The sequence below is a fragment of the Candoia aspera genome, chromosome 1 (genome assembly GCF_035149785.1).
Source record: "Candoia aspera isolate rCanAsp1 chromosome 1, rCanAsp1.hap2, whole genome shotgun sequence".
In the NCBI taxonomy this organism is placed as follows: Eukaryota; Metazoa; Chordata; class Lepidosauria; order Squamata; family Boidae; genus Candoia; species Candoia aspera.
The window spans coordinates 76,309,307-76,597,664 of NC_086153.1; the positions used below are offsets into that span (position 1 = coordinate 76,309,307).

The window sequence follows — 288,358 nt, forward strand, 5'->3', positions numbered from 1 at the left end:
AACAGAACCATTGAAATCAGTGGAATTTTAGTTAGCAATTTTTCACCAACTGAAGTTCTGTTATTTTTGATTACTAGTTGTTCCACTGATTTTAACAGGCCTGTTACAGATATCGTTACATCTGGATTTAGCTTAAAATTATTTCATATCTTGGACTATTTCCCCAAAATGAATTTTCATGTTCCAAAGTCAGATTATTTTTTTCACCCAGTTTTTATTCACAGCAGGAGCATGCAACATATTCTAGCTAAGGACTGTGTTTGGCCTTTAAGTAGTATAGTAGGGGATACATCCAACAGTGAATGGGGCCAAGAAAAATAAGTGAGAAAATCTAGGACAAAAGCAAAGTATGATTTAATTTAATTTAAAATTAATTAAATACAGCTCCTCTGTATTTATTTAATTAACTACAGTTCCATGTATTTATTTAATACATTTTCCCATCTTTTACATTGAATCCAGTATCTAAAGACCTTTTGGAAATGGGTCTCAAGTCCATGCCAAGCCTTTGGAGAGTGATATATTGTTCTTTAACCGCATGTTGTAGGTGCAAAAAACATCATTGAGCAAGGGTGGGGGGTATGGCAGATGACAAAAAAATGCTTTATTTGCTCGAGGAAATGTTTGGTCTGCTGAAATCAAGCAGATTCCTTGGAATCTACTGGAATCTTCTAAGTCTCTAATGGCATTAGCACATTCTATGAGGATAAGTGATAGGTGTCTGTAAATGTTTCATCTAACTGCTTCTCAGCAGATGCTAAATGCATCCCTCCGAGACTTAGCACATATTCCAAAAGCATTTTGTAAATCTGGACAACCAACAGTATTTGTACGATTATTATTTGTTAGGTTTACACCTTGCCCTTCCTGCAGGAAGGCAGTACACATAGCATTCCCTTCTCCAGTCATCCCCACAACAGCAACCCTATCTGGTCAATGGGGGTGAGGGAAGGTGACTGCTCCAAAGCACCCTGTGAGCTCAGAGTGGGCGTGAACTTGCATCTTCACAGTCCTGATTATGCCTTGTTGGTGTTGCCAAAGCTAGAGCACCCCAGATATGGAATGAGAGCTTTTTGTTGACCGGAGAGCCTATTTTAGGTCTGTTTTCTTAATCATCCTGGTAGAGACCCATGGAAGCTTCATCGGGAAAAAATAATATTTAGAATTTATGTTCATGAGATTAAGATTATTAAATTACTTTTCAGAGAAACTGACAGAAGCAGACCTTGCAGCAAATTGTCTAGGCTAGGGTGTTCTTTATATAGTTCAAATGAACAACTAGATTCCAGACTCAAAGCATTCTGCATTTGCAGAGATATTTGGGGGGTCTTCACTTTGGACTCACGACAGGAAGCTCGAGGATAAACGTAGAATTTCCAAGGCTACTTTAAACCTGCAGACAAGGAAACAAGCAAAAATATTGTAGCTCTTTCATTTCCCCAGGTTACTTATATCTGTCACGGTGTGGCGGTGCTGTTTTTTCTACCTTAAACTACTCTCTGTAGAAAGACTGGCAGGGTCGGGGCCGTCCTTCACAGTACAAAACAGGCTAGAACAGTTGTTCTTATCCACCTGTCAGTCTCTTTATTATTTCAAAGTTGATTGCTTTTTTTTTAAAATCAGAGTCAGCAATGAATAGACTTTAGTTTTCTTTTTCTTTTTTCATTAGGACTGATCACACCTGCCAAGAGGGCCAGATGGCCATAACAAATTTGTCAGCAGAATATCTTAAAATGCATTCCAAGAGGCCAGCCACCCCCTAATCCTCTGTTGGTATAGATGTTTTGTACAAGACTGGTGGGAGGATGGATGGAGACCCTTTAAAAGTGCATTTTTCCCCTTGAATGACAACCTGTAAGTTAGTCTAAACTGCCAAATCCAGATGGCTTCCCACCCTTCTGATTAAATTCTGTATACGAGTATGATCAAGTTGCTCAAGTTCATTTATTGGTTATGAGAACATGCCTAGTTGTTTTCAGAGCTGAATTCCTCACAGGTAGGTTCCCCCCCACCCTCAGCAAGATGCTTCCAACATTTTCCCACACAAAAATAAGCTTGGCCAATTCACTATTAGGTGTGGTATTGTTTGCACTGATTGTGCTCTATCAATGTTATAACTCTGGCAGAAAACGAGTTAGATTTACATAGATATATTTAAAAGCCTTAAGGGTCTGAATTCAATTGCAATTTCTTTCATCTCAACTTGAAATACATTACATTAAATATTAGCTTGCTGGTCAGATATAGTCTGAAAGCCAATTTCTATATATAATCAATATTGATTGAAAATACAGGGATCTGCCTCTTTACGCAGAATGACAACACATGATTCTTATGTCCTTGTCTCCTGACATCTACTGAAAATATCTCAGGTTTTTTGCCCCAATGCACATTTCATTTCTTCTTCCCCCTGCAATCACCTATGGTTGTATATTTTTCATTTGTAAGATACATTGGGAAAAACTTTCTTTTTCTGAAAGGCAACATACAGCTTTCTAACCTAAATAAGTAAAACCAGCTAATTAAAAAAACCTTTTCTTAATACTTTTAGGCTGCACCTTGCCACAAAGCAACACAAAATAGTGTGCTTGACAGGCAAATTCCATTTTATCTCCTATTGCTATTTTAAAACCTCATGGACATGAGAGCCAGTTTGAAGAAAATGTTTAATTTTGATTTTCTTCCTTCAGCTGAGAGTTCTAGGAACTGGAAGTCCAATATATGTTTGGAAGGATCCAGTTTGGGAAAGACTGAAATAATGGAAATAACCAAAGCACTGCAATAATTTGGAACACCCCCAAGCACTCTTCAAAGAGCTGGAAAGAAAGTTAGTTTTTTTTTTTTCTCTAGTTTTACATTTTGTTTCTTATGAATTCTTGGAGTGTAAAATATTGTAAGAGCTATATATAGGAAATATAGGAAAGTAAGATTTGTCTGACCAGAGGAAATATTAGGCGCAATCCATGTATAGCTGAGCATTTTGCAGGGCAATCATTGCTAACCATAAACTAGCAATGCTCATTATCCTTCTGTCTTCTAAACCATCACCATCACCACAAAAGCAAATCTCTCCGATTGGGTAAGTAGGAAGGAATTTATTTTGATCACCCCTTGCAGTTTTAATAAGAGGCTGGAAGGACTTTAGATATGAAGTAGTCCTCTCTCAACTTCTCCCATATCATCCTGATCTCAGAAAGCATCAGACACAGAGAAAGACATATCATATTGGAGAAGAAGAAATTTTGAGTTCTCCTCTCAGAATTCAAAGCCCAGTCAGAGGATAAAATTAAACCAGGATTATGATCCATTTATTTATTTACACTGCTTATGTACCATCCCAATCCATCAAACCCAAATATTTACCAGAGGAACTTAAAACCTAAAAAGCCTTAAATGTGCTTATCTTTACTTGGATACTGCATATTTTCTTTGATGTTATTTTAAGCATTAAGAGCATGTTTAATAGCAATCTTATTTGGGGCTCAAATAAAAACAGCAGGGTTGTTGTGTTTTTTTTAAAAGGGACTCAGGTTCATATATTCAACCTTTATTTCTGTTCTCAGAAAAATGCTGCTCCTGTTACTGAATAACCCCGAGGCTTAAAGAAGACTGTCAGAAATAATTTCCAAGAAAACATAAATATGAATTGTATGGTCATTGTATGCAGAGGTCTAGCAGATTGTATTATGAATTAATGCACAGCAAATTAAAAAATAAATGAGTTCCAACTACTATGAAAGATGCCCACAAAAGTTTCAGAGGCTATAGTCTTTGTTGAGCTAATAAATGTTGTGCCAAATTTTCCTGAGACCTGTGCTAAAGAATAGGCTGACAAAAGTATGCAGCCCCATTAAAATAAAAACAAAAAACAAAAGAGGAAGAATAAAATCACATATTTCGCATGTTTCTTATGATAATTTCTAGCTCTGGTAAGATGCTGATTTTAGAGTTTCTTTTCATTGCATGATTCTACCAAGTAAGAAATCATGTCAAACACACAATTCTGCATAACTTTAAATATTTCATTGCTCCCAGGGAACAGTAATTTTTTTTACATACCATCATCCCTGAGGGTATATGTCAACCCTATGAGGTGGACTGGGCCAAGAAACAGACTCCACGGAAGACAGAAAACTACCTATATTTAGATTGGCTCTAGTAATATAATCTTGCAAGTCTGGTTATACTTCCCCTCCTCCCTCTTTTATATTCATGTAGAATAGCAGGGTGTCTGTCTGGGACATTTTCATAAACCTCCCCCATCATCTGAGCTTAAGCAGTGATTCCCTTTTGTTACCTTGGTAGCAGATCTTCCCTCTCTCTGCCTCTTTACTTTCTACAGCTTCTGCCTATCCTACCAGGTCAGATAGGGTGAGCACACACCAGGCCCTTTCCCTTAAATGTTGCCACCTGGTGAAACCTCAGAGATGCAGCTTTTCTGTGGCTGCCCCAACCCTTTGGAACAACCTCCCCATTGAGATTCAGAGGGCCCCCACACTATCAGCCTTCTGGAGGACATGGCTCTTCATCCAGGCTTTGGGCAAGGATAGAAGTGAGCCCAGCAAATGTAAATGTGGAGTTAGTGGGATGTTGGGGTTTTGTGGGTTAGGATTATCATGGATAAGACAGGGGGACCTATAAGTTTTCCAAACAAACAAACAGTCTTTACTACCAAGAAGCTCCTCATAATATTTAACTCAAACCTATGCTATGCAAAATTTCCCACTCAGGACATGTTTGAGGAGCAAGCATTCTGAATTAATGCTTTTTAAATTTGATTTGGCTAGCTGTAAATACACCAAAGTATTTCATATGGAGTATAAAGAACACTGTTAATGTATAATATAAATATAACAAACAATCTCCAATACTTTGGACATAAGGTTTCTAAAAGTCATGAGTGTTGTACATGTGTTAGATATCCTGGTCCTCAAAACCAAGGGAGAATTCAAGGTTGAAGATGGCTGTTTTTCCAATTTTGCCACCATTCTGTACCATACTTCTATGTTGGACCAATTTTTTAAAAAATTACTTCTATTCTCCTTTTTCAAATATGGGCTGATTTTTTTTTCAATAATTAGGGAAATGAGATTAATTCAACATTTTTTCATGTTTATTTAGTTCCTCAGAGAATCTTTAAAAACAGTATGTTGTTATAATGAAAGTAAGTGTAAAACAATTACATATATAATATAGGATTACCCCACTCTTGTTTTATCATTTATAAATCTGGTAATATAGTTTGGAGAGCATAATGTAGTTGAACATGTGAGCATAGATTTGAATTAATTTTTGGCCAAATTTGGGTTGTATCATTAAATGAAGAATAATGGCTTTATCAAGAAAGAAGGAGGAGGAGGAGAAGACATTTACAGTGTAAACTAATGCGTCACCTGAAGTTCGCAGTCTAAGAGTGAAGGTGTGTGTTCATCCTCTGCTTATGAATTGGCTCTATGTCAACATAATGGGAAGACCAACCAATATTATTCCATAAGGTCAGATTTCAATCTGTGGTTGCAGACTGAACTGATTATTTTATATGTTTTATAATGAGTGTTGTTTTTGTTTTCTTTGTATCTCTATTTTTGTCTCTTCTCTCTCTCTCTCTCTCTCTCTCTCTCTCTCTCTCTCTCTCTCTCTCTCTCTTTACTGGATATTAAAGCAATAGAAATAAAGTTTAACTGTGGTTTTTGTTTCCTTTATTCATCTGGTCTACATGTCTGTTCATATTTGCTTCCAGTCAACACACAAGGTGAGATTTTTAATCACTGGAACTAAGAAAACTGAGTTCCCTGAAAGTCCTGCCTCTGCTTTGCCATCACCAGTCACATCAATGAAAGGAGTGTTCCCCACATTGCACCTGTGATTGTGGAACTTGGAAGGTAACTTTAAAGAAATAATATAAAGGAATGTTTTGCCTTGACAGCATTTTGGAAGTGAAACTTGGGACAGCACATTCAATATTGCTGTTAAATAGATTGAAGCCAGGTGCAGGACAAATATCAACTTGTCCTAATTAGGTTTTAAATTCCAACATCTATTGATAAAAGGTGTTTGAGTAATAGGAAGTCTAAGCAATTTCAAAATTAAATTGAAGTACTTCATGTGAATCCAAAGTCTTCTGTCTGTTTTTGTTTTGCATGGTAAATTTTTATTTAGATATACTGCAGGGCATTTTCAAAGCTGTGCTCAGCTGTCTAGTAGTCAGTTCTGTCTCTTTGCCAGTCCCCGGTTCCCATTCCCACCTGATGCAGGTGGGCAAGCACCTCCCAGGAACTTCAGCTGGCACTGATGATGACTGAGCCTCCCCTGTGGCCATTGCCACCTAGCAATCTGAGCACATCGGTCACCAGAAGGAGCAGTGTGGATGTGGTAGAAGGAAGTGAGACTCCGGTGAGGAGGGGAGGGAAGGAAAAAAAGAAAACCTCTGTAACATGCCAAGGAAGGAGAGGAAGCTCCAATAATCACCACTGTTGTAATACCTGTAACTACTTGGTCAGGCTTGAAAAGAGGATCACAGCTCAATTTGTCTGCTGGGCAGATATCAGTTCACCTCTCCTGCAATTCCAAATGCTGTTGCTCATCAAGGTGGTTGGGGAGCCTCTCTCTGATGCCTCTTTGGCAGCCTTGACCAGACATTGCATTGCAAGTCCCTTTTGCTCACGTTTTTAATTCCTCTGGCACTGGGCCCATATCTCTTGTGTTGCTTCCTTTTCCTTGTTAACACCCAAAATGGCTACAGTTTCAGGAAAGTTGCCAGCCAGAAGGGATCCTACAGTTAAAAGCCTGCCATAAAATGCTCAGGCTGTCCTTCCTAAAGTATTATCAGTCATGGCATCTGAGTATCTTTTCCAAGGCCTTCCTTGCTACTCTAGCAAGGGCTATCCTGTGACTTACTTCTTTAGTGCTTGTTCCTTTATTGTGGATAGTCAATACTAAAAGGCAGAAGGTATCCACCCCTTCAAAATCTTCATTGTCAATTCTAGAGCTGGGTGTTGTACTGGTTGTCATAAGTTTGCCCTGTTTTATATTTAATCTTAATCCCTCTTTTTTTACTGCTCTCCTTGACTTTCATTATTAGAGTTTGCATATCCTTAGCATTTTCAGCTGTCAAAGTAGTGTCATCAGCATAGGACAGGTTACTGATGTTTCTTCTTCCAATTTTAAAGCCATGCTCACCTTCTTCCAATCTAGCTTCCCTCAATATATATATGAGTTTACAGCCTTGTCTTGCTCCCGTGACAACCTGGAGCCAGCCTGTTTTACAATGTTCTGCCCAGACTATGGTTTCCTATCCTGTGTATAGGCATTGCATGAGAACAGTGAGATGCTCTGGGATTCCCATTTTCCTAAGGACATTTCATAGCTTACCATAGTCGACACAATCAAAGAACTTTCTGTAGTATTCTTTGGTTTTCTCTCAGTTATCCAGCATGCATTAGTAATGTCTCTTGTTCCTCAGACACTTCTAAAACCAGCTTGAATATCTGGAATTCAATGTAGTCCAGAAGATCCTGAGCTCTTCCTCAGTAGCATGTTGAATGCCATCCCACTTGAGGGGCCCATCATCTGACATTACCTCATCAGTCATTTTGGATTGTCTACCCACATGGTTTTCTTGGTAAAATACAGGAATGGTTTATCACTGCCTCCACCCAAGCAGTATGAAATGATGCCTTTGTCATTATCACTAAAATGATCACCCACCTCCAGCATCTTCCTATATTTCTGCTGCTTGATATAGATCCCCCTTTGCTTTAGCTAAACAGCTGGGATGACCTTCATACCTTGTGTGTTTGTCCCCTCATACCTTGTGTGTGTGTCCCCTCATGTATGGTTTTGACATACATTCCCAATTTGCTCTGCTCATCCCTTCCAGGAATAACCCTTTGCTGCAATGAAGTAGCATAGCAGGACTAGGCAGCGATAAAATATATTGTGAACAAATGAAACTCCAGAATTCATCATGTTATTGATTAAAATAGAGTTAGTATCATCCAAGGGGTACCTTTGTCAGAAGCTGAGATTTGATATAAATGGATATTTTTCAAAGCAAAGGTGGCAATTTAGACAAACAATACTATTTCTTCTGCTTGCATGTATGGCATTTTTTTCTCTGTCATTAAGCAAGACATCTACACATTGCAAATTAGCATTTTCAGAGTTGAGGAATAATCCCCCACCCTCCATCATGTGCTTCCAAGCTAGCCAGTTTAAAAGCAATGTCCCACTGACTGCTACTGTGACTTGGGGGTCTCAGGACCTGAGGGATCTGAGTCTGTGACTCCTGGAAAAGGTGGAATATTAAAGAGCCAGTAGGTCTTCAGATGAGGACTGAAAAAAAATGAATTCCACCTTCAGCTATGAAAGCTTAATTGATTGATTGATTGATTGATTGATTGATTGATTTATATTTCAAATTTCATCACCGCCCATCTCCCTCAAAAGATTATTTTTGGCTAGTCACTTAGCCCAACGACCTTCACAGGATTGTTGTTATGAGAGCAAAACAATGGAAGGACATAAATATTATACAGATAAAATAACTGGATAGGGAGCCAGTTTGGTGTAGTGATTAAGGCACCAGGCTAAAAACTGGGAAACTATGAGTTCCAGTCCTATCTTAGGCACAAAGCCAGATGGTTGAGCTTGGGCCAGTCATGCTCTCTCAGCTCCAGGTAGGAGGCAATGGCAAACCACTTCTGAAAATCTTGGCAAGAAAACAGCAGGGACTAGTCCAGGCAGTTTCTAGGAGTTAAGACTGATTTGAAGGCACACACACACTCTTTACTCCCACCTCTCCATGCATTAAGTCTATAACTGCTAATGTCTTGATAGTGCCAACTATTAAGCTAACAAAGAACACCAGAATATACAAATAAGTAGGTACTTTCGTGAACCTTAGATTCATTGTGTCTCCCATTTTATTTCCTAAGGTGATGGTGTCATGTTCATTGATTCAATGTAGTTTATACATCGTAACGTTTCACATGCCAGGGTGCTGACGCGCGTTTCTGTTTGGGAGGGAGCTGCTGTGAGACCTTGCACCAAGCTTTGTATGTGAAATCAGTAAAATGGAATGTGTTTGGGTTATTTTCTCTGCTCAAGGACTTTTCCCGCAGACCATCAGAAACCGTTAGGAGCACCTGGGATTGTGGACTTGAGAAGATTCTATGGGGGGAGGTATTTCATTTGCACCAAGGGTTTTTAGTTTGAATTTGGCACGCTTTCATCATTCTCAGCTTTCTCTGTGATCCTGCATACTGTTCTTTAATAAATCAGATATCTTTGAATTCCTACTTATGAGTCTGATGGTGTTTTAGAATAGGCAACCATTACAGATGGATACTAAAGGTGAGTTGCAGATGCAATTCTGGCATCGAAATATCTATTGGAATATTGTCCCCAAAACAGGATGTGAGGTTAAAGCTTTTCCAGGACTAACTGGAGATCTGAGAGATTGATCCTAGGTCTTCTTTCAAACAAAGCATGTGCTTTATCACTGAGCTAGAGCACATTTCTGTTAAGGTATTTACTTGAGGCATAAATTAATCCAGTTTATTTGCACAATAAGCAGCCATATCCATTTACCTCTTTGCTTATTTTTTTCTCATTTTTCATAATTCTTATTTGTTTCAAAATGCATTGTGACCAGAACTCGCTGTGCCTGTTTCCGTTCCTTTGATAATCTGTTCTTTCTTACAACAGTTTTATAAAATGAACACTTTATTGAGCCATATCCGTGACCAGTGCTGTTTCTAAAAGATTCTGTTCCTCTGGGCCTTTGAAGGCTTTGGGGGGTATTTGAGTCAAAGCTTCCACTTTGTTTCTGGACAAGCTCCTGAAACTTAGATCAATAACCCACTTTTTAAGTTTGTTCTTAAGGATGAAGTTACGCTGCTTGAGAATTTCCTCATTATCTGCACAGAAGTTAGGAAGCCTTTAGTGATAGGCCCAGCATGTTCTGTTTGCATTAATAACTCCATTTGGCTTAGTTTCTGGAATGGTGGGAGCACTGCTGGTGCCTTTGCTTGAGATGGCTGCAAAACAGCTTGCAATTTGTATTCTGTCTCTCTAGCCGATGATGGTGGGAATTCCTAATACAGTTGCTTACTGATTTGCAAAAACTTCTCAGTTTATAATATCTTCTACTTCCCTAACTTTCATTTCTTAAAATTTGTACTTCCTAGCCTAAACTTCGGTATCTTATCAGCAATGGGCCCAATATTAACTACATTTCTGAACTATGTATTCAGGGTGTACCATTACTCTGGGTTGACAGGATGAAAGTTGCAGGAGCCAAAGGAACAATAGTAGTCTGTGCTGTAAGTAAATAAACATACACACACAAAAAGAGAGAGAGAGATGCATACCAGAATTCCATGGCTCCTTAAGGGACCAGTAAGTGTTTTGTGGTATAGGCTTGCTGACTTCAGAAGATTCATAGTTATTACTCCTTATGTACAGAGATGAATTGCATTTTTCTGTATATTACATTGTGATGTGTGAAAGGTCCCCTGTGCAAGCATGTCTGACCCTTTGGGGGGATGCCGCTTTCGCAACATTTTCTTGGCAGACTATAGGGGTTTGCCATTGCCTTCCCCAGTCATCACCTTCCCCAGCAAGCTGGGTACTGATTTTACCGACCTCGGAAGGATAGAAGGCTGAGTCAACCTGAGCCGGCTACCTGAGAGAGAATCCAGCTTCCGCTGGGATCGAACTTGGGTCGTGGGGAGAGTTTCAGTTGCAATACTGCCACCTACCACTCTGCGCCACATGAGGCTGTGTTGTGTATTACACTACACAGTACAATAAGAGTAAAGGAAAAAGACAGATGGACATCTTCGACATAGGAATATCATAGATATCTAAAACTCACCCTTTGTGAAAATTCTACACTGTGTGTTCCAAAAATATACAAGTGTGCATGAAACCATGTCTTTAAACCTGTCTCCATGTCAGTATAGGTTTTCACTGGTCATCCCTGAACTATGTTCATTTAGTTGTACATGTGAAGGTTTCATGCATAGAAACACCCATCTGAAAAAGAAAGCTGCACTAACAGATTTTTGTATTGAGTGGAAGGATTTGCATGTGCTTAACCATAAGCACATGGAGGTGGAGGTCTTTTTATATGATCCCATCTAATTTGCAGGCATGGCCTACTCTCTCTTCATGTAACCATTAAAACAAAGACATAAATAGTCCATATACTGATAAATCAATATATGAAATATCAAACAGCCAGTTTGGTCTAGTAGTTAGGGCAACAGGCTAGAAACCAGGAGTCTATGAGTTCTAGTCCCGCGTTAGGCATGAAAGCCGGCTGGGTGACTTTGGGCCAGTCACTCTCTCTCAGCCCAACTCACCTCACAGGGTTGTTGTTGTGGGGAAAATAGGAGGAGGAAGGAGTCTTAGGTATGTTCGCCGCCTTGAGCTATTTATAAAAATAATAAAGGTGGGATAGAAAATAAATAAAATAAATCAAGTATCCTGAGCCTTTACAGGTATATGCAATCATGTCATCTAGCGAACTCCAATTCCTATTAGACCTAAATATATAATGTGAGAGCTGCTAGTGAAGTCTGATTCAGCAGCTTCATACTTCATTTACTTTCTCAGACAAAATGGTGACAGCACTAAATATTCTGAAACAGTTTCCCTTGGGCTGCCTTTTTTGCCATTTCTAATATATAATTTTCCATTCATTTGTGCAGAAACTGAAATAATTTTATCCTAGTTTGGAAAACTATAAAAGATTATTATGGGCAGAGTTTGAGATTCAAAGGCTCTCTCTCATGATGAAATATGGCAGACTCAGTTGATGATACTTATTTTTATTCTTTGAATTGCTGGTTTTCCAACCAACCAAATTCTGTCAGACATATGGTAGAAGATACAATGACATCAAATTGATATTGTGTATGTCATGACATCAAAGTGCAAATGACATGAATCATGTGCATGACTCAAAATGACACAAACACATTATTTGAATAATTTCGGGCATGTCTTCATGACACAGATGATGTCACTTGCCATCTTTGCCACCACCACCCTGCAAATGCCCATGAATTCTGATTTGTCTCCAGAGATTTATCGTGGACGGTGGTATTAAGTAGTATTCAATGACACTTATCATATTTTCAAGAATTCATACCACTATGAAGCCATTTTAAGACCATTGTCCTGAGACATATTTGCAATTAAAAAAAACTGTTGAAGGAAGAGGAGGAAAGTTTCTTGAAACAAGCCAAAATGTCCTGGTGATTATCAGTTATATCCCATGATATTAATTCATGCTGACAATGGCTGGTGTCATTGAAATCTTGTAAGGATCTTCTAAGTGGCAAAATTAATTGACTCTACGAACCTCAGTTAACAAATTCTTACTTTTAGGAAAACAAAGCAAACTTTCTCCAAAACATTATTTCATGGCAAGAATTGAGCAGCAGGGTGTGTGGGAAAGCTGATTTCATTGCTAGCAAATGAATGATTGCTGCTATACCTACAGTGGACCTAGAAATGGTCCCTGAATTGGCACAGGAGTAGCCATTATGCTGCTACTCCAGAATAAATGTTCTTTCATCACTGTGAAATGGCTGGATCTTACTGAGCAGCAACCAAGGCATGAGCTGAATCCTATTGGTTTAATAACTGACCAATATAATTTAGTTACTGCTTTTTCTGAGAAAAAAAATTACCTTTATCAATTGTGGTCTGTAGTATGCATGAAAAATTCAAATGCGCTGTTTATGACCAAGATGTAAAACTGAATTTAAAAATGTAGAAAAAATTGCCCTCATACCCATGAACATTAAATCAAAGTTAGGATAGGAATTAAACTCTCAAATAGTCCAGAGACTAGTCTTTCTAGCCTGCCTTTGGAATAAAGACCCTTTCATTTCTGCTTGGATACTCTGAATAGCTGGAACATTAAATAGTTTTCAGTTTTGTCTGTATAATGTATGTTAATAGCATATAGTAATTTGGGTTTTTAAAAACTGGGGTAGAAAATCAATCTGATATTCCCTTAATATTCTACTGCTCTTCAGTCCCCTTTCAAACTGCTTATATTTGTGTCTCGGTGACTCTGTTTATTAGCTTTTTTTCACTGCTTTATTCCATTCCCCACCCCCACCCTCCTGGAATGGCTGTGTATAAGAAACAAAAAACTGCAAGGGCCTTTTCTCAGAACAATCCCATGTTACCAGCAGATGGTTCTCATTTGGCAAGGTTAAGATGAAGCAGTGTTTGCATAATAATTCCAAATAAAAACCATCTCTCTAAAAATGAAGGAATCCAATGAGAGGTGATGTCCTGAGGATGTCTTTCAGCCAATGCTGGTACAAAAAGATGCATTCATCTGCAGGCCTCCTTGCATACACTGGCGGGAAGAGAAGGCCTGTTCCATCTGATTTCTAAAATTCCACTTAAGATTCTGGGTATGTGAGTGTTTATGTCAAGGACTGCTGGGGTCACCTTTAATCAGAAATCAAAGTGCAAACAACATGTATTCAGAGCTTGGGTATTTTTGAAGTCTAATCAAGTGTAATATTTCCCCAGATGGGCCCTTGTGAATGGGAACACTAAGGCTGAGCTCTGTTAATAGTGATTTGAAGCCAGCAGACAAGTTATAACTATTCCTAGGTTGAGGGTGAGGCTATGAAATCTTAATTTATGTTGTCATCCCTGAATAAGAGAGTGTTATTCTCATCCTTGGCTTAGGTTGGGGAATACTGAAAACAGTCATAATCCTGAACCCTAGCCAATAGTTACCAGGTTCAGTAGGATAGTTGTTCTGGAGGGTTTAACCGTGAATTTCATGCATTTGGTAGTGTATAGAATTCTTTTCCAGTTTATGTCCTTTGAAGTTAAGCCAATTAATTTGTCAAAAGATGTGCTACCTCGATATTTGATGCCAATTCTTCAATTCTCAAAGCCAGTGTGTGTGTTTTTTTTCTGTAGAAACAATCCTAATATTGTTAAGGTGTGCTTCAGTTTCTTCTGATACATAGTTTTTCCTCTTTTAACTTTTTATCTCCACACGAAATACGCAGAATATTCAAAGTGACTATCCCTTTTCTTCAGTTCCTGAATGCCTGTCCAAACAGGTCTGTGTTTATGTACCTCTATTTAGGCCTCTGCCATGTCCTGAGAGCAAAATTATGCCTTCCCTTTGACAGTCTGTCCTCAGGAGATGCTCTGCTAAAAACTGACAAATGTCTTATTTAGGGGGGAGATGGTTCCAGCTCTAGGACACGAAGTCATTTATAACTTGCTCAGCAATAATAGGGCTTTGACCTTAGAAGCATGGCATTAATAATCTTTCCACCAGAGAGATGCATTTTTAGGGATGAGCAATAGATGGGTTTGACTCTGCTATAACTCTTTAAACAAATCTGTTTTAGCTTAGCTTGAATACTTTGAAAGACATCTACTTTGCCTCTGGCTTTAATAAGATCCTAGCTATGACACAACACAACCAATATAATACCACAAAACAAAACCCTGATCTTTATGTCTCCCTGCTCATTATAATGGAAAAATAAAGAAATGTCTATATCATTTATAGCATGTCCCACATCGATAACTTCAAATACTTCAAACTTAAATAATCCCCTCTCATTTCATTGTGGCACATGTTGTATGTAGGACCATGATATTTATTAGGGATAATGATTAGGGAGTAGAATGGTAAATATATATATATATATTATAGTAATTATTCTTTTGTGAGCCAATTGCAACAGAATTTCATTTTAATGTGCACCTTGGTATATAGTGGAATGACAATAAAAGTTTATTCCATTCCATTCCATTCCATTCCATTCTATTCTATTCTATTCTATTCTATTCTATTCTATTCTATTCTATTCTATTCTATTCTATTCTATTCTATTCTATTCTATTCTATTCATGATAATGAAGGTCACTGGGTGACCTTCAGCCAGTCACTCTCTCTCAGCCCAACTCACCTCACAGGGTTGTTGTTGTGGGGAAAATAGGAGGAGGAAGGAGTATTAGGTATGTTAGCCGCCTTGAGTTATTTATAAAAATAATAAAGGCGGGATAAACATTAATTAATTAATTAAATATTGTCTTCATCTCATCCTCAGCTGAGGCAATAGTTGAGGCAACTTAAAGTAGATTTAAAGTGGTGTTTCCTCTCTTCTCCTGAAGATTTTAGGAGGGACATAATCTAGAATGTTTTACAATGATGTGGTTGCTGATGCAGTCAGGAATGATATCTGCCCACCTTCTGTTGGCCACTTGTGCCTGTTCAAATATGCCTCTAGCCTCCAACTGCTGGGAACCATTTGGTTATATATCTGTTTTTTTAAAATACAGCTAGTTGGATCAAAATGGCAGTTCTGTTTGCAAAAGGGCATGGGATACAGCAGAGTTGTTTTTCTTTTATTACATCTTCCTCCTTTACCCCACTATATATCTGGAGGACCTTTGAACCAAGGGAAAAAAGAAATCAGCAAAAAATAAACTTCTCTTTCTCTAGAGCAAATGTCCCATGAACAGGGCTCTGGACTGACTCAATATTAAGTATATTGCAGATTATACCAGACTCTTGTAATAGATTCTGAACCAAACAAAAGATGTTTCTTGGCCTCATTTAGTTTAATATATGTTTTTACTCTGCCAGCAGATAGTGCTCATCTAATGGGAAAAGGCTGGCTACAAGTAGACCACTGCAATTTTCGTTATCATTCCAGAAAGTCCAACTCCCTCACTCAAGAACACATTCTGCATTCTTGAACACATAAACACACAAAGATATGTGCAGCTTCCCCTCATTATCCTTAGATCAAGAATTTCCCAGTGTAATTTAAATTATTTTTTAATCATTATAAGAAGGAATGCAAAAGGAAACCACAAAAAAGGCAATGACTCCCCCTCCCCCATTGCTTGTAACATTTTGTCACTAATGTGTTGATTAAAGCAAATATAACCACAGGGTAGCAGCCAAACCTAATGTGGATCTATGGACTCATTTTTTAAAAAAAAAATCTAATTACATTTTGCTCACATCATAAGAAATACAAAGAGAATTGCTCTTTGTTGTGGTTTGGATTTCCTCATCTTGTTTAAATCTGCTCCTAATTTAGAAATACATATTAGGTTCTACTCTCAAATTTTCATTACATCTTGTTTCCCTCTTTGGATTTAGAAAACATTTTTGAATTGACCATGAGGCAAAATGGCTGGAGAAACACAGCCAGTTGGAATATGCTGGATAAAAGCAGTGCCTTCTTGTAGAAACATTTACAACTTGCAATGAATCGCTTAAGGAAAAAGGTTATGCTTAGCTCCTGTGAAAAGGGAAACAATAAATAAAATTGCCAGTTGTCCTTTGCCCTTATGATGCAATCTGAATCCAGTGTCTTTTTCTGTATATCACACCACAAGCTGGGAGCTGAGAGCAAGGAAATGTGCTTAAAATGGCAAAGAATAATGATGGGTATAATGGAAGTATATAAAATTATGCACTGTGTGGGGAGAATTGCTTTCTCTCAAAATACAGACTCGTCTAATGAAGCTGAGTAGGGACATTCAGAAGAGGTAAAAGGAATCTTTTTCACACAAAGCAGTTATGTTATGGAATCTGTTGTTGAACAATATGGTAATGACCAACAGCTTTAACGTGGGATTAAACACTTCTGACAAGTACGGCACTACTACTTAATCAGCTAACAATTTTCCTTGATTAGTGGTAGGAGAGGGGGCAAAGGGAGTCAGGCTGACCAAAGCAACATTGTGGCATTGTGATGCAAGTCCCATCCCTTTTATACACATGTTGCAACAGATTACTTCTCTCAACTTATTCAGGGCTGATCAAAAGAGAAACCAAAATGTTCAGATGTTTGAATTATACCAGGAATGGAACAAGTTTCTGGTCATGGAAAGAAACTGGAGAAGATGTCAGTATTGAGCTTTATACTGGAAAACTCTGGCATCTTCGAGACAACCAATATATTTTGTGTAAAAGGAGCATTTGGCTGGCATAGTAACATAGATGATCTCTTAGACTTTTGGATTTTGCTAGGGGACAATCTCATTGAGAATAAAGGGAGTCTATGAGCAACCCTATTTTTGTCTGAATATCTCAATGACACAATTACTTTGACCTCCCTGATTGGCTACTTGATGTCCTGATTGTTTCTACAGACTATTTTTTTTTTAAATAAGTACCAAACCTGCAACCAACTGGGATTTCGAAGGGCAGTGATGTAGCATATGCATGTATATATGTAAAAGACAGGAAGGTTGATTTTATGAGTTCCACCCATTAAATCACTATTTTTGAAGAAGGAGGGGAAAAAGAAACCGAAAAAAATATTTATAATTCTGTACAAATAATTTGCAGAGGCACTTTATTCATGGCAGTGCCTTAAGAAAAGTGTGATGCCCCAATGGAGCAAGACGGTTGCATTCCACCCACCCAATGTGACCACCTCAAGGGACTTCCCAAGTCATCTGTGCACAAATGTGCACACATGCGCATACACACCTCTGCCTGGATTAGCATTAAAGCAAGGCAGCAATTATTTTGTTTCACCACCAAGGAGACAAAGGAAAGATGAACCAAAAGGAAGAAGTATGGATGTGTTTGTTTATTAAACTCTTTGTGCAACCAGTTACCAAAGTTTATCAGTGGTTTACAGTAAAATTATAAAACCAATGTTAAAACCAGTATAATCAGCAATTAAAGACTTGTTAAAAAAAAAAAAGAGTGAGCATCCTCAAATGAACAGGGAGTGCATTCCAAAAGCTGTAAGGGAAGGCTCAGCCCTAAACAGTTATGAAATTAACTTGCAGGAACAAGAAATTAACCTCCACAGAAGACCACAATCAGTGGGATGGGGATAGAGGTGAAGGTGGGAGAAGGAGGGTTACGTAGAACACATTCTCTCAAGCAAGTTGCCCTAAGCCATACTAGCCTTTAAAGGTAAGAAGCAGCACTTCCTATCTGAAAACAAAGTGATAACTAGCACACCTGGAGTAAAGTCTCTGAGTCCTTCCAAACAACAAGGAGATAAGGTCTGGTTGAGTCCTACCAGGTTGCCTACTTCCTATCTATCTGTAGCCTACAGAGGTGGTAAAAGTACCTGCTGTAGAAATAGTTTAGTAGTACATGGGCTAGCTAAAATGAGTAATGAAACAACAACAAGAAAATAGATATTTGACCACTCTTGGTTGTTCAATAAGGTTTCTCCTGGGTTGCTTATATATAATGAAATACAAGAAGACTATTTTTATTTGTACAGGGGAGAAGTCCAGGGAACAAGGGGAAGGTGGGGGACAATATGTCTCCTGGACTCCATTGATGATTGGCTGGCAGTAGCCCAGAAGAAGCATCCATCGCCCAGGCTGTTCCTGGCATTTACATAGGAAGGCCCACATCATGCAGATCTACAACTCAGGAAGGCTTTTGACAGAGGAAGAAAAATAGGTTGTTCTATTTGTTGAATGCCTTCCACATGTGCTTTTGGTTGACAAGAATGCAATAAAATATTTGGGACAGTGAGCACAGTTTACACCAGTCATTTACTGTAATCAGTCTAATGTTTCAGGCATCAATGAATTTAACTTGCTTGTATTTAATGTTGAAGTAATTACTCCAGGTTTATTGAATGCAATAAACCTTTCACTCTCTACATTAAAGGAACCTTTTTGACACCAGTTTTTAATATAAGTACACTAGCTACATAATATCCTAATGTAAATATATCAGGTGTATTTCTAAATTATCTTTGTCAAGGAGCAATCAGCACTAATTTGTCCTTTCTGGTAGACTATAAAGAGCAAAGCATCTTTGGGATATGGCAAGCTGAGTCATCTTGCCTGATTTAGATATCTTTAATTTGTTTCTTCTAGCATAAGAAATCTGTCAGCAACCTTTTTATATTTTCTGTCTCCTGTTCGCTCATGTATTTTAAAACTCATTTAACCTCATTCTGTCCTAGTGATATTTTATTTCAGTGCAGCTCAAACTGATAATCAGGGTAAGGCCAGCAAAATATTTACAATTGATTGAAATTTCATTTCTGATCAGCTCTGATCACCCAGAACTGCCTGGCCAAAACTTTTGTGCCCTTTGGGGCTTGCAAACTGACAATTACCTTCTCTTTCTTCCCCTGACTCTCATCATAAAGCTGCTTTGCTTTTGTTCATATTTCCACTTGTACGTTATCTTTTAACTACACAGCTATATACAACTCTAGATACAACATTTTGATGTACAATGAATGATTTCTAAAGCAATCTGTGACAGAACATGATTATATCTCTGCCTATGCTGTGTTAATCCATATGTCTTCATATTAATATAGATGCCACAGTTCACACAGCCATCTGCAACAAGGGTTACTAGGTGCATGTAACAGCATGATGATGTGAAATTATTACTATTTTTCAATTAATGGAAATCCAATATTTGTCAGTGTCTAACACATATTAAGATTCACAATTGGTTACTTAGATGATTGTATCAAGTGTTTACCTATTCCCTAAATTAGGCCTTGAACCTTTGTTGTTCATTGAAAAAACAGGGTTAACGTTCGGTGGAAAGAAAATGTGTATCTACTGATCTGTTAAGAATCAAGCAAAATATAAAGCTATTTATGAGTCATAGACAATAAACACTTTTCATAGCATACTATATTTTTAATCTAAACAGATTACATTCAAAGTTTAGCATTATAAAAAAAGTATCAAATTCTAAGTGAAAAAAGTTTTTTTAAGACACATAAACATTCCTACACATCCTGGTTTTCTTCTCCTTGTGCCCAAGATGTCTGGGTAAAAACTCATTTTATATTGCTCATACTGAATCTGAATAAAGTCATCCAGTCATACATTACTAGGTAGCTATAAATGCAGATATAAATACAGTATAGAGGCCAAATCAGAACATGATCACCAAAAGCTATTCTACATCATGTCCAGCAAAGCTTCTGTTAATGAATTAAAAAGAATATTGCTCATTGTTAACAATCACAGCTATCCACTTTACTTTTTTAATATATACAGTCAGTTCCTTTATCCATTCGTCTCTTTGACTAAAATCTGTCCAAAATCAGAATGACAAGGTCTTTAAAATGATTCTTTGTTCTCTAAAAGCTTTCGGTATGAAGGACACATCTACAAATTCTTGTTCCTTTAAGGCATTACAGAAATGAAGTGAAAAATCCTATCTCCAACAGGTAGGAAGGAAAATTATGAAAACTTGTAAGATCATCTCCCAGATGGCAAGAAAGATGCCCTAAGGGAGAGCTTGGCCTGATTTCATCTCCTTACCATAACTGTACATAATTTGTTCAAGTTACAGTTTTATCTTCCTAAGACCTGGGGCTCCTAAGTCTCCTATCTTAGCCTAGCCATGTGTAAGAAGCAGTGAAGACTGACAAGCTTGTTTCACCTTCTTTGTCTCCTTGCAATTACACTGACAATGCTGAACAAATGTGTCCTTTTATTGCTTTGTTACGCCTGTTCTAAGGCTTAGCAGAATCAGCTCTGAGTGACAGAATGAACTTCCTTTCCCTTTACTGGCTGATTAAACCATCCCAAAACAAAATGATAGAAACTAAAATAAACATATCTTATACTCTTGCCCTCTAGAAATTGCAGGAAATTCAGGAAGATAAAAGTGGGTTTTTTTCCAATCTATTGTGGTTGCAGTCTAGATGTACAACTGTCTTCTTGAGAAAAGGCAGTCATCTTTTTCAACAACAGCACCTTAAACATTAGTAGAGAAAAGTCTCTGTTTTTATATAAGGTGCATAAATTGCCAACATTTTTAAAATCCTTTATGTGGCTTTAAGAACACGCAACCTCAAACATAGATTATGTAACACTGTGAGTTCAGTAGACTTCAGATAGAGTTGGTTCAATAATATTATTAATGGTTACATAGAAAATAAGCAATTCTACTGAAAAGGAATATACACACACATACACACACACACACACTATATATATATATATAGAATATATACCATATATATATACTATATATATATATATACAGACACACACACACACACACACACACAGAGTATATGCTATCAGGCTAGTTTCTATCAGACAGAACATTATTCTTTTTAAAACAGATTAAATGCAAACTTTTACATCTCCAACACAAACAGATTTCAGACAACAAAAAAGACACATACATTGTATGTGGTAATTGTTTAAAATAAGCTGTTACTACATTTTCACAGATTTTTTAAAAAAATGTCTGTTTAAATATCTCATTTCTACAAAGTGAATTTACATTTAAAGTACAAAGTGCAAATACTACGGTTGCTCTTTATGGACCTTTGGTGAGGGAGTCTCCCACATGTCCGAGAGATCTGCCTTGGATAGGAAGTGTTCAGCCTTGCTTCTTTGAGGTTTGCTGTCAATAAAAATTTGAAAAATAGTATCTCGTATGTATAGTAGTATAGTATCCATGATGATATTAAAACAATAAAGAACAGCTTTACTAGTATTTTGAGAGAAATACATTGCAATTAGAATGGAGTATTCCATGGCGCTAAATATATCACAACAGGATATCAAAATGATCAGCTATTAATGATCAAAGACTTGCCCTGCAAACAATTATCTCTTTTCATCTTTGTTTCAATGGTGAGCAATAAAGTTCTGAGGAACACTGATTTGCCTCTCACTACCAATTTAATTCATAGAAAGTAAATCTGGTGTGTGGTGGAAACTGGTGCTTTGTTCTGAAGCCCTCCTCATTCTTTTCTCTCTCTCTAAGATGTATGCACACTTGCATGAACACCTGCATGAACACTTAAATGAACTCTAAGCAGTTTACAATTAATAGTACTAATAAAACAGTTACAGGAAATAATACAAATAACAATTAAACCAATATTTATATCATTAAAACTACTATTGATTCCAATGTCTTCAGAGTCAATCCCCAAAGGCTTTCCAGAAGAGACAGGTTTCTACCAACTTCTGGAAGGCAATGGGGGGGGGGCATCCTTACCTTTAGGAGGCACTCTGTTCCACGGGGGAGATTCCATAAAGAACTCCCACCATCAGCCCCCTTCCTGTTACACCACCTAATAGATGGGAATATTTAGCAGGCAGTCTCTGGAAATCTGAGTAAGGTGGGCAGAATCTGTCCAGGAGAGGTGGTCTCTTAGATACCCAGGCCCTGAGCCATATATAGCTTTAAAGGTAATTACCAACATGTTGAATTGCACACAGAAAAAATACTAGTAACCAGTGTAATTCTCACAGCAGTGGAGTCAGTCTCAATATTGCCATTGATCCAATCAGTATGTCAAGTGAGCAGCATTTTGGACCAGCTGAAGTTTCCAGATGGTCCTCAGGGGCAGCCCTACGTAGAGCAAATTACAATAATCTAATGGTGAGATGATGGGCATAATAGTGTACGCTGATCCAGATAAAACCATAATTTGCACACCAGCCAAGCCTGGGCAAAAGTTGCCACCTTTCTTCTAACAGGAGCCATGAGTGTTGTGCTAAGAGTCAGGAAGCCTATAAATCTAACAAATAACAACAACACTTTACCCCTAGATTGCAAGAATAGGCTTGAATCAGAATTGAATCAGAATATTATGGTCATGCTAGCTTTTCATTTTCTGTCAGGGTTGTTTCAGGCTTCTTTTCATCTGCTTCATTCCCCAGAGTTAAGTGGCCAGATAGTGAGTCTCCATTCAGGAAAAGCTCAGAAAAGTCCTGTCCAGCAACCTGGTCATATTTGTATTTCAGAACTAACAAGGTGTCCAACAGAATTATCCTCCAAGTTGCTGAGAAAATTGTGTGCTGTCTAAAATCAGCCCCTTCTGCCTGCAAAGACTGGTTAACCCCAAGAAAGGGACTGATGGAATTATCCTCTAGAACTAGATCATATAATATATGCAAGTTAAGTAAAGGTAAAGGTAAAGGTTTCCCTTGATGTAAAGTCCAGTCGTGTCCGACTCTAGGGGGCGGTGCTCATCTCCGTTTCTAAGCCTTAGAGCCGGCGTTGTCATAGACACTTCCAGGTCATGTGGCCAGCATGACTCACGGAACGCCGTTACCTTCTCGCCGAAGCGGTACCAATTAATCTACTCACATTTGCATGTTTTCGAACTGCTTGGTGTGCAGGAGCTGGGACTAGCAACGGGAGCTCACCCCGCCGCGCGGTTTCGAACCGCCGACCTTCCGATCGACAGCTCAGCGGTTTAACCCGCAGCGCCACCGCGTCCCCCAATGCAAGTTAAAGGTGAGATCTAATGTATGGCCAGCTACATGTGTTGGACACAGATTCCTTTGCAGATGGACCTGGTGTTCAAAAGCATCAACCTGAACCCAAAGTGCTGGGTAATCGGGATATCTGGCTCACCTTTTATTGTAAACCGCCCAGACTCCCCCCATGTGAGGGAGATGGGTGCTGATAAAGTTTGATAAATAAAATAAATAAATGAGTTGAGAGTGAGGCCCTGGATCAGAGATTGCAGTAAATTTCTCTCTTCCCATACTTCCTCCTGCTTGTCCTTACTGTTATCTTCTCCTCCTTTTCTGATCCACTCAGTAACCTAGCTTCCCACCTATCAACCAAGTGCAAGCTAACAATGTTCTTACTGAAGTCCAACTACAGTATAACAGAGCAGAATAACTTCACCTAACAGTTATTCACTACCAAATCATACATGCCAACTCCATCTTCTAATAACAAAGAAGCTGGCCCTCCTCAGCCTTCCATCCATCCATCCATCTTCAGACCCCTTGGTTCTGATTCAGTGGAGCCAGAGGAGGCAGGGGAACCCCACTCTCCCTGTCTTCTCACTCCAGGGCAGGGGTCCTCCTCTGTTCTCTGGTTCTTCTTCAGAGAACAGATAATCCTGTCCTGAAGCCCTCAGCCTCAGGTACAGCATTTGGCCATTCACAATCCTATATTTGTGCGATTGAGAAGATGGGACCTATATCTCTCCTCAGAGGTAGACTATAGTGAAAGTTAGGTTGTTCAGATCTCCTGGGTCACACCATTTCACAATAGCAGCCATGGTACCTCGGGTATGAATGCTTCCCCACCTTATACAGAAAAAAAACTTACTTTCTCTGTTAAATTTTATTTTGGAACAGTTCTTTTTCATAAATGCTAGTTTACTAAATGAAGGCCATGCAGAAACATGACTTCTCACCTGCCGTCTGAAAGTGTTTTAGACCACAACTCTATTGCCCCAATTTACTACTTCACTGTTCATAAAGTATGTATTGCGTCTTGGATCATTTATTCTTACTATCCCTATGGCCCATTCCCTAATGGAAACAGAACTGATTGTTGTCTTTAAGGTAAGTAGTTTCTTTTTAAGTGTTTCTTGTCAGGCATATTCAATTCCAAAGCCTTCCTTTCAAGTGAGGGCTCTCATAATGAAAGGCCCCTTTGGCATCTGTGAGGAACCTTTATGGCCTCCCATTTCTGTAGCAGTTAACTGCCAACAGATGGTTTGTACAGCTAGGACCATTTCAAGGCTATCACTTCACAGAACGAGCTTTTAAAATAATTGAGAATGAATCAGCAGAAATATTGGATGAAATAATTCTTTAAGAAAAAGAGAGAAAAGATAGCACTATTGCATTATATACATGTTATCAGATGACTGGAAAGCTGGAGGAGGCCAGAGGGAGAAAAACAAAGCCAGCTTTGGTTTTGAATGAAGGGTAAGTCACGTGTGCACAGCCACAGCGATTATGTAGTCAAAATAACTGGTTGACACAGTTCTGAGTTCTACCAGAATTAGAGTTTTCAGGCCACCTTGTTCAAAATCTAAGAGATGTTTAGGGAATTAAACCACTTGAGTGATGCAGTTTTTGGTCTCTGTGAGATTCTTCCTAAGGTGTGAAAAACCTTCACTAAATTCCTTACTAGTTTAGAGAGGAAGTGGCAGCAAATGAGAGGTAATTTTAAACCCTTGTGGCTAGTCTCTCTCCTTGCAGAGGTGACTTTGGGTAGTTACCTCATAAATGCTTTCTCATTCCAGTGTGGTTACCAAGATGGACAGATTCCAGATGCTATCAAGAGAATGGAAAGGTTCTTTTTCCCCCCTTTCTATGCTTACCTGCCTGTTGGAAGGAGTACTTTCGGCATGACTTCTGGGAACAGCTGAGGAGCAAAACAGACAGGAAGTTATTGGAGAGTAAGCAGGATTCTGCACAACAATTTAAACAGATCTTTAAACCTCAGATATGCAGTGAAGTTATTCCTTAACAGATCTAGATGCTATGGATTTGATGGGCTTCCTTGGCTTGTGGGAAAAGTTCTGATCATGTAGTAATTCTTTCACTTAGCCCCCAAAACCTCAGACTGAAACTAGATTGAAGATTGGGCCAGTCCAATTATTCACAGCCAGGAAAGGATGGAGATGCTAGAAATGGTGTATCTGCAGGATAATGGACTGTGGATGGACTGTGTTCATTCTCCTTTTATTTTATTTTTTTAATTAAATGGTATTAGGGCAACCACATTTCCAAGAGTAAAAACCAGGACACATTAATTTGCATGAAAGTACATATTTACTTGTGTTAATCTATGATTCAATTTCCCAAGAGTTCCATGGAAAAATTACACGTGCACACAGACACACAGACACACACAGTTACAAAAAAGACATACTCTCAGAAATTATGCTTAGCCTCCATTCTTTTCTGCTTTCAGGAAAAGTTAAGGCATTCCACTTTAGTCTCATTTTCTTGTAAGCTATATTAGTAATACTTCAGGGGGTTCTCCAGGGTAAGGTAAAAAAAAAAAGTCAAGATGGTAGTCATGGCGGTGTGATTGAAGCTTTGCCCATTTTATTATGTGTATTATAATTTTATCTGTTTTATGGGATTCTAAGGTTTCCTATTTCTTTTTAATTAATAATTGTCAGTTAAACTTCATATAGTTTTCGGGCCTTGCTTACACCCCTCCTAAATCTGGGTCACAAATATCTCATTAAGAAATCCAAGAGGCAAACTCCACTCCTCTGCTTTTGCCCACTCATCTCATCAAGATTCAGTAGCATGTGTTGATTCCAACTCCCAGCATGCTGGCTGGGGAATTCTGGGAGTTGAAGTCCACACATCTTAAAGTTGCCAGGGTTAAAAAACACTGAGCTGAACAGTACAAGAGCTAGTAAGGAACTCCACTTACTATGGCGTTTCTTTGTATCTGCTTTGTTGTCTTCTTTTGTTACACCCAGACAACCCATTAGTTCTGGAACTGTCAAAGATTTGTCATTGTTCACATCACAGTATTCCACAAACTTTTTCACACATTTTTTCGGCTTGGACTTTTTCCTCAGGAATTTCTTAAAAGGTTTGATTTCTTTTTTGCCAATGTCACCACTAACATTTTTATCCAGTTGTTTAAAATACCAGTGAACAACTCTCTCCTCCAGGGTATGGTTTGGATCTGGTTCTGAAAGCCTACAAAAGAAGGAGTTCATTAATGGGTTGAGTGATGAAAAGTGCAGAGTAGCATTATGGAAAGTCAAATTTAGGACAAAACTTGATCTGATTTGATTTATATTTAAATGCAACTCAGTTGATATGACTGTGTGTGTATGTGTGTATGCGCGTGTGTGCGCACATGCGAGCACATGGGCCTTCAAGTCAGTCTTGCCTCCTGATGACTGCTTGGACTAGTCCCTGCAGTTTTCTTGGCAAGGTTTTTTGGAAGTGGTTTGCCCTTGCCTCCTTCCTAGGGCTGAGAGAGGGTGACTGGCTCAAAGTCACCCAGTTTCTAGCCTGATGCCTTAGCCACTACACTACACAAGCTCTCCAATTATAATGAATGAATTGATTGATTAACATGACTGCTTGTATTTTAAACATTTCCCCTTTGGTTAATTAAAAACAATACTTTTATAACAGCTTCTGGAGACCTTTGGAATGACCTGGAGCATGAATGACCTGGAGCTTCAGTTTCTGCAGGTCTCGTTTAAGTGTTTAAGAAGACAGTTTCTTTGTCACTGCCTCACACCAAGAGGTAATGCACTCTAGAATATGCACAACAATCCTGCATCACTGCACATTGCATAGGAAGATCAATAAACTGTAGGAAAGCTTCGTTGCAGATGAGATTGTCCACCATTTGTCTTCTCTCCCATAATCTCTTGAATGACTGGTATAGAGAAAAGATAATCTCAAGTTAATTCCTCTTCAGAATATTTTAAAAGGTTGTATTGTCTGCTTATATACCTACACTTCCCTCAGTTCCATTACAGTTTTATTATTACACTCAGTAGGACTAATTCTAGAGTAGACAAGTGTAGGATTAAACATTCAGTGTTATTAGAGCAAACAGGTTATCACATGCATCAGTGCAGCTAATTTCCATATTATAGGCATGTTCTGAATAAAAAATATTTTAGTTCTCACTGCTTTTTAAATCACATTTTTCAGTCACTGTGATTTGTCTCAATTCTGTTTCTTTAACTATGAAACACAATTTTATTTTAAATAACTAGGCAGATTATGGATTTTAGATTCTTTTGGTTTCAAGAGATTTTCATTGGGAAATGAAGTTTTGAATTGGATTTAAATATGCCAATTTTGCTGGATCATTACTGCTAAAATATTTCCCTCCCTTCCTTCTTAAATCAATTTTAATTTTTAAATAGTGAAGGACAAACTGCACTAACAGTAAAACATACAGTAGTGGTTATACGATGAAAAAAGAACCTTCATATGTTATGATGATTAAAATAAACTAATAACAAAAATGTTAAAAACCTAATAAAAATAAAAAACAAAACAGATTCATATATTAGTTTAGTATCAGTATGGAAATAGTTCAGTCTTTAAGCTTGCTATTAAATCTAAACTAAATGGAAACATATTGCTTCATTTTATTTTTTCAAATATAAAGACTTTTCAAAAACAGATACTCATATCCTAAATAATTTCCTTAATAACATGGGGATGTTTCTTTCCATTTGCATAAGATTATCATAAAGCTTTTCTTAAAATGACAAAATCCATACTTTAAGAATATAGTTTAACATCATATTTACATCTTTAACTATTATAGCTTTTTGACAAAATATTTTAATATATGTTATGATTTGAAACCAAAACAAAGTTATGGCTGAACAAAACCAATTCATATTCATTGTTAATATTTCTAACAATGCCAGCAAAAAAAATCTGATGTCCAACCTTTTTAAAATACCCTTTGAAGGGACCAATACATATTAATATATCTATTACAAAATATATAATTTCATTCTTAAATTATAAGACACATGTTTTACATTTCTTAAAATCTGGACCTGCTGATTTCCATGACTGGATATTCCATTTCTTCATTCCATGGTTCATATATGTAACTAATGCTAACCTTTATTCTTCTTTTTTTTTCAGTTCAAATAAAATTGAATTGTTCATTTCACTTCAGCTATGGAATCTCTTAAGGATCTTAAGATTGCAAGTATTTATGAGGCTACTAAGACATCTGGGCTGTACTGATTTTTCCTCCCTCCCTCCCTTCCTCTCATCACCATAACCAACTAGGATTCCCAGTGGTTTACAACAATAAAAATTCTAAAAACAGAATTAAAACTGAAATAATTACCACAAATACAAATCTATAATACAAAGAACAGATGGCATCCCCTCACATCTCCCTGAACTCAGTTTTTACCAACCTCCAGAAGGCCATCAGGATGGGCACTAACGTAGCTTCAAGAAGGGGGCTGTTTCAAAGTATAAGGGCTGCAACAGAAATTCATATCCTTTCATGTAAGAGGATTTGAATTTGGTTTTCATCTAACCATCCTTTTTTCAGCAACTTAAAGGGGAATTTTAAAAAAATGTACTATTATTTGACAGTGGGCAGGCAGAAAGTTAAATGCAGACTTAATCTTATTTAAAACTTAAACTCATAATTAATTATATCAGTGAGTCTGCTCTAAGCTGATGAACTCTGGATCTTACATAGAAATCCTGGCCAATCTTCTATAAAACACACAGAGGTGTATTAGTAGGCCCAAATTTGTCTTCTTACCTACCGCTCTTACAGGATAGAGTCTGGAATCTTTTATTTCCACAGTCTTGTGTCCCAGACCCAGCTAGGAGTACTTCCCATTCAATCTGGTTGAAATTGAGTTAGTCACAAATAGATTAAGTCCCTTTGCTTTCAAAGCATTTTAATTATAAGTAATTATAATCAGGACTGTGTTCTGCTATATTTTATTCTTTATTGCTGACATTTCTATGCCACCCTATTCCAAACAGTTCTGAGCAGCATACAACGACAGAATAAAAACAACAGAAAAAACAAAAATAATATAAACCATACAAGATCTGATTCTTTATATTCCTACTTGCCACATCAAAAAGAAATCCAGTTAAGACTGCTTTGTGCTTATATGGACCAAATTCTTACTATTATTTTATCTGTGATATATGAAGTGCATACTGTAGGTACTAAAAACAAACAAACAAACAAACACCTGATAGAATGATATCGTGTGAAGTATAGCTCTTATTCTTCTGTTATTGAAACAATACTTTCCAGCCATCACATTGTGAAATCCATTTCAAATGGACTATCAGTGAATGTTCTAAAGACAGAGGCCCATAGTCAGCAACAGAATGCTGATAAACACCACAGATTCAGTGAGAGAAGTAAAAATATAGTTTCCCTGGCAGCAAAATCTTGTGCAGCTTTTGTGAAAAGGAGGAATTGTCTGCTCCTGATGGGAAAGAAGAACCCACCTGCTGGAAGATGCTGCAGGATCAGAGACAGCATGGACCATATCCGTGGAGAGTGCATCCAGAACACTGGTCAGAAATTCATTCTTTTTGGCTCCAGGACAACCTAAAATGGAAAAAGATTTCTCTCCTTTATAGTTTGCACTGTTTTAGTTTGCTTTACTGGGGGGCTGCATTTGAGCTGGAAAAGGGATATCATGGCATGTTTGCATTTTAGGATTGTTCAGAATCTGACCTTGGCTAAATCATCTAAGGTTCAGAGAATTTTCATAGAACAGAGCATTCATTACACAGTGAAACTGTTCAGGTTATCAAAGATATAATTCTGCCAACGTTAATTTCCATTGACCCTTAGCAGAATTTTTTTACATTGGTATGTATGTTCTTGATGGTGACACCATGAAGAAATATTTTGTGTAATCTCAACTTAATTTCCATGAATTGAAGTCTTCATACAGTGTTCGGTTTGCTCAGAATCTCCATCTGATCCTTTTCAATCCTAGAGAAGTTCACCCTTCAAATGCTTCAGGCTATAGATAGCACTTGGAGTTTCTCTCCTCAACATTTTTTATTTGGTGTTGGTTGTCCAGTTAGCTCCTCCTTTCTCATCTCCATCCAGTTATGGTTCCACCACCACGACCCCTTTCTCTTCCACCTTATTCCCATCTCCATCCTCTTGTTTCTTCCCTCTGGGTTATTCTGCTAAAAGGAGAAAGGGTAGTATGTCTATGTGAGATACTTGTGTGCTTCTGTGTGCGAGAGGGATGTGTATGTGAGAGTGTGTGGTTGGCAGATACATAGAGGGAATCCATTCATTTTATAAAAGAATATCTTATTTCACTACTTAATTAGAAGTCACCAATTCAATAAATATAAACCCATTCCTTCTCCTATTCTGCCTTTTTTTTAGGGTGGTTTTTAACTGACATTTACATACTTATAAATGTGTATAGACATGTAGGGTTGTGTGTGTGTGTGTGTGTGTGTGTGTCAGATAAATGTTTATTGGCTGGAAGAGAAATTTCCTAGACAGGATTTAGCTGGATGAGCGAGGGAAGAGATACATTACTAATGTTTATGCCTACTCTTGTTGTGTAGAGGTGTGTATTTCTCTTAAATTCAAGACTATCTTCTTTCCAAGTAAATGTGATATTTATTTGTGCAATTTTTAAAAATATTCGGGTTCCAAAAAGTAGGAACAATTAGAAAATAACTTAAAACAAATTATTTTATTAATGATAAAATATCTCTATAAACCTGCATACTGGAAACCATACAACAGCTAAAGCCAACAAGTAAGGAAATGAAACAGAAAGCACAGCAGCACAAGATTTAATCAAAAGTTCACATGGCTTTGGGCAGGTGCATGCATGCCTTTCTATCTTCAGGCTACTGCCAAAGGCAAAGTCCTTATAAAGCATAAATATTTCAAGCTAATGTCTGACTGCTTGCCTACAGCAATAAATTGCAGGATGTTGCCTATTTACTAAAGTAAGTTTTGGTACCATTTTGGAGAGGGCCGAAAAGATGCTAATGTTTTGGTAAAGGCAACATTGTGAAAAATCTGGTGGAGCACACTCCTCTGTTGCCAAGGCTGTAGGATCTGAGAGATCCAACCAAGTAGGTGAGATGGGAATGAGGGAATCAAAAAGCTGGGTGAGAACTGGGTACAATCTGACATCTCATTTTTGAAACCAGTCCCATCTAGGAACTACAGATGGTTGGGTTACAGTGTGCTTTATGGCACAGCTCTCCAAATCTATCAGTAAGATCTTTGAACAGACAGTATGACGCCAAATGTTCCCTCTCTACAATAGAAACTTGGCATTTCCAGGGGCGGGGTGAAGGTTTCTGGCAAGTCGGGCAGAGCCTGCCAGTTCTGCCAAACTATCCAGGGACAGGATTGGAATGGAGCTGAAACAGCACAAGTAACTGCTTGCCTCACTGAGCTAATCCACAGCATTCTACTGCCAGAATTGTCATTAATCTTTCTTGCAGCTCATATAGTAGATAACCTGTTCAGAGTTTTCTCAACTTTTGTGGTTTGACATTCAAGGCATACCTTACTGATATCTGTTGCACATCTTCTACCTGCCAATCTTTCCCATATAGACAGAACCTATTCAGGCATCACAATCATTAACTGAAAATTAATGTACATAATTAGGGAATTAACATTTTGCACTAGAGTGATGCAATAAGTAAATTCCTAACTTATTTAAAGCTTATTACCCAAATGTCTTATGTTCTTCTTACCCACATTCTGGTCTTTTGGCTTTTCTATTGTCTCTTTTGAATGGTATGAAAAATGTTGTTTACCTCTATGTGTCTGTTGAGGGCTGCTTTGTCTAAGTGCCAGGCTTCCAGGAATTCTCTGGTGTTTTTAGATTTGGCTTGGTTTTCCTCAACTGTTTTTGGATTTGGCTAGGAAAACCAAGCCAAATCCAAAAATGCCAGAGAATTCCTGGAAGCCTGGCACTCAGACATTTACATATCATTCAAAAGAGAAAATAGAAATGCCAAACGACCAGTACACCTCCTCACCAGCAATCAACACCCAGATGTGCAAAAATCAACACTAGGATTAATACCAGATGAACAATCAAACAGCACAATACACCCTAATCAAGGAACTATTAACTCAGTCAGTCAAACAAGCAGCAAACAACAGCCCAATCAAAGAACTCCCAAGGAGAAAACAACACCCCCACCAACACAAGCAAGGCAAGCCACTGTATATAAACAGAGAGCAAGGCCCTCTCCCTGTTCACACTGAAGATGTTGCCTAGTCTGGCAATGAAATGTCTGCAAGAAAACAACAAGGCTCAGAGAGCACCTAGGACTCCATGATGATGATGATCATCATCATCTTCCCTCTGCTTTGGAGTTTTTACTGGGTCTTATAGTCCACACAGCTTCTCCCAATCTGGAATATCAGTAATTATTTAAAACTGAGTCCTATAAAGCTACAATATGATGTAGCAGTGGAAAAACAATTTTATGATGAAAGTGTACTTATTCTACTCTCCAAGTCCAGCCAAAGGAATCCAAGTTCCCAGTACTTTTAGACAAGGAAATTCTTAATTTGTATAAACTGAAATTAGATTGCTTATTATTCTCTCGCAGTTCAGTGGGGTCTGAAATATCTTTGAGGGTTGGGTTAGGGCTTCCCTGTCTACTGCTCTTGAAGGTCCCTCCAATATACGAAGTCAGAGGATGGTTCAACTACTACGGAAGAAACTCCCACAGAAGCTGCATTGAGTGGCCTATGCCCACACTGTCAGGGGACAAAATGTTCCAAGCTGAGTAGGGTTGTTGTTGTTTTTGTTGTTGTTGTTTTTATTATTATTATTATTATTCAGGGATTGCATATCTTCTTTTTTTAAGATGCTAGGCAAAATGTAAAATGTCTTTTGGCATTGTCAGTTCACCAGAAAGGACAAACGGCCTTGATGTAGCCTGTGAACAAACTAACTACATTTGTGATACATGAAATATATAATCTTTGGGAAGGAATAGTAATTTTGAACCCTGGGGACAACTTCTTTGCTTGAAACTCAGGGCTGTTATTGATCTGATAAGCATCTGAGCGTTGTCTAACTATCACAGTATCTCTACTATTGTCAGAGCAAATGAACTGAAATCACTTTTGGACTTTGCCCTCCTAATGTGGCTCTCAGTCCAGGATAAGTTGTGCATTCCTGTTCTAGGATGGATATGCAGGTATCATGGCAATCTAAGAGAGAACATGGAGATATACCCCATCTAGATTTCTTCTTTTTTTAATTGTCAAAAGAATGCTCAAAAGCTGCCCCCACCCCACCCCAAGCCCTAGAACCTGACCACTGCAGGGTACATTTTCTAATAAAAGGTAAATGGAAAGGACCTAGGTTGATTATCTATTAGTCAAAATTCTGTCAGAGATCACTAAGGCTGTGCTGACCTTCTGCTTCAAGAACAAAACACTGTGGAGAACTCCAAGTTCCATTTCTCCTCTAGGCCATGCTGACCAGGGTGGTCCAGCCATCCAGCCAAGTTGAATAGTAATGTGGACTCCACTCTCATAGATTGCCTAATTCTATATCTACCAAACTGAGCCTTTGTATTCTATTTTACTTGGTAGAAAAAAAGCAAACATGTAGAAAAGTCTTATTGAATTGGGTAAACATAGTTTCTGCAAAGATAAGTATTATCTCACTAATTTTCTACACCTTTTTGAGGGCACCAAAAATAGATATATTTGGACTCCCAGAAAGCCTTTGACAAAGTCCTATACCAAAGCTTGGGAGTAACCATTTTCCCATGAGCAGGAACACGACTCACATTGGCTCCTGAGCTAAGATAGGCTCTCCTGTTCAGCTGGCATAGTGTTCTGGCAGCTTTCCCTCTCTGGCTTCCTAAAAAAGTGATGACTGAGTGCTGTTCTTTGAGTTCTCTTATCTAATAGCTGGAAGGAAGGAATGACCAGTTCCTGACGTTCTTGGAGTGTTCAGTAGCAATAAAGATAATTATGGGCTGGCTTCAAACCATTTTTTGAGACTGGAGTATGGAAATGATGGCATTCTGGAAATGCCCATAAAGAGACTGCGACACAGGCAAAGGGAAACTTTAAATATGTATCAGCCCTGTCAGGATAGAATTTCTGGCTTTCTGATTTATACAATCACTTACCTGTTCAAAAGTGCTGAAAGCATTTTCTGAATTGTCAGTTACAGCCCTGGAACCTTATGCAAGTAAACACAGTATATAATTTCTGTCTTATGGTGTTAAAGAAGGATAATGTATGATAAACATTACAGAGTGTTAGCTACTTGGCTTGTTTTATCTATTTCACAGTAAGAGTTATATTCAGTTTTGTTCAATTAGCAGTTCTAGTTCAGTTTGTTATATCACAAATGAACAAGTCTGAAGTTCATCTGAAAGGAACAAAAGGTGTGGTTCTGGATTCTTTCCACTGCTTGTCTATCCAGCTGTCATATATGCATAATGAACACCTATAGTGAGATTTATGTTGGAGAATTTAAAAAAAAAAACCTAGAACAAGATAGCTGATTTAAATGATTGGAATTAAGGGAGAAAAGAGGAGGAGAGAATCCATGAACAAACAGAACAATAAAGGATGAATTACAGGCAGTAGATCTTCTGGGCATAATCCAGCAAATGAGTCTTACTTTGTGTCAGATCTATCAACCACCTGTGACATTTTTGCTTCCAATATCTCAGGTCCTGAACTCAATAGGTTGTTTTACAGTTACTTTTATTTCTCAGCCTCGGTGGCTATTTTCCCATTCTTCAAACAAGTTCTTCTAATAATAAAGGTAGATGGTTGAGTGCCTATCACTGTAGAAGAAAAATAGGGCCAACAAAAATTACAGCAGTGCTTTCCATATATTTGGAGAACTCCCCAGGGGCAAAAGAGTGTACTAATTCATTACTTTCCTTTTTTGAAAAAAAATATTGTTTTTAAAGAACTCCACAGTAAATAATCTGGAGGAAAATGTATGGAGCATTACAAGAATATATAATTCACATGTAAGAAAACCCCAACAACATGCATTTTTTCCCCCTCTCTTGTACAGGGATGTGTCAGATAGAAGGAAAAATATATATATATATATTTCTTTTTTCCATTCTTCAGAGCCTCCCCAGCTTAAAAAAAATGATGAAATGCTCACTGACAGGCCCAAACTTAAATTCCCTTGTACTAACCATATTATTGTTATAATATAATGAAAAGCAGCAGTTTGTACCAATCAAGCTATTTCTTCACGTATTCTGGTATGGTCTACTTTGACTGATAGCATTTCTCCTGGATCTCAAGCAGTTTTCCCGTCACTTGAAATCTTAGCACAATAGATGAAGGGGAAGATGTTTCCTCCCTCCCCTTGAAACTCCTTTTCCACAAAGAGAGAGTAAGACTTACTAAACTAGCTGGAACTTTTTCCCCAGCTTGCTGGAACTCTATTCATAACCATGCAGATTGGCAGGGAAGAGAAGATTTTTCTGTAAATGCCATAATCAAGCAAGGGGAGAAGCCTGCCCAGTTTCCGAGGGACATAGGCAGTGGGAAGTATAATGGATTTAAATAAAGAAGTTTTGTGTTCCATTCAGTTGGTACCAAAGTCATAGAAATGCAACAGGATAAGGGATGTGAGATACACAATGGCAAAGGCACAAGATTGTAAATTAGCATTTTCCAAATGTTACATCCTCTGAGGCCCCACATGCTCTGTGGGACTCTTCTAATATTACTGCTGATTAGAGTAAATGAGAAATAATCCTGGAATAAAGCTGCAGGATATTACTTTCCTCTCCCCAAGCACTGAGATTGGAAAGCCTGGCTAAGAGTTTTCACTCTGATTAGAAACTAAAGCTGTTGGTCAGGCAACTGCATTATACCTTCCAGATAATTTTGTGCCCCTCCAAATCACTAACAAAGCTTTATGAGTGGCTTAGATTGGGTCTGCTTCAGTTAGAATATTTAGTGAACCTTTCCCAAACAGCCTGGCGCAGTACTGGTGATTTGGCCAAATCTGATGAATATTGCTATTTTTTTAACAATTTTATTTAGTTTTTTTATTTATTTATCCATTCATCAAATTTGCCATTGCCCATCTCCTCTCACCAGAGGGACTTTTATTGTTGTTGTTTATTCGTTTAGTCGCTTCCGACTCTTCGTGACTTCATGGACCAGCCCACGCCAGAGCTTCCTGTCGGTTGTCAACACCCCCAGCTCCCCCAGGGACGAGTCCGTCACCTCTAGAATATCATCCATCCATCTTGCCCTTGGTCGGCCCCTCTTCCTTTTGCCTTCCACTCTCCCTAGCATCAGCATCTTCTCCAGGGTGTCCTGTCTTCTCATGATGTGGCCAAAGTATTTCAGTTTTGCCTTTAATATCATTCCCTCAAGTGAGCAGTCTGGCTTTATTTCCTGGAGGATGGACTGGTTGGATCTTCTTGCAGTCCAAGGCACTCTCAGAATTTTCCTCCAACACCACAGTTCAAAAGCATCGATCTTCCTTCGCTCAGCCTTCCTTATGGTCCAGCTCTCGCAGCCATATGTTACTACAGGGAACACCATTGCTTTAACTATGCGGGCCTTTGTTGTCAGTGTGATGTCTCTGCTCTTAACTATTTTATCGAGATTTGTCATTGCTCTTCTTCCAAGGATTAAGCGTCTTCTGATTTCCTGACTGCAGTCAGCATCTGCAGTAATCTTTGCACCTAGGAATACAAAGTCTTTCACTGCTTCTACATTTTCTCCCTCTATTTGCCAGTTATCAATCAAGCTGGTTGCCATCATCTTGGTTTTTTTGAGGTTTAGCTGCAAACCAGCTTTTGCACTTTCTTCTTTCACCTTCATCATAAGGCTCCTCAGTTCCTCTTCACTTTCAGCCATCAAAGTGGTATCATCTGCATATCTGAGATTGTTAATGTTTCTTCCAGAGATTTTGACTCCAGCCTTGGATTCCTCAAGGCCAGCTTGTCGCATGATGTGTTCTGCATACAAGTTGAATAGGTAGGGTGAGAGTATACAGCCCTGCCGTACTCCTTTCCCAATCTTAAACCAGTCTGTTGTTCCGTGGTCTGTTCTTACTGTTGCTACTTGGTCGTTATACAGATTCTTCAGGAGGCATACAAGATGACTTGGTATCCCCATACCACTAAGAACTTGCCACAATTTGTTATGGTCCACACAGTCAAAGGCTTTAGAATAGTCAATAAAACAGAAATAGATGTTTTTCTGAAACTCCCTGGCTTTTTCCATTATCCAGCGGATATTGGCAATTTGGTCTCTAGTTCCTCTGCCTTTTCTAAACCCAGCTTGTACGTCTGGCAATTCTCGCTCCATGAACTGCTGAAGTCTACCTTGCAGGATCTTGAGCATTACCTTACTGGCATGTGAAATGAGTGCCACTGTTCGATAGTTTGAACATTCTTTAGTGTTTCCCTTTTTTGGTATGGGGATATAAGTTGATTTTTTCCAGTCTGATGGCCATTCTTGTGTTTTCCAAATTTGCTGGCATATAGCATGCATTACCTTGACAGCATCATCTTGCAAGATTTTGAACAGTTCAGCTGGGATGCCGTCGTCTCCTGTTGCCTTGTTATTAGCAATGCTTCTTAAGGCCCACTCAACCTCACTCTTCAGGATGTCTGGCTCTAGCTCACCGACCACACTGTCAAAGCTATCCCCGATATTGTTATCCTTCCTATACAGGTCTTCTGTATATTCTTGCCACCTTTTCTTGATCTCTTCTTCTTCTGTTAGGTCCTTGCCATCTTTGTTTTTGATCATACCCATTTTTGCCTGGAATTTACCTCCAATGTTTCTAATTTTCTGGAAGAGGTCTCTTGTCCTTCCTATTCTATTGTCTTCTTCCACTTCTGCGCATTGCTTGTTTAAAAATAATTCCTTATCTCTTCTGGCTAACCTCTGGAATTTTGCATTTAATTGGGCATATCTCCCCCTATCACTGTTGCCTTTTGCTTTCCTTCTTTCTTGGGCTACTTCTAGTGTCTCAGCAGACAGCCATTTTGCCTTCTTGGTTTTCTCTTTCTTTGGGATGTATTTTGTTGCCGCCTCCTGAACAATGCTGCCAACTTCTGTCCAGAGTTCTTCCGGGACCCTATCTACTAAGTCCAGTCCCTTAAATCTATTCTTCACCTCCACTGCATATTCCTTAGGAATATTAGTGAGCTCATATCTAGCTGATCTGTGGGTCTTCCCTAATCTCTTGAGTCTGATCCTAAATTGTGCAAGAAGAAGTTCGTGATCTGAACTACAGTCAGCTCCAGGCCTTGTTTTTACCGACTGTACAGATGTCCGCCACCTTTGGCTGCAAAGGATGTAATCAATCTGATTTCGGTGTTGTCCATCTGGTGAAGTCCATGTATAAAGCCGTCTCTTAGGTTGTTGGAAGAGAGTGTTTGTTATGCAGAGTGAATTGTCTTGGCAAAATTCTATCAGCCTATGTCCTGCTTCGTTTTGTTCTCCCAGGCCATACTTACCTGTAATTCGAGGTGTCATTTGACTGCCCACCTTAGCATTCCAGTCTCCTGTGATGAAAATAACATCTCTTTTAGGCGTGTTGTCCAGTAGGTGCTGCAGATCCTCATAGAACTGCTCTACTTCAGCTTCTTCAGCATTTGTGGTTGGGGCGTATATTTGGATCACTGTGATGTTCGATGGCTTGCCCTGAATTCGAATTGAGATCATTCTGTCGTTTTTTGGGTTGTATCCAAGCACTGCTTTAGCCACTTTACTATTAATTATGAAGGCTACTCCATTTCTTCTGTGGTCCTCTTGTCCGCAGTAGTAGATCTGGTGGTCATTTGATGTGAAGTGGCCCATTCCAGTCCATTTCAGTTCACTGACGCCCAGAATGTCTATCTTTAATCTTGACATCTCACCAATAACCACATCCAATTTGCCCTGGCTCATAGATCTTACATTCCAGGTTCCGATGGTGTGTTGATCCTTAGAACATCGGATTCGCCGTTCACCACCAGCACCGTCGGCCGCTAGCCGTCCTTTTGGCTTTGAGCTAGCTGCGTCATCACGTCTGGGGCTAGTTGAGCTCATCCTCTGTTCCTCCCCAGTAGCATTTTGACCATCTTCCGACCTGGGGGTCTCATCTTCCGATGGTATACTGACATATCTCTGGTTGTACTGATCCATTTAGTTTTCACGGCAAGAATACTGAGGTGGGTTGCCATTACCTTCCCCAGGGATCGCATTTAGTCTGACCTCTCTGTCATGACCTTCCCGTCTTGGGTGGCCCTTCACGGTTTAGCTCATGGCATCATTGAGGTGCTCAAGCTCCAGCACCACGACAAGGTAACGATCCTTTGCTGAAGGGGACTTTTATTACATTTCTGCAATAATCTGTTTTTTTTCCTCAATATATATTTACATTCTATATATATAAATAACTTGGCAATAACTATATCTTACTTTATTATGAAAAGTGCAGAATCTGACAATAATTGAAAATTGATCTATGGATAAGTGTGCTGTATCAGTCAGACAGCTTGCTTGTGGTTTCAGAGTGAGCCTCCTATAAGCAGCCTTCACAGTGTTAACCAATCAGCAAATAAAATGCATCTCAGAAAAGGACAGAACACTTTTCACTAAATTGTCTATGGTTTCTGAAATGCATGTCATAAAAAACTGAGTCTGCATTTAAGTAATAGAACTTTCTTTATGGAAAAATGATATTTAAGCAAAACAGAGAACGTGTCATTCTAAATTTTGCTACTCTGCTGCTTAACCCGATGCAAACACACAAAAAGACCAAGCTGTAAGTCAACAAGCGCAAATGTTGTCCTTTCCTGAGGTACAATATTGGTGAATGAGTGTGCCGTAACAACAGCACAGTGGAATCTCTGTTCTGTGCAAGTGTTATCAACACTGGAGTATTCTCCTGAGCTTCCCTTTTTGTGCTTAATTTCAACAAGCTGGGGATAAAATAGTTGACCTGGGGAAAGGTTAGGGTGATGTCATGAATAATTTACCTTCAGTGAATTCTTCTGTACAGACAAGAAAAGGCCAGCAAGAGAGCTTGTCAAGAAACATTGCTAATATACCTTTTTTGCTTCAATTTCTTTTTCTTTTTTTCACAGTCACCTATATTGTGTGGCTTTGACAGCTTACATAAATAATTTCTTGTTAAACGGTTGAAGTTGAAACCACATAATGTTACACTGCAGGTTCAGTGATGTAACACAGAATTAAGTGTTTATTTTAGAAATAGTTTTGCCCGCAAGTATGTTTTCCATTTAAACAGAAAATGAACCATAGAAATCTTAGTCCAACAAATGCATAACTCACGTGACAAGAATATATACAAACACTTCACCTCAGCTTTCAACTATATAGTACTAAGTTTTCCAGTGTTATGCAGACCATGTAACATATAGGCCTTTGGCTGCACATCACGATCAGAATATTCTCCTGATATTTCCAACACTTATATGGCTGTCATGTGGATGCTGTTGAATAGGGGCTCTTGTGGAGAAACCATGTACATACTAACACCAATATGTGGGGCAATCACTGTGTGAATAGGGGCTTCTATGATGTAAACTCTCATGGTCTTTACATCAATCACATAATTTCTATGCTGAAGCGACCCTACTTTTTACCAGAGAATACTTACTAATTCTGTAGATGCAGTTGACACAATTCTATAGTCACAGAATCAACCAGAATTAGAAAGGTCAAAACCATTAAAATGTTAGGAACAGGAATGTGAAAATACCTAAATACTCCATTCCAAGTTCAAAAAGCCATATTTCAAGTGTGAAAAAAGGACTTTGGTCATCCTGGAAATGTCTCAAGCTTGAGCTATTTTATTTTTCTGCCAATAAAAACTGAATATATTAGATTAAAAATTACCACCACCACTGCCAATCATTCATCTTTCCAGAATTAAAAGAGGGAAATTTAGCTTACACTGTTCCAATAGTTTTTGAAGCATTTCAGTTTTCATATTATGTTAAGGTTTGAAACATTTGTAAATGTGTGGGGATTGGAACCGTTCATGGCAGATTACTTTATTACTAACTTTTTTGGTCCACCTATATTCTTGATTTTATTCTATTTCGTCTAAAAACTGATATATATTCTCTATTAACCACAGTAAGATTATTGTGTTATATTTCTGGATAAAAATTCAATTTATATAACTTTCTCGGTCCAAATTATGTTTAATGGGGTTTTAAAAAATAATTGTGGCCGTCTCAGACTCATAAACTATTGAGATGTGCTGGATTCTCAGAAAGATTCTTTCTGAAGCTGGGGAGGCAATGTGGCCTCCACATGATTTGAAGTACAGCTACCAGAATTCCTGAGCACTGCTTATACCCCAGGTGGATGAAGTTGAATGGAAGGCACCGAGTTGTTGCCCTCTATTCTACAGTAAAGGCATTTAAATTCAAAAGCATTTAAAAACTGAGCTGCAAGAGGATCATCCTACTTTTCTTCCCTCAGTACAATCACATAGATCAAACTATCAATGGAAACTAAATTCTGTTGGTGTTAAAACAAGTACGTTAAAGCACCACTTAGAGATTGTAATGAAACCTTCTTTTTTCTTATGGTAAGTACACTGATCTTAAGTACAGTAAGGTAAGTAACCCTTACTTATCCTTTGTTAAGTAAATGATTATGATGATAATTTCCTACAAGTGAAAAAGAGAATCAGCAAAACTCCATTCCATCCCCCATCCACTGGATGTCCTCCTTTCCTATAAACTGAAGGAACTTTGTGTTCACTGAAGGTTTAATGAAAGTTGCAACAATTGGTTTGGCATGATGTTATCTGGTAGCCTTCTTAAATATAGGATTTCCCTCCAAAATCAAGCAAAGCTTTAGACAGCTTTGTTTGTTCGTTTGCCTACTGTACCTATCTGCTAGGGCTTATTTGCCACTGCAGTCCAGAAGGACTCTAAGCTGCTTACATTCCCCTTTCAGTAACAGGTTAAACAAAAACAGTACAATAAGATAACCATCAACAATTACAACTACAATTACAAAAAGGTTCAGCATCCAAAGGAAATTCAAACCTCAAAACACAACTCATAAAATGGATCTCACTGCTTATATCAGTTGTATCAGGACTTGTATCAGGACTCTCTTTAAAAATTCCTAAGACAAGGGATCCTGAGTAAGCCTATCCTTCCTGACCTTACTGGGCAGGCAGAAGGACGGTCCTGAAGAAGACAGTCCTGTAGATAACCAGGTCCTGAGCCATGTAGGGCTTTAAGTGAGCACCTAGAACTGCACCCACTAGCAAACTGGTAACCAGTGCAGCCCTTGAGCACATGTATTACAGGGGAGCACTTTGACACTCCTATCACTACTCAGACAGCTGCATTCTGGACCCATTAAACCTTCCAGGTGGTCTTCAAGTGCATTCCCATGTACAGCAAGTTGCAATAATCCAAGCAGGAGGTGACTAAGGCAAGAGTGACTCTATGCAGGGCAGGAATAGTCATAACCAATACACCTTTAGGTAACTATACAACAGCCTTATTGGCCACAGCTGCCCCCTGCTGTATGTGTAGAAGCTGCAAGCTTTCAGACTTGCAAGGTTCTATTAATGTAGCCTTACAATAAGCCTCTACTACCTTTCCTAAAAAGAAAAGACTGGAGACAAGAATATAGTTATCTAATATTACTAGGTAAATGGTTTCTTGAAGAGGTGACATACCACTACTTCCTTCAAAGCTGCCCCTCTCTCAAGGATGCATTAACTGCTATCCTGACCCAGCCTCCTGTGTAATGGGCTGTGAGAATATCCTTGGGAGATGAGCTGCAGGCTAGACAATGGTTAGACAAAAGATATCTCAGCCCACAGAAGGAATGGGGGTGTGGAAAGCACCTCCGAAGGGACCCTCCCTAGTTCTCTGGAAAGTAAAGGCAAGGGAGGGGAGAAGTGCTATCAGATTCTGTTACTGTAACTGTACACTATAGGTAGTATTAGTACTCATGGTTTTGGTTTCTTGTCTGGACTACCTCGAAGAGCTGACATCCTGTTACCTCTATGGAGGCTTTCACCATCTAAACTACAGGTGTCAGAACTAACCTCATGGAGAACCATATCCACTTCCTAAGCCCAAATGGATCAGCCTCATTCCCAATCATCTCACAAGAGTGCAGCAACAACCCTCACTTGTTCCCATTACCCAGCTTCAAGAGGACAACAACTCTCACTTGTTACCTGAGGTACAGGGAATGAGAGTAGCTACCCACCTCCCTGGCCCTAAGCTCATGGCTACTGCTACACCCAATGTGCACAATGTGCCAGAGGGCACATTTCTGCAATGTGGACCCACCCTTCTTCACTCAGCCAGATTTTTGTAATGTAAGCCAGCTCTGTTGTAGATGAAGGGAGATTTATCACAGACAATTTCAGCATTAAGAGGCAGCATCTGGAGCAAAGAACCTCCAAGAACCTGGTAACCTGGCTCCTGGGATGAGGCAAGGGAACTGGTGGGGAATTAGTCTCAGATGACCGGTCCCCCTTCCCCAGAGTGGCCTGTCCTTTGCCTTCTGCCATATGTCCCTCTGCCAATACCTCCCCAGTCTTCATTCCTTTTTCAGTTCCCCTCCTATTTCCCAGACTTGCCTACCCATTATTATCCTTTAGAAAATCTATTCCAGACATCTATTTCACAATCCTCCACCACACCCCAACAATTAACCCAGAGTACTATGTATCCAGAGCCCTTGGCAACTCGGTACAACCATCCACACACCAAATTATGACTTGCAACCTTCCTCACAATTTCCTTTCCCCACCCTCCCAAATCCCATTCTTGCCTAGGTTGGGGGGAATTCCCTCTATACTTCCAACCCCAAACCTCTCCACCTCTCACCAGGAAGAAGCCACTTCCTCTCTCCTTCTCCAGTAACCCCACTTCTCAACTCCCCATATTCCTAAAGTCTTCTGCATTCTTCTTCAGTGCTCCACAATGGTTTTTTAAGAGATAAAAAACTTTGCAAGACATTCAATCCCAACAGCCTTTCCAAAGTCTGGTCCAGCTCAGTTGCTGATGTTTCCGCAGAACAACTCCCACAGCAGCCGTTTTCTAGAGGTTAAATTCCTAGTCTTTAAATGGTGTTTGTACTGGTGGATATGCCTAACTGCAGAGGCTGCAGGATTTGCAGAACCTGAGAACCCAGTCGCCTGAGTCCAATCCTACTCCTGTTGCAACCAGAAAAGTTCCAGGGCCCAGCAAAAAAAAGGCCCCAATTTGGCTGGAATCTGCAGACTTCTCATTGCCACAAATCTGTGTTCAAGCTCTGTCCCAGATCACAGAAAAGCTTCTCCTAAGCTGGTTGTGCACCATGGCTCCTGCCAGCCTGTCAGACTGGGTCTTACACATAATATATTTTTTTTAGAAAGGTTTGCCTGCTGGAATACAAAGTATGAAGAAAACTTGCTTGATTCCCCATTGATAACATCTACACCTACAGTAAGTAATTTGTAGATGTATTTTCCTGTGTGATATTCCATTAAGAAAGGTAAATTTGATGCAAATTTCTGATTAAAAATATCATATAGGTTATGGGGCAGGATAAGATCAATTGGGCATAGAAGAATTCTTCAACAAGTACCAGCCAAATATCTGAAATTTTTACTGTGTTTTTTGGGGACTGGGCCATAATCTCCAAGTGCTAAAATCAGAAGGTAGCATTTTTTCATAACTTCATGGGAGCTTAAAAAAATAATTAAAAACCCAAACTGACCACACTGACTGAATTTCAGTCCAGTGTGTTTTTACACTATTGTTTAAATAGAGGCTTATAAATGGAAATGCTGGCAAAACCATATTGCAGTCATACCTAGAAGTGACTGTTAGAACATGACTTTACCACCATGGAATGGAACCAGGCATGACAAAATATAGTTTGATTTGTGTTAGCATCCCAACATCCAGTGAACCCCTTGGGAAAGATTTGTGGCATGTCCTGCTTGAGGGCACTTCAGCACCTCGTGCAAGTGGGATGTTAATGACTAGGCAGGAGTTACTTTTGCTAAAATTGTCAGTCCACCCACATCAGAACTGCTCTTCTAAGCCACTAACAGAGAGCTCTGTGTAACTCAGCTATGCTTTCAAAGCTGCCTTTGGAACTTGGCATCTCATGGAATGAATCCCTTGAGCCAAATATAATATAGTGTGCTTTATTAAGCCACAATAAGCTAATGCTCAAGTAGCTTTAAGAATTTCTGTTAAACCCACCATAGATAAAGAAACTGAGATGTACATCTGACACGGCCCTTAATTTGTGCACAGTGTGGTAACTATCTAGGAAATGAGCAGTCCTTCCTTAGCGTCTAGAATAACTTGGAATGAAAGAAGCACAATTGAGCTGCATTGAGAGAGGGAGGGGGGGAGGATGGTAATTACAGTTCTAAATTATCAGTCAGGAAGATGGGAGTGCAGCTGACTTCATAGAAACTATTTTACTAAGTGTAGTTTGACTATTAATTGTCTTGGGTCCAGTTGCAGTAAGGAGATCCAGTTACATTATAGCAATGCATAATGGATGATTTGGAAGATTTTTCCAGACAGCTATAATGCTGAATATAAGGTGCTAGTGTCTTGATTTTTTTTTCTATATTCCTAGCAAACTAATACGTTTCCACATTAACAGAGTTTCAGTTTTAAAGTTATGATTTGCAAGATTACCAAATGTGTGGGATGGGATGAAGCCTTTACTTTATCAGCAGGGAACTCTGGCCACAACTATAGCATTAGATCTGTGGCAAAAAGGCCAGTATTCTGGGTATTTTCCTTGTATCTTCTACCCTGTACACTAACTTTAGAGGAAAAGGGGGTCACATACCCTACTTTATCAGTTCTGGTTTAATATGTTGGCAGTTATCACACATTCCAGAGAGTGTTCCTACAAAAACATTCTCTACAAGTCGCTTGACATAAGAAATTTTAAATAGAGTAAGAATTGAGGATAATAAATGATGAATAAGAGACTTAGAAAATATCAAAACAAATCATTTCAGGGAAAGAAGGAAAGGCTGAAAGATAAATAAAAGAAATAAATATGCCTGTTTGTGTATTAGTACTAGAAGCGAAGATTAAGCTTACTTACCACCAGTGCACTTTTACTAGAGAAGAGCAAGACAGGCACACCAGAAAGACTCTGTGTAGGTGAATTAACTGCCAGGTCAACTCCAAGAGACAGAATCTGAGCAGCTCATCCCTCCATCATAAATACAGTGAGCTGTGCTCTAATCAGTGTCAGCTCAAAGGTATACGGCACCTCCAGGCCACATTGACTGGTGGTTCCACCTCCCACCAATGCCAAGATTTGCATTTTCAGAATGATTTGAAAGGAGGTTGGTGCCCCCTCAGCTTTGGCGTCCTAGGGCAGTGCCTACTCAACCTTAGCATAAAGCCAGCCCTGGCTCTAATATATGGAAACATTAGAGTTGTAAATATGTCCAGCTCGTATCTGAGATCTTTGTGAGATGTGCTCAACGCTGTTTAGGTGAGATTATAATATGGTAGTGGGGAAAATAGTGGAAAGGACTAGAAATTATGGGAAAAGTGGTGAGCAAGCAGTGAGCAACTGGAAAAAAGAATCTCCACAGACTTAAACAGAAGAAGAATGGAGGTAGGAAGCTTTCATCTGAAGTGAAGAGTCCCAAAAGAAACAAATTATCTTTGAATTATATCTACTCAGATCCTGATGATAACTGAGAACTAACTGTAGCTTTTTCAGGTCAGTAGCTTCTCTCGTCTAGAGCCAAAAACCTACTGGATTTGGTGGGGAAGGTCTCTCCCTCCATGGAACAGTTCTGCTCTATTTCAGAAAGCCAAAGGCTAAGGGCTATACGCTTTGCAAGGCTCAGACTTACAAAAGATTCAGTTTAACATTAGGATAAAATGAATCTTCCAGCAGGCAGGCAGGCAGGCAGGCAGGCAGGCAGGCAGGCAGGCAGGCAGGCAGGCAGGCAGGCAAGAAATTGTATGTATGTGTATGTGCATATGTATGAAACGACTTATGTGTCTGTATCTATGTGTGTGTATAAACACACACACAGACACATATGCACACCATAATTAGGGCTACTAGATCTGGGCTACAAAAAACTCTAATTTTTTGCAGTCATTCTGATTTTTACAGCCCTGATCTGGTGGTGCCAACCATAATTTTGTAGAAGTATGTATAAGAAATGGATTATTTTCTGTTTTCTCAAAGGTGCACATTGGATTCTATTTCTTAGTTAGCAAGAGTGATTTGTAGAAGCTACCCCCCCAACCCACCCCACCCCACCCCATACATTCTTGCTCCTTGTTCCAGTCTTACAAGAAGTAACTATTAAGTGAAGCCTGCCCCATGACACCCCACAGTTACAGACGAATGAGAGCTAGCAACAATGAAGCATTCACCCAAGTGCGGCAGAAATCTCCAAGGCCAGAGCTCAAGCAGCTGAGGAATTCTACAAAACAAAGTTTGCACTGTGGAGAACGTGGCAAGTTTTTAATCTCCCAGCATACTCGTTCTTCCCAAATGACCTTGGTTTCATCAATTTACCTGTCTGTCTCTGGGAAATGAACGACCTTCAAAAATAAACATGACTTTGGACCAACAGCAAATTTTAGTTTTATAAACACTAGAAATGTTTTGGTCTACAATGGAATATGCAACTTTTTTTCAGGGATGTTCTAGGATTGGCTTTTTGATATATATATTTTTTAAGCAGTTTCTGGACTTTACAAAGACTGCTTCTATGAGGCATGGCAACCTCTGAAAAGATCCAGCAAATCAAGGAGAACACCTGTTTAGTGGGAACAGTTAATCATTTAAAAGACTCAGAAATGAAAGTCTGATAGAACTCTGCTATAGCCACCAATGAGCATTCAGGATGAGGCTTGGTGCTGTGCCCTGCAATATCACAATGTGTTACTTGTTTGACATATATAAAAAAAAAATAAACAGAAAGGAAGCTACACCAAAGTAGAAATAGGAATAACTCAGATGTGTCACTGTATAGGTTATCATGGAGACATCTGTGGCTGGACACAGGCTTGATAGGTATAGCAGCAGCCTGTGATAAATGGGCTGCTCCATAAATTCATGCATTTAAATTCATGCACCCATATATTTCAATGGAAAATTATTTTCATACTGCAGTGTTGAGTATGCGTTGATCTTCATTCTCTGTATATAGATGAGACACTTCAAAGATGTTGCCTGATCACTTCTGCAAATTAATAACCAATATTGCTAGGCTAATTGCCATGATGCAAATAGAAAACAGAAGAAGGATCAAGCTGTATTCTCTACCAGATCAGATTGGTGCTGCCTCTCCAAAGAAGCAAACAACACTTGTTTTTCTGACTGACAATGTCGGGAATGGAATCCAGGGCCTCATTACAGCTGCATAACACCACAGAAAGGGACAGTTTGTTGTGGCACTATCTTTGTGAACACTTCTGTCACATCTTCTTAGAGCCATGCCCTGATCACTCCAACACTGGCTGGTGATTAAAGCCAGTGTTAAACAAATCTTTTCAGTTGTTTACTCTTCGCTGGATTTAGTTAATCAGATTTACAAGAATGAATGAATGAATCTCTCTCTCTCTCTCTCTCTCTCTCTGTGTGTGTGTGTGTGTGTGTACAGCTTGACAAGAAAACCAGTTCAGTTGTTTTGTAAAACCAGCATCATTAAAGCAAATACTATTATCTATCTGGAGATGTTTATGTTGTACTTGTTACTCTGGTTTCTGATAGTGAAATAAAAAAACACATAAAATAAACTAGCTTATATCACAAATTAAATTTGATAGAAGCCCACTCCATACACCCCACCCACCCATGCCCTTCTTTTAACTGGCTGTGGATTTTCAAACTATATGGCTAGGATTCCAAATATCACTTCATGTTGCCTTAAATGGAAGATAACAATAAGCTCTGCATATTCAGTACATGCAGTATAAACCAACCTTTATCAACCTTTTGACCCTGGAGGAACCCTTGAAATATTTTTCAGGCCCCAGGGAACTCCTGCACATTCAGGCTCAAATAGAGGCCAGAAGTTGCAAAAGTATTATATTTGTTTCATGGGTAGGCCTGTATATATGCATTAACAGTGTTCTTAAACTAAAAATAAAGAGTGAAACTTAACTCTTTAATGTGAAGTTGCCTGAATTTGAAATAATTTTTAAAATAAATTGTGATCTCCCAGGGAACCCTGGTTGAGAAACCCTGATAAACAAAGCAATATTGTTGAAAAAGTTAAGGACGTGATACAAGGAATCTTTGAATATATGAACACCTCTGTTCAAAGTTTGTTAAGACAAGTGTTCTTCATACAATAAAAAAAATTCTTAACATAATAATCTCATTAAACTATACTGATACCATTTTCTGTTTTCAAAAGCATGCTAGAGTCTATACCTTGGTTTGCAGAAATGAGTTGCAGAAGCTGTTCTCCATTCCCATCTCATTTGTTGGAAAATCTTTGAAAAGTCCCCAATTCAAAGTGGGGACAGACCCTTCAAACTGGGAGAGGAAGACAATTGGCAAAGCCAGGTGGCAAATGGAGGGGAAGGGATTTATGTGTATTGATGGATTGAAGGGATTTATTTGTATGGAATGCCTCACTATAAACATTACACCTCTCTGAAATCTCCTGAACAGTTTATACTGAAGAAACGTAATTCTACACAGAATTAAAATACTGTAATTATAAACGCAGCAATTGTTTCCAAGGTATACAGAAACGCTTCTCAACTTTTCTGACTTTTGCCCATCAAACTGTTCTTCCTCTTAAACTAAGAGCAACCTATTGTGCAGATCTCACTGATCTGAACCAGAGAACCAATTATAAACAGGGGAGCCGTCAAGTTTTGCAGATTACAGTATTAACCAGGCTCAAAAGCTATGATGCTATGCAGCCAAGTACCACCTCATTAAACCCAAGTATATAAAATAAACAGCTTGTTTTGAAAGGCTTGAGGGGATATGGCTCAAAGCCAGTTGGCATAAGTTTCAGCTGTGATAAAACATGTGACATAGGAAAGAAAGAACATTTTCATGAATTTCCTGCAATGATCACTGAAATATTGGCAAATTTAGTGCACCTCCTGTCAATTGTTGCTAGTTCTAGAGCATGGCAAGTTGTATGACTAGTTACAAGATATAAGTTGTCTATAATGCCTATTAAGTGAGCAGATTAATTTTTAAAACTAATTTATTACTAGGCCCAACAGTGTCACATAATTTCCAATCCATTTCCAACATTTCCTTCTTGGGAAGGTTGTTGAGTAGGTGGTTGGGCTGAAGTTTCAGAAGGCTCTGGAGGAAATGGATTATCTGGGTCCTTTTAGGCCAGGCTTCAGGCTTGGGCACAGTGCCAAGTGGCACTGACTGTGTTTGTTGATGATCCCTGGTGGGATCACAAGGGGGTGGTGGTACATCTATCCTGGCCCTCCTTGCTCTCTTGGTGGCCTTCAGTACCACTGATCATGGTATCTGTCTGCTTTGGCTCAAGGGGTAGGAGTGGAAGGCAAAGGGTTATAGTGGTTCTCCTTCCTTCAAGATTGGCTCCCATCAGTGTTGATGGAAGGAGAAGCCTATACTTTGCTTGGTTCCTCCCTGTTCCTGTTTAATATCTACAAGAGGCTGCTGAATGAGACCATTCATCCGGTGGCAGCTGTGGCTTAGTGGGCCTTTGCAGAAATCCAGCTTGGGTTCTAACTGTGCCCACTCCTGGATCAGGAAGCCCTACTTGTGGTCACTGATGTCTTGGTCACTTCTCATTGAATCACTGCAATGTGCTTTACATGGGACTGCTGTTAAAGACCACTCAGGAAGCCACAGCTGGTCCAGAATGCAGCAGCACATGCAGTTACGGGAGCACCTTGGTGTGCCTATGTAACATTTTTTAAAATTTATTTATTATTAATTTTTTTCTACCACCTATCTCACATATAACAACTCTGGGCGGCTTACAGATAATAAAAATGACAATTACTAAAAACAGCTCAATATAAGTATAACTATAAATACATATAAATACAAATATAAAATATAAAATTCAAGATGGGAGATGAGATCTTCTCCGTGGCACCCTCACGATGCTAACCACCCCCACGAATAGCTGTTCCCCCTCCCATCCCAGGCAAGGTGACATAACCAAGTCTTCACTCCCTTCCGAAAGGCTAGGAGAGTGGTGGCCTGTCTTACCCCCGGGGGAAGCTTGTTCCAAAGGGCAGGTGCCATGGCAGAGAAGGCCCTCTTCCTGGACCCTGCCAATCAGCAGTCCCGCATGGACAGGGTCCGTAACATGCCCTCTCTGCCTGACCGGGTGGGACAGGCTGATGTAACGGGGGTGAGGCAGTTCCTCAGGTAACCTGGCCCCATGCCATGTAGGGCTTTAAAGGTGATAACCAACACCTTGAATTAGACCCAGAAGCAAACTGGCATCCAATGTAGCTCATGCAGCAACGGTGTTATATGTGCCCTTCTAGGGGTTCCTAAGACTGCTTGCGTGGCTACATTTTGCACCAGCTGTAGCTTCCATATACTCTTCAAGGGTAGCCCCATGTAACATTGCTGTTTTGTGAGCTACACTAGTTACTAGTAGGCTTCCGGATGCAATTTAGGATGCTGGTTGTTACCTATAAAGCCCTTCATAGCAAAAGGCCTAGTTATTTGCAGGAGCATCTAGCTCTGATTACTTCTATTCATCTAATAAGCTCTGAGAGGGGGCCCATGCTCCAGATTCCATCACTTAAACAGTGTTATGTGATGGGACCCAGGAGATAACACTTTCTCTGTTGCTCTGCCTACCCTTTGGAACAGCATTCCCTCCAGGGCTCAGATAGCCCCAATCCTGCCTGCCTTTCAGAAGGTATTCCCCCAGGTACTCAGCTGGGAGGTTTCATGTCCATCTTGATTGTTTGTTTGGGGATTTTTGGGTTCTTTAAAGTTGCCTGTAATGCAATATATTTTATTACCCATAACTTTTAAAAATTACAATGCTGTCTTTAACCCTGTATGCTGAACTCAGTCACATGTCTATTGGGTAGCTATATAAATTGATCTAATAATAAATAATATATATGTTTACTTATCAGTCTTATTTGATCAGTGAAGTTAACCCCTAGCTACAATGCCTTGCCTTAGGACATGACCGCAATGTCCTTTTGTGAATGGTGTGCATTGATGTCCAATCAAACTTGATCCATTTTTCTTTGTTAACTTGTTGCTTATCTATCTTATAGCATGATTAATTAATTCAATTTTTTTTCTTATGCAACATTTCCCTTAAATTATTAATTCTAGGAAGAGTGTGTAAACCGTGGTGAATGAAATTATTAAAATTACTTAGAAAAAACACTTACAAAAACTAATACTAGCCTTTTCTTAAATAATAGGTAGCTTATATTACATGCCCTAGCAGATGGAAGCCCCTGGTCAACTTATCTGATTTAGGAGGTTAAATTGGATTGGCCTTGGTTATTTATTTATGTATTTATTTATTTTCTATAGCCACCCATCTCAACAAGTGACTCTGGGCAGTTTACAATAATAAAAACCATAAAACAGTTAAAATAATTAGAAACTATTAAACGTACAAAATAAATATATATGGTTGCCAAGCAAACAATGCATGGATGTTAATATAGCCAAGAAATAGGGCCCTTAACACACTTGGGGCCCCAGGCCCAGGAACATAACCAGCCCTTCATGGCCTTATGGAAGACCAACAGGGTCTCTGAACATCCTCTGAACATCCTGATCTCTGAAGGGAGAATATTCCAGAGGGCAGGTGCTACAGCAGAGAAGGCATGCCTTCTAGTCCCCACATTCCTTGGCTGATGGGACCCATAGCATGCCCATATTTGTTAGTACTTGAATGGGGAATCACCTGGATATACCAGGGCTAAATGCTAAATTGGGATGTTGAAAAAGATCCAGGAAAAAGGCAATGGTAAACCATTTCCTTATCATGCCAAGAAAATTGTATGGAAGTATCTATTTAAGTCAATGGGAATCAAGCTCAACTCAAAGGGAACTTTGTTTACTTTAATATTAAATAATATGGATACAAGCATGTAAATACTACTGTAAATATCATTTACTGTAATGCTTTTCCCACTTACATTAAAGGAGGCTTTTCTAAGACCAAATTGTTTATTTCCTCAAACATGAATATTTATACTATATTTCCCAAACATATGGTGAAATGCAGTTGAACTGTTTCTATGGAATAGAAAGACAAAAGACTTTTTTTCCCCCTTTAAAGCCCTCAAAAATTGCTCTGCTTCCCCCAAACCTCTGAAACAAATTTTGAGATGCACAGGACAAAAGGATAAGAGAAGATAATTCAACTTTTCATGATGAAGCTGATTATTTGGATCTTCTTCAATGTGGATTTAGGAACTAATACAGCCTTGATGGTTGACAAACAATAATTCCTGCTGATCCTTCCAGTGAAGTTCAGGTATGTAATCTGAGGAACCGTCTCATCCCAATTATATCAACTCGTCCCACCCGGTCCGGCAGGAAGGGCATACTGCAGACAACATCAGTTAAAGAATTCTGACAGGTGGGGTCAAGGAGAGCCTTTTCTGCTGTTGCCCTCTGTTCCGTCCTCTGGAACATCTTGCCCCTGGCAACTGTTGGCCCCTGCTCTTCTGGCCTTCAGGAAGAGCATCAAGACCTGGCTCTGCCAACTAGCTTGGGTATCCGAGAGTGATAGGCAGCCCTGGGGGTGGTTGGTGGCTTAGGATGCTCTCTCTGCCTTTTAGTTTTCCTCTTTTATCTTCTATTTTTATAATGATTTTATCATTTTTATTTATAAGTCACCCAGAGTCACTTTTATAGTGAGATGGGCAGTATATAAATTTAATAATACATAAATAAATAAATAAATAAATAAATAAGTAAGTAAGTAAATAAATAAATAATCAACCATGGTAACTTCTGAGATTATGTTCAGCTGGTGTGGAGTTTAAGGTATATTTTGTAATATTGTTACTCCTTCCTAGCTGTTTATTACCAGAAGGTGGTGGTGATGGTAGTGCTGCATTAATTCCTTGTAGATTAAATCATGGGGTCCACATGGCAATACTGGGTTCCAGTTGTTTTGTAATGCCTATTTCTAGAATGGATGCCTATGTCCCAGCAGTCCTAGCCATTGAGGACAATGATGCAGAATATTGGGTGTTGCACTTTAGCCAATCCACATAAAGCCACTTGGGAAGCAACACAAAACAATTTGGGATCCAGTATAATAATTCTGCAAACAATACCCTGCTTTCTTCTTTTGAACTAAAGCCAAAGGGATTGTGGAAATCTTGTACCATTACCTGGTTATATTACTAGATGTATTTGTTTTTGTTTGTTTGCTGCTGCCTTCAAGTCAGTCTTGACTCCTGGCAACTGCCTGGCAAGATCCTGTTGGCAAGGCTTTTTAGAAGTGGCTTGCTACTGCCTGCTTCCTAGGGCTGAGAGAGAGGGACTGGCTCAAGGTCACCCAGCTGGCTTTGTACCTAAGGTGGGACTTGAACTCACAGTCTTCCAGTTTCTAGCCTGATGACTTAACCACTACACCAAACTGCCTCTCTAGTTACTATATGAGACATAATTTAATTCAAACAAAGTAACATTTCTGATTGTTGGCTAGCAATTATTGTTTCTGATTAGTTAAGTCTATTGTGAATGGAGCTGTATTTCTTATAAAAGATGAGATTCATAGCTATTCTGCCTCTACTGAGCTTCAGTTGACATGTTTTTGTGCTCCTTTCTCTGGTTCTATCATTTCTATTAGATTATTCAATACCTTCTGCATGTGGTTGCTCTTGATAAGCATGTGGAAACAGCGGTTAATGCAAAATTCCAGGTTGCTTTATGGAATCAAACTATTATAGATTTATGTTACACTGGTTTTACACCAGCTGTAATTTTCAATCAGTTTCCAGGCTTAATTCAGGATTCTTTAAATGTTTTGAACAAAAATATCTGAAAGGTCACCTCTTCCCACATGACCCTTTATGTAGTTTGTGGTCTTCATTGCTACATCCTACCAAAAAATTACTGTAAAGACTGTGGGCCTTTTCTACAACAGCATGATTATGGGCTTCCAGAATCTGGAATTGTCTCCCCAGGGAGTTTAGAATGGAACTGAATTGGCTTAAGTTTAGACAGGCAATGAAAACTATTTAATGGTTTTTAATTGAACATTTATTCTACTCTATAGGATGATTTATAGATAGATCTACTGTATTATTAATTCTGATTTGTATCTGTAAATTGATTTTATATGTTAATACCTGCACCACTTTGGAAACACAGCATAGTGTCAAGCAAGTGAGCACCAATTGTGAAATCTGTCACTTCCAAGAGGATAAGGGCTTGGTGTAAAACTATCCTGCTGATCTTCAGCTGTTATTTCAGGATGTGGGCTGGAATGAAATTGACCAAGTGAAAGAAGGGCAGGCTATCAGGTGAAATACAAGATGAACTCATTCATCAGGGCACCCCAGAGGTTTTGTCTGCATTCATCTTGGTCTTACTTGGATATGTATATTGAGTGAAGCCTTGAGGAATTATGGCAAAATATGGGTGAGAAGAGAATACACCACTATTTTCTTTAATTCCCCCACTCTACTAATATCAACTTTGGAAGCTGTAGCTAGGATCTAGATGAGGTTCTTTACCTGCACGGGAAGTTGGTCAATGCATGTAAGAGCTATTTGTATATAGCAAAGAATGTGAATACTTTACAAATAAGTGCCCTAAGCCCCCACCCCCCAAATACATCAATTAAGTGGTGTATTTGTGGAGAAGCAGGGTGTTTTACAAGTGGATGCCCTAAATACTTCAGATCTGGCCTGCTAGAAAATGAATCAGTCTCCCCCTCCAGGGGCTTGCAGAGTTGACCCCTAAAAATAGGTGCAGATATTCAGAGCTGTACATCAACAGCTAGTCATTCCTGTTACCCTCCAGATCCAGCTGGGTTCAGAAATGCAATTGTAGACCTTGGAATCATGTGCCAATATGTTCTGTCCAGTAGGTATTACCCCCTGTCAGTGTTAGAATGATTGATGGATGGCTGTTACACTTAGGACTCATCACAGAGTGTACTGAAGCTCTACTACTCACCATCAGCAATCACCAAGAGTCCCTGCAATTTCATTTAGCTTCTCCTCTTCATTTTCTAACTATGTTGGTACTGGACTCACAAGCCCCATTTTCACTGAGACCTGGATAACATAACCTTTGATTCTCCAGCAGGCAACACTCACAGCCTGCAGGGCCTCAGATCCACACCACTCATCACCCTGCATCAATAGCTCCCTCCCATCTTGCCTTGCAAATATGCTGATTAATTTGAAAAGGGGGAAATGCAGACTCTGCCCCCATCCATTGATTATGTACTACATTGTCAATCTTGTTCCTGGAAAAAAATATATATATTGCCACCCAATGTCAAATATAGACTTGGCCAGTCTTTTCTGCATCATCTTGCTTTTTCCCCCTGCTTTCTCTGAATTTCAATATTTTAAAAATAAACATATAGATTAAAAAACAACTGAGCATCCCATATGTAGTCCCACAGATTACTCAGAATCTGCTAGAAGATGCTGAATTTGTTTCTTCTCCTCACTCCTTATATATTTATATATCCCAAGACACAGCCATTTTGGCCTGATTTTGTGTCTAAAAAGAGAAGGCTCAAGGTTGAAAGGGAAGACTCATGAGTAGAAATGCAATAGTTAACAAGCACAATCACATGAACAATGGCTGTAGACTCACTTACTGCCGCATATGTTTTTGTAGTGTTTAGACCACTTGTCCAAGTGGATGAATACTGTTATGCCTTGTGGCAGAGTATCAGCTTTAAAAATAGTTGCTAAACGAGCAGAAGATGCTTTCCCAGTATAGAATGGCCCCTTTCTGTTCAATTCTTGGTTTACGTTAGAACCCAACATATTAATTTATATGGAATTCTATGCACTTTGTCTGAGCTGTACTAAAGAAAAGGAAATGCTTATGGGCTTGAGTAAACTGACTCAGCAAAAGGCTTCATCAAAACTTGGCTGATTATGCTGAGACCTCTCTGTATTATGGAAAGATTTACACTTGCTTATAGTATGCAGTTGAAATTCTCAGTCTGGAGTTTAATGTTTAAATCCCTAAAGAAGAGATGTGGAATTTCTAGCCTGCAGGATGAATAAGATCCCAGGGAAGTTCTCCGTGGACTCACCAACAGGTTAGCAATGCCAGTCCACTGCTAAAACTTTAAAAGTTCCACAGTACTTATTACTCTATTATGAAGGACCTTATTCTATACTCTTTAAAAAAAATCAGAGTTACACATTAGAGTTGCAGATTCAGCTGACATTGTTACTGAGCTATTCATCATCACCTCAGTATAACTTTCTTAGTTAGTATCAGGTCAGTCCCTAAGAATGAACAGACAAACATACACAGAGTTGGATCTTGATTGTCCCTGTGTTCATCACTTAACATTTGCTTTCCCCAGCTTAGGTCAGATTGTATTAGATGTCATTTCTTTCCCCCTTTTTAAACCCATAATTAATAATTTGGTATTTTAGGAAACTTGGTCTCCTCAATGCTCACTCCAGATTTACTCTGTATTCCCATTTTTCATTTTCCCTGCTGCCCTTCTGAACTTTGCACTTTGGTTCCATACCTGTGTCTGATGTGAAATGTGGATATGGTAAAAAAAGATTATCCTGTATATTTATTTATTTGTTTATAAATTGGTACATAGTTCGAGTATGATAACCAAGCATGTTGTTCTATTAGACTTTCCATTCTGGGGAACTGTGACTTCAGTTATTAAGTCACACAAATTCAATAACATTTTGATAGTTTCATTGCTACAAATGGCAAAAGTGTATTTGATTTCCATTTGTGTTGAATCAACAACCCACACAGCAATATAATTTCCTTTATACTTACCACAGTTTGGAATATGGTTGTAATGGTCCTCAAACTAAAAGCAGCATAACAAGATTTCAAACATTTTTGCTTAGGTATTTTAGATATGAAACCTTTCTTCGGGTTAATTGAATGAATAAACATTCTCGCTAAACGCCATTTATTATACACTAACCTTGCAGCTGGCGCCCTTTGAACACATCTTTTGTTTTGCTTGGATGAGCTCTAGCACTGTTATCACACTTCGGCTGTTCATATCTTAAGGGAGAACAGGAAGAAGGAAAGACATCAAGGTAATACTAATTTAATTTGAAAACTCTACCATTTCAACGGCTGTGCGATCGCACTGAAATTTGGCAGAGAACTTGACTTACTCTCAACTCTAAAATTATAGCCACACATTTACTCAAATGCCAAATAAAGCTCATTCTAAAAACCCATTAATTCATGCTATTCTGCAAGATAAGAATCCCTGGGCAATTCTTCTCCCCCAAAATGCTTTTCATGAATGGTTTCAAAGTGCTTGTGCTTGATTTCATAAAATTCTACAGCAGCGTTTCTCAACCTTGGCAACTTTAATGCTGGCTGGGGAATTTTGGGAGTTGAAGTCCGCACAGCTTAAAGTTGCCAAGGTTGAGAAACGCTGCTGTAGAGGCACCTCCTTCAGTAGATAAAACTGTAGTTCAGTTATTGAAGTAGTCAGTCAATATCAACACTGTTAATGTCTTATGGTACTATAAAATTATTGCTATGTCTCTTCTTCTTGGGACTTACTTAAGACATGCTTAAGACAACCTCAACCCAATGCCTTCCAGATTTATTGGGACTAGGTAAAGGTTTCCCTTGACATTAAGTCCAGTCGTGTCCGACGGGGGTGGTGGTGCTCATCTCCGTTTCAAAGCCGAAGAGCTGGCATTTGTCCATAGACACTTCCGTGGTCATGTGGCTGGCATGACCGAACGGAATGCTGTTACCTGCCTGCTGAAGTGGTACCTATTAATCTACTCACATTTGCATGTTTTTGAACTGCTAGGTTGGCAGGAGCTGGGACTAGCAACAGGAGCTCACCCCGTCACGCGGATTCGAACCTCCGACCTTCCGATCGGCAAGCTCAGCTGCTCAGTGGTTTAACCCGCAGCGCCACCGTATCTACTACAGCACCCAAAATTCCCAGACAGCTATAAACACTGCAGGGATATATAATATGTAGGCAAAAATGGCCATGCAAAGGAGACCCATATATCCAGAATTTGGAATTCTACCACTGTATTAACTGTAGTGTTTTATCTATATTACTCCCAGTCAAAAGCTGAGATAGATTGCCAAAGTAAAGAGTTTTAAATGAATACAACTCTTTGTGACATGGCTTAGTCTCAGCATCATGTATCTGAACTACTTCTAGACATCACAGAATCCAAAGTAATAAAAGTAAAATGGATTTCAACTTTATACTTGGATGCAGTTTTGATATTTATGATATACTTCACGATGTGCAGTTGCTTTCTATAAGATTTATTTTTTCTTTGCAAGTCTCTGGGTAAGAGAATGAAAGATGCTTTCAACTTATTGCTTATTAATTGGATGGAATAGTGCCAAGCAAGTAAAAATGACATCATTCTCAAGAAACAAGACCATGGCAAATGTTTTTAAAGATCAGATTCCCTGAAATATATTGTGGGCAAAGGGGAAATATCTCATTTCCATATGGTATCACAGATCGTGTTATTAAATAAACACTAATTTAGGGGTGATTTGTAGGATTAGCTTTCTACCATCATATTACCTATACTGATGGCAGAGAAATGGCTAAAGATGCTAGAAAACTACTTGTATCTAATATATGCATTGTATTTATTGTTTTTTCCTATTTACTTGTGGCAGAGACCTTCCAGTTTTCAAATGCTATATAATTAAATGAAAGGAAAAAGAGCCTGATATCAGGGTCAGATAATATTTTTTCCTATCACATAATGGCTTTTGAATTCACAAACTGAGCACTGCGAATGCTTGAAAAATGCAATCTTCTAGAATTCCTAGGCAACTGATGTTTTTTATCTCATCCCTAGGGGACAGTGTGGCCATCTGCTACACACAAATGAACCTGGGAGAGGGGAGGGGAGCTAGGTCTGCACGATTTACTCTGTATTTCCATTTTTCATTTTCCCTACTCCCTTCTGAACTTTGCACTTTGGTTCCATATCTGTGTCTGATGTGAAATGTGGGTATGAGATTATATGTGATGGGACAAAAGATCATAAAATAAATACACACATATGGATATATAGAGGAGGTGCAGGGTTGGAGGTTGAGTCTATGCAATGATAGAAAATTTAATAAAATTTAAGGAGTGGGGGAAAAAATCTCTTTCCAAGCCCTTGTAACAAATCATGATGTGTTTTGATACTGTTCTAGGCATGAGAATAATATATTGTTGGAATGAAATAAATAGTCCCAGCCTCCTATGTTTAATTTATCTTCTCATTGTCTGAAGGAAATGAACATTTCTGGAACTGGCTAATAGCCCATCAGATATAAGATACTCCATGAAGGTGCAATGCAATTTCATGCTCAGGTTAATAGGTGCCTGTGGGTGAAAGGGAACCCTTTAGAGTAAGAAGAACAGAAGCTGTCTTGATAGCAAGCTCTGGATGAAGTGGATTGTAATTGTTGTCACATGACCTTTATTAACCAGCCAAGCAAAGAATGAAAGAAAAGTCTTTGAACTGGGTGCTCTAATGTGGTATCTGGCAAACAGCCTGATCTCAAATTAATCTGATACTTCACTCTGCATTCCTTCCCTTTTCCTGCTGCCTTCAGTTTCTCCACTACAACCTGCATTTCATGATTTTACTTTCAATTCTTCTTACTAATTCCAGAGTTGTGCTTCATCAAAGAGCAAATATCCATGTCAAACTTGTAGATTTTGAACATCTACAGTTCCTCAATGCCCTAGCCAGACTGGTCAAAGGTGAGGAATGCTGGGAGTTGTAGTTCAGCAGCATCTGGAGGGCCATAGGCTCCACAGTCTTGTTCAATTTGTTTTCTGCCTAGCAGAAGTAAGTAACAACTGGCCAAAAGGGGAGATTAAATATGAGCATGGTTTATTTATTAAAATTCTGCCCCTGACCATTTTGGTGTGTGTGTGTGTGTGTGTGTGTGGAGTTTCAAGTGGCATAAATGTTTTCCATTCGGGCCAGAACCCCATAGCACTGAAAATGGAATGATGTCATATGATGCCTTCTGAGCATTCTTAAGAGTAATTCTGGTTTCGAGTAGAATTAATAGCAGCTGTAGCAACAACAAGCCATGCTGGAGCAGTTCTCAATAGGCATGAGAGCTAGAAGATTATGTTTTAAAAATGACATAATTAAACTTCAGACAAGAATGCAATGCATTAATGTTTATGGGATATATACATGCCATCAAATTATACACAGAAGAGAGGGAAAGGTTCACAAATGTGAAGAAATGGGGCAAAGGGCAAAATTCATCTTATCAGTTTTAAGTATTCCTTAATCTACATACCCACAGTGAACAGTCAATCTCAGAATCAGCGAAGAAGTTTTATAAAGCTCGTTCCCGTGGGTGACAGTGATTAGCCTCTTACCATAAGGATTCAAAATATAGCCCAATTTACCAGGTCATATATCTGGAGTGGAAAACTTTGGCCTTTGAATTATAATTCCCACTGTTCCTCACCATTAGTCATATGGCCTCTGCCATATAATCTGTCACAGCAAAGCCTGTAAAACAGTGCTTCTCAACCTTGGCAACTTTAAGATGTGTAGATTCAACTCCCAGAATTCCCCAGCCAGCAGGACCAGTTGGGGAATTCTAAGAGTTGAATTCTCCAATTCTAGGAGTTGAATCCACAATCTTAAAGTTGCTAAGGTTGAGAAACACTGCTATAAAAGATCTTGTGCTACCTTGAAAGTATAAGAAATACAGGATCTTTTTACAGTAGGATGACATTTTCAGAACAAAAGAAGCATGTATAAGGCAGAAATATAGGGATCAAGTGAGATCAAATGAGGTGCACTGGTTCACTCAACTCAGAGTTGTTGACATTGTCTTTGCAGGGTCTCTGATTACAATCATTCCCAGTCCTATCTGGAGATGAAGGGAATTGAACATAAACTATGCTACCGACTCACAGCCCTTCCCCAACTGAAGTTGTGAAAGAGTGAGCAGATATTCTGGCTTTCTAGAGTTTACTCTCCAAAACAGTATTTTGAATGATCTGACTTTCAATCCATTTGTGCTTGTATCAAGCTAAACACACTCCCTTGATTCCTGGTGAGCTTCCATACAAGCATTCCTAAAGATGCCAAGCCTACGTTGTTGAATTTGGAAAGTGATATTTTGTCTGCCTTGTCTGTTAAACAAGGCTCTCAGCTCTTTTCCCTGCTTCTGGCTCAGCTGAAACTCATGAAGTTCAACTTACTGTTTAACAACATATTAAAAATATTTTTCTCCTTTCTACTGGTTCCAGCAGTGTTGCTCCATGGAAGTTAATCATGTGAAAATGGGCTGAAGGAACTGTTTCTGGGAAATAATAGAAAGCTCCTTCTGAGGATACATTTCTTTTCCTACAGTACATGGATGCTGGCAGAGCAGATATTTTTTTTCCCCCTAATTGCAAAATTGATGCCATTTCTCTTCTTTTGTTGTCACTTTCTGCAATATGAAGGGCTTTACAGTCTTGAATCTTTTAACCCTAAAGTTTGTAAAGGTTATTCCCACTTTATAGAAGAGAATTAAGATTCAGAAAGAGCAACTTCCACAAAACCATATTAAGAGCCCCAACATGAGCAGATGTTTGAATTAATGTCAAAGATGAAGCCCCCACCTTTATCACCTCCCTGGTAAATTGTTGGACAATTGCATAATTTCACCACAAGTGCTGTCTTGCTGATTAGTTTTAAGCATGCTAATAATTAATGAATGAGAAGACCCAATGGACTAGAGCCAGATTTAGTCAGAGTTACCATTCACACTCTAAATCAATGTGGCATGAACTAGTCCTGATTCCTCCTTATTGCTTTCAAGATGTAGAATATGCTTTTCCAGAAGTTGTGCTCATCCCATCTTTCTTGGTCTTTACAAAAGGAGTGAAAAAACTCTACTCTTAATTTAGGCCTTTTCAGTGGTCTTGCTGATGTTTTTATTATTTATACATAGCAATTATGTTTTAATTTTTTTTCTTCTCTTACTACCTTGATCATGCTGTTGGATGGAAAGGTGGGATGTAAAATAAATTACTGATTTATTTCAAGCATGTCTAAATCTAGATAAAACCACTGAAAAGAATCGGGATGTAATCAGAATTTGCAGCTGGGCAGTAAGACCTTAATTAAATTCTATCACTTTCAGTAACAAATTTTCCATTATTTTAATGGCTCGTCATGACCGTTCCCTTAATCTTAATCTGATTCAGACATTTTGCAATAAGCTTCAGTACAAAAAATGTGAATGTCAGCACTCAAAACATGTGAAGAATGTTTAATGCTCTTATTACACTGAGAAACAGTAACATCTTTTGCATGTTGAACTGACAAAGAGCTGTTTCACAATATTCATAGCCTATTTTGTGTGGTTACAGCCCTTTAAGACTATTGATTGATTGATTGATTGATTGATTTGATTGATTTCTATAGCTGCCCAGCTCAACAAGTGACTCTTGGGTGAAAAACAGCAACATCATACAGCTTCATATACATGTCCCTGTGTGAAAAGGGATCAGATGAGATCTGTGATTATATGACCAATTCTCCAATGAAAATCTCTCACCTTGTGGATGTACCAGGAATGGGGCGCCCTGTATCAACAAGGACACACCAACAATATCCTGTGGAGGGGTGGCACTGCACTGGTTTGTAAAGCCCACCATTAGCACACTCTGGAATAAATACATTGTCTTTCTGGGGCTGCTTAGCTTCTTCTAATGCTGATTGAAGCTCTTGGTCACATGATGCTGCTGGGAAGAAAAAGTAATAAAATTATGGACATTGCCTATGCACAGATTGACGTATTGATAAATTAGCCATGAAGCCAATGGAATACCCAGTTTTGAGGTATGATACTATTGTGCTTTCCTTCTATGTGTGTCAATCTACTATAAATAAATGGAGAGTTTGCTACAATCTTTAACCTTTTATATGGGGGTGGGGGGTGTGCACAAAAATAGAAGGTGGAGTAGGAAATTTTACCCAAGTCAAAAATCCTTGGGCAACAGGATTTTGGACAGGGGGAATTTCCCACTCATCTTTTCTTTGCTCCAATGCAAATTTTGAAAAGAAAATTGGGAGCAACAAGATCAAGACCAAGCAAAAAGATCAAGATTTCCCTTCCTATCAGTTGTCTCCATTGGTTCATACTGGGTGGCAGAATAGTGTCTGTATGTAAATGGTCAATAGCTCCCTGGCTAAGGAAACTGTAAATATAGTGTGAGATTATAGTACAGTAATCATTTCTAAATATGTGCCCATTTTATGCAATACTATTTATATTCCACTTTCGTCCTCTTTTTAATAATTGGTTTTCTTTTTTTAATGGCAATGCATAAATAGCCAACTTAATTGGTATAAGGCTGCAGCCTGAAACTACATGCAATCCAGTGGTTTGCAGTAAAGTTGGTAGCCAGACTTTCTGGCATCCAGGATTATAATTTAACCACCCTTTACGTCAGGAAGTGGGAGAGGGGATAGAATGAGGTTTGGGAGGAGGCATAAAGCCCCAGGTTGGTGTGGCAAGTTGAAGAGTCACAATGCCAGCTCTACAGAACAGCCTCCCCCCAAGATCTGGAGGGCCCCAACCTCCCTGGCCTTCTGGAAGGCTGTGAACACATGACGCTTCCCTCAGATGCTGGGCCAGGGTATCAGCTGAACCCAAAATAGGTGAAGTTGTGTTGTGAACTTGTTATGGTATTGGCTAGATTTTGTTTTATATGTTGTGATCAGAGGTTTGAGTGCATGTATGATGGGCCACCATATAAAGCCAATGAATGAATTAATAGGAAAGAAACAAAAAGGGAAGCCAGGGGAGTTAGGAAAAGGCAGCATAAGGAGATAAAGGTATAAGAGACAAAACTTTAAGTCAAGATAGGCAAAAAGACTATTTAGGAGTAACCAAGAAATAAAAGGGGGGCAAAAATCACAAAGCTTTTATCCCCTTCAGCATTTTCCCCAGCTGGGATTCCTCTCCCTGTAGCTAACAAGAGGAAAGAGACAACTTGAGATATGCCAAGGATTTAGGACACGGATTGGCAGCTCGACCAATATGTGGATAGAGAGAGGCTGGCAGTTTCATTGGTGAGGAAACTGCCCAGTGAATCAGCTGGGGAAGAATAAGGATTGAGCAACCAGGAGGAACATTGAGAAGGGAAAGAGTAGATTGGACACCTGACTCAGAAGGATGGTCCTAGTAGCTAAAGAAGTAGCTACCTGAGACTTCCAGCTGTGAGCCTTTGTCAAAGGAAAGAGTCAAATTGTTCCAATATGGGTTTTGAGATGTATGGCCCCTGTAAGGACACTGCTCAGTCTGCTGCATGAGAGAGAGAGGAGAGCCTGCAAGTTATTATTGTACCTATGTTATACTGTTTGTGAGTCTGTGTGCTGCTTCCTAATGAAATAAGGGTTTTTTGTGTGTGTGCGCGCTGTCAAGTCAGTGTTGACTGCCAGACTAGTCCCTGCAGTTTTCTTGGCAAGGTTTTCAGAAGTGGTTTGCCATCCTATGGCTGAGAGAGAGTGCCTGGCCCAAGGTCACCCAGTGGGCTTCATGCATAAAGTGGGACTAGAACTCAGGATTTTCCTGGTTTTTAGCCTGGTGCCATAACCATTACACCAAACCAGGTCTCAATGATATAACTAAAAGTTGTTTTAAAAAAAATCACATCTAAAGATTAAATAAATGTTATTGGATCTGAAAGGGACTCTGTTGAAAAATCCCATAGGAAGTTGGTTCCTCAAACTCAGAACCAGCTTCTGTGTAATAGCAGGAGCTACATGCATGTACAATCACAATCCAGTGATATGCATATGACAGACAGCATCAGAACTACACAATAAACTTAATTTTATTTTCTCATTAACATAGTAGATCATTAATGGACTATCAGAAAAGCCTATGTTCCAAAGCTAGAGGTCAATGAAGCTTTGGCATTCAATTCACTCATTACCCCAAACCCACCAAATAACAAACATGTCAGTGAAATAGTACCTGATAACTATTTTAAAGTAATTTATTTCAAATATATCTAGAATTTAAGCATTAGATTTAAAGAAAAAGATCTCATTAGGCCTTGAAGGAAATTGCAACCTTCCCTTGGGATCTGCTATTTCAAATAATTTAAATTCATTATGTTAAGCATTTCAGTTGTCTTAAGTTAAATATCCACAAGTTTAATTACTTGTTTATAATAAAAGTATGAAAACTGTTAACGTGTGTGTAGACGATAGATAAATGGACTCAACAGAAAAGTTCATTTAGTTTAAATAAATGTTGCCCACCACTCACAGAAACAAACAAAAGTCCAAGTATCTGAGCTTCTCCTGATCTCTAAAAATTAGGAAGGGACAGTACTGTAAGCAGCAACAAGAACAGAAAACAGAAAGCATAAATCCTCTGTCATGTTCAGTATCAGTCTTCATTGACTGCTCAAAATGTTTGTATTCTGCAAATCAGTGAAGACAAGCTGAAGGAAAACGGATTGTCTTCATAGTATGCTGGGAATGTTTTGCAAATAAAATAGGTTACAGCATGGCAGTGTTTAATTTTCTTTCTTTGGGATATACTTAAAGCAGGAGAAGCCACAGAGGCTGCAGATCACTGGAGAGATGATTGTTCAGAAAAACAAAGGGGATTTACACACCACTAGGCCACTTCAAAACTAAAATACAAGACCATTTCACCCATGAAAAAGGTCTAAAACAAGTTTTCTTCTATTAAATTGAATGAGAACTTACAGAAAAAATGCAGTATAATTTCAGTGCTTCTTACCAGTCGGTACTTGAAAAAATAAATAAAGCATTTAGACCAACGTGCTCCAACTTGGTGACATCTGGATGATTTGGACTGTATTCCCCATAATTCCTAGCCAGTCAGCTAGGTCTTATGGGAATCCTGGTCAAATTCTCCAGATTCCTCTGGAATAATTTGGGGTGGGACAAAGAGCTAGTGGGAGAGGGATTAATAGCCTGAAATTGGGTTGGACTCTTCATTAGAGAAATCGATTTGAGTTCCAGCTGGGAGCAGAACAAAGACTTCCTTACATCCCTCGTATTATTGCAAAGGAAGAAAGGGAAAGAAACCAGAGTCTCCAAAGCCTCCATTTATTTGTTTGTAAAGAATAACTAATGTTATTAGCTAATAGTTTAGTAGCTAATTATTCAAACATTTGGACTTTTGGCAATTCAAGGCTTTCCTGGGGCCAAGTGGAATGCTGTTATCTCCAGTTCACTATCATTTATATGTTTCATCCTGCCCAGAGGAACACAATAAACTCTTTCATGCAGATTTTATTTAATAACTTAGCTGTAAGGTCTTCTCAAAGGCAAATCTGAAGTACTTTGGCCACATAATGAGAAGACAGGACACCCTGGAGAAGATGCTGATGCTAGGGAGAGTGGAAGGCAAAAGGAAGAGGGGCCAACCAAGGGCAAGGTGGATGGATGACATTCTAGAGGTGACAGACTCGTCCCTGGGGGAGCTGGGGGTGTTGACGACCGACAGGAAGCTCTGGCGTAGGCTGGTCCATGAAGTCAAGAAGAGTCAGAAGCGACTGAACGAATGAACAACAAAGATCTTCTCTGGGATTATGATGCTGTTTATAAGGGTTAATCCTTTGGAAATGCTTTATGAACAACATTTTAGAATGTGAATTCTCCAAACCCATGTTTACTTCTGGTTATGCAGGAATGCAATCACAACCTTATCATATCTTCTTATAATGTCTCTGCATATCTATGTTTATTCTAGGTTTGAATTTGGTTAAATAAAATACATATTCATGTATAAAATTCTTCCACTCTTGTAACATAAGAAACTTGCCATGTAAACCACAGAAGTAATTTTACTTTGACCACATCCACATGGCATGTTCACACTAATCTGGGAATATCAAAAGCCCTTTTTCCCCCTTTTCCTTTTGTTGGCACATCTCTGTTGCTTTTGTTTCAACAGACTGCAGTACCATTTTTTCTTGAACTGAACCCCTTCTGAAAAGTGTGGTTTTTTTAAGTCAAATTCTCTCTTTGAAAGTTTCATCAGTTATTTTATTTTTATTTTACTGGGCTTACAGGCTGAGTAGTATACATTCCAACTTCCATAAACTGAGTTAAAAACAATGCAGTACTGTATAAAGAAACAAATCAATATTATTGTTCAACCTACAATCATCTATATAAACAATATATTCAGAAACCTTTCCACTACAGAGGGTAGAAGATCACAGCATTCCAGCCTCAAGGTCTGATGGGATAACCATGTTTTAATGGTCTTCCTGAAAATGAGGAGGGAAGGGGCCATCTGGATGTCTGGCAGAATGCTGTTTTGCCAAACAGGGTGGCAACGGAGAGGGCTTGCCTCTGTGGTCCCTGGAGACAGGGCTTCCTCCCATGAAAAGACCCGGAGGAAGCCCACTCTTGTTGGATGGGGATTGCATTAGATAGGGAGATCTTGTTGGATGGGGAAATACTGTTAGGAATAGGCAGTCCCACAGATGCCTAGGTCCTGAGCAATGAATGGCTTTAACGGCTAACAGCTTCCAGACACTTGGAGACACCTCAACAGCATCGCTTGTTCAGCCTGGAGTTGAGATGTAAAGTTGAATATCATCAGTTTATGAATGAATATGTGTTCATGGATAACTTTGTCCAGCAGCTTCATATATATGTTAAATAGGAATGGGGAAAGAGTTGAACCTCCCTGGAAGCTTCCACCAACAAGAAGGGCCACAGACTGCAGCTAGCACTGTCAATACCACAGAGAATCCTACAGCTGAAAAAAAGTAGTCATGGAACTTTGTTTTTGTATATGATAATTGCAGCAAGGTTATTGTATACATAAAGATGGAAAGATTTGGCAATACCAGCAATGGAGGAATGGTTGGTGAAGATGATACAACTTGTTGAGATGGCTAAATTGACTTCTTTGATTAGAGAAAAGACAATATCTACATATATTGATAACTGGAAACCCCTTATGGACTTTGCAGAAAACAGAAAAAAATGAACTTATGATTTGTAGTTTTGATGATCAGACAGGAAAGATTATAGAAAGATGTTGTAGCTTTAGAGAAAGAGGTAAATTTATGATTATACGTATAACTGCTGTAAAGATCGGAACCCACTTCTTTGTATCTTTTTTCTTTCTTTTCTATTTTTCTTTTACTTTTTCTCCCCTTTCTTGCACTTTTAGATTTTTTCCCCTTCTTCTTCTTACTTTATATCAGTTTGTATTCGTTTTCATCTTCCTTTTTAAAACTTTTAATAAAATTATTTTTAAAAAATACCACAGAGAATCCGATCAGGACTCACAGGTTTAAACATATCTCTGGTAGCCTTGCAAGACATGGTCTTAGTCATATCCTCAGTATTTGCCTGGTTAATGTCCAACTCTGAGTGGATTTTAACATCCAGATGCCAAGCAAATTCCTCACAGCCCAGAAGATGCTTTCCCTGTCTGTCTGTCCCCAAAGGGAATGGGTCATTTTAAAAAGGGCCACTGGGCAGCATTTTGAAGACAAAATAAAAGCAGAGAAATATTATCATGTTACTACACTTATTGCACTGGTATAGGCCCAAATACCATGCAGTTGTCTTCTACCAGCAGTTGTCTGGGCATCTGTTAATTGTCTTCATTTCCTGAAGCTCCTCAGAAAACCAAGGAACTCCCCCAGAACACAAAACATTAATGTATACATTTCAATATTCTGTTTTTAACTCAAAGCGCAGCCAATGGCTATGATACGTACTTAGAAAAAGCAATTCCTTTATTACTGAAGATATCACAAAAGGAGACTTATAATATCAATACAAGGAGCATGACAGAAGAATGCAGCAAGGGATGTCAGCCCTTATCTAATAAGCATGAACGTAACTTACAGCTTATATAAGAGCCAGTTTGGTCTGGTGGTTAAGGCTCCAGGCTAGAAACCAGGAGATGGTGAGTTCTAGTCCTGCCTTAGGTATGAAAGTCAGCTGAGTGACTTTGGGCCAGTCACTCTCTCTCAGCCCACATCAGGCTCAGCAACAAGCCAGTCAGTCAGTTCCTGTCGCAACCAACGGATCAACATTTGGGTGATCCAAAAAAGCGGACCCTGCACTTGCGGGAAAAATGCTAGCATATTATATATTGCATATTATAGCATATAATGGGTGGAACTGATCAAGGAGCCCAGTGGAAGCTATACAATATTCTACTGGCCTTGCAGTAAGATTGCCCATCTTTTCTCAGTTGTATAACATTTGTGAGGAATCCATATAATACTAATTAGAGTAGAAAAGTACTTGCTAGAGAAGACCAGTTCTTGTGAATTCATGGGCACATCCATATACTTTTCTTGGCAAGAAAAGGGAAGTAGTTTGTCAATGTTTTCTTCCAGCGTATGTTTTTGCCTTCCCCGTCTAGCCTATGGTCCTGTGATTTCCTGGTGGTTTCCTATCCATATAGTATTTCACTTAGCTATCTAAGATCTGCCAAGGTTGGCTAGGTGCTGCCACTTAAGTGGGTTCAAATACACATTTGGTGTATAAACTGAATAAGTAATAAACTTGTCCCACAGATTCTTAGACTACATTTGATTATTTTATCCATACTTTAAAGTGTGGTTACCAATTAGAGATTCACTTTATACTGTTTGAAAAAGTTAATCTAATCCAATGTATGAGCTGGACTGAAGTGATGTGGCTTCTTTAGAGAGGTGCTTGCTTGCACTTTAGTGCATTCTGAACACCTTTTCCAAATCTTTTTCAAAGCGTATACAACCCTAATTTCTAGTACACCTTAAATGCAATGTAGACATTTTAGATTATGATTGAGGGATGAGTGGGAGAATTGACACAATGCAAGAGAAGAGGCTCAAATTATCATATTTTGGGCACATTATGCAAAGATCTGGCTATCTGGAGAAATATTTAATGGCGGGAAAGGTGGAAGGAAAGAGAAGAAGAGGACTGCCAGAAGCAAGGTGGATGGATTCAGTTACAGCATCGAAGGGTGCAACATTGGAAGATCTGATGGACCAGGTTGGGGACAGATTGTCCTGGAGAAAATCAGTCTGTGGGGTCACTAAAACTCGAGCCTGACTTGGTGGTACATAACCAGTCAAAAGGGAAGTGGCAAAAGTGAGGTCGTAAACTTGCAAAGGAAGGAACTATGGGATAAACCTGCAGAAAATCACAGCTGAAAAGAAAACTTTAGGTGGTCAAAGAGACAACAAGAACATTAAGATCTCTAGGAAAATGTCTTGCTGTCTGTAAACCAGAGAGTTCACTGAAAATTACAAAAGATTTATTATAAAATGAGCAACTAAATGAATCCCAGGGAGAGACCTTTAAGGGTACACTGCCAAAGCTCTGACTTCTGAAGAAATCTGCAGAAGTCTGAGAAATGGCCTCTACAGTATGAGTGACCATGCATGAGAAAGGAAAGTCACTAGATTATAATCTCTTTAATAAACAGAACTGTACTAAAAGTAAGTCTCCTGCTTGTGTGGTTCCATATACCTCTACATCAGTGTTTCTCAACCTTGGCCGTTTTAAGATGTGTGGACTTCATCTCCCAGCAAGCCGGCTGGGGAACTCTGGGAGGTGAAGTCCACACATCTTAAAGTGGCCAAGGTTGAGAAACACTGCTCTAAATGATCCTGCAATGCAGAACTGATCAGCCTGGCTTATATAAAAGGGTAAGGGTTAACATGCGTGTGTAACAATCCTGCGCACAAAGCTGCCATAGTTATCTGTCTGAAAAACAGAAATGTTAATGACTTGCCAGCTAGGGTGGAAGGAGGAGGAAAGTGGAACATTAAGGTTCAAAATGCTTTGTTAATGTTAATATATTTTTATCTTGTTCCTCCTCTTTAAAAGAACTGAAAACAGCTAATGAGATAATTAAAACCTGAATTTAAAATACAACCAATATTTAAAAGTTGAAGTAAAAATTATAATAGATACAGTTAAAGCATCAGTGAGGCAAAAGTGTGTATGAATATTGTAGTCTTCTTATGGAAGCTTCTCGACAGCAATTTTGTTCTTTCCCTCAGCCTATTTTTTTTTATTACACACCCTCAGCCAGCTTCTGCAGCAATGAAAGTCTTCACTAGACTTTTTTTTAGAAATCCTCTTCTCCACGAGCTATTTTCCCCTCTCTTAAAGGTTTCTTTATTACTTGCCTATCTTTGAACCTGTTGATCATCCAATATATATACTCCTATATAATCTAGTCTACATACGGATTAACCATCAGAGAATTTACTTTATTAGATTTATATCCCACCTTTATTTGGCATAGCTCAAGGTGGTATACATAATACTCTCCCGTCTTCCTCCTAGCAGAAGTATACACAATGACTTAGACGGTGAGCCTATTCTGGAAGTAAGTCCCACTGAACTTGGTGAAACTTATTTCTGAGAAGACATTTCTAGGGCTGCACTATTTATCCAGCTTACATAAATATTTAGCTTCTCTGAAGTACTAGTATTCAGGACATGGGCATTTGCAGGAATTATTTGTATTACTCAACTGTAGTATATGACGATGCTTTATTTATATATATAATGTACTATATATATATACACACACACACACACACTATATGTATGTGTATTATATATATATATATATATATATATATATATATATATATATATGTACATTGCTGTAATACTCTGTATTTTTTGTCTGAAAGTCATATTCCCTGATATTTTAGAATGGCAGAAAATCCGGGAAATTTGATAGTCCTAATACATTAGAGCTATATTCATGTTACACATAAAATACATCATGCTGCATCTAGAGGGAGCTTGCCCTGCAATAAAACTTTATTTGGAGAAATATGAAATACCAAAACGAGTGAGAGAAACCCATCTGTTCGAACACAATATAGAAGGCTTAATAATGTAAAAGTGAATACTTTCTGCTATTTCTGTTCTTATTATAACATTGATAGCCTGACTTGACTTGCTAGGAAAGTATCTCCTGTCCCTTGTGGCCTACAACAAATTCTTTCACCTTGGAAATTCTGCTGGACAGTCCATGGAGGAAAGACAGGGCAAGCTTTTGGAAGGTGGAGGAGATGCTTAATCAGAATGTAGCATTCTAGACAAGCTTGATCTATTCTGCACATTTTTCAATTTTTGAAAAATTGAAATTTTTCAAAACAAGCAGGATCTTGTTTTGGGGGTGGGGGAGGAGGGCTTCTTCCTCCACAGCAGTGACTTTGGGAGAAGGCTGGTTAACTTATTTGCATGCCTTACAATTCAACAAGATTCTGGTCTTCAGGCATTGGACAAGAGTCTTGAGTACTTTGAAAAGTGGGTGCTTTTGTATTATAATAAATGTAGCTAGTCATGCATTTAGACTAACTTTGACTCCAAGACTGCGTGGGGGACCCGAATTCCAGGAGAAAAGAAAAAAGAAATTGCAGGTCTTAACAGATATAGATGCACATCACAATCACAACTCCCTCAGTGTATTTCACCCCCCCTCCCCATATCACATCAGACTAAACTCCCTTACAAGTTTGTCATATGCTATTCGACTATCCCGACTGCCACAAAACAGGTATAACAACACAAGGCTTTTTTTTCTCTTTGCAAGACCAGAGTCCTAATCTCACAAACACAGCATCACTTTCTGCAATGTGAATGGAGTAGCCATGAACTTTCTCTGCATGAAGTGGAGGAATCATTTTTTTAAAAAATGTGGTCTTTCTTGCCACCTTTGTGTTGAGGTAGTCAAACTACTGCCCAAAGCTCAACAAATTTAAATCCCAACTTCTGAATTTACCAATAGCCACTGCCGTGCACAAAGCAAACCATCTTCTGAGCCATCAGAATTCCTGCAGGGGACAGGATCTTAGCAAGAAGTGAGGAGGCCTAGGTTGAAAACTGAGCTCCAGAACACAAACTAAGTGATGTTGTGTTCACCTGTAAGTGCCTTTGAGTCATTATTGCTTTCATTTGCTCTGTTAGAGAGATGTACACAGGAGCTAGAGTTTTTGCAATTTCTTAAGGGTAAACCAACGACGCTATTACACTCTTATTTTGAAAGAATAAGTCACATCAACTTTTGCTAGACTCTTCTGCACCAGGATTAATTTCTCCAGACCATTCAGAGCTATCTTTCCTGACAAAGCTGGGAGATTAATTTTTTTAAACCCGATACCTAGGCTGAAATGGGTGGCTGGTTCTGGCATCTTTCTCATCCCAGAAGTAAGGGTGAGCCAGGAAAACAAAAAAGGCAGTAAGAATACCATCAGATTATTTCCTTAGTGCTTCAGCAATTTTTAATATACTTCCATGAAGTTTGCTTTTCATATGTTTATAGTCAGCTCCAATGGCTCAGCTTTTCTTTTGGCTCCTGCTGAAAAGGCAGATCCATGGCTTGGCTCTGTCTTAGCCTGCAAGCAAAACAAGGCCAAACTGAAGGAAAAACATTCATTTATCCCACTATTAACTACGAAGAAAGAGGAACTTTGTGTCCTATAGTCTGGATAATGTTTCACACAGTCTATAAAACCCTATATCAGGGTAAAATAAGGTAGCTTTCTCTAATACTAGTAACTTGGCCTAAATTCTCTGAGCAAATGATTATTTTTCACAAAGCATATTCCCATAGTAAATAAATATACCATGTTACAGATTACGGTAGTGCCAAGTATCCAAAAGGGATGTTTCACAAAGCATGTTCTCGCAAGTGAAGCATGTTAAGGCAACTATGTCCCCTAGGAGATTCAGCACAGCCATTTCAACAGATGTCCTCAGCAGTCTCCATGTGTGTACATGCATTGCCACTTTGCTTTGTTGCCTGTCCCAGGAGAAGTTGATCCATGGGGATACAACTGAGGAATGCAGCTACAGGGGTATCCACAGGAGGCAGTCAAAAATGTCAAGCTGGAAGGCCATACGACTGAAACCTCGCCCCTTTTTCTACCTGCATTACACATACATGTTAAAAGGGGGTGGGGCTTTGATTGCATGGTTGCACTTTTTTTTCTTCATCATACAGAGGTTTGTTCATTTGATTCCTTTCATTTTTATTTTGTTATTCCAAACACAAACCTTGTCATCCTTATACAGCCTAAAGCTGAACATCATTTTCAACAACAAGAACAACAATAAACAAAACTCTTAAAGTATCCTTCTTGGAGGTCTTGGCTGGAGGGGGCCTAACTTCCAGGGGATGTGAGGATGAGACAGCTAGAATTTACCTGCACTTTCAAGTCTTAAATTGTATTATATTTACCCTCTTTTGGAATATAATCTCTAAAGCAAATTATTTATGAAACTTTATCTTAGGTTGCTCAGAGGGAGGACAGAGTAAAAGAAATAGAAATCCTTATCTGAAACCCCTGGAAATAAACCTAGTTACAGTACTGTATCGGCATATCAAATGTGTGGTCTTTAACACTCCGTCTGAAGATTACAACTGAACACAAAGAAATTGGACAGCTGTGAAATTTGATATCGAACCTAGACTGTGTTCCAGGATTATAAAGAGAGAATGTGCTATTTCAAACTATGCTTTTAAAGTAATAGCCCCCTCTTTGTAGAGCTTCTGCAAGCACTTACTGAAAGCTGTTTACGAACTGGGCTGATGAAGGGAAGTCTTGGGTACTAAAACAATGGACCTCACTAGAGATGGCTACAAACAAAAGGGGTTATGCCCAGTAACTGAAGATGTTGATGTGTACATTAAATCTAAAAAACAGTCAAGAATTACTGACTTTTTCTCCAGGGGTATAACTGCAATAAACTCTGGTGACCAAGGCAGTGACACAAAAGAAAATGTCACGTGAATGATCTTTTGATCCTTATCGCTCTTGGACAGGTATTACCAACAAGATATCTAAGAGGACCTCCAATATTCCAAATATTGCTGAGGAAATAGCTACTGCCGAGAAACAGCTAAACTCTGAGACTATGGAAAAACACATGTACAATAGCACACTCATGGTACAACCATGTACAATAAGAACTCAATTGGCAACAACAAAGCCCCTTACGAAGGCAACTTCAACCCCTTCCAGCCACATGGCTTGTGAATCCTTATTCGAGGTCCTGGCATTTGCACTGCTGCATCATTATTTGCCATTTTGGAAGTCCTGGAACTCTGGTATATTTATTTGCAGAAAGTGGTTACATAAATAAATAAATTGCATAATCAGTGTAAATAATTATGTAATACATAAATAAACACCCTTCAGCTAACTTAAAATGTGGGTAGCTTTCCTATTTTCTAATTTAATTATCTGAATGGTTTTAGTTTTCTTGTTACTCAGGGTTGTCTCTGATTTTTTAAAGTCTTTTCTTTTTCTTTTGTTCATTATTCTCTGCACTGGCTAGCTCATATTTGTTTGAAACTTTGCCAAATGGATAGGCTGTGCTTTTTGTGGGACACATAGAGGCTAATTTTGCAAAAACAAGGATAAAGAGGAATGTACAGCTCTGCACGGTCACACCTTGACTTTTTTAACCCCACCCACAAATGGCTCCGGTTGGCTGAGTGGTTCTTCATGCTTGCCAACTTGTTTTGCAAACTACCCCAGTGAATGTTTTGTCCAATCCTATTACATATTTTGGAGGCCTTTTTTCTTAAGCTTAAGGAGAGTTGTGTGTCCTTATGCTTATATATCCCAAGATTCATGTCACTTCTATCATTATCCATTTTTTAGGACACTTTGGTCAAATACAATGGCGTTTTTTTCCTGACTATCCCACCCATAGGATCCTTTATCTCTCCTCAGCAGTTCTCCACAGTTCTGATTCAACTATCATGGAATCATCTGTAGCTAAGAAGAGGCAGTAGACAACCACCTCTCGGCATGATGTTAATGGAAATTCTGTTATGACAGACCCCATTAAACAAAAAACAGTTTGTTTTCAGAACAGGAGCAGCTTCAGTTTGTTTTCTCTTTTCTGCTCAGGTATGGGAAAACTGATTCAGATATTCAGCTCGAAAACATATGGTAGAAGGCATGCCTACTTCTTTGGATGGAAGAGAATGCCCTTTTTTATTATTTTTTTAATTTTTTAAAAAAATAGAAACAGAAAAACCACCCAGAGTCCCTCCTTTTGGGGAGAGATGGCTGGTAATAAAAATTTGATAAATAAATAAATAAATACATTTAAAAAGAACAAAAAAGGCTAATTCAAAACAACCAGTATGCTTCAAAAAAGCAACACAAAAATTCCGCTTAAACAAAGCCTGAATTCTACATCTTTCCTCTCTATGTAATGGTGTGTAGGCCTTCTATGCCTACAGATGGTAGACAGGATCTTTCAGATCTCCAGGTAGTCCTTGTTTAGCAACCACAATTAGTAACAGCAACTCAGTCATTAAGTAAAGCAGTCACTACGTGAAATTGCGACTGTGCTTATGATCTTACATCAGCTTTCCTTTGCTTTACAGACCTGTGAAGGTTGAAAATGCAACGGTCACAAAATTACTTTTTCATCACCGTCATAACTGTGAACAGCCGCTGTGTGAGGCAGTCACTAAGCAAGGACTATCTGTACAAAATCAATGTCTGGGACAGTGTCAGAATTAGTAAATGGGTGTAATCCTAGTCTCCCCTATGCATGTCTTTAGACCAAAATAAGTACACGATTGAAAAGGGATTTATTTAGACTTACTTAACTAAATAAGTTTTATTGAAATTCATGGATCTGTTTTTAGCAGGAGGAAGTAGGGAAACAGTATCTCTTGCTTCATGATCTTACAATGCCTGATGGTAAATGATACTGTCCTTGATTGTAAAGAGAGCTTCTCCTGATTTCTAGACGTGTAACTTGGGGCACAGTAGTGTGAGAAGCCATCCTCATCTCCTTTTCCTTCATCACACAGAAGCGGGAGTAGAAAAGGACACCTGCATCTGCCTTTCTACTTCAGTTGCTTGTACCCTCTTATGGCAGAGTCCTTTTCACAAAATGGATGTGAGGTTTGGTCATCCTCTTTAACAATAAGAAAAGGCTAAAAACCCAAACTAGCATTTCCTTCTATGGGAACATCAGAATCCTGGCTTCATTTAAAACATAAGATATCTATCTCGCCAACTAAAATTAGGCAGAATAAAAGAAGGGAGCTTGGTAAAACTGTATATGTGTTCAGCCCAAGTATCTGACATGATTCTTTTATCTGACTTGGAAGGAATACAGACACTTTAACATCTTTCTCTGGCCACAAAAACGTCTTATATCAATGAAAACACTCTAGATAAATAAACAGTAAGTTATCTGTTTTGCAAGGAGGCTATGGCTTAGATCATAAAAATGGCTGTATTTCCCAATCCCTTTTCCTGAGAAGCATATTAGCATAATTTTGTTATGCTAATTTATAGCCTGTTTGCTATAAATACTGATTTGTTTTGGGCCTCACTTTGTCTTGCCCTCTGCTCACACACTTAATCAGAACTCCTTTGTAACAAGGAAGAAAGGTCCAAAATGCCTAGTTTTTTGGCAGGATAATTCAAATAGAAACAAATTCTAAATGTTTAACTTTTTCAGAAAAGCAGTGTCGCAAGCAACAATGAGGCTGGCATTCAGTCACCTAATAAGGCAATATTTGTATTACAGTTTACATGAATCTAGCCTAAAATTGTTCCTTGACACATATTTCATCCTATCCTATCCTATCCTATCCTATCCTATCCTATCCTATCCTATCTATTGAAGAAATAATAGCTTTTCCCACTGACTGTTTATCAAAGAACCCCTCTGTTGCTGCTTCAGAATCATTGTGAAGGAAAACTGAATCATCTTCAGGACAATTTTTGCTATTTTGGGGGGAAAAAAGAGTAAGATTTGAAGCAAACAAATAGGATCAAATCTATTGTGGTACAATTAAAACAATGTGCCATGTACAATTGCAAGGCAAGTCCTTCCTTTCAATATTGATGCTATAAAGGGTAAAATAACTAGTGCAGCATTATCATTGGCAATTCTTGGGTATCCAGGCCAACTAAAGGTCCCACTCTCCACATGTATATCCATGCTATCTATCATATAATTGCTTTGCAAAAGATTCTAGGAAGCAGTTTTCAGACATTGGTTAATATTGGTGTAAGAAAAAGCAGAATTAATAGGATTCAGAAACTTTGCATAGTCCCCTTTAAGATTCCATGGTTAACTATTTATTTTAATGCTATAAACAAAATGATGTGTGATTACTTTAATGGGTATCATCCATCCCTGTTAACTTTCAAACAAACAAGAGTGACTTATTCAACAAATGAATATTGGAACTGCTTGCTTCAGCTTTGCTTCTTCCCTACCGCATGGCACACACAGAAGTTTATGCATTTTATAATTTGTCCATGCAACTAACTTACTCAGGGTGCAATCTTTCACTTTTCAAAGCATTATATAGTTCAGTGAGACCTTCCTCCAAGAGAGGTTAGTTGGTTATTTACTTATTTATTTAATTCTGCAAGCTAAAGAGAAACCACCATGTCCAGCTTTACCAACCATCTGTTTCAATGGTCCTGCATATTTATTTAAGGAAAGAAAACTGGATGGAGGTGAAGAATTCCCTTCCAAATGAGAGTACATAGACACAAGAGAGATATTCCATTACCACCACCCACAACTTTGGGTCAGATTACATGTTTCTATCATTTGACAAGAATTGGCTAGATTCAGATTTGTACTCATGGATTTCCACTACCACAATGAAACATTCTTTTCCACCAGAAGCCCCTCTCCCCCTTCTCCAGAACTGTCTGTAACAAGTCCCCATCCTTTTAGAGAAGATTTCTGGTCCTATGAAGTGGTAGAAGAATATTGTCTTGATCATGAATGGATACTATTGGCTACCACTCTGTATTTCAACTGAAATATAAGCCTTCTCTGGCTTCTGACAGGTCTCTAATGCTTTTCTAATTTCCAGTCTGTGGGTCTAATAAACTAAAAAACCAACATGTCTTACATATGAAAATTAAAAGGTACTGCTGTTTTAGACTGAAGTGCAGAAAAATCCTTTAATGTAATTAAAAATAGTTTAAAGAAGATTACTATCTTTCAGCATTAAAGTAATGCATGCTATTACAAAAAAGACCGGCCTTGTGAAAAAGCAGGCACACATGTCAACTGTGGGGATTCCATAAAATACTGGAACATCCTGAATACAAATGGTATCTTCTGGATGTTAAACAGAACACTTTTAAAAAGTGTTAGGGTGGGAGGGTCTTTATTCCTGGTGGGAGGCAGAGTCTAGGGATGCCAGAAGGCAGACTTTGTAAGAATTTTGAAGTAATAGGTAAAATTAAAAGTTAAAAGAAAATGCTCGCAAAATGGGACTTCTGAAGATAGTAGAAATACTGCAATGCATATATTTTGGTGTACTGAAACGTAAGTGGCACCAGGGAGCTCTGGGGAGGCTTATCTATTTGCACAGGACAAGCAAGTAGAAGAGACATAAAGCACACAGTATTTATGTTGCCGTACCATTTTAATACTGAGGAGAATAAAGCAAATACTCAACAACAATGGCCTAAATGTCCAAGATACTAGCAGACACTTGTTTTTATTCATACAAAAAGACGAGTGAAAAACTTGCAGGATAATCCTATATATACTATATCTTCTTAGATGAAAGTCCTCCTGAGTTTGAAAGAATTAATTCCTAAACTCCAAGTAGATACAACAGCTTTCCCTGAGTAGGCATTCTCCAAATAAGTTGCAGTTCAGCCCTTGTGATTTCCTAACCATTTTTACTGGGAATTAAGGAGCTGAAGTGTAATACAACTCAAGGATATCAAGGGGGGTGGGGGGGCAAGTCTGGATAATGAGATTACAGTTTCACTCTGCAAATTTATGTAGACCTACCAGAAAGTAAATCAAGTAAATTGGGATTTCTGCATAAAGGGTGGTGGGGGGGGGGGGGTTGTTGTTGTTTCTTTGATTGATTGATTGTTTGGCAAGGTAGCCATAACATGCTTGATATGGCTAATGACCATGTTGGTTGCAGAATCATGAGAGATGACTTGCAATAGATCTGGGGAGTTTCAGGTTGGAGAAGATGGCTACACACAGTTGCTTAGGAATTGTTTTAAGCTCAGTGGGATTTACTTCTGAAAAGCACTCTGTGTGTGTGTGTGAGAGAGAGAGAGAGAGAGAGAGAGAGAGAGAGAGATTTATTCACCAATCAACAAGATATAGCACACCATGGTAAGAAAAGCTACTGGAGGGTGGAGACATTCCCAGAAGAACAAAAGTCCTGTCTCCTAGGCTGGCTGAATGGTCTTCAGTTTGCTACATTGCAGGGTAGCTGCTGGGGGGGAAAGAGAGAAAGTAATTTTCAAGTGCTCAGGAAAATCATTTATTGAGCCCAGTACATTCTGGCCAAGGTCTTCAAGAGTAAACAGAAGGCACAACTAAACCTTCATTTTCAACAAACTGTATTCTGACTCAGGTATTCACAATATTCTTGGAAAGTCCTTTGCCACAATGTGCAAGGTGTAATAAATTCTTATCCTATGCTTCTGAGATTTCCTCTCATCTTTTTTCTACATTGCTTTTCTCTGTTTCCACAGGAATCATGGTGGTTTTGATTTCTTTTCTCCTCACTGTTACACAACTGCCTTCTTAACTCTTGTTACAGTAAAAACAGAAATGTAAATATACTAATATCAACAGTTATGCCAGCTGGAAACAAGTCCTAAACCTAGCCAAATGAAGGCCATACAAGGAATTAGGACTTTCTCACCTTTTCCAAGAAATTGCTCTCTACATATTATGCCAGTCAACCATATTTTGAATTCATAGTACCCAAACCAGCCAGATGGTTCTGACTTATGACAGAGAAAACAAATGGTTTTCTGGTACCAAAAATACAATTCAATTACTGTTTCCTACCCTTTTATGGTATCCAAAATCTACGGTCTTCGCCAGCTGCCTCACTTTGTCTAATGATAGGGCCTGTCTTCGTGCTTGTGAACAGTTTATAGGACTGAGTTGTCAAGCTGACTTTTACAATATCTGGGAAGATGGATTCGTTATTATTTTGTTTGACTTGTGGCCTCCTGTATTTTTACATATGAGATTAAAATTGGTTCCAAGCATAATACTTCTTTTGCTTTAGCCATAAATAGTCTCCAGGGTAATAAAGACAAAATAAATACTATTTACCATGAATTATTTCTAGGGTCTTTCTAAGGCTTAGTTTTATTTTATTCTCTCAGAAATATAAAATGTCTTCTCTCACAGATAAAGGTAAAACAGGTTTCCAATACACTGATTAGTTTGTGTCAACAAAGTGGGTTTTTTTTTCCTTTTTCAATCTCTTATACTGTAGTAAGAGAGAAAAAGAGAATGAAATATAGGAACCCTTCCATGATTCTATGCCACAGTAAATGTGTGTTGTCAAATATTAAAAAAGGAAGTACTGTAGAAGTTTGACATAGTTTTATACTCAGAATGTGTGGATCTTTACATTTTTTGATTGATTACAGCAAAAGCTGGTGAGAGAGTATTGCAGATAGGGGGTTGCAGTTGTTGAGTAGAAGCCAAGAGAAAATGACTCACCCACCCCAAATTACATGGCTGATGATGTGAAGAAATGGTGGAGGCTATGAATGGATGGAAACAGCTTGGTGAAGGTGTTTTACAGTTGCCAAACTGCTTGGAGCTTCAAAGTGAGCTTTGATATTAACCCCCCAAGTTTTTAATATTTTGGACTAAATGATGCACTTCCTGCTGGTGCCCCCTGCCTCCATTGTCTTTTCATTGGTCCTTTAGCCAAGATCAAAGGAGGTGTTTGTTTTCCATGTTGCTCAGTGGCTCTGTCGTCTGTCTAAGCCTTTGTAACCAGCATATTAGTTGCTGAATTTTAACAAAACTATCAAAGTTCTCTAGAGCTGTGTTTAAAAACCATTTTCTGGAATTCATAAAGACCTGCCTCAAATTCCCTTTGGATCAAAATCAAACCTGGAGTGCAATTTCTGGCTTTCTCCCATATTCATCCTCAAAATTATTCCCTTCTAATCACTAAACACAGCTCCTTCCTTCCCGTCACCTATTTGGCAATAGGAATAGCAGCTGTAGAATATCTTCCCTGCCCTTTTTATTTTGTCATTAGCCCTGGATAACAGCAGCAAAGCTCAGGGAATCAGTTTTTCCAAGAGCCTTGTGCTTTGGATCCTGGAGCACTATTAGTGGGGATGTCATGAAGAATGATGGAAAGAATAAATTATTTTCCTTCTTCTCCTCTCCTTTCCTGAATCTTCTGCTTCTACATCTGCTGCAATTTTCTAGGTAAGTGAAGAAAATGGGAGTTGTGTTGAGGAAGAGTGAGGGCTTTGTGAGAATGGCCTTGAGGATGACAGTTTGTAAGAACTATGGCATTTTCCTAGAATATAAGAGTTGATTATTTAAGGAAAAACATGAATAAGTGCTGAATTAATCTTGGAAGCAAAGTATTTTAGGTACTTAAATGGTAGGGGGAGAAAAACCCCAAGGAAAACTTTTCCAGATTCCCATAGATGCCATCAGATCATCACATACCAAAACCTGATAAAACTAAAGAAAATTATTTCTATTCCTCTTAATCAGACATGTAGTAGAACTATTCTCAACAGATTTATACCCCTACAATATATTAAAGATAGATTATCAAGGTAAAACTACCAGTGATATATTAATACATGACATGGATGCATTATTCAGAACTATGACTGTTTTTATGTATTTTATACTGTGGGTGGAGGGAATCCTTTTATCTTCCTTCCCCTGCCACAATGTTGATAAAAACAGCTCCCATCAGTGCCAATGGGACCATGTTTGGGGAGCTCAGCATGAAAACTTAACAAGGAAAAAAAAACCAGATGCAGGTCCTAATAATACACTAAACAACAAGTTTAGTTTGGCCCTCAGAGGAAATGGGAAGGGAGCAAAAAGTGCTCTTTCAATTTAATTTAAAATTGCTACCATTATTGCTGGTAAAATTTATGTATTCTTTTATTACTGTAATTTATAACCCACATTCCTACAGAATTTTATGCATGACACAGTTTTTTGTGGAAGCCTGTGGAGAGAATATAAATGGCCGATAACTTACCAGGAGGGATCACCATCTACAACAGAAAGATAAGACCATTGTTGGGGGAGAGGTAAGGGAGATATAAAGGAGGACCAGGAATGAAGTTAGATAATAACAAGGAGCTTGAAGAGATAAGGTGAAAATAGGGTGATCCAAAAAAATGTTTGCTATCCATTTAGTCTTCAAATATATGGGAGCTGCAAAACAGATGGAAAGATGTTTCCAGATAAATAGATCCATTAGGAATAGTAGATGAGGAAAACAAAAGGACTTGTCCATTTCTGTATGACATGTCAATGCTAACCTAGAGCAAAAATTAAAAGAGAAAGGCAAGGGAATGATTAAAAAAAATGAAAGCAAGGACTAAGAGACTGAATGTACTTTAAAAAGTGGTATGGAAAAAGAATTCAGCCTGGGAGGAAAAGTGGGCAACAACATGACTAGATAGATATTCCATCGGCAATGAAAACCCCTCAAAATGAAAGAAGTGGGAAAACATCTGTCAGAAGATTGCTTCTACGTTGCACTTCTGTTTAAACTACATGGATTAGCCCTGCCCCAAACAACTTGCACACTGCTTAGTCACAGTCTGGCATTTGCCCATACAGATGTCTATAAGAAATGAAGTTTCATATATTTGCAATATATGTGTCAATGAAAAGGGCAGGGCTAGCTGATGTTGTCAACAATATGAGTGTAATTACAGTACAATCTCATTCACACATGCCCACCATACATCTGCTGCAGGTGTTAAAGGTTGCTTGGGTTTTTCTAAAAGTTCTCTGATTTACTATTTGCTTTGAAACTAATCACTGACCACCCTTAACAGAATGCTGAAAAAAAATATTTAGCTTGTTCAACATTTGTTTTACTCTTCTGCACTCAGCAACCTTTTTCCTTCTCAGCATGTACCTTTCCTCTAGAGCCATTTTTTCCAGGCTCCCATTGAATGCATCACTGAGGTCCATGGGATTAGGGTTACAATGCTGCATTGTAGGCCATGAACAAACTGCTATGGGCTTGCCAGATAAAATGGGATTCCAAAAGTGTTGGGAAAGAAAATGATGTTGGGGGCGGGGGGGAAATCACATTGAAACAATACAAATTTTGGACATTTTTAAAAAAAAAATAAATTCGAACTCATTTGATAAAGCAGAAAAAAATTGCCAGTTATTCAGATTATTATAGAGGTGACCCAAATTCAGATGCGTTTTAATTACACATAGGATTAAATGCCTTGAAGAGATTTATTGATCTATTCTCTATATCATTTTTATTAAATAACTTTTTAAAAAGTAAGATAACTAATACAAACTAATATACAGTAAGAAACAGAAAAGGAAAAGAAGGAAATCAAAGAGAAACTAAAGGTGCAAGAAAAGGGGGGGAAAAGTAAAAGAAATAGAAAAGAGAGAAAAAAGATACCAAGAAGTAGCTTCTGATCTTCTTTACTGCTTCTTTAGAAGTACAATATAAACTTACCTCTGACTCTATGGTTACAACTTAACTCTCTTTTTTTATATAATCTATACTGTCTAATCATCAAAACCATAAATCATAAGTTAATTATTTTCTGTTTCATGCAAAAAGCTTATAAGGGGTTTAAGAGATGTATTAATCTATTGAATATGAGAGAACAAGGACTTGGAGGAATAAAAGGATAAATTTCAGAAACTTTATTTATTCATTACATTTATATTTTATTTTTATTCCAGGAATTCAAAGAGTTTATACAGTATAACATCCATGCTTCCAATTTTATCTCTATATCAACAACTGTGAGCTTGGCTGCCCTCAGAAAAGAGGTTTGTCCCAAAATTCCTACAGAGGTTTTATGAGTGGGTGTGGATTTGACCTTGAATCTCCTGGTTCTAGATGAAAAAAGATAACTACAGTGTCTCCAATAATTTTAGGGTACCTAGAAGGGAGAAAGGGAGAAACTTTTGCCATTCAGATTTTGCTAGCAAGTAAATGTACAGTCTGATCCTATGCACACATACAAAGAAATCCCACTAAGTTTATTGAACTTGGAACCAATCAAATATGCAGCAATGTGTACCTTTAAGAGGAAATATTTGTAAAATGGACTGCTGGCAAAAACACTGAAGAAGCAAATGACATAGTTACCGAATTAAAGATAGTATCAGACTCATTGATAAGAAATATGAGCGTCAAAATGTGGGAGAAAACCAGGGGGAGAAAATCAGGTCTCAAAGGCTAATTGAATATATATCCCTTAGCAAGTAATGCAGAAACATATAAAAATAATATCCTGTTGGAGTTTAGTTTTAAGTGGATCACTTTTTTTTTAATCTACAAAGACAAAATCACCTTGAAAAAGGCTTTTAGTCTGTATATCCTAGTATAGGAAAAGTGATATCTGAGATCATTTATTTATTTGATTTATGTTCTGCTTATTCTGCCTTGTTGATCAGGCAGTGATTTTATTTATTTATTTATTTATTATTTTATTGATTAAACAGATCTATAAGGCTGCCCAACTCACACACGGTAATCACGACAACTAGAAAATACAAAAGTTCACTGAAGCTGAGATGCTTCTAATTAAGTTTCATCAACTTACCAGAATTTTTATTGGTCTTATTTTGTCTGCTCTTTACTTGCTCAGTCCATAATGTGGGGTAACGAGAAGCTATATCTAGAACAATAAAGAACAAAATCAGACTGTTACCGTGGAAAATATAATTGCTAGCAAAGTACATTGATCCAAGGAAATGAAAAGGTTATGTAATAAATATGACAGGACAATTTCTTATTTAAGAATGTATTTAGAAGAAGTAGAGTGACAATATTTCAGGACAAACAGTGCATGTAACAAATGTTCATTTTAAACAGCTTTATATTACACTAATAGCAAATTATAATCCTGAAATCCAACATTCCTGGCATAAATCCAGAAACAACACTGATTATTGACTGAATAACCAGGGTGAATTGGGGACAATGGGATAAATTGGAAAAAAATACTAGTAAAGCTGCCAGGTTTTGAGAGATGACAATTAAAAAGCAATTCTGTGCATGTTTACTCAAAATGAAGTCTCACTGTTTTCAATACAAGATACTCGTAAACTATCAGGGTTGGAGATTTAGGCACAGACATTTATTTATTTATTTATTTATTTATTTATCAAATTATCTGGCCACCCATCTCACAAAAAGTGACTCTGGGTGGTGTACAACAATCCAATAATACAGTATATATATAAAACAATCATTACCTAAAACCATTATGTAATAATTATTCTAAAAGCATTAAAAACTTTAAAAGCAGAACTAAAACAGAGAAAAGAAAAATAATAGATGAAGGGATGTTAATAATAATAGAGCCACCTCACTAGTTCACCTGTCCCCTGGGGTCCCCAAGCCTGCTGGCATAACCAGGTCTTGAGGGACCCTCAGAAGCTTAAGAGTGATGAGGCTGACCTCACCTCTGGGGTGAGAAGATTCCACAATGTGGGTGCCACAGCAGAAAAGGCCTGCCATCTGGGGCCCACCAGAAATAACTGGTTAGGCATCTATCTATCTATATCTATCTATAGTCTGCCTGCCTGCCTGCCTGCCTGCCTGCCTGCCTGCCTGCCTGCCTGCCTGCCTGCCTGCCTGCCTGCCTGCCTGCCTGCCTGCCTGCCTGCCTGCCTGCCTGCCTATCTATCTATCTATCTATCTATCTATCTATCTATCTATCTATCTATCTATCTATCTATCTATCTATCTATCTATCTATCTATGGTTTTGTGAACAATTTAGAAGGTTTGGCTTTCTACTTGCCAGTGGCGTTGCTAGGGTATCTCATACCACTTATAATCTAATGACCTGCTATGGTTATAAATCCACTATGAATCCTTATTCAGATCAGGTTCAAAATCAACAAAAGATGCCTGTGTTATTTTAAAGTCTAATCAAGGTAAGTTTGGGCATTATCATGGTTGAAGTCCAACACAACTGGAGGAAAATTGATATAATGTAATGAACTAGAATCTACTTCATCAGAGATAGGAAGTGACATTAATCAAATATCTAAAAGAGCTAATAGATTATTTCCTTCCTGGAAAGTATTTCACAGTATAGAGTAAAAAACCTGGCCCTATTTTCTGTAATATCATGTTGCAGACAATTTTTCTAGCAAAACACAGCTAATATTGCCATGGCCTTCCCTTCCCATTCCTAGAAATTCTCACCTTCTTCATCTCCTTGGGGCTGAGGCTCCAGTGCAGGAGCTGAGGCATCATCTGAATTCAGAATGGAAAAGATTTGCAAGGAGACTACAATTATGAAAGTAAGCTAAATAAGTGCACATATATAATAAACGATTTGAACAAAGCCTGCTAGTTAATAAATTAACAATTTCAATTTTTATCACATACATCAGAGCATAAGAATTATGCAGATAGGTATAGGTATTTTTAAAGCATTTTAGCCATTGTATTGATTAAATCAAAAGCATTTGTGAGAGCTGCTGTCATATGCAAGAGAAATTCAATCATCCCATTCAACAGGGGTTAATAAAGGACAGGCCTAGAAGTTTCTTATTTTCCTATAGTCCAAAGAAGCTGGTGTTATGCAACAATTCTTTAAAACTTAGCTTCCTAAAGAGCAGAGAGAACTTGCACAGAAACAAGGGTGCCAAGCTGTACATGCGTCCACAGGTAAAATAAACCACTCTAGTATATGACCCCAGACATGGGACCCCAATAACATGTTTTGTATTTCAGCATATACGTAATTGCATCATATCCATTGCAAACAAGCTTAAACTGTGCACAAATCATACTTCGAACAGTCACAAAGATCTCATATTTAATTTAATGTATTTATTTAATCTAGTATTTATTTAGGCATCATGTAGCCTAAGTTCCCAGGGGAGCTTGCTGTATAACCCAAATGCAATGCTTAAATAAAATACAAAACAATAAAAATTATTAATAATTCAAACATGGCTTTTAAAGCAGAACAGATTATGAGACTTGAATTATTTACAAAGCTTGTATAACTAAAGAAACTTTACATGTAAATACTGTTCAATTTTTGCTGTTGTTCATAAATTGTTTGCTACCTTGAATCCCTTCTGTGTAAGAATGTGGAATATTAATTGAAATAATGAAAAATACATCAATTAAAAAATTGTATGCTGCTGTCAAAAAGATCTACCTTCCTTCATTTAGTTAGAGAAACTTGTCAAAAGGTTTCACAAGAATATCTTAAAAATCAGATTTTAAGGTACACATAAAAGGTATGACTCATTTCTGCTTATGCTCATAAGAAACAATTCAGACATTTCCCATATATTTTCTGTGCATTGTGCAAACTAGACTATAAGAAATGGCCCACAAAAAGCAGGCAACTAAAACAACATTTCAGTGTACCAAATTCTTTGATTGTCTACACACTCCAACTTTGGTTTGTGTGTGTGTGTGTGTTTTTACAGAGCTTTGATTTGCTTTCTTTTTGCAGGGTGTTTTTTTGAGAGGTTTTTGTTTGTTTCTCCATATTTCTAAATCTCAACAAGGGAAGATACAGTATGAAGAGATCAAGGGTGATAATATATGAATTAAACTAACAATATATGATAAAATATTCCCCAAATCATAAAGCTTTAGAAAATAATACTTTTATCATTTACCCCTAAAAACTAGTTATTTCATACTTCAGGCTTAGAAAATGTTATGTTTACTTGGTTAATGCTTAATTCTGAATAAAAAGCTGCAAATGTTCGCCTTATCCTTTAAAAGATTTTTAAAAATGATGCCTTGTAAATATGGAGGAATATGTTAAAGAGTAGATAGGTTTTAAAAAGGAACACAACTGCATATACATTGGATGCAACATTTATAAAATATATCTGGGCACCTCCTCAGTGATATTTTACTTGATTCTTCCTGTCCCAATTCCCGTATGTAAACTGAACTCCTATGCTGTTTATACTCTGCTGGTAAGACAATGCTGCAATGCTGATTGTTCCCAGAAGGTGGTGGTAGTGATGGTGATAATATTATTTAAGATACTGATTACCAGCCTATGGAGTTCTACATTGATCTATTTTATCCAGCTGTTTTTATGCCTACCTCAGGAATGGATAACCTATGGACCTCCAGATGTTGTTGAACTACAATTTCTAACTGGAAGAGCCATTGGTAAGAAATAATGGGAATTACAGTTTAGCAATATCTGGAGGGGCATCAATTTCCCTTGTCCACTTGAAGCAGAAACTTTGCACTACTGTAGTTAATGATAGCTAACATGCCCCACAAAATTCCCCATAGTCATTTCATTATCAAGTGTCCAGTGCTGTATAACAATATTGCGTTTTGCAGCTGGGCTAGATTATCAATGGAGTTTGATGCCAAAGATGCCATGGTAATATTGCTGGATATCTGTTGGAGGTCAGATATAATGGAATATAACTCTCAGTGACAGCACTGGCTGGATTTTAAGATAGATGAGTTAGTAATGATTGTTTGTCAGAGACAGCACAAGTTTAGTAATGATGGGGTAGCCAGTAAACCTAAGGAATCCTTTAGGCAAAACAGCTGGTTTCCACTCCTACCCTTTGAATGAATAAGCAGTGAGCAGCCACTGTTTTAGTTCTATCTGCCACCTAGTGCTCACCTAAAGCCCATGGAGCCCATGCTACTTCTGTCAGCACTGCCTCCTGGCCTATTAGCCTCTGCATGGAGGTGCAGATAAAAGGTGCATTATCCTCATAAAGCTACCTTGGCCACACCCAATGGAGATTCTCACTCTGCAACCCCCAAAACAACATCCTGCGTAGCACCAGTGTTTTAAAGTTAAGTAGCAGCAGTAGCAATCAAAACCGAATGCAATAGAGGCAGTCCTATTTATGATTCTGTTCAATATGGAAACGAAAGGTCCATGAAACCCTAAAGCAAGTTATAGGCAGCTGAATAAGCACTTTCTGCACTTTGAAGTTCCAATTCCATTTTTAAATATTTGTATCCATGTTTCAAACGGCTGAAAATATAAGGAGCATGTTGAGCTGATTCCTGTAAAACTTTTCAATGTAAAAACATGCTGATCTTTCAGAATATATGCTGGCTACGGCTGGGCAACTGGGATCTCAAGATTCCTCTTAAGTGTCGTTCTAGATACTTAAGTAATGAGGTATTAAACCTTACAGGCATCCTGCCAAGCTTATGTAAATAGATCCTGGCAGCTTAGCTGGCCTCAGCACCAACCAGCACACAAGAAGAACTTTGCTTGATAAAACATTCAGCTTCACACCAGCTTTCGTTCCCTGTGTCTCAAGCACAGTGTGTAGCTAGAGGCTTTCTTCACTGCTGCTTGGTCTCAACACTCAGGCAAAGTTTGAAGAGAATACATAGCATATTTAGTACTTTGTGTACTACTAAAAATGTGTAATTTATGATCTGTATAGAGTTTCTTCAGAAAAGCTATTGATACCTGGAGCTGACATATTTGCCTGGCAAATGTATGAAAGAGAGATTGCTCTCAAGTAAGATATATACACAGCTCACATAACTCAGTTGGAACAGCTACTGGTTATTTTCTTATAAAATGGGTAAGCCTGCTATGGTTCCTACAGGAGCATAAATCAAGCATAGTTATATAATGTTGATCTGACATTATATAACTCAGCGTTCCTGAGCTTGAGCACTTCACATTAAAACAAAATGAAAAAAAAGCTAAATAAACTTGAATATATATCCCCATTAATCTTGGGCATAATTCCACTGGCTACACTAGGAGGTAAACTGGTCCAGACAGATATACAAATGATTTTAGCACAGGCACATAAAATGTTATAAGGATATAACATGAATAAAAACAACTTGGCTCTGAATACAACCCATAAGTTTAATTCATTACAGTAAGTCACAGTCAGAAATTTTATCCTCCATTACCAGAGGAGTGAATAAAAGAGATCTCCATAGTTTAACCCTAAATAGAACAGAGTTTAGAAAAAGATGTAGAATGGCCCAGAAGACAATAGCCAAAGGACTTTAAGGACTGTTAAGTTCAGCACAAATCCCACTGACTGCAAGTGAATGGTATGTGGGAATACATAATAAGAACTCACAAAAAGAAAATATAGACAATGGATTTGGGAGTGGAGCATGAGGAAGACTGAGTGAAACTGAACTTGATAGATTTAGCTAATTTCTCTTTATTTTCCTAACCATCATTTCATCCTGTTTCTGTTAGGACTTTTAAAAACACCAGTTCTGCACTAGAATTAATGCACATTTCCATGCACATTTCTCCTAACATGCGCCTTGCATACTATTTTGCCAGCATTTTTTCTAAGATAAGGCATTTCTTCATAGGAGTTTCATAGCTATATGCAATGTTATGCACATACAACTTTCCTAAAAACGTTGTGTGCATTTTTGCCTATATTTTTAATTGGCAAGATTGGGAAATACTGAAATAAAACTTCATTTTGTACACATATTATTTCAGGGACTACAAATTAGTTAAATTCCCAATAAAATGCAAACTAACCTAATTTCTCCCTCCCCCCTTGGGGAGGGGGAGGCAATACTTATGATTATACTCCCATCTTGGCAAACAGATAAGAATAAAAAATATTATAATTCTACATATGAGTAATTATCCATACTTATTTTCATTTGGAGTAGGTTAGAACCACATTCCAGCTTGTACTTTGAAATGTCCAGCTAGAACACTCTCAAGATTTAAATCCCAATAAATATACTGGGATGAGGCCTCTCTACTACCAAGGAAATTTATTTTTAAAAATGTATGAAGGTAGATACTTGAAATAGCAGGATACACAACTCAAAGTCATGTGGTGCTGGCATTGGACCAGGGAGGCCTGGGTTCATGCTGTTGCTTTGTCACCTCTCTGGACAATTTTAGCCAGTTAGTCTTTAATAGCCTAGGCTACATCATTAGGTTGATGACAGCTGAGTGCTACCCCAAGTTCTTCCAAGGGATAGCAGACTTACTTTTGGCATTTAAAACTCTCCAAATTTTAAATGCAATGCAAAGGAGCCTATGTTCCTCTTCAGCTAGATATAGCCAAAAAAACATATATATACTGTATGTATGTATGTATGTTTAATCAAGGAACCAGGTACCAGTTGTTCCCAGTTTGTACTGAGATATATCCAGGAAAAAAACAGATAGTCCAAATATATCATTAAAGGATAGCTCCACACTTTTCCAGGAACAAATGATGTCAGGTCTGACATTAATCCTAGGTTTAGCAGTGAAATAAGAAGCCTGGGCTGCTTTTTTGGATCTACTGAAATATATTGAACTCTCTAGAAATGAAAACAAGTTTTCATACCTAATGAAGACCGATTATATATAATTTATAAAATTAAATAATATGATAGTTACCTGTTTTTCCTGTACCTTCACGCTGTGGCAGCTTCTCATTTAGAGATCCTAAAAGTTAAGACAAAAAGAAAGTAAGAAACATTGAAAGGAATTAGTTGTGTAACCAAAATTCAAACTGGAGTAGGAGAATCGCTGCTTAGGCATCTATTAATGCAGGGGCAGAGAAGAATGAGGCTTTTGGTAACTCTTACTTCATAATGTATCATTCTATAAAAATATACTTTATCCCTGGACTCATAGTGCTTGACTCATAGGAAACTTTTACAGAAGAAAATCATTTTAAGATACTGTAAACAGATTTGCAGGGAAATCTTAGTGAATAGTGCCTGCATCACATTTTTCAGCAATAACTTAACACCTGTTTCAAAAGTTCCTTCCCTCTCTCAAAGGCTTGACATCTCTGGAATTTCTTTTAACTCCCTAAACGTTGATCTCATGACTTGAGGAGTAGTAAAAATGTCTGTATTGCATCTGGTGCATTTCAGCAAACAGTTTGTGGAAGATGGGAACATTTAAGTTTATGCTGTCAATGAAGCCCATCTTATTTACTCTGTTCCTCTCAAGTTGCCCAATGCTCTCACGATTGTGGACTAATGGCGGAGGAGGGAGGAGAGGTCTGCCTCACTGTTATGAGTTACAACACTACTTAATACATATGATTGGATTGGTCTTGGATGGGGAGTACATAAGAGAGGAAAGTATGTAAATGGGTTTAAGATAACACCTGACTTTGAAAATAATGAAAAACAAAAACATCTAGATCAAGTGTGCATTCCACTCCCATTTATCTAAATGGTTTTGCCTGGAAGAAGTTGAAACATATCAGCAATCAAAAGGTCAAACAATCAGGAATGCTATTTACATAGAGTTACACTACTGTCAGCATACAGTCAGATAACAAATAATCAGATATTTCAGTCAGTCAGTGGACTACTGACCAGAAGGTTGGATCAAGGAGTTTTGGATTAGCTATAAAGTATCATGGGTGGTCTAATGGACATAACCCAAATAAATCTAGTGAAGATTCAAACAGACCATCAAAAAGTGAGTGGCCAGATAGTGGTAATAGATAGGGGTATTGTCAGTGTCCAACAATTAAGGAAGAAAATCCAAAGGAAATAAGCCTGAGATAATGCAGTTAGTGCTTAATTGAGCTTCATTTTAGGCTGGAAGAATGTAAGCTTTTAAGTAAGCTTTGTTCCCAGTTCTGCAACTTTAAAAAAGTGGACATTTTTTAAAAACAAATCGCAGTCATGGTCCAAAAGAGTGCAAGAAACACAAAAAATATTGCAGGAATTAGCAATTTGATATGCACCACTTCCATCTAAATAAATACATGCCTGCTACGAAAACACAGTCCTGTTATATGAAATTCCACCTTGTGAAAGATCCCTTTTTATGGGAAATATATGACCAAAAAGACGCATGTCACAAGCTCCTATTCCATAAAATAAGTTTAGCTTTTCGTTTATTAGAAATTTGAGTGAATGGCTTCAATCAAACTTGCTTTAGACCTTGTGGTTGCTACAGGGTACATTGGCTCCAGTTACACTGAACTTTCTGCAAAAGTGCCACGTTCCGAGTTATCTCCAATGGTCAAATTCTCCCCAATTCACACTGAACTTTGGCTACATCATGCTCACATGTGCATTCAAAGAAAATCCTGTAAAATATGCTGAATTTACTGGAACTTATTTGGTTGGGGAAGACTGCCTGCTGCTGTTAGATCTGCCATTTATTGTCTTTGGAAAAAAAAAAGTCCTTAAGATCTGGAAACCATTTTATTGACACATCAAAGGGATTACTATGGGCAAGCAGTTTATTAGGATTACCAAGGCAATTTCTTTCCCAAAACCGAACCAAAAACCCAAATTGAAGGGTTCTGTTTCCTGAAGGAAATACAGCTGCCATCAACTATATTAAGAAGCCATGTCCCTCCCTCCATTAAGTGCCACTTGGCAGCAGCCATTCCATCAGGCTACAGAAGAGAAAAAGATGGACATAGGGTGACTCCATCAGCTCAGCTGGAAGCTCTACTTTTTATTTTTATGTTTTACTTTTCTCCTTAAACTGTTTTCTATTTGGCCTCTGAAAACATTGTAACTAAGAATTAGTGAATGAGTTCACTTTTATGTCTTCCCTCCAGATCATTTTTTCTGTTGGTAATAGATCTTTTAATACTATAAGCTTGTGAACAGAGACAATCTTAGTTTTACTGAGACATCAGCCACTCTTTCTGGGAGAAGAAGAAAAGAGAAGATCCTTAGAGGTGTCTGAGGGATCAGAGGGGTAAATTGCAGGATATTTTGTTGATGTTGTTATAGTTGTCTAACTGGGAGTGGCCTGATCTGGTATAGAATGGTATAGCATGGTATAATGCTGTTTAGGCTTCCCACCACATTTGTTTAGATAAATTACATGCTCCTTTGTTTAGAATGATTTATTCCACCTTTATACCAGAAAGACTTTTAAAAACAAATGGTTTAGGAGAACAATAAAATTCCTTCAACCTCATTTGAGCTGGGGCAATTATGTACTTACAGTACACTCTGAAGAAAAAACCAACAAACACTGGAACGGTGGCTGCATGATATGTATTTTATAGATTGTGGACTTATGTCTGATAATCATTACTTTGCGCTTAAAGACTTGCTCCCAAAGCAATAATTTACATCAAAAATACTCATGAAAAACAAACACATCTAATTTTTTTTTCCCCAGAGTACTACACTGACTCCCTCCATGGCCCTCACTGAAGCATTCCTTGTTCTAGTTACCCAAATATCCAGCAGTGGGTCAACTGTTTTAACAAGACAGGATGCACAGAGTCAAGCCTGCAGATGACCAACTATGGACACTTGTCCAAGAATCATGTCTACATCCAAAGGACGATCAAACTGAGTGGAGTACTATAGTTGGACAATAAAAAATACAGTAAATAAACATATAATAGTAATATAGATATATAGATATGTACTGTATATAGAGATAAATAATAGTATTTTGCATTTTCACATCACTATTTTTTTCTGCCCAAGATACAAGTTGGTTTTTTTTTAATATTCACTTGGAATAGTGAAAATGCACCAAGTGTTTTAGTAGCAACAAAAACACAATTGCCCATACTAGTATCTATTAGTGAGGCAAAACTGAATTTAAAACAGGGAGGAAATGTACACCGTTTTAAACACGGCCTTTCGGAACAAGCATTAAAGGTTGCTGTTTTGAACTTGCTGTGACTTTTTTAAAAAAAGTTGACGTATGATTCTATTATTTCTGGATATGATGTTCAGTATAACATAACACGTATTTGAATTTGAATGCATTCCCATTGCGGATCTTTAAGACCATATTTTTTTTTTCTGAAGTATACCTTACATGTTAACAGCTTGAACATTTTCTTCCCTGACTAGGATTGCAAATAAAATTAGTAGATGAGAGATAGAAAAGCAATTTGGTCATACAATATGCAATCCTCACCAAAATCACCTCAGCCTTCAGCCCCACAGACTTGATAAAGATGATAAAAATTTTGCTTCTATTTGGTCAAGATCACTCACAGCAATACAGTCTAGACCCTGTTTGTATACCTGTATGAACAGGATATACTGATTCTCCAGAATTCTATAAGCAACTGTGCTAATAGGTATAGTTTGAACTGGGCAGGTCTCAAATTATTTGGGAAATGCCCTTTTATTTGGCATTATGCTTGTTGGACTTTATCTAAAGTACAAATAATGATACTGATATTTACACTAGCGGTTTGTGATCTACACAAGCTACTACATGGTGGACAAATATAATAATGTGTTCAACCAATGCCTTGTAAGCACTGGTGTGTAAGCTCCAAAAAGCAAATCTGTAAAGCAAACTTTTTGGACTTCAGAACTGAAGCATATAATGGGAACATTTTTTTTTTCCTTTTGTAGGAAACTGTAGTATGGACAATTGCTATGTGAAGGCAAGATGACCCCAAACAATCCTGTTTGGAAACTGTTTGGAATATCGAAAAAGTCTGACATTTACAAAAGAGTCACGATAAAATATAGGTTGCAACTTTATGAGCATCAGTTTGGACTGAAAATCTAAAGTTAACTTAGATTTAGAACACTAATCTATTCGTATCCAAACCTCTCTCCCAGCATAATTCTGCTGTCAATTTTATGAATGTACGCCATTGACCATAATAAAATTTATGCCAGAATTCCAAGTATAGAATTGCAGCCTGAATGTCATGCTCAGGTCATTGGAGTTTTGCACTGAAGATTTATAAAATTATACTTTTTAAAATAAGGTCTGCAGGAAATTTGTTTATTGTTTAAAGTAGTTATCTATTACTCTGTGACATGAAGTTCATGGCTCCACTGAAATAATAGGAAACCAAACCATACAGAAACTAAAAAGAACAATAAATCTAATACACTGTGATGCTCAATAGCCAAAATATAAATTGGACTATTGCAAGTTACTGTACTTGGGGCTACATTTGAAAAGCATCCAGAAGTTGCAACTGGTGTAAAATGGGGCAGCTAGGCTGCTGACTAGTGGCTTGATCCTGGGATCACATAAAACTGGAACTGAAAAATCATCACTGGTTGGGAACTGCTTACCATGCATAATGTAAGGTGCTGACATGCACTTTTAGAACCCCAAATGGCTTAGGACCTGGCTATCTGAGGGTCCATCTCTTACAAACCTACTTAGGCAATAAGCTCTGCAGAGGAGGGCCCTGTGTGTGTGTGTGTGTGTGTGTACGTACGCCTTTGAGACACTGTTGACTCCTGGTGACTGCCTGGACTAGTCCCTGGAGTTTTCTTGGCGAGGTTTTTCAGAAGTGGTTTGCCCTTGCTTTCTTCCTAGGGCTGAGAGAAAGTGACTGGCCCACAGTCACCCAGCTGGCTTTGTGCCCAAGGCAGGACTAGAACTCACGGTCTCCCGGTTTCTAGCCTGGTGCCTTCACCACTACACCAAACTGGTTGTCTCTCTCTCTCTCCTCCTGTTGTTAGAGACTCAGTTATTTGGCATGTGAGAGAAGGCTTTCTCCTACGTTGCTCCCAAGCTGGAGAATGCATTCAGCTCTCACTTTAGAAAAGAAGCCAATCCTTTACTTGTTAATTGAGATCTATACAGTTTTGAATCATTATTTCTTTTTGTATTCTACATTTTATTTGTTGTTAGCAGAACCAGTTGAATAGAAAAGTACAATAATAAACAAATACTCAATTTGGCAAATACTCAATTTGGCCAGAGTCCCTCCTTGAGGGGGAGATGGGCGGTGATAAATTTGACAAATAAGTAAACAAACAAACAAACTTTTGTATGTGGATAATGTGATTCCGTGTATCATGTTAGATAGAGAGTAAGAAAACAGTAAGAATGGTTTCTGCCACAATAATGTATATATAGTTACCTGGGCAACGTGGAGTTTTATGTGCTACAGCTGTACCACTGATTGGACGACCATTAGGAGTGACACACCAACAGTAGCCTGTGTAACTGTGGCACTGAACCTGTGAAAAAATACCAAGTATTTGAAACTCAGAAACAATATTTTAATATCTCACATTTTCTTGAGAGATAATGCTGGGGTTTTTTTCCAGTTAAAGTAAAGGTAAAGGTTTCCCTTGACGTAAAGTCCAGTCGAATCCGACTCTAGGGGGCGGTGCTCATCTCCGTTTCTAAGCCTTGGAGCCGGCGTTGTCATAGACACTTCCGGGTCATGTGGCCAGCATGACGACTCGGAACGCCGTTACCTTCCCGCCGAAGCGGTACCTATTGATCTACTCACATTTGCATGTTTTCGAACTGCTAGGTGAGCAGGAGCTGGGATTAACAACGGGAGCTCACCCCGCCGCGCGGTTTCGAACCGCCGACCTTCCGATCGACAGCTCAGCGGTTTAACCCGCAGCGCCACCGCGTCCCTATTTTTTTCCAGTTAGTATCTGTAATAATTGAATCTTCCTTTTCAGAGTTCTGCAAAATCTAGTATCATATCAAAATCAATAGGCCCATTTGTTTTTATGGATTATATTAAATGGATGCAGCTTGAAACTTGGATGAGAATAGACAAAACCTGAACCCCATGATCTGATTGGGGAACCACTAATAATATCTTCAGCAGATACTCAATGACAGCTCACTCACAATGCAGTCATTTTTTGCCCTTCCAAGCATTGCATGGATGGAAAAATTAAAATGATATAATCTGAGTTGATTGTGCAAGCAGACTTGAATGCATTGAATTTCAAATTCAAATCAAGTCACAACCTTTCTCAAATTTGTATTTTAGGGTGATTTAATATGAATTAAGTTTGTCCATTTATTTTTGTCAATTGGGGAAATACTGGTAAAGAAAAAAATAATTCTTTGAAGATCTGCAGCTTTAGAGCATTCTTCCTTTATTTCCAAAAGAACAGCTCAATGGAATGGTAGAATGAAGACTAGGCTGGTTTAGTGGTTATGGGGCTGGACAGCTTCTGGTCCACTCCCAGTCAAAGAAACTCACAGGGGGACTTTGGGCCAGCCATTCTCTCTCTTAGCCCAATGTTTTTCAACTGGTTGTTTTCGTGAGGAGGGAGTGCAATGTATGTTGCCTTGAGCTCCTAAATACAAGGCAGGATATAAATATTTTAAATAAACAAATGCCACCATTCTATCCTCATTTAAAAGGCATAATAGCACATCATACTGTAGCAGTATTCTCTCTGGCCCTCAAGGTGGAAACAGAAGGCCATCCTGTTCCAAATCAGATAAGAACATTATGTCTCTCTCAGACTCCCACTTCAAATAGTGGAAAACACTAACTTTTTCAGAAGTCACAAACATCTCTTTTTTGTGTTTGTACATAGAGGGGTGCCCTACAAAAGTATGGAATGGATATTCAACCCAACACTCCATTAACTGAGATGAATTAACTGCATTAACTCTCCATACCTGAAGCTCTGCCTGTCATGAAACAGTTATCCAAATCATCTCTAAGCTAAAATACAAGCTACTTAAGGCTGCAGCTAATTAAACTTTCCAGTTAGTTAGTTAGTTCTATTCAGCTGAGCAGAAATACTAAAACAAGTTGACTGGAATTACCCTAATAAGTTTTATTCACAGCATAGCATCTGATCCATAAGGTGCAGTCATGCAATCCATCAAAAATTGTGTTTCATTGTTAGAAAGACAGTAACTGAAAATCAGCCTACCCTTTGTAAAGTTTATGCTTTCAATAGAAGAGAATATATGTAGCTCGGGGCTGAACTATGGAGTCCTTGGTGCTCTCTGAGCTTGGCTGTTTGCTTGCAGACATTTCATTACCTGACTATGTAACATGCTAGTTAGTGTGGGGTTTGCTCCCTGTTTATATACAGTAGCCCCCACCAACACTGGCAGGGCAAGCTACTGTACGTAAACAGGGAGCAAACCCCACACTCACTAGCACTGATGATGTTACCTAGCTGGGTAATGAAACGTCTGCAAGCAAACAGCCAGGCTCAGAGAGCACCAAGGACTCCACAGTTTATGCTTTAAAATGCTATAAATAAGATGCCTATGCTTCTTAATAAGCATTCAATCATAGCTAAGATAAATGTGTAACTTAACAGATGGGTAACCCAACTTTCAATAGAATCTCATAACATGCTTGTATTAGTAGAGTTTCTTCCATCAGTAGAATATGATGGAGTCTCCAGGTCCCTATGCATCCTCACAAATTTTTCTGGAGAGTCAACAAACTTCTAAAATGATTTTTGAGAGCAGGATTCTGCAGGGCAGAGGAAAGGAGGAGACAATCTTACTGAAGTAGCAGAAAAGTACTAACATGACATTAGCTATCATTGTATATATCTGGCCGAGCTTTTAAAACACTTGCAAGAAATGAGACAGGAAACAGGAGACACCTTCACAATACTGCTAGTAGTAGTATGAGATCTTCATCTTAATAACTTTCAGATCTTAAGAATTCATCTTTGACTTTAAAAGTTATATATCTTTATGTGAGCTGTTTTTATTTCAGAAACAACATAGTTACTTCAGAACCAATCAATGGTAACTCAAGGTCAGAAAAAGAAAGTGAACTTGGTAATCAGGTATTAGAGAAAGAGATGGGTCAAATGAATAATCAATGAAATAATTGTTGCAATCAACCTGGCTATAAGTGCCATCATCATTGCATTCTGGAATGAATACTTGCTGGAACTCCTTGCGTGCTTGTTCCTGGGTATATTTCCTCTCTGCCACACATCGTGAAACATCTGAAGAAAGGAGATAAAATATTAAGTCCTGTGCAAATGAGAATATCACCAAATTTGCCTATGTTGCAGCAGCATTTTGCTGTTTACCCTGGCTTCCAATGGATTTCTTAGTCTAGTTGAAAGCTATGTATGAATGGGGCTGAAAAACAAAGTGACAGCCATCTTTAATTTCAAGAACGTCCCATGAACCACAAAAGTCATTCTTTAAAAATAAAGCATCTGTTGAAGTCCAGTGCTTCACATGGAAGTCTATCCTCCCAGAAAAAAAAAAGGATAAAAAGTAATCCAAATAATAGAGCATCCTTGAAAACTAGAAGGGATGGTGGGAAGCAAACTCACACTACCATAGAATCTTGGAAATGAGCTCACAATATCTTTGTAAACTTCAAAATGTGCCTATCAGCTCAGAAACATCTATTGTGAATCCTACTGGAATTAAATACTATGTTTTAAGTCAACCAAAAACATTACTTTAAGTTCAAAGTAGAGCTCAGAGGAATTTACATTCATACGTAAGTAATGATGAAATGGATGATTTCAGAAATGTGATATGGCTGCTATGTGTCAAGTTCCTAGTTGAGTTCCCATGTGCTAATCAACTTAACTGGTATTCTAACAAATTGAACTTGTTTTCTCAACGTCATCAGAAGGAAGCAGAGGAATGAACAGAAAGGAATCTTAAAAGCTTTGTTTTAGAAGAGCCATCATCAAAAAGTCCTTAAAAGCCACAACTCAGAGAGCCTTCCTTCCAATTGACTTATTCAAGTAAGAAACCTGACCCACAAAGATTAACTCTTTTTACAAGGGCACAAATGATACAACATACTATAAGTAGAAAATGTGACAAAAGGTGCAAAAATGAAACAAAATTCTGGAAAAATATGACAAATGGTAAAAATAGTAGATTAGTCTCAGGTCTCCAAGGACAGAGCTCTATGTAAATAGATAAATTGCTTGGGATATCACAAGAACCTCCAATGGGTGAAGCTAACCAAATACATTTTTAGAATCTCCCATGTGCCTTCTGGATAAAAAATGGGAACACTTGTAGTACAGATAAATTGTAGCTGTACTCTGATTTTTATTGATTTATTTTAATATTTAGTTTTGTTAAATCCATAGTTAGTTTTCTTTGTAAGCCTTACCTCTTATAACCTGGGATAGTGTTATTTAAAATGATGTTCTATGGGTTCACACAAATGTTTAAAGGCATTTTCTTCATGTGCACAATTATTTTGGAAAATCTGGCAAAAGCGCATTTTAAAAGTTAGGGAAAGCATTGAAATCATGACATCTGGAATTTCTCCAATCCCATTATCAGAACTAGCCACACAAGGCATCTATATATTCTGCATAACAAAATAATGCATTATGTCTGGTTTCTTCTTACGTTGTGTCTCTGTATGTTTGTATATATGAGTACATTGGAAAACACAGTTCAGGTTGCAGACACTCTATTCTGAGACACATGAATGAGAGTGGTGACTTAGAATGAAGCAGGATGTCAGGCCACCAGAAAGACCAGAATTGACTCCACAGGAAGGCTAAGACTACGTACTTTTATTGAGGGTGGCTATAATAATAGAATCTTGCAAGTCTGATTGTGCTGTGTTTCCACCCCTTCTTATACCCATGTGAATTAGGGAGGTTTCTGTCTGGGCCGCTTACGCATACTTTCTGCTTGTTTTGGACTTAAGCCATGTTCTTCTCCTCATCGCTCTGGATACAGATCTGGCCTATCTCTGTCAAGGTCATCTGCCTTACTCTCTATCATCATCAGCATTCTGAGCTATGGCCCAACAGCCTCTCCTATAAAGGTGCATTGGGGGATTTTTTTGTGGGGGGATGTTTTTTCTCAGCAGTCCCTGTCCTGATCTGGCCCATTTTTACATTTGCTATTTCTTCTCACCATACTAAATTTGATCCCATTGTGTTTTCAGAGTTATTCCACTGACAGATGGAAAGACAGAGAGATGAGCAGTCAGCCATCTCTTTATATAATTTCTTTTCAATTTTTCACTGTGTTGAAAAGAATAAAAATGAGTATTTAATGACAAATCTCTGCTATCCAAAAAGCTGAACTTCCTATTTGCATTAGAAACACCTCTTGGTTTCAGAGAGAAAAACATTTCCCAAATGAGGAATCTAATCCATTAAAACACATACCATAATCAGTTTTGTTTTAGCTATATCAGAATTCTCCCATTCACACCCAAAACTCTTGCTGTAGTCAATCTATGACTATGCTGTGGTTAACAGCTAATATTATTTTAAAAATAAAGTGCAATGGTCAGCACAGCTTTTACACCATACGCCTTAGCCTAAACTCATGCATTTGCTTATGCGTTACTTACTGACATGTGGTTTTAATGAAGCAAGTGTTTTAACTGAAAATAAATCTCTCCTTTGGTGGACTTCTGTCTTCATTTTTAGTGCAGCATGTGGTTTAAATGTCAAAAGGAAAAGCAATCTGAATTCCAACACATGAGGGTTATGATTATCTATACTTTTGCTCAGGAGCAAATTCCACTAAGATGCATTGGGATCTATTCTCCCATAGGATATATAACAGATTGCACCAAAGATTTAATGCTGATAGAATTGTAAGCTGTTCTTCTGTAGGACTTATCACCAGAAAGAGGCCAGCTTTCTTCTTTACAGTATATCCAATATTTAGAGCATATAAAAACCTGAATGTAACTTCAAGCTGTATTATATGGCTTCTGAAATTGTTAAAATGATACATCCAACAGAATAGAAATACTTGTGTTGTAAAACCAAGATTATCAAAACATTGCTGTTTGGTCCACCGAGGCAAACGGCTTTCAAATGCAGATGTTTATTGACAAAAGAAAAAGACTGTTAATTTTTTAACTGAAAATATTTCTAATTTGCATTGGATTCATTTGGATTCCAGGGCAATGTTAGAGAATGAATATGATTCATCATCTAAACATAAATAAAGTAAAACACCAATTTTCCTGGTTAAGTTAAACCAGCTGATCCAAAAAGCTTGTCTAAACCATATGCATCCATTCCTAGTCAGAACAATGTCAAGATGATGAATTGTGCACTACAACATTAAGATGTAAGCATCATCCTTTCATACATGCTTCATAAAGTTGCCTGCAAGTAGATAAGGGATGGAATCTGCATCACAACTTCATAATGCATGATTAAAACTGCCAGTTTAACAATCAAGATAAATTGTTGACTTTTTAAATGTTCCCACTGAAGTAGGGAAAAAAATCAGCTGGGAAGATGATAGGAGGATATACACAGTCACTAAGACCAGGTTGGGGTATGCTATATTAACCACCTGTTCACCTTTTTTCTTACCTTCTGGCATCATCAAGAGGAAATCGGAAGTTTTAGTTTCCAGTCTTCAAGTAATGGTAATTTGCTTCTATGTCTGCATCTGGCTAACAGTGCTTAGTCCAGGTTAATATGTTTAGGAAAATAAGCCAGCTTAAAGGCATGGTGTCTGATGCTTATTTCTCAAAATTGTAGTTGGCCAATTACAGTTCACTTTTCACTTTCACTTGACAATGTATTCAGCTGAAAATAAGTTAATTTCACCAATCCTGTATGTTGACACAATGAAATAAATCAAGCTGTATTGAATTCTTGATCATAATTTAGCATCAGGCTCTCAGGCAGCAGAATGGATGTAAGACAAATGAAGCTATAGTTCACTACTGGGCAGCCATATGGGTGAGACTACCAAGATTTGTTTGGGAGCATGAAAGACTCCCCTCTTGTGCTGTTCTTGCACAAACAATCCAGGAAATCATGTTGTAGCTTAGCTTTATAAGCCAGTTTGTTAGATATTTAACCCAGAGAATGCAAAAGTACAAATGTGTCTTTTAAAAATCCTCATTTAATCACGAGAAAATTCCATATACTGTATGACTGATTTAATTTAAATGGGGCATTGTAAATAAACTGCATTGTAAAGAAGACTGCCGCATAATAATGTACAAAATTATGCCCTGTCTGTTCAGTCATTTATGATTAATGTAAATTCCTATTTAACAAATCAAAACAACATTTATCATTCAAGGACGACTATTTAGAAAGTAGTCAATATGAAGTGTTTGAAGTAAAATGTACCCTGAGGCAAGACACATACTGTATGCTTAGTTGTTCTTGAACCAAACACACTGAGATTTCCTTAAATCTATAAACATTTTGAACAGATGGTGCTAATCTGAAACACACAATCAATTCACACAATTTGGACAGCTCTGGGTTTCCTGCCTTTCCCTTGCCTCCATGGATTTTTTTCCTTTCTCTCTTTTACCTCTTCAGAAGAATATTACTCAGATTCCCTCACCTCTCTCTTGTGGCTGTTATCTATAAGTAAGACTATTATAGTTCCCCTTCACATCAGAAACCTGGAAGCTGTTAAGTTGATGTTCATTTATTTCTTAGAGATCATTACTATCAGAGCATGTTAGACTTCAGGCTTCCTTAGAGGGCCAGTCTACTAAATTAGTTTAAAAATGAAATCCTAACTAACAAATTCAGTGGCTGGAGGGAGTTAAGATAAGGCACATTTAAAAAAAAGCTTGTTATTAAATTTACACACTTTTCTGCTTATGCAAGCACTCAAGACAGCTCCAGCCACCTCTGCCAATTAAACTGCTTTCTTCCAGCAGAAACCACAATCTGTCCGCTGCTTCCACAATCTGCCATCAGAATAGAAAAATATGCCAGTAAAAAAGAGCAAAAAGGGAGGAGAGAGGGAGGTAGTCAAGGGAGGAACCAAGTTATATTACAATCCAAAACCAACCAGATAAAGATTTCCACAAGGCTTATTCTGAGTTCTGCAAAAGGAAAGCGAGCCCGAAGTATGTATTTTGCCTTGTTGAAGCACAGCAAAGACATGAGGGCTTCAAATCACGTTGGGGGCACTGCCACAATCAATGCCCTCAAAGCACATAGAAGCATGGAGGTGTGTTGTGTCTCACAGCTCTACACTGCCTTACTAAACAATTTTATTTATTGAACATGTTTCTGTGCCACTGCAATCAAAACTCTCTCAGTGGCTTACACTGAATACATGCCATTTATTCTAACACAGTCATTCAGTGGGAGTTCCAAATGCCCATCACCTCCTGTTTCAGATTAGGAAGGATTTGATTCTGCAGTGACTCAGCCAGACTAATGTCAGTTCCCCTAGAACATTTTGAATGGACTACAGGAAATACCCTTGATGTTCTATCTTCTAGAGCAGGAAGAGCTAGGTAGCTATCAAGAACAGCTAAAGTGTCTATATTTTTTAAGTGCCCCACTTTGTAAATAATGTGTTCCATCTGCTTTCATGGGGGCACCTCTGTGACAGTTTGTGATGTCTGCACTTGTGAAGTACAAGATGTTAGCAGATTGCTAGAAAAGCCTTTGGCCCAGGAGAGATCAGAAAAGTCACACACCACGCATTTCTATAAAAATAATTTTATTTACAGAAAACAAACATATTTAAAGGCTTCTGCATTCTTATAGGCTCTCAGTGGGAGCTGCTTAACTCTCTACATGCCTACACAGAAGGGAAACAGAAACTAAAACAAGTCCAGGCAAGTTGTTCCCCCCAGGTGCAAAAATTAACATCTGAAAAGAGGACAATTAAATACCTCTTCACCTGGCCAAAATGATTAGTTACCATAGTAACCTTAATCTGTAGTAGAAAACATATTAACGCTCCCCCTTTTATACTACAGAATAAGATGCAAACCAATTTTCTTTGACAATTCTGTCTTTCCATTCACAATATTTTAACATTATCTCCCCTTTGGTTTAACAGAAAGCTACCATCCTTCTTCCTGTGTATTTCCAAATGTAGGTAATTTGTTACAGTTCCAAGGCTATTTAATGTGAAATGGCTTTTCATGCAGGCTTCAAAATCAAGCCTTTTTCTGTTGATGTGAATAGCAGCAAATCATCAACATAAATGCACAGATACATACAGCCTTGTTTGTCTTTCTTCATATATACACATGGATCTGCTTTTCCTTTTTCAAAACCAAAATTCTGCAGTTTTTCATCTAATTTTTGGTTCCAGGATCTAGCAGCTTGTTTTAACCCATAGACTTACTTCTGCAGTTCACAGACCAGATTCTCCCCTTTTTCATAGCCAGGGGGTTGCTGCATGTATAATTTGTGGTCTAAATCACCATAGAGAAATGCAGTTTGAATGTCATAGTGGTGAACTGACATTCCTCTGAGTGCAGCAATTCTAATTGATTCACCTTTAGTAACTGGTGCAAAAGTCTTGTCAAAATCTACATCTTTCCTTTGAGTGAACCCTTTTGCAATTAACCTTGCTTTATATTTTGGATTTTGCCATCAGCATCCCTTTTCAGTTTGAAAACCCACCTACAACCTGGACAGCGTTCATTGGGAGGTAGATTTACCAGTTTCCATGTTTTATTTTCTTTCAAGGATGCTAACTCCTGTTGCATGGCAGAATGCCAATTTTGTGCAATCCCAGGTGGTAAAGCATTCACTTGTTCTAAAGACTCCGGTTCTGTGAATATGTGAAATGCCTTTACTGTTTCAGCCTGAAAACATGATGGAGGAACACCTTTATTACTCCTCTGAGATCTGCGAGGTAATACAGGGCTTAGATTTTGACTCCTAGCACTTTCCTGAGAAGCATCTGTCTCATCAGACAGATCTTCAGTTTGCTTTTCTGGTTTAATGTCCTCATCAGGCAAACAATCACCATCAGCAAGTCCTTGCTGTTCTCTTGTGGTGGTCAGATCAACTGGAGAGCCAGAGTTTAATCTCCCCCAGTTTTGTTCAGCAAAAGTAGCACTTTTGCTAATTATTAATTTTTCTCCCATTATGAACCTGTAGCTCCTCTGGCTTTGTTCATAGCCAACAAAGACGGCTTTCTTTGTTGCCAGGCCTTTCCTTCTCTGTTGTTTTGGAATATAAACCCAAGCAGTGCTACCAAACACTCTAAGATGGTTTACCTTTGGTTTCACACCATAAAACAAATGGAATGGAGTGTCCTGAATCACAGAGTTATACAATCTGTTTTGTACATAACAGGTAGTAGATATTGCCTCTCCCCAATACTTAAAAGATAAATGTGAATCTTTTAGCATGCATTCCATTGCATTTTGCAAGGTTCTGCCCTTTCTTTCAGCAACACCATTTTGCTGAGGGGTGTAAGGGTTAGAAAGAATTTGTTCTATCCCCTTTTCCACTAGGAAACTTTTGAATTTGTGAGAAAGGTACTCTCCCCCTCTATCACATTGGAGTGCAGATACAGGCCTAGGGAATTTTCCATTTGCCCATGTCACAAAACCTTTAAATTTCTCAAATGCCTCATCTTTGTGTTTTAAGATGTAGATAAATGTGTATCTTGAGAAATCATCAGTGATGGTCATTGCATACCTTGCTTGCCCAAGACTTGGAGCAAAAGGACCAATAATGTCAGTGTACAATTTCCAAAGGTCTAGTTGTAACTCTGTCACTGTGCTTACAGGAGCTTTTAGTGTTTTGCATTCTTTGCAAACTACACAATCTAAGTATTTGTCACAGGGTTTTATCTTGAGGTCAGCACACAGCTGTGGCATTTGTGCTATATACTTGACATTAGCATGACCAAATCTCCTGTGCATCAGGTGTACACATTGGTCATGATATGGTGTGTTGCCAACTGCAGCCTTGCAGCTTGGCTTCCTTGCATTTTGCACAAAGTACAAGGAGTCTTTTAATATACCAGTAGCACACAATTTTCCATTTTTATGTATCTCACAACCATTTTTCTTAAATGTTATGACATACCCTGTTGCAGCCAATTGTGCCACAGATAAAAGGGTTGATTGTAAATTTGGCACATACAACACACCTTTTACAGTTTCTCCCAAGCAGGATAAATACAAGTCACCTTGTCCCATAATTTTGGTCACAGACCCATCAGCCAAAGATACACTTTGTCTTTCAGTTTTAGACAGTGACACAAAAGAGCTTTTACAATTACATAAATGATAATTGGCCCCAGAATAACATCCATACATCAGAATTACCTTTCTCAGCAACCTGTGCAATTTGGGTTGTCTGAAGAGCCTTCTTCTGTGTTGCCCTTGTGTTCTTCTTCTCTGTCTTTCTACTCTTGGGTCTCAAGGCACAGTCTTTCTGCAAATGTCCAGCTGAACCACAAGTGAAGCATCGCTGGCTGGCTAGTGCTGTGGCCTCAGCTTCCTTTCCCTTCTTTTCCCTTGTTTTCTGGTACTGCAGCTTTCCAGAAGAGATGGGGGGGGGATCTTTCTCTCTCTTCTCCCATTCAGCAAGTAAGCGCTGTGTAACATACGATGGGGTGAGGTCTGCTTCAGGCATAGCCTCCAGGGTACAAATCACCATGTCCCACATTTCATTCAGTGAGGACAGGAGGATATAGGATTTTGTGAGGGGTGTAAATTCCATTCCTCTCTCCTACAACTCAACAAACAGCTGCTGAATATAATGCAGGTGCTCAGGAAGGCTATTTCCTTCTGCAAGGTAGGCTTTGTACAGCTTTTTTGTCAGGGTAACTTTACTCCCTGCTGTTGCCTTTACATACAAGTCTCTCAAAGCGTCCCAAAGTTGCTTTGCAGACTGCATACCTCGCATGCGGACTAGCTGATTGTCCTCAACTCCCAGGATAATGGTGGCTCTAGCCTGCTCATCCTGTCTCAGCCATTCAGCACTGGGATTTTGGGGGGTTTGCTCACCAATTGGCAGCCAAAGATTCTCTCTGCGAAGATACATCTCCATCTTCAGGGCCCAATTCAAATAGTTGGTCTCTGATAGGCGCTCCAGAAGCATTGCTGAGGGCTGGGAGGTAGCCATGGCTTTTTCCTCCTTTTGCAAGTCACCTCAGCTAGCTTCTAAGTCCTGCAGACCGGCAGTTGCTGGAAAATCTCCAGGTGGCTCCAAAGAAAATCTTCACAGGTCTTTGCTACCTGCCTTTAAATTGTGCATGAGGTGTGGAGCTGATCTCTCTATTCTCTCTGGGGTTTTACTGGGCTTCTTAGTGGGTTTACTGGGCTGCTTACTGGGCCCATAACCTGTTAGCAGATTGCTAGGAAAGCCTTTGGCCCAGGAGAGATCAGAAAAGTCACACACCACGCATTTCTATAAAAATAATTTTATTTACAGAAAGCGAACATATTTAAAAGCTTCTGCATTCTTACAGGCTCTCAGTGAGAGCTGCTTAACTCTCTACATGCCTACACAGAAGGGAACAGAAACTAACACAAATCCAGGCAAGTTATTCCCCCCAGGTGCAAAAATTAACACCCGAAAAGAGGACAATTAAATTCAACCTCTTCACCTGGCCAAAATTATTAGTTACCATAGTAACCTTAATCTGTAGTAGAAAACATTAACACAAGAGACTGCTGGGCTCTGTCATAGATTTCAGAGGTTGATATGCCTCTTCCACTCATATGATTTACCAGCATTAATAAACTGCAGCCTAAGCACATAAGAAAAGGGATGCATGGCTCAAGAAAGACAGAACGTTTTTTCCAGAGTTTTCTTAAATGCACATGCTAAGCAGCCTGGCACAAGCCATTCCCTAGGCTTGACCAACAGATTAAATCAATTCCGATTTCCAATTCAGTACGCTATTAAATGAATCCAGCTGAGAGGAGTCAGAAATGATCAGTTGTTAATTAAAATAAAATAAAACAAAACAACCCAAACTAATCAGGAATCTTAGCATTTACTTATAATGTGGCTCTATAAATTTTCATTGCAGGTCTTTGATCTTTGCCAGCCACATACAGGCAAGCCCACCCAATGAGAGGTTTCTAGCAGGATGGCAAAAATAGATTCCATGGAGGAGAATTCAGACTGACTACTCAGTACCATGAATTACCTGATCTTCTAGGTGATTCCTGTGGTACCTATTTGGTAGAGCTGTTTACACTTGGAAAATCCAAATAAGTCTTTGGATCTTATACGTGCAGAGGTATACCACTTCCCTGCTATTTGTTAAACCAGCCTGACATTTTTCAGGCTTGTGTGCATGTCTGGAAAAAACAAAAAGATATGCTATTGCTTTAAGAGTTGTGTTCATTTTAATGAGTGGCTTCCTTAAAATGGAGGGACCTTTTTTCTGTCTCACACAGAAACCTAAAGAAAAGTCAGGCTACTTTAAGGATCACATCTTCATCATTTTATTTATCTTTGGCCACAACTCCATAAATGGGATTTATACCCTTAATGTGAAATGGGGTGAGAAAAGGAATAAGAAAGGTGTTCATTGTACGGTACCCATTCTCAAAGATTCTGGGTAGCTGATAGCTAAAAAGCTTTACAGAACATCAAAACACTGCTTCTTCCCTCTTACTTTTAATGTCCCTACAATCCCCACTCCCAGGATGCCACTTGCCAACAATAAGGTGATAATCTCTGCATTTTAAAAAAAATGCTTTATTTTAAGTGTATGTATAAAGACATACAGCTATCTGAGTTAGAGCTCTGGCATCTAAACAGTTTACTTCTGAGTAATTCCCACCTATAATCATTCAGCAGTTTAGATATTTATAAAGGTTCTATGATAAAATAATGTTCGTAAAAAAATTCTATTGGGTTGTAATATCACAACACATTTTTTATCAGTTTGGTATCATCATGGTTAGGAACAGACAGCACGGTCAAAATTCCCTCAGCACTGTTGTGAAGGGAATTCCAGACAAAAGGATCAGAAATAGCAAATACGTGACTTAATGTTCCCAGCCACTCCAACTGGGCAGTGGCAAAAGATTACAGGAGTTTTACTCTAAAACTCTGGAAGACACAGACTTGTTTAAACCTGGTATAGATTTGCCCTACATACAGTATCAGAGGGATGTATATTGTATAAACCGCTCAGAGTCCCTCCTCAGGGGGAGATGAGTGGTAGTACAAATCTGAGACATAAATAAATAAATAAAATAAACAAATAAATAGATTAAAAAACACCAAACATACTGATTAAAGTATATTGGGAAGACTTCTTCTGAATGGAGAAGAATGATTTTTTTATTAGGATATATCTTGGATTAGTCAGGTATTTGTTTATTCTAAAGGTTGTTTCATATTTGGGGATATTCACTCAATCATTGTGGGTGTCCTTATAAATTCCCAGATGGAAAGGAACTTGAAAAAGAAGCAGTAGTAGTAATGAGGAACTTTAATCATCCTCAATAGACTAGGAAAATGTCTGTTTCAGACCCCCCAAAAATACATTTCTAGATAACCTAAATGATTGTGCCCTAGAACAGTTAGTCAGAGAGCCAACAAAGGAAGACACAACACTGAATTGTAATCTTAATATAAAATTAATACAACATTTTCAGTAATTGTAATTGTAATTTTAAAATCAGAATTTTGTCCAATAGGTATAAGTTATTGACTTGATAATCAGGAACAGTGATCATAATTCTATAACCTTCAGTGTATATATAAGAAGATATTTGCAGAGTAGAGTCCAACATAATCACATTTAACTTCAGAAGAACCAGCTTCCAAAACCTAAGAAATTACAAGGGAGAGACAAGAGGGACCAGTTCACTCCTAAATACTTGGAAACAATTCAAAACTACTATGTTAGAAACTCAGCTAGAAAGAATACTCTAGATAAGGAAAGATATCACAAAGACTAAGAAATCACCAAGTGTAGTTAACAAACAAGGTCAAAGTTGCAATTAAAGGCAAAAAAAAAAAAAACCAGATAAGGAGAACACATAGGAACTCTAAGAAAGGAAATGAAAGCAATCGACAAAAAAGTTAAAATAAAAAGGACTTTCTGGAATACATGATAAAGATCATTTAGGCAAATAACAAAGCATTTTTCAAATATATTTGAAATAGGAAACAGACCACAGAAGCCATTGGGCTGTTAGATGACAAGACCAGTAAATGTCTCCTAAAGGAAGATAGGGAAATAGTAGAAAAGCTGAATGAATTATTTGCTTCTGTCTTCACTGCTAAGGACATAAGACAGATATCTATGCCTGAGCTGGCTATTTCAGAGGGAACATCTGATGAACTGAGACAAATAGGGGTAACAAGAATTAAAAGCAAACTAAAACTAAATAAATCCCTGTGTTGAGGTGGTATCTACTCAATAAGTCTTAAATAAATCTTAAACATAAATAAGCAATTTCTTTTCTTGAAAATATGCAACTTCTGTTTATCGACTGCTCCTTAGCACTGGGGAAAAGACTGGGTGATGCCCATTTTTAAGAAAGAAGCAATGAGTAAAAAACAAAACTTTTCTCATGAACAGTTGAGGATGTCTGCAACCACGTAGACAAGATGCCCCAATAGATACTGCATGTTTGGGCCTTCAAAAAGTCTTTGACAATACCCCTACTAAAATCTCCTGAATTCAGCTTTTATGGGATAAGAGGAAAGGCCCTCTGATAGATTGGTTATTGGTTAAAATATAGGGTAAAAAGAATTGGAATAAATGAACATTTCTCATACTGGTGAGATTTGTAAAGTGGATCTTCAAAGGATAATGATTGGAACTGGTGCTTTTTAAGTGGTATATAAATTATCTGGAGTTACAGATGATCAGTAAAGGGATGATGTTCGCTGATTATATCAAACTGTTCAAAGCTGTAAAATCAGAAAGGTTTTGTGAAGAATTTGTTGTTGTTTCTTTGTTTAGTCGCTTCCGACTCTTCGTGACTTCATGGACCAGCCCACGCCAGAGCTTCCTGTCAGTCGTCAACACCCCCAGCTCCCCCAGGGACGAGTCCGTCACCTCCAGAATATCATCCATCCACCTTGCCCTTGGTCGGCCCCTCTTCCTTTTGCCTTCCACTCTCCCTAGCATCAGCATCTTCTCCAGGGTGTCTTGTCTTCTCATTATGTGGCCAAAGTATTTCAGTTTTGCCTTTAATATCATTCCCTCAAGTGAGCAGTCTGGCTTTATTTCCTGGAGGATGGACTGGTTTGATCTTCTGGCAGTCCAAGGCACTCTCAGAATTTTCCTCCAACACCACAGTTCAAAAGCATCAATCTTCCTTCTCTCAGCCTTCCTTATGGTCCAGCTCTTGCAGCCATATGTTACTACGGGGAACACCATTGCTTTAACTATGCGGACCTTTGTTGTCAGTGTGATGTCTCTGCTCTTAACTATTTTATCGAGATTTGTCATTGCTCTTCTCCCAAGGATTAAGCGTCTTCTGATTTCCTGACTGCAGTCAGCATCTGCAGTAATCTTCGCACCTAGGAATACAAAGTCTTTCACTGCTTCTACATTTTCTCCCTCTATTTGCCAGTTATCAATCAAGCTGGTTGCCATAATCTTGGTTTTTTTGAGGTTTAGCTGCAAGCCAGCTTTTGCACTTTCTTCTTTCACCTTCATCATAAGGCTCCTCAGTTCCTCTTCGCTTTCAGCCATCAAAGTGGTATCATCTGTATATCTGAGATTTGTACTGATCCATTTAGTTTTCATGGCAAGAATACTAGGGTGGGTTGCCATTACCTTCCCCAGGGATCGCATTTAGTCTGACCTCTCTGTCATGACCTTCCTGTCTTGGGTGGCCCTTCACGGTTTAGCTCATGGCATCATTGAGGTGCTCAAGCTCCAGCACCATGACAAGGTAACGATCCTTTGCTGAAGTTGTGAAGAATACCAACATGTTTTCCCTAAATGGGGTGATTACGTTTCAGAATGATAAATACTTCAACGTAAACAATTAGGGCTGCCCCAGAAAAAGATGTGGCTGCTTTAAAGAACTCCTAAATTCTCACTCCTGCATTTACAAGGTACCTTTTGAGATCTGAATCTGAAATACTGAACAGCCCTATAAACAAGGTTATCACAATCAGATCTAGATCTCACCTGTACATTAATGGGATTAGAGGTGGCAATGATTGATCAAGAAAGGGATCTTGGATCCACAGTGTACTCCAGTGTGCAAAAAAGGCAAGTTCCATCCATGGAATCATTAGGAAGTGAATGGAAAGTAGAACTGCCAGTATAATAATGCCCTTTTACAAATTTAGGGTGAGGCCATACATGTAGTACCTTGGTAATTTCTGGTTACTGTAATTTAGAAAGAATATTATGGAGATACAGAAGCTGCAAGAAAGAGTGAATGAAAATTACAGCTCTGCAGAAGGATTACAGCTTTTTCGTTTGGAACAAAGAAGGGCAAGGGGAGACATATAGAATAGAAAATGTCTCCCATTATACTAAATCATGCCTGGCATAGATAATGTGGAAAGAGATATTTTTTTCCCCTCTTACAGTGTTAGAACTCAAAGATATCTACTGAAACTAAACACAGAAAGATTCTGGACCAGCAGAAGGAAATACTTCTTCACAAAGCAGATATTTAAACTATGGAATTTGTTGCCAGTAGCTGTGGTGACGGCAGTCAGTTTGGATAGTTTTAGAAGGAAACTGGACAGGATTATGGAGGATTAGGCTATCAATGGCTAATTATTTTGATAAGTGTTTACTACTTACTGAATCATAGGCAGCGTATCTTAAATGCTAGTTTCTGGGAAGCGACAGCCATTGCACTCCAGTTGTTGTGAGCTTACTAAATGCATCCAATTGGCACTGTATAATAGAGATTGCTGCAGTAGACTATGAAGCTGTTAATTTATGACCTGATCCAGCATGGCTCTTCCTGTTTTTATATTAAGTTTTTATAACATTATAAACTGCTAAGAAATTAATGCAAGTAACTTCCTGAGCATGCTATAGATATAATACATTTTGATTTCTGCAAAACTACTTGACAGATTATCCCATTACTTTCTGTTTACCAAGCTAGTTAAGTTAAGGTTGGGTGGCATTAAAATTAAATGGATAAATAGCTTGATTGAAGATCATATTAGAAATTGCTCTTCAAATGTTCCTCCTCAAAATGGAGAGGTGTATTGAGTGGGGTGCCACAAGATTTAGTCCTGGATCCTGTATACATCATAATATTTTTTAAGAACTTGCATGACTTGCTCATCAAATTTGCAGATGACACAAAACTGGATAGGATAGCTAATATTCTAGAAGACAGAAACAAAATTCAAAACAATCTTGATAGTTTAGAGCAATGGACTAAAACTATGAGAATGAAATTTAACTGAGACAAATGAAAATTGCTTACTTAGGAGGCAGAAATCAGATGCACAGGAATAGGATGAAGGATACTTGGTTTATTTATTTATTTATATTTATATTTAATTTTTATCCCCCCTTTATTATTTTCATAAATAACTCAAGATGGCAAACATACCTAGTACTCCTCCCTCCTCCTCTTTTCCCCACAACAACAGCCCTGTGAGGTGAGTTGGGCTGAGAGAGAGTGACTGGCCCAAAGTCACCCAGCCGGCTTTCATGCCTAAGGTGGGACTAGAACTCACAGTCTCCTGGTTTCTAGCCCAGAGCCTTAACCACTAGACAAAACTGGCTTGCAAAGAACATCTTGGAATAGCAATTAATTCCAAACTGAATATAGGTCAGAAGAACATTACAACATTACAACAGTTAATAATACAAATACAGTTTTAGGTTACATTATCAGACATCTGCAGCACCATCTGTGTGTCTGTGTGAGTGAGAGAGACAGAGAGAGAGGAAAACAAAAAGGCAGGATTACAGGTGCAGTATTGTCATCTAAGCTGTACCTTTTTTTTATATGTGTCAACCCACAAAAGGGGTATTTTAGATTGGGTATTTTGGCACACACATACACACCTCAGGTATTGCTGGAAGTATAATTTCCAAATTACAGGATTTCGTATTCTGCATCAATGAGATCTTACCTCAAGTGTTTTATCCAGTTCTGGGTGCCTTTCTTTCAGAAGGATTTAGAGAAACTGGCATAGTTTTAGACAATGGCAACAATGATGATCAGGGGACTAGAAACTAAACCCAATGTAGAGAGTGAAAGAACTGGGAACATTCAGTCTTAAGAATAGAAAAAAGGGGGAGGGAATAGAATATAGTTAAGACTTATTCTCATCAATAAGGGCAGAACATTGAATAATGATATTAAGTTACAAGAAGATCAATTCCAGTTGGATCTTAGAAAAAAATCTTAGCAGTAAGAGCTCTTTGACAGTAATAGCAGTGGAACAAATTATCCTGCAAGACTGTGGGCTCCCCTTCAAGCATCTTTTGGGGATGCTTTAATTTAGATTCCTACCCAGGGCAGGGGACCAAACCTGTTGGTCTAAATGGTCACTCCAACTTCCTGATTCCATGATTTTTATGAAATATTGTATTCTTCAGCAGCTTTCCCTATCCTGTGTACCTTCAGATATGTTAGTAACCTAGACTTCCCATCCAAAGGCCATGCTGGCTGAAAATCCTGGTGAAAAGGTGAAAGGTCCCCTGTGCAAGCTCTGAGTCATGTCTGACCCTTTGGGGAGATGCCACTTTTGTGACATTTTCTTGGCAGACTGTAGCGGGGTGGTTTCCCGTTGCCTTCTACAATCTATAAACTTGTAGTACATCAGGTTACAGAAAGCTGTTTTAGAAACATACAGCATGTTTATTAGAGTGAAGGGGAAGAAATCCCACCCCAAAATGTTCCAGACATGAAAGGCTAACCAATCATAACCAAAGTTGTCAATTTGGATAGCAGGCAGAGATCAGCAGCCCTGAAAACTCAAATTCTGCGCAACCAATCAGGAGCAAACATATTTCTCTCTTAGGCATCGTCTTTAAAAGGGATTTTTAAGGGATATTTTGCTCTTCCCTTTTTTCCTTTGTCTTCAGTTCTCAATAATAATAATAAGAATAAGAATAAGAATAAGAATTGTTGATAAGAAAGACAAAAAAGTCTAGATAGTGGACACTGCAATACTTGGAGACAGCAGAATAGAAGAAAAAGAACTGGAGAAAATCACAAAATATAGACCTGCAAATAGAAGTAGAATGACTGGCAAAAGGAAGCAAAGACAGTACCAATAGTAATAGGCACCTTGGGTGCAATTCTAAAACACGTGGGGCACTACTTCAACACCTTCAGCATTGACAAAATCACGAGTTAATTGCAAAAGGCAGCTTTACTTGGAACAGCTTACATCCTGCAACAATACCCTTATTATTATTAAACAACAACATCTTCCTATCCCTGTCAAGTTCCTTGGGAAGGACTTGCTAGGTGGACAAAAATGCCAAATCCAGTCTAAACATCTGGTTGACTGTGCAATCAAACATAATAATAATAAATGTGTATCTTCTTCTGGAATCTGTACCCTCATCCTGATAAGAAATTGAGCCTCTCACACACATCCCAGCCACTCTGCTAAGCCACTGAAAATGAAAGAAAGCCAGCATACTTTCCTCCTCCTGAATAAGTGACGAAGGGGATTTTCTTGGTAAAGAGTTGATGGTGGTAGCATACTGAATATGCTTTCCTGGGGCGAGGGGCTGCAGGTTCCAACAATAAATATTATAAGAGTGGGACATAGGGACTTCTGTTTCAGGAACCACAGCAGCCAACCCACTGTGCAAGCGCATGCTCTATTACATCCATAAAAACCATTGAACTACAAAGAGAAAAAGCTGATGACAATTATTATTAACAAATAAAGGATGTTCCAAAGTCTGATCCCTTCTGCAATACCTATATATGTTAGCACTTTGTCAAAGCCAGCCTTGAAAACTGTTTGAAAATTTATTTGATATAATTCAGGAATTTGCTAATTGTGTAGATAGGCTAAACTGGATTCTTGCCATTTCCATTCATTGGAAAGGAAAAGGAGCTGCAGGCAATATTAATGTTGCTGTCTGGACCACTCAACAGAAAAAGAAATCTGTTTTATCTCCATTAGACACATCTGTTATTAATATTGCTCACAATCAAAACAAGACCCAGGAAGCTGGCAGAGATTGCAGATGTGAAATTTGAAGATGCCGAGGTGTAAGCTGAAGAGATGCCACTCAGGGACTAAAACCTTTCATCTCAATTCATCACTAACAGCTGGGGGACTAGGTCAGCAGATGGGATGGGGGAAAATTCCTTGTGATTTTGTATGTAGGATAATATCTCACACTCATCCAAACTCTCTCAAGGATCCTCATGGTGGCAGGCTTAGCATTAGGTGTTGGCATAGGCAAATACTGTAGCTACTGATGCCTCCAAGACTAAGTCACCCCAGTCACCATCATTAAGTGGCAGCAACAGTCATTCAGCTGACCACACACCACATACCCCTAGCAAGCAGCTCTAAGAGCTGAGCTGAACCAGCACACTCATCGCTAATCATGATTAATTGCCCAACCAGATTCAGTGGGCTTGATCATGAGAAGGCTGAACACAAATTCCATCCAGAATCCTAGAGAAAGCAAATTTGATATTTTGGGGGGTGGGAGCCAGCCAGAAGGAATTCCAGGAGACATTCTGTCCCTCTCCAGAGGAAAATCTGTGGGGTGGATGATTTGTGTTGTGTTTAATTAATGATATTTTTTGAGGTGGCCAAAAGGTCCCTGCTATATTTCTTTTTAATGTGATAAAGTCTGTCACATTTATAGCAGCGCCAGGCTGTTTGAAGAATACTTTATTCCCAGGATGTTTGAGAGCTTCTTTCCAATTTCTCTTGGGGATATGTAGCTTTCTTTATCGTTGGAGTGTCAGTGGTTGCCTGTGCCATTATTGTTGCTTTTGGTTACATGTCTTTACATCACTTTGAAGCCTCCTTGGTTGCCCACACTTCTCAGTCTGAAAAAGCCCAATGGGATGAATTTCTTCATGGTGTCTTCACCTTAGAACTGAATCAAAAGTAGGAAGCTGAGGAGACTGCAGACAACTGATCTCTACCGTGATAGGCACATCCCATTGCCATCTTAGTAAAGGTAAAGGTTTCCCTTGACGTAAAGTCCAGTCGTGTCCGACTCTAGGGGGCGGTGCTCATCTCCGTTTCAAAGCCTTGGAGCCGGCGTTGTCATAGACACTTCCGGGTCATGTGGCCAGCATGACTCACGGAACGCCGTTACCTTCCCGCCGAAGCGGTACCAATTAATCTACTCACATTTGCATGTTTTCGAACTGCTTGGTGTGCAGAAGCTGGGACGAGCAACGGGAGCTCACCCCACCGCGCGGTTTCGAACCGCCGACCTTCCGATCGACAGCTCAGCGGTTTAACCCGCAGCGCCACCGCGCCATCTTATCCCTTGATAAATACAAGAATTTTTTTAACCGTGCAAATTTATCTGGAATTCTTTTCTTTTTTGAAAGAAATTTCAAAAGGAAATTATGTTTATCGAACGGAATTATAACTGACAAGGAAAAAATGCAGGAGAAATTTTCTGCATGGCCCCATCTCCATTTCCTTCACCAATCCTAGCACCTTTGCTCATTTTGCAACTGATGCGTCAGGGAGCACAGAATTTATTTATCCACTACAAAAAGTTTCCTTCACTGTTATCATACAGTAAAAAAGACCCTCAATTGATGAAATGCTCTGCAATCTCTGAGGTTCTTAAACCAATGCAACTCAGCTGGAAAATGCATGTTTGGGAGGTCTCCAGTAAGTCTCAAGCAACAGAGCCTTCAAAACTCTCAAGGATATTAGAGTTCCCAAAAACTGGAGAAATAATAGGAAAGGAATGATTAATATTTATTGATAATCAAAAGTGCATTTTTCTATTGCTTTAGTCTGAATTTAGTTCTGCTAAGACCACTTCCTGTTAGCCCCACTTTTGAAGAAGTCCCAAAATGTCCTGAATGTATTATTTTAAAGTTAATTATGAAAAGCTCTCTTGCAGTCATCTGGAAAGAGGGGATTGTTTGAAAAAAGGTAGATATAATAGCAATGTTCTGCAAATAATTTCCATTATTTTTAACTAGAACTGAGTTTTTAGGTAACATTTTCCCAAAACGATTATGGTATTTTATTCAAATACACACTCTTTGCTTTAACGATGGAATTATTAATAAAGAAGAAAAGTAAATGGAAATAGATCTGACATTCTAGCCTTCTGACTGCTAAGGAATTAATATTTGGAAAAAAACAAGAGAACCATCAAGTTGGCTAAGATTCCAATGGTCATTAGGCCCCACCCACTGCACTGTGGCTGGAGTTATTAATGCTCTCTGACAGTTGTTTATTTATATACTGCAAACACAGTGGAAAATGAAGGGGGTTACTCTGAATTCCTGGCTTTTGCATCTAATACTCATTTTCTAAAATATCAAAAAATGACCATATTTTTTTTATTTTGGACCTAATGCATCTACTGCACAATTATTTTCTAAAGAGATACAATCTGGATTTGATACTAGACTGTTTTTTTCCAGGAGGCATGAAAGAAAAAGAGATGAGATCTGAGGAAACCCATAATAAAACTGAATGTTTAAGGTAGTGGTGTTATGGATTAATGACCATTTCTATCCTGCTTTATCACTATGAAAGGCAATCCCAAAGCGTTTTGGGGCCAGGATCACAAGATTTGTTAGAGGGAAAGGTTTAGAATCCTAAACAGTATTACTCCACAAAGTGTACATGGCTGCTACCTATCCCTGAAGTTACTTCTGGATAATGCTGTATGACCTATGAAATAAATGCTAATGCTTAACTATGGGCCAGCATGGCTAGTGAAATGCCAGGACATATTCATTGTCTCACAGCATTAACCAAAACTTGTTTAGCCAAGTATTTCTTCAACAGGCAGATAAGTTTTGAACTTCAGCTACCTGTGTTCTTTTATTTCCTAGATTCTTAGAGAAGAAAATCATACAGGAATAAGCCGCTCTGAATCACTTGCTGAGAAGGGCAGTTATAGAAATTGAATGAATGAATGAATGAATGAATGAATGAATGAATAAATAAATAAATAAATAAATAAAAATATTCACTTGTCTGCTGATGACCTCCTTACAATGTTGCTGCCTTTGCAGGAGAAGGAGTTTTTATTCCTTTTTACCCCCTTTGTCTCTTCTCTCTTGGTGGTACTGGGGATTGAATCCAGAGGCTTGAGTAGTTAGCAGAAACACAGATGGAGAGGAGATATAGGGCTTCCTAGGAGTGCTTTGCCCACAGATACTTTCTACCAGCTATGCCTGTGTAGACAACTGGCTCAGCAAGAACTTACCTGATATTTTGAGTCATTCTCCATGGATTTTGATTAAACTCCCTCCTCTTTAAATGTGCTTTTGGTTTTCGATTGAAATAAAAAGAACAACTGATATACTTATGTTGAATCCTACTTAATATACTGTAGACCCACTGAAATCAAGGAGTTATAAATTGATCGTGTAATTTTAAATCCTATTGATTTCAGTAAGTCTACTAAGTACAGTATGATTAAGGATATGTACACACTTACTGGTTTAAGCTGCTCCTGTCCTGTGCTCATGCTGGCTTAAAGTCAAGCCTTAACAAAGTCCTGTTTGGACTGAGACAGCTTAGCAATAGCTTGCAAGGTGTACAGTCCAGACAGCAAGCCATCATGTCTCCCTGTTGGACAATACCACTGTAGCTGCCTCCTTCCCCTCCCAAAAAACTTTATTACAGGAATGCATTTATTAATTGCATGTCTTCCTGGGCATATGAATTTTTATGTGTTTGTGTTTGTGATACAAATACACACACAGACCATCATGGTAGATTACAGTCTATAATCTTTAATAAATAGGTTTTCATACTGAAGTGGATTAATTTGGGTTGATAATAAGATACATACACACACATTGAATTTATATGTGAAAGTTAAAGCCTCAAAATGCACAAACATAATGACACAACAAGCAACTTTTAAAAAATGCTTCCTTACTGCCCTTTTTCTTTCTAAAGTCTGTTAGAGCTATCCTTACCATGAGTGCTCTAATAGCACAATGGTCATAATTCTTGCTTACAAATAAAGGGTTGCTAGGCACAAAGCCTGGCAGAAACATTTTTTTTTATAAATAAGTTTTTACTTTTCCTGAGCTTCCTATTTTTCCATGTCCTTCCTTCCTCTTGTCTTGTCTTGTCTGTACACCATTTTTCAGTCACTCAAGATAAAAGTGAAAAGCAAGCAGCACAGGAAAGGAAAAAAATGTATTTAATACACACACACAAACACACACACAATGGGGCTATATGGATAGTGTGAAACCCTTCTGCATCAAGTAAGTGCAGAAACAATTAAATGGAGCACCCCTGCTAGGTTTTTTTTTTAAGCACAGAGAAAGCTCAGGAATAGAAAAGAAATAATTAAAAAACATTTCTGCTGGGTTTTGAACCAGCAACCTTCTATCTGCAAGGTAACAGTTATAGTCATTCTGCACTCATGGTTACTCTAAATGGTACTACGTGCTATAGTTTAAGCCCTGACTCATTGAAGGGGCATCCCTGCCTCTGTGAAATAGGCAATGAACTGTGTGGGATATCTTCCAGTGAAATGAAGCACATTATTCAAAATTGCCAGGAGTCTTGAGGCACCATAACATGGAAGAGTGTATTTTCAAAGTAGAGCAGAAAAACATGTCTTAAGGTTGCTTTGACAGTGAGTGGGGCTTTAATAGAGGGTGACAAGATCTATTTCTGCCCTCCAGAAAGGACTGTCTACCCATTTGGGCAACTGGGCAATGCAGATAAGCCCTATTTTTTTTCTAAAGATAGAGATACATCATATACAAATGAGAACTCATGATATAGTTAGCAGAGGTTTATAAAGACTACGTTGCATACATTGTTAATGTTCAGTTATTTGAGTGGTAATTTTACATTTCCATTACATTTGCAGGGTGGCCATTTGAATCCCTGTTAATCTGCTAGTGAGAGAGCCAGCTTGGTGTAGTGGAGAAGGTGCTGGCCTAGAAACTAGGAGACTGTGAGTTCTGGGCCCCCCTTAGGTACAAAAGCTGGCTGTGTGGCTTTGGGACAGACACCTTCTCTTAGTCCAACCCACTTCACAGGGTGGTGGTTGTGGGGAAAATCGAAGGCAGGAGTATTAGGTCTATTCACTGCCTTGAGAGAAAGAGAGACAGACAGACACATACACACACATATACAAACAAGGCAATACAACAACAACAACAACAACATTTGATTACTTGCACAAGTTTAAGTTTCATTAATAGTTCATCTGGAGGGAGAAAGGGTTGCAAAATGAAACAGTGACAAAGAAGCTGTGCATAGCATGAGGTTCAGTGGATTGGAGAGAGAATCCGTGCTTTCAGGCAAGATTTGAGGATGAGAGTCCAAGACCCACTGCAGAGAATGGATGGGAAGCTCTCATACACTGGATGGCTGAACTCATCCATTCCCAGCATCATCCGAAGAGCCTTCCCCGGGTAAGATGATTTCTGAGTCTAATTAACAGACCACACTACTAGCAGGAAAGAAAGAAAGAGAACGGAGAGGTAAATCTTACCAAGACAGCTCCTTTAGTTATTAATACGATTTAAAGGGAGGAAGCAAGGAAAATTTTAAAGGGAAGAAGGAAGGAACATTTTAAAGGAAAAGTTCTCCTTTGACAGTCTCACAGTTACTGATACTTAGATGCTGAGCCAAACAAGCTGGTATGTGGAGTATGTTCTTGGAGCAGGCTACATCCTCTAATACACGTGTCACCCCAGAACACTCCCATATCATGTAGCCAGAATTCTGCTAGGCTTAACACATCCATCAAACTCCAGAAAGGGCTGAAAAATTTGGCCCACCACTAGAACCTCAGAGTGAAAGACAGGAAGAAAAGAAAAATAAAGTATCTTATAATGTGGCCCCTGAATCCCCCACACGTCCCCCCGTGGGACTTACGATGAAATTAAATTACTTGTATTGATTTCAGCATCACTTTATATAAGACAGTCCTAAAAGTTCTTTACGGTCAAAAGTCAACCTTTTCCAGCTCATTGCTGTCCAAATGTGTTGGATCTCATCTCTTATAATCTCACAATAATATGGCTAAGAACATGGGCACCAGGCTGGGCAAAGCTGTTCTGTGGTTGTTAAAAGACCTCCTTTGTATTATCACAGAAAATAAGAGGAGTTTGGATTTCAAAGCTCAGTGAGGATTGTTATCACTGCTGAGCATAGACAAAGGTAAGCCAATTAGACAATCAAAAAAAGCATTATAGAATGCTTTATTTAGGCCAGAACAAGGATGAGACAGAATGTCTCTTTAAAGAATTCTTGGTGCTTTAGAGGCTTTTTGAAGCTAAGAGAAATGAGGAATGCACAATGCACAAAACTGTTTCCTAAAGATGACTCTGTGTGGTCTCTCTCTGTCTTTCACTTTCTTTCTCAATAAAGTGTAAGTGAAGGTAAACCTCTGTGATCGCTGGTATTTATGTATAAAGAAAGATGGTATTGTGCTGAAAATCAAACCCTGCATTTAAGCTGGGAAGCTTATCAACTTTTTCCTTGGGCAAGAAATATAAAACCCTGAGTAGTTGAGTTCCTGTTAGCCAAAGCATCTTTCAGATTAACCAGAAACACAAAGTACAATCATGAATATCTGAACTGGATAGGATAGATAACTAACAAAAAAATGTGCATAGGAATTGGTAATTTCAAATATTTTTCCAATATGCAAACAAGTTATTTAAAATATAGAAGTATTTCAGTTCTGGTTGCTTCTGCTCTAGCCTTTTTCACTATTCTTTTTTTATTTTTTACGGAGAATCATGATGGTATTACAGTGCTGTCAAAACATTACAGACAGATCAGTGTTCTTCATATCCTATTTCTTCAGTCCCTATTTTGTGCTACAGGTGGTCCTCACTTAATGAAAGTAATTGGGACTGGAATTTCCATCACTAAGCAATGCGGTTGTAAAGCACGACATCGCATAACCACATCACTTAGTGATGGCAATCCCAGTAGTCCCCACTGCTGTCATTTAGCAATGATTGTGGATTGTTAAGCAAGCACCTCCTTGCAACTTCCTGCCAGCTTCCAACATGCAAAGTTGGTGGGGAAGCTGACAGGAAGTTGCAAGTTCCAGGTGGCTCATAAGCAGGCCAGAAGGCCAGAAGTGGCTGCTGCCAGGTGAGGGAGGGCGCATGAGCGATTTCAGGCCCAGGGGTGGCTGCTGCTGGACAGGGAAGACTTACTGGAATGACTTGCGACCTTCCCTGCCGGCTTCCCTGCTGACTTTGCTTGTGGGAAGCCAGCAGGGAAGGTCACAAATGGTGATCATGTGACTGCGGGGCACTCTAACTATCAGAAATGCAAGCCCGTTGCCAAGCACCCAGATTGCAATCACAGGACCATGGGTGTAGTATGATGGCTGGAACTTCAAGGACCAGTCATAAGTACTGCTCATTCAGCACCATCGCAATTTCAGACAGTCACTGAATGAGTGGTGGGTAAGATAGAACTGTATTTGGGTGGTAGGCTGAAAAGAACGTAACTGTAGAACCAACCTATCCAAACAGAAATACTGAAGCTTTTTAGGTCTCCTGTGTCTTTCATTAAAAGTTTTCTGTTTTCAAATCCCATCTGTTTTACTGCTCCTTCTTGATTATAACCAGCATTAGCTTTTGATTTCATGGATGAAGGAATACCTTAATTTGTTGTTTTAGTTTTGCATTTATATTTTCAAGAAAAAAACAGTGTAATTAAGAGGCCCTTTACCACTACTTCCACAAGTCATTACAAACAGTAAGCAGCATGTTAAGAAGGACCTGCAAAAACACAGCACTCTTAATGCTGAATTAAAGCTTCCTTAATTAGACTCTTATTTATTCATAAAAATTACAGAAGTAACTTTGCTGGGGAAAGGCATTGCTGAATTCTGTCTGTGCTGTATTGGTTATATATGGGACCTATACTTTTAATTCTTTGCATCCCAGATTTTAGCTGTGAAAAGAATGTAATAATTATCTAGACAACTAACACAAATGTGTTCACAGCTCCCCTGTACAGACAATAATTTTGCCACAGGTTCTGTGAGATGGGATTTGCAAGTAATTCACGATGTACATTTGAGCTGTCAGGAGCCTGGAAGATCAGGAATACAGTGCGGTACATAATTTACAAACCCAAATTGATTTAATTGGTCTCCTACCTGTCCCTTGTGTTTCATATTGTACCTTTTTTTTAAAACTAGCTGATATCCTAAGACTGTGATTAAAACAATGAAAATGGCCACATTGTGTCTACAAAGTATCTTAGCAATTTCCTTACCTTTGCAGTTTCCCCTGTAGGCAATGTCTAGCTGAGGATCTTTGCATTTTGCTCGTTGAAATTCACACCGAGACAAGAAAGTCCTGCCATCTGAAGCACACAAGGACTTCTGGGGGGAACCTGTGCATTCCACACTACATTCTTTGTCTTTGTCTTGTTCCACTCTTAAAAACTTTATGAGGTAGAAGAATGTGAGAGAGAAAGAACAAAAAAAAAATGGTGTGATTGACTGAAATAACATTCAAAAGAGTTTCCATGTTATTGATTGGCTGACACAAATTATTTATTCATAACCTTAGCTAAATGGCAGGCTACATAATCTGTGTGCAAAACATTCTAGGTTCAATACCCACCACCCCAAATTAAGCTGGAAAAGATGCCACTCTGAAATAATGAAGAAGAAACAACTTTGGTTTTGATTTGGCTTCTTGTGTTTCGACATTGTTCAATGAAGACTTGTACACAAGCAAGTTCTTCTGAGTTGCCCTCAGATAGGAACTTCAACATCTTGGTTAAAAACAAAATTCACCCCAAAGGCAAGCTGAGTTTTCTAAAACCACAGGTTCTTCACTCAGAAAAGAATACCTAACTCCTGTAGCTGTGAGGGAATGCAATCCTATTTTTTTGCAGCTGATACTTGTTTGGAGCACTCAAAACTGTAGCAAAAGGCAAAGAATAGCAGCTGAAACAGGAGTACCAGCTTTCCATCTCTGCAAGCCATTTGCAGAGCCCAGAAGAGTTTTGGGGAAAGGAGAAGCCAGTGATTATACTGGAGATTACTGTTTTCCACTGCTAACAGAAATAGGAAGAAAGCTATCTGTTCTTCACCACCAACTGACTAAGTGACCAAGGGCTCGTGAGAAAAGTCTATTGCATGCAGAGAACAGCATAAGGGCTACATACAGCCTATGAGCTGACTTATATCTGTCCCACATTATCAGTCTTAAACAATCAGCAAGTTAGTAGTAACAATGCTGTGCCAAAATATGCCTGTTGCAATTTCGCAACAATGCAATTTCCTTCCCCTGCAAAAAAAGTGTTCTATCTTATTTCCAGAGTGCTTGAGAACTCCTTTCAGATTTCTTTTGGTTGTGTTTTATGCTTATTTTATTGTTGAACGTGGTGGTGGTGCTTCTGCTGGTGCTGCTTTCTGTTAACATGACTGCTGTCCACACAGTGGAAGCTCAGTGGGAGGAGTTTCCTCATAATGTCTTCCCTTGGGATTTAACTGAAATGTGGGAAGCCAGCGGGTCTGCAGGTTGCTGGACATATGAGCAAACAATGAATTACAAAATGTTCATACATATCCCTCAACCATCTCTTCAGTAAATAAATGCCCCAATGAGAATTTGCGGGACCACCTATCTCCAATTGTTTTTGCCCATCCCACCAGATCTGACAGAGTGGATGTGCTCCACCTCCCATCTATTAAACAAAGCCATCTGGCAGGACTCAGGAAGCATGTTTTCTCTGTTTCAGCAGCTCCCCTCTGGAACGATGTATCATCCAAGATTTGTATGGCCCCAACCTTGCTTGCTTTTCACAAAGGGTTAAAACCTGGCTGTTTCCCCAGGCATATCAGGAAGCCTGATTGATTATTTCAATTTATTTGGCTACCCATCTCAAATTCATGACTCTGGGTGGCTAACAATGTTAGAAGTAAACAGGAAAAAAAAAAAAAAACACACACACACAGAAACAGCAGGCAGGTTAAAAACACACTCATCAGCCACAAATCAAAATAACCAATGTACTGGCTCAGCCACACCTCCTGACCTCCAGGCCTGATGATTTTTATATGGACACATTTTATATTTATACTATTTTCTGCTGTTCACCTGATATTTATTATGGTTTTTTAATCCTATGTTAACTTTCCAAAGTTGCAACTGTGATTTTGGGTGGCAATATAAATTGATATAATAAATGAAATAAAATAAATTTGTCCAAGGCTCTCTTTCATCAAATTGAAACACAACTAGTAGAAGCAGCAATGTAGGAGAATGCTCCTGCATCGCAAATAATAACAACAATAGCTACTTGAAAACTGCATATGATATTAATGTTGGAAGTTAGAAAAAAGAGGATGAACTTTATATACTTCCATGACTACCTGTATTCAAAAACATAATCAATTACTGAGCCCTATGAAAGCAGAAAGGCATTTGATTTTCATTCCTCACAAAGGCTGGCAACACATAAGAGAAGAGGTAAATTCACCTTAATTTTTCAACAAACGTCTCTATCATTCCACTACTTTAAAATACTAATGAAGTATGAAAGGCATGTAGTCCCCAGGAGGTAATTGCTGCAAGGCACAAGGGAGAGATTCTGAGAAAATGTTCTGAGCCAGAGAATGCCAACAAGCCCACACATACAAGCCTTTTAATACTGCTACAGTTTTGTCAAGCACAGAGGATTTTCAATTGGCTAAAAGCATTAGAACCTAAACGTTTTATTGTTTGTCTCAATGCCATTCTATCAAGTCATTCGCAGAGCTTCCCACTGAATCCAGGTGTGGAATTCTAGATACAAAGTTTGCCAAATCTCAGAGGCAAGAAACTATAATGCAGGAATAGAGAACTTCCAGTTTGCGTGGCTTCTTAGTGAAGGAACGCCCTTTACTATGATGCCACTCCTTCCCCTTTCCTGGCACCATGAGTTGCCCATGCCAGGGTTCCATCTGGCTTGGCCATCCTACCCTTTCTCCTCCTTTCTCAGGAAAGTCATTGAAATTTGCATCTGTGATGTGTGATGAATCATTCACTCATGCAAGTTAGCCACTTGACAACTGGTGAAATATGACAAGGTCTTAGGGTTAGGGTTCTAAGCTCACAGATATTTCTTCAACATGGGCATGCCTGCACTGCATCTGTGTGTCGAGTCAAAATCATGTCCATTTTGAAGAGAATGAATATTATCACATTATTTCCATTTATGTGACAGATGAGTGTGACTACAAGGTTATGATAAGAGACAAACAGGTTAGCCCCCATAACATGAGAAATCTTACTGAATTACCATCCAGGAAGTCTGGTGATTTTTTTTAAAGTATATTATGAATTACTTTCGTTCATAGTGAATTTTGTTTTATTGTGTGCATTTTTGGTTTTGCCCTCAAGAATTATACAAGTACCATGGTAATGTTGATAATAACTTCACTGTTCAGAACTCAATTTCAATTTATTTATTATGGTCGTAGACCAGTACAAGCAGAGTACTTAGTGAATACATAAAAATCTATATTAATAGATTATAAACGAAATAAAATTTAAGATAAAGTTAAAATACATTTATAAAATAACCTAACATCTGTGAGTGAGGTCCAGGGTGCAGTCTATATTTAAATTATAAAACAGACACTAAAATGATATATGTTTAATAACACCTAAAATTACAAAGAAGTGATAATATCTAAAATTTAAATGAATTAGAGTTACATAAAATGAGATTGGCTAGTGGAAAATTGGCCCATCAGGGTCCGGCAGATCTTCTGTGCTGCTGCGCAAAACCCAGTCACATGCACTGTAGCAGAAGGCAGTTCATCTATGAGCAGCATCTGGGCATAGGCTGAGTCTGAGCAACCAGGATGTCTACTGATCAGAGGTAGGATGAATCTGTTTTAAGTATTCAGAAGTGGAGCATAAGAATTTTTGAAATTATGAATCCTGTCTGTACAAATGTACTTTAGAGAGATGGGCATCAAAGCAATTGACTTAATCATTGCCATCCACTGCAAATAATCACGAGGGGGAGGGGATTGGGTTGTTAAATATGAGATTTCCAAAGTAGGCATAGAGCATCTGTGTACCATATCTAATACTTATATGTGTGTATGTGGGCATGTGCCAGCATGCATAATGTAAATCCACTTCATTTTTGTGCAGCAGCTGCAGTCTCATTGCATTTCCTCACACTCATTCTAAAGAAAATATAAAAGTCTTAAAGTGAGACTTGATAATTATAATTTTCTGTAAATTGTGTAATTTAATTATAAACCCAATATTCAGATCCTTGAAATTCAAGCACATGTTTAACAATATAATGGAATACTAACAAACAACATGAACACTGTTTCCCTATTGTTCCTCTTTTTGTCAGCAAATTTTTCTTACCTTGTTTGAATAATGAACAGATTCAAAATAGCTAAAACTGCTCATGGAGAAAAATCCTTAGTCTGGGGGATATGTTCCCTCTGGTACAATTTTTAAAATATGTATAGCTTTTTTTTTTCATCTCTAAAAATACCTTCCACATATGCTTTTCTACATTCTTTAGTGAAGACTGAAACTGATCAAGACAACTGTGTTATTACATGGCCAGTTGAAATTAGCATTAAATGTGCTGCATGACCAGATCTAACTTCTAATTGTATTAACTGGATCCTGAATAATGTTCTTTGTGTTCAGGAACAGTCATGAGCTGTGGGTTAAGACTGTAACCATAGACATACTTATCAAGAAGTCCCACTGAATTCAGCAAGCCAGGCTTCAACAATCAAGCTTAGAACTGTCTGCAAAGCTTCTCCATGTGCTTCATAAGGTCAGTCTCACCATTCTTAGTGAAAAGAACACAAAGGGGAATATAATCAGCAATGGCTTCATATTGCACGCAACACACAAGTATATCTGGGTGAAGCTTGACCCCAAGTCAGAAGAAGCACCTAGCAAGGGATGGCAAGAAAATTGGAAGCATCCCCCTGCAAGCATTTTTGCTTGAATTTAAAGCAGGGTTTCTCAGCCAGGGTTCCATGGTCCACAAGAGGTCACTAGGAGTTCCCTGGGAGATCAGGATTTATTTAAAAAATTATTTCAAATGTGGGCAACTTTGCATTAAAGAAGTAAGTTTCATTCTTTATTTTTAGTTTAAGAGCACTGTTAATGCATACATACAGGCCTACCCATGAAACAAATGTAATGGTTTTGTAACTTCTGGCCTATATTTGAGCCTGAATGTGCAGGGGTTCCCCAAGGCCTGAAAAATATTTCAAGGGTTCCTCCAGGGTCAAAAAATTGAGAAAGGTTGATTTAAAGTAACTGGCTATAGCAAGCAGCCCTGCTTGAACTGCTACAAGCAGGAGTTAAGGTTGTTGTTGTTTATTCATTCAGTCGCTTCCGACTCTTCGTGACTTCATGGACCAGCCCATGCCAGAGCTTCCTGTTGGTTGTCAACACCCCCAGCTCCCCCAGGGACGAGTCCGTCACCTCTAGAATATCATCCATCCACCTTGCCCTTGGTCGGCCCCTCTTCCTTTTGCCCTCCACTCTCCCTAGCATCAGCATCTTCTCCAGGGTGTCCTCTCATTATGTGGCCAAAGTATTTCAGTTTTGCCTTTAATAGCATTCCCTCAAGTGAGCAGTCTGGCTTTATTTCCTGGAGGATGGACTGGTTTGATCTTCTTGCAGTCCAAGGCACTCTCAGAATTTTCCTCCAACACCACAGTTCCAAAGCATCTATCTTCCTTCGCTCAGCCTTCCTTATGGTCCAGCTCTTGCAGCCATGTGTTACTAAGGAGTTAAGGTAGAAACAATTAAACAGGAAGACTCCTTCTTTCAAGTCTATACCCCTTTTATAATGAAAGCAGAATTTCATTTTTCAGGCATATACAGTTCTTCGAATTTTCTGATATAATGGCAAAGAGCAGGAGGGTCTGCAGGGTGTGGTCAAAAAACTCAAAATGGCAGCCACCACAGTGTGATTGAAGCTCCACCTGTTTTTTATGTGTGTTGCATACATCAACCACAGGGACAGTTTGGGTCGCACCATCGTGGCCACCATGTGGACATTTTTTACAATTATCCCTACTTTGAACACATTATGTGAAGACCTAGCTCTCTGGAGAAGGCTTTAATGCTGGGAAAGATGGAAGGAAAGAGAAGAAGAGGATGACCAGGAGCAAGGTGGATACACTCAGTTATGGTGGGGATGAGTGCACCATTGGAAGACCTGAAGGACCAGGTTAGGGACAGATCATCATGGAGAAAATCTATCTATGTGGTCGACTACAATTTGATGGCATGTAATCAAACAATCAATCCTACAGATACCCCCAGCCAAGAGGTTTCTGCCAGTTGGTGGTATAAAGGGTGATTTGAAGGATTATCTCTAGAACAACTGCTGCTGGTCATCAAGAGGGGAGATAAGAAAAAAATGATGATTTGCCATAGAGCACCCTTTATCCCAGAAGCAGCCTTTTGATCCAGATGGAGCTTTTCCTCTCTGCTCCTCTCCTGGCATTCATTTGGAGTCCTTGCAAAAATCCTCTTGCTTTTGTATACATTTTGTTAAAACACACACCTCTGCCCCTCTAAGGCTGCTTTCCCATGATGTGAATGAGGAAGACAGCCATTCCCCTGATTGATTAACTAACTGTGGCAGCAGAACAGCTCAGTCAAGCAAGGAACCCTTTTCTATGACCTCCTGGTCAACACTAAGGAGGCAAGGAGGCTTCAGGAGCATCCTAGCTTTCTCTTTCATTCTGACAGAGAGCTCGGGCTCAGCGTTACTATGGAGACAGATGGGAGGCCTCCTTCCTGTTTACAACCTCCCCATATGCCCATGAGGGAAGAGGAGAAAGTATATAGAGGCCCCATTCTCATTGGCTTTCCAGGACTTTGTCCCTTGGAAGTGGAAAGGGATATTTAATTTCTTAGAAACCGGTTCAGATGCTTCAGTTGACTTGGGTATAGATTATTCCCAAACAGCCTCAGGGCTATTTGAGGTTAAAACTAATCCCCTCTGTGTTAGTTTTCAAGGCTAATTTTCAGTTAAGTGTGTTATAGTAATAGGACACTTACTGCACTTAAGGAAAAGACCCCTCTCTCAGTCATGATGTTAAAATGCAAGGTCATCCATTGACACTAAATGCAGAGAGATTCATGACTAACAGAAGGAAATAGTTTGTTGCCCAGTGCATAGTTCAACTGCCAGCAGTTGTGCTAATGAGAGCCAATTTGAATGTTTTTAGAAGGGGACTGGACAGGGTCACTGAGGATCAAGCTGTCAAAGGCTACTAATATTGGTGTCTGTTGACTCCCTCCTAATTCATAAGGAGTATGTCTTAAATACTAGTTGTTGAGAAGTGTTGAGAAGTTACAATTTCCTTGCAATCCTGGCTTTGAGCTTCTCAAATGCATCCAGTCTCCACTGTGTGACAAAAATGCTGAATAAGATGGGCCTGATCTAGCATGGTTCTTATGTTTTCCTTATGATCTTAAGAAGTTAAGTCAACCAACAGTTCAAAAAACAAAAAGCATACCAAAGTAAAATATATCAGTCAAACTCATATTCAAATGTTTCCTGTGTTCTATCTTGCAGATTTCACACATTTTCAAATCCAGCTGAAAAGCAATCATACTGACTTTCAAACATGGAAAGAAGAAAACCAAATAAATTCCAAATCACCAGGCAGATTGGAAATGACATTGTGTATGCATTCTAAAATGTGTGATATATTGTTCTTGATTCACACAATCCTTTGCAGGAAGGGAGGTATACAGCTGCATGTGTAAATGCTTACATGCAATCTGGAACCCTGATGGCACAGCATTCAAGACATCCTGGAGGCATTTCTGTAAAGTCTTTCCCAGCAGGTAGACATGCTATAAATGTGAATGCTGCAGAGGTAGGGGATTAGGTATTGGCACACTTCATGATGGGCAGAGTTAGCAATTAATCACAGGGCTAATTGATGCATGCACTGATAAATGTAGCTGAATAGGGCTGTTAATTCTGCTCAGTTAAAATGGAATTGAGGAAGAAGCGTGATCAGAAACATAATCCTTGGCTACACATCCATATTAGCTGAACTTTGGTTTGCCTTATCAGGGATGACAGCATCACCAGCAGACACGACTGGACAGTTGCAAGCTCTTGGAATTCCTACAGAGCCTTTCACTGACGTGGTTGGTGCTCCAAACATCTTTAAGCAACTTAGTTTAAATCAAGAGAACAATTGGTGGCAGACGGGCACAGTTGCCAATGGTTTTCTTATTTACAGTTATCAGAAAGATTTAAAGTAGATAAAATAATGTATTGGACATGATAAGACTGATTTTGAAACAGAATTGTGTACAAATAATGAACATGTGATTGCTAAAATGTATAAGTTTTTACTGAAATTTGAAAATAAAGAACAAGTTAAGGAATGTATGATAAAATGGGCTAAAAATTTTGGTTAAACTGTAATATATAGATGGAACAATGGGAAAATATGTGGTTGAAAGGACTGAAATTTATGCTATATTATAACCTTAAAGAGATTTTTATAAGATGATGCACCGTTGGTATATGACACCAGAACAATTACCTAGAATGTATAGAGGCACTTCAAATCTATGCTGGAAATGTGAACAACAAGAATGGTCATTTTACCATGCTTGGTGGACATGTAAAAAAGCTAGAAGATTTTGGGTTCAAATGGTGATTCAGAGGATTTTAAAGATTAACGCACAACTGAAAGCAGAACTTTTCCTCTTGGGACTGATGGATAAACAGTTGGAAAACAGTCATGGAACTTTGCTTTCATATATGATAACCATGGTGAGATTATTGTATGCACAAAGATGGAAAGATCTGGCAATACCTACAACAGAGGAATGGTTGGTGAAGATGATAGAACTTGATGAGATGGCCAAATTGACCTTTTTTTGATTAGAGAAAAGACAATATCTACCTTTAGTGGTGACTGCAAACCCCTTATGGACTTTTTGCACAAAAGAGAAAAAAATGAATTTATGAATGATGGTTTTCACAATTAGATAGGATAGATTACAGAAAGAAGAGAGTCACAATGTAACTTTAGAGAAAGAGGTAAATCTACAATTGTACTTATAACTGCTGTAAAGAAGATTAGAAGCCATTTCTTTATATCTTTTTTCTTTCTTTTCTATTTTTCTGCTACTCTAGCTAAACAAAACCATGGAATTTCTGTGATATTTTCTTGCATTTTATATTTAGTCAACAAAATTCTTCATTTTTAAAAAATTCTAACTGAGATTAATTAGAGTACTAATCCATATGCTTGGGAGATAGGTGTAATAAACAAGCTCTGTTTATCTTCTGAAACGGAAATGATTGCTTCTCCATGCTATCTGCGAATGGTGTGTATAGTGTGTCTGTGCATGTGTGATGTGTCTGTAAAAAATGCACTTCTTATCTTCGGGATTCAGTGCTTATCCGAACTAATTTAGCTTTCATTGCTTCCAAAGTTATGTGTTTATTGAGCTAATTTATTCTATGTATGTTTGAATGAGTATTTCAACCATTCATTCTCCATCTGTAAGTTACAGTAAGTTAAAATAAACTCTCCCACCAGTCAGGCTCCATTCTGTTAACTACATGGTCATATCCATATTGCTTTATTTGCATTCATATTAAAGTATTCTACCATTGTCTTCTTCCAGAAGCCCTGGAATTTCCTGCTTTCCCATACTAATTGGATTGTTCTGCTTAGTTTTTCTGAGTTCAGTGAAGGTCAATTGCTGTTACTGTGCTGTAATTTAGAGTTAGCTCTCCCCTAAGTAACTGAAAGAAAAGTGGATAAATCCACTCTCTGCATGTCACATACCTGTAAAATAATCCCTTGGTCCGTTCTCTTGCCATATGGACAGGCAAATCAGTCTATGAGTGCAAAGAAAGGACACCTGGCCACACCCAGTTTATGCTAAAATAGCTCTCAAGCCGAAGCGAATGCTGCAGCCTGTCATGTTCAGGAGAGTGCCTTTATTTGAAGATGCTTGGTGGCTGAAGAGGGGTGTCAGAGTCAGCAGCAGGATGTGGTCTTGGGCCTGTCTGCAGGAACCAAATCAATTATATTGGATGAGTCTTATGTTCCTTAATTAGGTCTATAAGTGTTTCAGTGGGGCTGTGTGAAAATATGTGGTTTAGATGTTGTGGTCTAGGGTGGGTATAAAGATCTCATCATAAATAAGGAAAATATAAGATGAGTTTCAAATATACAAATTATGACACACTGGGCATGTCCAGTGAGTTTCTAAAGACCATAATTTTTCCTGATGACTATAATAATAGCCCAGTCAGGTAATAATGTCATGCCTGTACTTGAGGCACTGGAAAATCTTTCTAACGGGTGGAACATGGCTTGTGGCTGAGGAAATGAGCATCCTAGACTACTCAGGTTGAGACAGGAAAGATAAAGGGAAACAAACACGAAGATAAAAAGGGGACAAGTAAAGAGTTCATATTTCCAGCATTTCATGTCCTGATATTTATAATGCCCAAAACACAGTAAATATCACCACATTAGAAGCTGCAAGGTAAAGTCAATTTACAATCCACAGTGAGAAGCTGTAGCACAAGGGTTACAACAAGAAGGCAGAGAATGTAGCCCATTGTAATACTCTGCAATCTAAATTCTTGGAGAAAACTTGCCAAATTCTTTGCAGACACAATATTAAAGCATTTGCCTCTGGCACAGGCTTAGTTTAGGATTCAAATTAAATCACTAGAGACTGGGGTACGTATCATCCTAAACCATGATTTGTTCAACCATGATATATTAAATAATCCATAGTGGCCTGCTACATTAAGCCATAAAGTAGGGGTGCACAACTTTTTTCAGGTTGAGCATGGCACTTGGCGTTTACAGTAATGTGCTGGGGGGAAAGAGGAAACAGCATTGCAAAAAAGGGAATGGGTCCACAGGCAAAGCCTAAATGTAATTTCACGGAATTTTAATTGAATTACAACAATTAATTGAATACTATTAATACATTCATTCTCTATATGTTAATGTCAAAAGGGGCTCTGGGGATGACAACCAAAGCTTACAGTGCAGCTTCAGGTTGTGTATGAAATGCCTGAGTTTGAATAGTACACTAAGCCAAAATGAAACAAACCGTATCATGATTTTTTTCAGACACATTATGCGAAGACCCAGCTCTCGGGAGAAGGCTCTAATGCTGGGAAAGGTGGAAGGGAAGAGAAGAAGAGGACAACCAGCAGCAAGGTGGAGGGACTCAGTTACAGTGGTGATGGATACACTGTTGGGAGACCTGAAAGAACAGATTAGGGATAGATTGTCATGGATAACATCTATCTACTGAAGCCAATTTAGTGGCCTGCTAGAACCACTGAAATGGAGCAGAGCTTATAACACAGCTGAGAAGCTGGCACAGAAAAAGAAAATTATCTTAGATAGCTTCAATTAGCACATCAGAGAAACACAGGTTATTGATCTTACACACTCAGCCCTCCCAAGCATAAAGAATCACACGCTTAGACAGATTAGGTTAAGAAGTAAAAGAATTTCTTACTGACTTTATTGTTGCTTCTGCTGCATCCATCTTAGTGCAAAAAAATGAATTTTCTTTGTGCTTCTTTTCTTTCTAAATAATTAGTTTGCCCTAAACCCTCAGCCCTATAGCTGCCAAGAGCTGTGTGGAAGAAAGGGGCAGAATCCTTCATCAAGGCCAAGCACATGGCCCTGATGAATGGAGAGCAGAGCAGTAGGCTAGCTTCTCCCTGGGTGGAAGAAGGGGAAAGAGGAAGTGGGAGTGGCAACAAACAGCTTCCTCAGAGTTGCATTCTGGGACAACTTAATTCACATGCTAATTCACATGCTAATGAGGCATGCTGGATTTGCCAGGACTTCCAACATCTATGTGTTTGCTGAGAGTCAAAAACAACTTGATGGCACATAATCAATCCATCAATCAATATCACAATTTAGGACCCATTTACTGTTACATAGCTCTCAATTTTGATGTGCTCTCCCAAAGGGAACAGTTTTATTTCCACTTCTTTGAAGCTCTTTTCAACCAAATATAGAGAACCAAATCAGTAACTTCCTTGTTTCACTTTGGTTGGTGTTGTTTCTCCGATTTCTCCTTGCTGCGGATATGGAAAGAAAGATTCTGCCCTTTTTGCACTAATCATCCCACTACTGTTTATGTGCAAAACTGAAGGAGCTATTCTCAGTGACTTTGGCATACAGAAATGGCAGAGGATAAACAGCGCATCCTCAAAGCTATCATGAGAGAGAGAGCTGTTGATCATGGTCTTACTGCCTGTACAAATGCTATAGCAAAGGGGAAAAATTCAAGGATACTATTACTAATTGGAAGTGTTCACTCTTCTGAAAAATGCAGTTTCTGCTGCTTCATGATTTTCTTGGCAAGAACATCATGCCCAGAGACATTTAACCCACATCATCTGAAACTGAGCCAGCTGTCTCTCAAAGAAGCAGCAGAAGCTTATTCCACTATCACACTTGTCAAGAAGTCAGACTTTAACTCAATGGCACCTGCAGGGCAGGAGTCAAAAAAAGAAAAAGACAAGATGGCAGTCATGGCACCCACCCAGCCACCCACCCCACAGATATTGCTGCTTTAACCCTATATATCTTTGGAAAATAATTCATAACCAGGATATAAAACTATGAGAACTAGTGTACTGTAGGGTGTGTCCCCACCCTGCCCTGCAGCTCATTTTGTTACTTTCCCATAAGCTAACACAACACGGTCTCAACCTTCTCATGGATTATACATCATGCCCTACAGATCTAAAGTGTCCGAGATATGGACAGTTAGAGACATTTCCCCTCCAGCCCCTTACCTGTCACTCAACAAGCACTATGCAGAGAGGAGTATCTCTACAAAGGGTGGAGCCAAGCAAAAAGGATCACCAATTAGACCACTGAGAATCTGCCCACCATCAGCATTTCTTTCCTCTACCTCCTTAGATGGAACCAGGTCTCAGTTGTTAAAAGTTGATAAACTTTTCTTTTACTAACACAAGATATTTTTTTTAATTTGGCATTTGAAAAAAAAATTATAAATTGTGGATTAAAGTTTTAGAAGTAAGCCCACTTGAATGAATGAAAATATATAGGCAAGCATGTTAGCCTGTTGAAGCAAAAATAAGGGAACCATGTGGCACCTTAACAATTAATCAATGACATCATAATAAATGTATTTTTCTTTAAGGTATCATAAGATTCTTTGCATTTTGTGTAATATACATCTGAAAGTTGGCATACATACAAAAACATGGAAGGAACTCTGTTACACTGTATGGCAAAATAAATGCAAGCAATCACAGCACAAGACAAAAATCAAGGACGGGTGTCCCATGATAAATTATTTAGGAACACAATGTTCCAATTGCTGAGCAGTAATTAAAAAATATTTCCTTAGCAGATACGTTACTTTCTCAACTGCCAATCTCTAAAAATCTCTGTCATCTGGTAATGGTCCAGTAGCCTGCACTATCTAGTCACCAACCTCAGCCTTTGACAGGTTCCAACTAATAAGTGCAAATGTTGCAAATACTCCACCTCCTCACTTTCCTAGAAGTCACATCTAAGACCAAAGCACTAATGACATATGTATGGCACACTAATTGTAAAAAAGAGTGAAAAGCACATGTTCGTGTCTTGACCCTGCAAGCTGGATTGTAGCCCTCCGCTTTTTAAAAAAAGCTCCTTTGGCCAACAAATGAATACTCACTTCTGATTATTTTTTTAGCCTTAGTGTAATAATATGTCATGTCCCACTTCAAAGGAGGTAGCACGATGTCCAAGCCAAACATAATGGTGATAGCTGGGAATAGACTGAACAAAGGGTATGATAGGAGGTGTACTCTCCAAGGTTGGAAGAATGGAGAAGGCAACCTTCAGGGGAAAAAAAATGAAATTACATAAAACCAAACCCTTCATGACATACATGGTACCCAGTGTATAGGGCAGAATGGTCAAAGTTAGGAGTTGAGTTCATTGCTAACCATTTCCTTAAATTAGGGAAGAGGAACCTGTGGCTCCAGGGCAATATGCAACTCTCTACTTAATTTCATGTAGGTATGTTGTGGGAACCCCCAGGATAAAAATATAAGAAGAAATCTAAACTGGGTAAAGTGATAGAGATAGGGAATCCTCTGACAAGTGATCCCTTCAGACATCTGGAAAGGAGAACAGAAAGTGAGGAGAGGTTAAAATGGACCAAATGATGGAAGAGTTAGGTAAAGGTAAAGGTTTCCCTTGACATGAAGTCCAGTCGTGTCCGACTCTAGGGGGCGGTGCTCATCTCCGTTTCAAAGCCGAAGAGCCGGCGTTTGTCTGTAGACACTTCCTCTGTGGTCATGACTGAACGGAACACCATTACCTGCCCGCCGAAGCGGTACCTATTAATCTACTCACATTTGCATGTTTTTGAACTGCTAGGTTGGCAGGAGCTGGGACTAGCAACAGGAGCTCACCCCGTCAACCGGATTCGAACCACCGACCTTCCAATCGGCAAGCTCAGCAGCTCAGCGGTTTAACCCGCAGCGCCCTCAAAAACTACCAACTGCAGAGGAACAATGGTGGAAGAGGGATATGTTTCCCTCTCCTGCTTGCAAACACTCCAGAGGCATCTGGTTGGGCACTGTGACTAACAAAACCAGTACTGGACTAATATGAACTTATAACTTTAGTTTATCACTAAGCAAACTGACCTCAAAACAAACTCTTGATGACAGAATAACCCACAAGTTTTGGGAAAAGAATAGCCATGAATCTCCTTGGCAAGAGAAGATCATTCATTTAATTTAATTTAATTTATGTACTGGAACATTGTTACACGTTGTATTCTAATTCTGTGGCATTAATTTTAATGTTCTTAATCTCCTGAGGAATTTCACAAGGTCAGTAAGACAGATAATCTTTCATCAACTGCTATAATCATTAATGTAATGCTATAACTATTCAGTTGTATGGTATTTTATCAGTATAGTACTGTACATTGATTCTGTATTATATAACATTCTTTTTTATTATAATAGTGCATTAATTTTAAAAATACAATCAAAGAAAGGACAAGGTAATAACTGGGGAAAGAAAAAATATAAAAGCAAAAAAATGTGCTATTAATTTTCAAAATAACAGTGGTTTAAATTGCATATTAAAATGCCTTATATCATTTTGAAGGTTTAAGTCAATACTAAAGCAAGTCCAAATGAGGTTATCATACAATAATTAACCATTATAGCTCATATTATTCAAATTATAGAAGAGTTACAATAATTTCTTCTAATCTGAAAATTTTTGATGTTTAATAAATCATTAAAAATGAATATAGTAATCTTATGTCAAGAAAAACCATGGTGCGTAACACTCCAGGAGTTTTGTACTAAACAGCTATTTTTAATCTTACTAATGATTAGCTTATAAGAGAAAGGACTGCAGGAGCCCAGAGTTGCTTTTTACTGTGTCAAGTCAGAAGTGAAACTGAAGTCAGCTGATTTGAATGGCCTCTCTTAAAAAGTAGCATTACTAATTTATTATATTATATTAAACATTATAAAAACTTTCCCCCCCCCCAATCTGCTTTTAAAAACACCAGAATTCTCAGCCAAGCTGTTATAAATGCAGCGTGTGTTTCCTAGATTTTATACTGAGGAACTACCATTACCAGCAGTAGAACAATAAACTACTTTCTACGCAAATAGACTGTTCAGTGTCACAAATCGTCACACTTGCAACAAGAAAGGAAAACCTTTGGATTCTCTGGCTGATGCTAGCCTGTACAGAAGACCGTTGCATCATGGATTCCAAGAAGTTGCAACAAAGCAACAGCAAAGAGAATCGCCAATTATTACCAGCTGGGATGTATCTTATAGCTTGGGAACACACTGATTGCTCCATTTCCTTATCCTTGTTCCCATCTGCAGCACATATGCAGTTTTTATTACTGTAGGTATGTGACAGTTGATGTGATGTGTGAAATCAGAGACCCCAAACCATTGAAGATGGAAAGATCTAGAGGCTGCAGACAATTGGTTTGTCACAGCTTATATAGTAGAAGGTAGTTCTTTCTCTTTGTTCCTGGGTATACAAAGACTTTTAGTCTTTTTTTTTCCTCCATCAGTATAGGTTTCCCCTACTCAGGAAAAACCACTAGGGATAAGTAGAAGCAAGAAGCGGCTTTTAAAAATCTGACTGTTCTTGAAAAAAGTGGCAGACTGTGTGATACGAGGATTGCCAGGTTTTATGGGCCCAAATCTCTGTCTAACACAAAGCAGGAGACGTTTTACCCACCATGTCAGGACAGGCTTCATTTGATGGTCTTATATGCTAGGCTGTGATTAAATGCACACAGCAAGCCCTCATGTATCACAAATATTTAACACAAATTGGCAAAAGGGGCAGTGATCCTGTACTTTTAATATACTGTATATGCAGAAGAAGGAATTCTAAGAAGGAGATCTTTCCTCAACCCTGCAACCATTAAAAGACAAGAAGCCGTGGTCTCGTTTGTATCTAGCTCTCCTAGCCATATTTTTATCCTATCCACATATTCAAGTGTGGGAAGATTTGCCTCCTTTGTACTGAGAGATTCTGTGCCTTTTAAATTTTGCAGAAGCATTTTTTAAAAAAAATCCTGTCACTGCCATTGTTTTCTTGCTATCGTATCTTGCTTGGCACCTTGGTTAGGACTTTCTGTCCTGTTTTCAGCAATTCTAAAGAAATCATGTAATGGGTGTATTGATTTCACAGTGCTGTCCAGTTACAAGGTTAGACAGATGGACTGATACAGAAATTTCAGTTTGTTCTACCCTGATCACCTTGAGGACAAAGACTACTGTTAAGGGTGGGATCAAGAAAGCTCTGGATAGATATCCCAAGGAGATTCTCTGGTGTTAGATTCTGTTTCTTACAAATTCAATATTTTTAAATAAAAATATGTTTTATAAACACCAACAATGTCTAATGTTCATATTCCACAAAGCTTCTCCAGAAATCACGCATTATCATCGATTGCGCATATCTAAATATCACAAAATATACTAAGTGTGTGCGTGCATGTGTGTGTGTGTGTAGAGAGAGAGAGTTCTATATGGTTCTCTAGACTTCTTTTTAATTTAAAAAAGGACGATATAACACTGACATTTATCGAAAGTACATCAGTAGATATGCCCAACTTTTCCAACATTTTTTTAGTATAAGCAAAAGTTAACATATGAAAACACAAAGATATCATGTGGAAAAACACACTGAGTTGGAGCCAGTGAGGCATACTTAGAGTTTATCAACTGGTATTGTGGTATGTATCCCATATATGTTTAAATGATCCAACTCAGTATTTTCCCCTAAAAAAGAAATCACACCTAGATTCCTAAAGTGCATTATGCATACACCTGTCTGAAAATGATCAGTGCAGAATGCAACAATCAGATTTATGGACGTCACCATTCCTTTGACTACATCTTAGCAATCATCAGTTCAATTAGCTACCAATTCCTATCCACATCCAGATCCAGTTCAAAATACTAGTATTTATTTTTAATTACCAAATGGCTTGGAACTCACAGTGTTAAAGGAATATCTCCTCCGACACCAAAAATGCCCACTCTTTGAGATCAGTGACCAATTCCCTTTTTCAAATATTGCTACCATCAAAGCTGAGGTTAATGTCAAAAAAGTGAGGGCTTTCTTTTCAATAACATTGCAGCTATTTCTCTCCCCCTCTCTCTTTTTGTAAGACAAAAACTTCTGTATTCAACCAGCCATTTAAAAATATTTAAAGGTCTTGGATATCTTGCACTTTTCTGGATTTTGGGTGGTGGGGACCCACTTAAAAAAATATCACCAAGGGATTTGCTGTAGTGATATGCAACTGGGAAGGGCTTAGGGGTGATACTATTTTTTAGGCATCTAAAGCCTAACCAAAAGAAACATCTTTTCTCTTTGCTTTTTAGTTGAAAAAAGAGATGGAAAAGTTCATGCCCTGAGATTTGGCAGTTTATCAACCAAATTTTGATAACAGGATTTGCTGGGATTTGGGGAGTGCAAAACAGGCCACAGGTTGCCCATCACTTTCTAAAAGTCTACTGGAATGAGCAGCCATAACAAATTTTAACAACAACAACAACAACAGCAACAACAATAATAATTCTATTGCTCTCATTTATACAAATTGTTAGAAGAAAAATTTTCCCAGTGGTTCATTCCCCACTCAGGTCAAATACCAGATGGTGTAGATCAGCATTCAAAAATTTATCAGCACACAAGGCAAAAGCACTGAGTGCAGCTTGGGCCCCTGGCAAGGGATGCAGCACTCTTTCATCATCATCATCATCATCATCATCATCATCATCATCATCAATAAATAAAGTAAATTATGTTCCTATACATATTTGGGACTGTAATGTGTGTGTGTGTGTGTGCGAACGTGCATTTGCAAGTTCTCCCACATGCAAACTTTGGCAAAAATTCTCAGTTTCAGTTGAAAGAATTGAAAGAAAAACATATTGGTTGTCTTTGAGAAGTGATAATGAAATGTTCATATTCTCTTGCATTAAAATTTGCTCAAATCACCAAACTGATGTGGATGGTGATTTTAAATACATTTTATCTGAATATAGCATTCTGCTATTTCATAACTCTTTTTCTCCTGTGAATTTAATCCTCTTGATAAAGTTTAAATCTTTATTTTGTCTTCATGCTTTGGTGAGAAAAGAATAGACATTGTGGGTCATAACAAAACATTGTTGAGAAGCACTGCACAACAAAATGAGATATGTTTTAGTACTAGACTTTATCTCTGGGTAATCAGATACTGCCCACTATTTGGGTCAAGAAATCAAATTCTCTAAAATCAGGAAATTCTATAAGGATCAGTGCATAGGGCCAAGCGAAGTTCATATGGCACTTCAACCCTAGAAATAGTTGAAACCACACTTAGATGGTGCAGAAGAAATACCGCATCCCACAAGCATCTGGAAATCAAGAAAACATCAAGGTTGATTTCAGATAGGAGTCCTTATTTTTGATATTTAAGTCTGTACTCAACTCTTATTTCTTTTTTTTTTTCCTTCTGCCTACAATGAATATCACAAAAAATGTAAGTTGGGAATTATCTAATAAACTGAAATTCTTCCAAACTATTGAATGGAGAAAATTAGAACTAAAGTCAACATCACTTGAAGCTGTTTCACATTACATATTTTGAGTTGATCCAAACTTTCCTTAGTATGACTTAAACACTTCCATGTTTGCACACAAAGCTGCTGGCAGAAATGCTTGTGTCCCTGTTGTTGTTTATTCATTCAGTCGCTTCCGACTCTTCGTGACTTCATGGACCAGCCCACGCCAGAGTTTCCTGTCAGTCGTCAACACCCCCAGCTCCCCCAGGGACAGGTCTGTCACCTCTAGAATATCATCCATCCATCTTGGCCTTGGTCGGCCACTCTTCCTTTTGCCTTCCACTCTCCCTAGCATCAGCATCTTCTCCAGGGTGTCCTGTCTTCCCATTATGTGGCCAAAGTATTTCAGTTTTGCCTTTAATATCATTCCCTCAAGTGAGCAGTCTGGCTTTATTTCCTGGAGGATGGACTGCTTTGATCTTCTTGCAGTCCAAGGCACTCTCAGAATTTTCCTCCAACACCACAGTTCAAAAGCATCGATCTTCCTTCTCTCAGCCTTCCTTATGGTCCAGCTCTCGCAGCCATATGTTACTACTGGGAATACCATTGCTTTAACTATGCGGACCTTTGTTGTCAGTGTGATGTCTCTGCTCTTAACTATTTTATCGAGATTTGTCATTGCTCTTCTCCCAAGGATTAAGCGTCTTCTGATTTCCTGACTGCAGTCAGCATCTGCAGTAATCTTTGCACCTAGGAATACAAAGTCTTTCACTGCTTCTACATTTTCTCCCTCTATGTGCCAGTTATCAATCAAGCTGGTTGCCATAATCTTGGTTTTTTTGAGGTTTAGCTGCAAGCCAGCTTTTGCACTTTCTTCTTTCACCTTCATCATAAGGCTCCTCAGTTCCTCTTCGCTTTCAGCCATCAAAGTGGTATCATCTGCGTATCTGAGATTGTTAATGTTTCTTCCAGCGATTTTAACTCCAGTCTTGGATTCCTCAAGCCCAGCATGTCGCATGATGTGTTCTGCATACAAGTTGAATAGGTAGGGTGAGAGTATACAGCCCTGCCGTACTCCTTTCCCAATCTTAAACCAGTCCGTTGTTCTGTGGTCTGTTCTTGCTGTTCCTACTTGGTCGTTATACAGATTCTTCAGGAGGCAGACAAGATGACTTGGCATCCCCATACCGCTAAGAACTTGCCACAATTTGTTATGGTCCACACAGTCAAAGGCTTTAAGGTAAAGGTAAAGGTTTCCCTTGACGTAAAGTCCAGTCGAATCCGACTCTAGGGGGCGGTGCTCATCTCCGTTTCTAAGCCTTGGAGCCGGCGTTGTCATAGACACTTCCGGGTCATGTGGCCAGCATGACGACTCGGAACGCCGTTACCTTCCCGCCGAAGCGGTACCTATTGATCTACTCACATTTGCATGTTTTCGAACTGCTAGGTGAGCAGGAGCTGGGACGAGCAACGGGAGCTCACCCCGCCGCGCGGTTTCGAACCGCCGACCTTCCGATCGACAGCTCAGCGGTTTAACCCGCAGCGCCACCGCTTTAGAATAGTCAATAAAACAGAAATAGATGTTTTTCTGAAACTCCCTGGCTTTTTCCATTATCCAGCGGATATTGACAATTTGGTCCCTAGTTCCTCTGCCTTTTCTAAACCCAGCTTGTACATCTGGCAATTCTCGCTCCATGAACTGCTGAAGTCTACCTTGCAGGATCTTGAGCATTACCTTACTGGCATGTGAAATGAGTGCCACTGTTCGATAGTTTGAACATTCTTTCGTGTTTCCCTTTTTTGGTATGGGGATATAAGTTGATTTTTTCCAATCTGATGGCCATACTTGTGTTTTCCAAATCTGCTGGCATGTAGCATGCATTACCTTGACAGCATCATCTTGCAAGATTTTGAACAGTTCAGCTGGGATGCCGTCGTCTCCTGCTGCCTTGTTATTAGCTATGCTTCTTAAGGCCCACTCAACCTCACTCTTCAGGATGTCTGGCTCTAGCTCACTGACCACACCGTCAAAGCTATCCCCGATATTGTTATCCTTCCTATACAGGTCTTCTGTATATTCTTGCCACCTTTTCTTGATCTCTTCTTCTTCTGTGAGGTCCTTGCCATCTTTGTTTTTGATCATACCCATTTTTGCTTGGAATTTACCTCCGATGTTTCTAATTTTCTGGAAGAGGTCTCTTGTCCTTCCTATTCTATTGTCTTCTTCCACTTCCGCGCATTGCTTGTTTAAAAATAATTCCTTATCTCTTCTGGCTAACCTCTGGAATTTTGCATTTAATTGGGCATATCTCCCCCTATCACTGTTGCCTTTTGCTTTCCTTCTTTCTTGGGCTACTTCTAGTGTCTCAGCAGACAGCCGTTTTGCCTTCTTGGTTTTCTCTTTCTTTGGGATATATTTTGTTGCTGCCTCCTGAACAATGTTGCGAACTTCTGTCCATAGTTCTTCTGGGACCCTATCTACTAAGTCCAGTCCCTTAAATCTATTCTTCACCTCCACTGCATATTCCTTAGGAATATTAGTGAGCTCACATCTAGCTGATCTGTGGGTCTTCCCTAATCTCTTTAGTCTGATCCTAAATTGTGCAAGAAGAAGTTCGTGATCTGAACTACAGTCAGCTCCAGGTCTTGTTTTTACCGAATGTATAGATGTCCACCACCTTTGGCTGCAAAGGATGTAGTCAATCTGAGTTCAGTGTTGTCCACCTGGTGAAGTCCATGTATAAAGCCGTTTCTGAGGTTGTTGGAAGAGAGTGTTTGTTATGCAGAGTGAGTTGTCTTGGCAGAATTCTATCAGCCTATGTCCTGCTTCGTTTTGTTCTCCCAGGCCATGCTTACCCGTAATTCCAGGTGTCATTTGACTGCCGACCTTAGCATTCCAGTCTCCCAAGATGAAAATAACATCTCTTTTAGGTGTGTTGTCCAGTAGGTGCTGCAGATCCTCATAGAACTGCTCTACTTCAGCTTCTTCAGCATCTGTGGTTGGGGCGTATATTTGGATCACTGTAATGTTAGATGGCTTGCCCAGAATTCGAATTGAGATCATTCTATCATTTTTTGGATTGTATCCAAGCACTGCTTAAGCCACTTTACTATTAATTATGAAGGCTACTCCATTTCTTCTGTGGTCCTCTTGTCCACAGTAGTGGATCTGGTGGTTGTTTGATGTGAAGTGGCCCATTCCAGTCCATTTCAGTTCACTGATGCCCAAAATGTCTATCTTTAATCTTGACATCTCACCAATAACCACATCCAATTTGCCCTGGCTCATAGATCTTACATTCCAGGTTCCAATGGTGTGTTGATCCTTAGAACATCGGATTTGCCGTTCACCACCAGCACCGTCAGCCGTTAGCCGTCCTTTCGGCTTTGAGCTAGCTGCGTCATCACGTCTGGGGCTAGTTGAACTCATCCTCTGTTCCTCCCCAGTAGCATTTTGACCATCTTCCGACCTGGGGGTCTCATCTTCCGATGGTATACCGACATATCTCTGGTTGTACTGATCCATTTAGTTTTCACGGCAAGAATACTGGGGTGGGTTGCCATTACCTTCCCCAGGGATCGCATTTAGTCTGACCTCTCTGTCATGACCTTCCCATCTTGGGTGGCCCTTCACGGTTTAGCTCATGGCATCATTGAGGTGCTCAAGCTCCAGCACCACAGCAAGGTAACGATCCTTTGCTGAAGTGTGTCCCTGTATCAGCCTCAAATGACCAAAAAATGCTGGCTTGATCTTATCTACCATGGGTCATCTGATAGTGTTGCTGGCAGAATGAATGACAAAATATCTTTTTTACACACCTTGCAACTGCTGCTGGATTCTGGATACTTCAGGGGTGAGGGAGGACTATTTTAACACCAGTATAGCTAAGGACAACTAATGGGCTGAGGACAAGATGAATGCATCATCACAAAAATGTGTCAGAAAAAAAATTACTGGAACATATTTGCACCATGATTAGATGCAAGTGGGGAAAAACCACGTACAGGTAGTCCTTGCTTAATGACCATCTGTTGAGTGACTGTTTGAAGTTATGACGGTCCTGAAAAAAGTGACTTATGACCTGTCCTCACACTTACAATGGTTTCAGCATCCTGCAGTCACAGGATAATGATCACCATTTGCAACCTTCCCTGCAGCTTCCAACAAGCAAAGTCAATGGGGAAGTTGGTAGGAGGTCGCAAGTTGTAGTCATGTGAAGTCTCATTTAATGACTGCGACTGATTCGTTTAACTGGGACTGCTGGAACTGCCATCCCTAACTGGGGTGGTCACATGAGGCTCCACTTAACAACTGCTTCATTAGTTGCCAGTCCCAATTAGTGTCGTTAAGTGAGGACTACCTGTACTTAATTCATTTTAAATTTAAATTTTAAATGGATATCCAAATTTATTTTTTTCTGGGCCCACTCCTTTCTTTGTCTTGGATACTGCCATTTTTGGGGAGTGCAATTTTTAGACTGCTACTCAAACCTATTGTTAGTGCAACCCTTGGTCACCTCAAATTTGCAGATTTCTTATCTAAAGAAAAATGCAAGCAATTTAACATGAGGAAGACTGTGTTCAAGTGATCTGTAGGCATATATATCGAAGTGATCTGTAGGCATATATATCGAAGACGCGGTGGCGCTGCGGGTTAAACCGCTGAGCTGTCGATCGGAAGGTCGGCGGTTCGAAACCGCGCGGCGGGGTGAGCTCCCGTTGCTCATCCCAGCTCCTGCACACCAAGCAGTTCGAAAACATGCAAATGTGAGTAGATTAATTCGGCGGGAAGGTAACGGCGTTCCGTGAGTCATGCTGGCCACATGACCCAGAAGTGTCCCTAGGGACAACGCCGGCTCCAAGGCTTTGAAATGGAGATGAGCACCGCCCCCTAGAGTCGGACTCAACTGGACTTTACGTCAAGGGAAACCTTTACCTTTACTATAGATGGGCAATTTCAAATTGAACTGAACTTTCAAACAATTTCTGACAGTTCTTGATCATTTGGTGGTATTCGTATTATATTATATAGCAGGTGAGGCTTCATTCTGATTCTGAAATGTAAAATAATGTTCCAGGGCATATAACCAAATTAAACCAAACCCTCATGAACATATTGTGTGAAAAAATCTCAAACCAAAATGTTGATGTAAAATTGAATTAAATGACACCAGAAGCGTCTGACACTTCATCTAGACCAGTGTTTTTCAAACTTGGCAACTTTAAGATTTGTAGACTTCAACTTCAAGATGTGTGGACTTACCACCAAGCTGGCTAAAGTAGGTTAGGCTAAGCTTACATGCCCAAAGTCATCTAATGAGCCTTATAGTTGAAGGAGGATCTCTCCTAACAGATCCTAACTAAATGTGGGTCTCTCCTAACCTGAATCCAAGACCTGAACCACTACTGCACATTGCATTCCTATGTGCTAGTTAACCACATGAATGTTATGTGCAAACAATGTATACATGGGATTCCTCTATGGTGGTCTTAAAAAACTATGAAGTTACACCTATCCAAGTCTCTCTGGTAATCTTCCATCAATCTTTGTATAGTTTGAATTTTTCAATGAAACTCCAGTGGAATCTCTTTTGTGACACTAAACAACTGAAAAAGAAACGTTATATCTGTGATTCACTTTAACTTTTCCATTCTACATTTCATATTCTTAGGTCACTGCAGTTCAATTCAAACTTTTGTGTTAGCCAAGTTTGGTGGTAGGTGACTAAGTATGGGATGCAAGTGTTTTCAGCCCCTGCTGATAAATACAAAATCAGATTGTTCTTGGGCTCCCTCCAGTGGCTCATTCAAGCAACATCACAGGTGTGAATCATAATATAAGTCCTGGGTGCCCTTTCAAATGCTGACTTGCTACATCATATGGCCCATGCCCAACAGTGCTTACAAATACTGTCTTGAGAGATATCTCTGATATTTGAATCTCAAGATCAATCACACAAAATGCAACAGAGATGAACAAAAATAATGCAGAATATCATGCTAAAAAAAAGTGTTGAGATCATTAATGTAACAGCAATTTTGAGTCTGACACACACACACACAGAGACACACACACACACAAAGATTTATTGATAAGTTACAGTCAAATAAACAGTTAAACTTTTCTAAGAAGATACATTCAGGCATTAATCCAGAAATCAACCAACATGCATTGTGCAGTACTAATGATGCATAAATAATAATATACAGTATATTCTCATCAACCTCACAAGTCAGGCCAAAAAAAATATAACTTATCCATGTGAACTGCATGCATGGGTGTGTGTCTTTATCTAGTGTCCCACAATCATATGTTGGACATTGCAGGAACGATTCCAAATGGGGAAGGGGAATCCAATCACAGTTGCTGAATGTAAGTACACAGAGATTTCAACCCACTAAGAGATGCTACCTGGCCATTTTACTTTTTGTTTTTCTTTTAAGTGAGATCATGATTGCAGAAGTGCTTGATGACTTGTGGTTGCAGATTTGCATGGACAGTAACAGGGGAAAATGTGCTTGTATGAAAAATGCCTAAAAGTTACAATTACAGTTATGAAAGGGCACATATTTCTGAAACTTGTGATTGTCAAAACACTGTCTCAGAATATGCAATTTATGGTTCTCGGTGTTGAATCCTATATTAATCTAGCTTTTCATTTTACGTATCAACTAGTTTCTAATATTGCCCACTTTAAAGACAACATTAACTGATATCGGGGGAGAGGATCTGGAGGAGTGAGCCACAGCATTACTATTTTCCTATTACTCAAAATTATTTTTAGCATTTTAGCATTTTTATATTTAACTTTGAAATATTGCCAGCTCTATCTACAGTTACTACAGATTCTGTAAAAAAAATAATAAAAATTGTAGCTTAATTACACAGGACTGCCTTTTGTAGAACACTATATCATCAAGACCTGTTTATCACACAGTACAAGTTCAAATGAAACCAATTTATCACTCATAGCTAAATTCTGAAAACATTTCAGCCTCCCACCCCAAAAACTTGGACTGTACTTTTTAATAGCATTTTTGTTATGCTCTTACCACTTCCAAAAGATGAGTATGCCTAATCTTTATGCAGCAGAACTATAAGTACAAGGCAGGCTTCCTCAACCTGGTGGCCTCCAGATGTGCAACGTCCAATTATAACTTCTAGGAACTATGGCCAATTCTGTCTGAGGATTCTGGGATTCTGAGTTCCAGGTCAAGAGGCTGATGTAATGCAATGGTCTTTGTCCAAATTCAGGATTAAGAATGTGCTATATTTTTCTTGCAAAGGATTGTTCTAGGTTTCTTTAGGCTTAGGATATATTGCTCAGTCTGAAATTTGCCATATTTACTGTATTATTGATTCAGATCAGGTTCAGTGATGGTTACAGGAATTCATCTGAGCTTTGCTGGTATTATGTCAAGGAACACAGGTCATCTGGTTTCTTCATCATGGTGAGAGGTACTATATTTCTATATAAATCATGGTAATTATTTCCCAATTTTCCCACGTACCTAGCAATTAGTGTATGCAAAGGGTCTTCTTTTATCTTATCTTTCTGTGTGTACCTAAATGTGTGCATGTGTGCATATAGATATATAGGCATAGATATATCCATGTCCATAGCCATTACTAGGGCCAACAAAAATGTCAGAGAAATGTGTGCAAGCCTGTACATTCTTCAGAATTCCTCCATAAGGCAAGATGTCACAAAAATAGGGGAGTCTTGAATCTTGCCCCACCACTACAGTAAAGTTATTGCCCAGCTATTTTAAAATATATCTTCCTCCAGGAATTAGCGCAAATATGACAATCAAGGAGAGGAGACACCTACAACAAATAGACTTGATTCTTGCACGCCTTGGCTTCTGAAGTGGCCAAAAGCAGATGCATCAAGTGAATCAAAATAATAGTGAAAACTTCTTTATGAAACCATGTCATTTCATCACTGACTATGAGGCTTAAATCTTCTCTGAATCACACTGAATTTGATAATGTGCAGCCACTCTTCAGTGCTCTGTTCCTGCGCATGCTGTTGTCTCGAAGGCAGCAGACGAGGTTAGGGGATGAAGGGAAAGACTGCCCAGGGCTTATCTTCAGATCCTGGCCTCCCAACACTTGTGGCTTGAGGCAATTGACCCTACAGTAGGGCCGACTCTGCACAGTTCGGAGTAGTGGCTATAATGCGCTTTCTACAGGATGACTTTTGTGACATCAGGATACTTGAAAGGAAGTGTTCTCCTATAGGAGCCTCCGTAGAAGAGGCTCTTCACTCTTTTGTGAGGCACACGCAGAGGCACATGTAGTGGAAAGTGCCATCTTCATGGCTGTTCCAAAGCTCCTGAACTTCTTATCCGAGAGGAGACCCAATACCATTTCCATTATTCTTCCAACTGCCGACAAAGATGTATTTTGGTTCCAGACAGATATTTGGCATTCAAGGTCACTTGTTATTGGTGCATGATTCAGTCTGATGAGTGCTTATGTTTTTAATTAATGAATTTTCATGTTTTAAACGTTAATTTTTTTAATTTGCATTTTATTGTAAGCTACCTTAACCGGCAATTTTTAGAGAAAGGGTGAGATACAAATTTAATTATCATTACCCCCCATAATTTATTTATTTATTTATTTATTTATTATTTATCAATTTTTTATCACCGCCCATCTTCCCCCACAAGGAGGGACTAATAAGTGTGTACAGAATGCACAGTACAATTTCCATTAATTATCATGGAAGGGTTTGCTGTATTCCTTCACATTCCTTTATATTCTTTTCAAAGTTAGAAACATCTTGGAAATTTGTTTTAGCAAAGCCTTGTTGGGAATGTTTTATTTTCAAGGCTAGTGCCCTTGGTTGCACCAGTGCCCATTTGTTCTAACGAGGTAACCACTAAGATCTGGAGCCACTTAGAGCTTTATTTATGGGCTTGGCTTGAATCACAATGAAAGTAACTTTTCCAAACCTTTGGGTTTCTAGGCGCCCTCCAAATGTGTCCCTAAGATTGGAAGGCTTTGATTGTGTTTTGGTTCTCTCTGTTCAGGTGCCTCAGTGGGCAATCTAAGTCGATGTGGAAACCATCCAGGGTAATAAAGGCACATAATTGTGCTGGGGAAAAAGAAATGAAACAAAAATAAAATGTTGCCCCTAAATATTCAACATCTGGCAGAAGAACTGGTTTAAAAAAAAAGTGTTCTTTCATTCTATTGGCTGCAAAACAGCATTTTCCCTTTCGACTGCAGCTGCCAATTGATATTACAGGAAACAAGAACAAAAAGTAAAAGTCATGAACTGCATTTTGGGGGGTTCTTGTCGAAAATGTCCATTGCCAAATGCAAATTGTTCCCTTCTCTAGAGTATCAGAATATTCGCAGGGCAGCCTGAGACCTTTAGGCTTCTAAGGCAAAAATGTAATAATGCCCCATGGAGCAGAAACATCACCACCACATTAAAATGATAAATTTTGCCACCTTGAAAGAAACCCATAGCCCCCTCCTGTTACTAAAGGAACAGGGCAGAGCTACATATGAGAAACCTGCATCGGTGTTATATCATTCCTGGTTTATCATATCTATTCTCTAGAGAACAATGGGCTTGGTCCTTTTTCCTTCTTTGAGGCATGCAGCCTAGCAGAGATTGAGATGTGACCAACATGGACACATCTAGTGTGGGAGTTCAAGAGCACAGTATGCAGCTTTTTCTCATCAAACACACAGCCATCTAAACAGGAGAAACCTTTGGGACAGTGAAACTCATTTCTATGCATAAGATCCTAACCGATACAGGAGGTAATAGGAAAGAGTTTCAGACACTTTGAGTTTCTTTCTTTTCACTTTTTACCCTTCTTTCCTTCCCTCTGGTTATCACTTTTCCCCAGTACAAACTTCCCCATTTCTCTTTTATGCTACATTGTATGGGTTTTCATGTTTTAGCCAACACATAACAACTGTAAGTTATCTGCATGCAGAAGTCTTTTGGTGCAGTTCTTTTCATCCCCAGGTTGGGTTAGAAAATAAACTGGTCTGAAACTCTGGAGAGTAACACTGCAGACAGTACTGAACTAGGTGGAGCTATCTATCTATCTATCTATCTATCTATCTATCTATCTATCTATCTATCTATCTATCTATCTATCTATCTATCTATCTATCTGCCTTATTATTCATTCATTCATTCATTCGATTTCTATAGCCACCCATCTCAGCAAGTGACTCCTTACTCCTGGCAACTGGAGTTTTCTTGGCAAGGTTTTTCAGAAGTGGTTTGCCATTGCCTCCTTCTGAGTGCTGAGAGAGAGTGATTGGCCCTAGGTCACCCAGATGGCTTCATGCCCAAGGCAAGACTAGAACTCATGTTCACCTGGTTTCTAGCCTGGTGCCTTAAGCACTACACCAAACTGGCCCATTAGGTGGAGCAAAGCTCTTACTAAAGCTATAAGGCAGCCTCCTATGTCCTTACCAGCCTTCTCTACCTTCTCTAGATACCTTGAACTTCACCTTTCATAATTTTCAGCCAGTGTGTACAATGTTGGCTGATAAGCTGTGGAAGTTGAAGTTAACATAACTGGAAATATCAAGCTAGAGAGGCTGTTCTACAAATTCTGAGTGAATGTTAGAAAAAAATTCTAACATAAGAACAGCTTGATAGTGGAACCTAGAAAGGTGGTGAGTTTCCCTCCATTGAATATAGTCAAAGGTAAAGACTTTGGGGAAGGTAAATAGTCTGTCTGGGATACTTTAATTTGAATTCCTGCACTCAGCAGAAAGTTGGACTTGATGGTCTAAATGGCCCTTCAAACTCTGATTCTATCATTCTAGACAGTGGTAAATGTTTATTGCTCCAAAATAGGTTCACTGAATATAACAAAGCTTACTCCCATATCACTGAACATAAAAACAAATGTAACAAACTTGGGGCCAAGTAACGACAACATATGGGGACAGATGGCCAGTCCTGTGCCTTGATGGCAGTACCAATCCAGTGGCTCAGAAAGTGAAGAATATTCCCAAATTCCCATCACTTCCCTCTACATATTATTTCTAATCTAGTGACATAAATTTGAGAAGGGAACACTTGGTTTAAAGATAGTGAAATTAGCAGGATTAAATACAGCACTCTATTTACCCTGGCCAGGTTAGAGAACTGAGTTGGTAATCAGAGCTTAACAGGCTTCACAACTTCACATAGTTCATACTGAACTATCTGAAATTGCAAATCAATTTATCATCATACCCCGTGAAAAATGGTGATGAGTTGACATGGCAAGCTGCAGAACATCAGCTAGTCACCATCTGGTGTTCATTACATGCACAGACATATGTCTATTTGTTATTCTCAAGAGATCTTAATGTTTGCCCTTACTGTTAATAATACATTTCTGATTATTACATCTCTCTCTCCCTCTCTCTCTCTCTCTCATTAATGTGTTGGGATCTAGACAGAATAAGGTCAGTCTAATTCCTCCCTATTTATACCCAGGATTGTAGACAAGAAAGTACCCCATGCTATAACAAAAAACATGTATTAAAAATATCTAGCCATTTATGTCAAGAGTTCGAGACTATTGTCTATGACATTTTGGAGCTAATGCCAGAGCATTGAACTGGTTCTTAGCTAACTGTTGTGACTTTCTTGCTGAATCCATAAATACATATGCATGCACACATCCACACACACCCACACAAACAATACTATAGGGAGTAGGGAGAGGGAAGGAGCATACAAAATGAATGGGGAGTTAAAGGGCTCAGATTTTCAAATATAAAGATTGCTATAAAGGCAAAGTAACCTTCAAATCAAGAGCTATTCTGATGACTTACATGGACATATTTGACATTTTCTTGATCACAACAGAGAAATGGTTTGCCAGGTCTTCTTCCCTTTTTTTTTTACTTCCAGTCTAGGGTATAGCCCGAGTACTGACCAGATCTGACCCTCCTTAGTCTTCTAGATCAGCCAAGATCAGCCTAGTGACAGCCTTTTTAAAAAATGTGATAGCCCTGACCCTTATAACCAGTCTTTGCCAAGATTTTGGTTAAGTTATCATGGTTGCACATGATAGTTTTGGAACTGGACAGGTTAACAATACTAGATCCTACTTATTTTAGAAGCATTGAAAAGTCATTGATTGAAACTCACTGGACACAGTTTGATTTATAGTTTCTTCTACAGTGGCAGCTTTAGTCAGCAATGAGGCGCTAGGCAATCCATCAAAAATGTCTTTGCAGTTAGCACATTCACCATGCACAGTAACTAAAATAGGGTTCAGACAAATCTTCTACAAGGGCCTGCATAGTTTCTGAAAATACTTTGGGATACTGACAAAATATGATGGGATATACAATTCAAATCACATATCATGCCATTCAGTATTTGCAGATTTGGCTCTCAAAATATATGGAAATTTGCCATTTAGATACAGCATTATAAAATCAAAATATACATTTAAAATGTGTGTGTCAATCTTAAATGTACAAACTATGAATCATTAGTTGGAGTCAGGTGGCATCATAATCAAATAAATAACTCTGCATGTGCAGAGTCGTCATGTACGAGACGGGCGGCAGAGAAATTTGATAGATAAATAAATAAATATTCATAATTTATATTTCTGAATGATTTTCAATCTCTTCCATTTTTCAGACCTACCAACCAAGCAGCAACACTTCTAGAGACATGTGTGGATTCCCCAGAGTATAAATTGATGATTCCCAAGGGGAAACCTCTAAGCAGTACTTGTATTGTTTGACAGTAACACACCTCATAGCTATTTCTGTGCATCTGGCCTAACATGGGATATGTCTACAGTAATGGATCCATTTGATGTGCACATATGCTAAAAGTCTGTGATCCACCAGTGCTTTCAATCATTGTCTGATCCCTGCCAAGCTCCCCTTTTCATGATAGGTTTTTGATGACCTGCAGAACCCTCTGAGCCTGCTCCTCCCCACTACTTTTTCTGACTGTTTACCTGCCTTTTTCAAGGGGGCAAGTATTAACAGGAGCAAGGAAGAGGAGCACCAGCTGTCATCACTTGCCACCACCTCTCCTTTGGGAGATGTGGTATGGATCAGTCTTAGAAGCAGAGACAAACAAACCTGTAACATTGGCAGTGAGAGAAAGGGGCCTTAACCATGAAGGAAATATCACAGATAATGGCCTGCCTCCCCACCCCCCAACTAGAGCTCACCTCAACTGAATATTCTAGCATTTTTCAGCTGATGCTCTTCAATTTGTTGGACCTTCCATATTTGTTACCATTCATTTCTGGGGAATGGATGTCTAACATATCTGGAGGGCACCAGACTGCGGAGGGCTGGCATGTGCACCCAATAGTTACCCATAATTACTTATAATTACAGACAACACAGGAACAATGCTGGCCCTTAATTTCTGCAAAAGCTCAGAACTGCATCTTTGCTATCTCTATGCAATTCATAGAGATTCTGAGTGAAAATCAAGTGCATTCAGCATTAACCTAAAGTCTGATCTACTTCCATTCTTCATATTGAAGCTGAATCAAAACTAGACCAAATCAATTCCATTTGGGTAAGTATTCATGCTTCATGCTTTCCTTAACTGTTTCTGTGTTGGAGAAGGTGGGGACAAGGACTGTGGGTGGCACAGGGAAATCCCTCAAATGTCATGCATAACAGGTGTGCAGACATATATTGACACAAGTAAGACCTTACAGACTGAAGTGAAAAATGTTTTTTGCGGCCATGTTCAGAGGGACAAAAGATCTAGAAGAATGGTTTCATGCAGTAATTTATTCATCAAATTAATTTATTCATCAAATTTTGCCACTGCCCATCTCCCCCCAGAGTAACAAACACTCCAGAATACTCCTTCATTGGAGCGATTTGATCTAACTGAATGCAGACCTCTAATATTGTCAGAAGAATGGCAATTCCCTGAAGTTCCATATTTCCCCAAATACTCCATTAAATGTTAGGGACCTAACATATGCTGGAAGAAAGAGATATCAGGATGGTTAGTAAGGCAGTGGGTTTCTGTTTCTCAACCCATGTTTCCTGAACTACTAAGAGTCAGGTCACACACTTTAGCTTAGGAAATGTGACTTGGATACTCCACGGTCTAAACCACAATTGGACATGCTGGATGAGGTATACTTGATCCCAGTTGCCTGTCGCAGATTCAGTATGGCAATTTAAGTCATATCCCTTATGTGGCAGACAATTGCTTAGGTACCGCAGTCAATATTATTCATAATATATTGGCAGTGCCGGGACATGCACATGTTTTCTAAGTTTAACCTAAAGTTAAACCTAATTATTTGTCAATTATTAGGAATGCATTCATTTGCCTGATGCATTCTATATAGGACCTCTTGCACAATAGACTTTCATAGCAAGTCATTTTTCTATCTGGCCATCATTTATCAAATGGTGATATGACCTGTATCCTTAGCCAAAATTTATTTCTGTCCCTCCTTGCTGCTTCCCCATCCCGTGGCTGCTATCTCCACTCCAGAAGTAGCTGAATTCCAACCACATTCAGATAGCTGTAAACCTCTGAACCCCATGGAAACAAAGCTGATAAACCGGTAAGACAAAGTGACTGCCACAGAACAGCTGAAGATTGGTTGCCTGTACAGTCACCCCTTTGTAAGATACATAATTTTTTTAAAAAATTAGGAGATGTCATGATACAGCGCAAAGTGTGGCATGGAATATAACTTATGCATATTTTTAAATTTTAAGGAGGAAAAAAACCTCTGTATAACTTTCTGGAAGGCAAGCTTTCAAGTATACAGTAGCATCCCGGGATGAAAACTTGTCAATATCCATTTGACTTACTGTGATCTGCACTTGGAGAAATCACACGCTATAACATATTTGGAGTTTAAGATTCTCAGTTAGTAGCGTTTACCCAAGAAATCATTTCCAGGAAACTATGCAAGGAGAATGGGACACCTTCTGAAGAATGTTAGGTATGAATGACCCAGCCATTGCCACTTTGAGTTGCACAAAAAATGATCCCTGGGTAGCATTTACGGTACAGCAGAAACCCTCATTTACTGAAAGGCTAAGATAAATATGTCCACTTTATGGCTGTCATAAACTGTATGTGTATAATACAGTTCCTCCTCAGAGCACCAACTTTTACCTCCTACCCTTTAAACAGACCTAAAGTTTTAAGACATCTTATGCAGTTTAAAGCAGTTACAGTATTTAAACCTAGCTTTAAAGAAAACATTTTGCCCCTGCAATTAATCCAAGATCATCACAAAGTTTGCAGTAAACCAGTTAGTTGAGAGAGTTTATTTGGAGAGGGCATAAAGTTACTTAGGCATTTTACTATGCAAATTATTTAGCTTTCCAAACAAATGGCTCAGCTGCCTTTTAGATGCATCTTCTTTCCTCACTGTTTGGATGAATTTCAACTGAGAAGCTCATTCTCATGGCTTGAATTCAACTATTTTTATGCATTTGTTTGAGATATAAATGTCCTGTTGTTCTATAAATTTGATGCAGCTTACAAAATCCCATTGAATAAAACAAAGACTGACCATACACTGTATCATTCCCAGCAAATTCCATTTTCTTGTCAAACAATCCTTGCTAAAAGTGGTAACTATTTGAGCTCTCCAAAACTGGTCCATCCATAACCTTGGGTTTACATCAGTAAAAACTATGCTCTTTGCTAACTCAGCTCATTTTGTACCATTAAAGTTTGCTGAAGAGTCATAGAATCATAGACTTGTAGAGTTAGTAAGCACCACAAGGATTATCTAGCCCAAGTCCTAATGAGTAAGAAAGCCTGAAATTGTATGAATGATAAGTCAATCAAAATGCAATTATCAATCAGTAATCCAGCAGAGGGAAGAAGCATCCCATACTGCATTGGTTTATTTTGAAGATTAATCACTTAAAACTTTGATTGATTAGACAATGAGAGCCAATGTTAAGGAGCCATTTGAATTCATGATGTTGAACCACACTTCTGATTATATTTTGCTAGTAGCTCACAAATCATGATCTGTTGAAAGAACCAAAAAACACTTAACCACAATGACCAAATTGTAGCATAAACAACATTATGTTTCATGTAACATATCAAAAGAACAGCTTTACTGAAATTAGGATAATGCAGTTTCATCTGCATGTACTATAATCAACTCATTAATTTAAAAAAGGCAAATCAACTAAAAAAGTTAATAGATGACCAGGCTCTAGTTTCTTTGGGAAAATGTGTATATTATTCATAAAGTTTTCTTCTTTCCCAAACATATGGCAAATTCCAGATAAAAGTCTTTTCCGCAGGTATAGCTATGAAAAATGTAAAAAACTATTTTCTCTTCCTTTTCCCTCCATTCCAAATACCAATGTATTCCTGTATAATTTACCAAGGCCATTTTATTTGCAATAAGCAGGCGCTCCACACTAAAACCGAACACATTATCCAGCTTTACCACCCAACATCCAGATATTAAACATGCCAGTTGAAAGATATAGATATAAATACAGATAGTTTTATCAGCCCAAATCAATCCACTGCAGGCTGAAGGCCTCATCACTGAAGCTTATGGACTGCAGTCTACCATGCTGGTTCAATGTGGTTTGGTACAGAGATGTTTTTGACTTTCCAGTCTAAGGTTGAGAGAAAATAACTGGCCAGCTTCCATGCCTAAAGGAAGACTAGAACCCGGACCTCCTCAATTCTAATCCAGCAACACACAAACACAGTGTTTTGGTATAGGATTGGGATCAGGATATATATCAGCAAACTGATAAAACTGCTGTTTTTAATTCTCTTGACCATGTCACTGTTTCCAGATCAATCCTTACTAGTGACTTTGCTCTCAGTTTATCAGAAACAAGTAAGCATCCACTATCATATTCCTTCCTCTGTAGGAAAAAAAAAATCAGTTTGTCTTTACAGACAAGGTGAATGCAACTGTCTACCTTGTACACATCACCAAGTTAGGACAATCTAATTTGCCAAATACCACCCAGGATAGTTTGCCAACTGGCAAGGATGGCATAACTGCAACCCTAGGAGAAAATGTGTCTTTAAACTGCATAACCAGATGTATATACTATAGAGAATAATAGAAGAGAATATCTGTAGCTCAAGGTTGAACTGTGGAGTCCTTGGTGCTCTCTGAGCTTGGTTGTTTGCTTGCAGACATTTTGTTTCCCAACTAGGTAACATCATCAGTGCCCTAATGATGTTACCTAGTCAGGTAATGAAACATCTGCAAGCAAACAACCAAGTGCAGAGATCACCAAGGACTCCACAATATAGAGAACTCTAGAGGCTGTTTCAACCTTTCATATTGCTTCTGTCCAAAACTATAGGTAAGTATATAAATCTCAATTCACATGCAACCCACATGGCTGCCTTTTTGAAATCAGCACAGCATTGTCCTCTTATGGACCAATCACCCTCCTCCTCCTCTCTGCCTAAGCTGTATGGCCAATTGTAAGTGGCTGCTTTCAAGTCATGCCCTAAGGCTATAATCTTGTTTGCAGATGTATTCAATTAATTCCTATTGAAATCCATTGGATTTAAGCAGCTAACTCAGAAGCAATGTATAACCCAGGCTTGCTATATACCCATTGTGCTTTATACCTGGTTGCTGCACCTGCGGTTTTTACTTCCGTGTAGCTGTTCCTCTATAGTGATGAAGGTATAGAAGGATTTGCCAGAAGTAAGCGCAGCCTTCATCTAGTGAAGGCATGGGCAACCAGCAACCTACCAGGTGTTGATAGACTGCTTCTCATCATTGGCTATGCTGACCAAGGCCAATGAGAGATGGAAATCAGGACTATCTGTTGCCCATTCCTTCTCTGTAATATGAAACAAACAGTGCAAGTTTTCAGAGTAAGGAATCATCATGAAAATGCAGCATTGCAAAGTCACTGGGGGAGTGGACTTTAACTGGCCATTCTTTGGTCAGACAGAATTGTATGCTATTGTTATTATTGCTGTATATTGCAATATTGTTATATGCTTTCAGATATAAATAAGAGGCTGTTTGGTAAGAAAAATCAGAGATACTTCTACTTACTTGTTTGCCCAGTTCATGTTTTGAAACCTACCACTACACTATATCTCATGATCCAGTGTGCAGTCTTTAAAATGATTTAATAGATAAATGAGAACAGGTAGTTAACTTGGGATTTTTAAAAAAAAGCCATTCCCATAAAAGACTTTTTACAAAGAGAGAGAAGAAACTGGAATGTACAAGAGAGATAAACTGTGATAGCCAGCATGCATAAAAATCATATATAGGACATGACTTCAATTCAGCTTACACCCAGGTAATGTAAATGGACATCACTCTTAAAGTAGTCTTACGAAATTGATAGAGTATTGAACAAACATTGGTTCTGGTTTTTTTTTGTTGATGACAAGCAAGTAATTATATGTCGACTGGTTTTTTTTTAATGTGGAGCAATAGCTTGTTTGTAAGTCTGTTTGCATTTATTCTTACTGAGACTGTACTTTAGCAAAATTCATATGCAATATCCTAGTAACGTGGCTGATGCTGAGAACTGGAATCTTGGAATAGGGCAAGTTTTTAAAAGGGGAGAGTTCAAGGGCAAACTGGCTCCTTTCCCAAAAAGCTGGTATCATTCTGAGCTGAGCATGAAATGTGGCTCAGAGGTCAATCTATGATCATAAGTTACCCTTCTGTGCATCATATGCGGCCAGAAATGTAGCTGAGAGACCCATCATACCAAGGGGAGAACACATACACACAACACACCTGTTTCCTCTCCCTTTCCCCAGCATGAAGCTTTGAGGAAGGAAGGTCTTCTGCCTCATGGTAGAGGGCGGTGGGCGGTGGGCGGTGGGCGGTGGGCAGTGGGGGGGGGGGAAGGTTTAGGAAGGAGAGTTGACCGAATTTTCTAAGTATCCACACAGCAGCTGCCTGGATAAAGTGTTTTAAAAGAAGGTTCACAAATCAGAATGATCAGGGTATTCCTAAGCATACCTGCTTAGAGGGCAGAGTTACTGAAATTACTAAGAATGATGGGGTTTCTGCCCGCAATTTCAGTGAATTCTCAGTGCATTAATGGGAAATGAATATCCATTCCAACCCCTGAAACAAGTTCAAATACCTGGTGAGTTGATATTTCAGGAAATATAGTAGTCGGTCGGTGATACGTTAAACTTATTGGAAGTGATTGAAAGAAAGTTAATCATGGATTAGACATTAGATCCATTCATTCATTAGATTTAATGCTTAAAATTTCTACTGATTTCAAAAGCGCATAGGTAAGCACAGGGAGGTTCCTTTGGATCCTTCCCAGTGGTTATAAGCCGGCAGAGCTGAAGCTGGATCTTAATCTAGCCCATTCCGCACCAGCTCGCTTCCTACTCAGTTTCCTTGCGCAGAGCTAAGCAGGAAGCACCGACGCAGAAAGTGAAACTGAGTCCCTTTCACTGGAGTGAACTCTATCTCCAAGCAACATAATTTCAAATGGGTCTCCTTTGGAGTAAATTGCCCTAAAAACTTTGAAGATTGAACTGTGTCCCAGCTCAGAGCGTTTAGGATCAGTCTGTCAGATCTGAAGACGTTCGTTCCGTCCCTTTTTCAAAAGGGTTTTCAAAAAAAGTTTTCAACGGGGAGCCTAATTCCCCGATGGTTTCCTGCAAGCTGCCAGCTGCCAAACCCAACCACTTAACCACTTTCCTTGCACTTACACTTACTTAGTCGAAGCACTTTCAGCGGAACCAAACTGGATTAAATAAATCCTAAATAGAGCATCGGCGTGTCCATAACCTGAACACAACCTAAACAAACTGCATTGCTGTCAATTACTTTACAATGCCTCAGGGAAGATTCCCAAGGCACAGATGTTTACTCAGTATTAATTAATCTGATTACTGCTCCTTCAATCTCTCCTTATGCTCGGAACAGAATTGATGTAAACACCAATGCCCATTAGGCATGGGGAAATCTATACCCAGTGGTTGTGGGATACCCTTGGTTATGGGAAGATGGTTACGAAAAACTCGCGGAGACTACCAACTAACTTCAAACAAGCATGTCTCTGCGCACACCATTTCTTAAGAACGATGCCAACTTTAAGATTTCTGCTAGTAAAATGTATCCGCTCAAACGAACGTTACCTATCCGATGGGTACTGGGGAGAGGAGGTGTCGGAGAAGAGGGAGCTAAAAGCCACGACTGTGGATTTCGCGTTTTAAAGGGGGGTTGGATTCAGCATTAAGGACTGGAGCCCTATTTTTGCTTTGAAAACAAGCAGACCAACTCGAGGGAAGACTTCCGCCAACACGCGCGAGGGACGCGTGGAAGAAGCGGGCTGAAAACACCGAAATCTGGCACCTCCAGACTTCGGGCACCGAGACCAGCGAAGTCGCAGCTTCCCGGCTGCAGGGCACGTTCCCGCTTGGCCACACGGGCTCCGCGTGGGTGGGAAGCCGGTGCCCAGGGCTTTGCTGCCCCGGCGCGGCGACGAGGGGGAAGGAGGAGGAAGCAGCCGGAGGGTCACCAGCCAGCCAGGCTGCCTTACCGTGAGCGCTGAAAACTTCTGAGCCGGCGCCAGGAGCGCCAGCTCCGGCAGCAACAGCCACAGCGGGAGCAGCAACAGCATCCTCGACCCGGCCTTCGGCTACAAGCGGCGGAGCTCTCCTTGCACTGTCCCGGCCCTCCCCGGCTTTCCCTCTCCAGCTCTGCCTTGGCGCGCCCTCCTCAGGTTTGCCCAGGCGACGGGCTGCGGGGGACAAGCGCTCGCCGCTGCTCTTCGGCCTCCCGCTGGCGGTTCGCGCTCGGGCTCTGCTGCCTCGCGCGGGCAGGTTCGCTCACTCTGGAATGGCTCCCTCGCTGCGGCCGCTGTTCGCCTGCCGGGGAAGCTGCAGCTGGGCTCCGCTCTGACGGGCTCTAGAGGCGAAGGCCGAGCGGGGTTCCCCTCCCTCGGCGTACGAGAGCTGCCCTCTGATGTTCGTCCCGGGAGCAAGATCAGAGAGCTTCCCAGCCCTCTCTGTCTTTCGCTCTGCTGCTATGTACCCTTGCGGGCAGCAGCGCAACTCTGAACTCGGCAGGAATTGGGAATGATTTGAAGGAGGTGTCGGAGAGATGGATAGGTGCAGAAGCCCCAGACGCACACCCCTTCCCTCTTTTTCTCTTTCTCTCTCTCTCTCTCAGTCCAGCCTCCACTTTCTCCGCCCAGACCTGCAGCTCTTGCCTTGATTAATTGATTCACCCCAACCACGTCCTAGGGCGCCCGCTGACGCATCTCCTCCCTCGACCCCGCTTGAATTTCCAAACCGCTTTTTTTATTTATCGGCCGCCTAACACGAGAGAGGGAGAAAATGAGAAGCCCGACCGAATTGCGGCCGCTCTTCCTCGGCGCTTGCCTTCTTGCAACCGTTGGCAAGAAGTCAACCTGCGCAAACAGGGACCCTAAACTTTGGCCTGTCTGTGACTGCGCTGCAGGTTGGGTTGCCTGGGGCTGAAAAGGTACGCAGGGGGCACTCGGGCACTTTTCCTGGGCGCTGTTTGCCGTCCGGCTCCGGTGACGTTTGGGAACGCTGCGCGCTAAGTCTGGTCTCTAAGGATAAGCGAGGAGATTGAGCGCATGTGTGCCTGATGCTAACCCCCTCCCTTCATACTCAGCATTGCTGGAATATTTCAGCCAGCGTTATGCTGGCATAAAACTGAAGCCTGTTAATAATGTTAAGAAAAAAAGAACGAGCTGCTGCCATGTCCTCAACTTCTGTTGAGTTTACCACAAGGGATGGGAAGATTTGTAGCTACGGGATGGCCCCCCCCCCCCCGTGCTACGAGATTATTTGTTGAATCTAACTTCATAAGGAGGAAATCATAAAGTTTAAAGCTATTGCTCCATAGATCACTTTGGCATCTCTGCATCCCTTCCTCCTAAAAGGGATGTACAGTATATGAGAAGGAGGGGGGGGGGAGTCAATCTGACTCCTGAACTTCAAATGGAGAGTTGTGTGATAGACATTTAAAACCATCTTTTATTCTGATATCTCAGGGTTCATATTGCAGTGTGTTTTGTATTTTTCCTGGATACTTTTAATTTGAACAGGAACATGAAAGTTAGAAGAGAATTGTGAACAATACCAGATTTATTCTGAGAATGTACTCCCAGAGGCAAAAATAGTGTCACAGATAAATGGAAAGCCAAAGAGATGGGTTTTCAGATGAGAGGTTAGTAACTTGTGTCCCTCTCTGTGTGTGTGTCTTAACTTAAAAAGCCCTAAACAAAAAATTCTAATCACCTGTCCATTTCCACTAAATATGGGGGAAGAGGGTGAGAGATAAAGCCGTATTAAAGAAAGGAGGGAATTTCAGAAGGAGAAAACAGTATGCTTCTGCCCACTGATTGCGGCCCTAGTCCCACCCATTGAAGACATCAGGTCCTGCCCATCACTAACAACTGGCCAATGAAAAAACATGTGTGAATGCCTTTAATTTAAAAATAGTATCTTTAGTCCTGATTACATACAAGAGAATGATTCGAATGAGGAACTGTGCTAATAAATAGGAGCTCAAAGTTATTCTGTTGTAGATCTTATCAACTGGTAAATGTCCATCCTCAGGCTAATGTTCATTTCTGTGACCTCATGCGGTCAAAATAACGGTGGGATTATGTGCTCCTTCTTTTACACATATACTGTACATGCATGACTGCATACAGAAAACTAGCTTACATTGGGGAAATCCTTTTCAACAGAAGTCCATGCCTCTCCTAATCACTGTCTTTTATGAAACAGGAAACTAGCAAATCCCTGTTTATCTATTTATCTGTCTTCTTGCAAGTGCTACCCTCCTGTCCTCAGAAGATGACAGAGAAGATCAAGCAGGAAGCAGAAATGTTAACACTTCTGGAGCATCTTCTCATGACAGTGGTCAAAAAGGGCAGACCTACGAGGTAGGCACATCTTGAAACCATTATATTTATGCATTATTTCTTAGGGTGCATAAATGCTGTAAGTCCAGATTCAGCCTTCCGTCTTAACACACATCTTAGTTCTCCAGACAAGACATCTGAATATATATAACTGAATCTCTTGCAAAGTTTTAAAATTATATCAGAAAATTAGAGGCAGATGGAGCCATGGATATCAGGTGGGAGTGAGGAACTCAGTCTTTATAATGCAATTGTCTTGATCGAATATATCCTACAGGGAAAATATACCAGGCTAACATAATATATGTTTGGCATGCTAGTTTCAAAGCTTTTGCTGCCATTCTTGAAATAAAAGTACCCTATCATTTTATTTTTATATATTCCTGAAACGTAATAGTGTGATGGGTATTCATGTATGTATATATCCTGGCAGGGGGGAGGTGTGGATATATGTGTATCATTTCTTTATGTCTTCCCTTTTCTGATTGTGTATGCATGTGTGTGTGTACACAGCACCTCTCTACCTCTTCTTTGTGGTTGTATAACCAATGGAAACCAAAGAAAGCCTTAACTGATTGCACCCTGCAGACTGTCATCCTGTGAATGATCTTTTGAACTGCAGCTGCAGCATCCTCAAAACAAATAAGCTGAAGGAGGTCCCCTGGAACTTTTGCCCCACAGGCAGTGCTCTAGTTTGACATCACAGGTGGTAACGACTCTTCTAGCTTTGTAAGAAAGAGAGAATAGCTTCACTTAGCTAGGCCATCTCTTAGCTACAGTATCACTTGCTAATTTAAAAAAACCCCAAGCATTCATACTGAATGTGTTCCAACTAGTCAAATCAGCCTTCCCCAATCTGGAGTCCCACCAGATGTGTTGGGAATGTAAGTCCCACAATTCCCAGCCAACATGGCCTTTGGTATCATTTAAATATGGGGCTGTCTGGAGATCAGTATCTTTACAATGCCCTTTTTGAGATGGGGCAAAAAGAAGTGTATATAGCATCAGCACCATTTGTCTAGTTTATGCTACTGTTTTTGTTTTCTGTTTTGTTTTTTTTTTAATCAACCATTCTTAGCATAGAATATAACCTGTTTCACCAGTGTCATGGCCAAAACTGACATTTTTATTGAGATGCCCACTACCACCGCAAGCTTTTTTTCCCCTTGATAGATAGCTGATGTACTATGAATAGATATCTCTCTCCATGCTTCATTGGGATATTAATGAATTATTAGTTTAAGGGTTAATTCTTATTCCTGCTTGTGGCAGGATGAAGGTGCTTTGCTAACTGTTTTTGAGAGATATTCTCATGACATTGCCTCCATCTCATTCCTAGCCAGCTGAGGCAATCCAGAGCCATCCTTAGTTGTTCCAGGTTGGAAGTGGTGTTTTCCTTCTTTTTTCCAGTATAAATCTTCCTTTATTGACAATCTAAAGAGCCTTAAGGGCAAGACTTGAATGATGCATTCAAGGATGGTGATCTGGTCAACTCCAGTTGGCTGGGGAAATTTGCAGTGAAAATGCCCTTTCCCTGTCCAGTTGCTCGGCATTGGGCCTCCATGGTTATTTTGGCTTTGGCTGCAATAGAACAGACACATGGAAATATCAAACTCTCAGAAGACTGATAGACTTGTCCACCTGGAATCCTGCTTGGGGTGTGTATATATTTTATATGTGTGTCTGCACATACTGGGAAGATCTAAAATAGGGAAAGCATGTGTGACATACAGGCACACAAATACACACATGTGGTGTGGGGCTGAGCAACAGAGAAGGCTCTTTGTTTGACCAAAAATGATTAGGAGGGAGTGGAAGGAGAAAGAAAAGAAAGATGCAGAAACACGAACAGCATTGAGAGTTCCCTGGTTCAGACTTTTCTGCGTCTATTTTGAGTGGATTCTTCCAATCACTCAGGCAGATATTTGGGGGGCAGGAGGATGGTTCAACATAGGAATAACAAACTTCTATGACTGCCATCTGAAGGTCTTCCAAATTATTGCAAGTCATCTTCTCAGAAAAAGCACACAATAAATATAAAATAAGGCTAAGTAAAAATAATAATAAAAGTTACAGTTTACCCCCTCAACCCTGCCCTATAACATGTTCATGAGACTGGTTGGTGGTTACTTTTCCCCCCAAGTAGTTGATGCTGGGTGAGCAGCTACCAGGGAATCTACCAATAACTGCCCAGAAACTGCCATTCAACCAAAAGTTTAAGCACAGCACCGCTATCTGGCCTTGCTGCTGAAAGGTGGCAAAGGTAGGTTGTGAGAGCAGTAAAATTTATGTTGGTTTTCTTTCTTCACTCTGGAGACATTGGACTAATTCCTATATATCCCAGTTACTTGAGGGTAATGGGGATTGAAGTGTCATGTGGGTGGAGGGTATCAACTTGTTTGGTCCCCTGGTCCCTAGCTAGGTAGATACAGTACCTCAAGGTGGTATCCTGCTTCTCCTCAAAGATACTCATAAATGTGGGAAGTGTCCCATTTCATCTTCCCAGCAGTCCTATGTAAATTGAGTGAAGATGTCAGTTTTATCTGACAAGATTGAGACTGAGTTGAAAGTGGATTTACAAATGACAGGTTACAAGAATGACATGGAAAAAGATGTTACACTGGACATATATGTTTTAATAATTAAAAAGGATATAGAAACAATAAATCAATAGAGTGACCTTGATAATTTTCCTATATTGGATTTACAAAAGAGGCTTGTTAGAGTTTTGAAGAATCTTATGAGAAGGAACAAAGAGAAAATGAAAAGAAATCACATTCTATGACATAATTTGAATGGACTAAAGATTAAGATTGTTAAAAGTATACCGAAGAAATATAAAGTTGGTTTATATTTGATCAAGGCTAACATAGATATATTGTTATCTCTCGTAACCCTTAATGGACTTTTGCTGACACCAGGACTGAAATGACAAGGCTTTATGGATTAGTTTATAGATAAGAGATGGGATATGGGAAGAAGAGCTCATTTGTTGTATTTTAAGAGGAGGTGATAAGTTACTAAAATTGTTCATACATTGTGATGAAGATTGGAAGTTAATTCTTTATATATTTCTTTTTTTTCTTTACTATATTCTTACTTCGATTTCAATTTCTACTTCAATTTCTATTTTTTCCTTTTTTTCTTTTCTGTACCTTCTACTTTTTCTTTCTACTCTTTTTATCTTTTTTTTAGTTTGTATTAGTTTTTATTATAGTAATTATAATCTTTAATAAAATTACTATTAAAAAACAGAATTCTTGTTGCACCTACAGTATTGTGCACCCATTTCCTTACTCATTCAAAAGGCCAGTACTTTTGTGGTATGGTGAATAAATGGGTTTGTTTCATATCTGCAAAAAAAAAAAAAAAAATCCTGCTCCTTTGTATAAATTAGTCATTTTGCTACCCAGTGCTATCAGTCTGACATACTACTTATATTGCACTGAGGTATAAGACTTTTCAAAAGAATAGTTGTTTTTAAGCCACAGTCCAATATATCAAAACAGCATTTAATATCCCAATATTCGGCCATGCAAAAGTATGTTTCCCACCATCCCAGATACACTTTTATGATCAGGGAAAGACAGAAAGTTATTTGGCCTCAGTCAGCTTCCCTTCCTGCTTTTTCCTGTTGGGGGGCATGACTGGAGAGGCTCTTCTGAGGCAGAATAAGGAGGCACAGAGAAGATTTCATATTTCTCAACAAGCAGGAATAAAACGATGAGCCCTTGAATGGGGGATTGTCTGCTAAGATAAACAACCTGCCAAGAGTTTCTCTCCAGTGGGTTTTGACGCTAGACAAAAGGTTGGTTTCACACAGCTAGAGAAAACTTTCCATCATCTTTGTGGCTTTCAGTCTCTGACAGGTTTTATAAACACTAATCGGTAGGCATTTAAAAAAGTCTCCTGCTATGTCAGAGATTTGTGTCAGTTAGTGGATTCTATTTATTTCTGTAGTGGGAAAAGAGCAAGAGCCTGTTGTTAAAAGTGTAAACTCCAGGTTCAGGGAGAGAGCAAGATCTGGATTCTGTGAAATATTTGGCAAATGACTGGTTCTCGCAGACTGCCCAGCATTAGAAATAGGGCCAGCCTTATCAAAAGAGGTCTGATCTCAGGTGGCTCTCCAGAGGCATCATTAAAGGGCCATAGATAATCAATTACACCATCTCGTATGATAATTGAAAAATCATTTGTGTTTCAGAGTGTGTACAGGGAAAGTGACAAAGCCATGAGGATTTCTGTCTCAGGCGCTAACCTCTCATTTGGCCCTTGAGAGTATAAAAGATATGGAGGAGAAATGACAATAGTGACTCCTTCAGATCAGGGACACCCTAGACTTTTTGAGTCTATTTCAAAAAGTGGACATGGCCTAGACAAAAGCAATCGGATTTTAATTAAGAAATTAAATAGAGTAATAGGATTCTTTCTATGTGTCTAATTATTTTCTTTGTTTATCATATTACAATGGCAATTTGGTGGCAACCTTTGAAGAGGCCATGGGCCCATGTTCAATTCTTTGAGAGACTGGTTGTCATTCTGCATCTATAGGTTGTTCCTATCACTCTTCAATATTTACTAGCTCCTGTTCCCTGTAAATGGCTCAAGTCATGAGTCATACAGTTCTATTCAGGTTTATTTGGAAACAAATCCCACAGACTTTAAAGGAGGTTCCTCCCAGGTCATTGTGTAAAGGTTTGCTATCTTGAGGGTTTAATATTGTAATTGGGAGACTATAAATTCAGATTGGAAGAAACCAAATCTTGGGTGAGGTTATAGGTGAAGCCATTAGTGGACATCTAGGACCACTGAATGGAGCAGAGTTTAACACAGCAAAAGATGTGCACAGAAAAGAACATCATCTAAAATAGCTTTAATGAGCACATTAGAGAAATATAGGTTATTGATCTTACACACTTAGCCCACCCAAGCATAAAGAATCACACACTTAGACAAAGTAGGTTCAAAAAGTAAGTAAAAAGAGTCTTACTGATTTATTTGGTCCAGTTACATCCATCTCAGAAGAAAAGTTGATTATTCTGGTTCTTCTTTCTGTTCCCTAAACTTAATTAACTCTTAGCCCTCATTGCTGCTAAGAGCTGCATGCAGAAAGGGAGAACCTCCTGAGTCAAGGCCCATGCTGGGCCCAAGATGGAGAGAGCTGCAAAAGCATGCTTCTTCCCAGAAGGTAGAAGAAGGAAGAAGACGAAGTGAGGGATGTGGGAGGGGCAACAAACAGCTTCCTTAAGAAGCACATGGAGAATTTGCATCCTAAAATGAACTAGCATGATCAGCAAATCAGCATGCTAATGAGGCATGCTGATTTGCTGATACCTCCAACAATAGGAATTTAAGCAACATTAGTCCTTCATTGAATGGGTGCTGTCAGCTCTCTGAACACTACTCAGACTGTCAGTGCAGTTATCAAAGGATACAAAGGATATGATCTATCACTTGAGCAGCAGAAACTCCACAACATTGTACCAAGACAGGAGTTGCAGTGACAGAGTTCTGGCAATACAATGTGGTCAAATTATGCTCTGCATAAAAATTCTCTCCTGCACCTTTTTCATTCACTTGATGAAAGACAATTGCTTTTGATCTGTTTTTCAAATCAAAGGGGGGGGGGAGAATTCAGAGAAACTGTCAAAGATGAAATGTGGAGCTCTTGCACTTATTTAGTCAAGGAGTGTGTATTCATGTCTTTCATGATACAACCATTCATCAAGTGTTCTGCAGCTTCCTTAGCTTCCTCTGCTTCAGTTAAATCCCAGGGGAAAGAGATGGAATTCCTGTTATGGGGATTTTTCAGACTGGGAGGGATGGGCAGGCAGGGAGGCTTCAATGTGATGGAAGAAGCTATAACAGAAAACAAGATGATGTTGCTGCTGCTGCTGTTGCTGTTTTCATATCTTAAGTCCCACTAATCACTTTCTCAAAGAACCTGGCTTCCATCATAACAGAATCAAAAAGGAATAACTTTTCCCAGGAATAATATGTACATATTTAAAGGCATTCTGTTATTATGTTTATCATTTATGTTAAATGTTAAAGATGCAATTAAAGTGCTTATTTTGTGTTCCACCCAGACCACTTTTGAGGCAGACATATCTTTGGTCAAGTTAAAAGCTGGCTTTCACTTATCCTCCACATTTTACAAAACTGAGGGTAGCATTATTATTTCCCTCTTTTGTGGGGAGATGGTTGGTGGCAAAAATCTGAAAAATAAATAAATAAATGCAAGATCTGAAATGGAATAAAATAATTGCCATATGCAGTTTTGAAATAGACTGGAGTTATGCAAGAATAGAAAAGAAAATGAAAGCAAGCGGAAGCTTGCAAGGAATTGCTAAGGGAAGGCAAGAAACTCTTTTAATGAATAAGTATTGAGGAGAAGAAGCTCAACCATTTGCAGCAAACTGCACTGGGGGGAGCTCACTGCAAACCTCCAGTGAGTTCAATCCTGCCCCAGGTCTGCTTTGTCTCTTTATCCCCACTGTGACCTCACTGTGAAAAGAACAGAAATGATCCTGAAGACAATGAATCACAATGCCTACTTTCTTTAAGCCTAGTTGCCCTACTACCATTTTGAGATAGAAGGAAGGACTGCCTCTTCCCACAGTCACCCCAACTGTCTCTGTCCCCATGGGAATATAGGTAGCCCCAGCACATTGTCTTGGTGGGATGTTTCTCAGTGTCATAAGAAACTCCTGTACAATTACAGGGGTAATATAGAACTGATTCCTGCTATTGTATTTGTTTTCCATCAGAGTAACTTGTCTCTGTCTTCCCTTAGCTCTCTCTTATCCCCATGATCCAGTTTTGTATATTGGTATGTGGACCAACAGATACACAGCCCTTAGATTCTTCCCCTAGCTTCCCAGCAAGCTGGTGTGTTTCAAGGGAAAACACAGGCTCTTGCTTGGCTATGTTCTGCTTGAATGTCCTGCAGCTAGGAGTCAATTCTGTAGACACATCTGGAAACACAGGGCGATGTCAAATGACAAATTCCAACAGAGATAACCTTGACAGCTGCTAAGAGCTGATGGACTGGGAAGCTGCAAGGCAGTTTTCCATTCTGCAGATAGGAGAAGCATTGTCCCTGATTTGGCCTTTCTTCTAACAGAATCATTTGAACATAAAGCGATTAAGCGGCTACAGCAGTGAGACATGATCAGAAAAAGATACATGTCTTACTTCACACCCCCTAACTGAACAGAGCAATTTGTCAATATCAAAGACCACAGTGCTGATAAATCAAGAATTTCTTAAGTTTTCAGTTAGTATCAGTCATTCATCCTTCATAAATAATTCACTCCCACATCAAAAATGTTCAGGGTAACCTCTTTTCACAAGATTAGACATTTTTGGTTGTTCATTTCTGAATTCTGTGTATGGGGCTTTATCATGGTATATGCAGTTCTGCTTTTCATTTCTGAGCAATCAGTCCCCACTACTTTTGGTATAGTTTTATAAACTTGTTATAAATTATAGTTGTGTCTGCATGTTGCCTTGAATATGGCAGCTTGGGAGAACTGCGGAAACATCGCACTACAACTCCCAGGATTTCCAGCCGTGTATTTTTGTGAATGGAAATATAGTGTGTGGAACTCATTCAGAGCAGGCCAAAAATGCAGAAAGATTGCTCAGGAAGATTTCAGCGTATGCAGCATGTGGAAAATTTCCAGAAACAAAAGTGCAAAGAAGATAAAACATTATTCTCCACACTAAAGATGGTCCCATGTGGACTGGATGAAGTGAGGCATTCAGGCAGCTGTGAGTAGAGTGTTAAGGTGGGACTGGCCAAGCTAGAAGGTGTAAAAATGTAGGGGACTGTGGTCCTTGTCAGCTTGTATTATGTCTGTATTACAGTTAGGTCTGCACAAAGTAATATCCCAATTCTTCTGGAACTCCAGCTTAGTCTAGCTGGCCAGCTAGACTTGAGTTGGGAAAGGATGCATAGGTATGTGAATGTGTGAATGAGTGGAGGCTTTAGTTCAGAAAGTGAACAGTAAAAGTTACAAAGAGCATTTGTTTCTACATGTATGAACTAAAAAAAAAAAATAGCACTGGAGTGTTTTGGGGCTGTCAGTGTGATAAGGGGCACCAGATAGGGGAAGATGAAAATAAGTATGCTGAAGTGTAACTAATAGCAGGTTGATCCAGATAAAGAAATCCAGAAGGCAAAGTTTCCACACTGGTACTACTTTCAAGATCAAGAAACTCAGACATAAAGATCCATCCGCATTTATATCTCAGTGTGAATACCTTCTATCTGGATTGTATTCCTTTCAAGGCAGTACACACTGAAATGAGTTGTGAGCCACCCAGAGTTTGGTTCAAGAAGGGTGGTTATATAAATGTTTTAAGTAAGTAAGTAAATAATATAATATAATAAATTAGTATTTCCATCTGTGTTCCAGTGTAACTACCAGTTATTTTTTTACAGAGATCTAGAGACAGATCAGAGCATTGTTCTTTTGATTCACAAAAACTACCATTTTGCATTTGTAGAGATTTTCAAAAAGTGTTTTCAAGGGCAGCACCACACAAAGTATAATACAGTAATCAAACCATAGTCAAGCATGTCAGCCCAAATATATTAAATAGGCCACTGGACATCCAAAAATAATGTCAAACCCATGAGTTAATTCCTTTATATATTTCTGACTAATCCTGTCTATATTTTTGCTTTCTTTAGTCAGCACAGGTTCCTTAACATCTAATCCTCACTCTTTTCAGATTGCCTTGCTTTTTCTCATCTTGAAACCAAGAACTCCTGTGGGTAACCAGTCAGAAGATGCTTGTGATTCAGTGATTATAGTTGGACTTTATTAATTTCTTGTAACTATAATGAAAACTAGTTAGCATCCATATCCATTTGCTTCCATATTTACTTGCTTGCTTACAATGTAGGAATTTCAGAAAGCTAAGTATGGGCTTAAATGTCTCCTTGTTGTCAGAGATTCATCCATCCTCTGCAGAAATCATACAGAACATCTGCCAGCTTTGTTGGGCTCAATAAATTTCTTTAAAATATTTGAGGTGGGCAAGAGGATTTGAGTGATCTTAAGTAACTAAAGGGATGAGCTTTTCCTTTTCTTCCTTACTCTTAAGAAGTACCACACAAAGAAAGAAAGGTCAGTTTTAAACTGAAATACAAATCTACTGATTCCTCTCATCTAGCCTCCCATCTCTGCTTATAGCTGAAGTTAGAAGCTGGCTACTTGCCTGGATATGATGCCAACACCTTGTTGGGAGGAATGGAGGCCTGATCTGCATTCCTCTCTCATTCTCATCCAACAAAGGCAATTCTTTAATTAGGGTGGTGCAGGTGTTTTCCTCCCCTTTCCCCTACTTCCAGACCTTGCAAAGAAAATGTATGTGCTTAAACAGCCGAAGTCTTCTAAAACCCTCTGGCTAAGTTTGACATAGCTCAAAAAGAAAAAAAAAACATGCTCAAACTTAAATTTTGTGAGGGGTAAAAAGGAACACTACAGTATCTTGGAGAAGCTATCAAAACTGAACAAAAAATGTAGGTGATGCTGTTTGAATATCTGGGAGAAACAATCTCCTTGCTTATAAAGGGATAAACATTTGCCTTCTTTATAGAGCTTTCTGGCATGAATCTTGGAATCTGTACATGTTTAACATCTAAGAAGAATTGTTGGCTCCTATTGTAGGAAGACATTGGAAGATGAAATACTTATATTAAATGGGAGTGAATTAATTTCTTGGCATGTCCAAGCAATATTTTTTTACTCACAAGCCAAATAAATTGTATATTTTAAAATCCATATGGTCTACCTCCGTGTTTCTCAACCTCAGCAACTCTAAGATGTGTGGACTTCAACTCCCAGAATTCCCCAGACAGCATGCTGGGAGTTCAAGTCCACTCATCTTAGAGTTGCTGAGGTTGAGAAACACTAATCTACTTAGTAGGCACTATGGGTTTCTATTGCAGGAGAACCCTTCTGCACCCATTGCTTCTGAGTGGATTTGCTAGAATTTAAAATTTTGCTTCAGTTAAGTAATGAACTCATGCAGAGGAGCCAAATAAGACTTCTTACATAACAGCATAGAAATCCTGGGCTCCAAATGAAGATAATAGATTAGCAAGAAGATAAAAACATGTAACTTGGAGATAGAACAAGCATGGTTTCATCAGGTGCTGCACCAATGGAAAGAAACTATGTCTGGGAATTGTGAAATTATTAGCAGAGATATTTGGGCTTGCATTGCTGGGAAAGCAGAAATGCCCACTGTTGCTCATTCATTTGTCTCTCTTCCCTCTTTGCCCTGGTGTGATTTCTTCAGAGTATTCCAGTAATTTAAAAAAAGATCATCCTTGCTCATATCACCAGAGATTTTCCACTGGCAATAAAAATAAAACAAAATGCATAGTGATTTATTTTGTGTGCTGAAAACAAACAAGGAATGAACATCATTAATACACTGGGCAGAAGCATCCACCGGGAAAAGGGGGTGGAGAACAAAGGGGGCAAGTGACAAAATGCATTGAGATGCTGTGGTGCAAACTGCACCCATTACATACTTGCATGTCACATCACAATGCAAGTACAAAAAGTGGATCTTGCATCATGATGTCACAATACATGTTTCATCATTTTAACATCATCATGTCTGGGAATGGACATCAATGGATGCACAACACTTCTCTAATAACACATGTTCATATAGCCTTCCAAATAATGTGGCCCATTCTACCATGAAAGCAGAATTCCTCTTGAGAAGCTTGGCTTTCAATCAGTTTAAAACTGACAAATTCAATCCACTTCTCAAATCTGACAATTCAGAAGGTTTCCTAGTTAAAACTGCATCATGGAATGAGAAGCCCTGTCATGAGTACTGATGGCGAGCAGGAGGGGGCCTCTATCCAGGGGGGAAAACGCATGCGTAGTACTGAGGAGTTGAGCAGCCATTCAAAGAGACACAGATCAGGCCCGCCTTAACTTTTGGGGTTTATCTGTCTGGGTTTTTCCCACGCTTCTTCAGTTTGTTAGGATTCTGCCTTCTGTAGCAGTAATAAACACTAGAGACCTACTCCTCGTCTCAGCGTGATTTCTGACTGTTAGGACATCCTCTCTCCTGATGCTTCCCCTATCATCCAGAAATAAGAGTGTGTAACCAGTATTGACTGATCCAGAACACTTCTCCATTGGAAGAGTTGGAATAGCCTTGATGAAAACCAACCTAGGTTGAACATACTAGTGTTGAATAGTGATACAGGAAAACAACCAATTGCTAGTTTTAATCTTTAAAACTCTTCTTGGCATGGGGCCAGGTTATCTGAGGGACCACGTCTCCCCAGTTATAGTATATCTGCCCATCCCATCAGATCTGGTAGAGAAGGTATGTTGCAGGTCCTGTCTTTTAGGGAACTACCCTTGTCAGATCTCAGGAGGTGGGCCTTCTCTGTGGTAGTGCCCGCGTTATGGGATATTCTTTCCCTGAAGTAAAGTTAGCTCCATCCCTTTTAATCTTCAAGAGGTCCCTTAAGACCTGGCTGTGTCATCAGGCCTGGGAGTCCCAGGGGACCAATGAAATCATAAGATGGCTCCCCTATTGCGATTAACATTCCTTTTTTCTTGTGCCTTGTGTTTTTTTTAAATTTTAATGGTAATTGTTTTTATAGATATTTCTTGTTTTAATTAATTGTTGTACACCACCCAGAGTTACTTTCTGTGAGATGGGTGTCCATATAAATTTGATAAATAAGTAAATAAATCTGTAAATTGTGTTCTAGCTTAGTCACAGTGATTCTAGATTTTTCTGGCAACATCACTTAAGTTGTTATCCCATTCTTTTATCACTCCCCCCCACCCCATTTTCCTGATGGACAAGGCAGTTCCTTTGTTTCTATTCCATGGGAGAGGATAGATGGCAGATCCAGCATGACTAGACAGTCTTTTGGTTGGATCCAGCAGGGCATTTCTTCATATACTATGTGCTTATTTTTATTCTGATTGTTTTTCTCGCTCATAGTTAAGCCAGTGAGATTCACATTTTAGAGATAAAGTACTTGGCAAACTGGATTGACCCAGGAGCGCTGGGAGTATACTACAAAAAAAACCCTCACAATTTTTAGTTCTCTTAAAATCTCATTGTGATAATTCTGGCCATATGCTGCTGATTGAAAAGTACACACATCAGGGCATCCATGCAAATAAAACTATTATTATTGCCAGGAACTTCATTCTTAGTTGCACTTCCTAACTCATTCTGCATTTACTTTAGGCATCTACTTTGGTTTTTCTAATTCCTAGATTGAAATCTGTGGTAAAATAGCTCAAGGAAAAAGATAAAACTGTCATTGTAGTTAACAAATGGATATGAAGAACAATGGGGAGCGTTTTTCCTTTTTTGCCACCAAAAATTATAACATTTGGCATCTCTTTGACTATGTTTTTTGAGGCAACTGAGACTGCAGGCCAAAAATCTGTTCTATCAAAATAACATTTCTGATTCAGATAAGGAAAAGCAAAACAAACAGTGCCAAAACTCTTCAGCTTAACAACTGGGGAGGAGGCCAGAATTTGGACCCTGTTACCTATACCGTATATTTCTTTGATGGGCCCTATTCCCATTCCTAGAAAAGTGACCCACCTCCATTACACCAATCAGTTCAGCTCAGAAAAGCATAGCTGAAATGGGCTTCCATGTTCTACATGGTAGGTTGGATCCTATAAAGGTGGTTCATGCCTCATGATAAGCCATAATATTGCTTATTTGGTTTTGCCTTAATATGTTCTCTGAATCCTTACTATGCTTGTAAGCCGTGTTTTATGCGTTTGCATTATGTATAAACCCAGTATTTTGTGATTGTACAATAATCCAGGATTAAATCAACCATAGGCTAGCTTGTGCAAATACAGAGAACCATAAAGTAGTTTCCTGCAATCATAGAAGAACTATCTCTGGACAGAAAAAATGGTAAAAAGATATATGCCAAACCCTTCCTACATGTGTGACTTTAACTAAGGGAAGATCTATCCTTTAGTATTGTGGCAAGGTGCCTAAAAAGTATTGATGTGAGGAATATATTTGTGGGTGATTTCTTTTTAAGCGCTCTATTTATTATTTTGACTACAACAAGACACAGTCCTGGCTGAGAAGGTAAACTCTCAACACAGTTCTCTAAAAGAACAATAGAGCATAATACTTTTTAAAAAAAAATTCAGGAAAGTGAACATTTATTGTGCAGGGGGGGGGGGGGAAGCTGAATTAAAACATGACATCTGAATCGGTCATCTCTACCAGTTTATATCACAGTTCTGTTGGAGGTAATCACAATCACTATCTATCAAACTGATTTTTCAAAGCCCGAATTTTGCATTTAAAAGAAATTATTAAAAAGGTATTCATTTTTAATCACATCGAGTTTTTATAATGTTATTAATTAAAATAAAAAATGTGGCCTCTGCTTCTTAAGTTTCTATATTGGCACTGATTTTGGGAAATCACAGCCATACAAATCAGTCAGGTTCCTTTGTGTTGGCCATGATTCCTGATGACTACATGAACAAATGTTTGCCATCTCTGTCAGTGTCTGGTGATAACTTGTAGGATATTCCCATGAACTTTTCGATCTTGCCCGTCCACCTTATCAATTCGCTTCCCCTTCTTCTTTCCCTCAAATTTGTCAAGCACGGTTGTTGCTTGTTTTCTTCCAGTCCATTACCTACTCATTTCACATGCCCAGAGTAGCTTTTAGTATCTCTCTCCAGATCCATAGTATGAAGGTGTCCACCTTCTCTTTTTCAATGTTCTGCTTTCCATCTTCTCTCAACACTTTACCATTGGAGATTGTACAACGGGATTTGAAAAATTAACAGAGTACAGCATTATGAAGAGCTCTAATAATGATGGTCATATAGTAGTAGCTGAGATCATGCTAGTGTGCTTGTGATCAATTTATGGATTCACAATAGGTATCTTGCTGGCCACTTTGGTGGGCCAAATGCTGAAACTGATAGGGTTATGACAACATGAGAGCACATGATAATTTGTGTAGTGGTTTGCTAGAGGACTACCAACTGCTACCACTTTCCCATTCAGTACTACTACTACTGAATGGGAAGGTGGTCTCTCTTCCATGATATAGTGGGACAGTGATGGCAGCAGAGAGGCTATTACTACAGAATCAAGAAAGTGCATGAGGTTGAGCAGATAGAAGTGACCAACATGGAACACTAATATAATGGCTAAGCATTGCCTGTTCATGTATAAATAGGCTTTTCCCAAACTGGTAGCTCCAGAGTTGTTGGGATTACAACTCCTAGAATTCCTATTCAGCATCGTCAGGCTGCTTCATCCCATATCAACATGGGTTGCCACAAAGAGAACTTCCACATGATCACCATTACCTTAACGCTAACCTTCAAAACCAGTTTGACAATAGTATGCAATCATCATCAACAAAAACCAAGCAGCCTGGTGCTTTGAACAAGGGCCAGTTGAAAGAAACAGGGAAACTGACAGAATATTGTCAGTTTCAAATTTGGTCACTTGGCCTGGTTTTACTGAGGGGAAAATAGGAAAATGCCAAGCTAGCCTTTCCGTTATAGGATCCTGCCAAGCCAGCTGAAGCTAAGGAGCCAGATGGAGGCCTGAACCAAGAATTCCCTCCAACAAGGAAATGCTCCATCCTGAAGCTCTGAAGAACTCCAGCATTTTCAGCTGAAATCTGGCTTCAGAGTGGCTCTTTAACTGCAGCTGAGCCAGAAATAAACCACAATGCGTAGAGCTGATGTGAGAACATCACAAGCACCTCATCTAGAAGTCCCTCAAAACATTATTTTCTGAAATCGTTCCCAGTCTTTGTGTGCTCAAACATAGTAGCAAGGCTGATGTTAGTAGTTGTAACGGTGTCATGTTTGACTCACCAAGAACTGACATCACAGTGTGATTCAATTTTGCAGGGTTTCCGTCAAATACTCCAAGTGCAAATGAACATAAATTAATCCTTCAAGAGTCACACTTCAGGGAACTGAAATTTGTTTGTTTTCTATCCTGCCTTTATTATTTTTACATATAACTCAAGGTGGTGAACATACCTAATACTCCTTCCTCCTCCTATTTCCCCCACAACAGCAACCCTGTGAGGTGGGTTGGGCTGAGAGAGAGGGACTGGCCCAAGGTCACCCAGCCAGCTTTCATGCCTAAGGCAGGACTAGAACTCTCAGTCTCCTGGTTTCTAGCCGGTTGCCTTAACTACTAGAACAATTGGTAAATGCAAACAGATAGACAAAGACATAGACGAAGTTTTCCATGAATTATTTTGGCTAAGTTATAATATTTGCATGCTACATCTGATTGATTAATTATAAGTTAAGAATGTAATGTAAGAAATGGAGTTCTAGAATTGAATGAAGAGAATGATTGTTGTATCTGAAAGCAGTGGACATAACTCATCCAGTCAGCAGCATTCCCAGGGAAAGAAAGCTGGATTGTGTCCCAGCCTTTTTCCACTAAAATAAGGAACCAGTGTCATAGGAGATTACATTTCCCAGAGACCTTGGCAGTGGACCACAGGTACTGAAGAATTCAAAGGTCAGAAAAGGAGGGCAATTTCAGTCTGAGCTGCAGGAAAAAGTGATTTACTTTTTAATGGAGCCCAACATTTTCTGTTGGGTAAGTTTCCATCTGAGGCAAATAAATGCATTTTTTACTAACAACATAATTTAGCACTACAGTCTAACACCATAATGCTCAACTACTATTGATACAAAAATAAATGTTACAAAAATAGAAAGAAAATATCAGAATACTGAGTTTTGAGGGATAAACTCCCCCCCCCCCCGCTTTGTATGGCCAGACTTGGCGTTCATCGACACATCCTCCAAATGGCAGAGAAAAGATACCTTACTAACTCTTCTTTAGGGTCATTGTGACTCTCCCCTCCCAGAGCTGAGGCCACCTGACTTTGTATTGGGCAGATACCATGTAAAAATCATGTTTTTCATCTTCTCTCAACACAAGGTTTGCTGTATGCAGGAATTCTGGCACTTTGGTAGTGATCTAGTGATGACATGGTCAGGATCTGGGATCTGTTCAGCTCCCATTGTCTACTTTCAGTTGCAGGACACACATACATACAATCCTCCCCTACAGGATCATTGTGCTTTGCACTGCTGGATATCACATCTGGTTTCCACAGGCCTGCACAATGTCTCGCTGAAGGTTTCCAAAGCGAGTCAAGTCTAATGTGGTCTTCTTATTTATACTCTTATGAAAGATTGCTACACCTCTCTTTCTTTTGAAAAAAAAACCTTGAAAGAACAGGGCTGGGGGCACAGCAGCATCACGATTACTAGACAGATCTCTAGAAATCCCCCCCCCCTATTTAAGGACATCTTCAAAAAACAAGAATGGAGCAGAAGCAACAGGAAAATTGCTATGAAGATCACACAGCAGAGTGACTTGTAAAGTACCACAAGGCATTTGTTTTCAGCATGATTTTTAAATGGTCAGCATGGCCATAATAGCTCCTGGTAGAATAAAAGTGGTGAAGCCAATTTAGTGGCCTGCTAGAACCAACTGAATTGGAGCAGAGCTTATAACACAGCTGACAAGCTGGCACAGAAAAAGATTATCTTTAAAATAGCTTCAATGAGCATGCCAGAGAAACACAGGTTATTGCTCTTACACATTCAGCCTGCCCAAGCATAAAGAATCACACGCTTAGACATATTAGGTTAAGAAGTAAAAAGAAGCTTACTGACTTTATTCTTTGTTGTTCTGTAACATCCATCTTGGTGGAAAAGATGAAGTTCCTTTGTTCTTCTTTCCTTTCTAAATACTTAGTTTTGCCCTAAACATTCAGCCCTACAGCTGCCAAGAGCTATGTGGAAGAAAGGGGAATTCCAGGCCCACCACATGGTGCCCAGAATGGAGGAGAGCAGCACACATCCGTGTGCTTGCTTCTGGTGGAGAAGAAGGAAGAGAGAAAGAAGGAGTGGGAGTGGCAACAAACAGTTTCCTCAGAGTTGCATTGTGGGACAACTTAATTTACATGTTAATTCACATGCAAATGAGGCATGCTGGATTTGCCAGGACTTCCAACAAATGGCAGGTCTCTGATTTGCAGGCTTCCATCACCCCACCCTGCACCATGCCAACGTTAAGGAGAGTGATTGGTGGTTATTTTTTCCACCCAACAAGTGGGAGGGGAGTGCTGAGCAGAGGGGAAACAGAACCACCGATTGCTGCCCTCAACTTATCCCCACAAAAACCAGTACTGTGTCATATCACAGAGAAGTGCTTAAATCTGTATTTGCCAATGAAATTCACTGGGTGAACATGGTCCAATCATGATCTCTTAAATTAACCTATCTCCCAGGTTGTTTGAGAACAAACATGCAAGAAAGCAACATTTGCCCCCTTCTAGTTTCTTGGGATCTTTATTTCTGATAAACTTATAGCTCCTTACTTATAAAAACCTAACAAATGAATATACACTGGCAGTAGTATATAAAATTATTCTTTATTTCACTTTAGTATTTTAACGTAATTCCTGTTTTCATATCTATACAGATGCAATTCAAGAACATTGGGCAAAATGCAAATTTGAGGATCAGGATTATGTCTACTTTTTATTTCAAAAACATCTAATGTGCTAATAAGCAATGTGACCATACTTACTTATAGCTCCCAATGCCACATGGCAAAATTACAGAGAAAGCCAACAGAAGAGACGAAAACTTTCTTCTTTAGCATTTGTACTATTGTGATCAATAGTGATCAATTTTAGTATCTCATAAATGATGAATAATAACCCAGAGTAGACAGCACGTGTTCATTTTCTAGTCAGTTCATACAAAAGTTTGGTCACTTATCAAATGAAGGCTAAGAGAAAAGTAATTCATAGATATGTTGTATTACCCTTATCCACGTAAAATGTATATAGTTTTTAAATTTAATTAATTAATTTATTTAATTTTTATCCCTCCTTTATTATTTTTTATAAATAACTCAAGGTGGGGAACATACCTACTACTCTTTCCTCCTCCTATTTTCCCCACAACAACAGCCCTGTGAGGTGGGTTGAGTTGAGAGAGAGTGACTGGCCCAAGGTCACCCAGCGGCTTTCATGCCCAAGGTGGGACTAGAACTCACAGATTCCTGGGTGTTAGCCCGTTGCCTTAAACACTAGACCAAACTGGCTCTTTATGCCATCTTTAGTTGGAATTTCAATTTAATTTTTACTGGAGTCAGAATTTGTATGAACTGATCACTGATCACATCCATCATCCACCATAAAAGTGCGGGCACCCTGCTAAAATACACAATGGGCTGGAGGTGTATCTTTCTGAGAAAATGTTGAGTGAGTTAAGATTCCTGTAAAGCCAGTAGGATGTAATCATCATGACAAAAAACATGTACATGAATAGTCTGAAAACTATAAAAATCCTATGTAGATATAATTGAAATCATGATACAAGAAATGCCAAACTGAATATTATAATTTTAATGGTAAAGAAAGCTGGCATTCTTCAGAAGGAGACATAATTCTAGCTATTGTTGAAATTTGCTTTGAAATATTTAGTGGATAATTAAAGTTTGTGAAAGAAAAACATTTATGAAGCTAGTCCTGTACTCAGATGTCTGTTGCTGGCTGTCTATGCAAATGCATCTTTTCCAGTCTAATGTAGTCAAATATCCCATTCCATCAGTCTCGATCCCAGCTTTGGCTGAAATATGTGGATGTTTTCCATATTCAGGGTGCTTAATGCCCAAGACTAGTCAAGACTAAAACAGAAAATTCCACAAATTCCACCTCCCTGAAGTAACAATGGAGCAACAATAAATTAAACTCCCACTTCCAAAACCAGCTCCTTTGGACAGGAGTACTGGTTGATAGTGCTATAGATGCCTTAATCTGCATTGTTACTTCAGGGAGTGTCTTCAAAATTTCAAGACTGAGATGTAGAAATATTACTATTTTCCAACTCAAGAAAGGTATATTCGACTAGATGTGTTCTCAGTTTCATTCCACAACCTGCTAATGAAATTCCTACAGCATATGGAGTGAGAGAGGCTCAGGCAACTTTGGAGAAAGATAAACTGATCTATCACAAGTTTCCTAAAGTGCATTTCATCTCTTTTCCCTTTATAATGGTGAACTCGAAGAAGGGGTTACAGTGAATTGTTGTGGTTATGAGACAGTTAAGATTCTGGTACCACTCAGAGAGTGATAAAGGGGTCAAAGGGGGAGTTTGGTTGATGATAGTAGAAAGAAATATTCCAGAAGAGATCTTGGAAAAGGCTGTGAACTATGGAAGTTCACTCTTCCGCTGTCACCAGCTATTAAGGAGGTCATTAATTAAAGAGCATCAAACTGTACTGAATTTCTTGGCATGCAGATCCCATTAACCAGTACCATGAATGAGCCCTGCAGAGAAAACAGATGACCTGCCACCTTTTTTTCCTTAAGAAGGGAGGGGGACATTAAAAGCAACAGAAAGGAACATGGATGGTTAAACCATTTACGTGTCTATACTGTGAGTAGGCAACCTTCTGCCCACCAGATGCTTTGAACAATTGATTGATTGATTGAATTTATCACCGCCCATCTCCCCCACAAGGAGGGACTCTGGGTGGTTCACAATAAAAACATTCAACCACAATATAATATACAATAATATACAACAATATCAATGCCATAAAAATATAAATATAATAAAATATAATAAAATCCAGATGGCTACGATATTCTCTCTATCTGCAAGCAAACAGGACAATCCTATGGAGCTAACCATCCCCAAGAACTATTCTCTTTCCTGCCCCAGGCATGCTGACAGAGTCAGGTTTTTAATTTTTTTTGGAAGTCCAAGAGCGAGAGGACCACCTCAACTCCTGGGGGAGAACATTCCAAAGGGTAGGAGCTACTGCAGAGAAGGCATGCTTCCGCGATCCCGCTAGATGAAACTTTTTGACAGGTGGGATCTGTAGCATGCCCTCTCTGCATGCCCATCTCAATCTCATCAGCTCTAGCCAGTACATCCAAAAGGATGGGAGTTGCCAACGATCCATTGTTTGGGCATATGCTTGTGTGCCTGTGCAGAGACACACACTCAAGTGGAGTTCGATAAATCAGTCCTTCTCAACCAAAGGTACACATAATCTAGGAGGAACCCAGCTCCCTTCTCCACATCAGTGAAGGGCCAGAGAGAGAAAGCAAAAAAAGCAGAAAGAGAAAGCAAAGGAGAAAAGAGGGGAGGATCAGCCAGTCTGCTCTTGAGTTTGCCACAGCAAATGATTGTAGCACCTTAGCGGAGCATTTAGTGGAGTCCAGAGCTGGAGGAACTTCTTAAGGATTTGAGCTTAGGCACCAAAATAAAGCAAAACCGTGTTTTATGTAGTTAGTTGTTTCTTATTTGGATGGATTGTTTTGTTTTGTTTTAGGGTTAAGAAAAGACTATGCCCACTGTGCCCAACACTACTTCCAACCCAGTTAGGTCTTTCATTATTTTATACTTATATCAGCAAAATAAATAAATAAATATAAATATAAATATATGAATAATATTATGGCATGTTTATATACTTAAACCTTTCCACAAATGATAAACGTAATAAAAAGTGGTCCTTTTGTTTCTGTTTTGGCAGGACCCAGCTTCTCCGATCATGTAATTGCTATGACCCTTATCATGTATACAATCTCAGAAGATTTGACAGGTTGCAAACCGCTGTAGTAAACCACTGACAAGCAACCTTTTCGAGGTTGAGGGCTGTTCCTGGACTTTGAATGGCATGAGGAGGCCTGCACACACCAATGTGTGGGTGGGAGAGCCAGGACCCAAAATAGAAATGGTTTAATTTAAATTCAAACTGAAGCAAATGTTTAATTTAATTAAATAACTCATATGATTACTTTCCATACTTTTCATATTTTTTCTTGTTATTTTACATTACAATTTGGTTGCAATGTCTGCTGGAATTCAGGGGTTTCCCCCCACCCTCAGGAATCTGGGACCATATGCAACCCTGAGCTTCAGGTGGTACAATCTAACAATACAATTTTAGCATTGATGCTGTTTCTGCGGTGTAATAGCACATCATTACTTTCAAACTCTTGCTGAACTTTTACAGCCAGCTGGGTGATCTTGGGCCAGTCACTCTCTCTCAGCCCTGGGAAGGAGGCAATGGCAAACCACTTCTGAAAAACCTTGCCAAGAAAACTGCAGGACTTCTCCAGGCAGTCGGAGAATCAGACAGAATTGGATTAAAAAAAAAAATTCAAACTCTTGCTGAACTTTTACATATGGACATTTTTGTAAAGCTAGAGTTGAGAATTGGTTTCCTACATTTTATTAAATCTTGTACAGTGATGGTTCACAGCTCCCAAGTTCCTCCTTTTTTCTAATCTTTGATATCATTGTTTTTGGCTTCTCCTTGCATTGTGCGATCCCTCATAGTCAGAAAGCAGAGACAGAGCTTAATGAAATTATGTGGCATAGGTCAAGTCCCATGTAACTGGCAAAGCTAGGAGCAACCACCACACAAGTTCCAGAAAGAATTGTGGATACTAGTCTGGGATAAAAAGATAATCTTGAAAACTGTACGAGTAAATTCCCAGACTTATAACAACTTAATTAGGGTGGAGTCTCCTTGAAATGCTTCCTACAGCACACACATCCAAGCTGTATTGCTTTTCTCTCACCTAACCTGCACTTCTCAGCTGCTTCCTTTCCACGGTTTCTCACTCATAGCCAGTCAGGTTTTTAGTATGTGTTGAGGCCAGGAAATGGAGACATCCTGTATCGTATTGATGAATGGGTGGATGAATGGAATCAGGACGCCAATAGCTGCCTTAGTGGAATTTGAGCAACAAGTATCCCTTTTGCTTCTTTTTAGCACCACACCCCCAGGTTCCAGTTGTCCCTAAGGCTTGGAAGCTGGCTGGCTCTCAGCCCTAACCAGTGTCAGGCTCTGCAACAAGCCATTGAAAATAAAACTCCTTCTCATGTTATGCACTGATAGCTTCACTATGTGAACTCAAGTGAGCACAGTGCAAAGCAAGTGGACCCTGCACAAGTGGCACAAACACAAGGAACAATACTACTTCGGCAAAAATGGTTGAAGTTTGGTATGTCTTTGCAAGGAAATAACTTTTTTTTTCCGGTAAAATGTGCTCCCTCTCTTCTGGATTCATCTCTTATACATTATAGTAATTCATACCAAAGCACAAGGCACTACAATTTGGTGCAGTGGTTAAGGCACCAGGCGAGAAACCAGGAGACTGTGGGTTGTAGTCCCACCTTAGGCAAGAAGCCAGCTGGGTGACCTTGGGCCAGTCACTCTCTCTCAGCCCTAGGAAGGAGGCAAGGGCAAGCCACTTCCAGAAACCCTTGCCAAGAAAACGGCAGGGACTAGTCCAGGTAGTTGCCAAGAGTCAAAAACTGATTCGAAGGCACACACATACATACCAAAGCCAATCATTTGACAAATATATGGCCCTAAGATATAACAACCGGACAATAAACCTACAAATTTAACTGTAAAGGCATTTTTTTAAGTGCTTGTTCCCTCTCTTTCCTTTCCTGATTTACAACATACATTTGTATTTATGTGGTTCTGGTCTGCCAACAGAATGATTGTTTTGGTTTGGGCATGCTCAAAACGGGCTCTATGTATATACAAAGATTTGTCTTTTTCACACTGCATGAACCCAGGGCATTTAGGCTCAGAAGCCTCAGCTGTGGACACCCACAGCCTGATGGCCAGTGCTGTCAGGTTTGACATGAACTTCCTCTGATGGTCTCACAAAATCCATTTTTGTTGATCATTTCGGCATGGCAGTTGCTCATTTGCTTATTTAAGCTTTGGCTTGAGTAGGTGGCATAGGAGAATACATCTCATTTATACTGGAGAGGTTCCTCTGAAGAGCAAAGTAAGATGAAGAGATCATCTTTCCCCATGCAGACACAGCACCTGCACACAGTAGGATCTCCAGCACCCTATTTCTGTATACCTATACATGAATGGTGACAGGGTGTGTATGTGTGTGGCGATGTACTGTATTTGCGTAAACTCAGGCAGAAAGTTGGAACAATTCTAAGTAATGGGAAGCCTTAATGTGCTACAGATGTCCTACCAAAGCTCTGGTCAAGAAATGCAAGTTTCCAGGGCTTATGCTGTTTGATCAAGCAACTGAAGGGTACAAATAGACTGGGCAATTGAATGGTGATGTCTGGAAGGTACATGCATGTTTCCCACTTCTCATACTTGTAGTCAGGAAGCAGAGACAGAACTTAATGAAATCATGTGGTATAGTGTCAAGTCCCATGTAACTGGAAAAGCAAAGACCAACAACCACACAAGTTCCAGAAAGAATTGTGAATACTAGTCTGGGATAAAAACATAACCTTGTGGGGGGAAAGGAGAAGCAGGAATACTATTCATGGACAGATGGTACACCTGTGCAGAGAAAGATTATATCCATTGTAACAATGAAGAATTTGTTTATTTCATTCTGTTGCAATCAAGACTGTACCTAAATTTAATTTTAGACAGGCAACACTGAATGGGTTTAAACTCAATAGCATCTAGAGGTTTACAAATTGTCCATCCAATACAGATTTATGGCATGAATCTTACCCACCCAACTCTCTCGTTTTGCTCACCATCTTGAATGATGAGAATGTTATAGAACTCCAAGTATGCCTATTTTATGTTTGTGAATGTGACCTAATACATGTACTGCCCAAATGGATTTTGAAAATCTCCCTTGTGGGAGAGTGCATTTAATTTCAGTAGTGGGGAATCCACAGAGCATGAAAAGGGGGCAGCAAGGGGGTTTGGAAGCATCTTCTAAAGCACATACCTCTATTTGATTATAAATAATGATTGGTTTTAGAAATCATGTCATTTAGACCCTAACAAACAAACCCAGCAAATAGAATAGAATATAATCAGGATTTCATATGATGGGTAAGGTGTAGTGAAGGCCAAATGATTTATATTGAAACCTGGCACACAAATGTTAAGAAATTATTTCCAGATGAGGGTCTATACCCAATGAGGGACTTTGTTTTTTGAAAAAGCAATATAACTTTGCATTCCCTTCCATCCATATCAACAGTATCCCCTAATGTAAAATGCAAAATGGATTTTCTACCATAGGTTCCCTCCTAGGAGGCATACTATCAAGTCTTAAAGATGTGGAGTGTTCCAACTGGCTTTTCACTGCATTGGTGCCCATTTGTACAGCTCAGCACCATCCAGAGGGCCACCTTTCTCCTTCTTGACACAAAGGATAGGGCTATCAGTGGCTACTAGTTATTTACAAACAAGATACCAGTTGCTGGAGTATATAAGCACAAGAGTCCTGCTTGTGGGCTTCTTAAAGGTATTTGTAGGAACAGACAGCTCAACCAGGGAGGCTTCTGTGGTGTGCAGAAGAATTATCTGGCATTTTTCTACATTCTCATTCAGTTTGATCAGTGTTTCTCAAACTTAGCTGGCTGAGGAATTCTGGGAGTTGAAGTCCACATATCTTAAAGTTGCCAAGGTTGAGAAACACTGAGATTGATGAAAGAAGCTTAGCTCTTGACATTTCTTTCATAGGAAAATTCTCATAGGTGGAGTCTGGGGTTTCTGCTTTTTTTAATTGATGAGGAGGCTGAGGAATTTAATGAGGAGTTACCCAGCGGACTCCAGCCTCCTGGGCTTCCTATTCTTCAGTTAAATCCCAAGAAAAGACAATAGGAGGAAACTTCTTCCACTGGGCTTCTTCAGACTGGGAAGTGTAAGCAGATAGGGAGGCTTCAAAGTAATGAAAAGATGTATAATACAAAAACCAGCAACAGTAAAATCATCCTTCAGCACAGCCAGAAACAAAGTAAATATATCACCTAGAGAAACTTGAAAGGAAGTCTCAAGCAGCCCAAAAGTAACATAGAAAAATAGAAGCCTTTTTTTTCTAGCACAAATAAACTCTGGAGAAGCTGGAAGGTAAATTGCAGCATAGCATTAGCTCCTGAGTTCTTAAATCGGACTAAAAATCCATCTCCAAGTGTCTTTTCAAAGTGAATTAAATCAGTATCTGGGCCTTTGGTGAAGCACTCAGACACCATCCAGTAACTCTACAGTCAGTCTGGACTGCTCCCAAACATGAATTAAAAATGGTCCCAATAATAGTAGTAATAATTGGCCCAGAATCCATGGCCCGGGTAGATTTAATCTGTCTTGCCTGTAACCTCTTTCTATAAAGGCATCATTTATACACCTGGAAACATATGAGTTGACCTATGGAAGGGACTCAGAGTGGCTTTTTAGAATAACAGTAATACATGAATGCACATTAGACCCATTTTGGTGAGTGACTTTGCTCTTCTGTTAGCTTGTCTAAATAAGTTTATGTTTAATGCAAAACTGCTTTCAACTAAGCAAGAAAAAGTAGACAAGAGTGAACCTATTCATTCTTCATGGCTGAATGCAGGGATTCCTGAGCTACATAAATGTTCCCAGAGGAACACATTTCATTTTACTGATCACAACAAAATTAAATCATCCCAAATAATGAATGATACAGGGAACAGATATATTTGTGTTGTCTAATAGTGACATCTAGTGATTGTTCCAATAAGTGTACAATTAATATACTTTTCTGGGATTCATACATTAATTTTTACAAAGCGTTATGTCACTTAACATAACACTATAAATCAACAAAATTACTAGATGTATGGTTAGCTATAGTTAGCAGTCCCAGATCTGTTTAATTCTGTACGGTACGACATTGAATGTCTAAAATGCATTATTTATTTATTAAATTATAACCTGCACATTTCTGATAAAACAAGTCCATGGAAGCTAACAATATGAATAAAAAACTTCACCAACAACAATTACAAACCTCAAAACACAATATAAAATCCATATAACAATTTCCAAACAATACATTACATAATTCCCAACTTGAAAAATATCTACATGACATTTCTAAGAAAACTTACTGTTATACTTAACCTAGAGCATACAGGAAGTTTTTGACCTCATTCTAAAGCAAAACAAGGAGGGAATATTGAACTTTGAAGAAAAGGGAGTACCATAAATCTAGCATTGATACCCAGAAGTCCCTTAACCTGGTAGATTCCAGCCAGATCTCTGCACCTACAGTCAATCTTTTGAAGGTGACTGAAGGTCTTCAGTCACAATATATGTGGGAAGCTGTTCCTTCAGGTAGGCAGGGCCCAAGTCATTTAGGAATTTATATCTCAGGACAAGCATCTTGAATTTAACTATAAAAATTATAAATGGAATTGCATGTCTAAGTGCTTCCTGCACCAAAATAAAAGAAATACATAAAGAAAAACATTTCTCACTAGTTAAGCAAGTAAGAATATCAGGTGAAAAACGTACCTTCTCTAATATGCTAGAGATAAACATATAACATTAAATAGTATCAACAGAATCCCCTTTCAGCCCAAGGTTGAACAGTCCTACAAAAGCTTTCTGCTTAGGCTTTGCTTTTATGTTAGTTCATCTTAATCTATCTCCCATTCATCATTTTTTTTCTGCATCCTTAGGTATCTGCCTTCAAAAGCAAAACTTTATTTTTCATCAGTTCTCCAAATCAGCCCAGTCTATTCAGATAATCGTAACAATAAAATAATAGGTATAGATGTTCAAGAAATGCCCAGTTAGAAGGCAACCTGTAGACAGCATTTGGTGATCTTAAAAAGATAAACAGGTCTGAACCAGAGATAGCCAGAGGGAGGGTCAAAAAAGTCAAGGTGTAGGGCTTTAATCTCACAGGCATGGATGTCATCTTGATGTTTTTGACTCCGTTGCAGACACCACTGGTTTGGACCTGGTTAGTCGGAACAGGAACAGGATTTGGAACAGGAACCACAAAGAAATCCCAAGAATATAGGCTAGTCTGGAAATCAGAAAAACATCCCAGAAGTCAGCAGTACAAATCATTTCTGTACTGTTGCCAAGAAAATTTATATGGCCATGCTCATGAAATCATCATCAGCTGAGCTTGATTTGAAGACTTACTTGTAGGATTAAATGCCACCAAAATCTAGGCATTGTACTTATAAAGTGTCATAAAGGGAAGGGGAAGAAAATCTCAGATGTCAAGGCTCAAACATGAGCATTACTCTCTTTGTAACAGCTGGTAAGGCACGGCTACCAGAAAATGCCATATATTGCAACTAAGCTATAAATGAGACATGTTTTCAACACACTTCTGCCTTGTGTAAAGTAAAGAGATCTCCATATGGCTCAGTACAGGCTGTTTCTCTTTGTTTTCCCTAAGTGGGCAGAAAAACAAACTGTGCGGAGAAATCAGTGAATTGGGTAGACGTACCTCCCGTTCTTCAAATAGCCCCTGTGAGCTACAGGGGCATCTATTTGTGTGCAAACCTAAGACTGAGGTAAGTGGGTTTCCAGTAAGCCCTATAATATCCATGTTTGGTGTAAATAATTTTAGACTTAAGTGCCTTATGAAGGAGAGGTATTCTTTATATAATAATAGGCCTTTATTTGCTTCCAAATTGCTGTGTTTGGGGGCTTATCCTGCTAATTTTGGAGTATGGAGCCCTGACCTCTGCCCAAATACTACTGTACTGTGACGGTATTATAACCTCCATATATGAATGCTGTGTTCTTTTCTGGGGAAGGATCATATATCATCATATTTTTATTACCCATTTTGATCAGCTTAGGATTCTTGGATCAGGCATGTCAGTCTCAACTGCTAACATACATAACTCATTTGCAACTTAATAATAATATCCCAAAACTTTTTTAAAAATTGTCTAGACGAGTGCAAATAAAACATATTCCCTTTTGTGTGACATGTTTAGAATAACAATTTCAGAAGCACTTCTGTTGCAAATTATCACTTATTGCCATCTTCTATCTCAAGCTGCTCCTTTAGAAAAACACTGATTATTGTTTCTAAAATCAAGAAAGCATTATCACAGGGTTCTGCAATTTATATCTGAACTAGTTATTTCTCTCAACTGCTCTCTCTCTCCAGTCTACTTTTATTCTTTCCCATGTACAGAGAATGAGGTCTTACTGCCTAGTAATTATTATGAACATGCTGAATCAAGAAAAAGTCCTTTCTCCCCTCTCAGTGCCATTTGGCTTTGCTATCTGGGAATATATTTTTAACATACCTACCTACCTACCTAGTTGTTTTTGTTGTTCAGTCGTGTCTGACTCTTCGTGACCCCATGGACCATAGCACGCCATACATACATACATACATACATACATACATACATACATACATACATACAAAACTGGGGCTTCTATATCTCGGATGAAAAACATCCTAAAGACCAGCAGATGGCAGCACTGATATTTGCCTGATCTTCGCCTTCGTCTCGTGCTCGTCCCCACTGCTGCACACAGGTGTGATCGCCCTAGTTTTAACCCCCTCCCCCCAAAAAATCACGCGGGCTCCTTCTTCTGTTCCTGAAGAAAGCCTCATTTCTTCACTTTGGGAGGTACCATCTGGCTTCAGTTGAGCTAGGCGAGGGGGGGTTCCTCTTTCAAGCCGCCGCTACAAAGAGAACGACCCACCCAAGAGCGGGGAAACGGGGGGCTGCCCAAACCAGCCCGTGCGTTTGATTTCACCCTAATCCAAAACACCTGTTGCAGGGCTCGCACCTGGGCCGACAGAACACTTTTGCACGGACGGACCGCTTGAGGCTCCGCGGTTTCCGGAGGCTTCTGCGTAACGGAGCGCTCGCCCTCTGGCGGCTGGCAGAGGGAAGTGCTAGTCGGCTCGTGAGATTTAAACAGGTGTGCGTTATGTACACCCAAGGTAAGTTCAAATTTATAGCTCCATGTTACTTATTGCACAATTCCGCCGTGGGTTATTTCCCCGCTAGTGATTTACAGTGGCTTACAGCCTCACCTAGCTATTGTTGTTTATTCGTTTAGTCGCTTCCGACTCTTCGTGACTTCATGGACCAGCCCACGCCAGAGCTTCCTGTCGGTCGTCAACACCCCCAGCTCCCCCAGGGACGAGTCCGTCACCTCTAGAATATCATCCATCCACCTTGCCCTTGGTCGGCCCCTCTTCCTTTTGCCCTCCACTCTCCCTAGCATCAGCATCTTCTCCAGGGTGTCCTGTCTTCTCCTTATGTGGCCAAAGTATTTCAGTTTTGCCTTTAATATCATTCCCTCAAGTGAGCTGTCTGGCTTTATTTCCTGGAGGATGGACTGGTTTGATCTTCTTGCAGTCCAAGGCACTCTCAGAATTTTCCTCCAACACCACAGTTCAAAAGCATCTATCTTCCTTCTCTCAGCCTTCCTTATGGTCCAGCTCTCGCAGCCATATGTTACTATGGGGAATACCATTGCTTTAACTATGCAGACCTTTGTTGTCAGTGTGATGTCTCTGCTCTTAACTATTTTATCAAGATTTCTCATTGCTCTTCTTCCAAGGATTAAGTGTCTTCTGATTTCCTGACTGCAGTCAGCATCTGCAGTAATCTTTGCACCTAGGAATACAAAGTCTTTCACTGCTTCTACATTTTCTCCCTCTATTTGCCAGTTATCAATCAAGCTGGTTGCCATAATCTTGGTTTTTTTGAGGTTTAGCTGCAAGCCAGCTTTTGCACTTTCTTCTTTCACCTTCATCATAAGGCTCCTCAGTTCCTCTTCGCTTTCAGCCATCAAAGTGGTTTCATCTGCATATCTGAGATTGTTAATGTTTCTTCCAGAGATTTTAACTCCAGCCTTGGATTCCTCAAGGCCAGCTTGTCGCATGATGTGTTCTGCGTACAAGTTGAATAGGTAGGGTGAGAGTATACAGCCCTGCCGTACTCCTTTCCCAATCTTAAACCAGTCCGTTGTTCCGTGGTCTGTTCTTACTGTTGCTACTTGGTCGTTATACAGATTCTTCAGGAGGCAGACAAGATGACTTGGTATCCCCATACCACTAAGAACTTGCCACAATTTGTTATGGTCCACACAGTCAAAGGCTTTAGAATAGTCAATAAAACTGAAATAGATGTTTTTCTGAAACTCCCTGGCTTTTTCCATTATCCAGCGGATATTGGCAATTTGGTCCCTAGTTCCTCTGCCTTTTCTAAACCCAGCTTGTACATCTGGCAATTCTCGCTCCATGAACTGCTGAAGTCTACCTTGCAGGATCTTGAGCATTACCTTACTGGCATGTGAAATGAGTGCCACTGTTCGATAGTTTGAACAGTCTTTAGTGTTTCCCTTTTTTGGTATGGGGATATAAGTTGATTTTTTCCAATCTGATGGCCATTCTTGTGTTTTCCGAATTTGCTGGCATATAGCATGCATTACCTTGACAGCATCATCTTGCAAGATTTTGAACAGTTCAGCTGGGATGCCATCGTCTCCTGCTGCCTTGTTATTAGCAATGCTTCTTAAGGCCCACTCAACCTCACTCTTCAGGATGTCTGGCTCTAGCTCACTGACCACACCGTCAAAGCTATCCCCGATATTGTTATCCTTCCTATACAGGTCTTCTGTATATTCTTGCCACCTTTTCTTGATCTCTTCTTCTTCTGTTAGGTCCTTGCCCTCTTTGTTTTTGATCATACCCATTTTGGCCTGGAATTTACCTCCAATGTTTCTAATTTTCTGGAAGAGGTCTCTTGTCCTTCCTATTCTATTGTCTTCTTCCACTTCCGCGCATTGCTTGTTTAAAAATAATTCCTTATCTCTTCCGGCTAACCTCTGGAATTTTGCATTTAATTGGGCATATCTCCCCCTATCACTGTTGCCTTTTGCTTTCCTTCTTTCTTGGGCTACTTCTAGTGTCTCAGCAGACAGCCATTTTGCCTTCTTGGTTTTCTCTTTCTTTGGGATGTATTTTGTTGCCGCCTCCTGAACAATGCTGCCAACTTCTGTCCAGAGTTCTTCCGGGACCCTATCTACTAAGTCCAGTCCCTTAAATCTATTCTTCACCTCCACTGCATATTCCTTAGGAATATTAGTGAGCTCATATCTAGCTGATCTGTGGGTCTTCCCCAATCTCTTTAGTCTGATCCTAAATTGTGCAAGAAGAAGTTCGTGATCTGAACTACAGTCAACTCCAGGCCTTGTTTTTACCGACTGTACAGATGTCCGCCACCTTTGGCTGCAAAGGATGTAATCAATCTGATTTCGGTGTTGTCCATCTGGTGAAGTCCATGTATAAAGCCGTCTCTTAGATTGTTGGAAGAGAGTGTTTGTTATGAAGAGTGAATTGTCTTGGCAAAATTCTATCAGCCTATGTCCTGCTTCATTTTGTTCTCCCAGGCCATACTTACCTGTAATTCGAGGTGTCATTTGACTGCCCACCTTAGCATTCCAGTCTCCTGTGATGAAAATAACATCTCTTTTAGGTGTGTTGTCCAGTAGGTGCTGCAGATCCTCATAGAACTGCTCTACTTCAGCTTCTTCAGCATTTGTGGTTGGGGCGTATATTTGGATCACTGTGATGTTAGATGGCTTGCCCTGAATTCGAATTGAGATCATTCTATCATTTTTTTGGATTGTATCCAAGCACTGCTTAAGCCACTTGACTATTAATTATGAAGGCTACTCCATTTTTTCTGTGGTCCTCTTGTCCACAGTAGTAGATCTGGTGGTCATTTGATGTGAAGTGGCCCATTCCAGTCCATTTCAGTTCACTGCTGCCCAAAATGTCTACCTTTAATCTTGACATCTCACCAATAACCACATCCAATTTGCCCTGGCTCATAGATCTTACATTCCAGGTTCCAATGGTGTGTAGATCCTTAGAACATCGGATTCGCCATTCACCACCAGCACTGTCGGCCGCTAGCCGTCCTTTCGGCTTTGAGCTAGCTGCGTCATCACGTCTGGGGCTAGTTGAGCTCATCCTCTGTTCCTCCCCAGTAGCATTTTGACCATCTTCCGACCTGGGGGTCTCATCTTCCGATGGTATACCGACATATCTCTGGTTGTACTGATCCATTTAGTTTTCACGGCAAGAATACTGGGGTGAGTTGCCATTACCTTCCCCAGGGATCGCATTTAGTCTGACCTCTCTGTCATGACCTTCCCATCTTGGGTGGCCCTTCACGGTTTAGCTCATGGCATCATTGAGGTGCTCAAGCTCCAGCACCACAACAAGGTAACGATCCTTTGCTGAAGCACCTAGCTATTACTATGGTGATATATAGCTACACTGGATCATGCTGTCAAAAGTATAACAAATACACAGTTTTTTTGGCAACGATATGGACATTTGTAACGATTGCCCTACTCAAATAAAATGCTCAGACTCCAAATCGAAGTTTAAGGTCTGGTTTTATTTAGAATAAGGTGCAAACAGAGAAAGCTGAGAATGAGAAAAGCGCGCCTAAACTCAAACTAAATAGCTCCGTTTCCAACAACGACCCCCCCGCTTTGCATACAGAACCATCCCACATTCCCAGGTGCTCCTAACGAGCTCTGCTGATCGACGGGCAAAAAGACCTTGACATTTAAGAGATAACCCAAACACATTCCTTCCTGGCACAGCCCCACACATTTCCCCCGTACAAGGTTTATCAGCAGCACCCTCCCAGCCAGGAGCACGCATCAACACTCTGGCATGCGAACCGTTACGATGGAGCGAACATCGCAACGGTGATCATGACAACATTTCCCATTGCCTTCTTCCCAGTCCTGGGATTTCCTAATGGTCTCCAATCCAGGTAGTAACCCTGTCTAGTCCTGTTTAGATTTTCAAGATCAGCCCAGATTAAATAAGTACCATCTTGTTGAATAAACATAAAAAACATTGGTGTTCTTCTGGTTTCATGACTTTTTTATATACAGTGAAATTAAACCACACTTTCTCATTTGAATATAAAAGGAATGCTTTAAAAGAATTAAACACAATAGAAGTGCCAAGTAGCAAAGACAGGCAGAAAGCTAGATTTCACTTGCCTAATAAACCATGGATTATTAGACCAAGATAATTATATCTGAATTGGCCCATTATGATCTATCCAAGGGTTTTGTATTTCTAATTTGTAAGCACTTCCTTTGCGGAAATTACATATTAGATCGAGACTATCTTACCTAAGCTTAGCTCACATTGGTAAATCATGATTTAAATTCCATTTAATCCATTAAAGTTGATAGAGTGGATCCAGCCCCCTATTATAGTCCATATTGAGTAATATGAATAACTATTCTTATATACTCTCTCAAAAATGGACACAACCTGTTCATCGTTTCTTTGTGGGGAAAGGGGTGGAATAAGAGCTGAACTAAACCCTCATATTCTACTCCAAACAGTATACAAAATTTTAGGTTTCTTTTAAGGAGAATATGTTTGTGCCCTGGATAATGCATCTGGAAGAGAAATCATCCCCAACTCCACTTGCAGGCTTTCCCTGCCTTTTGCTTCTCACTATTTACTTAACTACTTATTTAATAATGTTAATAACACTCCTCATAACAAGAAAAGGACATTTCAGAACAGTGACTGAAATAACATCTCAGTTGCATTGACTTTGCGCTGCAGCCCTAAAATACAGCTGCTGTATAATAAGGTTATTTCAGTACAAAATGTTGCTTTTTTATCTAAAAAAGATGCAGAACAGGCAGAGCTCAGATCATCTGTGGCAGGTAAATTACAATATATCATGGGAGTTATAAGCAGTGGAATTTCTCATAACTCAATTTGTTCCTTTGACACAGTATTTCAGTCTGAATATGGAAAGAAGTTTTCTGTGTGTATGGGCAAAGAGGGGTAAATACCACACATCTAGAAATATGTGATTTATCCCCTCTGTCTGGAATGTAGCCATCACTCAGCTTTGGCCATCTGTTCCAGTCTAAATGCTTTTCCCCTGTTACTGGTTTCCTCCTTGAGGAAAAATGCAGAGAACAGCATTTCTTGGGGAAAAGTGAATATCTTAGCAAAAGACTGCTTCTTTGTGCAATAAAGCAAGGACATTGCCAAAAAACTGGTCACTTCTGTTCAAACAGATGACAGCAAGCTTGCAGAAAATCTGATATGAGTTCATGAATTATTCTTAATCCAGCAACAACTGTAACCCTTCTCAAACATATGAATTTATTCATGATATCATCTGACTTTGCTTAGAAAGTATCCCTACCCAATGTTTGATTTCTGAGGTAAAAACTGTACTACAATCTGTCTTCCCATTTCCCCAAAGATTTCTTCCCCAGGGAAGAAAATTCTAGTTTTCTATCTCATCCTCAAAGTGCTTTAGAATTCCTTTTGGATTTCTTTGGGTGGTACTTTTGACCTGAGTTGTAAAATGACAGTGCATGATGCTGCTTTATTTATTTGTTTGTTTGTTTTCTAAATCACTGTTCACTTTCCCTGGCTTCATCCACTCTGATCTCCCAGAGTTTTATGGGAAGAGTCCCTTCAAGCTCTTCTGTCTTGGGGCTGAAATGTGGTACAGTGTAACAGACCAGGAAGATTACACCCCATTAGTGAGATGACTGTACAGTAACTATACTTAAAGTTGTTGGTGATCTTGCATCTTTTTTTTTTATCCGTTCAGTTGTGTCCGATTCTTGGAGACTGCCTAGACAACGTCCCTGCAGTTTTCTTGGCAAGGTTTTCAGAAGTGGTTTGCCGCTGCCTCCTTCCTAGGGCTGAGAGAGAGTGACTGGCCCAGGGTTACCCTGCTGGCTTTGTGCCTAAGGCGGGACTAGAACCCATGGTCTCCTGGTTTCCAGCCTGGTACCTTAACCACTACACCAAACTGACTCTATACCTTGCATCTAAGAAAGTGTAAAGCCCAACACTGCCCTTATTATTCACCAAAATTTTCTTCTCCTTGGCAGGAAAAAAAGACATCTTTTTAAAATCATAAATGCAAGAGAAATCTTAGGCAGAGTACTAATGAGATCCATTCGTTTTCTAAATTAAACATTCAGATGAACAATTTCCAGTGCTAAAAGACCCACAGCAACGATTTCACCTTTGCCCTCTTTAATGGCAGCTGGTCTGACTCTTTAGAGCAGTGTTTCTCAACCTTAGTAACTTTAAGATGTCTGGACTTCAACTCCCAGAATTCCCCAGCCAGTGTTGAAGTCCAGACATCTTAAAGTTGCTAAGATTGAGAAACACTGCTTTAGAAAAGAAGGAGAGCAAATAGTCCCATCTCCGCCATGGCAGAGCACAGGAAGCAGTATGATCTGAAGGAATCACCAAGGGCATAATTTCCAATGATGCCCATCCCTACCTATATGGTCCTTTAGGTATATCCATGCATGTACATGCTTAAGCGATGGAGCCGAAATCCTGGCCCTCTTGATGCTGCTTGACTGAAATCTGTTTTAGGACTGAAGATGATGTTGGAGCCTTTGGTGGTAGGGAATGCCAAAATTAAAAGCAGCTGCCTGATTATATTCAGATATTCAGAGCCTTTGCCAAACATTCCTAATGTGGGTGGCATGCTTTGAAACAAAGAATCTTTTTGTGGGAGGTCTATTAAAACACACACATACACACATACACAAACACACAACACCAGTAGAAGGGAGCTGGTAATGGCCAGGGAATTTCTCTCCCTTTATTTCAGCTCCCCGAAAGAATGCAAGTAATTGCAACACATTTATGCCTGCCAATGCATACAGGCTATTTTCATACCACGTGAAGCCATTTCTTTGCTGCTACACAGTTTATTTCTGCCTTGCCAACTAAAGGGCATCCTGAGTCCATACTAATACATTATATGTATTTCCCAGCCATAGTTGGTGGGAAGTGGGTACCAGTAGGTTGGCTCGCAAGATAGCGCCTACAGATTCCAGCATGCGTAGCATAGTATGAGCATCCTTGGAGTCAACTGAGTTTCATGTATACTTTGGCCGAAATGTGGCAAAACTGACTTGTGTACAAACTGCATGTGGCCTGGGTACCTGTCAGACTGGTAATCTTTTCTGCACCTTTTCTAAATTACTAAAAGGTGTTCGGTGAAAGCCAGCTAAAGTACCCGAGTCCGCTAGCAACCTTTCTCCACATAACGAGTGATTTAGCCAGCCAGTCCCTTTGAGATGACAAAACCCATAGGGTTTTTCAGGGTGGGTACATGTGTGGTACGGTTAGACCTCAGATAGCTCTGGAGGAACTACAGAGAGAACCTGTGTCCATTATGAAGGGGTCTTCCAATCAAAGACATATTCAGAATAATAATAATAATAATAATAATAATAATAATAATAATAATAATAATAATAATAATAAAAATGTTGGTCTTCAGCAAAAGCCAGATGCCATGAGTTAGCAGAAAGCAGTGGAAGGGGAAACACCGTTTCACATGTCAGCAGAACATTTCTCTAGCAATAGCAGTGCTTCATTACAGCATAGCTCTCCCTGCAGCATCATTTCCTTGCATTTGCGCTGTTGAGGCTGGTTTTGCAATGCAACAATAGCAGCAGGAGTAAACATGGGAATATCATGGTGTGTGTGTGTTGTATTTAATGGCAGGCATTAACTTGTTTGTTACATCACTGACCTGGCAAATGACCCCTGAACATAAATTGAAAAATAAATAAAAATAATAAAGCTGGTTTTCAGATGTATAATGAGTTATTCTATCTCTATCAGTCCTATGAAAGGATATGTACAATAATAATAATTGTAGAAGTAAATTTTTAAGTACATACATTTCAGTGCAACTAAGGGTTACTGAGTCATGGTGCAAATTAGTCTGGATTAAGAATACATTCAGTTAAATGTAACCTTCTTGAGTTCACCTGAATCAACTAATACAAGCTTAAAGAGATCACCCGACTACCTCTTCCTCCTAAGTTCTATTTGTTGATATCAGAAATTCAAACGGTGTCTTACTCAGCTTTCATTCCTCCTGAAGGAACAAGTACAGACATACCACCTGCTAAATCCGGTACTGTATGAGACTATCAAGAACATACTAGGTTTTTAGGACGTAGGTTCTCCTAACCTGCACCCTCCAGCTATATCAAGTTACAACTATCAGCAACATCGATAGCCAGGCTACCCTGGATAATCAGAGCTTCAATCTCTGCCAATTTTGAGGCACGTTGGGTGGCCTACCTGTTTCAGGACTGTGGAGAAAAAGAAGTATCATAGAACCTGAGGGAAATTTTGACATTTGGGTCTAGGGCATGGTGGCACAATTAAGCTGTGAGCATAAAATGGGAAATTTGATAAGAATTAACTTAAGCATCATGCCCCAAAGGCAAAAGAGCGAAGACAAAGAGATGGAGTCATTTAATAACATTAGACTAGAAGAGTGTTTGCATCCTTATCCACAAGGTGTTAATTGGGACACAGTGTTGGACTTCAGATCCACTGCTCAGCCACTGTCTTTGCTGGCTGGAGTACTGCGGGAGCTAAAATGTAAAACACCTAGAAGGCACCTGCTGGTGGAAGGCTGGTCATTATTTATACAATTCAGTTATTTATACAAAACATTATAGACCACCTACTTCCTTTGATTCGAGGTGATTTACCATTTTTAAAAGTACAGAGAATTCAAAGACAGACACCAGATACAGAAAACCTCATTAAATCACTAAGGCAGCTCTGTCACTATTAACAACTACTGTAAGTGACCTGTGGTCATAAGGGCCTTCCTAAAGGCCAGGAGGCTTGGGGCCTTCTGCACCTCACGAGGCAAAAGTGTGGGGGCACTACTGAGAAGGAGCATTGTTAGGGCCTCACCTGCTTCCGTTCACACGGGGACCTCCTCTATTCCTTCCCTGAAAGAGCGTACAGGCCTGAGCACATCTTGCCAGGAGAGATGGTCCTGTGGGTATCTGGGAGCTTGTTATCATGAGTTGTTTAACTTTTGCACATCACAAAGATGTTCTCACCTGTTTTGCCTTTCTGTGTCTGTTGTGAGTTAGTAAGTGCTAGGTTAATCTTGTTGACTGAAACAGAGGTCTGCATGTACCACAAGCAGCTGGGCCATTCTTGAAAGCCTAGATGATGAAATCCACACCATTTCATGCCCTGCAGGATTTAATATTTCCACTAAATTTTAGGGATATTTTAATCAAAATATATCTGATTAAAGCTCTGAGTATTTGAGATGGGAGGTAAAATTCTTTTCTTTTTCTTTTTTTTTTAAACTCAAATTAGAAGCCAGAAATCAAGTTTGTTTGTTTGTTTTTAATAATGAGGACAACCATTGCTGGTACACTATAAAAGGGTGACATCTGCTGGTGATTTTGTTTATTACTCTATGCAGCACAGTGCTGAGCAAAATGAGAGTTACTGTATACTGTATAATAGTATACAGTACTTAAGTCCACAATGGGACGTTAACAGAAGTCTGAACATCGTATATTTACTCCAAAATATTTTTGCATTATGATGTCCAATAGTTCCTGGCATCTCTAAAAGGAGCTGGAAAAGAGAATTGTTTGAAACTTTCTAAAATTGCCAGTTGTAAGTATACTTTCCTCAATCTGGTGTCTTCCAGACGTGTTGGGAATATAACTCTCAGATTTCTAGAAGTTTTAAACCAAACTTATTTAGAAGGCATGTTGAAGAAAACTGGAGGAAGCAATAGTGAATTAGATGGAAGGCAGCTTCTAATGTTCTTGCTTTTACTCTGCTTGGCCTTTTCTAATCACATTATCTCCTAAGTTTTCTCTCAAACTGTTACATATATAATAAAAATAATATTAGTATTTTTATTTGGGAAGCACTTATACCTAAGCTTGGTACCAAGCTTAGGTATATCAATCAATCAATCAATCAATCAATCAATCAATCAATATCAACTTATAATAATCAATGTAAAACATTATCTAACCCTAGTATTATTATAATTTAAGTCTGTATTGAGTATTGCTGCTGAAAATAAAAGTTCTTCCAGCTTAAAGGCCAGCATTTTAAGGGGCTTTTGAAGTCACAGGAGATGGGATTCCAAACATAATTCAAGGGCAAGATGGGAGAAAGTTCCAAAATGTGAGGTGGCCATTCCTACATGAGGCAAAATCAAGCTATCTTGACTGCACAAATGAGTGTACATGAAATGAATTCATACGTATTGATCTTTCTCTCCCCCTCCTCCCTCTCTTATGTTATTTCAGCTGCTTCGTTTGTGGCTACCTCAAAACAGCTCAATGAAGATCCTTCAGGACCAATAAAAAAGTACTTTTTTGTACGATACAGAAGGCTCATTATTGTATCACCCTAACCATGGCACAAACATGCCCTTGTAACTGCTTTTTAATGCTATGTCCTCATGAAGTTGCCTTCATCTCACCCCCAGCCCATACCTGAAACAATCTAAACTGGTTTCAGTTTCATGTTATTTCCACACTATCAATTTGTAGCATCTTCTAGAGTAATCCAAGCATCATTATGCCAAATGTATTGACAATAGGTTTCAGTGAGAGCTAGGTGATGCTATGAAGTCCCATAATCCACTAGTAGGGAAATCATCTCCAAGTACTGTCTTCTCTCTTCTCCCAAAACAACTTTTGTCATGGACATGACTTGACAGCCTTCATTGATGCTGTGGTTACTGTCAGGGGTTGGAATCTGCCCAGCAAATATTCACTAATTTAGGCTGCTGTGGGAATAGTCTCTTCTCCAGTGTCTTTGAACTGCCTTCTGTGGCCTTTTTGGCTTGGGACCAATCTGCCCACATAATGCTTGATTGATGCTTTCCAAAGGCCTTGTCAAGTCTTATATGGGCTCCTCATAAGTACAGGTTTCATGTTCTTTAGTGCATGAAAGTCCGGTGTCTGTGCTGCATGGAACGCCATTTTAAACTAGAATTAAAATGATTCAGCCATGCGTGATGGGGCCTCTGTCACCATTACATACATTACAAGGTTATTTTTGCTACTTCTGCTGACAAAGAGTTTAGAATTATCTTATATTTTACAGTTTTACACTACTTCTATTATTTATGAGAATCTTACACAAGCATAACTGCCACTCTGACTGGTCAATACTCATGACCTGCAACCCTTGTAGCTGTTTGCAGTTCTTTATGTCACCCTTGGTGGGAGGAGGAACACACCATTTTGCTTGCTCATTCCAGCTTTGGTGGCACTAGGTGCCATGATGGGTCACCACGGTCAGTTGTTCACAATTTTAAGCTGCTTAGCCGTTTTGTCTTCCAACAATTGCTCAACAAATTTTGCACAGAACAAGAGAGTAAGTTGCTTTATTTTATAGATAAGTACAGGTTTTAATTAATTCTGGTAGAGTTCTTCCACTTAAAAATAAGTATATAGCATCAACAGTGTAAATATCAAAAAGAGGAGGAAAGAGTGAATGGTGTACCGAAAGCAGCTTTTTTCAGATGTGTTGGACTTCAGCTCTTATAATCTCTGACCTAGCGAATAGCTATGTTGGGATTATGGGAACTGACATCTGGCACATCTGGAGATTGAGGAAGGCATTACCAGAAGAATTCCTCCTGAACAAACTAACTTAAATATGTTTACCCTCATGCAGAGAATCAGAACATGAGAGATTTGTAGCACTGATGACCTCTTCAGTTTTTGCAGTACTGCTCATATTTCAACATCATTCCAAGCTTAGTTTTTGCTACACTCTCCTCAAATTTTCTGTCCATTTTTTCATTCTGGCTTTCTGAGAAGACAGACATCCAGTCACCTACTATGCCTGCAAAACAGGAAGGAAGGAAGGAAGGAAGGAAGGAAGGAAGGAAGGAAGGAAGGAAGGAAGGAAGGAAGGAAGGAAGGAAGGAAGGAAGGAAGGAAGGAAGGAAGGACAGACAGACAGACAGACAGACAGACAATAACAATTACAGTTGGGGGGGGAGGGGGGAAGTTAAAGGGAGAGAAAGTGCTTCAGTTAACCCAATGAACAGCTATTCTTCTTTAACACTCATCTAAAAACAACAAAGAGTTTATCACATTGTAAAGACACTTATATGGCATATTTTTAGGCTCTGGAGTCCACTTCATCAGGCTCATGAAATGTTAATTTTAACAGAGAGATTTTATATGTGCTGGGGTAATGTTCCATACCCAGTTCTCAGATTTGAAACAGATCTCTCCATGCTTTATCCCTAAAAAAAGATTCACCTGCCTATTTGATTTTGGATGAGTAACAAGGATTAATACATTTCAATGAGCTTTTGTAGGTTACTATCAGGCTTCACAAGAGGGCTTTTGTCAGACATTTGTCCCCTTATTCAACATGTGGCTCTTCTCAGCAAGAAGACTCTCAAATAGGACTTGGTGAGATTTAAATCTTTACTACAGAGAAGAATGAAACTCTTAAACACAACAGTTGATTCCCTATTATAGTGCAAAGAAGTTAGATCCTTCTTATACCTACACTTCAGAATTAAATCTAGACCTTTTCCTCCCATCCTTCCAACTTAACAGTCTCTTGATGTCCTTGGGAAGCAGGTAAGATATAACGTAAGGTAAGGAACCACTGGTTCCTGTCTCATCATTCTCATACCTTACAATTACCAGTTCTAAGTAGTTGTTTATGCTTATTGATTCTTCAGTCTTTCAGTGCTGTCGTTCTACTATCCTTTCTTATCTGAATTCATTTTAATTCAGTGGAAATTACTTCTAAGTAGGTATGTTAATTCAAATATGATTTAATTTGGATTCTTTAATTGTTGATGCCTTATTTTATTATAGCTTGATGTATTTTATGGAGATGGCTATTAAATTGTGTTAACAGATGATACATAATACATTCATAAGGGTGCAGGCAAAGAGCTGTTAAACACAACTAACAATTTTAAGACTGGTCTTCTTTATGTAATATGGAGGCTCCTACTCCTTCTATGAGACAGTGCAGATGTGGTTCCCTCCTGCAGAGTTCAGTTGAAATGCTCAGACTCCTGCTTTATATGATTCTGCTTTAGGTACAGATTAATTCTAAAATATTCAATTCATATATTTGTATCATATTCCCCAATATCTGAATAAAGCTACCCAAGCTAATGTCCTGAAAGCAGCATGCATATCAGCCTTTTCCAACCCATTGCTAGACTTCAGTCCTTACAATTCCTAGCCAACACACCTCTGAGTATTGGGAACTGAAATCCCACACAACATGAAGCCACGGGGTTAGAAAAGACCACTAAATGATGTTGGCAAAATTATTTTAAAAATATCACAATGTTACCTTTGCGGAAAAGTATCTGGCCCATTTTTCCATAAGTTCCTCTGACATTATCTTTCATGCTTTCAAAAGTTGTTGTCTGTGCAATGCTTTCAATCTCTTCTTCAGTCACAGAAAAGTCAAAGAATTCAGCTATCTTTTTCAGTCCAAAGGCTGCATTCTGAATAACACATAGATATATAACATAAGTATGTAATACCCTCCCAGAAAAAGTTCCTCAATTCCAAGTCTAGATCTGAGTACCATACAAGAAGTTTGATATTTGTAGGCTGGTTTTGTGTGAATTAGAATAAATAAGCAAATAAGCAAAACAAAACACAGTCTTGATTGTCTCACTGAAATATTAGGAGTAGATCAGCTAATCCAGAGGCTGAATTTAAAAAGAAAATGTTTCTGAGATATTTACCAGTTGCTTAGAGAAAAGCTATCAAGAAGAAACCTTGAGTTATATTTCCCATTTGTATTTCCTGATCAATTGTTCATTACCATACCTGGTCAGAAATAGTTTTATTCTTAAAAGCTTACCTCTTTTAGTTCCTCATAGGTAATAAAAAATATATTGCTGTCATCCAGATACTTGTTCCACTCAATAACATGATCAAAATAAGATCCGTAGGCCACTGATAGGAATTAAGCAGAATATTTTGATTATTTATCTATAATACAGTGAATGGTAATGAATGGGCTGTTTGGCTCCACAAACCCATGAAACAAACAAACAAACGATTATGTGATGCTTATGTTTGTAAGGCAAAGTCTGGAGTGGTGGAACAAAATGCTTCTCTGGATATTTCTTCCATGAATAATTCAGAATACATCTTTAACATCAATCATGTGGGAATTCTGCTTTAAATAATATTGGAGAAACGTAATTGTTTGCCCACCTACCTGTTCATTCTTTCCATCAATGTTTTATTTTTATTCCAGTGTGCTCATTAGGTCGCCTTACCTGTTCACCAAAACTGATGTTTGGTTTGTCATTCATTCAGAGTGTATAATTCTAATTTTTGCTTATGGTGTACCAGTCAAACAATATTTCACTACAAACGTAATCAACTACACTCAGAGGCATCTGCAGGATCCAACACTCCCATCAAAATGTTGAAAACAGCAATGTGCCATTATGCCACAATGCTGCTTTCGTCAGTTGTCTCCTGCCCTCCCTTGACACCCCCTGCAGATGCTTTTGATCACACTTGTCCAAGGGTTATCAGTGTCCTTAGTCATTAAAGTAACTATATTTGGTCACTTAACTCAGACTAAACTAAAAAGCTAAATGTAAACAGATGTAATAGTTTTCATTTTATCTGTAACAATACTAATAGCACTGATGGAGTGAAATGAGAGTCTAGAATGCTGAAAAATATAGCCAGAATTAACAGCCAATAATGTTAAATGTCAACTGAGCACATAAGTATATATAAGAGAGAATTACTTTTCAAAGGAGCTTACAAATTTCTCCTGAATGGAAATGAATGTATTTCCAAAGGGTAAGGAAAACATGAACATCTCTCTTTGCTGTCTGAGTTAGACATGTATAGAAAAAATACAAATCAAGTAAATGTCACTCACAGGCTGAGTTCACACAACATACTGTACTAGGCTAAAATGGGGATGGGTAGTTTGTAGTTCAGCATTGTAGGAAATGCTGCCGCTTTCTTAGCATGTTGGGTGAACCCTGTCATCACATTACAACATAATGTGGCTTAGGGAGGTGGGGGGAGTCATAGCATGGTATACAAATACAGTGATAATGTGCAGTTAATCCAGGTTTAAGATTAAGCCTGCTAGATGAACTTAGCTTTAGAATATGAAATAAAGCATGGAACCATTGTTGCTTTGTTACTGAATCTGCCAGATAGCTAGAAACAATGGAAATAAGTTTCAGTGTCCAAAGACAAACAGGAGAAAATGGGCCTTTGCCCAAAAGGATCTTGTTTCCACTCCACAGACAGATGGAATGCACAGGAGACCCAAAGACAAGTGGAATAAGGCCAAGGGCTGTCTGTAGTCCACTTCCCCCCTTATTTCAAGCAAGGTCTCCCCCCCACCCCTGGCCCTCCCCCAGTGAAGAAGGAGGAGAATGGAGCACACCTTTTCCAGTGATAAAATCTTCAAAGAACTCATCCCAGGTTTTCTGGTCAGAAATCAGTTTCATGCCTTTGGCAAAATGGAAGAAAGATACAGCTGTGTCTTTTGGATTCCGAAACAAAACCAGTATCTTTAAAGCATAAAGATAAATTGACATGTAAATGTAAAATCGAGGACAGCAGAGCCAGAATACTAAAAATATTCCATTTTTAAAAAAATTGCAGTATGAAAGCTCAAATGTATTTGGAAATGAACTGAATAAGGATTAGAGATAAGGCCATCAAATCAGGAGAACAGTATTTTTTTTTTTAAGTTCTTGTCATGGTCCCTGTTCCAATGTTCCTGGAAAACATCGTAACGGGTTCCCATGCCATGGTGCTGACACGAGTTCTTGTATGGGAGTGGGCTGCTCCTGTTCCTTGTACCAGGCTGCTGTCCTAACAGTCAGGAATCATGCTGAGACGAGGTGTAGGTCTCTAGTGTTTTATTACTGCTCCGTAAGACAGAATCCTAACAAACTGAAGAAACATGAGAAAAACCCAGACAGATAAACCCCAAAGGTTAAGGCGGGTCTGATCTGTGTCTCTTTGAATGGCTGCTTAACTCCTCAGTACTACGCATGTGTTTTCCCCCCTGGATAGGGGCCCCCTCCTGCTCGCCATCAGTACTCATGACATCTGCGATGCGAGAAGTGAAGAATGCATGTTTGGGTTATCTCGCCTTGTCAAGGACGTTTCCCGCAGACCGGCAGGAACCGTTAGAGGCACCTGTGGGCATGCAGTTATGCTGGCTTTGGGGAGAGGGACTGGAAGCTGCTTGGGGTTTTATTGGGAAACATCCCGCGCTTTTACTATTTTCAGCTTTGCTTGTGATCCTGCATACTATTCATTATTAAATCAGATATCCATAAAACCCCTTGTGTGAGTCTGATAGTGATTTTGAATAGGCCATCATTACAGTTCTTCCCCAAAATCATTTACCAAGATCCTAAGCAAAGAACTGTAAGCAGCAAAGCTAAGAACCCTTTGCACGAGATCTTTAACAATAGTTTTAACAGTTAAATGAAGATACCACTGATTTCATGAACTTGCCTGATACAAACATAACACTAAATAATGACATCAAGTGGCACAAGCCTCAGACTGTGGGCTCCAATGTTGCACGTTTCTTTCATGCTTGAAAAGCAGAAATAGAAAACTTCCAATTTCTATTTTGAATAAAATACAATTTCTCATAGCTGAGCTCCAGACCAGATCAAGAGCTAGAAAGGTGGTGTAATCTTGGGCTTGTTGTTTTATTTGACTGTGTAAATTTATTTGACAACATCTCACTGATAAATGATACATGTATTAATGATATATAAAATCATAATTAAGAACATTCAAGTACTTACTTTTGCCTTTTTTTCAAAAAATGACTTGGGCAACATTCGAGGAATGAGGTGGGTTTTTATAAGTCTTCTGGGAGGCAGTTCTTCCATCTTCTTTAGTAATATTGAAATAATCAGAAAGTTAACATCATTTATGCAAAGAAAATCACACACAGATGTAAATTAGTGATATCAAAGTTAATCTCTAAATGCTTGAGTCCCACTGATTTTGGTCATCATAAACTGCCTAATTAACTGCATATACAGAGGAGATTGTTTTGTATAAATTGTATTGATTGATATAAGGAGAGCTACTGTGGAATCTATAGCATAACATAAATGTGAAAGAACAGAGCAGCTAAACACTGTCATCCTGTCACATGATCTCTCCAACACATGTGTTGTATCTGGAGGGTGAAAAATTCCTCTGTGAAAGCATTGGAGTGGAGCAAGGGTTTTTCCACATGTACAAAGATCTCATGCAGAGGGGTAAGGATGTTGAAGACTGATGAGCTGGGACGACGGAAGTTGGAGTTGGCAAACTTTCGGAACTGGGGGAAAAAGATCCTGGCTGGCAAATTAAACTGGATTTAGGTAGTTTGGATGATAAATGTCTGCAGGTTCATGGTGAACCAAAGACCACCACTTCTGGAGTGATGGAAATTTCCTCAAAAAGAGAGGAGGATTGTGCTTTGAGGGCTTGGGTCTACCCAACCAAAGAATAAGAAGAGGATCATAAGAAGACCCAGGAAGAAGATAATTATTTGGCTAGCCACAAGAGATTGCCATCTAGGCATAATTAACACATTTGGTTAATTCTGATATGGGGAATTATATGGCATATATAGCTACATTTTAGAGTATACACAATGATACAATAGCATTACTCTTGCAGGCAGGGAGATAGGTATGCTCAGAATGGTAGAGCAATAAAGCTATATATCGATTTACTGAATTCCAACCTTTCTTCAGGAGTCTTTGTAGGCAGGTGAAGAAGGGAGAAGGAAATCTATTTCTGCGTGCTGCTTACATTATTAGTTTTGTATGACTGATAGAGAAACCAATGCTTTCTATCTTTTAATTTTTCTAAAAAGTCTGATTTATGAGAAAGTCTTTGAGTACTGGAGTTTATCTGGTTGGATCCTGAGAACCCCCTCACACACACCCATGACAACGAGGCTGAAAGCAAGAGTGGCTTGGAACGGAAGCAAAAGTCAATGGTCTTCTTTGGTTCTTGCTTCCTAGATCTTAACAGCTGGTTTAAGACATGCTGCCTTTGAATTTGGAGATGGTTAACAGACATCAAAACTATCAACCATTATGAATCCAATTCTCCATCAATTTGTCTTAAGACCAGCTAAACCACTGGTCATCATTATATAATGCTAGCAGCAAACTCCATAGCTTAACTATGTACCCTGTGTAGCAAATTCCATACTTAAATTATGCATTTGGGCCTTGAGACACTTTAGAAGAAACTGTACACAGCTGGAAAGCCAACACTTTGAATATGCTTTTTCTTGTCATGCAAACAGTGTGTTTCAAAATAATTTTTGGCATCTCATTCCAGCTAGTAGAAATTAATTCCTGAAAACAGTTCCAGGCCAAATTTCCCTTGCTGCATTGTGTCCAGCATGTTTAACACAGCATTCCAGAACTTTTTAGCTGACTTGGAAATCCTTGGTTGGATACAATGATCCCTTAACTGATTCCAGAGAAATGGATATGGTCTCCATCAGTACAATATACAATAGGGATATAAATTGAGGACATTCTTGTGATGTGGAATGAACACTTGGATCCTTTCCCACTATTTAAGTTATCTGACTGTTATTGTTAAAATGCAGGGTTTTTTTTCTACATATGTTGGTGAAAAGGGGCCTGGGCTGAACTTATAATTCATGAAAAGATATAGAGCACAGGAAATACATTAAAATAAGGAATAAGGAAATACTTTAAAATAAGGACAAGCTGAAAATATCTGACTGAATCTTCAATTCAAGTCAAAAAATTTTATTTGTTTGTCTTCATACAACCTATATCCCTGAATTGGTGGTATGTGTGTTTTTTGCACTCCTTGGGGGAGGAAACTGGTTCTTACCACTGATATTTGGTGGCATATTATCAAAAATCAAAGATGCAATTTCACTCCACATTCTAATGGAAATAATACTAAATAAAGTTTGCTAAGCTTTGGGATAGAAGTAATTGAATTGCTCCCTTGTGACCTCTGTCTGCTAAAGTATCCCCCCATCATCACATACAGATTTAAGATAAGTATAGCTCCTACTTGCAAAAGGATGCCTGTCCCTAGTTTAGCATTTCTTATAGATTAATGAATACATGTTATGATTTTATTTATTTTATATTTCAAATTTCATCACTGCCCATCTCGCTCACCGATATTTAAGGGCAGAGTTCCGGCTGGCAAAATCTGCTTTGTTATTTTTTTTAGTAGAGTTCCAATGATCTATAATACATAATCGCTGTGAGCTGATTGAAACCCAATGCACCATCTTCGCACAAGGATCCATATTTCTCTCCTGCACCTGTCTAGCTTTTTTCCTTTCTACTGAGTGAATTTCACCTTGTTAAATCTCAAGGTGCTTTGTCCTACATAAATAGCACTCCTGTTTACAACACCTTCCCAGCTTTTAAATCTTTCATGTGACTTTCCTGCCCTTTGATAGAAGTTATTGAGTATTTCTCCATTTTCTAACCTCAAATTTCTCTGGATCTCCAAATTGAAGAAGATGATGCATTGATATATCGTACAGTTTTTGCTGCCTCCACTTCTGTTCATCTTCATCATACTTTCCAGAGGCAGCTTCCAGCTGCATTAAAATCTGCCCAACCCAGGTTGTACCTGAAGAAATGCAGAAATGTTGTCAAATAATATGTAAAAGGACATATCCTGACCATAGACCATTTCAACCATATCAGAGTTGAATCATAAGCATAGAATGGGAATATGCGGGAATAAACATTTCCTGCACATGAAACATCAAAAAGAATGAGAGGAGGGTTGTAGTTCTGCTGTCTGTTGCATGCACAGTACCTTTAGGTATGTAGATTTGTCAGGTAAGAATTTAGCACTGAACAAGTAACTAGACATTAAGCATAGTTACTAAAAATGGTAAATATCAAACATCTTTTCCCCAAAATAAAGATATGACACAGAGCCTGATACAGCTGTATTATAATCTACATTACCTGAAATACTTATGGTCTCACAATTAAAGCCCTTGCAGCCATGAATAGATAAATCTATCAAGTTTAACTAGATATGTGCTTTTGGGATATATCCCCAGTATACAGAATTTATCAACACACCAGTGTTATGAAGTTTTTTTGTGTGAGTGGGGTAGGCACAAATGTAATTATTATTACATAACTCTGGGAAAAAAATCATCTGACATCTGATCTGTAGTATGTGTTCTTTCTAAATCTGTGCTCTTTGTATTTGAACTAGGGTTTTTTTCCCCCAAGAAGGAGCAAGAGGCAATTTTTCAAGGAATTTGGTCAAATTGCCTTGAGTTATTCTATAATTTGATAAGTTTTGATGCAATTTCTTTCTTTGTTGTTTTGTTCAGTTTCACTTCAATTTGCTTTTTTAAAGAAACGTGAAAAAGACCTATTTATTTGTACTATATGTGTATTTCTTCTGGTAGGCATACACATTTTGGTATGTACTTTTCCTAATACTTGCATTTCTGGCAAACACAATCCTTCAATCCTGATTGCATAATTGAGAATTCTTATTATTTATTCCCATTCACAGTATGCACGTTTCCTTTTACAGCTACCAAAAAATCCTGCAACAAAAGATTCTTTGCTTCTTTAAGTTGCCAGATACAAATATTAGCTATGAATTTTGGCCTGCCAATAACCTGATAAAGTCTTTTCAATACTACACCAACAGTAAGAAAAGGAATTTCATCAACTTCCTTATGTATTTTCATACATTGCATGGAGGCTGCATTTGATTTGGAAAATATGCAATTTACATTTTCAGAATTACTGAAGGTATTCATATAGTTGATTTTTTAAGCAGAAAGTGCCCATCTCATTTTATGAGCCCCGTATTTCTGGAAATACACAGGACAGTCAGGAATGTCATCTGAGATATGGTGATTACTGAGGTGTTTCATAAAGAAAAATTATTAAATGCATCACAATAAAATGTCTAATGCTTTGGAATCTACTAGGTTCTATTTAACAGGAACTCTGTTATAAACTCTAAAGAAACTATCAAACATGCGCAGATATGTGCACAGAGATAAACGCATTCCTTCCAAAACTATGATGCTCACCTGTTTTGGGGTATCCCACTAATATGACATCATCTCTCCGAGCTCTGAAAGTATGAACCATTTTCAGGTTTTCCAGGCAGCAGATCATAGCAGGATACAACACTCCATCGTACACAAATGTCCGATCTGAAAGAGCAGTCTTTTCATTTTTTTCCATCTTCTCATCAAGAACCTCACTAATCTGTTTTTGAGCCATGATTGTGATATTCTAAGATTGCAGATGGGTAGCCTGGAGACACAGTTGGCTTTGTAAGTGAAGCTAATACACTTATAGAGAAAGAACACACAGCTATCTTTTCTCAAAGAATAGATCTTGTTACTGATTAACTGTCACTAAATAGATTAAATATGTGAACAAAGTTTATTCAACCCTTCCTCCTGCACAATATTTTCCAACGAAGTTGTGGCCAATTTGGATTGAATGAATGACATATTAGAGCGGTGTTTTGTAATCTTGGCAACTTTAAGCTGTATGGGTTTCAACTCTCAGAATTCTGGGAGTTGACGCCCACACAGCTTAAAGTTGCCAAGGTTGACAAAACTGTTAGAGAAAAACATATTCTTAAGAGGAGAAAACTGGCCTGAGACAACTTTTTCTGGAAATGAGGTTGGAGTTCCTGAGTCCATAAAATACATGCATGGCAGCATGCTAGAAATCCTACACCAGCATTTTCACAGGGCAAAGGAGGTGGCAGTAATTAGCCATTGCAAAAGTAGGCTATTCTGCTATGGATTTTAACCCTCATTTTTCCATTTTTTAAAGTCCAGATGCCACTGCTATAACTTTCCTATTTTTGTCACCATAGACCTTGCTACATGCTGTTTTGAACCAAAGCTTGGCAAGTTAATATTGGTTAATAATGACTCTGAAAGGCTTGCAGAAATAATATAATAATTGAATAATTATAATATAATAATGGTATAATTTTTATTGTTTCTACCTGTCCTACCCAATCTGGCAGAAAGGGCATGCTCCATGTACTTTCAACTAGGGAGAGTTGGCTGGTGGGGCCCAGAAGGAGAGGCTTTTTTGCTGTGGCGCCTGCCCTTTGAACATCATCCCCCTGAGATTAGATTGGCCCCCTCCCTGTTGGCCTTTCATAAGGCCTTGAAAACCTGGCTCTGTGCTCAAGCCTGGGGCCCTGGGCATGGGCTAGAGCCCATTTCCTGCAGATGATTGGTTAGATTATGCCTGGCTGCTGTGTGTTTTTATTTTTATTTGTTTTTTATATTCTGTGTTTTATGTATTTTATTTGTTTTATTGTAAGCTGCCTAGAGTCACGTAAAAGTGAGATGGAGGGTGTATATAAAACAAATAAATAATAAATAAATAATAAAACAAATATACAAGCCTGGGGAAAAAAACCTGATTAAAAATTATGTCTTGCTTCAACGACGGCAGCTTTTTGTTCCATAATATAGGCCCCATCACAGAGAAAGCACCATTAACTGTTGATGCTATACCCATGGCTGGACATGGTCAAATAATAAAACAGTTCTTGACCTAAATTAAACACTGAAGGTTAATGACCTCAGGGTTGTAAGGTAGACTGCCAGGGAGTAGGCAAGTGATTTGATCTTTGGCTTATACATTATACTGGGCAGCACACTGAATTGGGCTCAGAAAGCAAGTGACCCCATTACAGCTATGCCAGCACCTCCAAAAAGTACTGCCAAAAGGAGCCATTCATAGCAGCACAGTCACAAGCTAAGAGCCATAATTCCTGAACCCTGTTCAAGGACTGCCTCATAATGAGCATACTGCACATATCTAGCTTTGTGGTTACCCAAAATAACCAACATAAACTGCTGCTGTTGACACTTCATGCTCGGCAAATGGGCATGATCGTTGAAAAACCTGCTGGTGGCTCTCTGAGCCTGAATATTTGATCTGAATACCAGGCCAGGGTTAATTGGTTCTCTGAAGTACTAGAATGCCACATGCCAGCTGAGAGCCTTTCCTACTTGGTTCCGGTTCTTTGGAATCAACCCCCACCAGAACTACATTTCGAATCAGATCTCTTAAAATTTAAACATTGCAACCCAGTGGTTTCATTAAAGTTGGTCCAAGGCAGATAAAGTCGTTAAATTACATTGCTAAATTGCAGGGTATAGGATGCAGGACATTGAAACTGCTAAGGTAGGTAATTAGTGATTAGATAAACGGTACAGTTATGGGGAAGAGGCAACCACCTCATTCCATGCCTGACGCCTCCCAGTTACAGTTTCACTAGCCCTGGCCCTAATGGGAGGAGCGCAGAACAGATGGGAGGAAGTAGTTTGGGAGGGGGAAGAGAAAAACTGACTCAGAGTTATATACGGTATGAGACCCCAACTTGGAGTGTAAGAGGCAATGAGTGAGTGAGGAAAATAAGAAAGGATGGGGGAATTCTGGGAGTTGAAGTCCACACATCTTAAAGTTGCTGAGGTTGAGAAACACTGCTTTAGCCCAATTGACAGATGGCACACATGGTGCAGGGATCACAGGGTGAAGGGAAAAGAGCTCTCCTAACACAGACTTCTCTTTGATTCAGCCTGCACCCACTCCCCACACATGCAATGTTAGTCCAGTTAACGGTTTAGATAGGATATAGCAATCTTCCAGAAGACCAAAAGGCCTGTGTCCAGAAATAACCCAAGTAAAGATCATCAACACAGACTACTGTGCTGGTGACTTATCATTCAGGCCATTTGAAAGTAGTGCTCCAATTTAGCCAAGCCAACAGTGTTAATATGAACATGTCTTCTCCCATCATTTCTTTTCATTATTAATAACTTGGCTTATCTCAAAAAAGCCACAGCTGATATTAATGCTGCATGCTTCAACTAAGCTCCTGCCCAATGTTTATATTATAAATTTTAAATTTATCTAGAGGTGTTCACATATGTACCAGCTTCTGCATTGCCATCCCACCGAAAGTTGAATCCTACCCAATGCACTCTGTATTCAAAAGTTCTCTTTCCATTATTGCCAAATCAGGCTGTATTTGACAGACAGTATGGTGCAGGAGCAAAGAATAATTTAAGCTTTTCATTTCTAGCCCCACTCTACTATTGCAATACAGCCATGATTGGTAGATAATTTCCCACCAGTTTAGGATGCTTGAAAAGGGGAGATGCAGGAAAGCTGGAGGAATTCTCCGATCAACTTTACTTACCTCTTACACATGAAATCAGGATCCTACCCAGTGCTAAACCAGGGCAGAGGGCAGTTAGGGTGAGAAATCAAGGCAGCAAAATTTATGCTGGTTTAATTTACCAGATAGGCCAAGTCAGGCCTTTGAGATAGGCCAGGCCAGGAAACAAATACCATAAGAAATACTAAAACTCCACTTTATTGATATAGATTATAATAACAGAATCTTAAAAGCCTGACAGCATTTTCTTTTTAGATTTCTAATCTTGCCTTTATTATTTTTATAAATAACTCAAGGCAGGGAACATGCCTAATACTCCTTCCTCCTCCTATTTTCCCCACAACAACAGCCCTGTCAGGTGGATTAGGCTGAGAGAGAAGGACTGGCCCAGGGTCACCTAGGGGGATTTGTGCCTAAGGTAGGACTAGAACTCTCAGTCTCCTGGTTTCTAGCTGGTGCCTTAACCACTAGACCAAACTGGTTCTCTTTCCCCTTCCCTCCCTCATATGCCAAAGAGAGTCAAGGCAGGACTGTCTTGAGTTTCTTTCTCCCACTGTCCTGTTTTCCTGGGCTAAGCTCATGATTACTGATGGTTGCTGCATATTTTCTTCAAGGCCATCTCCATACTCCTCCATACCTGCTGGTTCAAGCATTTTAACTTAGAAGCAAGGAATTGCCTTGTGTTTTGTGTTTGAGATAGAAACTGCTCTGGGCCCCTTGGCAGATAACTTACAGCAGGGATAGATGAGAAAAATGCAGCCTTTGGACTTCTCTGTGGTTTTTGAGAGCATTAGCTATTTTCTCCTCCTGGACCTTCTCTCTGTATTGGGACTTGGGGAGATGGTATGACTGTTATTTATTTATTTAAATTTCAGGGTTGCCCAACTCCTCAATTGCTCTGGGTGGCTTACAATTAAAAAGAGAAAAACAACATATATAGAAAAATATCACAACCAATCAGAAGGTTATGGACTACCAATAAAACCCCCCCAAAACCATAGGGACTCTGCAACCACCTATCCCAAGACCTGGGAGAACCACCAAATTTTAATAATTTTCTGAACATCCTTAGAGTGGGAGCTGTATGAATCTCAGGGGAGTGTCATTCCAGAGAAATGCAACAGTGAAGGCATATTTCCTGATCCCACAAGATGACACTGTTTAATTGACAGGACCTTGAGTATGCCCACTCTGCCTGACCTCACCAGACAGGCAAAAATAATCAGAAACAAGCGGTGCCTCAGATAACCAGGCCCTATGCCATGAAAGGCTTTATAGGTAATAACCAACAGCTTGAATTGTACCCAGAACCAAATGGTAATCAGCACAACTCACAAAGCAGCGGGACATGTGAGCATAATGTGACACACTCATCATTGCCTGTACCGCCACTTTCTGGACCAGCTGCAGTTTCTGGGTGGTCTTCAAGAGCAGCCCGGTGTAGAATGCATTACAGCAATGCAATCATGAGGTGACCAGGGCATGAGTAACTACCTGAAGGGCCTCCAGTCCATGAACGGGGTATACTAGATGAACCTGTGCAAAGGCCCTCTTGGCCACAACTACCACCTGCTCTTTAACCAGGAATTGTTAATCGAAGAGGACCCCCAGAATTTGCACAAGTCTCAAATGGGGAAGTACAATCCCATCAAAAACTAAAAATGAAATATCCCCCAGACCGGGGTGCTTAAACAAATGTAGCCACTCAGTCTCGTCAGGATTAAGCCTGAGCCTAGATCCACATAGCCTTCAGACACTGGGCCAGGATTTTGATAGCATCACTTGGTCAGCCCAGGGTCAAGATGTACAGATGGGTATCACCAGTGTATTAATGATACCTGACCCAAACCAATGGATGTCCTCAGCTAGTGGCTTCATGCAGATATTAAACAAGAGGGGAGAGAGCATCAAACCCTGTGGCACCCCACAAGTGAGGATCCATGGGCATGATTTCTCTCCTGTCAATACCAATCCAAACCGGCCACTGAGAAATGAGGAAAAATCACTGCAAAATTGTGCCTCCCACTCCCAACCTCTAAAGCTGGTCCAAAAGGATACTATCATCAGTGGTATTGAATGTTAAGAGATCAAAGAGCACCAGGATTGAGATCCACTCTCTGATCCTGGCTCACTACATGTCATCATTAAGGACAATCAATTCTGTCTCCATACTGAACCATGGCCTCAAACCTGACTGAAATGGATCCAGATAATCTCTTTCCTCTAGTGTCTTTGGAGCTGAAGCCTAACCACCCTCTTCACAACCTTCCCCAGAAAAGAAAGATTGGAGACTAAATGGAAATTGTCCAGGATCATTGGGTCCAGCAATGGCCTCTTATGGAGAGGGCACACCACAACCGCCTTCAAGGCTGAGGGGACTGCAGATATCACCATGTGGGCCCAACCACAGGTCTGTTCTATGTAGAGGGCAGGATTCAGACAGTGCTGGGAGCTTCTGTTAAATGTGCTGGCTGTTTAAGTGCTTCAGAGCTACATCTTTGCCTCATATTTTTAAACTGCTATATGAATTACATGGTGAGGTCATCTAGAGGCTTAAGCTAAAATGGACAATACAGTATTGTACCTCTTATTTCTATCAGCTAATTCCTCCTTAAGGAAATATTATTAAAATGTCCCCCTGATATTTAAACACATATCTGAGAAATTTGGGGAGAAAAAGTTGAAGCTTAATAATAATACAAAAAAGGAGTGTAGAAGAGAAATCATCTGATCGGGATAATAGTATCAGTTGATTGTGTTCCCCAAAATACGAAGGGCTTTTTTATTTAGGTATCTTGGACTTGGCCCTTTACCATGAATAGATGATATTCTATCAGTTGAAAGTTCTCTAGAAAGAGCACATTTCAAAGTCATTCTAGGGTCATCCAATTTTATTGCAGCTTTAACCAGAGCAGTTGATGAAAAAGCCATATTGTATTCAATTAATTTCACTGCAATTATATTTAATGCACTTGAAATAAAAGAATAAAGCTATTGGTATTATAAGAGGATGTTTGAGGCTGTGTAAAAACATATGTGGCAGTTATAGATGCTATCAAAGTATTGTAATAGTGAACAATTCTCTATGGATCAAAGCTTTAAAATAGCCCTAGAGAATACAAGGATGGAATCTGGGTTAATGAATGCACTGTAAATTATATGAACAGCATCACAAATAGGCAATAAGAAGCATCTGTGTAGGTCACAAATATAAAAAATAAAAGTTGTCGTCTTTATAACGTAGAAATTGGGGCTGTGCTAAGCATTAGGAAGAGGGTGGAAATGTTTACTGTGTATACCATGGTTGCAGACAACTTGAACCAGATATGGTCTTCAAAGCAGCCTTCCAAGGGATGCAGCTGCTTTAACTGTTCAAAGAAGTGTGCTTCATGCATGCCAACACGTTTTGTGAAGCATCTCTTTTGAATATTTTGTTCAGCCATAGTAAAAATGTGCAGTCAATAATTGCTTCTCCAGATTTTACTAATCCAAAGATGTATCTCACATACTCTCTATTGTTTGCACAAGAAATGAAAATGACCTGTCCTGTGATTGACCTGCAGTTTTAATTAACACCAGGAAGAAAGACTGCTTCGACAAGCTGGCTTTTCCTGTTGGCTTCCCAGACTGGTAAGCTGCTTCTTTGCTTTGTACTAGCTGTGAAATAACAAACTCCCCGCTCTGATTTCACTTAGATATTAATTTCCTGCAGCTGCCTTAACTAGACACCCAATAACTGCTAGACACTTAACAGTGTAGCTAATGCTCACTAATATATAACCTTTCCTTGCTGATGCCTACCTAAACTATGCAACTATTTCCTGACTTACTTCTCCCAAAATAAACTAAGCAACTGGGGGTGGGGGGAGGGAGGTTGAAGGGCTATAAAGCCTGCCCAATGAAAGCAATCCCTTTGTGAGTGGTACGCCATGGCATACCTTCCTTGCCACTATTTGTGCTCATTGGGGCAGATTGGGGGATGATCACTCTGGCGTTGTAAGTATTTGGACTTAATTAATAAATCTTTATTAATTTTAAGCATCCTTGTGTATTCCTCCTTCAGTATCCAACCTGTGGTTGCTTTAGCCAACATTAATTGGTGCTATGAGCAGGATGTTATTAATGGAAAGACCATAGGGGGAAAAAGACGAGAAAGCAGCTCAAGGACAGATTCCAGGATGGATGGCTGCAGGAGTGTGTGTGTGTGCAGCACAGTATATTGACCCAGGTGGACACCCCTAAGGCATAGCCCAAGTTGGACACCACTCCAGCTGGTCTGGAAAAGGTGCTGTCCCAATTCAGTTTGGAAGCACTCTCCCTTAGTGAAGAGAAGGGGGTTTCTTAGTAGGCAGTGAGATAGCTGAGCACTGGATTGTCAGAGGCAGATGGGAGGGTGCCCATCTTTGTGCTGAAGTAGCCCAGGAGAAGGGTTTGAGGACATCTTCTTGAGAAGCATGAAGGGATACATTCAAAAAATAGAAGGAAATAAAAAGTTAGTGTTGTTTAAGATTTGAAAGGTCAGGTAATGTACATGGAGGAGCAAAGAGTCCCTGTTCCTTCAGAAAGGGAGGCAGAAAGAGAAGCCTTAATTCAGAGCAAAGTCAGTCAAAAGTACTCCACATTTCTTGAGGAGTTTGTACATTTAGGCAGAGCCGCAACTAGGGGCAACTGGGGCATGTGCCCTGGGCGCCGCACTGGTGGGGCACCAAAGTGAGTGCTGGGGGGGGGGCGCCAAAATGGACGCGGAATCCATGTTTGCCCTGGGTGACACAGACCCTAGTTGCGGCCCTGCATTTAGGGGTAATAAATAATCAGATCATTTGGGATGCGATCATGTTATCAGAATGATTAGATGTTTGGACCAATTGGGGGTGAGAACAATGTGTCCGATCTTTTGGACACAAAACCTTTGTGCATCTTGTTTTAAGGTTAATGCCAGCTCCAGTCTGCCCTTCTGTTTGTAAGGGCCATATTGTAAGGGATGAGCGGAATGGAACAAAGACCGCTGCCAGGCCTGCAACTATGCTTGACTTTTATAACTGCATATGCCTTGTTTGTACAGATGTTAATGATTGATAACTGTTTGTAGAAAGGAACAATAGAAGTAAAGTTTGTTATGCTTTTACTTTGGGAAATTTAAAATCACATGAAATACATGCATCTGGAAATTCTTGCCCCTGCAAAGGGTGCAGCAAGTTGTTGTCAAATGTATGCAGTAATTTTTTTCTTTCCTTCTACTGAAGCCAAGGAAAGGAAGGTATAACAAATTTTGGGAGAGCCAATTTGGTGTGCTGCTTAAAGGCACCAGGCTTGAAACTGGGAAACTGTGAGTTCTAGTTCTACCTTTGGGACAAAGCCAGCTATGTGATATTGGGCCAGTCACTTTCTCAGCCCTGGGAAAGAGGCAATGGCAAAGCACTTCTGAATATGTTGCCAAAGCTGTAACATCAGGGGAGAAGCCCCAGACAAATGTTTTTCAGAAAAAAGTTTTATGGATGGTTTCCTACCTGCTTAAGGCTTGGGGTAACTAACTGTCATGCTCCCAGATCAAATGTTCCTAGAACATCTGATCCAACTCGCATGCATGAATGGAGTCAACACATGTTGAGACTTGCAAGTCGGTAGAAGTGGGAGGGGGACAAGCCAGGAGCGTGAAAGCATCTTGTTTGGGCTACCTCTGGCATCCAAGGTCAAGCTGCCAGGCCGTTGGAGACATCTGCACAGAACTGAACGAACTGGCATGAGAAGGGGGGCTGCATACAGAAAAAGGGGGAGGGGGTCGAGTTCATTGGGCTGTTTAACATGGAGAAAGCGCAGGAACTTCTATTTGCAACTTTTTCACTATACTACACACTACATTCCATTAAAGAGATTTCTACTTTAACCAAGTGTGAATCAAGTTAGTGGTAAGCTGAGTAGACAGTCATCACACTAATGCTAATTAGTTCAGTGTGGATTTAGACAGAAGATCCTGTTGTACTAACACAAATCTACTAGTTACTAGTGATCATTCAGATTGGGTGGCAGGCAATGAATCAATTTTCTAACTGCTAGAATTTCTGATTAAGATTTCAATGTACATATAAATATTTTCATTTTAAATTGATTTCAACATTTAATGTAATAATGTAGCATGTATGTAAATGTGTGTATATGTATATGTGTGTGTCTGTATAAACATCCCAAACATAAATTTATGCTTTGAAGAATTGGTGGGACTAAGAGCTTGTCTATTTCTATACAATAGAAGGTCATATTTTAGATTTCTATCATCTATCTAGTTGTCTAATTATTTCTTATATTTCTGAAATATTTTGGCATAAACCTGAATAGAATTGAATATGCTATCAGCAGGATTAAGTAATGCAGTTTAGTCATTATGGAAATATTGTCGGAAAACTCTGAAGTAATTTCTATTCCCCTTTCAAACAGAGATGAAATAAGACTGATTATAAAATCATTTACAAGAAAATGGAATGCCTTTTTTCTTGAAAATGGAATCATTTATGAATTGATAGTGGTTGGCTTTCTTCCCTGATCTTCAAGCCTTGCAGTAGCAATCATACTTTATCAGTTCTCCCACTTTGGTCCCTTCTAAGCGCTCTTTAAATATTGTGTCCATCTCCTGGTTGTTTGCTTCACTAAAAAGTGTTTTCCAATCACTTATTCCACCTGAAAAACAAAAATGGATACATGTATAGCTGCATGTTTTAGATATACTCAATATCCATGATTTTCCTTTTTTTATATGAAAACCACACATCTTCTGCTGTCATTAAGTATCTGCCTAAAGCCTGCAATACTACTGAACACCCAGAGAAGGAAACAAATAATAGTTAGATGTCCAAACTCTTTTGCAATGTTCCATATCTGCCTTTCTGGGTCATTCATTCATTCATCCATCCATCCATCCATTCATTTTAAATAGCTGCCCAGCTCAGAGTGCATAGTCCATTGCAAATGTACATTGTCAATTTATGAACAGATGGAAATGAATTAGAACATCCCTATATATAAGCATCAGTGAAATAGCAGGAACAGCAAATTAACACAAATACTATACATTTGATTTTAAAAGCTAGTTTTTAAAAGCTAGCCATATCTTTGGCATTTTGTTGTATTTAAAAACTATATAATTATCCACTGTAATTCAGAGACATGATAACCATTGTACAACTATTACTTCCCTCTCCCTTTTAAGAATGGAAAAACCATGAGCATAGGGATGTTGGGTTAGGAGTTTACTCATCACCAAATCAATACAGAGAGATTAACCTCTAGTGAGGCTAACCCAATTTGCAATTATTATACTTCTCACTTTTATGACGACTTCTATTTAAAAATAATAACAAAAGAGTTTATTCCTTTCTTCTGTATTCTAAATAAAGCACAGATCTCCATTAAGCTAACAGATTTGATTATGTTTTCTGTGATGCCTCCTGAATTCTTGTTTCTTTAAAAAAAATACAAATGCTCAAAAGCAAATTATTTATAATTTTATGTGATTTTCCTATTCCATGGAATAGGGATGAATAATTAACGCTTATTAAAATAGGTGTCGTATTTACCAGTAGCCTCAATATGGTACTGAGTGCAATATTACAGATTTTCAAAAGTTACCTTTCCGGAAAAGGACATCACCAAATTCTCCATGGGTTGTTTTAGAATGTTCTTTCATTGTCTTGAACGAGCTCCTTTCTGCAACACCCCGGAAGTCTTCCTCATTTAAGTTCAGTCCAAGAAATGTTGAAATCTTTTTGGCTCCTAAAGCTGGGTTCTGAAAAGAGATCAGTTTGTACTGCTAGTGAAGAGAGTTCTCATTTATTTAATGTCACATTTCTAACAAAGAAATCCGACCATATTTGGAAAGGGAATGATGCAATATATTTGTAGCACTTTCATGAATGGTACGTCTAAGGCTCCTTCTGGCTTTCTCATTCATAATGCTACAGCAATATTCTATACCACACCTCCATGCAAAGTATATAAATCAACGTGGCTTTCGGTTATAATCAGAATGCTTTACGTGAAGTTATGAATATATGCATGGATACACACACAGACCATTATAACAGGGAGCAAATACAAATTCTCCCAGCTCAGTTGGATCTCATGTTGATGGAGGTTCCTTTATGCTGTGGTTGGTTGGAATGGTACTGTTATTTCTATTTCTTCCTCAGAGCAAAAAGAGAAAAAGAAACTATTTGGGGAGAAAAGTATGATTAAGCAGACACAGAGGGTTTGTTTCCATAAATGTGTAGACCTTCAAGGCTTTTCCTTAGCTGGAAATGATAGGCACTACCTGCTGGAGGATCATGGGCCTTTTAGATTAATTATGAACTCCACAAACCCCTAGTAGGAAATGAAGCACCTTGAGGTCATTTGTCATCTACTTTTTCTTTATCATTTCAATAATAGAGTAGGAGACCAATATAAGAGCTTCAGTTAGTTGGGCTTTTTGATTGTGTCTATAGAATGCATTTAAGGAAACTCTTGAGTGTTTTGGCACAGATCTGTACGCTGAGTACTTTGGCAGAAATGTTGGGAATGCTGATTTTACCCCAGAAAGATCTGGTGTTAAATTCCCACTCCACCCTAAAACTCACATCTTCCTTTCTCTAAGCCCTTCCATTCATTGCTGTTTATGGGGATAAGAGTCCATATATCTGAACACTGTTAACCATACCTCTTTTATCTCTTCATATGTTATTGGCAGGACATTTTCTTTATCAGCATACTTGTTCCATACACAAAGGTACTCTATATAGGATCCCCAGGGCACTGTTGAAATTTTAAAAAAATTATCAAGGTCACATTAGAACAAGATTGATAATAGATACACACACACACACACATGCACACACACAGACGCATTGAATATTCAATCTGGTCAATTCCCCCAAAGGCAGTATTATCTTTTAACTGTCTTCTCATATTTAGTTCAGTTCAAATCCCATTTTGGGGGTCAACAAAATTATCTGATTGAAGATGATAAAACAGCACTTATTTTTCTAAATGTGATATAATTTAACAGGGAGATAGATATTACTAGTTTTTATTCATCAAAGAACAACACAGCACAAAGAACAAACAAAAATAATCACATCTTTGACTGGTGTTGTTTGGAAATTTTAGTTCCAACCAGGAACCCAGGAATTATCCAAGATATAGCATGTGTCCAGCAAAGTAGTGTTGTGCGAATCCATAGTTGCTATAGCCAAAATATTTAGTTCTTATAAACATTTGTTTAATCCATTTGTTATTCTGACTAATGAACCAATAGGGATGACTTTGCAAAATCTTTTCCATTAACTACCGATTTCATCTCTATATTTCATCTCTTTATTTTATAACTTTTTCCAATCCTTTTTCCTCAATTCTACTGTCACTGTAAAGGTAAAGGTAAAGGTTTCCCTTGACATTAAGTCCAGTCGTGTCCGACTCTAGGGGGCGGTGCTCATCTCTGTTTCAAAGCCGAAGAGCCGGCGTTTGTCCATAGGCACTTTCGTGGTCATGTGGCCGGCTAGAAAAATTACTCTTTTCTTTTCAATTATAGTTATATCTGATATGTTGTGTTCTAGATAGTAATCAGTTTATATGTGAAAATCTCATAAAATTTAACATAATCATTGTCAGTTTTTAATTTTGTGATCATACCACATTTGGGAAACTCAGAAAATACAGTTTTTGCATAGATGCCAATGTATCATAGTGGCTACCCTGTCATGACATTGTTTATAATCTGAGCATAAACAAGCACATACAAGCAATATAATTTAACTGGAAAATTGATATTATTGTTGTTGTTATTTAAACCTTTCCATCTAAATAAGACACTCAGAATATAATAAAATTCTTTTTGCTAAGTATTTTAACTGGATCTAAGCCAAGATAATAAATATATATCTTTCACTTTATTATTTGGCCTTACATGAGAGGAGCTTTACAAGGAATTGCATTAGCTGCCAGAAGTTAGGATGAAACACCTTGAAAAATTAAGTGACAATTTTGGAAACATCTACTTATCTGGGCCTCTCAAATAAGGAAAGGCCAGCATACAAATTGAACGAATGAATGAACGAACATACTTCTCTGCTAATCTATTGATTTATTAATTGAATTTATATTCTGCCTTTTGTGCAGGAGCTCAAGGCAGCATACATAGCACATCTTCTCTTTTTAAATAATTATTATTTGTTGCTATATCTGAAAAGGAAACTGGCCATAGTACTATTATTTATTCAAATAAGCTAAGATCATTAACTTGAATTTGAAGTGTCCGTGCTTGAACAAAGCACACACTAATCTATAAAATACAATAATCAAGATAGACAGTAACTATGTTCTTCATATCTAGAGACATTAAACAGTTGGAATGAATAGAAATATGGAAATTCTACTTTTTCCTATCATTAAAGCTCGGAAGAACTCTTCAAATGTATCATAGGGAGGATAAGGACTGAAGTTGTTTGAAAAATGGAAAAAAGATGCAGCAACATCTTTTGGATTTCGAATCAGCATCAGTACCTAAAAACCAAAAACATTAGAATAACAAATGAGAAAGCATAGTTTATAATCTCTAAAATGTACAGATTCTTAAAATTATCCTAAACTGCATTTTATTACTGAAATCTTATATATACTTGCCTGTGTGAATACCTAAATCACATTCAGTCGACGGTGTCTTGCTTCTGAGTACAAATGCATCAGCTGGGTTACATCAGCCAACCATATCTTTGTGAACTTTAGGGTCTTTATTTTGGAACCCAAAGGATCAATCTTATTGTGCCCAATATCCTGCCTCTGTTGGTCCTACAATTGTGCTTGCCTGAAGTAAAGAGGTCTAGGATATGTAAAATAGGTGTGGGTACCATAGAGATCTGATTTAATTTGCTTCCCCAGCAGTCCTTCTCTCTGGAACTGGCATTCTTTACTGAACCTTTTTAGGGAGAACAGGTCAACATTATTTGAGATCCAAATTGAATGGCACTGCCTCTTCAGCACCTCAGCATCTACTAACCATGAGGGGCCACAGCTGATTGCTTTTTCTTCCTATATTCTTTATGATACCTTTGGATGCAATTGGAGCACCAAGCTTTCCAGTATGCATTGAAGGCTGCTGAGATGCATCAGGACCCTTGTGTCTTTAACTGAAAGTTTCCTCATAGTAGGTCCTGCCTGTTTTATTACTTTGTCTTGACCGGGGTTTTGAATAACTAAATGTCCTTGGAATTATAAACTGAATAGCTTCTCTTAACTGGCCCAGTGTTAGCTCCTATCATGGAAAAATGTTCCATATATTGATTTTTCTTTTTGTTTTCTCATTCAGAAAAAATATATAAAAAATGAAAAACAAAGCATGAAAACAAAGATAGCAATGCCCTTACCATAAAGGAACAAAAAATAAGAAATGGGGGGAATTAAGGGAAATCCATCATTAATTTGCAGCCACGATTAACTTGAAGAAATAAAATGGGCAAGATATGCAAACAGGGACTGAAATTTCATAAGGACTGAAAATAGCCTCTGCTAAATGGACCTTTTTTTTTTTCCCTTGTTCAGTCGTGTCCGATTGTTGGAGACTGCCTGGACAAATCTCTGCAGTTTTCTTGGCAAGGTTTTTCAGAACTGGTTTGCCACTGCCTCCTTCCTAGGGCTGAGAGAAAGTGACTGGCCCAGGATCACCCAGCTGGCTTTGTGCCTAAGGCGGGACTAGAACTCATGGTCTCCTGGTTTCTGGCCTGATGCCTTAACCACTACACCAAACTGGCTCTCTAGATTAGCATGGAACCTCCATTTCAATTCTATTTACAACTACTTCCAAAAATGATGCCTCCAAACTACTAAAGGGCAGAGCTTTAATTTGGAAACAGCCAAACTGCATGTGCAATTAAGTTGCAGTGCAGTAATTATAAATATCCAAATTTAAATGATGACTCATCAATAAATAGCTATAGTAAACACAGCTATTTACTACCCAGTCATCAGTTTGTGTGGTTACATAATGATTATTATATTAAGCATCTTCTTGCTTATCTTTTTCTTAATGCTTTTTATTGTTCAAGGCTGATTTTATCCATATGAAAGTGTCAGCTGAATTTTATCAAGGTTGTTATAATTTTAGGGTATTAAATTGGCTACTTACTTTGGCTTTGTTCTTGAAAATAGATGGTGGAAATTTTTCAGGACGGAGATGAGTAAATATCACTCTCCTGGAAGGATAAGTATGCATCCTCTTCCAGAGCCAAAATAAATAAGCATGAAATAGAAAACAAATACATCACTTAAAAACAAAAGGAACAAAAAAACACCATTCATTCTTATTCATAGATCTAAATGTCCCATGTACTGTTTGCCAATAGTGGCACTGATTGGACAATTCAGGTTTTGAATAACTCTTGAAGATTCTTTAAATTAAAGCTTTGATTTAAGATGTTTAAATTAAGGTTAATCTGAAAGCTTCCCAGGCAGAACCTGTAATGCCTGAGATGTTCTTGATTCTTCTTTAGCATAGATTACATCTGAGAAACTGCAGGTAGTTTCTAGTGATAGTTTCCATGTTTTCTCCCCTCAAAGTCACAAATGTTATGTTAGTACTTTCCCTGTACTCTCCCCCACCACGCAACCATAAAATAAGAAGCTGCTTGGAAATAAGTTTGTTGGGTTCAAAATTCATTCCTGGTTCTGCAGGGATAAAAATCTAACCCATAGCGTGGAGATTTTCCATTACTGTTTATTGATGAAAGGTCATTCACTCACGCAGTTTTACCTGGAAGTCATTTCATCAATAAACAGAACTCTGTTCATTTTGCCATCCTTGAATGGAAGGGAGGTGTAGAGGGCAGAGGGAATGGCCTTGAGGGACAGGAGGAAGAGCCACTACCCAGGCAACAGTCAGATAAAAGAGGCCTGAGTCCAGGGCAGGAATGTAACCTCAGTAAAAATCTCAGACTAGACCCTTTCTAGTTCTCATGAAGCTAAAGGAGGTTGGGGGCAGGGCCGCAACTAGGGTCTGTGTCACCCGGGGCAAACATGGATTCTGCACCCATTTTGGCACCCCCCCAGCACTCATTTTGGCACCTCCCCAGCGCTCATTTTGGCACCCCCCCAGCGTGGCACCTGGGGCACATGCCCCAGTTGCCCCCCCCTAGTTGCGGCCCTGGTTGGGGGGAAGCACATTCAGACTTGCAGGATTCTGTTACTATAGCTTTAAAATAAAAGTAGTCCTGACCTACATGACTTTGATCTACCTTGAACAGCTGACGGGAGGAAATTTGGGACAGAGAACATTGGACTTTCAACTGGCTGTGTCTGCTGATGCTGTTTTCAGCCACACTGGATTGGCTGCCTAGCCTTATGGCATTCAGTGATGTGACTAATCAGAAAATATAGATCTGTGCACAGGGCCGCAACTAGGGGGGCAAGCAGGGCATGTGCCCCAGGCACCGCACTGGGGTGCACTAAAATGAGTGCTGGGGGGGGTGCCAAAATGGGCACAGAATCCATGTTTGCCTCATGTGACACAGACCCTAGTTGCAGGCCTGTCTGTGCATATAAAAGATTTATTGAAAAATATTTCTATACATACTCTTTCAAATAATCATTTTTGTTTATTTTAATAAACAAGTAAATTAGAAGGGCTAATAGGATCATGTATATTAATAACCAGACAATTCAAATATGCAAGTTTCAAGGTTTTCCCATTGAATTCATTGGCACTGAAGGCAACACCTGTAAATGGTCAGTGGAGTAGTTAATGTATCAACCCCCAGTCTTAGCTCCTCTCTGACTTGAGTTGCAGAGTCACGCTGGCTGTCTCTGGTCAGTCATGCCGTGGAAACAGCTGATAGTCTGATTGACCAATTTTACCTCTCTGGAGGCAAAGTCCTGGAAAGGCCCTGCAAAAATACTCCAGATATTTTGTCTCTATTGCTGTTTCACCATATGGGCTGATGAAAATTTACCAGCATTGGGTGGGAGGTGTCTTTCTGTCTGCATAAATAATGCTAACCTTATACTTTTCAGTATCTCCTACTTCAAGATAGGGAATTTCTGCTAGTAGAAGTTTTTCATTCAACTTGTGTGGTTCGTGTTTCTTCGCAGATGTTATTACTAAATCAGTAACAATCTGGCCAACCCAGTTGGTTCCTGAGGGGGGGGGGGGGAAACAGAATTAAATGTACTTATAGTACGTGCATGTGTACTAAAAACATAAAACCAATACCAATCATTTTATAACTGAAAGCCTGGCAAAAAGTTTGGAGACTGGACACAACACTCAGCATGCATTTTATAGCCCAGGACCAACACAGAAAAAGGACCTCTCCTGCTTATCAGTGGGCTTTCTGTATGACTTTTGTGTTCATACTACTTGTTACATGAATTTATCAAGTATCTATTTAGAACTCTCAGAAAGCCAATTTTTGCACACTGAGCATTAGGGTTAGAAGAAGCATTGAAATAAAATACTTCTGCTAAAATACTTCTGTGGACATGTCTCTTGCAAGGTGGCCAATTCTCAAGGCTGCTTTGAAAACTATTCCTAGCTGCTCCTGCTGGGACATGACAACTTGCCAAAATATATTAAAAAAATAAACTTTTAAGAATATAATAGTGTTAGGTACCCACTATGATTTTTTTTTCAGATGCTGTCTCTCCTGCTTCTTTGGGATGCAGGTGATTATAATGAGGGCACTGAAGGTAACACCCATAAACACTTTCAACAGATGAAATTCAAGTTTAACCTTCAATGGCACAACCTAACCATTTTGGCTAGGATCTCAAGAACTTCAGGGAGCAATCTATGTCTGAAAGCAGCTCTAGGCAGGATAGAAAGCATTTGGCCAGAATGGAGTCTTTACCTCTCAAATTTTTCCAAGTTTATCTTTGCAACTAACAGAACTTAAATTCTGATGAAACAAAGTGCAAAGTCCATACCAGTTCACAACTTTTTCTAAGATCTTTTTGCCTACAAACTTTAGCCCTGCAATACTTTCAGTTAAAGTATCGATTTTAGAAAAGGTTACATTATGGCTTGCCAAACTTAATTTCAAGAGTACTTTTATGAAATGCACGTATCCCATGATTTCTAACAGGATTTTGTAACAGCACAATTTCTGATGTTATAGTATTATTCTATTTTCTATGTCCTAATTTTCTAACTACAGTAGTATACTTTGATCACAAATCCTTGTATGACAAAAGAATGCTGTGAACAATTTCAAGTACTGCAGGCAACCCACATTAAGACATTTGCCACTTTTTGTGGTATTGAGAATTAGATCTGAATTAATAGTTTTGTTTCTCAATGCAGTAATAGTAATCCTGTTTGTGTGTGGAATTCCTTGGGAAAAGGAGGACAAAGCAAACGCCAATAAAATAATACACATCTCCACTGTGAAACTTGAACCCTTCGACTATTTTTTTCTCATCAAAATGACAAGTCCTCTTTGAATCCAGAACTTATTTGAACTCATTTCCTTACTTGAACATAATTGGAAAAACTTGCATTGGATTATTATGGTCTGTGGCCAAGGTATGTTTTCAACACTCTGTCTTCATTTACATGAAAATAAATTTCATTACACATACTGATACTCAGGAGGTTTAAACATTAACAGTTTGGAAGCAAAATAAGGTAGTGTTTTTACACATCTTTCCCCACCAAAAATTCATCAGCCTGTATATAAAAATAAACAATCAAGGCAATTCTTCCTTCCTACCTCTCTACTTACCTGCCTACCGTATCTATCCATCCATCCATCCATCCATCTATCATCTATCTGGATACCCATGCACATATATAATACAGCAGTGATTTTAGTTTCTGTTGGACAACAACAAAAGGCAAATGCAGCTGAAAAATTGAGTGAGGATGATGGGGTGCTGACAGGCTGGAACACGGAACACAAATGTTCTTATTCTGAGGTGGAAGAATTCTCATGGGATGAGTAGTTGCATAACTGGGCACAGGATAATAGTCATGGAAAGTTATTTCTCAAATTAAAGCTAGTGGTTTAACCCCTGCACAGTAGAAAGATATTCCTTAAGTAGGGGAAGAGCAACCTTTTGGTGATCAAGAGCCCCGTTTAACATTTCTGAAGGGCTGAGGAGCACAAAGTCAGGTCCATCGTGTTTCTGGAATTTGGGTGGGAATTTCCTTGCTGTTTAATTAATACGGTATATGCCTTCTTTTAAGGCTTACATCATACTTTTAATCTGTTCCCCACCTCAAAATGGCAGGAAACTACTTTTAAAAAGGGCTCTGAAGATCACTAAAAGGGCAATCAATGACTGTAGGATGCCCTGGACTTTAGTTTGCTCATTCCTGTCTTAAGGTGAAGAGGAGGAGAAGGTCTGACTATATCAGTAATGCCATTAAGGTGGCACATGAACAACAAAACAGAAGATAGGTCATCATTTCTCTCTCTGCCTTACACAGGGGAAACTACTGCTACATCTCAAGAATGCAAGAAGAGCCTTGCTGGATATAAAGAAAAGCCAGTCCTGAGCAATATACTGTTCTCAGGGAGCCCACAATAGGGAACATACACAACTTCAGTTTATTAGCATATTCAAAGGCATATACTCTGGTTTCTCTTCAGATCGTGTAACTCTTTTGCCTTTTACTAAAGATTTCCGTGGAGAGGAACATTCATGAGTTTTGTACGTGGCAGCAGCATACCTGGGAGGGTGTGAACAGTCCTCCCGTAGACCCTGGAGGACCCTGTGTTGAGGTTTTCCTACTAACAGATTAAGACTGCTATATGTGCCTAGTCATTTTGGCCGGGTGAAAAGGTTGCAAGTGATTGTCTCCTCTCACGTGCTTCATGCAAATAGCCTGGGGGGAGGGGAGGAATCCTGCCCGGACTTGTTCTTCACTTCCTCTTTTTCTCTCTGCTGGAAATGTAGCTCAGCAAGGCTTGCTCCAAAGGGAGCTACGTACTTTAAATGTTTTGCTTTTGTTTTTGCTTTCTGTAAATAAATTATTTTTATAGAAATGCTTGGTGTGTGACTTTTTTTGACCTCTCCTGGGCTAAAGGCTTTCCCAGCATCTGCCAACAGGTTATGTGCCCAGGAAAACAGCCCAGGAAAACCCAGAGAGAAAAGAGAGGTCAGCTCCACACCTCGTGCACAATTTAAAGGCAGGTAGCAAAGACCTGTGAAGATTTTCTTTGGAGCCACCTGGAGATTTTCCAGCAACTGCCGGTCTGCAGGACTTAGAAGCTAGCTGAGGTGACTTGCAAAAGAAGGAAGAAGCCATGGCTACCTCCCAGCCCTCAGCGATGCCTCTGGAGCGCCTATCAGAGACCAACTATTTGAATTGGGCCCTGAAGATGGAAATGTATCTTCGCAGAGAGGATCTTTGACTGCAAATTGGTGAGCAAACCCCCCAAAATCCCAGTGCTGAATGGCTGAGAAAGGATGAGCGGGCTAGAGCCACCATTATCTTGGGAGTTGAGGACAATCAGCTAGTCCACGTGCGAGGCATGCAGTCTGCAAAGCAACTTTGGGACGCTTTGAGAGACTTATATGTAAAGGCAACAGCAGGGAGTAAAGTTACTCTGACGAAAAAGCTGTACAGAGCCTACCTTGCAGAAGGAGATAGCCTTCCTGAGCACCTGCATTATATTCAGCAGCTGTTTGTTGAGTTGCAGGAGAGAGGAATGGAATTTACACCTCTCACAAAATCATATATCCTCCTGTCCTCACTAAATGCAACATGGGACCCTGATCTGTACCCTGGAGGCTATGCCTGAAGCAGACCTCACCCCATCGTATGTTACACAGCGCTTACTCGCTGAATGGGAGAAGAGAGAGGAAAGATCCCCCCCCCCCATCTCTTCTGGAAAGCTGCAAGACCAGAAAATGAGGGAAAAGAAGGGAAAGGAACCTGAGGCCACAGCACTAGCCAGCCAGCGATGCTTCACTTGTGGTTCAGCTGGACATTTGCAAAGAGACTGTGCCATGAGACCCAAGGGTAGAAAGACAGAGCAGAAGAACACAATGGCAACACAGAAGAAGGCTCTTCAGACAACCCAAATTGCACAGGTTGCTGAGAAGGGTAATTCTGATGTATGGGTGTTAGATTCTGGGGCCAGTTGTCATTTATGTAATTGTAAAAGCTCTTTTGTGTCACTGTCTAAAACTGAAAGACAAAGTGTATCTTTGGCTGATGGGTCTGTGACCAAAATTATGGGACAAGGTGACTTGTATTTATCCTGCTTAGGAGAAACTGTAAAAGGTGTGTTGTATGTGCCAAATTTACAATCAAACCTTTTATCTGTGGCACAATTGGCTGCAACAGGGTATATCATAACATTTAAGAAAAATGGTTGTGAGATACGTAAAAATGGGAAATTGTGTGCTACTGGTATGTTAAAAGACTCCTTGTACATTGTGCAAAATGCAAGGAAGCCAAGCTGCAAGGCTGCAGTTGGCAACACATCATATCATGACCAATGTGTACACCTGATGCACAGGAGATTTGGTCATGCTAATTTCAAGTATATAGCACAAATGCCACAGCTGTGTGCTGACCTAAAGATAAAACCCTGTGATAAATACTTAGACTGTGTAGTTTGCAAAGAATGCAAAACACTAAAAGCTCCTGTGAGTAAGCACAGTGACAGAGTTACAACTAGACCTTTGGAAATTGTACACTCTGACATTATTGGTCCTTTTGCTCCAAGTCTTGGACAAGCAAGGTATGCAATGACCATCATTGATGATTTCTCAAGATACACATTTATCTACATCTTAAAACATAAAGATGAGGCATTTGAGAAATTTAAAAGTTTTGTGACATGGGCAAATGGAAAATTCCCTAGGCCTGTATCTGCACTCCAATGTGATAGAGGAGGAGAATACCTTTCTCACAAATTCAGAAGGTTCCTAGTGGAAAAGGGGATAGAACAAATTCTTTCTAACCCATACACCCCTCAGCAAAATGGTGTTGCTGAAAGAAAGGGCAGGACCTTGCAAAATGCGATGGAATGCATGTTAAAAGATTCACGATTATGTTTTAAGTACTGGGGAGAAGCTTTATCGACTGCCACTTATGTTCAGAACAGGTTGTATAACTCTATGATTCAGGACACTCCATTCCATTTGTTTTATGGTGTGAAACCAAAGGTAAGCCATCTTAAGAGTGTTTGGTAGCACTGCATGGGTTCACATTCCAAAACAGCAGAGAAGGAAAGGAGGCCCCACAACAAAGAAAGCCATCTTTGTTGGCTATGAACAAAGCCAGAGGAGCTACAGGTTCATAATGGGAGATAAATTAATAATTAGCAAAAGCGCTTCTTTTGCTGAACAAAACTGGGGGAGATTAAATTCTAGCTCTCCAGTTGAACTGACCACCACAAGAGAACAGCAAGGACTTGCTGATGGTGATCTTTTGCCTGATGAGGACATTAAACCAGAAAAACAAACTGAAGATCTGTCTGATGAGATAGATGCTTCTCAGGAAAGTGATAGGAGTCAAAATTTAAGCCCTGTATTACCTCGCAGATCTCAGAGGAGTAATAAAGGCGTTCCTCCATCACGTTTTCAGGCTGAAACAGTAAAGGCTTTTCACATATTCACAGAACCTGAGTCTTTAGAACAAGTGAATGCTTTACCACCTGAGATTGCACAAAATTGGCATTCTGCCATGCAACAGGAATTAGCATCCTTGAAAGAAAATAAAACATGGAAACTGGTAAATCTACCTCCCAATGAACGCTGTCTGGGTTGTAGGTGGGTTTTCAAACTGAAAAGGGATGCTGATGGCAAAATCCAAAAATATAAAGCAAGGTTGGTTGCAAAAGGGTTCACTCAAAGGAAAGATTTAGACTTTGACAAGACTTTTGCACCAGTTACTAAAGGTGAATCAATTAGATTACTGTTAAAAGTTGCTGCACTCAAGGGAATGTCAGTTAACCACTATGACATTCAAACTGCATTTCTCTATGGTGATTTAGACCACAGATTATACATGCAGCAACCCCCTGGCTATGAAAAAGGGGAGAATCTAGTCTGTGAACTGCAGAAGTCAATCTATGGGTTAAAACAAGCTGCTAGATCCTGGAACCAAAAAGTAGATGAAAAACTGCAGAATTTTGGTTTTGAAAAAGGAAAAGCAGATCCCTGTGTATATATGAAGAAGGACAAACAAGGCTGTATGTATCTGTGCATTTATGTTGATGATTTGCTGCTATTCACATCAACAGAAAAACAAAGGCTTGATTTTGAAGCCTGCATGAAAAGCCATTTCACATTAAAAAGCCTTGGAGTTGTGACCAATAACCTAGGTTTGGAAAAACACAGGAAGAAGAATGGTAGCTTTCTGTTAAACCAAAGGGGAGATAATGGTAAAGTAATGTGAATGGAAAGACATATAAAGTCAGAGAAGATTGGTTTGCATCTTAATCTATAGTGTAAAAAGGGGAGTGTTGAGGTTTTCCTACTAACAGATTAAGACTGCTATATGTGCCTAGTCATTTTGGCCGGGTGAAAAGGTTGCAAGTGATTGTCTCCTCTCACGTGCTTCATGCAAATAGCCTGGGGGGAGGGGAGGAATCCTGCCCGGACTTGTTCTTCACTTCCTCTTTTTCTCTCTGCTGGAAATGTAGCTCAGCAAGGCTTGCTCCAAAGGGAGCTACGTACTTTAAATGTTTTGCTTTTGTTTTTGCTTTCTGTAAATAAATTATTTTTATAGAAATGCTTGGTGTGTGACTTTTTTTGACCTCTCCTGGGCTAAAGGCTTTCCCAGCATCTGCCAACACCCCGGCGGAATCCTGGTAGCCCCTTGTGCTCCCCCGGTGGCCCCTGGATACATCTCAATGGGCTAGACAGTGCCCCGCAACGGCAGCTTTGCAATAGACTGAACCTGTTGGGGCGACGGACTTGGGGGGAAATGGGAAGGATTGGGGGGTGAAGTGGCTTTGGGAGAAATTCCTGGCTTTTAAAATCTTAGGGGATTCCGGAGGGGGGAGGGGAAGGGAGACTGGCCATTCCCATTATATTAGGCGGCAGAGGGCTGGGGTCCCTTGGTGTAAATGTGTGTGAGTGTGCCACTCCTCCTGTGGGTGAGAGGCTCGGGAGGAGGTTTGATGTGGAAATCTACCTGCCCCTGAGTGAGAGTCAGGGGTGGTTAGGAGTGGCTGGTGTGTCCCACCACTTCTAGTGAGAGAGGTTGAGGTGGGGCACTGTAAGGGTGTGGATGGCAGGGGTGACCCACCAGCACTGAAAGCAGAAGCTGGTGCACTGCGGGGGATTGCCACTGCCTAAGGTGGATGGTGTGGGAGAAGGTGGATGTGTGGGAAGAGGGACCCCTGGTTAAGCCCAGGAGTTCTGGAGGTCCAGGAGTGGAGGCTACCGGATTAGGTAACTCTGGGGGCTGTGGGGTGTGCTATTCCATCGAGGTGGTGATGGGCCGGGGATGTTATGATGGAACCCGGAGGGCAGGCCATCTTCGGGGAAGACGCCCATGGTGTTTATTACCAGTGGCGTGTTCCAGCCCTCTGGGGTCATACCCGGGCCCTGGATGACAGAACCTTGCGAGCCCTGGTCTTCGGCTGCTGGTCCTTAACACCAGGTCAGTGAATAACAAGGCCCCCCTCATATGTGATTTAATCACAAAGGAGGGGGCAGACCTGGCGTGTATCACCAAGACCTGGCTGGGCTCGGAAGGGGGTATAGCCCTCTCTGAGATGTGCCCAGCCGGGTTTCAAGTGTGGCACCAGCCGAGACACCAGGGCAGGGGAGGCGGGGTGGCAGTTGTCATCAGAGAATCTCTAGTGGCCTTCAGGGGCCCTGCTCTACTACTGGCCGGTTGTGAGACCCTGTTTTTCAAGCTGGGATCCCGAGAACTGTTGGGGGTGTTGCTGCTGTACCAGCCTCCCTGCTGCGGAGCAACCTTCCTGCCCGAGCTGCTGGAGGCCATCTCGGGGTTGGCAGTGGAGTTCCCCAGGCTTATGGTTCTGGGGGACTTCAATCTGCCATCCCTGAGACGTGCCTCGGAGACGGCCCAGGAGTTCATGGCTACCATGGCAGCCATGGGCCTGTCCCAGATTATCCGGGACCCGACTCGAGACAGTGGTCACACCCCGGACTTAGTTTTCTTGTCGGAGCAGTGGCAATGTGATCTGAGGGGAGAGTTAGATTTGTCCCCATTGTCATGGTCAGACCACACCCTGGTGACCCTGAGATTCTATTGTGCCACCCTGCTCCACAGGGAGGCTGGACCCATTCGATTGGTCTGCCCCCGGTGACTGATGAACCCAGTAGGGTTTCAGAGGAAGCTGGGGGTTATTCCCGAGGGCCTGCTGCATGGTCCAGCGGAGGTCCTAGCCACGGCCTGGAATAGGGCCGCAGCCCGGGCCTTGGACAGGATCGCTCCTGTGCGTCCTCACTTGCCTCGCTCGACCCGTTACTCCCCGTGGTTTATGGAGGAGTTGAGGGTTTTGAAGAGGGTTAAGAGACGTCTGGAGCGTCACTGGAGGAAGACGAAGACTGAATCTGACCGAACTCAAGCTAGAGCCACTATGAAGGCCTACCTTGTGGCAGTAAGAGCGGCGAAACGTGAATATTTCTCCGCTCTTATTGCATCCACAGAATGCCGTCCCATGGCCTTGTTCAAGATCGCTCGATCTCTTCTGGGTCAGGTAGATCCAGGGACCCACCTACAAGGCCATTCAGAAGAGTTTTCACAGCATCTGCAGGATAAAATCACTCAGATCCATTCAAAGTTGGACTCTAAGTGTGAAGCGGAGTCTGGGGAGATGCCAGGAGAATGTACTTACCCTGTTATCTGGGAACAGTTTGATCCTGTTGGGCCTGAGGAAGTGGACAGGATTCTCCGGACTGTGAATACAACCACATGTCAGCTTGACCCATGCCCTTCCTGGCTGATAAAATCAGCCTGGGAAGTGACTTGTGGTTGGGTCCAGGCGATGGTTAATGCATCCTTTAGGGAGGGGGTGTTTCCGGCTGCCTTTAAGGAGGCACTGGTATACCACCTCCTCAAGAAGCCATCCTTGGACCCTACTATACTGGGCAATTTTCGCCCTGTTTCCCACCTTCCCTTCTTGGGAAAGGTGGTTGAGAAAGTGGTTGCATTGCAGCTCCAGAGAATTTTGGAGGAAACGGATTATCTGGACCCCTTTCAGTCAGGTTTCAGGCCAGAATATGGGATGGAGACTGCATTGGTCGCACTTATGAATGATCTCTGGTGGGAGCAGGATGGAGGGAGTGCATCCATCCTGGCTCTCTTGGACCTCTCAGCGGTTTTCGATACCATTAACCATGGTATCCTTCTGGGGCGGCTCAGGGGGTTAGGGGTGGGTGGTGTAGTTTTGCACTGGTTCACCTCCTTCCTCCAGGGCTGTTCCCAGTCGGTGGTGATCGGAGAGATCCAGCCCTTGACCCCTCCATTGTGGGGTGCCACAGGGTTTGGTTCTCTCTCCTCTCCTATTTAACATCTACATGAAACTGCTGGGTGAGATCATCCATCACCATGGGATGAGGTATCATCAATATGCTGATGATACCCAGTTATATATCTCCATCCCAGGTGAAGTAAGTGATGCGGTCTCCACCCTTTCCAGGTGCCTGGGGGCTGTGGGGGCCTGGATGGGGAACAACAGGCTTCAACCGAACCCTAGTAAGACAGAGTGGCTGTGGATTGATGGCTCCTCAGGTTCCAGAAAGTTGTCATCTTTGGTTCTGGATGGGGTGGCACTGCCCCATTCGGAACCAGTACGGAATCTGGGGGTCCTCCTGGACTCACGACTCCTGCTCGAAGACAGGTGGCAGTCGCGGCCAGGAGGGCCTTTGCACATCTTCAGGTGGTGTGCCAGCTACACCCATTCCTGGACCGAGATGCCCTCTGAACAGTCACTCATGCCCTTGTCATCTCCCATATAGACTACTGCAATGCGCTCTACATGGGGCTACCCTTGGAAAGTACTCGGAAGCTTCAGCTGGTCCAGAACGCAGCTGCGCGGACAGTTATTGGGTCTGTAAAATCAGCCCATGTGACACCACTGTTACGCAAGCTGCATTGGGTACCAGTTTGCTTCTGGGTCCAATTCAAGGTGTTGGTTATCACCTTTAAAGCCCTACATGGCATGGGACCAGGGTACCTGAGGGACCATCTCGTCCCCATAACATTGACCCGTCCCACCCGGTCAGGCAGGGAGGGCATGCTACGGACCCCATCAGCAAAGGAATTTCATCTAGCAGGGTCCAGGAGGTGAGCCTTCTCTGCAGTGGCACCTGCCCTTTGGAACATCTTGCCCCCAGAGCTGAGATGGGTTTCCTCGCTCTCGGACTTCTGGAAGAAACTGAAGACCTGGTTCTGCCACCTTGCTTGGGAGGGGGAGAGTGATAGCTCCACCTGGGGATGGCTGGCACCATAGCACCTCTTAGTGATTGTGTTCCATCTCCACTTGGATTTTACATTTGTTTTTCTGTATATTTTAATGTAATTTTTATGTGGCTATGTTTTTAATGCAATTTATTGTAAACCGCTCAGAGTCCCCCATTGGGGGTGATATAAATTTAATAAATAAATAAATAATTATAAATAATTATTTCTAATACTGGAGCTAATTCAGAGGCATTGTGATAGTAGTCTGCAATAGTCTGCTGTACCCTCTGTGTAATAACCTTGTAAACCTGTCCAACTGTTTGCCCATCCCTGTATCTGGTATAGTTCAACTATATGGCATAACAACTACATAGTTTTGAGTCTACAGCTAGGTATCTTCATTTACTGACCCCAGATCCTAAAATTACGAGAGAGGGCTGGTTCATTTTCTCCACAGTAGACATAATGTTGTATACATTTATTTTTCCCTCTTTCCCATGCATTGTTTCTGATTATGCTAAAAGGAATACATTTTCCCCAGATTTGAACAAGCTACAAATGCCCCATAAATGTTAAAAGAAGTTGGCATGTGCCAACTGTAAACACAGAGACTTCCAGTAGGAGAGAATATGTCCCTGCAGGAAGCTAAAACGAGGCAGATAATGTTAAAGCACTTGAGTAAATTACACATTCACAAAAAGCAAACCCCCAATACTATCCATAAATATGGGGATAAGTGTGTTTTTTGTTTTGCATTACTTTTACAGAAGTGATATATTAAAATGCTGTCTGCATTCTTTCCTTAGCCTGAGAAATTATCTGGAAAACTTCCATCCTAGAGGACTTAGCTTTGTGGGTAATACTCCTAATCTGCACTACACAAAAAAAAATCCCATTAGAGAATATAAAATACATGAAAACGTGCCCTTTTAAACAAGGTTTTTCTTTTGAATGTTAAAAAACTGAAAATCCTATGAAAGCCATTAAACCTGCAGATTTAGAATTGCTAGTCTCATTAAACTTTTGCAGATAAAATTTCAGCGATACAGTACCATAATATGTGTGGCATATGCTTAATTGATCAAACTGAGGTCTGTTTAACAACCAGCGACTTACATTGTTTACCTATATACATCTAGTTATAGTTTTGTGTCTACAATGCAGGTTCAGAGATTTAACGATTCAGCCTTCCGTCCTTCCGAGGTCGCTAAAATGAGTACCCAGCTTGCTGGGGAAGGTGACGACTGGGGAAAGCAATGGCAAACCACACTGCTCTATAGTCTGCCAAGAAAACATTGTGAAAGTGGCGTCCCCCCAAAGGGTCAGACATGACTCGGTGCTTGCACAGGGGACCTTTCACCTCTCACAAATGGTCCTTGGCTCTCCGAGGCTCAAAATTGCTCAGAAACCAGAGAAATTACAGACATGCAGAGATGTTTTTTGTATTATTCCTGAAGTTTCCCTTGCCCTTTGATTTTATTCCAGGCTGTTACCCTACAAGTCTTCTCATCACTATTTCAAGTCAAATCTAACATGGCATGCACTTTTAGGCTCACTCACTTTATTCATTGTCTCACTGTATGCATTGAAAGGACATTTTATCATGCTTGGTGGACATGTAAAAAAGCTAAAAAAAATTGGATTCAAATACATACATTGATGCAATGGATTTTAAAGATTAATATTCAATTGAAGCCAGAACTTTTCCTTTTAGGATTGATGGATAAGCAGTTAGAAAAGAGCCATGGAAGACTATTTCAATATATGGTTACTGCAGTGAGAGTATTATATGCACAAAGATGGAAAGACTGGCATTACCCACCATGGAGGAATGGTTGGTGAAATTGACAGAACTTGTTGAGGTGGACAGATTGACTTCTTTGATTAAGGAAAGGTGACATTCATCAATGACCGGAGATATCGGAAGCCATTTCTTTATATATGCTTTCTGTATTTTTAATTCTTTTTAATTTTTCTTTTCTATAATTTCTTTTCTGTTTTCTTTTTCTTTTTCCTTTCCTTTCCTTTCCTTTCCTTTCCTTTCCTTTCTTTTTCACATTTACTTTGCTATATATTTTTCTTTGAGTGTATTTCTTACTATCTATATAAAGTATCTTAATAAAAATTATTTTAAAAAAAGAACAAGAAAGAAGGCTCACCAGATTTGCAGTATCCTGCTAGAACCACATCATCACTCCTGGCTTGGAATGTCTCCATAGCTTTGAACTGCTCCGGGTTGCAAAGCGTTGTTGGGTATACAACTCCTTCATAAGTAAACAGCATCTCCTCTGGTGTCATCTGCTCACCTTCTTTCATGGCCTTTTCCAGAATGTCAATAAACTTCTGTCTCACAGGTATCATTTCTGCCTTTTCTGGTAGTGTGAGGTGAATCTGTGCAAACAAGCCAATTTGCCTTTTAAAAACTGTAGAGATGAATGTATATGCTGCTTTCAGTTGTGAGACAAAGGCAATCCTTAAAAACCGGTGTTTACAGAGCAAATAAACCACTCCAAATAAAGACAAAAACAGGGAAAATACTTTTTCTGCAGCTGAAAGCATTTTAAAATTCAGCTCCCAATACTTACTGTTAGGATGAAATTGGAAAAATATAGTTTTAAATTTTAAAAGATCTAATGACAACGGGTCTATAAACACTTCTTCTGCAAGAGAGTTCAGGTTGCTGCAGTTCCAAGCTGTAACTTCTGTAACACAGTGCTGTTTGGCTGCAACTTGAATAAGTGCAGTTAGAACATGAGCAAATATTTTTCTCCACTCTCATAAAACAAAACAAAACACCACCCTTTAATCCTGCTTCATTCTCTCCCTCTGCCCAAGCTTTGCTTGTCTATTCCTAAATATTTCTGGATTCTCTGATATATATCAGTATCAGCTTACGTTCCTCCAGGCGCTTCCCTCTACAGTGAGAGCCAGGGGTTTCTGATGGACTTCAGAATAACAGCTCCAGAGAAAGTGATTGATCTTGCTCGAAATCCCAGCCCTTTTTTTCCCTGCCAACTTAGACACTCAACAAGATGCAGCCCGCAGGAAACTGGAGAAGAAGAACCACCTCTAACTTGCGTCCAGCATAAATAATCCCATATGCCTGCCCCTCTCCTGTCTCCCTTCCTATTTAATTTTGTGTTTCACATCACTGGCTAGCATTTTTTTTTTTAATCTCCCCTCTCCCTCTCTCTTTCTCCCCATTTTAATTGTGAGGGGTTTTTTGACCCTCCCACTTTAGCTTTAATTTTGATTTACTGAGCTTGAGAAGAGTCATGCTGGAGCACTGTGTGCTTTGCTTTCCTAATAAAGAGTGTGCATTTCTACTATTTTGAGAGATGGTTCTATTCTAATTCATCAGGTGTGAAAATGCTTCCTGCCAGTTTCCCCTGGATCCTATTATTCACTTGGAAGGATCTGCTCAAGGAGACAGAAGAAGAAAATATGCTTCAGAGGACCTGGTGGACATTTTATTTTATTGTTTTATTGGTGAAGTTCAGAGTTAACAAGGCTCTCAGCCTTCCTTTCCCATCTAGTGTCCTTCAGATGCTTTGGATTACAACTCCCATAATCCCCATACAGCACTGCCATGCTGCACATGCTTACAATTCACTGACTACCAAGAATAAACCCACACCTGATACTTGCAGACACAAAACATTACAGATTCTAGGTGTTAACAATTTTGCAACTGTGAAGAAGAATTAGCTACACTGCCTAATTATTCAGTTTCCACTCAAAGACATCTATATCTAACCATATGAATGCCAAAAAGACAAAACATGAGACATCCTCATGCAAGCTCTGCCCTTTCATTCTTATGTTGCAACGTTCCATGCAATTGTGTAAGAGGTGGAACTTGCATTGCAACATCACAAGTCATCTTTTAATCCTTGCTCCCCATTCTTCAGATGCCATGTTTCTACTCAGGATCAGATATTGTACGCATTATTAGCATCTGCTCTTCCATATTATATGAATAGCTTAGTAACAATAAGCTCTTTTGATACTGTATTGTGTTGCCCATAAAGCCTTTTATTTTAAAGATTTAATATACTCCAAGACTGTGACTCTTCCTGTTGCAAGCCAAATCCCAAAAATATGGCAATAAAAGCATGCAGGGTCAAGAAATAACAGGCTTTATTATAATAAATAATAAATAATAATATAATATATATTATTATTATAATAATCAAGGCTTTCTCTGAAAAATGAACTTCTTGGCCTCTGTTGATTTATACAGTTTATTCAAACTGTAAGTGCCCTCCTTTATCTTAAGAGGTCTCCAGGAGTGTAGGAAATAAAGTAAACTGCCACTCATAATCACAGCTGTTGCTTATTTTATTATTATTTCTTAGAGTAGATGTTGAAGGTGCACCAACAACCAATGGATTTCTTGTGCAAGAGGACTTTCTTTTCATAAACACCTCCATGATTTCCCCTGGCTCTTCAGCTGTGATCTGGGACACACAGGGAGTGCTGCAAGGAGGAAGGGGAGGGGAGGAGGGTGAGGTATCTGTTCTGTTGGAAGATCCATCATCCTGATGCTGTTGACCTAGTTTTCAAGAACAACAGAACTATCTGTCCTGGGGATATAACTAAAAGGTGGTATCAGTTATGGTAGACCTGTTTATCCTGAAAGCAGCAGAAAAGAAGATGGTCTGGATTACTCTTTCATGGTAGTAGGATTGCTTGTTAAATAAGCAATCAAATTTCCAGAGCACATGTATTCCCATCCTGGTCAATATCAAATACTGGGTTAGTTATGCTTAACCCCATCCGTTGCCCACTGCATTTATCACTACTTTTTAAAGACCTGCTTGAAAAATTTGCTTGTGATGAAGCATTCCTGTTACTTGCTGCATAACTATTATTTCATACACATAAATAGTAAGCTTGATCATCCAAACATCTGAACCATAGGAAGCTGCCCTAAACTGTGGGCAATCAGATCACAGCAAGTCTCCATGGAGTCAGACAGGAATCTCTCCAGCCCTACCAGGAAACTGAACCTGTGACATTCTGCATCCAAAGCATGGGCTGTATCAATGGAGACTTCATATTCATAACTTGTCTTGAGATGGTTCCTTGGCCTGTTCATGAACTTTGAAATTTCATAAGATCACTGGACAGCAGTATTATTCCTGTTGGCAGCTGTTTTGTAAAGGAATTTAGAACTGATCTTGGGGAAGGTATGAGATAACTGGCAGAAAAGATTACAGAGTGCTGAGATAGAGGGAAGCACAAGAAAGAAGCTAAAACTAACCCTACCTTTGTTTTGCTTAGTATAAGATGGAACCGAGACAAATTTGACAGGCTTTCAAGACTTGGTTATTCTACCTCACTATAATGAAGAGCGCCTCATGTGGCGCAGAGTGGTAGACGGCAGTATTGCAGCTGAAACTCTACCCACGACTCGAGTTTGATCCCAACAGAAGCTGGATTCTCCGGTAGTGGTCTCAGGTCGACCCAGCCTTCCATCCTTCCGAGGTCGGTAAAATCAGTACCCAGCTCGCTGGGGAAGGTGACGACCGGGGAAGGCAATGGCAAATCACCCCGCTACAGTCTGCCAAGAAAACGTTGTGAAAGCAGCATCCCCCCAAAAGGTCAGACATGACTCGGTGCTTGCACAGGGGACCTTTCACCTTTCACATAATCAAGAGCACTCCTGGAAACCCTGTCATGTCTCTTTCTTAACTAGCCTGCATTGTAGGGCTGACAGTTATATATTTATGTATTTTTATTTCAGAAGGAAGAACTAAGCAGAATCAAAAATGAGTGATAGCCAGAGTACTTTCTAATGGTGTTTCAAATTAAGTGTTCAGTCAGTTACCTCAAGTATGAGCATAATCTGGCCAGGGTTGGCTAGATTTGAGCCAAAGAATGTTATGTGCTCATTAAATGAGGACAAAATGTCTACCATGTTCCTGTCCCAAAGCACCCTAATGAGGTAAGTTAATCTGTTATGAATCTGAATGAATGTTTGCATTTCAACAAATGTGTCAGCATATTTGTATTTGCTTATTACATAACTAGAGACATTTTTAAAAAAAAGAAAAGTAAGCCAGATTGGAGAAAGGAATAGAATGGAGAATGGAAAGAGAAGAATAAGATGGGTGTGAAAGCCAGCAGTGGAAAGAAGGTGGCTAAGTATGAGAAACATGAACCATAACCATAAATATAAATATGCCTCCATCTTTCTGGAATTCATCATTATTCTTCCACCAGTCTTGCCAACAGAGCTCTGGAATCTCCAGTCCTGTACATATCATAGGAAAGTTGTTTGACATGATAGTATAGAAAGAGAATATGATGAATACAATATGAATATAAGCATAGAAGAAATATAATAGTCCAACCAAAAGCCACGAGACCAGCAACATGCAGTGGAGTGTGGCTAACTAAGGAAGCTTGTATCTGCCATTTTGATCCTGCATGGCACACCATGGCAAAGGGAGCAGGAGAGATTATGGGTAATATCTTATGAAAATCAGAGCTTTAATAGTCTGGTTTTTTTTTCCAAGAGCTCTACTGCCCTGGGATTTCCCATATGAGCAGGTATAACCCTGCTTAACTTGTTAAAGATCAATCAAACTAATTTCATGCTGATAGCCTTGTGGGGTTTTGGACAGAAAGAAAAGGTGCAGTGAATAATGATGCCCCTTCTGGAATATATCGGTGTTGGCTGAGGATGAGGGAGAAGTATGAAATATTAACTCATTTTCCTTAAGAGAAAATATACTCTTAAGTTGGTGAGGTAGCGTAGATGGCCACAAAACATCTTTCCTCTCTAGATTTAGATCTTACTCTATAAATTAAATAAATTACAATAACAGTGCTTTCTGCAACATCAGGATGGCTTTGCCCAGGCACGTTGTGAAGCACTTGAGATAGCTATCATAATTCAGAAAATTATTAGTGATTTTGGCACATTCACAAGTGATAAGAATCAGCTGGAACTGTGAGCCAAAGAAACAGAGAAGCTCACAGAAAAAATCATCATCCTAAAAGCCTGAACAAAAATAGAGGAATTTTTTTTCACACTGCCTTGCATGTTTAACATTGGTAGATTCTTTCCAGGCATCTTGGAAGCTGAAGGTAATGCATAAAATGTTACAAGGTCGACTTTCTTCCCAGGTAATGCTGGGACTGGACTACAGTCCAACAAGAAAGATGCTGAGATGGTTTGCCAAAATGGATATGGAGGAATATTGAGGCTGAATCACCGCAGTAGCTGGCACTGGATTACATTATCCCCAGATGGCACAATATCTCAGATAGCTTGTTCTCCCAAAGTATCTCAGAGATACTTCCATGTTTTAACATCCTCCTTTCAGCACTTCTCTAGAACAGATGTAAGAACACTCCCCTCAGTAAAAGTCCATGATGGACAATTTTGATCAAAACATTGGCCCACTATTTTCTCTACCAGCTTTTCTATAGAGACATCTCTAAACTGATATCCCCCTTAATACAAAAATTTCCAGATGCTCTGGATGAATTTGTACATTATTCACTTGCAGATGCTGTCTCCAAAATCACATGGCAAGTAGTAAAATTCAAGTGTTGCAGCCTGCCAAATACAGTAACAAAGAGGAGCAGGAAGTGTAGGAAAATAGAAATCAGTAGCCTTCCCTTTTATTGTATTATTTTTAATAAAATTGTATTGAATGTGTCAAAAACAAAAATAAACATTAATGCAAACTAAATAAAGTAGGAAGGAAAAAAGAAAAAAAGAAGTAAAAGAGAAACCAACACCAAGTCATCAGCAAGTGCCCTTAACTTATACGTTTCTTTTTTAATCTTTACTCCCACAATTCTCTCATCTTGTCTATTCAATATTTCAAGAATGAAAATAAACAGCAGAGGAGACGATGGGCATCCCTATCTTGTCCCTTTTGTATCTCATGGGGTTTTGTTAGATCTCCATTGACAATTATTTGTGCTTTCTGTGAAGTGTAGATCAGTCTTACCCATTTAATGAAATTCTTTCCAAAATTCATATCTTCCAAACCTTTAAACAGGAAGGCCCAGTTCAAACTGTCAAAGGCCCTCTCTGCATCTAAGAAAATCAGTGTGACTTGTTTTTCATTTTGTTGCTCTGAGTATTCCAAAATGTTCAACACATTTCTTACATTATCCTTTAACTGTCTTTTAGGTAAAAACCAACACTGATCCTCATGAATAAATTCTTGAAAAGTTATTTTCAACTTCTCAGTCAAAATTGTTGTAAACAACTTACGGTAATTATTCAATAGAGATATCAGACAATAGTTTCTTGTTGAAGTCAAATCTTGTCCCTCCTTAGGTATTAATGCTATACTAGCCTCTTTCCAGCTCTCTGGCATCTTTCCCCTCTGTAAAATAGAATTCACTGTATTTTGTAAAGCTTGTAAAAGTTCGATCTCAAAGCATTTATAGAAAGAAGTCAGTAACACATCTGGTCCAGGCACCTTTCCTATTTTAGTCTTTTTTATAGCTTCACAAACTTCCCTTATTGTGACAGGTCCATTCATAATTTGTTTCTGTTTCTCTGTAATCTTCAGTAAATTTTGTTTATTTAAATATTCATCTATTTTCTCCAGGGCAACTTCTTGTCCTTTATATAAATTGGAATAATATTGATGAAATCCTTTTTTGCATAACCACATTGTCTGTTATTACAATATCTCCTCCTGTAATGTTAATATCATTTTCTTTTCTTTTTTTCTTTTTGTAATTTGTATGCCAACCACTTCTCTGGTTTATCTGCAGACTCAAAGTTTTTTTGTTTTACATAATTCATTTTTATTTCCATTTCTATTAGTGGTAACATAGATAATTGTCACTGTGGAAACTTAGTTTTTTGAGGAATATTTATCTTCTCTAGAACTTATTTAATTCCTCTTCTTTTCTTTTATCTCATCAAAAATAGCTTGTGTTTTCTCTTGCCTCTTCTTTTTGAGTTCACTATTATGTTGTATAAAGTAACTTCTCATGAAAGCTTTGCTTGTGTCCCAAACCATTCTTACCTCTGAACCTTTATTAAGATTATTTTCAAAAAACTCTTTTAATTTCTTTTTACAGTCTTCTACTATTGATTCTTTCTGTAACAGCATTTCATTTAACATCCATCTGAAAGAACTGGGTTTCCCTTTAAAAACCAAACTCACTGGATTATGATCTGAAAAAGTCTTTCGTAATATCTCTGCTTTATGAACCTGAGTAGTCAAATTCTTTGAAATCCAAATAATGTCTATTCTCAGAAAAGATCTATATCTTTCACAAAAATAAACATACTCTCTTGAACTGTCTTTTTTATATTTCCATGCATCAACAAGCTCTACATTATCTACCAAGTAATAGTAAAAAAATCTTTTGGTAATTTTCCTTGTTTTGTTGTTGTTTATTCATTCAGTCGCTTCCGACTCTTCGTAACTTCATGGACCAGCCCACGCCAGAGCTTCCTGTCGGTCGTCAACACCCCCAGCTCCCCCAGGGACGAGTCCGTCACCTCTAGAATATCATCCATCCATCTTGCCCTTGGTCGGCCCCTCTTCCTTTTGCCTTCCACTCTCCCTAGCATCAGCATCTTCTCCAGGGTGTCCTGTCTTCTCATTATGTGGCCAGAGTATTTCAGTTTTGCCTTTAATATCATTCCCTCAAGTGAGCAGTCTGGCTTTATTTCCTGGAGGATGGACTGGTTTGATCTTCTTGCAGTCCAAGGCACTCTCAGAATTTTCCTCCAACACCACAGTTCAAAAGCATCGATCTTCCTTCGCTCAGCCTTCCTTATGGTCCAGCTCTCGCAGCCATATGTTACTACTGGGAATACCATTGCTTTAACTATGCGGACCTTTGTTGTCAGTGTGATGTCTCTGCTCTTATATTTTTCTTGAACGTTATGGCAAATCCAAAGTTAAATGAGCAAGTGTAAAGCTAAATTAGGTATCATTTAGAAAATTATAAAATAGGATGGAAACTACCATAACAATATTTGAGCAGAGGACTGCATTGGAGGTGCTCTGAGCATATTCAGGCTAAAAAGGATCCCTTCCAATTTGAGGAGGAAGTGACGTCCATTTCAGAGACCCCCTTCCTTAATGTTTATTAGTGTTGGTGGACATAGTAGACAATGAAGTGAGCAGTGATGATGAAAAGAGCAAGCAGTTCAGATGAACGCTGGTCTGCACTTGCATACTCCTGCATTACCATTCTCATTCCCCTGAACTAGAGTGTAAACGAAATCTTAACTGGATTTGTTTTTACACAAAGGAATCTGTTCCATCTAAGTAAACTCCACCACAGCACAGGTGGTAACAGCAAATCTAATTTACTGGTGTCCATCATAACATCTGTAAAAACAAAATTTATTTGGGAAAGTTAAATATAAAAAGAATGTTAGGACTAGTGTCTTCGAACAGAGCTTATATTAAGGGAAGCTGTACCCGCTAGAGATACAAAGATTTACATACATACGCAAAGTTTAAGGTATAGTTAGTTATTAGTGAAGTGCAAAAATGTACACAAAACTGTGTATAGCAGTCTTTCTCAACTGGGATTCCGTGATACCCTTAAAGTTCTGCGAGAGGTTGCTAGGGGTTCTGCAAGAGATCATGAAATATATATACTGGATTTACATTTGTATGTTTCTTCATGAGATAATGTCTCATGAAATGCCCAGGTCATTTTTCATGTCTTGGCTGATCATTTGTATTTCCACTCTCACTGTCATCTCTGTTTTATAATCCACAATTTCTTTATTTTCCAATGTTTCTACATCAGCTGGAATTTGTTTCACCTCTTCATCTTGTCAGTCTATAAATTATTCCACGTTGCTCTCTTTTCCATCTTTGGTTTCTTCTCTAGAATCTTCTTCAAAAACATGCATTAGCAGGTGCAGTAATTATTGCTGTCAGTTTAGCCTTAAGTTTCTCTCCCAATTCTTCAAAATTCTTTGAAATGTCTTAAGTGTCTTACCTTTATCTTTTTATTTTATAAGTTTCAATGATTCAAGAATAAAAAACAGGTCTCTCTCTCCCTCTCCCCCCCCACTTTTTTCCCTGCCAGAAACTTTAGTCCCCTTTAGTGTCCCATTTCTATTATCTCAAAGTCTCAAATTTCTTTGTTCCTTATTTTTAAATTTCAACCAATCATCTCTTTTCTAATAGACCAAACGATTTATGTTACCACAAAGATATTGTTTTGTTTATTTAGTTATTTCAAAAGTCTTAACAAAGGCTTCATTCATTTAAAACTTTCTTAAATTCTTATTTAGCTTTTTGCCATTTATTTTATATTCTTTAAATTCTTTAAGCTGTTAGTTTTTCCTCTATTTTGGGATGAAGTTTTCCTCACCAGGTAGTTTTTCAAACCTGTTGCTTGAAGACCTCTTTTCACTTTAAAATAATTATAAATCCAAGAGTGTTTAGAAAGTGAGGTTGGACAAACCCAGTGTCCTTAAAGGTTCCACTATGGTTGACAGCTTGATGGCTTTCCTTGTCTCCCAGTGCTCAAACCCACAGGTCAACTGCTGTCCTGTGGTCTCCTCATGAGGAGCAGCTGTCTGGAGCACAAGTGGGTGATGTCTCATGCTCTTCTTGTCTGGAGAGGTTCCATTGGACCAGGCTTGTTGCCAGTCCATTGGTCTTAGCTGTGTTGTCTCAGCTCCTCTAGAAATGTCTTAACTCGTCATTGCCTCTCCTGGAAGTCCAAAAAATACAGGCTACTGAAGCTCATGAACAGAGTGACTGATGCCTGAGCCACAATATTGTACCTACAGCTTCAGTTGCAAAGTAGGACTCTCTTTTAGCTCTTGATCTATCTGCATCAAGGAGTTTAGGACACTGCTTTGGTATCGCAGATGTTTCCAATTTGTGGTACAGTGGCCATACATGCATGATTTTCATCTTTGCAGGAGTATGAACTATGCTGCTTATTTTCTGTTGTAGATAATGAATCAATTGGACCCTGATGAGTTCCTTCCTCAGCAGTTTTATTGTAACCTTTAAGCCCACAATATACTCCATATTTTAATTTTCTTCCCAATTTTGTCCCACCAAAGCATTCTTCAAACATCAGATTCATTTTCAGGTTGTGCTGTTCTCAGAGAATGTTCTTCTCATGATTAACTCCACTGAAAGAGAGCTCAGATTCTGTTATCAGTAATATCCCCAAGAAATATGTTTTGACCAACTTAGTAAATTCTAATATGGTTCCAGATTAGATTATTTTTCCTTAGTGCATTGATATTTATTTATGTATTTATTTATTTGATATGATTTGATATGGCCAGCCATCTCAGCAAAATGACCGTGGGCAGCATACAAGGATTAAAAACACACCAAAAGGTATCCTTGCTGTTTTTTTTCTTTTTTATTGAAAAGAAAAATAAACAATGGTATAGGGCTAAAGGAAGCAAACCAATTACATAACCTGCGTAACTGAATGCTGCAGCTGTGTGCTTGATTGAGCCAAAGTGCAGATCACGTGGCAGGATAATTTAGAACAGATTTTCATTTTCTTTTGACAGAGAGCATAGGTCTGAACTTGTGCCTTTTGGATTCTGGATTTCTATGAAGCTTTGATTCCAATGCCAGAGCTTCGGGGCCCTGGAAAAGTAGCAGCAGAGTAGCTTGGGTGGAGGTTTTGTTTATGTAAATGTCTAGAGTGGAGTAGGCCTAAGAGAAAGGTGAATTCCATGTCCAATAGATTGGCCCTCAAATCAAAGTGATCTTTCTGATGAGGCCACAATTTGTTGGCAGAGAGAGATTTTAAAGCAGAGATAAATTTTTAATTTTACCATCCTGTCCATGATGTAGCTTTGCCTACTCTCTTAATTTGTATGTGTCAGCCTTATGAGGTAGACCAGACAGGAAACACAACCAGATGAGCGAATTCTACTTTATTGTAAGGTTACATTAACAGAATCTTGCAAGTCTGAAAGTACATCTCTTCCCCTGTCCCCTTTACAGCCCCAAAACTATGGAGGGTTTCTTCTGAGCTTCTTGCCTCGCCCACATTCCTGCTGCAGGCTAAGCTGCCTTTTATCCGACTGTTCCCTTCGTTATGTCTCATTGCCCTGTCTTCCAAGTCCCCAACAATCCACTCTATGATATTCAGGAAGAAGCATAGTTATTCATTAAGAATATGTTCTTTTTTTGCATTTGCTTGAAATTTTGACAAGTGTGTTCCTGTAGTCAGGGATACTATCACTTTAAATTTTATCACATTTTGTCTCAAACAACACAGTTAGAGGTGATTTGTTTTGTAAAAAATAAGATTTTAAAGTGACATAATTTGGAAAACCCATTGTGATGGCTATTAAAATTGGCACAATTCATCCCCTCCTAAATTAGCCTGAAAACTATTCCATATTCTGTTGAAAAACAAAACAAAAAAGTGATGATAATTTCTGTTATTTTTACTGTAATGGACTATGCAAAAATGAAGTTCTGTTTTTCTTAACCTTGCTCTACTTGGAATTATACTGGACTATTACTAAAAGCAGCCAAACCAGATCAGAATATGTTTAAAGCTCTAGTTTGGGCCTCCAAAATGGATTGAATTAAAAATACAGTAAGTCATCACACGTGGGCCAAATAAGTTAACTTTTTATATTGTTCATCCCATTTTTGTAAATGGAGATAAAATTAGGACATGTGTTTTGTCTACTGCAGGTTATCTATTGTCTATTGTGTCTACCACAAGTTGTCTATCTCTATCCTATAAGTTGAGTGTGCCCCCATCAACAGCAACAGAAATTCCCTCCAATGGATACAGTACTCTTCCTTTCTCAGCATAAACCAAGCGAACTTAAAACATGGAGGTAGGCCTAATACAGATCTGCTATTATCCCTAGCACCTACAATATTGTTCTTATTGTCCTTCTGTCTCAACTAGGCCAGAACATTGCAAGATCATAATTAAGTATTATTAATTAACTTATTATAGTATCACCAGAAGCAGAGTGCTTGTTTCCCAAATGTAAACAAATAAACTGCTTTGGTTGGGGTGATAGGCCAAAGCTTTTCTATTCATTGTTTTCACTATACCAGATAATCAAGATAGGAACTATTGTGTGGGATGACATGGCTGGCATAGATTCCCTGGAGCTGAGGCCCATACTAGTGTCCACTGACCATTTAATAGCATGGAATGCTATAAGCTACTTTTCTGGGTTATGGTGCAGATCCCCATAGCTGTACACTCCTTTGAGTAATTGAAATCAGTGGGGCCAGAGATACAAGAATATGGATTCTTTCTTTCCAATGTTACAGCCATGTTTCCTTTTAAGGCTAAGTGCAAACTCCATAGTGCCTCTACATCTTTCCCCTTTTTAATTCCATGTATTTCACAGTGCCTAACAAAAACTTCTTGAGAATCTGAAAGCTTCACACTACTTTGCCACCTCTGAGTTGGCCTAACCCTAATCAAAGCACTGTCTGTATGTAGAATTTGGCATATCAGCAACATTTGCTTGCATATTTTAAGTGTATGCCAAACTGCAACATCTTGCTGCACTAATAGAATGACCTACTCACAATGACACACTTATGAGGACTAAGGAACATATATTCTTATAAACAAAGGTTCCATGCCAGTGCCCTACTCAAGGAAAGTACAAAGTGAATTGCTAATAAACAGATGCAGGAGTAGAAACTCCAGAGCCTAAAATTACACTTTCATTGCAGGGAAGATTGTAGCAAGAGAAATGGTGTAATATCTGAGGATAAGCAAGGAAGCAGCATTATTTTGGATTGGAGTGGAACATAAGTTATGTTATATGTAAATGAATTATTACCAGACTTGAACTATCCTGCTAGGAATATATCATCATTCCTGCCTTAAAAATTTCAAAAGCTTTGAAGATTTCTGGTCTGCAAAGAGCAGGGGGATACAGTTCCCTGACAAGTAAATAAAAGATCTTTGGTGTTAGTTGTGTACCTTTAGCAGAAATCTGATTTAACAATGCAATATTTTCTTCCTGTCCTTGGACTTTCTTTGTCCTATTCATGTGTACTTGGAATGCCCCATAGGGAGAGAGCAACATAAAGACTGCTATCTTCTCTCCCAAATTATAATTATTGTATCCCACATTTTTATCAATGTATCCTTTCCTCAGACTTCAAATCTTGTGAAGAACACTTGATCAGGCTACACATTTGGATATAGGAACATGGTTTCATATAAACCATTCTCAATTAGAGTAATTCAATGTAATCTTATTAACTTTACTTGATGTTATACCCCAAAGAGCATTATACCCCAAAGAGCATGGAGGGCAAAGAATGCAGTGCTGAAAGGTTATCAGTTTTCATAATGTCATAAAAATGCTTTTCTGTTGGGGACCAGTCTGTAGTAGCAGTGTACCCATAAAAGTTAAATTTGCTACAGGGCAAAATAATCTTACATTCCAGATCTTGGTAACCTCAAGCATACATGCTTAATTGGTCCTGAAGAGATTACCCACCCAGTAGTTTATGGTGACTACATATCCTCTCCTTAAACTTCATTTCTCTGCCAAGGTACCCCCATTCTCTTTTTCCAGGGCCTGACTTCTTTCTTTAGATTCATCTCCCATTTTCTGTCCCCAGGGAAAAGCTCTTATTTTAATAGAGACAATGTTTATTTTGAAAATGGTCTTGCTTGGGTTGAACACCGCCTTTATGTGCCTGAAACTTTAAGAGCTGATGTTTTGCGGCATTCCCATGATGATAAACTTGCTGGACACTTTGGTTTTGTTAAAACCTTACATTTGGTTCGCCGTCAATTTTGGTGGCCAACCTTAAGACGTGATGTAAAAGACTATGTTGCTTCCTGTCCTGTCTGTGCCATGTCCAAACGAAAAGGGGGGAAACCACAGGGGCTTCTACAGCCAGTGGCCAGCCCATCCTGCCCCTGGGATGAGATTTCTATGGATTTCATTGTGGACCTACCTCCCAGTCAGAAGAAAACTGTCATTTGGGTTGTAAAGGATTTTTTCTCTAAGCAAGCTCATATCATTCCATGTGCATCCATCCCTTCAGCCCCACAATTAGCACGCCTATTTCTCCACCACATCTACCGCCTCCACGGTAGCCCCTCCTGCTTAATTTCGGACCACGGCACACAGTTTACTTCCCAATTTTGGAAATCATTTTTAAAATTGATTGGCACTAAAGAGGCACTGTCCACATCGTCCCATCCACAGACTGACGGTTCTACTGAGATTTTAAATGCCACTCTTGAACAGTTCCTTAGAGCATACATTAACTACCATCAGGACGATTGGGTGGAGTTGTTACCTTTTGCTGAAGTTGCTTACAACAATGCTGTGCATCAAAGTACCAGACAAACCCCTTTTCGCATGGTTTCTGGTCACAACTTTGTTCCCATCCCTGAACTGCCACAGCCCCCTTCCCAAACATGTTCTGCATCTGACTGGGCTGTTAAACTGTCTGATTCCTGGCCAGTCATTCAACAAGCTTTGGCTGACGCCCAGGCTGCTTACAAGTCTCAAGCTGATAAGCATCGTTCTTTACAACACGAATTCAAAGTTGGGGATCAGGTGTATCTATCTACTAAATTTATCAAATCACCTCAACCCTCTAAAAAACTTGCTCCCAAATTCATTGGTCATTTTCCTGTTGTTCATATTGTCAATCCAGTTACTGTTAAATTGGAACTGCCTCACTATTTGAAGCCCTTGCACCCTGTTTGCCATTGCAGTTTGCTTAAGCCTGTGCACCACTCGCTGCATTGGCACCCTCAACCTCCTCCTCCTGCTCCAGTTATGATTGATGGCCAACAACACTTTGAAGTCAAGGACATCGTTGATTCTCGCAAGCTTCGGGGCACCCTGCAGTATCTGGTCCAATGGAAACACTTTCCTCATCCTGAATGGGTGTCTGCCCACCATGTTAACACTCCTGATTTAGTTAACCGTTTCCACCTTGCTTATCCTTTGAAACCTGCTGCTTAATGTATTCTTCATTTTGGGGGGGCAGTATGTCATGTTCACTGATTCAATGTAGTTTATACATTGTAACATTTCACATGCCATGGCGCTGATGCTCATTTCTGTTTGGGAGGGAGCTGCTGTGAGACCTTGTACCAAGCTCTGTATCTATGTTCATTTCAATGGAATGTGTTTGGGTTATGTGCTCTGCTCAAGGACTTTTCCCGCAGACCATCAGAAACGGTTAGGAGCACCTGGGATTGTGAACTTGAGAAGATTCTACGGGGGGAGGGATTTCATTTGCACCGAGGGTTTTTAGTTTGAATTTGGCGCACTTTCATCATTCTCAGCTTTCTCTGTGATCCTGCATACTATTCTTTAATAAATCAGATATCTTTGAATTCCTACTTATGAGTCTGATGGTGTTTTAGAATAGGCAACCATTACACCTCCTCTAATGTGGCTTCCAAACAATCTCATTGTTAAAAATAGGATAAATTTTATATGCCAGATTTTGAATTTACTCTCTATGTTAGATAATCAGGGTTGGTGCTCAGGGGACAGTATTTATTCTTTCAAAGTAAAGCTTGACATTTTCTAATCCAATAGTTACATAAAGAAGCAAAGGGTTTTGGCACAGAGCAATCAAAAAAGCAGAACCAAATATCCCAGACATGTTTGAGCTTGTTATATCACTTCAGTATTAATCCCTGAATAAGCTGCAGGCTGAGAATTGTGAGAAATTGAGAATTTGCCTTCAAAAAGCTATATATACTATGGGAAGCTGAATGGATTGTTCCAGAATCTCAAATGCAAAACCCCCACAGCAAAGGTTCAAAAGCAAACTAGCCCCAGTATCTCAGATACTGAATTTGGGGTTCAATTAGTGATAAGAGCTTTTGCTTCAAGTAAGTTCCAGTTAACACTGCAACACTGAAATGGAAATAAACTGTACATGTGTGGTGGGTGTGAGAGAGAAATAAAAGGGAGCTTGTGTGAGAGAGATGTTAGAGAGAATTTTTCAGAAGCATCAACTCTTTGCTTCTTATATTCTATTGACTATGAGAGCCACCAGGAGTAGAAATACTACACAAAGGATTCCCACTTGGTTCTTTTGTCTCTTCTCCACTTTTCCCAGTTTGGAATACTAGTATTTCTTCCCCTTCAGCCTGCTTCCTATAGGAAGATTGGAGAACTTCCTTTCTTCTCCTTTCCCCCAGACGAAGACATAACACTTAAAGATGCAGGCTTTCTGATGGAGCATGTCATTTCCTTAATGCACTGACTTTATTTTTGAACCTTAAGCATATTCATATTGTTGATGCTTTGCGTACAGCACAAACACAAATAGATCCCAGTAAATAAACTCAAGATAATCACAAAGGTTTCCTCCTAAGAGAGAGAAAGTGGTATAAGAGTGGGACACAGAGAGAAAAAATGGAGTAAATACAGTGTGTGCATGGCTTGTGTGTCTGTGGGAAAGTGCAGTGGAGGTGATATAACAATCATGGACTATACTTGCTCACTTTGAACTGTTGTTCTTCTACAACTGTTATGCTTAGGCTACCTAATGCAGGCTCCAAAACTCCAGACAACCTTGAGATAGTTGCCAAAATTTAGAGTTTACTTATCTGTAACTCTGCCATCTAGTGGTAATCTGGATTTTTGCAGCCCACATCTGGTAGTCCTAGTTATGCTTGCCCAGAGTGAAGTTGGTCTTAAGGCCAAACAAGTTCCTCACATACTGTATGTATTGTTCAAATCGCCTGATGCAGTTTCTGTAGTTTAAAGTGATGCTGCCTTGATGCAATCATGTGTACTGCATAACCCTGGAACCATTGTTAAGTTGCCTCCCCTTCCCTAAGATAACTTTCAGAGGAGGCCAATTAGCCCATGCAAGTGGATTAATGAAAGAGGAGGTTGGCTATTGTATACACTTAGATTTTGAAGGTTACTATGGTGTGCCTTCTGAGTGTCAGCAACTAATATAACCTGTTTGTTACTGGGGAAAGCAGGGGAAACAATGTGAGCAACTCTTTCCCTGAAGCTTGCAAAAATATAAATCCCAAACAGTTTGAAGTGAGTGATAAACTGACCGATAGCAGAACTTTGGAAAGCATTTCATAGTATGGATTAGCTAAGCTTGTCGTGCCAGCTCTATTAAAATAACACATAATGAGAGATGGCTGGGTAAGAACATGAACATGCTCTACCTTCATCCTGGACCATTGAACCTGGGCTGATCAGCCCTTTGAGATGTTTCCCGTAGGCCATAATCCAAACAAAGCCACTGAAAGTCTTATGTAATGAAATTGCTGAAGATATATAAAGGTCAAGAAAATATTCTTCATAAATCATAAAGTTCAAGTCAAGGAGATAGAAATCTCTATTATCCAGGCAGGGAATCCTACCTAGCAGTACAGAGCTGACTTCTGAAATATCTAGAACTCTATCAGGGAAATAAGGAAATAAATTTGGATTAAAAAACAATAGGAAACAATAAAATAAATGGATTTGTCTTTCTCAGCTTCAAAGCAAAACTGGAGAAAGAACAAACCTTCAAAAACAGCATCAACAAAAAGCAATATTGCAATGCCCTCAGGGAGATGGATCTGTTCTGTATTCTTTTTCCAGTCTAGAGTCTCTTGGGAATGGGACAGATAAATTGCCTGCAAAGCAAGGCTTCCAGTCCTTTTACCAGCCCTTTTACCAGCAGTGGCCATAAGAGGCCTCAGTATTTCCTTCTGCATAACAAAGGAACATATTGCACAGTTCCCCTCATGCTGCGCCTGTTTGTGCACACACTGGAAGTACCATGCAAGCTGCATAGGCTCTCTTCTGGATCCTGTGACCAGGATGTGGAGGGGGCTTAGAATGGAGCAGTCAGCATCATTCTAAGACCCTGCCCAGCTGACTTTCCATATGGATGCACTGAGGACATGTTTTTCTCAGCAGCCCCAGGCTGGGTTCAGTCCATTTTCAAGATTCATTTTCCTTTTGCTGACTCCTGATACCAAATGTGATCCTGTTTTTTTTCCATTTTCAGAGAATAATCCTGCTGAAAATCAGATAGAGTCTGAGCCCTTTACATAGTTTGTTTCCAACATTCTTTTGGATGGAAAGAATAAAAAGGAATTTTAAAAAATGTTAAAGTATGAGGCAGTTTCACCTGGGAGTATCATATGGGTTTCTGTGCATTGCTAATTTATTACATGCTATGGGATAATTTTATCATACAGTGAAAGCTGTAAAAAGGAGGTAGTTAACACGAAACTAGGGCTTGAAAAGTTCAGCAGCCTTCAGTCTCTGTTATGCCATTCTGGGAATTAATCCTTGAGGAAGGGCAGTGTCAAGTTACATAAACCATCCACTGCAGGTAGGTGATATTGTGTACACTCAGATTTTTAAAGCATTCTTTTTAAAGGTGGCCCGCCTGCCATTAAGAGCTGATATTCATTACATTTCCTTCACTGAGACATTTTAGCAGGGAATTCCTGCATGTTTATTCAAAAAGAAGTCAGGCTGCATTCAGTGAGGTTGCCTCCCCGCAATGGGTGCACCGGACTGCAAACTTAATTACTGCTTTCAGTGATTGTTAGTGTAAGGTATCTTCCTTCTCCATCCCCCTGCCCCCCAGCCCCGCAACAGCTTTTTCTGGCTGATTCTTCCTCTCACCTTCCTGTTTTATACCCTCGCTTGTAGCTCCCCCGCCCCCTTATTCCTTCCTAGCTTTTTTAGACTGCTTTGTTTCCCTGTCCCTTCATTACCCACCAAAGGCATCTGTTCCAAACCAAGCTGGCACCAAAATGACTAACCGTGCATCATGAAGTTGCAATGCAAACTCTACCCTTTTGCATTTTCATTGCAAGGTTGCATACAGCTACCTAAGGGGTGGAGTTTGCATTCCAACATCTCAATGCACACTTTGTCACTTGTCCCTCTGTGGATGCCAATGCTGCCCACTGTACCTTTTTCTCTCTGGCTTCCACCATGTCATGCAACGCCACCATTTCATACAGTGCTTCTCCTTGGTATCCTTAATCTACATGTTTCTCTCCATAGGTCTCCCACGGTCTCCTAAACTCTTGGATTGCCCTCTCTAGCCTTCCACAGCACCTTCTCCCCCTTCCTCAGTGTAGTAATGTCCCACTTTACTGCTGGCAATCATTGTTTTTTTTTTCCCCATAGAATATCTCTTGAGTTACCTGGAGTATAGGTGACTGTGTGAGGTTGCTTTAAGCAGTTTAGTGAAACTAAAGAGGCATTGATTCTATTATTCATCTGTCTCAAAAATAAATGGGAATATTACATAATAGGCTTATCTGAGTGTAATGGATAAATATTTATATTACGCAGTTTAAACATAGAGGGGTATTTGTCTAAGATTGAATTTACAATTGGAAAGAGAATGAACATAATGTACACTTGGTTGGTTTCAACAGGACAAAAGAGTGACTTACTTCATCTAGATCTAATCCTTTGAGCTCATTCTGCCATTTTAGCTGTATTTTGGTATCCTTCCAAATCCTACCCCTCCACCTTGGCCACATAACTATCTAGCCCAGTGTTTCTCAACCTCAGCAAGTTTGAGATGTGCAGACTTCAACTTCTAGAATTCCCCAACCAGCCATGCTGGCTGGGTAATTCTGGGAGTTGAAGTCCACACATCTCAAACTTGCTGAGGTTGAGAAACACTGGGCTAGCCATTCAAGCTGACCCAACAGAAGAAGACCTGAAGTGTGTCTATGACAAAATTGTGCCATGGCTGGTAGTAGGGGTGGGCATTTTGCAGCTTCTCCCATTTCTTCAGCTCACTCAACAGAAGTTCTGAGAAATAACCATGACAGGATCTACACAGATTAAAATTTCTTCATTCTGTCAGGCGCCACACTCTTGCAACCCATGGGACATGATCTACCATGTCCTTTTGATGCTATTTCGCCCCTCCTCCTACATTTTTTAAAATCAATTTTGTGATGTATTTGGGCAGTCACAGTTTCTGTACATTGCTGAGTACAATATCTTTCAAAGTTGCAGTTTTCCAGTGGTGAGATATTTCTCTTCATTGTGAATATACTTTCCGTGAGCTTGTTTGCTGCTAATGTCTGCTCTAAAGTGGGGACTTTAAGAGTCTGTTGGATTCACCAACAAGCTTCTTTATTTGGAATAGGATAAGGCCCAGCACAACCTGGTTTGCAATGAGCAGATCAGAACAGAACTGGTTCCCACCAGCCTTTGACAAAATATTAACCCACCCAGTGGACCGGCAATGAAGAGTTTTGCTAATAACTGAAATTGCTTCTCAAAGCAACAGGAATAATATACCACAAGGCATGTTGCTAGGGGAAAAGGCATAGTACTCATAAAAGGAAGAAAGAACAAGATAATGAATTTTCTATCATCATTATGAAAGAAGCTACAAAGAATTAAGTCTGGATTAGACTGTAAAAAAGGCTTGTAAAAGTAAAGAGAGAATAGGTAAACACCAATGTACCTACTGAAGACAAGATGGAATAAACACCAGTCTTTGTCTCCCCCAAGGCTGGTGGGCAGGAGCAGTCTATCTAACTAAACAACAGTCTGTGTATGCACTGCTACCACCAACACCTATGAGATAAAGTATAATGAAGGCATGATATTTATATTTGCCCAATATCTGCATTTTTACTTCATGAATTATGTCTTATGAATGATATCAAACAAGTATATTTCTGCCTGCTGAACTCACACATACATTGTGGAGAATACTGTGTAAGCTGTCTGTAACCAAGGAATAATTAACTGTGATCAACAGATTTCTAGATGGATCACACCTCTACCCTTTTGCTGATTTGATTCCTGTTGCTACTAATCTGCCAAAGAACAGCTTCAGTGTTACAATTAATGAAGCCCACCACATATGGACAAAACTTCACTACCTGCTCCTGAAGGTACCCCTGTTCCTCTTATAGGGCCATCCACAATCTGCCAGCAGACCCTTACAGGAAACCAAATGCCCCAGTTACTTTGCAGTATCCAGAAATGCTTTCCTTTTCATTACTACAACAGGTGGAAATTGCTCACCTCTATGTCTCTCCTGCCACTTACATTGTGACTGGAGATGCTGACTTCCCCTTTGCCCCACAATGTATGGTTTGCACACTGCAGCTGTGGGTGCAATACATAGGGTCATGGGGCTATATTTGTTCTCCATTAGAAATGGTTTGCTCTCTCAATGATTTGCATTGTAGGAAGGCTCCATAATACAATTTTCTTTTTCCAGTTGCTTTTACAAAAATAATACAGTTGAGGCATAAATGCATACAATGGAAAGAAAGAAAGAAAGAAAGAAAGAAAGAAAGAAAGAAAGAAAAGAAAGAAGAGGAAAAAAACCAGGCATTTGTCTTCATGAAGTTACCTTTTTTTTCTTTAATATAAAACAAATTCTGAGGAAAATCCCCTTGTTATATGTTTTGCTTTAATAAAGTCTGAGGAAATTAAATGTCATGCAATGTTTCAACAATGTAGGAAGGATTTTTTTTATCAAATTAGCAATTTTTTTGATAACAGGTTGAAATTACAAATCATAATTGATTGATTTATTTTATTTTTATCTCACCTTTATTATTTTTATAAATAACTCAGGGTGGTGAACATACATAATACTCCTTCCTCCTCCTATTTTCCCCACAACAGCCACCCTGTGAGGTGAGTTGGGCTGAGAGGGAGTGACTGGCCCAAGGTCACCCAGCCGGCTTTCACGCCTAAGGCAGGACTAGAACTCACAGACTCCTGGTTTCTAGCCCAGCACCTTAACCACTAGACCAAAGTGGCTCTCAATTAATATTAATTAATTAGATATTGAATGGCCTGAGAGACATCTAAACTTTGTTTGGGTTTTCATCTCCTATTTTGATTAGATTAATGAAATCTAAAGTTTATTTTTTATTTGTTCTGAAATCCTGTTCTGTTTCTGAACTCATCCCAAGGTTGCATTGACCATCAGCTCCATAAAGTGGGGTTATCTTACTCTGGTTCTCCAACTAAATATCTGAGAAATATATATGAGAAATGGAGTAGGAAATGTAATATGTACATATTATATATTATATATAATAAGGCTTTTTCAAATTTAGGTTAAATTAGACCAAATTGGAAAACAGAATGGACTACATTCTTAAACCAAGAATGAGGAAAAACATAATGTGTTTGTTGGATACTAAAAAAACCCCTCAATGAATTAAATAACAGATTATGCAATTGACTTATAAGCCCCCTTTCTAGTCATAAAAGCCCTGAAGAAATTATCCTATTTGTCAAAGGAAGATTCACACACACACGGACTACGCTTTATCTTAGCCAAAAGGCCAAGAAGCAATGCTCAGTTAAGGTGGTAGAGGGAATACAATTTTAACAGTATAAAAAGCAGTGAGGGGAAACATCACAGACTGTGCCTCTGCCCTCCATTCTCCAGGCATTCTGGAAGGCGAGGAGGGTGGGGGCCAGATCTCTTGGGGAAGGGTGTTCCGAAGGGCAGGCGCAGCTACTGAGAAGGTGCACTTCCGAGATCCTACTTAATGGCATCATTTAAGAGAGCACTTTATAGAAATCTGGGTTATAGGCCCATGGAATCCTAGAATCATAGGATTGGAAGGGACCTTGGAGGTCTTGTAGTCCAACCACCTGCCCATGGTAGGACTCCTCATGCCATCCCAAATGGTTGTGTAACCTTTGCTTAAAAACCTCAAGTGATGAAGCACCCATAACTCCAGGAAGCAGGCTATTCCACTGTTTAGCAGCTCTCATAGTCAGGAAATTCCTCCTTATTTCAAGCTTGGATCTCCCTCAGCAAAGCTTTCACCCACTGTTTCTTGTCCTACCTTCAGGCGTATGGAGAATAAATCCACACACTCTTCTCCATTAGAGCCTTCAGGTATTTGAAAACTGCCATCATACTGCCCCTTAGCTTTCTCTTCTTTATGCTAAACATACCAGTTCCTTTAAATGTTCTTAATAAGAGTTAGCTTCTGAGCCCCTCACCATCTTTGTCACTCTTCTTCATACACTTCCCAGTTCCTCAGTGTCTTTTTTGTGGTTGTCAGAACTGGATGCAGTATTCCCAGTGTGGTCTAACCAGTGCACCACAGAGCAAAACGATCACTTCCTGTGATTCAGATACTATACTTGATGCAGCCCAAGATTTTACTAGTTTACTTGTTTATTTTAATCCATTTATATGGCCACCCATCTCATAAATGTGACTCTGGGTGGCTAACAAAGATGTTAAAAATACAATATAAATGCAATATATTAAAAATATACATCAGGGGTTTTTTTGGGTAGTTGCAGCACACTGATGGCTCATGTTTAATCTGTGTTTCTTTTCTCAAGTGCTATTTCTGAACCCTGGTACTACCTGTCTTGTACCTGTGCATCTGGTTTTTCTTACCTAAGGGCAGAACCCTACATTTTTTTAGTACTGAACTTCTGCCTCTTGCACAGCTCATGTTTTTAAAAACTAAAACCTGCAATAGCAATGGTAATAGGCCAAATACAGGTAGTCCTCATTTAATGACTGCCCTGTTTAGCGACTGTTCAAAATTACGACAGCACTGAAAAAGTAACTTTACAACTGGTCCTCACACTTATGATTGTTGCAGCATCCCCACGGTCATGTGACTGCCATTTGCAACCTTTGCAGCCAGCTTCTGACAAGCAAAGACAATGGGGAAGTCAGCACGAAATTGCAAGTCACAGTCACATGATGTCTCGCTTAACAGCTGTGTGTGATCTGCTTAATGGTGGAAGTGATATTGTAAGTCTAGTACAACCATGTGATGTTTTGCTTAACAACTACTTCACTTAGCAATGGAGTTGCAAGTTCCAGTTGTGGTCATTAAGTGAGGACTACCTGTAATCTTAAATGTAAGCATAAGTGCTTTCTGTATGCACAGCCTAGAGAAATCCGCCCATCAAATACATCTCCAAGGCTAAGATAGTTCTGAAACAGAACAGGATACCAAATCATTGCCAAAGAATCTGAAGTGAGAAAAACAGAAGATCACATCAGACATTAAAAGTTAAGAATGCACAGTTAGATTGCAGTTCTAATGCCAAATTGGATATAACAGTCCATTGTTCAGGTGTCTTATCTGTTAGCACACGTGCACGCGTGCGCACACACACAAACACACACACATTTTATCTTAGCCAAAAGGACAAGAAGCAATGCTCAGTTAAGGTGGTAGTGGGAATACAATTTTAACAGTATAACAAACAGTGAGCGGAAACATCACAGACTGTGCCTCTGCCCTCCATTCTCCAGGCATTCTCATCAGAAATGAGCCAGGAATGGGGAGAAACCAGTGGAACTACCTAACTGTCATGTTCACTGTTCCAATGTGCACTGTACATCGTAACGTTTCACATGCCATGTTGCTGACCTTGTGCCAAGCTCTGTATCTATGTTCATGGTAATGGAATGTGTTTGGGTTATGTGCTCGGCTCAAGGACTTTTCCACCACAACGTCAAGAGCCATTAGGAGCACCTGGGATTGTGAGCATGGGAAGGTTCTACGGGGGGAGGGATCTCGTTTGTACCGAGGGGTTTTTAGTTTGCATTTGGCACACTTTTCTCATTCTCAGCTTTCTTTGTACTTGCATACTATTCTTAAATAAACCAGATTTTATTCAGCTCTTGCTTGTGAGTCTGAGAGTATTTTAGGATAGGCAACCATTACACTAACTCACTGGGGTGGGGGGGCAAGAAAGGGGGCTCTGTGACCTCCTTTTACAGTCAAACAGCATTGACAAATGGACTTGTTTACTCAAAAATTCAAAGTCCCTCCAATTCAAGATAAATACAGCCTGTCTCGGCCTGGAGCTCACAACTCACTTGTCTTTCCTGCCAGTGACTCTTCCTAAGGGTCACAAACAGAGCATTTTTGCTGGTAAACAATGCACAGACTTTTGTGTCAAACTGAAGGACACAAAGCTTGACTAAAACTCCTATGGCCCCTTGCAGGAAATTACACTGGATGTCATTTGCAGCTAAGGTTATTCTAGATCTGCCTCCTCTGTTGCTCCTCTACCTTCTTGTTATTCTTACCCGCACACATAAACAAGACATACACCCCCAGAGAACCAGAGGAGGCTTTCCGGCTCCCTGTATGTTGAAGGGTAGTTGACTGACAGGGAAGGGGAGCTGAAGGAACCCAAGAACAAATTGTGAGCATTCCTTTTGAGGATTTATGAGACTTCTAAGGGAAGCAAATAGAATGGTGTTGAACCATCTTTCAAGGATGACTCACCTATATTCCTTGTACTCACCTTTAGTCTTAGAAAAAAAGTGAATTTATTGTAGATGATGGACAAAATCCAGCCTAGTTATGTGCTTTTGAATCCCCAACACTATGCTTTTTCACCCAAATGTATGCCACAGCGACAAGTACATACAGGACTGTCCTCTAAATAGGCCTGATTTCAATATGTGAATTAAACTTTAGCTTGATCACTGGCATATAATCAATGCGACTGGAAAAAAAGTGTATCCTTCTTAAAGGTAGTCTGACACCTTCTCTTATTCAGAGTAACAAAAAGATATAAATTGCTTATAGCCCTTGAACTATTTTTCCCAGCAGATACCTTGTTCCCTAGCAAACTGCTGTTTCTGAATTCTTCATGCCATGGTAGATTTTTGTTTCTTTTTCTCCTATTTACTGTTTAGGATTCCATTTCAATGCATTTCCCCTCCTTTGAGGCATAAACTATATGTAATCCACAAATCCACAATATCAAATAAACAGTAAAACACACAAACATTTCAGATTTCCTACCCTGAGGTGGTAAGTAGTGTATTAAACACTTCTAAGAGTACCTGGGGGTGATTCCACCCTAACAAAATGGCTGCTATTTCTGTCTAAAGAAACAAGTCCCTAATTTGGGCAGGCAGACTGCCCTTTCCCATTCCATCCTTGAAGATGAGGATCAGACAATGGTGTTTGGTTGCTGGCCTAAATGGACTCTTCCTACTCTTTTTTTCTACAAGTGGTTTGTCTGGATGACACTCAGCATGAGGTATCAGAAGGAGAAATCCCTGGCGTCTCATTGCTCCCAATCCAATTCTTTGCAATTTGTCAGCAAATTAAATAGTGTGTGGTCTTTATAAAGCTAGAAGGATTCCCGCCAGGTCAAAAGATACTTTAAGAACCCTTCATATGTCCACATGGCATGAGGTAGTCCTGCTCAACTGGGGCAAGCCATGGTTTAAATACATAAGCTAATGCCTTCAGTTCTTCTTCAGGATCTTGAAGCATTGCTCTGACTATACCACAGTTGTTAGTGACAGCACTCACAACACTATATTGTTGCCCTTGACAGCATAGAATCTCAGTACTGGATCTTCTGTTAAAAGTTGTTCATACTCCTAAAGGCTTCATTTTGATAATTTCCCTCAGTGCCAAATGCTATCTCAATCTTCCAGTGTTACAAATCTTTCAAATATTGCACTATGACCAAATATCTCTTCAACTCAGCTATAGATACTGGGGAAAAATTCCTAAGTTGAGATTTTTCAGGCATAGGAGACATTTCAGGGGGCTCTGTGCACTCTCAAGATCAACCAGATGAACTACAACATGCAAAAAAGAAAAAAAATTCTTGTGAGCTTTTGTTTCTGCTTTATTTGTAGTAGAGTTAGGAAACACCGGCTTATCTTTCAGCCATGCAAAGCTAATCATGTAGGTGGGTGTTTTAGCTTAAACAAATATACAGACTGATCTCCCTCTCTCAGCTCCTTCTGACAGCTGCAGCCACAAAATAATTTCGCATGCAGTAAAACAGTAAATTGATTTGTTGCTTGCTCTACAATTCCCAGAATAACTACTTCCATGCTCCATATAATGTTTCTCCTAATAAGGCAATGTCTCACTTCAGCCTGTAGCTATACTGTATGTGTAGCTATCCTTAAGTCCCCAACCTTGCCTTAAGAGTAAATCAAGGGCTTATTTTTTCTTAGCTGGCAACCTCTCATGTTGATAACCTTCTCCCAGTCCCCTTCCCACTCTAATCATGCAGGCATTGACTTTCAAAGTCTGGTCCTCCCCAGCTTCAGTTATCTTTTCTGACCTTCAGTCTTCAATGGATTTGATCCACCCTTAGTTAGCAAATCTTCAACTGCCAATGATGTTTCAATCCATATTGGTTCATTACACATCTTCTTCCTCTCCCAAAACCAAACAACTCTCCACTCCTGCCAATGTTTACTTTTTTCCTCCACCTTTGTAAAAAAAAAAAATGTGAGAAATTGTTTACCTATACCAGTCCCAGTTATTTCTCAGGCCTCAGCTTATTACCTCCAGGAACAGCTTGCTTGTCTGGGAGAAACATGTGGCAGGATGGCAGACAGGGCAGAGCTGCACCATTCTATCACAAGGCATTTCCTTTGGTCCAGTTTTAGATCTGTCGTGAGTGTCTGCAGAAGCTTCCTGCTTTCATCAAAACGATGAAAGCAAAGCAGTGTCATGTCATTGCATAGCAAGCTCCTCTCCTTTTGAGTGTATGAGTGAAGTCATGATGAATGTACACAAGAAGCAGGGCTTGAGTTGAGATGGATCTCCTTTCACATCCTGCAGATGTTGCTGGATCTGTGGCATTTATATAGTCTTTGGTCATTCCCATTCTTAGTTAAGCTGTAAACCAAGATGTCATCTATGAACACTGATATGCCCTTCAAGAATTGTAGTAGCATAGACGTTTCCCATTGGAACAGCTCAGAAGAAATAGAAATCCCCAAAGGTGATGTACTAATTAGATCTACCATCTAGATCTAGTTTAATTTGACTTAAACTGGTCTAACCTGATCTTTCGAAATCCACAAGTGACGTTGAGCAGTGAAAACATCTGAGCATCTGCAAGTCATGAAATGTCATCTGCAGTAGAAAGAATCTACTTCTGTTTCGTTCAGCTGTTTCCACTGGTGTTTGCAGGTGGTATCAAAACAGACAAGTTGGCAATTACAGTATTGTGATCAAAGTCCCATCCCCCTTGTACATGTGCACAAAAGCTTTGTGTCTTATACAGTACCCACTCAATAGGATAGCCTTCAAAATTGGGGGCTTCTCCTGATTTCAAGGTTTCAATAGTATTGATTATTTCTTGAAAATATAAAGGTGCAGCTACATAAATCCTTGGTCATGCGTAATCTTAAGAGCTATATTATGTTAAAAATGATTAATGTCTTCCTTGGGACTTTTGATTCAATATTATAAAGTTCAGTATAACGGAGCTTGGAAAGTCAGATGATCCCAGGAAAAGATGAGTTTGAGTTTAGAAGGCCCCAATAGGATGTGACAAGACTGTGTGCCTCCTTAACAGAACTGCATATTTTCCTAGGATTATAGGGCTACTGTGTGGGCCCAGGAAAAGGCACAGCTTCTTTAAGGAGATGCCAACATTGTGCCCAAGCCTGCTCTGAAACATCGAAGGCACCCTAACAGAGCTTCCTTATCCTATGCCTGCTCTGAAGCAGCTTTTTGACTTTAGAACTCAAGTGCAGCACATTGCTACCACCAATATTCCATCATTTTACATCACAGCTCACAAATTTTGTATATAACAAGAAATAGAGGTGAAGCAGTTTGGTGAGGAAGGAGAAGAACCATGCTATAAAAATCCAGATAACCACTAGATGTCAGGATCAGCAATATCTAGCCCAGGCATTATATACGTGTGTGTGTGTATATATATGCATACAGGTAGTCCTTGCGTAGCGACCACAATTGGGACAGGCAACTCGATCAATAAGCGAAGCAGTCACTAAGTGAAACCACAACGGTGCTTACAATCTTACTTCAACTTTCCTTTGCTTTACAGACTTGTGAAGGTCATAAATGCAAGGATTGGTCATAAAGTTATTTTTTCATCATTGTTGTAAGTATGAATGGTCACTAAACAAGGCAGTCGCTAAATTAGGACTACCTGTATTATGCTGATTTGAAAGTACTTGTTTCTTTACAGGATGCTCTGTTCAAATAAATGGGCCTTATTTCCCTTTAATGATATTTAGGATCAGCATAAACTTTTTTTCAAAGTTCATGAACTTAGATTGGTTCTACTCTTACGTTAGTTTTTAGTGCGCTCGCTGTCAGCAAAAGACCTATGTAAGCCATCTTTACGCCACGCTGAAAGCCATTTCTTTTCATACTGATGTAAAGATTTCAAAACTTATACAAGCTGCATGATGGAATTTGTAGTTCGACACATATAGAGGGTAGCAAACTGGGGTGGACTACTCTGGAAGGCTGGCCACTGTTACTCTGTTGCAAGAGAAAAGAAGAAGTGTCACTTCGTGACACTTTAAAGACTAACATATTTATTATGGCAAGAGATTTTGTAGCCTCAAGTCCACTTTATCAGATGCATGAATATAGAAGAGGAAAACTAAAGCAACAAGGAGGAGGCAAAAAATATTTAATTTGCACAGTACAAACAGTGGGCATTCAACCAATAGTAATCAATGATAACATAAACAGCTAAGTAATGGCTACTAATCATGATGACCATAGATTACTTACTTCCAATGTCAGAATAACAATTGCTGAGAACCTCAAACAGGAGCATACTCTTGCCTTCATCTATTGCTTACGGACTCCCCAGTCAGACCTGGTGGACCCCCAGAGAATTCAGATCAGGTTATTTTGTTCTGATCCATCATTTTTTTTTAATCCATTCAATTGTGTCTGATTCCCAGAGACTGCCTGGACGAGTCCCTGCAGTTTTCTTGGCAAGGTTTTTAGGAAGTGGTTTGCCGCTGCCTGCTTCCTAGGGCGGAGAGAGAGGGACTGGCCCAAGGTCACCCAGCTGGCTTTCATGCCTAAGGCAGGACTCGAACTCACGGTCTCCCAATTTCTAGCCTGATGCCTTAACCACTACACCAGACTGGCTGTCTGATCCATCATAATTCTTATTTTATTAGACTACATGTGCTACCCTGCAGTTTGCACTTATAGGTTTTCATCCATATACCAAGCAACTACTTGTGACTTCTGTTATGCTACACTAAGTCTCTGCAGCATGCAGTCAAACCATGATCCTGACACATGAGAGCAAGAATTGTTAAAGGCAACTAACAAACAAACCTTAACTCTGTGAGATTATTAACTTCCTTCTGTTTTGTCACCTACACATTTTTTATTATGATTTGCATACAGTGTTACATGGTTGTTAATGGTCTACATGCTATTTTTCTGGTGGTCAATTGTTATGATCTCTTTTGGGTTATAAATAATTCCTTTTGCTAGCTAAGCACAAAGAATAATCTTTTAAACACGCAGTGTATCACAAACTCCAAGCCACTTCTATCTAAGCTGCAATGTGATAAAGCACCACAGGGTGTCACTGTGAACCACGGAAAGCTATTCAGGCCATATTTCAACCTGCTATTATCCATGAATCAAAACGCCTAAATTGGCTTCCCAGGAGACTCCCAAAAGCCTTTGCATTCAGGTTCTTTGCCACCAGGATGTTATGCTATGTTGCACACAGAAGTCTTGTGACTTGTTCACTGGGCTGCCACAAGTACATACTGTGCCTGCAGATTTCATGAAACCAACTGAAAATCTCAAAGTGTTTCCATCACTTCACTTTGGGAAATGATTGCTGAATAATAAAAACTTGTATGTTTATAAGTCAATGCAGAAATAATGCAGTGGCAGAATTTATCAAGATCTTTAGAAACATGTGGAAAGGTTGTTGTTGTCACTGATGCTTCTTGTTTTTCTTATCACCATCATTCTCATCTCCAACCCAATGTCCACCCTACTTAGAAAGGGTCTTTATAGTCTTGCAAAGGATCATGGGATGGAATACTGGCTAACATCAGTCTTTTATGTTATAGGAAATTACTCAAATGCAGAACCGCTCTGACCTTAGATTTCCTATTACAAAAAAGAAAAAAAAAGGCAAAGTTTGTGGGGACTGATTATCTGTTGGTATAATCAGCAAGAATCTTTATTGCTACTTCAATATTCCTTGAAGGGCATGGAAATCTTTCCTACAACAAATTTTAAAGAGCTCCTTGCAATTACTATAAAAACTATCATCATTTCAAAGCTGGAGGACAGAGTAAAAAGCACCACCTCAAGACTATTTGCTGTTTCTGATATTTGTTTAAAAACCAGAATTACTTTGAGGCGCTGGGAAGGTTCTGTTCTGTTTTGTTTTATCCTTTTTATTCTTTTATTACTGACTATGAGCTGCCCAGGGCTATGTTACATAAGATGGGTGGCTATACAAATCTTTTAAATAAATAAACAAATATATAAATTACTTAAAAAAAAAAACAGAAGTTGGTTACCGACCATTTGACTAGAATAACAATTTCCCTTTGTCCTGGAAGTCCATCATTCAACTTTTGCCACAATCAACTGTATGATGCTGTGCAATATCAAAGCATCATAGTCCAATTATTATTTTGGATTTAAGTAGAGGGAGATAATAGGCAAGTGGTATCATGGGTAAGGTGGTTAAAGTATTATACCAGGACAGGTGGTGGTGGGGACCTAGATTCAAGTTCATCTGTAGCCTTGGAAGTCCACAGAGTAATTTTGGGTCCGTTGCTCTCTCTTAGCACAACTTATCTCACATAGGCTGACCATGTGTCCCGTTTTGAACGGGACAGTCCCGTTTTTTTAACATTTCCAGACTGTCCCATCATTTTAATATAAATGTCCATTTTGTCCCGTTTTCTTAAAAACCTTACTTAAAAATTTGTAAGTTCCCACAAACCTGTCAGAATGCAGTCTGACTTTGACTGGAAGGAGGGGGACCTCAGCAGAAACAGCAGGAAAAAAGCCGCAGAGCTCAACCCAGAGGGAAACCTAAAAAGAAGAAAACAGGATCAGCTGATAGGCGGTGATCAAAGGGCGAGCCGATTGGCCCCTGCCTTGAAACGGCAGGAAGAAAAGAACGTAAAAACACAGCCAGAGGAGGAACGACTTGTCGGGGACAACCGTTCACTAGAGTCTCCAGCCCAGCCTTGCCTCTCGCAAACGAAGGAATCTGAAGATTCCCAGCCCAAGAAAACCGGAGAAGTTCCTGCCCGCCAATCCAGCTCATTGCCCAGCCCTGCCCCATTTTGCCATCCCAATGTCCTGTTTTTGTCTCAAGGAAATATGGTCAGCCTAATCTCACAGGATTATTATTTTGGAGAAAAATGAAGGGAAATCCTCAGGTAAGCCTTCTTATGCCTTTGGTGGAAAGGCAGGATATATATGTAACATATAAATAAATGTACAAGTGTTCTAATGTAGTTGTCATGAACTCATTCTCATCTCATGGCCAAGACTGCACTTCTTAGAAATTATTTTTGTAATCCAATCAAATGCATTTCTTTTAGGGAGTCTCCCTCATATGTCACAGCAAGACAGAACAGGATTAGTTTTCTGTCTGTCTAAAACAAATCTGAAGTGAGACATTTTTTTAAAACTTTTGCTTAATGGTTCATATGTTAGAGTGATGCGCTTTTCTATGAGTTCATCCCATAGTACAACTACAACATTCAAAGGCAAGCAGTTACAGTCCACAAATGACCAAAACAAGATACTTTTCCAGATCTGTGTTGGAATATGTAACAAGGAAAAATGTCCCATAAACTAGGATGGTCAGTAGGGAACACACTCCAGTGCTTGTACCGTACTGTAGAGAGATAGGGATTTTTTCTTTTTCTTTTCTTTTTTCTGCTTTCGGTAACTGTATTCTTCCTGTATGTCTGCTTGTTTGGAACCTTGCCTTCTCACTAAGCTTGTTATGCCTTTCCAAGTTATATTTACCAAGTAAAACGCCAATTAGAAATAGTTGATTGAATCTTTTATTAATTGTTGCATAATCGAATCTATTCTGCAGCTGGTTACGGGTCCAGAGACAGCAGCAACATAGCTACAGAGCTAAGAACAAACCTGTGAATAAGAAGAATCCTGGAAAGAGTGCAAGATAGAAAGCTCCTTAGTAGGTGAACTAAGGAAGGAAGCAAACACAGCTAGTAGTTCTGAGTCCAAGCTCTCAGGGAGCAAGCTGAATAAATAGAAATATAATCTCTGGAATTTCAGACTGGAAATGCTCCTCTCCAAAGATGATCTGTGGGACATGATAACTACAGTCAGGCCTGCAGACAACCCAGGGTTCAAGATAAGAAAAACTCTCAGAGGAGGAGGATCAGCCAATCTATATAAGGAATGAGGCTACCCACAAAAACTGTGGTGTGCACTGGAAAGACTTCATGAAAGAGCACACTTAAACAGCAATCTCTTGTTATTTAAACTTAACATTTTAATAGCAAGCTGAAACTGTTTGTGAATCAGTGAAAGCAGAACAGCCTATCCCAAGGTTGGTGTGTTGACTTTGGAAGTACAAGTCATATGATCAGTGATAGAAACTCTGAAGAGCTGAATCTAAGCAATAAAGAAAAGGCCTACCTCACAAAAGGGAGAAGCATCATCGCAGAAAGAATTGGCAGAGGGTTTCTGAAATCCAGCAAGCCACAAGGAGGCTTGCAGACCATACTTGTGAAAGACAAGTTATATCTTCCCAGGCTGGAAGATGAGCTCCTGTCTGTTGAGCATTTGGCAACCAAAATACTCTATTTAAAGGCAGCAAGTGCTCAATCCAGAACAGGAAGAAATCTAGGCCAGGGCAATCATAGATTATCTCCTGTACCTCCTATGCACAAGGCAAGAGAGAAAGCTTACCATAAAGAACACAATAACTCTGACACAATAACCTGAGGCACAGATGTTTGGGACAGAGACCCCCTGAAGGCATAAGAGAACTGCAGAGACAGCAAAAATAACTTTGTAATATCACCATGCCCTATAACCATGAAGTATAATTTGAGGTAAGGCCACAAGGAGAACTATTCCCAAGGTGAGCCATACAAGAACTATGAACCACTGGATTTCATGCACAGTGACATCTGTCAGCCAAAGAAGGATGTAGTGTTAGAAAAGCTAAGGAATACATGGCCATGGCAAGCAACAGATTTTAGTAAATGTCACTTATGTTCATGAACTGCTAATTTGAGAAGGAGTGTTAGAATATGCAACAGTTATGGTGAAATGCTCAATTAATTTGTAAGACCACCAGGTGACACTATTGTATTAGAAATGTATGGAGAGAGGACTGGAGCAGAACACTTTTTTTTTCTGCTTTGTATAACCACAACTTTTCCTGTATGTTTTAAATTCACCAAACATGTTATATGTGTCTAAGTTAGTCTGCATGTCTCTGAACCAGACTGTACAATTTCTGTTGACCTAAGAATCACTCCAGGCTTTGTGCAGTTATGACAGGATGCACTCCAACAATAGGTAGGGCCAGAATTCATTGGTGGGTGGGTGGGAGACTAAATTATTAAATACTGCCTTAACCTCTGCACACATTTTGCTTCTTAACCGCAGCACCTATCGTTCAGCACCTCCTTTTTGCTCATGTGTGTATAGAATACTCTTTTTGTTTCCTATGTCATGGGGTTCTCAGGAAGTTCTCCCTTTCATTTTCCATAAACTCATCTCCATTGTCAGCTTGAGCCCAAAACCAATGGGTCAAAATGTTGAGTTCCACACACTCTAGGAGACTTCGTGAAACTCACTAACAGGTCCTAGAACCCTACTGTTTGCACAATTGTTTCCATTGTTAGGACCCCACAAATTAACCTGCCTGTTCCATCCTATAGTATGGGTTTAAAAACAGGGGCATTTTAAAGGATTGTTTTATAAAATCGTCTTAGTATAAATTGCTTGGATCTGCCTATAGACTTTCTTTTGGAATATAAACTTTGAAAAACAAATTGGAAATTAATAATATAATTAAAGAGGGAGGGCGTGCTTTGGTGGTTTCTTTTTTTCTAAGTCTCCCATCCAGTTAACAAGTAAAGTCCCTTGAAAAGGTTGTATAACTCAGAAACAGACAAGCTTTTTGGTTGGGGGGCACATTTAGAATTTTGAGAGCAGACGAAATGGCTGGTATGATATTGATGAGCAGCCATGAAATTGCCATTTATCAGAAGAGGAAATACCTCTCAAAATAACCTTTACCATCCCAGAGGGACTTCTGTGGGATCCAAAGGCATTGCTGCAGGTAAATATGGTCCTATTTAATTGTTGTTATTTAAGAGAGTATTAAAAAAATAAGGAGAGGGCAGGGAGCAGGCACCAAGGAAATTATCTGCGTGCAGAATGAAGAGACAGCTGTGTGTATGTGCAAAGTGATACTGCCTGGAAATGGTACACCATTTCAGGAAACTCAGAACTAGGGCAGACCAACCAGGCTGAGGCTTCATCACAGACTTATGTGGTCAAAATCCTACCTCAACTGTGAGGTGACTACTTGCCAGAACCCAGAATGTTCAGGCAACTGCCAAGATTTCTGGCACAGACCCATGGCCATTTTTACTTCCTACAATGCCCCTCTCAGCTACATTGAGACATTGTGGAAAATTCAAGTAACTGGTCCTTCCTACTCCAAATAAGCCCATGGCTAGGACTATAAACATGGGAGATACCCATCAGAAGAACCTAGGCTGAAGGCCCCTTGTATATGGTGCCAGTCCTGTCTTAAAATACCATCAACATGAATTTATAATACTTGCAATATGGGAAGGAAAAAATATTATTGCACCAATTCTGTTTCCATTACAGTAAGTAGACTGGCTTAAATGAAAAATGTACTGTATATTATCATCAGTATGTAAGCACAAGAAGTAAACAGTGTCTGAGAAAGAATTATGCAAGTTTTCCACAAGAACATACTTGCAGACGAGCAATGCCTAGCACTTCTAATTGTGTTTGCAAAAACTCAATTATGATGAGATTCTTCAGACACAAATATTTTTGCAAGTGTGACCATGTCTGTCCTTAATCTTTACAGCTCAGAGTATAACAATATCATTGTGTAAGAACTGAAAATATCCATCCAGGTAGGTCTCTCTTGATGACTCAGGCTAAAATCCTAACCAAGCTGATTAGAAAAAGACCCTGAAAATATGAACTAGGGATGGAGAATGCATAAGCTCCTATCCAGAACTATACCCCTCCCCATGCTGACATTTGGGTGAATTTATTAGTAAGAAAATGAGAAAATGGAATTCTGATGGGAATTCTGTGGTGAACACTTATCCCTTACATTCTTGGTGAGCATAAAGTAGCAGAAAAAGGTAGCTAAGAGCAGAACTATCACAGACCAACGGAATTCTCAAAGGTAGATGTTTCTGCTTACTCTTCAAGAACTAAGAAGTTAAAGGCAAAAGGAAGAATATCATTCAAAAAGTGGAAGAGCTTTTCATATTTCACACTGTATAAAATAGATCCTACTACAGGGTTCAGAAATCCTTTTTCTTCATTAATTTTAAAGAGCTGCAATTTTATAACATGTCAAAAGTTATCAATTAAAAATATAAAAAATACCCCAAAGTATCCAGTAAAAGGATACCAAAATCAGAAAAAAGATATTTGCATAATCAGGGATCCTGCCTTATTAAGTAATTAACCACTGCCTTGAGTTTACCACATACATACATACATACATACATACATAAAAGGTGGGATAAAAATCTAGTAACAATAATGATCTAATAATAACAAATAAGGCCAGGAGATGAACACACCACAGATGGCAGGGCAAATCCAGTCTACATATAATACTGTTAATTTTCAGTGCCCAGACAGGGGTACTGGCCAGTGTGGGATATCTGCAGGGAAGGTGTTAAAAAAAGTCAAGATGGCAGCCACAGCTATGGAATAGATGCCTTGCCCCTTTTTACATATTACATTTACATAGGGCGGGGCTTCACTTGCATGGTTGTGGCCACCCTCTTGACTTTTTTGCCCCCATGGACACCCCTAGGTCAGTGTCAACTTGGGTCCCCTAGTCAAAAGGCCCATCAGTGATTACTCACAGGCATTTCAGCCCTTCCCCTTCCCCAACCCTTTGCAATTCCCAGATGGCCTTCCTAGATGTGATGGACTTCCACTCATATACATTCTATGTTAGCATGACCAGTAACCAACATATCCGGAAATCTCCAAGTAGGGAAAGCTGCCTAAAGGTCAAGGATCCTCTAAAGCAATTTAATTTATTCTATCCGAGGACTTATAAGTGGAAGACAAAATGAGCTATTGCCCCAAACTCATGCAGAAGTGCTTTGAGTATTTGTATGAGCCTCTCTGGATCCCAGGTATATTTAATGAAAAACAAAATGGAAGTAGGGCATGTACTTATACCATCCATTATTAATATATTATAAGATACCAAGTGATTCTGCTTCTTCTGAAGCATAAGTGTTCAAAGAAAACCTTAATTAATTATTGTAATGGATTAATTACTTGTTATCCCATTTAACCTGCAGGATGCCCCTTACCTGTTGGCCTTTCCGGAAATGGGAGACCTTTAATTAAGAGACTGACAGGATCTTTCACAGCACAATGCAGATTCTGATGACAAGTTCCCCAGAACTGAGCTCTGCCCATGCGGTTGGATCATTTAAATATTCCCTTAGCCACAGATGAATTGCTCACAGATGTGGCTTCAACAGAGTTGGGAAAATACTTTAAACAGTATCTTGATCTCTGGGAGCCCTCTTAGAAGGCTTAACTTATTTGAAACTACCTTCTATGGAATCCTCTATCTTACTGTGCAACCACCTTATTGCAGACATGACATACGGTTGCCACATCTCTGTTAGTAATCAGGAATTCTCATCTGTGAGGTGAAAAGCTTTCATTTTTAATCTGACTGAGATAATGCTGGAACTGAGGCAAGGAAAGCCAAGATTATTATACTAAGTGTACTTCATTTTCTTCCCTCCACCCCCTTAGGAGGCAAAAAGCATGGAAGTGCCTGGTTTTTTTTTTGGAAGCTGTGTCTTAGAATATCTGCAAGCATTAACTGATCTAATTATTGTCATTCACTCAAGTAAAGAGGCATTGTAGCCTTCCTTCTTTTCTGCCAACCATCTATAGTATGTTTCTATCTTTCCCTCTGTATCCATACGTTCTCCCTCTCTCCCTCTCCCTCTCCCTCTCTCCCTCTCTCCAGTTGCAAAATATCTTGCAAAATTCTGCCAGAAGGATAGCTTGTTAAAATTGTTCAGGAAGTGGGGCAGGAAAACTTCACAATCCTGCATCTATCTCCTTATGAAAAATAGTTAAAGACTTGCTGATTAAATTACAAAATTGAAGAATTTCCAAAACATGCCCACTTTACAGGATTTCAAAAGGATATCAAATTTATCTTTCCTTTGGCCTTCTTGGAGCAGCATTTTAAAATATATATTTCCCCAGTTGATTAAGCTATGCTAGTAATTGTATTTTAATTTATTTTCACATACATTCACACCAGATACATGTCGACCCATCACTACTTAGGGCCTATGGCTATACTTAAAATCACAATACATTCTAAAACTGCATAATCAAATAAAAGAAATGAAGCCCAAGCAATATGCAAACCATCATAATCCCAGCAAAATTCCAGAATAAAAATGAATTGCATTATATAGTAGATTAGAGCAAAGAGAGGACTACCAGGACCTCATAGTGCAAGATGTTCCACCCATCTTGGTGCAGGATGTCCTGTCCCTTCTTACCTCCGGTTATATCTCTGATGTTTCTTCTCCTCTGAGGAGATAAAGAAAAGTGGAATCCACTTTGTGTGTGCAGGCTGGTATGAAAGGAGACAATTATATCAGTGAATACAATGTAATCAATACATTGATTCACTAAAGCATTGAGGCCTTTAAATGTAATAGATGTGACATCCTTCCATGGATAAGCACTCCCTAAGATCCATGCTGCTGCATCCTGGATCAACTAAAACTTCCAAAAAAGGATATGGCAACATCTCGCAGGAAGTAAAGCATCAGATCCTCAGACCACAAGCTATTCCACTCTTACTCATCAAAAACAATAGAAAAAAACCTTGGATCGCTTTTTACAATGAGCACCTCCATCCTGGAAGTTGCGAAGCAAACTGCTAACTCCATCTATATCTCTATTACTTTCCTCCTCTGAAAAAGAGAGAAGCCATGTAAAAGCTGGAATGGAAAACTAGAAAAGCATCAGTCTATATCTGCTGAAAGAATTCTCACCCACTTGCTAACCAAGACATCATTTAGCTGGAAAAATATTTCATGTCCAGTTTGTAAATACCAATAAGTACCCATTATATTTGGAGAGCCAGTTTGGTGTAGTGAGTAAGG

At 39.3% G+C, this 288,358-nt stretch overlaps 2 protein-coding genes and 1 pseudogene across 3 annotated transcripts; 1 reads left to right on the forward strand and 2 right to left on the reverse strand.

Moving 5' to 3' along the window:
- Positions 1-21,051: 21,051 nt before the first annotated feature.
- SMOC2 (SPARC related modular calcium binding 2) lies at positions 21,052-167,688 on the reverse strand. Of its 2 annotated transcripts, none has more exons than XM_063307455.1 (13): positions 167,507-167,688; positions 128,134-128,305; positions 101,954-102,060; positions 99,231-99,330; positions 93,821-93,868; positions 88,654-88,704; positions 87,039-87,113; positions 63,992-64,175; positions 58,377-58,459; positions 29,743-29,845; positions 26,174-26,448; positions 25,101-25,144; positions 21,052-21,412 (listed from the first exon to the last, which is right to left on the reverse strand). In XM_063307455.1, the coding sequence occupies exons 1-13, from the start codon at positions 167,585-167,587 to the stop codon at positions 21,389-21,391; spliced, it is 1,347 nt and encodes a 448-aa protein (XP_063163525.1). In that variant the 5' UTR covers positions 167,588-167,688; the 3' UTR covers positions 21,052-21,388. The 2 variants fall into 2 exon arrangements, with proteins under 2 accessions (XP_063163525.1, XP_063163517.1); XM_063307447.1 differs by having other exon boundaries at positions 63,992-64,178.
- Positions 167,689-209,981: 42,293 nt separating this feature from the next.
- LOC134489987 (uncharacterized) lies at positions 209,982-250,272 on the reverse strand. The gene is made up of 15 exons (XM_063292900.1): positions 250,110-250,272; positions 249,374-249,605; positions 236,871-237,007; positions 235,005-235,094; positions 233,260-233,386; positions 231,546-231,640; positions 230,480-230,636; positions 229,407-229,531; positions 219,723-219,930; positions 218,130-218,275; positions 215,434-215,523; positions 214,044-214,170; positions 212,475-212,569; positions 211,953-212,109; positions 209,982-210,461 (listed from the first exon to the last, which is right to left on the reverse strand). The coding sequence occupies exons 2-15, from the start codon at positions 249,573-249,575 to the stop codon at positions 210,331-210,333; spliced, it is 1,887 nt and encodes a 628-aa protein (XP_063148970.1). The 5' UTR covers positions 249,576-249,605; positions 250,110-250,272; the 3' UTR covers positions 209,982-210,330.
- On the forward strand, positions 239,444-239,529 carry LOC134488659 (U5 spliceosomal RNA; annotated as a pseudogene).
- Positions 250,273-288,358: the final 38,086 nt, after the last annotated feature.

Excerpts from the sequence above, each read along its gene's own strand:
- SMOC2 (XM_063307447.1), bottom strand. The coding sequence starts at position 167,587 with ATGCTGTTGCTGCTCCCGCTGTGGCTGTTGCTGCCGGAGCTGGCGCTC. Across the intron at positions 88,705-93,820 it reads TGAAGGTACAGGAAAAACAG|ATGATGCCTCAGCTCCTGCA; the intron begins GTAACTATCATA and ends TTCTGAATTCAG. Across the intron at positions 87,114-88,653 it reads GCCCCAAGGAGATGAAGAAG|ATATAGCTTCTCGTTACCCC; the intron begins GTGAGAATTTCT and ends TTATTGTTCTAG.
- LOC134489987 (XM_063292900.1), bottom strand. The coding sequence starts at position 249,575 with ATGATACCTGTGAGACAGAAGTTTATTGACATTCTGGAAAAGGCCATG. Across the intron at positions 235,095-236,870 it reads GAGATACTGAAAAGTATAAG|AGGATGCATACTTATCCTTC; the intron begins GTTAGCATTATT and ends TGGCTCTGGAAG. Across the intron at positions 215,524-218,129 it reads GAGATCCAGAGAAATTTGAG|AAGATGGAAGAACTGCCTCC; the intron begins GTTAGAAAATGG and ends ATATTACTAAAG.